The sequence below is a fragment of the Ovis canadensis genome, chromosome 13 (assembly GCF_042477335.2).
Source record: "Ovis canadensis isolate MfBH-ARS-UI-01 breed Bighorn chromosome 13, ARS-UI_OviCan_v2, whole genome shotgun sequence".
NCBI classification, from domain to species: domain Eukaryota; kingdom Metazoa; phylum Chordata; class Mammalia; order Artiodactyla; family Bovidae; genus Ovis; species Ovis canadensis.
Window position 1 is genome coordinate 32,220,212 of NC_091257.1, and position 243,793 is coordinate 32,464,004.

At 38.2% G+C, this 243,793-nt stretch overlaps 5 protein-coding genes and 2 pseudogenes across 20 annotated transcripts; 3 read left to right on the forward strand and 4 right to left on the reverse strand.

Moving 5' to 3' along the window:
• Window positions 1–10,406: 10,406 nt before the first annotated feature.
• LOC138417353 (ankyrin repeat domain-containing protein 26-like) lies at window positions 10,407–68,660 on the reverse strand. The gene is given in 30 exon segments (XM_069547265.1): window positions 10,407–10,605; window positions 10,607–10,692; window positions 11,857–11,902; window positions 13,818–14,040; window positions 15,255–15,424; window positions 18,288–18,455; window positions 20,218–21,174; window positions 24,683–24,866; window positions 25,572–25,785; window positions 27,466–27,601; window positions 27,891–27,924; window positions 29,672–29,833; window positions 30,164–30,199; window positions 30,951–31,010; window positions 31,292–31,443; window positions 34,334–34,416; window positions 38,383–38,631; window positions 44,265–44,337; window positions 44,432–44,460; window positions 47,291–47,387; window positions 48,849–48,918; window positions 49,936–49,969; window positions 51,024–51,065; window positions 52,777–52,844; window positions 55,006–55,143; window positions 56,684–56,790; window positions 63,011–63,184; window positions 63,346–63,460; window positions 66,002–66,208; window positions 68,438–68,660. Coding segments are annotated over 30 exon segments (4,224 nt in total). The 5' UTR covers window positions 68,485–68,660; the 3' UTR covers window positions 10,407–10,542.
• LOC138417351 (ankyrin repeat domain-containing protein 26-like) lies at window positions 67,944–140,175 on the reverse strand. 5 transcript variants are annotated; one of them, XM_069547262.1, is made up of 34 exons: window positions 139,692–140,175; window positions 136,850–136,964; window positions 136,515–136,688; window positions 132,371–132,477; window positions 130,177–130,244; window positions 127,630–127,663; window positions 125,887–125,956; window positions 123,062–123,122; window positions 122,742–122,941; window positions 119,022–119,151; window positions 118,661–118,722; window positions 117,406–117,478; window positions 115,462–115,560; window positions 114,814–114,842; window positions 114,647–114,719; window positions 109,896–109,978; window positions 102,022–102,176; window positions 99,944–100,111; window positions 98,135–98,168; window positions 97,702–97,837; window positions 95,815–96,028; window positions 94,922–95,105; window positions 94,170–94,307; window positions 91,050–92,006; window positions 89,330–89,482; window positions 86,273–86,343; window positions 85,431–85,524; window positions 84,376–84,488; window positions 82,751–82,880; window positions 76,404–76,694; window positions 75,598–75,815; window positions 74,083–74,311; window positions 70,050–70,095; window positions 67,944–68,925 (listed from the first exon to the last, which is right to left on the reverse strand). In XM_069547262.1, the coding sequence occupies exons 1-34, from the start codon at window positions 139,919–139,921 to the stop codon at window positions 68,789–68,791; spliced, it is 5,076 nt and encodes a 1,691-aa protein (XP_069403363.1). In that variant the 5' UTR covers window positions 139,922–140,175; the 3' UTR covers window positions 67,944–68,788. The 5 variants fall into 5 exon arrangements, 4 of the variants coding, with proteins under 4 accessions (XP_069403363.1, XP_069403362.1, XP_069403365.1 ...); XM_069547261.1 differs by having other exon boundaries at window positions 99,944–100,114; XR_011248091.1 differs by lacking the exon at window positions 82,751–82,880.
• A 10,857-nt stretch (window positions 140,176–151,032) lies between these two features.
• YME1L1 (YME1 like 1 ATPase) lies at window positions 151,033–182,035 on the reverse strand. 4 transcript variants are annotated; one of them, XM_069547275.1, is made up of 19 exons: window positions 181,916–182,035; window positions 174,070–174,201; window positions 168,192–168,354; window positions 167,636–167,734; window positions 167,304–167,413; window positions 165,692–165,842; window positions 165,208–165,291; window positions 163,850–163,932; window positions 161,380–161,470; window positions 160,515–160,667; window positions 159,800–159,932; window positions 158,982–159,044; window positions 156,884–156,996; window positions 155,888–156,043; window positions 154,847–154,998; window positions 154,083–154,209; window positions 153,915–153,988; window positions 152,795–152,881; window positions 151,033–151,437 (listed from the first exon to the last, which is right to left on the reverse strand). In XM_069547275.1, exons 4-19 carry the CDS (start codon window positions 167,721–167,723, stop codon window positions 151,294–151,296), a joined length of 1,809 nt encoding a protein of 602 aa, XP_069403376.1. In that variant the 5' UTR covers window positions 167,724–167,734; window positions 168,192–168,354; window positions 174,070–174,201; window positions 181,916–182,035; the 3' UTR covers window positions 151,033–151,293. The 4 variants fall into 4 exon arrangements, with proteins under 4 accessions (XP_069403376.1, XP_069403373.1, XP_069403375.1 ...); XM_069547272.1 differs by having other exon boundaries at window positions 181,048–182,035; XM_069547274.1 differs by having other exon boundaries at window positions 168,192–168,337; window positions 181,916–182,033.
• LOC138417245 (cytosolic iron-sulfur assembly component 2A pseudogene) lies at window positions 177,929–178,431 on the forward strand (annotated as a pseudogene).
• An 18-nt stretch (window positions 182,036–182,053) lies between the features above and the next one.
• On the forward strand, window positions 182,054–205,703 carry MASTL (microtubule associated serine/threonine kinase like). Of its 5 annotated transcripts, none has more exons than XM_069547267.1 (12): window positions 182,054–182,353; window positions 187,653–187,790; window positions 189,632–189,771; window positions 190,464–190,552; window positions 192,321–192,427; window positions 192,612–192,762; window positions 194,495–194,667; window positions 195,613–196,758; window positions 197,799–197,940; window positions 201,304–201,417; window positions 201,521–201,622; window positions 204,524–205,703. In XM_069547267.1, the coding sequence occupies exons 1-12, from the start codon at window positions 182,168–182,170 to the stop codon at window positions 204,679–204,681; spliced, it is 2,646 nt and encodes an 881-aa protein (XP_069403368.1). In that variant the 5' UTR covers window positions 182,054–182,167; the 3' UTR covers window positions 204,682–205,703. The 5 variants fall into 5 exon arrangements, with proteins under 5 accessions (XP_069403368.1, XP_069403369.1, XP_069403370.1 ...); XM_069547268.1 differs by having other exon boundaries at window positions 197,802–197,940; XM_069547269.1 differs by lacking the exon at window positions 201,304–201,417.
• Window positions 182,125–185,393, forward strand: LOC138417370 (chromobox protein homolog 3 pseudogene; annotated as a pseudogene).
• A 5,713-nt stretch (window positions 205,704–211,416) lies between the features above and the next one.
• On the reverse strand, window positions 211,417–243,163 carry ACBD5 (acyl-CoA binding domain containing 5). Of its 5 annotated transcripts, none has more exons than XM_069547287.1 (14): window positions 243,086–243,153; window positions 241,577–241,745; window positions 237,410–237,530; window positions 235,899–235,971; window positions 233,837–233,951; window positions 233,707–233,739; window positions 228,675–228,809; window positions 227,599–227,802; window positions 226,723–226,829; window positions 225,518–225,785; window positions 223,573–223,772; window positions 222,235–222,279; window positions 221,469–221,578; window positions 211,417–213,366 (listed from the first exon to the last, which is right to left on the reverse strand). In XM_069547287.1, the coding sequence occupies exons 2-14, from the start codon at window positions 241,650–241,652 to the stop codon at window positions 213,354–213,356; spliced, it is 1,500 nt and encodes a 499-aa protein (XP_069403388.1). In that variant the 5' UTR covers window positions 241,653–241,745; window positions 243,086–243,153; the 3' UTR covers window positions 211,417–213,353. The 5 variants fall into 5 exon arrangements, with proteins under 5 accessions (XP_069403388.1, XP_069403391.1, XP_069403390.1 ...); XM_069547290.1 differs by lacking the exon at window positions 243,086–243,153 and adding an exon at window positions 241,935–242,185; XM_069547289.1 differs by lacking the exon at window positions 233,707–233,739 and having other exon boundaries at window positions 243,086–243,163.
• Window positions 243,164–243,793: the final 630 nt, after the last annotated feature.

The window sequence follows — 243,793 nt, forward strand, 5'->3', positions numbered from 1 at the left end:
ATGTGATACATTTTATGCCTAAAATCCTTTCACTGATCACTCATATTTATCTGCAGCAAAAGTATGTATATAACTTGAATTTACTTTTGTACATTTTAATTTGAAGGTAATGTTTAAATCTTGTAGCCAAGTAGCTCTAGATATTAAGGAAATAATTCTAGACCGAACTATCATTATAGGTACTATTAATATGTGATTTATCACAACAGGATTTCATAAATAATTATTACATATAAAAAGTAAAATGTTATTGGAAAAACCAGTTTTCATCAGATTTGCTAAATTAAGATGCATCTATTTCTTAAAAGAGATGGCAATCCTCACCAACATTAATCTCATTTTACAATTATTGTTGTTACAGTTATTGTACGCACTGTGAAACATTTTTTCATGAAAATGAAAGTAACTTTATCATAGTAATGTCCATTACCGAGCTCCCTCTGATAGGGTGATCTATCATCAAAATGATTTTTAATGATCTAACTTTGACAGAGCTCAACTCAGTCTTCCCTCAAATTTCATGAAAGCACAGTATTAGAAATCATTTGAGTTGGAAAAAGATTTAATACTAAACCAACAGACTTTCACTTTCTCAAAAAACACCATTTTGTCTGGCACTCAAAAGATTTGTGGGCCCTGGAGAAACTCATCAGAGTAAGCAGAGGGAGAGAGGCCGTTCTCACCTTTATGGAGAGGTCTTTGTAGAAACCAAGACCCTCTGCCCACCTGGGACCGCTCACTGCCGCTCAGCCCTCGGCAGAGCAACCTTTGGAAAGGGTGCACAGGCAGGCTGTGGATCTTCAGTTTTTTTTTCTAATCCACATATTGATGTAACCTTAGCAAGCATTCACATACCGCCAAGCATGTGGGGGTCCAATTGTGAAGCCTACCCCTTTGGATCGCCAAGCCACTGACATGGGAGCTAAGTCTCAGCAGAGCTGGCAACCCTGGACAGCGGGAGATTCCCTGACTTCTCCAGCTGGCATTCTCCAAACTGGGTTGGGGCGGGGGTGGGGAAGCATTTGTGCACGTTGAAATGTGAGTGATTCCCAGTGAAGATGGAATCCTAGTTGAAAAACATTTAGGAAAAGCTCCCTTTTATTTCCCCCTCTTAGAGATTTGCAATCAAACCAGAATATTAAAGGCTAAAGAAAGCTGTTTAACTTTCTTTAGCATAGAATTTTTGAAATCAGTTTGCTCCCCCACCCCAATCTTTTCTCCCAAAGAACACACAGTTATATAGAAAGAGACTTTAAATCATCTGCTCTGATCCTGAGTGCCAGACTGAGTCTCCTATGAGATCTATGTGGTCTGACCTGTTCGTGACAGCTACAGGCCTCTCTAGTTTCCAGGGGACCTGAGATTGGTTGGTTTTCAGGCACTGTTAACCTGCTAGGGCAGTGTTACCCTCTGCCCCAGCCTTCCTGCTGATGTTACCCGTTTTTAGATGGACGTTCTGGTGCAATAGGAAGGTTTCTGTGCTACTGATGTAGGGGCTGCACCCACTGCAGCCATGAACTTGAAGCCTTATGATCAGCTCTCAAATAACCACCAGTGGAGGTCAGTTTGGTGCCTCCCTAGCTGTCTTTCTGGGCCCCATGGTCCATGACGATGTGGGCCTAGTCAAGAAAGGACTATAATTAGATGCAAAGTAATTAAAATCAAACATATATGAGTGGAATGTGTGTGTAAGAAATAGACTGTGTCTCATCATATGCCTGTCTTTATTACATCCAGAGCCACGTGGATTATGATCATCTGGTTTGAATTGTCCATCTTTTCATTGCCAAGCACGAAGAGTTCACTACATTATCATGATGAAGATGAGAATACACAGTTCAAGTACCACCGCTGGGGAGAGACGTCCCTGAAGCTGTTCACTACACGGGAAAGAGGGCTGGGTCACCTGACTTGGGTCACATTTGGAACTTCACAGGCATTTGATCTAAGACACCACCACTGACAACACACAAGGACAAGTCCCTGCTATCCTTTCCTCCAGGAAGACCCCAGGACTTCCAGTTAGAAATCAGTCGATATGCGATGCACCAGTGCTGGACATTTTGGTTAGCACGGAGATCCAGTCAGACTCTCCACTCTGACAGCAGCTCAGAACTCAAACAAATCTGTCGTCCCTGCTGGGAAACAAGGTTGAAGAGTGAGCTGGTGGAGCATCTATGTTCTTGGAACACAGGAACTGTGAAGCGTTCTGCCTGTACCTTCACTCTGCACACCGTCTTCACTCTACACAGAACAAGACAGCTGATGAGAACCAGAGGCTAACCACATGGATGACTGGTCCAGCCTCAAATGGAACTGGACTGGCCCTTGGGAAGCCTCTGCTCTCACCTGTGAAGCTGCAAAATAACCAATGCATTTTTATAAGCCTCTGCTAACCGAAAAGAACAGAACTCAAAACAGCTGGAAGGAATGAGATAAGGCATCAAAACCAGTCTTTGGTCTTAAAACCACTGGAGATTTCCCGGGAAATTATCCTCCAAAACTCCCTTTTATGGGAAGACAAGGGGAGCAGAAATAAAATGTTTTGCCTACAGGGAAAGGAGTACGTTGAGGCTGTATATTGTCACCCTGATTATTTAACTTATATGGCGAGTACATCATGAGAAATGCTGGGTTGGATGAAGCACAAGCGGGAAATCAAGATTGCTGGGAGAAATATTAATAACCTCAGATATGCAGATGACACCACCCTTATGGCAGAAAGCAAAGAAGAACTAAAGAGTGTCTTGAGGAAACTGAAAAGAGGAGAATGAAAAAGTTGGCTTAAAACTCAACATTCAGAAAACTAAGATCATGGCATCTGGTCCCATCACTTCATGGCAAATAGATGGGGAGACAGTGAAAACAGTGGCTGACTTTATTTTGGGGGGCTCCATAATCACTGCAGATGGTGACTGCAGCCATGAAATCAAAAGACACTTGTTCCTTGGAAGAAAAGTTATTACCAACCTAGAGAGCCTATTAAAAAGCAGAGACATTACTTTGCCAACAAGGTCTGTCTAGTCAAAGCTATGGTATTTCCAGTAGTCATGTATGGATGTGAGAGTTGGACTATAAAGAAAGCTGAGTGCCGAAGAATTGATGCTTTTGAACTGTGGTGTTGGAGAAGACTCTTGAGAGTCCCTTGGACTGCAAGGAGATCAAACCAGTATGTCCTAAAGGAAATCAGCCCCAAATATTCATTGGAAGGACTGATAGTAAAACTGAAACTCCAATACTTTGGCCACCTGATGTGAAGAAGTGACTCATTGGAAAAGACCCTGATGCTGAGAAAGATTGAAGGTGGGAGAAGGGGATGACAGAGGATAAGATGGTTGGATGGCATCACCGACTCAATGGACATGAGTTTGAGTAAACTCCAGGAGTTGGTGATGGACAGGGAGGCCTGGCCTGCTGCAGTCCATGGGGTTGCAAAGAGCTGGACACAGCTGAGCAACTGAACTGAAGAGGGAGATCTCTCAGCACTTCAGGTCATGGGTTCTAGATGTTAAGGTTCAGAGAAACCTGCCAGTAAAGTACCAGGGAATAAACACCACACAGGGAGGCCACGAGCAGGATACTCTACATGCACGGTGAAAATTCCTGGACAAAATCAGCTTAAATATTTTGTTTTTAATGGTTTGAAAGAGGGCTGGGGAAGAAGAGCTGGGTAAAGAAAACAAAGTAACTAGATTAAAATTTCTTTCATGTAATGAGATAGGCAAAATATAGCTAAAAATAATAATATGTCTAAGCGTAAGTCTTGAGGAATATAGCTCTCTTTATTAAACAAGACGTAACTTTTAATTAGACTAATCTAACTCCTTTGGTTTCAAATAGTCCTGATACTGGTCTTAAGATGCTAATTGTCTACACCCTTCATGTATCTTATGATCATAATTTTAATTTTTTAAAGCATCAAGCAGGATATATACACAATATGACATACATATATTATATATATATATAATAAATGTCATGTCAAGCTTTCCTATCATTTATCAACTTATTGAACTTTTCTTTAAAAAATGGGACTATTGGCACCAGAACACTGAAAAAGCACTGAGATGATGTTGCTGAATCAGGAACTTCTGGCTTCTCATCCATTATAGCTCCTCTGAAGGTAGTTAGCAAGATTTTTCTTTTAATCTCTGGCCATGCTTTGCCACTCTATCTTTACTGTAGATTTATGGATGTTCATAACGTCCTTGCTTAACAACTGTCATAGGAAGCGAATTCTGTTCATTCATCTCAAATATCCTATTCACTTCCCATCAGTCAGGGCCCAGGCCATGTCCCAGCCCCTCCCAGAGCTGCTGTCCTTCTCTCCCAACCACAGTAGTGCATATCCTCGCAACATCCTCCTAAATTCCGGCAACACTCTCTGGTATCACTGAAAATCTGAAACTTACCACCTGACACTGTCATTTATATATATATATATAGACATATGTATGTGGAGAAGGCCATGGCACCCCACTCCAGTACTCTTGCCTGGAAAATCCCTTGGACGGAGGAGCCTGGTGGGCTGCAGTCCATGGGGTCGCAAAGAGTTGGACACGACTGAACGACTTCACTTTCATGCATTGGAGAAGGCAATGGCAACCCACTCCAGTGTTCTTGCCTGGAGAATCCCAGGGACGGGGGAGCCTGGTGGGCTGCCGTCTATGGGGTCGCACAGAGTCGGACACAACTGAAGTGACTTAGCAGCAGCGGCAGCATATATATATATATATATATACACACACACACATATATATATACACACATATATATACACACACACACACACACATAATGCAGTCTGTAAGATGTATGTAAAATATAACATAAAAACTCTACAAAGTCCCTTGAAATAAGGAATTCCACTGGTTTCGGATCACCTGGTGTATTTTCTCTTGTCCTCTACTATGCTATTCATCTGAAATTCAATTACTATTATTATAACTGCAAGAACTAGAGGACTAGGCTCTCGCCTCCTGGGGCTCCCATGTCAGTACTTTTATCCACCTTCCTTGGTCTCTTGCTCCTTTGAGCTCTCCTCTCTCTTTCATCTCCAACTTTTTATTCTTTTTATAGGTGTTTTGTAAAATATTTTCTCTTTACCTTTTTTTCTGAATATGTTTCATAACTTCCATTCTTTACTGTATAATATTTTTCAGAAAACCAAGTACACACTCACATCCTGTGTGTTTAGGTGCTGTTTGACTGAGCTGTCTCTGTGTTTGACTCACATTTTCATATTCCACAATATTACCACATGGCAGGAGAGGCAACCATTTTCCTTTCTGCTTCTCATTTTGACCCACGTCACACTAAAATGAAGCAAAAGCAAGGGTCACAGACAGACCACTGAATGCTTTCAGATGCTGGCCTTTTAGAATTACTTCTCACGTTTTCCAAAGAGGCCCGGGCATCAGAGCTCTGGGCAGTCATTTGGCGCCTCTGCAGGACACAAAGAGCCACAGGCTGGGAAAATCAGATCTGATCTAATGAATCGGACTGAATCTGATTTAATTCAAGGTGGCCACCTCATACCTAGAACCACTCTGAATAAACCGTTTCCTGCTGTCAAAATAACTGTATTAACCAAAGCAATCTACAGATTCGATGCAATTTGTATCAAATTACAAATGGTGTTTCTCATAGAACTAGAGCAAAAAATTTTACACTGTGTATGGAAATACAAAACACCCTGAAGAGCCAAAACAATCTTGAGAAGGAAGAGCAGGAGCTGACAGTATCAGGCTCCCTGACTTCAGAGTATACTAAGCTATAGTAATGAAAACATTGGCACAAAAAGAGAAATATATTGCATAGATCAATAGGACAGGATAGGAAGTCCAGAGAAAAACCCATGCACCTGCGGTCAATTAATCTAGGACAAAGGAAGCAGGACTATACAATGGAGAAAAGACAGCCTCCTTAATAAGCAGTGCTGAGAAAACTGGACAGCTACATGTATAAGAATGAAATCAGAACACTCCCGAACACCATCCACAAAAATAAACTCAAAATGGATTAAAGACCAAAATGTAAGGATAGACATTATAAAGGAGAACATACGCAGAACACTCTCTCCCACAAATTATAGCAATATCTTTTTTGACCCATCTTTTAAACGTAATGAAAATAAAAACAAAAATAAGCACATGGGACCTCATTAAACTCACAAGCTTTTGTACAGCACAGGATATCATAAACAAGAGAAAAGAAAACCCACAGAATGGGGAACAATATTTGCAAATGATGCAACTGACAGGAGATTAATCTCTAAAATATTCAAGCTTTCCAGGAGTCATGTACACATTTGAGAATTGGACCATGAAGAAGACTGAGTGCTGAAGAACTGATGCTTTCAAACTGTGGTGCTGGAGAAGACTCTTGAGAGTCCCTTGGACTGCAAGGAGAACAAAGCAGTCAATCTTAAAAGAAATCAACCCTGAATATTCATTGGAAAGACTGATGCTGAAACTCCAATACTCTGGCCACTTGATGTGAAGAATCAACTTATTGTAAAAGACCCTGATGCTGTGAAAGACTGAGGGCCAGAGAGAAGGGGGTGACAGAAGATGAGATGATTAGATGGCATGTTTGATTCAATGGACGTAAGTTTAAGCAAACTCTGGGAGATGGTGAAGGACAGGGAAGCAAGGTGTGTTGCAGACCATGGGGTACAAAGAATTGGACAACGAACCAATAACATGCAGAGGTTCACAAAGAAATGTGACTGTAAGGGGTGACTACAACTGGGAGCTGATATCAGTCAGTTCAGTTCAGTAGCTCAGCCGTGTCTGACTCTTTGAGACCCCATGGACTGTAGCACGCCAGGCTTCCCTGTCCATCACCAACTCCCAGAACTTATTCAAACTCATGTGCATCGAGTCAGTGATGCCATCTAACCATCTCATCTCTGGCATCCCCTTTTCCTTCCATCTTCAATCTTTCCCAGCATCAGTCTTTTCCAGTTAGTCAGTTCTTCAAATCAGATGGCCAAAGTATTGGAGTTTCAGCTTCAGCATCAGTCCTTCCAATGAATATTCAGGACTGATTTCCTTTAGGATTGGTTTGTTAGATCTCTTTGCAGTCCAAGGAACTCTCAAGAGTCTTCTCCAACACCACAGTTCAAAACATCAAGACTTCGGTGCTCAGCTTTCTTTTCAGTCCAACTCTCACATACATACATGCTCACTGGAGAAACCATAGCTTTGACCAGACGGACCTTTGTCAGCAAAGTAATGTCTGCTTTCTAACATGCTGTCGAGGTTGGTCATATATTTTCTTCCAAGGAGTAAGCATCTTTTAATTTCGTAGCTGCAGTTACCATCTGCAGAGATTTTGGAGCCCCAAAAGATAAAGTCTCTTACTGTTTCCATTGTTTCTCCATCTATTTGCAGTGAAGTGATGGGACCAGGTGCTCTCTTAGTTTATTGAATGTTGAGCTTTAAGCCAACTTTTTCACTCTCCTCTTTCACTTTCATCAAGATGCTCTTTAGTTTTTCTTCATTTTCTGCCATAAGGGCGGTATCGTATGCATATCTGAGATGATTGATATTTTCCCAGCAATCTTGATTCCAGCTTGTGCTTCATCCAGCCCAGCATTTAGCATGATGTACTCTGCATATAAGTTAAATAAGCAGGGTGACAATAAACAGCCTTGATGTACTCCTTTCCCGATTTGGAACCAGGCTGTTGTTCCATGTCCAGTTATTGTTTCTTGACCTGCATACAGATTTCTTAGATGCAGGTCAGGTGATCTGGCATTCCCATCTCTTTAAGAATTTTCCAGAGTTTGCTGTGATCCACACAGTCAAATGCTTTGGTGTAGTCAATAAAGCAGAAGTAGATGTTTTTCTGGAACTCTCTTGATTTTTCGATGATCCACTGAATCTTGGCAATTTGTTGCTCTGCTTTTTCTAAATCCAGCTTGAACATCTGGAAGTTCAAGGTTCACATACTGTTGAAACCTAGCTTGGAGAATTTTGAGCATTACTTTGCTAGCGCATGAGATGAGTGCAATTGTGCAGTAGTTCAAACATGCTTTGGTATTGCCTTTCTTTGGGACTGGAATGAAAACTGACCTTTTCCAGTCCTGTGGCCACTGCTGAGTTTTCCAGATTTGCTGACATATTGAGTGCAGCACTGTAATAGCATCATCTTTTAGGATTTGAAATAGCTCAACTGGAATTTCATCACCTCCACTAGCTTTGTTCATAGTGATGCTTCCTAGGGCCATGATTTCACATTCCAGGATGTCTGGCTCTAGATGAGTGATCACACCTTTGTGGTTATCTGGGTCATGAAGATCTTTTTTGTACAGTTCTTCTGTGTATTTTTGCCACCTCTTCTTAATATCTTCTGCTTCTGTTAGGTCCATACAATTTCTGTCCTTTATTGCTCCCATCTTTGCATAAAATGTTCCCTTGGTATCTCTAACTTTCTTGGAGAGATCTCTAGTCTTTCCTATTCTATTGTTTTCCTCTATTTCTTTGCATTGATCACTGAGGAAGACTTTCCTATCTCTCCTTATTATTCTTTGGAACTTGGAATTGAGGAAGGTATATCTTCCCTTTTTTCCTTTGCCTTTAGCTTCTCTTCTTTTCTCAGCTATTTGTAAGCCCTCCTCAGACGACCATTTTGCCTTTTTGCATTTCTTTCTCTTGGGGATGGTCTTGATCACTGCCTCCTGTACAATGTCATGAACCTCTGTCCATAGTTCTTTAGGCACTCTATCGGATCTAATCACTTAAATCTATTTGTCACTTCTACTGTATAATCATAAAGGATTTGATTTTGATCATACCTGAATGGCTGCAAAGAATGTAATCAATCTGATTTCAGTATTGACCATCTGGTGATGTCCATGTGTAGAGTCCTTTCTCGTGTAGGTGGAAGAGGGTGTTTGCTATGACCAGTGCGCTCCCTTGGCAAAACTCTGTTAGCCTTTGCCCTGCTTCATTTTGGACTCCCAGGCCAAATTTGCTTGTTACTCCAGGTATCTTGTGACTTCCTACTTTTTCATTCCAGTACCCTACAATGAAAAGGACATCTTTTTTCGGTGTTAGTTCCAGAAGGTCTTGTAGGTCTTCAAAGAACGTTCAACGTCAGCTTCTTCAGCATTATGGAATTACTGGGAGTTGGTATACTACTTAATAAATGATAGGGAGTAGGAGAAAAAGGCATCTTCTGAATAACAGGTGACTTGAGTGAGGCACTTATGGGAAACAAAAAACATTTAGGAAGAATGTTACCTTAAGAGGATATATGGGAATTAGGGGAGTTTTGTGATAATGTCTGTTTGCTGGTGCTTTTTCCAAAAAAAAGTCTTCCAAGACTTTTTCCAAAAAGCAAAGCAAAAAATAGATAGATTGGTAGACAGGTAAAGATAAGGTGAAAAGTCTTAGGCAAATCTTATTTATCCAGAGGAAATTTCTCTAATTTTAACACTGTCTCCAAAAGTAAATCAAAAGTCAATTAAAACTGACTCAAATGTATTCCTTTCTATAGTTGAATAATATACAGCTTTTTTATCCATTCATCTGGTTGATGGACATCTAGGTTACTTCCATGTCCTAGCTATTGTAAGTAGTGCTGCAGTGAACACTGGGGTACATGTGTCTTTTTGGAATTTGCTGTATAATGGAGGGAACCCAAAGTTGGTGCTTTGTGACAACCTAGAGGGGTGAAATGGGGAGGGAGGTGGGAGGGAGGTTCAAGAAGGAGGGGCCATACACATACCTATGGCCAATTCAAGTCAATGTTTGGCAGAAACCATCACAATATTGTAAAGTAATTAACCTCTAATTAAAAATAAAAATTATAAAAAGTTAATTCATTTAAAAGGCAAAAAACTCAGGCAAATCTTATTTCTCCATGAGGAAAGGCCTATGAATCTGTGTTTACAGTTACATATAGTAAGTTTTATGCCACTATTAACAATTGTAATACATCAAAACATTGACGGAAGCCTAACAGCAGTATCTAAATCTTTAGCTCTATACATAGTGATAAAAACTGGAAAATACAAAAAAGCTATCAGTCAACACCACTAAATATTAATGACAAGTCTGGCTCTTTGGGTGCTGTTTAAACAGCTGGTATTAGGGCTCAATGTGAGTTTGTAAAGGGTGTCCCTGGTGGCACAAATGGTAAAGAATCCACCTGCAATGCACGTGACCCGAGTTTGATCCCAGGGTCTGGAAGATCCCCTGGAGAAGGGAATGGCTCCCCACTCCAATATTCTTGCCTGGAGAATTACATGGACAGAGGAATCTGGTGGGCTCTATAGTCCATGGGGTTGCACAGAGTCTGACACAATTGCGTGACTAACACTGTCACTTAGAATATGGAAAACTCAACAGTGCTGATGTTTAAATCTGCTAAAAAGTAAGTTAGATGCAGAGAAACATCATTTAAAATGCTATATAAATTTTCATCATACACACATAATACAAAAATATTTTCCTTTAATAAAGATTTTCTCATCATGTTTAATGGGAAACAACGAAATGTCATGGAAATGGTCCAGCAGAGAAGCTTTTACTATTTATCTTTATAAATCATGTATTTTTCCTTCCAAATCTGTATTATCTTGTTCTTCTGTTTACAAAAGTAGGTCATCACACACTTTTGACCCATCTGTAGATCTTCGAGAAGACACTCTAAAGGCATCAGATGCAAACTGAGCATCAGCTGAAAGAAAAGGAAAGAATTACATCCTTTACCTGAAATACTTGGGTTCACTAAGATTAGCAAAAAAACAAACAAACAAAAAACCTGAGACCTTTCCTAGTATTCTGAAAAATGAAATATATCTATAGATGACACAACACAAAATACTGACCAAGATTACAATTTTACAGTCTGCTTCTGGTCGCAGGTGGGGCTGAGTGTCAGAGCTCCTGGCTTTCTCATTCTTTATTCATGTACTCAAGCAATTGAGTGAACTGATGAATACTCATGTATTCATGCAAAGGTTCTGTGACAAGCACTGGAATCACAAGATGAAGGTGACCCAGTCCACCCTGAAAAATGATATGCCCTAAACTGGAAAAACAGACAAACAGGCAATTTCCATTCAGAGTCACAAATACTAAGATATAAAAGACGGCACAAGGAACACTCAGGAGGGGAAGCCAGCTTTGTGTCAATACTGCCAGCTTTTTGGTGGAGGTGATATGTATGTAGCTACCTGAAGGACAGGAAAAAGTACAAGACACAGAGGGGAGAAGCACGTACAAAGATGGGAGGTGAGCAAGCGAATCTGTGGGATCCTATACAGTCTGGCTGGTTAGATGCAGAGCTAAGCGGCAGAGTAAGGTGGTAAAGAGATAAGGCCAACTACTTTGGCAGGGCCCAAATTGATGTGGGTGTTTGGAGCATTTCCTGAGGGTAAAACATAAACTGGTGACGTATCTAGTGACAGAGAAATTTTAAAGTCACCCACCAAGTGACAGCTACACAAACGTGACTGCTTGAGTCTGGGTTTCCTAGCCTTAACCACTACCAGACGCTTGAGAAGTTGATGAACGCCACGTTCTCTGAGAATAGTGTCAGGGGGTAGGAAGACAGCTCCACAGGGATGGAGGGAGTAGAAGAAGGATACAGCTAGAAGTAAAAAGAAATACACAGACCTTCAGAGACTGTTTTTCAAGCTATGCCACATGATGAGTAAACGCAGAAGGATATTTTTCACTATGACTGCTCATGCTTTCACATTTTTCATTAGCTATGTATATAAAAAAATATTTACCATAGCATCTGTTATCCAAACGATGGAAAGAGATGCCATTTACTGTTTACAGTGTGTTTCAGAAATCAATGTCTAAATTTAATTCACACATTTTGGCAACATACCTTCTCTTAGTTCTCTAGCTATACTCCTGTCCAACTCCCGCCGCATCTGAAATAAGTCAAATATTTATCTTTAAGACAAACAAGTTATATGTTTATAACTTATTAAATGTGACTTTTAAATGATACTTTTATAGGCTAGACCTAACCTGAAGATTACCTCAGTAGAAAAAAAAAAATCACATAAATAAAAAAATTAATTCTTACTTATTCTGTTTATAGATAACAGAGAACATATATATGGAATGCTATTTAGATTAATCTGATAAAAAGTACAATAATATCAGTCTATCAAGTACACATGATTTCAGAGAATTAGGGAATGACCCATAATCCTCGGAATGACCCACAAGATTACTATCTTCTCCCCTAAAAGCTCCTGGCCTAAATATGTACTTCCGAGACTTTATTTTGATTTCTAGGTGAGGATCCTGTTCAAATGGAGGAAGTAGTTTGAGTCGAACGGTAATAAGGAGAACACATCTGTGATTTTCTTTAAACTTTTCCATTTAACGAAAACGCAGAAAGGTGAGAAAATTATATACAAGAAAACAATGTGCCAGCAAGATTTAATTCTGAAGATGTTTAGCGAGAAGGATTTTCTCATAAGTGTTAGTTTCCGAACTACGTCCCATAGAAGGGGAAGGTCCTGCAGGGGTCACTGCAGGGGTGAGGAACGGAGAAGTCACAGCTGCAGGGGCTCTGGCCACCCTAGCTAAACGGTTCTATACTGGTCTCCATTTTTAACATGGTTCCACACAGAAGTTTATTTAGAAGAAAGGTTGTTTTCTTTGAAGAAAAAACTTTTATAAGGTATGAGACTCATTGATTTAATCAAAGCTCCTAATTCTACAAAAGAAGTAACAAAGCCAATGGCATTCTTCCTGAGTCCTGTGCCAGCTACTTCCTCAGGTTAAGAAAAAACATATAGATTTTTAACTATAACATAGACAAAATGAATATATAAATCCTTCTATATAATTAAACAATGCTTGTGGCATGACATTACTTTCTAACTAAATTATGTGCTTGAAATGCATAAATAAGAATAAATCAATATCAAACTCCTATTTGCAGCAGTTGATATAGTTAATTTAGAAAGGATAAATATTTTTTAAAAACAGGACAGGGAACTTGAAGGAAAAAAATCTTTATTTGAATCAAGCAGGCCAAAACTGAAGAGATTCATCCTTAAAAGGATGTTCATTTACTCCAGATAAAACCTGGTTAATTAAAATCAGTCAACAATGAATTATCCATATTTGGGGTTATTTAGAACAAAATTTAAAACACGCAACAGATCTCTATCGTCTGCTGCTGCTGCTACTGCTAAGTCGCTCAGCTGTGTCCGATTCTGTGCAACCCCATAGATAGTAGCCCACCAGGCTCCCCCGTCCCTGGCATTCTCCAGGCAAGAACACTGGAGTGGGTTGTCATTTCCTTCTCCAATGCATGAAAGTGAAAAGTGAAAGTGAAGTTGCTCAGTCGTGCCCGACTCTTCGCGACCCCATGGACTGCAGCCCACCAGGCTCCTCCATCCATGGGATTTTCCAGGCAAGAGTACTGGAGTGGGGTGCCATCTCCTTCTCACTTAGGCTTAGGGGTAGATAAACCGCGGTGGGTGCAGCAAAGCTTGGAAATGATTATGAACCACTGCCAAAGTGAAATCAATTAGAAAGTAAGTCAAACATCTTCAAGTATACTTTCAGTTACTAGGCAATAAGATTTCATTTCTAAAGTAGAATTTCAATGCCGCTTTTCAAGAAATTTAAAAAGTATCTCTTAAAAACGAGAGACCTAGGACAAAAAAATCATGAAATGTTTCCTTGACTAGAACAGTTAATGACAGTTTTTACTTACTGTGCATAAGTCAAATAAACAACTCAGAAGTTCACCAAATTAAAAACAAGGATCATTCATATGAGAAATCTGAAACCCAATGAACAAAAGATAATAGAACTAACCTCGGTCAAGTAAGTCTCCATGTTGTTATTCGAAGGGCATGAAATTGAGGTAGAAAACCCTACTCTTGGAGTAAGATTTGTGTTGAGCACTAAAGGATTATTGAAATTTCCAACACAAGGGGGCTCCAGGACTGGCCTCGTGCTAACAGTGTTGAATAAAGATCTGTTCTGCTGCTTCTCCACCTCAAGTTTGGTGCTGATCACTGCCAGCCTCTTATGAGTCCTGGGGAAGATGGAAAACACCAATTTCATTCATGCTTCCCTAAATTATCTGCATTTGTTAAGTTGCCATATAGTAAATGGAATGTCCCACGAAACTGAAAGCACAGAGCAGACGTCCTGTAAACAATGACAGCTGTCACCTTGCTCTAAAGAAGCACACACGTGTCTGGGGCTCCTCAAGTAACAAGCCACAGTTGGGAGAGGAGAGAAAGGGCATCAGAGAGAAAGGGAGGTGGCCTCACAGTGACACCTGCTGCCTCTGGGACACACCTGCCTCCAGGAAACAGTTCAGGGATGAAGAAACACCGCATCCCACAAAGCCACTTTCAAGCATTTGCTTTCACCACCCTTGTACACACGTTTCACTCATGACTTCAGAGAAATTAAGTTTTTGGCTCTGAGGTATCACCTAGAGCCACAATCTCAAGGGAGGACGAGAAAGTCAAAGGGTGAGGCTGAAAAGAGCTAAAACAGCCCCAGAAAGAATTACAAGCATCCCCTGCTTTTCCAAAGTTCACTTTATGTTACTTCACTTCTACGAAGGGCCTATGTCAGTACCTGTTTTTGATGATTCAAAAAAAAAAAAAAAAACTGAAGACAATTTCTGGTCTCATTTAAAAAGCCAAAACTCTAAACAGTGTTCAGTATACGTTTTACAGCAAGAGGCATTGCGCTCCCCAAGCAGGGAGACTGGCCCCACTGAACTCCTTCCCCGGAAGCCACTCCTACATCTCAGCATCAAGTCGCCACAGCCCTGAACCCTGACTGGGAACACCTTCCCTTGTGCATATTCATTTGATGTATTGACCAGCAGAATGTGTCCTCTGGGTCCCTGCTGCCTTGGCTTATGGAAGGCTTCCTAGGAGTGCTCTGCTTTCAGATGGCGGGGAAACCCGGACTAGGCACTGCAGGGGGGATCTGCCCTTTCCATCCTCCACACCCCTCAGTCAGGTCGTTATATTACTTTCAGCCACTTTGTGATTTCTCCTGCCTTTAACCCATGTGTTAATTTCCCCTATTTCATAAGTATGCCTTTACATAGTGTGGAAAAACTTGATATAGTACCAATAGTTTGTCTTAAGGTGACCTCAGCAGTGACCATCTAGTTAGCTTTCACTTCCTACTAATCCCATGTACCCCACTCTATAAAAACTATTCTTTAGAGTCAAATTAATGAACTAAATTTAGTTTCTGTGATTCTGTGTTTTTACTTACTTGTCTAATTTATCTTCCAATGACTTTCTAACTTCACATTCTACTAGGTAGAGTTGCTTATATTTTTCCAACTCTGCTTTATTAGAATCTTCTTGCAAAGTTTTCATTTTGGAGAGTTCAGATTCCAAGTGTTTAATTCTGAGTTCCATCTGTTGAGATCCAGTTTGCGTCTAAGGCAAATTGAAAAAGATAACAGTTTTAAAATAATCATTAACCTGGAAAATTTTACTTGTTCCCTTTAGTTTTGAGTCAGTGATTCAGAGAGCGATTTCAAAGGTGAAAAAAAAATGCGGAAGTTTGTGAAATGAATTAAATCTGAATTATAAAATTAAAGTGGAATCACTGTTAGAGTAGTACTTATATAATCTGATAATTCAAAGAATAAGAGGATCAACTTAAAATTTTAAAAATTGAACAAGACAGCTTAAAGAATAATTCAAGAGGATGATACTAGTTCTAAACCACAATATTTTCTTTTCTTCCTCATGGTCTTGTTTTTTTACCAATTGGTCTTATAAGTAAAAGGATTCTCTAGTGAGAATCAGAAAGGTCAATTTAGTGATAACTGTGATGGAGACTGAAATATTCAAAGGGAAAACAAGTGTCCCCGCTTCCTTCCAGAAATCTACAAAACTAACTGCTCTAAGGGAGGTAGAGGAAACACCTAAGTTATATACATCCAAAATGTAATGTGCAGTGAAAGTGAATTCAAGCACATGACAGATGGACAAATTAACCTGCAGGAATAGGTTGCCTTCCTTTAATTTCTCTACAAGACCCTGTCTCGCCCTTTCTTCAGTCTCCCGTTTATACTGCTCTACTTGACTGTGTTCTGCCATATCCATTTCTATATGACCTCCGAGGGTCACTACTTCCTGCTCCAACTTCTTTTTCTTCTCTAGTTTCTTACATTTCTTTTGCATTAGTTTCATAGACAGGAGTTAAACTTGATTTTTTTCCATCCAGGTGCAGACATTTTGAAGATGCAGGTTCCAGCTCTGCGGGGAAAATCATCAGTCTTCAAGAATAAAATGATATTGTCTGCTAATGAAGAAGTGGACAGAGCACAGCCTAACTCAAACCCAGGATGAAATAAATACGATGGTATCTGTATTGTAGAATGTAGGACCAGGGATTACTCAGAGAATCAGCAAAGATGTTCACACCACCCAGAGTCGAACATATATTGTTCACTGTCATCTCTGTCACACAGCAATTGCACTTGATTTTACACTCTTTTATTGTTCTACAATATTTTTCTATCTTTCCTCATAAAATGATTACAAGTCACCTCTTAGTAGAATGTCTCTTACTCCTCCCCCCATCTTAATGTCCCAGGATTTTAAAGAAGTTTGAGGGATACTGTATTGAGTATCTAGGGCTAAGTTAATAAATCCCTCCCAGAAGAAGACTCTAATTAATAAATCTTGTAAATATGGATTCTAATCCCATAAGCCTTTTTCTGAAGTACAAAGACTTTTTGCTAATTTGAATTGCATTCCAAACAGAATTATTTGCAAAGTTAAAGAAATCCCATTTCTTAACAGTTTACAGAGATGACCCACACATTTTTCTGAACAGCAACAACAAAAAATGCCTCATTCTTGTAATCCTTTGTTACTGTCCATTTATGCAAGACAAGTGCTGTGCACATCAATAAATATTCCGTTACACCAATGTATACTTAGCCAAGATTCCCCCTCATGGAAGAAATGTCAACAGTGTAAAATTAGGGGCTAAACTGTTCCTCAGAGACTAGGTAGCAAGCGCTGATGTGAAAAGGCTCCAAGAGCTGGACAGTCACGAAAGCTCCATGAAGGAGGAGAGACTGGGCGCCAGGTCTGAAATGATGAAGGACTACCCAAGAGGAAAAGAAACTGTAAAGACAGAAGGACAGTCTGAGCAAGGCCAAGAAAAGGAGAAATCTGAGGATAAGATCCAACCACAGGGAAATAAAAACATGTGCACACAGAATCTTGGAAATCAGTGTTTACAACAGCATTATTATTAGTCCCAAAGCGGAAACAACCCAGGGCTCCATCTAGTGAGGATGGATACATGGCTTAGCTTACCGTTGACAACCCACAGAAACGGAAGAACTGATACTTGTTATCACATGGATGAACGGTGAAAACATGATGTCAAATGAGAAAAGCTAATCCCAAAGGAGCATACTGCATGATTCCATTTATATAAAATACTGAGGACAGGCATGTCTACAGAGACAGATATTAGACTGGGGGCTGCCTGGGGCGGAGGGAGACGGGAGGCCATGGGTGGTGGCTAAGGGATGCAGGGTTTCTTTTAGGGGGTGATGGAAATGCTCTAAAATTGACTGTAGTCACTGGTTATACCTCTCTAGACTAAGAGATACTGAACTACACATGTTGAGTGGGTGAATTCTATGATACGTCAATTATATCTCAATAGCTTTTTAAAAAAATCCAATGGCAGGATCCAGATAATCTTCTTAATTCTCTAGTTTGGATGTACCTATTCTACACCATCTGAGTACCTCCATGCTTTTACTATATACTTAAAATGAAAAGGAAAGAAGGCAATGCTTAAACTTCAACTGGTTTGTATAATACCCTTTCTGCACAAGTTATTCTGAAATCCATGAAATAAATACACACAGAACTCTACAGCCATTAACAAAAGGAAAGATGAGAAATGATAATATTCTGAACATTCCATTAATATTATTTCTGGTTTTAATCTGGCTTGCCTCATCATGGTAATACAGTTATCACTTAAAAAAGGATTGTTTCAAAGAAAAAAAAGGCTCTCAACTTGTGTGTATAATGAGGCACAATTCTCAACTTTCCTAAGAGTAAATAATAAGAAAAAATAATAGAACGCAAATGGCAGGATGAAAGTCAGAGTTTAAGGAAACGAGTGCACTATAAAGATAAGAAAATTGCAGTAAGTTACTTGTAACAAAAATACAGAAAAAAGCTGACTGTGAAAATGAGTGTCCTAAAACACTTTATCCTACACATTAACTGTTAACACGTTCAGTTTCATACATACCTGACTTGTGAGTCGACGTAGTTGTAGTAGTTTACAACTGTTCTTCAAATCCTGTGCCTCAGCTTCTAACTTGGCACAACAACATGACGTGACCCTCAGTGAAGCCTCCGACATAGCCTGCTTTCTTACAATGTCAGCCAGTTCTTGTTGAAGTTGTCTCACAGCTGCCTAATAAGATGCTCTGTCACTGAGTTTATCAAATCACTTTACTATTATGTTATGTTAATAACAGATAACTCCAACATATGGACTTTGAAAACTATCGCCACATACAGCAACTCACCTTCTTTTTCCTCCTCACTGAATCTGGTTACAGACACAGAAGGGGCCACCCTCCAGCCTTCCTGATATTAAGTTACTCAAAGGATTCGGCCGAACTGTCCACGCCCTGCCCCTCCTAATAAATCTGCAGAGCTTCACCATCTCACGTCCAGAAAGAAACGAGTGTGTAGGTGGCACAAGTGGTGGAAAATTCCACACTGTGGAAACATTTTCCTTTCCTTTTTTATTAGAAGCTTTGATTAACTCAGAGATCTTCACATATTCCAACCAGTGCTCAGATCTTTCCAACAGATTCCTACCTCAGCAGAAAAATGGGGCCATTCCCTTGTTGCTTATCTCTTTTATATCTAGTAGTATGTCTATGTTAATCCCAAACTCCTAATTTATCTCTCCTCCCCACCTTTGCCCTTGGCTAACCATAAGGACCTACTAGAAAGCCCAAGGAACTCTACTCAATACTCTGTAGTCACCTATCTGGGAAAAGGAACTGAAAAAGAATGGATATGTGTATAACTGAAGCAATTTCCTGTACATCTGAAACTAACACAAAATTGTAAATCAACCATATTCCAATATAAAAGAAAAATGCAACTTAAAACATGAGGTTGCTCCCATGGCCTTCGAGGAGCCTCAATAACCTGGCCTCCACCTGCCTCCAGACCGCAGCTCCTACAAGCCTCTCCCTGACTCACTCCATTCCTGCTGCTCACAAATCCTGCCATCTTTCATTTTTAGAGGATAAGCTTGTATTCAAATGATAGTAATTGATACTTAAAATGAGAATTATGAGCAAATTGCTTGTAAAAATGTTAAAGTGGGTGAGTGAAGTCGCTCAGTCGTGTCCAACTCTTTGCAACCTCATGGACTGTAGCCCACCGGGCTCCTCCGTCCATGGGATTCTCCAGGCAAGAATACTGGAGTGGGTTGCCATTTCCTTCTCCAAAAGTAAATCATAAATAGCAGTGGAAAGATTAAATCAAGAAGTTTTGCTAAAGCTCACCACCTGAGTCCCAAATTATGATTTAATGATAAGTAGATGCATTTGAAGAGTTGAGAGGCTTTAAGAATAAATGATTCAAGGCTAAAATGTTTCCCATATTAACTCAAATTGACATGAATAAAAATAAAATTGTACCAACAAATATAACAAAAAGCTATGACAAGCTATGAAGCCAAAGTATGATATATAAAATACAGGCTCTGGGAAACCTGGAATTGACTATCAAGATAATCCAGGTAACTGAAGCTTCATTTCGAAATATTCATTTCAGGTTTGGGCATTTCATTTATCTGTTTCACCATGATACTGAAATGTGGTAACATAAAGATTAAAATTATTACCTTAATAAAGAGTAATAAAATTATTACCTTAATAAAGAGTAAATTACTAGTACCTGTCTATGTTAACAATTTAGAACTAAATCTCTTAACATTTCATAACAACATGATGTCCCTACTCAAAGTAAAGGATTTCTTTTGTCTAATTTTTATTTGCTGGATACAAGGTATACTTTTAGGCTGGTTTAGAGACCATAGATTCACAGCCTGTGTATTTTTTATATTCAACTAGATTCAACATTCAGCCAGAATCAAGAATCACTTTGAACTTTCTTTCAGGAAGTCTGAGATACTTCTCCTGGATACTCACTTCTCCTTCTGCTTTCTCATTTTCGTACTGATACATTCTCTCTTTTAAATGATTACATTCTTTGACCAACTCCTTGTTTCGTTCCTCCAGCATCAGACCTTGTTTCTCACGTTCGGCCTGAAGTTTTCTCACGATCTGCTGAAACTGGTCTTGGATGCTAATGACCGTCTTCTCTTTACTGTCGACTCTGTTCCGTGCATCGTCCAGTTGCTGTCGGAGCAACATGTTTTCACTCTGGAGTTGAGATAATCTCTCCTCTAAGGATTCCTGCTTTCCAAGGTATGTATTCACTTTGCCTTGTTCGTTCTGATACTTGTGTGCAATTTCCTGCGTTTGACACTCCACTTGGCTTAGGTCTCTCTGGACATGTTCTAACATCAAAGTCTTTTCTCTCAGAGCATCGCTCGCGTGCTGCAGCTTGATTTTCAGCTTATTGGATTTACTTTCCACTGCAGATAGCTGCTGGGACAGGGTCTCGCTGTTCTCTCTTAGATTAGCCACGTCGGACTTCATTTTGTCCTGCAAGCGTAACCACTCGTCTCTCGCTCTCTGGAAGGCAAGTTCCGGGTCTCTTCTTGATGTCTGACCTTGATTATGACCGTGTAAGGCAGCAGCCAGTCTAGAACGGCAGGATTCCACTTCCGTTTCCAGTCTTCGTTTGTTTTCTTTTTCATTCTCCAGCTCAGAGTTTAGCGCTGTATTCTCAGCTGTCAGAGCACTAAGCTGGCCTGTATAGTGGGATATAGTCTTTGTTAATGTTTCCTCACTCAGTTTTACTGCCTTTCGAAGATCATCATTCTTTACTGTGAGAATTTCAATGTCCTCAAAATAGTTCTCTTCCTTTTCCTGGTGCTGATTTTTCAGGGCATCTCTTTCCAATCTCAGTGTGGCAAGTTCATCCTGCAGCATGTGGTTTTTGCGCAACAGGGCTTTTGCTTTTTCACAACTAACAGAAACCTAAGTGAAACAAAGGAGACTTTTAGCTAGTACTCAATAAAGTGACATTTCATGATTTCCTCTGAAATGAAAGACTAACCTCTATGTTTATTTAATGAAAAGACTGTACCAAGTGTGTCTCCAACAGGAAAAAATAAGGTTCAATACAATCCTCAGACTTTATACAAGCATAAATTCCCAAAGGTTCAAAAATTTAATGGAGGACAATGAATTTAATGGAGGACAAAAAGAAATCCCAACAGACTTTTCAAAAAGCTCAGAACTGGAAAGGCTTCTCTCTGAACTACAACAAACCCAGAAGGCTTAAAATAAACAATTCATAGATCTGATTACACTTAAAAATTGCATCTGATGTGGAATATTTATATAATGGAAAACTAGTAAGCCATAAAAAAGAATGAAATAATGTTATTTGCAGCAACAGGGATGGACCTAGACGTTATCACCCTAAGTGATATAAGTCAGACAAAGACAAGTATTATATCATACTGCTTATATGTAGAATCTAAAATGAACTTATTCACACAACAGAAAGAGACTCATAGACACAGAAAACAAACTTGTGGTGACCACAGGGGAAAGCGGGATAGGGGAAGGGATAAATTAGGATGTTGGGATTAACTTATACACGCTAGTAGATGTAAAATAGCCAACAGAGAGCTACTGTACAACATAAGGTATTCTGCAAGAAGAGTCTGAAACGGAATGTGTGTATGTGTGAGCGTGTGTGTGAGTGCGTATGTGTATTAGTCACTCAGTCATGTCCGACCCTCTGCGACCCCATAGACTATAGCCTGCCAGGCTCCTCTGTCCATGGAATTTCCCAGATGAGAATACTGGGGTGGGTAGCCATTTCCTTCTCCAGGCTGCTGCTGATGCTGCTGCTAAGTCACTTCAGTCGTGCCCGACTCTGTGCGACCCCATAGACTATAGCCTGCCAGGCTCCTCTGTCCATGGGATTTCCCAGACGAGAATACTGCGGTGGGTAGCCGTTTCCTTCTCCAGGCTGCTGCTGCTGCTGCTAAGTCACTTCAGTTGTGCCCGACTCTGTGCGACCCCATAGACTATAGCCTGCCAGGCTCCCCCGTCCCTGGGATTCTCCAGGCAAGAACACTGGAGTGGGTTGCCATTGCCTTCTCCAATGCATGAAAGTGAAAAGTGAAAGGGAAGTCGCTCAGTCGTGTCTGCAGCCTACCACGGTCTGCAGCCTACCAGGCTCCTCCGCCCATGGGATTTTCCAGGCAAAAGTACTGGAGTGGGGTGCCATTGCCTTCTCCACCTTCTCCAGGGGATCTTCCCAACCCAAAGATTGAACCCAGGTCTCCTGCATTGCAGGCATATTCTTTACAGTCTGAGCCAGCAGGGAAGCCCTATTTATATAATATACACGCACACATATACATATATATATATATCTGAATCACTGTGCTGTATATCTGAAACTAACAAAATATTGTTAATCAACTATAATTCAATAAACAACACCACTTGCTAGGTTTATAAACACTGCATCTGATACCGCCTATACATCTACTTCACAGTAAGAGCCTTAACTCTGTATAGACTAATTTTATACAAAAAGTTTTTCCTTGAGAATATGCTACCTTCTAACATTTTAATAGGCAATTATAAGAATTACACCTATTGACAACTGTATTAAGCACTTCTACAAACATTAATTAACTCATTAGCTATAGTGATTCTGGAAAGGAAAAAGTTATAAAAATATGAGTAAGCTGCAGCCTTTTCGCCAGGTCTTTGGACTCTACTAGTCTTCTTACATCAAACCACATGTCTCTAATACAAACATATCAGTACAAAATAAGATTCCTATTTCATTCATGGTACATACATTAATGGTTAAATAAGGTAAAATTTAGAAAGCTCTTAGAAAACTATGAGATTATTTGCTGCTGCAATAACTTTCATGATCTCTCTATAATGTTTAAAATAGTAAGATGGGGAAAATACAATGAAAAACACTTAATAACTATCACTAAACATATATTATGGCATATCTATCACTGTTTTCAAAAGTTCCTTGTACTGAAACAGGACACTCACAGAGCACAGTGCTCAATTTCTCACAAGCAGAAGAATGACATCCAAAATGTGGCCTCTGAACTGCCTGTAGTCTCCTCCTTACCATCAGGGAAGTGATAACTAACCTAGTGATCAATCGAGGAAGTGACATCATTACCAAAAGCCAGAATATCTATTGTTAGTAGCAAGAGTTTTTTACCCCCTCCTTGGTGTTGGTGGGGAGGCAAAGTTGTTCTAAAGAAACAACTTTTCAAAGTGTTCAAAAGTGTTTTTACAACTGATGTTGCAGTTTTTACAAAATGAAAAACAGTAAGTGATGTGAAAAGGTCGTTGATAGGGTATTGGTTAAAGAAATGACAGTGCAGCCAAGAACGGGCTCTGATTCAGACACTGAAGGTGACGACGTGCATGGAGTGACCGACACGCTCACTCCAGAGCAGAGGGACCTGGTTGGTAGCGCAGTCGATGGTGGACCACACACGGTCTTCCTTGCCTAAACCGCAATCAGGGAGCTGGCTCCTCCGAGACAGTCACAAAAGATCTGAGATCAGTTCCTATGGAAAATACTAAAGGCCTCTCCCGGGATGAGGCCATCATATGTCACTACCTGACTGCTCTAGACAAATGGATTTGAATTACAAATACTATTTTCCCAAGCTCTTCCCGAGGGCTTTTCATTGTGGGAGATCTGCTAGGACCTCGGGGATGGGACCGGGTCCATGGTTGAGAGGGACATCCGGTGTGGGAGCAAATTCCTCTGCTCTGAGATGCCACTCGAAACTCTTCAGAATGAAGGACAACCAACTTCAAGAGTGTCTGGTTTCTACCAACTGCTGGAAAAAAATTCCTGCACCTCTCGAGGGCGCCAGTTAACTGTCCTTGAGGACTCTGCTGTGAGGGAGAATGCAGCTGGGAAAGCTGGAGCCAGCTCTGAGCTATTCATGGGGCAGGGGGCCTGGAGGGCTGACGGGCACAGAGGGAGGGGGCCCACGACCCTCAGCCACACATCAGATTGAAGGCCAGAGGCAACCTGATGTAAAATTAGGCACGATGGTCCCTCCCAGCGCCCCTTCTCTTCTAGACTTATTCACTCACCAGTGGTCCGTCAAGGCTGAAGGATCGGTTGCCTGAGGTGGGCTGAGAGCTTAACACCAGTTTCTACACCATTCTCAACCCTGTGGTTTTCTCAGGATCTATTGTGTGAGCTACTGACGTGACCTCTTCCTCCCTCTGCTCAAAAAAGTGCACCCAGCATGTCAGGATCATACAATTCTTATTTCTGGCCTTATTACCTTGGGAATTTTGAATTTCTTTTCTTTTGTTTTTAACAATTAACCTAAAATTTCCTATAACACTAAACAAAATGACACTAAATAAAATGGTGTTTTTTTACAAAGGGGATATTATAAGTAATACTGATGAAATCATGTTAGAAATTTGAAATTTTCACCAGAGATCACTCTACCTGATTCAGATCATTTCTCTCAGTCTTCAGTTTCATCTCTACTGCTCGGAAAGTGAATTCTAGTTGCTGTTTCACTTCAGCTTCTTTACTATATTCATCTTCTTTTCGTCTTAAATGCTCCCTCATTTTCTCATGTAACATCTCAGCATTTCTTCTATTCTCTTCTTCTTGCTTTAAGGTGAATCTGCAAAATTTAAAGCTCTTCTTAGAAAATCATGAGATTGTTCAGTGCTGCAATAACTTTCGTTCCCTCTTCACAATGTTTACAATAGTAAACGTGAGGGGAATACAATGAAAAGCACTTAATAATGGTCACTGTTTTCCAACAGAGGGTTAAGAATAAAACTGCATAAAACTGTTTTCATTTTCTCTTGAGAAAAATGGCTACTTTATACATCTGCGGGTGGGAATGTAAAGTAATATAAACTTTCCTAAAAATACTTTAGAAATTTAGATCACAGACCTTTTTTAAGTTCTCATACTTTAACCAAATAATACGACATTATTAAAGAAAATGTATTCAAACTAATTAGAAAGGTAGAAATGAATTTAGAGAAAAGGTGTTCCTTGCAGTATTAAACAGAATACAGAAAAGTGAAAAACAACTGAAAGTCAATTTGGTAAATATTTAATGGGATTTCCATTATGGGGGACTCCTGTATGGTCATGAAAATGATGATTGGAAAAATATGCCTTAAGTTATTAGAAGCATTCACTGTTAAGAACCTGCTATATTATTTCCAAGAATTTCACACTCCATAATACTAGTAACACTTTCTCCCCTGTAAAATCCTAGAGGATAAGTTAGTCCTTATAACATGTCTACATCCCTGCAGTATTAAAGGAAACAATAGTTCACATATTTCTTTAAAAGCGAGATGTACAGTACCTCAAGCTGCCGAGCTCTCGTTCCCACTCCACTTTCTGATGCTCTAACTGTGATGTCACTTCTTTGGTTTCTGACAGCTCTTTCTGTAGCCCACAAACCTTACTTTTCATTCTGAAAAATTCTCTTCTAAGTAGTTCACAGTGGCTTCTTTGAAAATCTAATAATCTTTCATGAGAAAGAATTGTATCTTGAATTTTCAACAAGCTATCAGAATCTGCATGATGAAGAAAACAAAGATATAACAAAAAAAAAATTCTGTGAGTAATTTTTGAGTATAAAGGACTGTGCCTTTCACGTTCACTCATCCACACACTGAACAAATATTAAGTGTCTATAATGTGGAAGACTTTATTCTAAGCTCTGCAGATAAAACAGACCTCCCCTGGCTCTTGTTTAGCTTGAAGTCTAGTAGAAGAGAAAGACAAATAAAATAATTATGAACTCAGAAGGATACTCTAAGAAAAGAGAGTTCTATGATCACATAACAGAACTTGACACAGACTGGGTCCAGGAAAGATTTCCCTGGGGAAGAGATGTCACCCTGAGAAATGAAAGATGAGCAGGAAGGAGGAAGCAGAGCAGGAGGAACAGCCCTGTGGACAGTCTCCAGCTGCCATGTGTTTCTAAACAAGACAGAGTGAACAGCTACTGATTTACCTTCCTGAGTGGAGCAGCAAAAACAACACCAACAAAATACATTAAACAATGATTCTCATGACAAAGGACTTCAGGGAGTGAAGGACATTGATCCTGGAAACACAGGAGGTTAGCCTAAGGAACGCCCCAGCTCACTGCCTGGAGAGAATTTCCAGGCCCTGACGCGGGGAGAAGGAACAGAAGCTGAGTCAGCCAGACTCCCTGACAGGAGGTGATGCAGCTGACAGTCTGGTGAAACCAAAGTGGGCAGAGATCATAGATCAGAACTGTGGAGAGGAGAGAGTGGGACAGAGAGAAAAAGGACCCTGCAGATCTGAGGAGGAGCCCCTCAGGTATTCAGCAGAGGAACGAAGAGCGCCCATCTGGGAGAAACCACCTGAGACCAGAGAGAAACCGTCTGAAAATACTGTTGGAACCTGTGACTGGTGCTCACTCAGTCCCGGAAATTCTATCTATTCTCATGGGCCAGGCTGGAAAAACCTCCTTACAGTAGAATGAACGGGGTAGTCAGTAAGGTCTTGCCTCCAAGGCAGGAAATAATCAGCCCTAGCCCCAGGGCCCCTCTGGATGCACCTAACAAATCATGAGAAGCAAGAGCACAGAAGGATCTCTGGAAAACTCTCAACATTTGGAAACTAAATCACATGGATCTAAATAACCCTTGCATCAAAGAGGTAATGAAAAGAAGAATTACAAAGTATTTTGAACTGAATGAAAATGAAAACGTTAAGACCAGCAGACATTTTAGGAAACTGGCACGCAGATTCTAAAATTCATGTGGAAAGAAGGGTAAAAAATAAAACCAGATGAAGCTAGACAATTGTGACCTTTAACCATGCAGCACGGAGAAGCAACACTTGGGTTACATGATGAGATCTGCATTTTTAAAAATAGTTAATAATTAAAGTTGGTGTGCAGACTGAGGTTCCTCAAGGTGGAGCGGCAGGGAAAGAAGTTCTGAGATTATTTCAGTTATTCTAGGAAGAAAATGATGCTAACATGACCTTCAGTGAAGGCACAGGAAAGAAGAGTCAACAGAAGGTTCAGTGAGTGAGAAGGATCATAGGCCTGTGGCTAGCGTATACATTCACTTTCATGTTCTTTTAATACAGAACCTTCTGAGATGCACAGCACTGTAACATATCCCTGGCTCTAGAGCAGTACTAGACAAGGTGTGCATATATCACTACTCTATACACAAACAGGCTTTCTGATAATATTTACACTGTGGTCCTACCTTTATGCCCCAAGCCAAGTGGTTCTACTTGCAACATGGAATTTGTAGAGTAAAGCACGTCGTCATCCTCAGAAACAGTCTCAGAAGACTGAGTTAAGTCATCCAGGTGGTTCACATAATTAATTTGTTCTTTGACCTATACATAAATAATACTGTCTCACAATGTCCTTAAAATATGTATAAAATATATTAAGTGTACAGAGGTGATAAATCTCTTTATCAAAACAAAAACAGACACTTCTTAAAAGAACAGATTTTTATCAAAAGGATAACTTTATCAGTAGTGTTTCTAAATGATGTGTTTAAAGTAAAGTTCTCTACAACAAAGGAAGATTTTCTATTTTGCAACTATTCCTTTTAAAAAATATTTTTTACTAGGAAAATATTTTTTAAAGTTCTTTTTTTTTTTTTTTTTTTTACTATACCTTCTTCTTTTCATATGGTGTTTTTCTCGCAGGCCTAAAAAAACAAATGATTATTTTCAGGCTAATAGTAAATACTCAAAAATACAAACAATACCTAAACTTTTCTTTTTTAGAGAAATTCTGCACTGGTAAGTAATTTTCTATAAAAGGATACAACAATCAGTAAGAGAAGCATTAAAGGACAAAGAAAATATATCAGTAATATGAATAAAGCATTAAATTTAGATCCAAGGCAAAGGAAAAACATAAAGTTACTTGCGTTATGTGATAGAATGCACCATACCAGAGTTTTTTGCACCTGTCATTTTCAATAAGAACTAATTTTTATGGCAATAAAACCTATCTGGGAGATATTCCTTAAGTCCTTCTAAGAAAGAAACCCATTTTGAATAACCATGATATTAGCTTTTGGAGGACTTCCTAAGCAATTGCTATGCATTATTATAAGCACTTGACATGTCTTAAAGGCATTTTAATCCTCACAGTCATTCTGGGAGATAGGTATAAGAAGAAATGGAGCACAGAAAGGCTGAGGAACTCGCCCAAGCCCACACAGCACATCACCAACAGACTCAGAATTTAAACCCAGGAGATCTGGCTTCAAAACTGCTCTTCCAAAATATGCTGAGAAAGTAATATTGAAAAGTGTTTTTAAGTAATATGATGGCGAACGAATCTATAGCATTATTCCATGTCTAGCTATAACAATAAATAATAATTTCTGAATCTTAAAACATATTTCTCAAAAAATAAAAAGACCAGATGTAGGCAAATCTGGAAATCTACTTTCAATAAAGATTTGTTTTTCGTAAAGAAATTCATCAATAGGCATTCATTCACCCATTCTGCTGTTTCTTCATGCACCTGACATCCACTTATTGAGCACACAATGTGTGTTAATGACACTCTTAATACAGGAAGCATGGTTTTTGTCATTTAGACCTTTATCATCCAAAAGGAATAATCTGTGAAAGATTGTTAATATTTTTATTCTATTTTATATAAACAAAATCTTCCCCTTTTCCCTGGAATCTATTAACAACTATGAAGTTAATACGATGTGATGTTTCAGAGTACTTTACAAAATTATAGCTACTCACAAAGTTACTATCAACCAGAATCATCAAGGAATTATCAAATCCTATCCAGTATAGCCTAAGTGTTTGTAAATTCACAATTATGTAATTTTTGAAAATCTACGTGTGATCGAATTAACTTAAGTAGTCATCTGCATATTCAATTATATAGGAATATTACACCTCAGAACCAATGAACAAGCCCTTACCATAAAACTATATATGAGCAGAAGTATTATGTACAATTAGTTCACTGTAATAAAGATAATGTCATACAATCAATAAGCTTTCTAATACTGAAAATGCAAACAAGACTAAATAAACACATCCTCTGCTGGCTCATTTCCAACAGCATACACACTCTAAAAGCTCCCCTCTTAACATAAAACAAGAAACTCCTTTGAACTCCACATTCCTCTTCAATTACCATCCAGTTCTCCATTGCCTGTCCCAATAATATTCCCTAAGGAGCTGTTTACGTGCGTTCACTACAGTCCAGCTTGCAAGGGGACTCTTCACTGGAAGACTTCCAGCTAAAGTCACTGGTCCTCACCGTAACCTTTCAGCAACTTTCAACTATGGTTCGTCCACTAGAGTTGAGGAATGTCTTGTTTTAGCCTGTACAGTGTATTACGCTGCTCTATTTCCAGAAGTACTCAGAGCTAATATTACTTACCCTACAAACAAAGAATTTGTAGAATGTACCTGTCATCATCTTGATTCACTCTGTTGTCATCATTCACGCGCAGCAGACCACCAGTCAGTGAATCGGTGTTTTCAAATATCGGTGCCATCACACAGTCTTCTGGTGTCCGTCTGGCATTGTTCTTTTTCTTTACTTTCTTTCTGTGCACACCAGGGTCACTACTTTTAAAAAATTCACAAAAAAAGCCAATGTTTTCTAATAATTCAATTGATAAAGAACAAAAAAACAATTCTTGTAAAATTCCAACTCTTATCCATCTTAAGTCATTGAGTAACTCTCAAAACAGTTATGAAGTACCAACCATATGCAAGAAAACAAATTCTTCCTTCAAACACAGATATACAATTATGATACAATATGATATGTAAGAGTTGACATATGAAAGTCATAAGTGGAATAAGGAAGGATTCACAGAAGTGAAGAAAGCAGGTCATGAGAAAGAGAAAAGGGAGAAGATCATTCTACTTGGAGATTCGAATGTGAGCACATACATCAGGCACAGGGCATCTGGGTTGTTTCCAAGGAACCTAGAAGGAAAAGTACAAAATACATGGAAGAAAGTAGAGAGATGCATCTGGAAAGACATTGGGAAGAACCTCAAGGGCTCCACTGAAAACCTGGAGTCCACTGCCTAAGCGCCTTGACTCTTCAACATGGGAGTCATAATTAGAGTTATACTATATTTTTTGTTTTGCTTCTAAATATAATAATGGAGAATTTAGGGACTTCCCTGGTGGTCCAGTGCTTTGGAGTCCACCTGCCAATACAGGGGGCACTGGTTCAATTCCTTGTCGGGGAAGATCCCACATGCCACGGGCAACTAAACTCGTGCTGCACGGCTACTGCAGCCAGCACCCCAGAGCCCACGCTCAGCATCCAGAGAAGCCCCCACACTGAGAAGCCCGGGCACTGCGGCGGCAGAGAACCAGCGCAGCCAGAAATGAAGGAAAAAGAGAATTTACAGAAAAAAGCCACACTTAAGTGGTATTTTAAATGATGTGAGGCACATATACCATGAAAGAAGAAACCAAGGAAATATTTGGCCAGAGTGGGGGGGAGCTTAATTTTAAACCACCCACATGATGGGGTGACAAGAGCATCTTGGATGAAAAGCAGGTGCCTCGTCAGCTCTCCTACCACCAACAGCAATTTGGCCTCCATCCATGGACATACTCAAAGCGCTAGGAGAAAAAAAACTGCCAACCAAGAGTACTCTATCCAGAAAAGTTGTCTTTCAGAAATGAAGGAGAAATAAAAACTTTCCCAGACAAAGCAAACCTGAGGGAGTTCCTCACCACTAGTCCCGCCTCATAAGAAATGCTGAAAGAAGTCCTCAAACTGAAACGAAAGGATGTTCATTAGTGACATAAAATAAATTTAAATATACAACACACTGGTTAAGGCAAGTATGCATTCAAATCCAGAATACTCTAATACTGTAACATGGTGGTATGTTAACAAAGTAACTCTAGTATTAAGGCTAAAGGACAAGAGTATTAAAAATAACTATATCCCTAGTAAAATGTAAAATGTGTAAATCACAAACATCAGTTCAAGTTAGAAATTACTTTATAGGAAAATAACAAATGGCCTGATGTTAAATATTGATACAGGATCACCTATCAAGATCTTCATTCTCCGCAGCAGGAAACTCCCGGCTGCTGTTTCGTCCACTCTTTCTCTGCTGAATCAATCCACTCTCATCAGCAGCATCACATTCGTTGTCTGACACTTCCACTTCACTACTTTCGTGCTTCTTTTCTTCTTGAACCTTTAGTGAAAGTTTGACACTAAGAATAATTGCTACTTCTTTATTTTAAACATCTTCATTTTCAATTTTATTTTTTGCCTCAGCATTTGCCCTGAACTTAAGTGATAAAAACATTTTTGTGTTTATTTTACCACTTACAAGTCACTGAAATTTTTGTAAAATCTGCTCCTTTCTGTCTGAGGAAAAGAAACAAAATTCCCAAAATTTCAAAAATGGCTTTCTTCATAAGATGCAATTATTCACATTCAGTCTTCCCCATCTGACTGGCGGAGACAGAGAAATAAAAAGACAAAGACACAAAATCTGGCCACTTCGGTCTTTACCACCTGGATTTTCCTTAAACAGCCAGATGGAGAGGATGTGACACCTTCGTGCCTCAGAGACAGAAAGGAAACATTCTTCTTTCTGCACTAAAGCTATTCTTTTCCCTCTGCCTTTTACAATTCTTTTTTTCACTTGGATCCAGGAGATAGCAAAAAAGTGATGGTGTTCACTAAAATATATGAACCAAAGTTTACCAAAACACAAGGAGCAGAATGAAACTGAGGAGTTATTAGTTAGTGTGGAATTCTGGAATATAAGTAATGCTTCCCAATTCCACAAGCAATAACCGTCAAACCTTACAGACAGAGGGTATAGAAATAATTGCCTACTGTCGCCCCACTACTTACCAAAAACAGCAATAAAATTCAAAAAAGTTCAAGGTTTTGTTCAAAGCCCCTAAAGTGGCACTCCCTAGCATTTTATGGCACCAAAAGAAATGATACAATTCTGTAACCTTGAATGTGATAAATTACCAAATTCATCAGATTAATCAGATAAGTTAAAGTGTGACTTTGGCACAGTATTTTTAAATGCCTTAGTTGGGGATAGGGCTCATCTTTTTTTTAAACAGGAGAATACACAAAGTTTTTTTGTTTTTTTTTCCTTGTCTATTGTTCAAATTCAGTCAAAGCACCTCTTACACAAAAGAGCAAACAAACAATTTTTAAAACCTATTACTGAAGAAAGAAAAATCTCACAGCGTCTCAAAGCTCAGTTTTCTCCTTTGGAAATAAAGACTTAATTTTTTTTTCTTTTTAGCTGAGGGTTTATACTACCTATGGGCTTCCCTGGTGGCTCAAATATTAAAGAATCCACCTTCAATGAGGGAGATGTGGGTAGGGAAGATCCCCTGGAGAAGGGAACGGCTACCCACTCTGGTATTCCAAGGACAGAGGAGACTGGCAGGCTACAGTCCAAGGGCTCGCCAAGAGGCAGACACGACTGAGCAACTTTCACACACACACACACAACCTATGTGACAAAATCACATATGTCAAAACTTACTACATTTTAGTAAAAACCATAATGGAAAGGTCTGTCTCAAAAGAAACATCTGAGAGTGGTGATTAAAGCATATGTGGGAGTACATGCATTTGTTATTAAAAAGATCCTGAAGCAGCCATGCTGGAAATCTAAGTGCCCAGTGACTGTGGAAAGCAGAGAAGATCACACATATTCAACCACAATGAAGAGATTAGAGGGAACACGTGTTTATGTCCCTTCTCTCAGTCACTGCTTTCTTCCCATTCTGTGGAAATACAACATATTTAATCCAACAGAGTTAAAGAAAGAAAAAAAAAAAGAAACGGCAAACCCCTATCTGATTATACTTCTTAAGCAATTTCCTTGGTGCTTATTCTGGCTCACAAGATCACATGGTACATAGCTAGATGAGTTTCCCAGTCCACATCAAAGACTGACAGAGACAGAATTAGATATTAGATTGATTGAAGGACAAAAGCCATGAAAATTGTTTCCCGAATTCCTATTATTGTGATGGCAGAAATAATCTATTTCTACACAATTACCTATTTAGATGACCCCACTTTATTCATAAGAGGAAAATCAAATGGACCAGATCATTAAGAGAAAAACTAAAGCAAGAGCAAATGAACCTCTACCTCTTTCGAAAGTTGAATTTTACTTTTCCAAAGCCAGCAACTCTACTTGGAACATGTCTATTTCATTCTTAAATCTCTGCATATCCTTCTGTAATTCTTTCTTTACATACACTTTGGATGCTCTGTGCCTTTTGGTGAAGAATCCCCATTTTCTAATTCGAGTTCCATGCTTTCATCCTTACTAGCACTACAATTATCCGCATGCAGTGGCTTCTGGAACCAGTCCTGTATTGGTTTGCTTTTCTGATCAGTATTCGTAACAACAGCAGGAGTACCGTGACTTTTTATCTGAATAATGTGTTTCATCTTCCTGGAGCGGACAAGCCACAGACTACACTGATGTGTCTGTCGGATGTCTAATTTCCGATTAGTAGGATTTTGCCTCATGTTCTGTGACATCTGCATATCAAACTCTTGGTCTTCTTTCACTTCAAATGTAACTACTGGGTCTGCTACTTTTTTATTTTCTGTATCATTATAAAAACTCTCCTCAATTTTGATAAACACATGTTCAATGTCTAGTTGATCATTTTCAATGTCTACTTTATTTTCAGTGAAGCAAAGCTTTGAAGATGACCGACAAGCATATCCCAGGGACCCAGAGTTTACAGACAATTTTCAAGACTGGGTTCTTTTTGTTCAGGAAATGCTTGGAATACTAGAGACATAGATACGCCAAATGCACCTTTTCCCTCACAATCAAGTATATTATTCGTCATATTAGGAGATATTTCCTTTTTGTTTACTCCTTCTTTAGGGTTATCACGTAGTGAATCTCCTCAGGACAAATGGTAATTTTGTATTTCTCACAAATTTCACCAAACTTCTGCTTTAACTCATTTGTGATGGGTTTTAACTTACCTTTCCATTCTAATTTGCCTTGTTTGATACACATTTTCTCATATAGTATTAAACCAGAAATTGAAATTTAAAGTTTTACATACCCGTGAATGGTTATTTTCATCTCCATCAAGTTTTTCTTGTGCTTCCTCTGATATCATTTCCAAGTCTAGTTCTGCTGACAAATCTGTATGTTTAGTTAAAATTACTTAGAATGTTTAGATAAAAGATATAATCTTCATTTAAAACATAGATCTAAAACATTGTATCAAATGACAGATTAAGTCAATCTTAATCTTCAGCTGAATATCTACTTCTTTAAGAAATACTTCCAATGATCTAAAACTTTCAACCAAATCCTTTGGGAAATACCACATGTCACCAGGTTACAGGCACACAAACAGCTCAAAGATTCAGTCATATATTCATCCAAACATCAGTGAACAAAACAATCAGAAACCAAACAAAATTTCAAAATACAGGACAGACATATAAAGTCACAATACATTCTCTTCTCTCCTTCATAACAGTACCTTTTTAACAACATGCCAAGCTTCAACTGCAACGTTACTCATGGGTTACAAAATTCCTCTTACTTTTTATGCTTTTATCAGTTCCTTAATCTGAAATGCTTCCCTGTACTCTTTCGACAAGTTACTTTTCAACTTTTAAGACTCAACCTGCTTTGTGCAATTGTCTTTGATTACAGCTATCTTTCCCCAGATAAAAACGTGTCTCTTTCCTTGTAGCTACCTTAGTACTTTAAAGATTTTTCTAGTGTTATCTTTCTAGATTTTCCTAGTGATAGACACACTCCTGAACTGTAAATTATTTCCTCACACGTCAATCCTCTTGGCTCCTAAACTGCACAGGACAAGCTCTTAAAAATCACCTTGGTATAGACAGCCAACGGGAATTTGCTGTATGGCTCAGGAAACTCAAACAGGGGCTCTGTATCAACCTAGAGCAGCGGGATGGTGAGGGAGATGGGAGGGAGGTTCAAAACGGAGGGGATATATGTCTACCTATGGGTGATTCATGCTGATGTTTGACAGAAAACAACAAAACTCTGTAAAGTAATTATCCTTCAATAAAGAAATACATTTTTAAAAATCACCTTAGTATAAATAGTCTTTATTTCTTTTATTCAATAACTATTTCTTGGGTTTCTGCTCAGTACTAGATACCGTAGTTTAAAGAAAAATGTAGATAAAAGGCGTCAGGGATGGCTTTTCTGGAGATAATGCCTGAGCGGAGACTTCAAGGGAACAGAGGGCAGGAAAGGGAGAGAGCACTTAAGGCTGCAGCAAGACAGGGAGAGAAGCACATGCACGACAGGGTAGATATCTGTCAAAGTACAGGGACAGGGACTACCGGAGATCATGGCATCTGGCTCCACGACTTCGTGGGAAAGAGATGGGCAAACAATGGAAATGGCGACAGACTGTATTTTCTTGGGCTCGCAAATCACTGCAGATGGTGACTGCAGCCATGAAATTAAAAGACGCTTGCTCCTTGGAAGAGAAGATATGACAAACTGTGACGGCATATTCAAAAGCAGAGACGTTACTTTGCCAACAAAGGTCTGTCGAGTCAAAGCTGTGGTTTTTCCAGTGGTCATGTGTGGATGTGAGAGTTGGACCATAAAGAAGACTGAACGCCAAAGAACTGATGCTTTTCAGCTGTGGTGTGGGAGAAGACTCTTGAGAGTCCCTTGGACTGCAAGGAGACCCAACCAGTCAATCCTAAAGGAAATCAGTTCTGAATATTCATTGGAAGGACTGACGCTGACGCTAAAGCTCCACTACTTTGGCCACCTGATGTGAAGAACTGACTCACTGGATCCAAAGACCCTGATGGTGGGAAAGACTGAAGTCAGGAGGAGAAGGGGACAACAGAGGATGAGATGGTTAGATGGCATCACCGGCTCCATAAACATGAGTTTGAGCAAGCTCCGGGAGATGGTGAAGGACAAGGAAGCCTGGTGTGCTGCAGTCCATGGGGTCACAGAGAGTCAGACACGACTGAGCAGCAACAGAACAGGTGAGGGAGGCCTCAACAGCAGTTCAGAATTCCAGGGCAAAGGACAGAAAGAGAGAGATGGAGAGTCGCGCAGAAGTCAGATTATGAAAGCACCAATGGCGCTTTAAGAGATCTAGACATTAACGTGATTTAGAGTGCTTCATGGTCACGTGTGCTTTGAGATTGGTGACTAAACGCTCAGGGAGGGATGAAACTGAAGAGCACAGAAATAAAACGAGGAAGATCAACCTGAAGGCATTAACAGTGGGGAAAAAAAGGTGATGCAGACCTGAACTGAGGGAGTGTTTCCAGAAATATTTAGGATATAAAACTTTCAGGGTCTAATATAGAATAAATCTTTAAGAAACCAATATGTACAAATCCTGGGACTCTGATGGGGAAACAGTGGAAACTGTCAGACTTTATTTTGGGGGGCTCCAAAATCACTGCAGATGGTGATTGCAGCCATGAAATTAAAAGACGCTTACTCCTTGGAAGAAAAGTTATGACCAACCTAGACAGCATATTCAAAAGCAGAGACATTACTTTGCCAACAAAGGTCTGACTAGTCAAGGCTATGGTTTTTCCAGTGGTCATGTATGGATGTGAGAGTTGGACTGTGAAGAAAGCTGAGCGCCCAAGAATTGATGCTTTTGAACTGTGGTGTTGGAGAAGACTCTTGAGAGTCTCTTGGGCTGCAAGGAGATCCAACCAGTCCGTTCTGAAGGAGATCAGTCCTGGGATTTCTTTGGAAGGAATGATGCTAAAGCTGAAGCTCCAGTACTTTGGCCACCTCATGTGAAGAGTTGACTCATTGGAAAAGACTCTGATGCTGGGAGGGATTGGGGGCAGGAGGAGAAGGGGATGACAGAAGATGAGATGGCTGGATGGCATCACTGACTCGATGGACGTGAATCTGAGTGAACTCCGGGAGTTGGTGATGGACAGGGAGGCCTGGCGTTCTGAGATTCATGGGGTCACAAAGGGTCGGACACGACTGAGTGACTGAACTGAACTGAACTGGGACTCTGCTTGTTATTTTATAAAAGGTATCGACTGAGAAGAGAAACAACACGAACTGACTGAAGTTGCTTCTATTTATTTTGTAGTTTTCCAATTTCACACCGTCCAGTGTTGGAGGGACTCGTGTAGCCATTTTATCTGAATCTGTGTTTCCTGGACTTACCAAGCTCACGGAGAAACAAGAGCAAATGACTCAGTTGCATAGATTAAAAAAAAAAAAGACAAACACTTTGAGTTTAGAACTTGAAGTCACTATTCTAGGAGATAACTGAGAATCTTTTGTAAATGCAAAGGTGAGGATAGAAACAAAAAAACTACAGGAGTGTAAAAAGAAACAGTGTATGATTTCTTACTATAGCCCTGACCACACAACTGATTAAAGGCACTAAGTTAATTAGTATTTATGAACAACATGTTATTAGACGTGGTTACTTAATAGACTGGGCATCCTAGTAGAAGCAGAATTGACCTTCTGTATACTGCTTTTCAATGATACAGCACTCCTTCAAACCAACATCCCTTGTGAACTCTTAATTCATTACAAATAATAAAACAAGTTGATATTATATGGACAGAGCTGAGAAGGAAGTACCATGTGGCAAATTTCCCATGAATCCCATTACCACTAGGAAAGCCAATTCTAAAATATATGAAGTCATAGAAAACACAAGAAATATTTTAATATTTGGTTTCAGAGCTGCTTTTGCAGTTATACTGAATATAATGATAACTAATATGAATTTAGAGCTATATAAAAATATCACTACAAAGTCGCATTTTGAGAAGGCAATATCTGTCTACCTAGGTCTTCCAACTAGTCCCAGAGTTCTAAACATAATCCTGCCACTCACTCTCAGGTGTATGCTAAATACTAGCCAAAATGAACTTACTTTCTCCTAACTCTCTTTATTATTTATTGTATTACTATGGTCAGAGGGAGAATGCAAACGTCTTGCCAAGAGGTATTTATTGGTATTGGCTGTAGGCTCCATGAAAGGAGTCAGCACAAGGTAGATTTTGCCACAAAATCTCTAATTTGGAACCGTCAGGATGATGGGAAGGCCGTGCCCAGGTGGCGCACGGCTGAGTGCCCTGGGCTCCTGCTTACCTTGTTTGCTTTCTCTGTTTTCCGGCAGCTGAGACTGGCACAGGTCATGGAGCGTGGAATTCCCTACCAGAAACACTGCCGCAATATTCCTCTTTACTTTATCTGTGACAGCCATCTGCCCAAATTCTGCGCATGTTGACTGATTTTTGGTCATTGACTGTGACATCAATGGACACTGATCATCAGCTTTCAAATGCCCAGCTCTCTGACAAGCCTCAACCCTGAGGCTCAAAGCAGTAGAAGCCAAATCTGAAAAATGTGAGAACAAAGTCTCCATTTATTAGAATGTGAGTAAGAATACAACTCTGACTAACTTGTGCAAAGTCTTTCTTCAGAGAATCAGTTCCAAGTCCTCTGCTCCCCTCAGAACCACTAGTCCTTCCCAGCTTATTGTATCTTACGTGTCACTGTCATGAAGAGACGTTAACTAGTGTATCTCATTTCTTCTGTTTTTTAATTTTCTAGTATTATTTACTTTGATTCACTCCATTTCTATTACATAGTCTGTATTCCATAAGAACTTTACTAATAATTATTTGTTTTCAACATACAAATATTTTATTAACAAAATATATGTCTAACTTATTTTACATTTAATTACGCCTTTAATACTATATGCTCTAGAGACCATGGTTTTTAAAAACACTTTTAATGAATGGTACTACTTTTATAAATGGTACAAACCCAGACAACATCAAAAAGCAAAGACATCACTTTGTTGACAAAGGTCCATACAGCCAAAGCCATGGTTTTTTCAGTATCATGTATGGATGTGAGAGTTGGACCATAAAGAAGGCTGAGCACCGAAGAGTTGATTCTTTCAAACTGTGGTGCTAGAGAAGACTCTTGAGAGTTCCCTGGACAGCAAAGAGATCAAACCTTTCAATCCTAAGAGAAATCAACACCGAATGCTCACTGGATGAACTGATGCTGAAACTGAAGCTCCAAAACCTTGGGCACCTGATGCGAAGAGCTGATTCACTGGAAAAGACCCTGATGCTGGGAAAGATTGACAGCAGGAAGAGAAGGGGGAAGCAGAGGATGAGATGGTTGTATAGCATCGCTGATTCAATAGATGCGAACTTGGGCAAACTCCGGGAGATGGTGAGGCACTGGGAGGCCTACTGTGCTGCAGTCAATGGGGTCACAAAGAGTTGGACACGATTAGCAACTGAACACCACCACCAACTGCTTTAATTACAATGAGATGGTCTTCTTCAAATTATCAGTATCTTCAGAACTGATTTTTTTAAGCCTTGAATAAACATCATAAACTTATACAGGAAATCATAGCTTTGTGGGTCACTAATTGTTTCCACGTGAAAATAGGATAAGTTTAGGACCACACTGGATCCATAGAGCACAGAGCACCATGAGGCAAAAATGAATGCAACACGGAAATATTTGCTTTAAAAAAAAAAGGAACTGTCAGGTCTTAATTTCTTAAGAGACGTCAAAGAAACAAGCAAGAAATGTAAAAGTGAAGCTTTAAATCCTGTGTCAGCACAAGGGCCCCTTTATCATTTCACATCCAACCACGTCAATGGTTTCAAATGATGGTCCCAAGTGTGCCCTGAGAACCCCTGAAGCCCAGAGACCCATTGGGTCGGGGGTCTAAGAGGTCAAAACTATTTTCACAGCAACAGTAAACGCCGCTTCCATTCTCATTCTGTTCTGAGTGCACGGTGGAGTTCTTCAGAGACAGCATATGTGATAGCAAAAGTCTAATGACTAATGGAATCAGCCGTTAGGATTGTGTGTGTCGTGCTTCATGTGTTTAGTGTCATCTTCCAGGAGTGTCTGGTGGAGGCCTGGGTCGGCAGTGGCCTGCTGCAGTGATCATGGGGACACTGAGAGCAACAGTGCAAGCACGTCACCATTATCTTCACTATCTCCACCATACGTTGGCCTCTAGGCCAAAAAACAGGGAGGGGACACAGCCCCACCCACCAACAGAAAATTGGATGAAAGACTGAGTGTGGCCCCGCCCATCAGAACAAGATCCTCAGTCAGTCTTTCCCATCTGGAAGCATCCATAAGCCTCTTATCCTTCTCTATCAGAGGGCAGATAGAATGAAAACCACAATCATAGAAAACTAACCAAACTGGTCACAAGGACCATAGCCTTGTCTAACTCAATGAGACTCTGAGCCAACCAGTGTATGGCCACTCAAGACGGATGGGTCATGGTGGAGCGTTCTGACAGAATGTGGTCCACTGGAGAAGGGAATGGCAAGCCACTTCAGTATTCTTGCCTTGAGAGCCCCATGAACAGTATGAAAAGGCAAAAAGACAGGACACTGAAAGAGGAACTCCCCCGGTCGGTGGGTGCCCAATATGCTACTGGAGATCAGTGGAGAAATAACTCCAGAAAGAATGAAGAGACAGAGCCAAAGCGAAAACAATACCCAGTTGTGGATGGGACTGGTGATGGAAGTAAAGAGCAATACTGCATAGGAACCTGGAAAGTTAGGTCCATGAATCAAGGCAAATGGGAAGTAGTCAAACAGGAGATGGCAAGAGTGAACATCAGCATTTTAGGAATCAGTGAATAAAATGGACTAGAATGGGTGAATTTAACTCAAATGACCATTATATTTACTACAGTGGGCAAGAATCCCTTAAAAGAAATGGAGTAGTCATCACACTCAGCAAAAGAGTCTGAAATGCACTACTTGGATGCAATCTCAAAAACAACAGAATGATCTCTGTTCGTTTCCAAGGCAAACCATTCAATATCACAGTAATCCAAGTCTATGCCCTTGGATTAATTAATTAACTACTAATGCTAGAAGAAGCTGAAGTTGAACAGTTCTATGAAGATCTACAAAACCTTCTAGAACTAACACCTAAAAATGATGTCCCTTTCACTGTAGGGGACTGGAACTCAAAAGTAGGAAGTCAAGAGATACCTGGAGTAACAGGCAAATTTGGCCTTGCAGTACAAAATGAAGCAGGGCAAAGACTAACAGAGATTTGCCAAGAGAAACCACTAGCCATAGCAAAGATCCTCTTCTAACAGCACAAAAGAAGACTCTACACATGGACATCACCAGATGATCAATACCTAAATCAGATTGATTATATTCTTTGCAGCCAAAGATAGAGAAGCTCTACATAGTCAGCAAAAAGAAGACGGGAGCTGATTGTGGCTCAGATCATGAAATCCTTATTGCCAAATTCAGACTAAAATTGAAGAAACTAGAGAAAACCACTAGACCATTCAGGTATGACCTAAATCAAATCCCTTAGGATTATACAACAGAAGTGACAAATAGACTCCAAGGGATTAGATCTGATAGACAGAGTACCTGAAGAACTATAGATGGAGGTTCGTGACATTGTACAGGAGGCAGTAACTAAGACCATCCCCAAGAAGAAATGCAAAAAGGCAAAATGGTTGCCTGAGGAGTCCTTACAAATAGCTGAGAAAAGAAGAGAAGCTAAAGGCAAAGGAGAAAAGGAAAGATATACCCATTTGAATGCAAAGTTCCAAAGAATATCAGGAGAGAAAAGAAAGCCTTCCTCAGTGATCAATGCAAAGAAATAGAGGAAAACAATAGAATGGGAAAGACTAGAAATCTCTTCAAGAAAATCAGAGATACTAAGGGACCATTTCATGTAAAGGTGAGCACAATAAAGGATAGAAATGGTATGGACCTAACAGAAGCAGAAGATATTAAGAAGAGGTGGCAAGAATACACAGAAGAACTGTACAAAAAAGATCTTCATGACCCAGAGAAGCACCATGGTGTGATCACTCTCCTAGGGCAAGACATAATGGAATGCAAAGTCAAGTGGGCCTTAGGAAGCATCACTACAAAAAAAGCTAGTGGAGGTGATGGAATTCCTGTTGAGCTATTTCAAATCCTAAAAGATGATGCTGTGAAAATTTGGAAAACTCAGCAGTGGCCACAGGACTGGAAAAGGTCAGTTTTCAATCCAATCCCAAAGAAAGGCAATGCCAAAGAATGCTCAAACTATCACACAGTTGCACTCATCTTACACGCTAGTAAAGTAATGCTCAAAATTCTCCAGGCCAGGCTTCAGCAATACGTGAACCATGAACTTCCAGATGTTCACGCTGGATTTAGAAAAGGCAGAGGAACCAGAGATCAAATTGCCAACATCCACCGGATCATCAAAAAAGCAAGAGTGTTCCAGAAAAACATCTTCTGCTTTACTGACTATGCCAAAGCTTTCAACTGTGTGGATCACAACAAACTGGAAAATTCTTAAAGAGATGGAAACACCAGACTGCCTGACCTGCCTCCTGAGACCTCTGTATACAGGTCAAGAAGCAACAATTAGAACTGGACTTGGAACAACAGACTGATTCCAAATAGGGAAAGGAGTACGTCAAGGCTGTATATTGTCACCCTGCTTATTTAACTTGTATACAAAGTACATCATGCGAAATGCTGGGCTGGATGAAGCACAAGCTGGAATTAAGATTGCCGGGAGAAATATCAATAACCTCAGATATGCAGATGACACCATCCTTATGGTAAAAAGCGAAGAACTAAAGGGCCTCTTGATGAAAGTGAAAGTGGAGAGTGAAAAAGTTGGCTTCAAACTCAACATTCAGAAAACTAAGATCATGGCATCTGGTCCCATCACTTCACGGCAAAAAGATGAGGAAACAATGGAGACAGTGACAAGCTATATTTTCTTGGGCTCCAAAATCACTGCAGATGGTAACTGCAGCCATGAAATTAAAAGATGCTTGTTCCTTGGAAGAAAAGTTATGACCAACCTAGACAGCATATTAAAAAGCAGAGACATTTTTTTGCCAGTATCAGTCCATCTAGTTAAAGCTCTGGTTTTTCCAGTAGTCATGTATGCATGTGAGAGCTGGACTATAAAGAAAACTGAGCACCAAAGAATTGATGCTTTTGAACTGTGGTGTTGGAGAAGACTCTTGAGAGTCCCTTGGACTGCAAGGAGATCAAACCAGTCAATTCTAAAGGAAATCAGTCCTGAATATTCATTGGAAAGACTGATGCTGAAGCTGAAACTCCAATACTTTGGCCATCTGATGTGAAGAACCAATTCATTTGAAAAGACCCTGATGCTGGGAAAGATTGAAGGCTGGAGGAGAAGGGGAAGACAGAGGATGAGATGGTTGGATGGCATCACCAACTCGACGGACACAAGTTTGTGTAAGCTCCAGGTGTTGCTGATGGACAGGGAAGCCTGGTGTGCTGCAGTCCACAGGGTCGCAAAGAGCCGGACATGACTGAGTGACTGAACTGAACTCCAATAGAGTGAACATCAATAGACAAAAACAGAAGCTCCTTGGAATTCTCAATAATTTTTAATTATTAAAAGTATAAAAGCATCCTAAAGCCAAAAACTTTCAGAATCACTGTTTTAAAATATGTCATCAAATAGTCATTAAAGTATGATTACTTCCCCTACTTTCAATAATCAAAGACACCATAAACTCACATACACAAACACACACACACACTGTCTGCTAACCAAAACATCTGATAACAACGCTAAAATGAAAGTGAAGCTTTACTCTAGGTAAAGGTCATAGCTCAAGTAAGCATTTTTGGGCAATGGAAAAATCTTAGAGTCTAATAATTAATCTCTGAGAATTCCTGAGAAGCACAGAGGTTCCAAACTGAGAACTTCAGGGTACCAAAACATATACGGAAACATACTGAGTTCAAGCTTACACTTCAAAAACTTCTTGTTTTTATGCTTGTACCTATCTTTTTTTTCGAAACACGGATACCAACAATAACATTTGGATTATGTATGTCAAATCCTTCAACTAAATTTGCAAAAAGAAGTTAGGACTATGAAGACTTAGCATTTCAAATATTTCAGTGTCCCTCTTTCCAGAGTTAAGTGTGTATTGCAAAATTTACCTGAACTGGATGTCTGTAAATCCTTCATTCCGACTGTTTTACTAGGAACAGAATCTTTCACTAAGACTGCAGGCTGAATGGGTTTGGAAACAAGTTGATTTATAAATAATGTACATATGATACAATCCACAGTTCATAATTCAAGATAAAAACATAAACATTTTTACCTTCACATTAGGATATTTCCCAGGAGAATCTAAAAGGCAAAAGGGACACAGAGTTAATTTCATATAAACATGAAAGCCAGCTGTACATCCAGGCAGAGTTAGGACTCAGCAGAATCCTCGCACTCAGCCTTGGCAGTGAATACATTTGGTTTTAGTGTCTTGATTTTAGGGGTATGTTAGGATACCAGCAAAACAGACATAGGAATCCACAATGGGTAGTGAAGAAAAAATAGAAATACAGGTTTAACAAAACATGCAGTTAAGATTTCAAAAGTAACATTACGTTTGCAACAATGTGAAACTGCCGACTGATGAGGAGAAAAGTGATCTTAATCAGAGGAGCAAACCATGACCCCAAGAAGATAAACATGAAAGCTGATGGTAAAATGCACCAGTATATCTTGAATGCAATATAGCAGCTATCATTTACACCATTACACTACAAGTATTTACCATGTTCTTCGATCTGCCCAGTCATTTAAGAAGTACACAGTGGGATGACAGTTCACCGGAAGGTATAGTTCATTTCTCATCGGAGAAAGAGTAATGAACTGATTACCCTGGATATACACTTGTAGATAAATGGCTCATAAAATATTATTATTTTTCCATATCCATGTGGGCTACCGGTATGTCTACATGTCTTGGCTCCTCTAGTTGGGCCATCTTAAAGTTTCTCAATCCACTCACAGAAGAAGGTATACAAAACACATCTAGGAAATAATGTATAATAAATTCTCAATATTGAAATACAATTATCAAAAAGGAAATAATAAATTTAATTGCCACAGAATGATTAGATATTGAAAATCTTACATGTTTTAAAATCAGTATAGTACTTATTAAAAATATTTCTAGCATTTAGGGAATGAACCCTATTAACCTGTTTTGTTTCAAAACTTAGTTTGGTTTGATACATCAAGCTAATGTTTCAAAGGATTTCTATAAAACAACTTTCAAAAAATCAGCTATCTTAAAAAGAAAAAAGTCAGGGTCTCCATATTCAAATTAATCTAATTTGAATAACAAATACCAATACAACACATATCTTTGATGCCTGAGAGTTACTTGGAGTGGCTGGAGTTTCCCCCACTTCTAGCACCCCCTCCTACCTCCAGTATTCTCTGGAGCAACAATGATCTTATCTCTTTTCAGCGCAAATACACTGAAGCCATTTAGAAGGAGTTCTCTCAAGTTTCCTCATCAACTCCAAACTCACCTCCCTAAGGCCCACTTTCCTCCCTTCATCCTTTCACTAGATTCTCTCCTATCCAAAGGGTAGTAATCTCTGGATCTGTGGTCTTAATTCTTCCCCCTTTACATTCTTTCTATGGATCATCCCCACCACTTCTTTTTCCCTCTTTGTTTAGCAACGGTATTTTACACCTATAATCGCGACTACGACTTTTTGCTTCCCTCTGGCTATGGACACACTCAGAAAGAAAAACATAATAATGCTTTCCCTTGATCCTGTTATGTCCTGTACTATCCAATGTTCTTCCAGATTTCTCTAAATGCAAGGCTACACCCTTGCTACTCGGAGAGCTTGTCAGAAACACAGATTCTCAGACCTCCTGCTCAGCATGTGCACTTCATACAAGGTCCAAAGGCGACTAATTATACTTTGAGAAACTCTGGTCTATACGGAGTCTGCTTCTACATTAAAAGTGAAAGTGAAAGTCACTCAGTCATGTCCAATTCTCTAGGCTAGAATACTGGAATGGGTAGCCTTTCCCTTTTCCGGGGGATCTTCCCAACCCAGGGATTGAACTCAGGTCTCCTCCATTGCAGGCGGATTCTTTACCAGCTGAGCCACAAGGGAAGCCAGAGAATACTGGAGTGGGTAACCTATCCCTTTTCCAGAGGATCTTCCTGACCTAGGAATCAAACCAGGGTCTCCTGCATTGCAGGCGGATTCTTTACCAACTGAGCTAACAGAGACGTCAACTTAATTTATTCTCCTGAAATCTTAGCCTCAACTTCCTCACTCTAACACTTCCCCCCAAAGTGAAACTGCATTACAAGTGGGAAACTTTCCAGTGGACTATCAGGCTGTAGGTTACTTGATCTCCGTATCACGGCCCCTGCTCACTCCTTCTTTCTAGTTCTCTTTTGTTGGCCTATGTGATACCATCCCATAAAGCAGCAACATTTCATATGACTCCAATTTGCAAACATTTCCAGCTGAGCACCTATGCTGGTGAACACACAGCTCCGCACGCCCAGGGACCGCAATCCTGAATGCCTCCCTAACAATGAGGAAAACAGGAAGAGGAGGAAAACAGGAAGAGGGGGAAAACTTTGCTGTCCTTCTCTGACAAGTTTTGGTGCTGGAAGCTCACTTCAAATGCATCGTCCATGTCAAATACTCTCCCTTTATCTGGAGACCGTCACTACTTATTGCCCCCTCCCCCACAGGCCTGTGCTTCCTTTCCTTCATTTCTCCCTGTACCCTCTGCCTCACTCATCCCTCGTTCCCTCTTGCCTCTTATTTCTTGACCTTCCTTAGGCTGCACAGTATCTTGAAACAGAACTAATAATTTTGGGGGTGTCATGTGTCACATGGAATCTTAGTTCCCTTACCAGGGATCGAACCTGCACCCCCTGCATTGGAGAGTCTTAACCAGAGTCTTAAACACTGGATTGTGAAGGAAGTCTAGGAACTAATAACTGAGTCCTTAAACTGGATTCTCAATGTAATCTGTGGCTGAAACCTGACAAAATACATAATTTCCCTCCTCCTCTTTTTCCTCACTATGTCTCTGACAGGTGATTTTCTTTGGTGATTAGAACATATCAGCAATCCCATTTTAATTCAACGTTTTGTCAAATGACTTTTCTATAAAATACAGTTCTTACCTTCTACTTGTCCATGTACTGTCTTTTTTCCTCTTGGACCAGCAGCTCCAGATAAACAATCCACATACTTCTCTGGAAGGCTCTCAGAGATACTCTGCTAAAATTAATGTTAATAATGAGTTGCATGAAGATTTCCTAATCCCTTTTGAAGAAAATACCCTACTTTAAAAAACTGCCTACTTTGAACCCAGTTAAGACAGGTTTTGCCAAGATCCCATAACTGCTAAGTGACAGAACTGGTTTCAGAATTCTGAGGAGAATGTATGGCTTGAAAAGAAATATTTAATAGAATACAAGATGGGGCTAAAAAGAAGGTCAACAACTTTTAATCTAAAATTCTCAGCTCACAGTTGGAGGACACTGAAAAATATAGTGTAATCTTTTTTTTTTTAATCACATATTTCTTATTTATTTCCATGCTATGCAGGACCTCATTCCTCAATATAACTCAAGTGAACTTCTACATCCTAAATATTAAAAAGGGAATATAAAAATAAGTCATATTTTCAGAATTCAGATTTAACAGATATATTATATATAGTATATTACCTATAACATATTTGTCTCTTCACTAATTCACATTCAAAAACTATTAAAACGGCTCTTACATTCACGACCTATGCTACACGCTCCAGGAGGTGCACAACTGTTTCCTGAACTTCACTCATTTATACGGATTCAGGGTCTATAAGATGAATATTTAAATGAGGATAGTACAAAATCTCTGAATTCTGAAGTTTCAGAATATGACACAAGGACTTTGAGTAGGTTTTTTTAAAACTAAAATAGAAAAATAAATCTGACGTTGTAAGTTTTATCCTACAGTTATTAAAAGTCTCTGCTCCTACAGCTGGTTATTATTTTAGGCAAAACATGTATTCTTCAATGAGATGAAGAGTTGGGAATATCCTCTTAATGGAATGCTTTAGAAAACACAGGAGAATCCCTTTATAATATGGATTTTGAGAACAGAATTTTAATTTCTAAATCTCATCATATCAACAATTATTTTAGTCTTAATGCAGAGCCAAAACAAAACAGAGAAAAAAAAATTTTTTTAAACTACCCTCTTAACAACTCTAAAAAAACAAAATAAAGTGTCTGGGGGTGGGGGGTCGGAAACTAGGTGATATAGGCTATATAGTTTTGGAACTGAAAGGCTCCAGGAAGATTCCGCGGTCATTACAATGTCCAGTAAAGATATCATTATGAGTATTACATAAGTCATGTCATTACGGTTTAAAATTCACAGTAAGACTCTTTATCCTTGACCAAATTTCTTATTTCCTCCACTGTGGGAAAGCTTTTCCCGATACAATTTTTCTGTCACTATGTATTTTTCAGCCCATTTTTTCCTTCACTCCACCTTCCGTATTTACCAAAGTAAAAAAAAAAAAAAATCAACTAGTCATATGTTTATAAAATAGTTTGCTCTGACCAATTTTCCACTGCAAACATAAAACAGTGAGAGGGACACCACTGCTGAATTTTAAAGAGTAAATGCTACATGAAACTAAATTCAGAGCACAAAAACTAATTTCACAACAGAACACTTTACCTTGGTTTCAAAATCTAAGCCTTCATCATTTGATATAAGCCATAAATCATCACCAGGTTTGCTGGAAAACCTTTACAGCAAAAACAGACAACAACAATGAGTGAGAACATTTTTTAAAAAAACATATTTTGATGTGGACCATTTTTAAAGTCTTTATTGAATTTGTTGCCATGTTGGTTCTGTTTTGTATTTTGGCTTTTTGGCCCCAAGGCATGTGGGATCTTAGCTCCCCCAACCAGGGATTGAACCCACACCCCTTGCGTTGGAAGGAGAAGTCTTACTAACTGTCTTAACCACTGCACCAAAGGGAAGTCTCCAAAACAGTCTTTAGTTACACCTGTTTCTGCTTCTATCTTTCCCAATCTATGAAATATCTAGTTAAGGCTCATTCTTAGTTTCCTTAACAAAGAGTGACAGCCGATATACTGGCAGAGCCTGAAAATAATTTGATTTCACCAAGTCCTAATCGGTGACCCTAAAATCCAATTGATGGACTGACATAACTTTTGTTTCCCCAAACTGGAATAAACCTGATGACTTAAAGTGGAAGGATATGCTGCTCCGTCTCCATTGTCTGTCCCTGGTTCAGAAACTAACCTGTGTCCATCAAAAATAGCAGTCTTGGTTCTCCAGTAGGGGAAACACTTATTGGGAAGGCCCCACTTCTCCCCTTTACTCTAAAGGGAGTACAGGAGTTCCCCACAATGTCTAAAACTTAAAATGGACACAAGTCAAAGAACTACATTATATCTTTAGTTTATATGCTACATGGGTACTTCTCAATCTTTGCTGAGGGACACAAGAGTGGACATGGGAAACAGGCAGGCCAGCTGTCAAATCACAGGTCAACTCATTTTAACCATGGAATCATGGGTCAATTCATCAACCTCTGAACCACAGGTGGCTAATTAAGTAAAAGTAGGACATAGCTACTTTACATAGCTGCTGTGATGACTCAGTGAGGTCACAAATGTTAAGCACATAATGCAGTGTCTAATCCAGAGGAGAACGTTCAACAAACATTAGTTTCTCTTCCCTGTGTTCCCTTACCTAAACATACAATTTTAAAACATCCATAAAATCCTACCTGCTTAAAGAATCTTCTTCAGAATTCTCATCCACTATTAAAGAAAAAAGTAAGACATTTAAATTAACAAAAGAAAAGTATAGAATATTAAAACCTCAAGACTGATGCTCTGCTTAAAAGTATTCCTTTGGGAGCACACCTGGAGCCCACACTAGAGGGAACAGTGATTGTACTATACTCGCAGGCCATTAATGCCTAAGACTCACTCCTCTCCTTTATATCATCAAATGCAAAACAAAAAAAAGAAGAAAGAAGGGCTGTTTACAATGACCATAATCCTAACCAAACTCTAGAAGACTGACACAAAGTTATACTATACCATTAATAGAATCAGTACTATAAACTGACAATAGCACATTTAAAGAGCACAGTATTTCTGGACTTTCATCGCCTGGAGCAGTGAACAGAGAACAGGTGTCTTGCTGGGACATAACACAACTTCTCTGGCTCTTCAGTTCAGAATGAAAACACCCTCTCACAGGGAAGCTTGGTCTACAGGCACTGAACTTCAGAGCGTGGTAAAACATAGGAAACAAAGTCTTCCTGGCCCTCTTTCCAGATGCAAGAGAAGTATGAAAGATGTAGCGATTCCAGATTTAGAAAGAATAATCTCTTGAAAGGAAGGTGGGGGAGGGCAAATGGGTAAAGGGGGTCAACTGGGTGGTGAGGTTGGGGACTAGACTTGTAGTGGTGAGCAGGCAGTAGGGCACACATAAGCTGAACTTTTAAAAAAAGTTTTAAATATATATATGTGTATATATATATATACACGCACATACACTAATATATTTAAAAAGAATCTCTTGAGACTATGTCCTTCCACTGCTCAAGAGTATCTGAACCACACAGAGCAGGATGGTCCAAACAGTCCTGTGTACTAGTGAGGGGTATCATTATATCAATCCTCCCCATTATATGGCAAATGTTGACAGAAATCATGCTTCTTCAGGTTGGAAGGCATACATCATCAGATCCGAAGCTGATGAACAAGGGGAGGGATGGAAGGAAGGAGGGGGTGATGGACTCTGGTGCTCTTGGACAACATTTCACCTGTGTCGTTTTGATCTGATGCTGGAGGGATGACTCACGTGCAATGACTTCACGGGGAGAGGAGTCCTGGTAGCTCACGCCTGGAGGGCAGGGGCAGTGATTTTTAAATGTTTGCACTCTGTGACATCAGAACAATGCTTAGTACATAAAAGACATTTGACAGTTATCTGTTTAGTGAACAAATGAACAAATAAATAAGCATGTTTTCTTTGAAAATTTTGTTTAGAAAAATACAGAAAGTAGCCAGGGACAACTCTATTCTATTCTGAGCATATTGAAAACCAAGACTCTATGTCATTTCTGTATCTCCTCTGACATATTAAACCAGCCTACAGTTCTTTGATGGAACTGTATGTTTCGTCACCAAGCCGCACCCAACTCTTGTGACCCCCATGGACTACAGCTCACCAAGCTCTTCTGTCCATGGGATTTCCCAGGCAAGGATACAGCATTGGGTTGCCATTTCCTTTTCCAGGGGATATTCCCGACCCACAGATCGAATCCATAACTCCTGCACTGGCAGGTAGATTCGTTACTAACCACTGAGCCACCCTTCGATTAGATAGAGGTTTACTAAGGTAAAGGTGTCCTCAGACAGCTTGTTCAATGTGCTAAGCGCCACCAGGAGGGGACCTAACACTGTTTTTGTTAATGTGAAGCATTCTTAGTGCTTTTATTAGAAACTGCAGGGTCCCAAGTTCATCTATTTGAATATCTATTATGATAATCTTTTAACTGATGGCAAGAGAACATCTTGTTCTTTCAAAACTATACTGTCATGACAATTATCCAACACAGAAGTAAACATTTGGTCCTAATAAAGTCAACCTATCTCACTCTTTCTGGATCTGTAAGGAATGAAGTTGGTAACAGAAACCTTGTTGGTACAATAGGCAAAATAACTGGTTTTCAACCAGGCATTGCTTTTCTGCCTTCTGTACTATTGGTAAGTATCTTTCAAAAATAATCTCTCACTGCCATGCTGCACACTGGCTCAGCTTTGCAGTTCTTATTGTTTATCATTTCTTAGCCTACCAGGAAGGGATTATTGAGGTTCCCAGTTTTAATGATGGTAACTTTTTTAGTGAGACTAATCACTACACAGTAACTAATAACTTCATTCACTAAATGTAAACCATTTGTAAAAGTTAAAGTTCACTTTTATAAGAAGTCTAATTTGCTATAATATGATTATAGATGAAATATACATCATACTAACTTAAAAATTTTTTTTCTTATTTATACAAAGATCTAATTAGGGCCATATTAAATACATGAATTTCTTTTCAGACAATACTGTCTCTGATTTTAAATTACCAACAATTAACTTCTTAAACAATTCTGAACACTAGACTATTAAGAAATTAATTAAAAAAATAAAATACACATGCTGCTGCTGCTGCTCAGTTGCTGCTCAGCTGCTTCAGTTGTGTCCAACTCTGTGCGACCCCATACACGGCAGCCCACCAGGCTCCCTTGTCCCTGGGATCCTGCAGGCAAGAACCCTGAGTGGGTTGCCATTTCCTTCTCCAATGCATGAAAGTGAAAAGGGAAAGTGAAGTTGCTCAGTCGTGTCCGACTCCTAGCGACCCCATGGACTGCAGCCTACCAGGCTCCTCCATCCATGGGATTTTCCAGGCAAAAGTACTGGAGTGGGGTGCCATTGCCTTCTCTGGAATACACATGCAATTTACACTAACTTTTTCATAGTTCTTGCATTATTGAAACTTCCTCACTCCTACCTTTTCTGTGGTAGAATCACCAAGAGTAACTCTTTAGCAGATGACATACCTGGCTTGCTATTTTCAAGAGGAGTTTTAGGTCTCTCTTCTTTATATTCAGAAATCATTTGGCGAATGCTATGCATTAAAAATGTAATAAATAATATTTTAACACTAATATGAAAAACAACTATCAAATTCTTAATCATATCAGACAAGGTCAGAGATAGTATCAAAACTTCAATTGTCCCATACATTTCAAGTTTCTAGGTTTTACAAACTTTTATTTAGCATGTATTTAAAGGAGAAAGAAAAGGAAGATGAAGTAGTCATGAACTGAGGGCAGTATAGCTCCGTTAATTAACTAGATTTAGCCTGGCATATGAAAACTCTCTTGAACTTGGAAATCCTAGCTCTGTAACCAGCTGCTCTTTGCTCCTAGTTAAGTTGCTTCTCTTCACTTCAAAGTCTTCCTCTACACAACCGGGATCTTACTGCCTTATTTCACAAGGGGATTAAGAAGATTTAATGAGCTAATATGCCCCCCAAATGCTTGGAGAAACAGTCAAAGATTGGAATAATTTGTTCTTGAACTTTATTGCTGGAACTACTTTGGAATTCCAAGTAAAACCCAATGTGTGTTTTTTTCATACGTTTAACATTCAAGGGTTGCACGAAACTGTTATTAATTCTGGTGATCAGCTATTCTTTGTGGTCTGTAATTTAGGGACTCTCAGCTCTTATATAATGTGTACCTTAATTTATTTATAAAATATGAACTCACTACATTAGATAACATAATTAGCCCCCATCATTGCAGCTAATCACACCAAGAGCTAATCATAATCCAGACCTGGCCTGGACCACTACCCTTCCTTCTCTACCTACTCAAACTCTGCACCAGCAGATCTTTCTGACAATGATGCTTAATCTCCATGATCGTCTCCAATTCACTTGGAAGATATATTCCTACTCCTACAGTAGACACTGGCAAGTCCTAGACAGGGCTTACCTCTCTGAATTCAACTATCTTACTTGAGATTTAGGGATTTCTGGTGAATGGGTTCCTTATGAGACAGACTCTGAAAACATTTAAGGTGGAGGCAGATATAAATCCTTTGGAAGATTTTCATTATTACAGGAAACTGATCCCACGAAGGGCCAACGGTAATTTAGGAATCTCAGGCAAGCCAGCACCCACTACCCTAGGAAGGATGACGGGAAGCCTATGACCTAAGAAAAGGTGCCCCCACAGGACAGAAAGCTGCCTTGAGGTTCAGGTCTAGAAACCAAGGAGAAAAGGAAGTCTGCTCAATCCCTGCAGGAGGACCTGAACCTCTCTGACAGCCTAAAATGGTCCCCACTGAAATCTGCTAGCAGAAAAGATAAATAAGAACCTCAACCGCACCTCATCGTGAAGATCTAGGCTTATACATGGGCTCCACATAAGGCTTCTGAGTGTGGGGGGGAAGCTAGGAGGCCCAGCTGCCAGAACTGGGAGCTGGTGCTTTGCAACAGTGACTTGAGCTACAAGCATACACATGAGAACAAAGAAGCTGTGACTCTGAAGTTGATGTGTGCATCACATGAAGACTGGGGAACCTGGACCCGCAGGGGCAGCCTGGGAGTAAAGGTCAACTGTAAACCAACTGAAGGACGAGTTTCTTTTTTTTTTTTTTCTTTTAAAATGATTTTATTAAAGGTCTTTATAGAGCCACATCCAGACTCCAGATCCAGCTGCCAAGGAGACCCTGTCAAGACTAGTTGTAGTAGCAGTGCTACAGCAGTAGAATCAATACAAGCAACAGAATGATGAGAATGAATTATTTTTTTCCCTCCAAATGACGTGTGGAAGAGGACTGTCTCATTGATCTTAGGGAATCCGGGGGTTCTTGGAAAATTCAAACAGGAGCAGCATATAGAGAGGCAAGTCCTCAAGGGAAAACAGAGGATTTGCTGCTGAACCGAATATTTCAAGACCCAAATAACTAGTTAGAAATATCACAACTGTGACACTATTTGTACCCCATACAGAGAGGTTACGCTGGGAATGAAATGGCTAATGTTAGGCTCTCTAAGAATCAAGGTCTACATGTCCTGAGATAAAGAATCCCGAACCCATGGCCACATGTAACTAATCGGCCTTTGCTTGGCTTTCAGCTGATGAGGGGGAACATCTCACCCCCATTCCCACACTGCCTGCACCAAACTGGAGCTCTCACTGGTCAGGTATTATAACAGTTAAAATTATTTTTGGCTGCAGTTTAGTGATAACTGGAGTTTTAATGGGAATACTTACATATTAAAGCCACTAATACTAGCATAGTCTTCTGCAGTCCATCCAAAAACATCTTGAGAAAAGATGTCAACACCTTGCTGAAGAAGAAGACCAACTACATTTGCTAATCCATAACTGACAGCAAGCATGAGGGCTGTTCTGAAACAACAGAGAGATGACTTCAGCCTCAGGATGTTGAGCTTAACTTACTTAAACAACTAATTTGATACGCTTTACCAAGTTAACATCTTGCCTTTCCATGGAGAACTGACAATTTACAGGCTCGTGTTCATCTTTGTAAATTACCTCCAAGGTTAAAATGAAGAGATGGAAAAGAGGCCTCCTGTCCCACTGGGATGGCACGCAGCAGCAGTTACTATTTCAAAAGTCCCTGATGGGGCTTCCCTCGTGTGCCGGTGGCTAAGACTCCATGTTCCCAATGCAGGGGGCCCAGGTTCCACCTCTGGTCAGGGAACTTGATCCCACATGCTGCAACTAAGAGTCCCCACAATTAGGACCCCACACAACCAAATAAATAAATAAATAAATAAAATTTTTTTTAAATAATAAAGTCCTTGATGGACAAAAAACAATGTTGAAGTCACTTATCTGAGCCAGGTGACTATTTAAGGGATGAATTCCCCATTTCCTCCTTAGTCTGATATATTAGGCTGCAAAGTCAGCTGGAGGTTGGGTTAAGGAAAGGCTACTTGCAGGTTTAAAACAAAAATATTAACAATAATGGGAATAAAAACAGTTATGGTGGCAGTTAATGATATTGACAAGCATGTGCTAGGCACTAAATGAAAAAGCTATATATAAAATCTTTCTTACACATAGCCAACTTTGAAAGATGCATTACTATTCACTTTTTGTATCAGGAAACTTATTTGCTGATGATAAGTAACGTGCCCAATGATAAGTAATGTTAGGGTCATACCCCTAACAGGCAGGAAAGCTAGGAATTGAACCCAGTCTGAATCCAAAGCCCATCATTTTCATCTGTACCATCTACCTCTGACTTGTCTGTTAAAGGAACTGTTTATCCAATTAAAGCTGTCTTTCTTCCTTCTAGTTGCATTAAAAATGAAAACATCAAAATGTACTAGAAATGAAAAAGGATAAAAACTGATGAGCCCACAGGATCTGGTGACAGTGATTAATAATGACTTTTTCGTTGCTGTTGTTGTTTAGTTGTTAAGTTGTATCTGACTCTTTTGCAAACTAATAACATCAGCATTCTCCAAAGAAAGTAATTTAATGCAAAGAGTTATCCAAAAGACAAAATCATGTCCTTTATGTGAGTATGCATCTTTAAAAATATATATATACATAGTAGAGGTTAAAGAATTATTTAAAAGAATTAAGAAATTCAATACTGTCATAAGGTAAACTAAAAAGCAGAATCAATATTTTATAAAGCTAATAAAACTAATATGAAATCCCTCAGCTACTATAAGATGGACCAAAAAACAAAAAAGACAGGTTGCATATGACATTAGTCAATATTATAAAGGAATAGGAATCCTGCTATATATTCCTGCTATATACTCTTCTTCATAATTCCCAGTCAGAAAAATTGATTTTCTACCTAACTGATGATGTGTTGATCACAAACAAATCCTCTTATTCATTTAATCTTGGTATTACCACCCTAGAACAGCACTAAGGTTTTTAAAAAGAAAAAGAACAACGGTACCTTTTCAAGTTACCAACCGCATGTGTATTTGCTCCTTTTTTAACTAAAAACTCCACCATTTGCTCTCTCTTTTCAATTATAGCAAGTAACAGCGGTGTGAGGTTATTCTGTAAAACAGGGAAAACCATTTCTAATGTACACAGTTAACCTATTTTTAAACTGAAATTAAAATCGTGCAATAGATTCTCTGAACTGAAACATATAACTCAGAAGGTAAATAAAAGGGAGCCCCCTCCTCATCCCCCTGTCCACCTTCTTTCTCTTTAATATGCTCCTCCTCTGGGCCTTCGCTAGTGGTCCAGTGGCTAAGACTTGAGCTCCCAATGCAGGGGGTCTGGGTTTCATTTAGCTACTAAATCACCTGCATATTTTAGGAACAATGCTGAGGCAGAAATATATACTATCTGTAGCACGCATAGGGGCTTCCCTGGTGGCTCAGAGGTGAAAGCGTCTGATTCCAATGAGGGAGACCTCGGTTCAGTCCCTAGGTTGGGAAGATTCCCTGGAGAAGGAAATGGCAACCCATTCCAGTATTCTTGCCTGGAGAATCAAATCCCTTATGATTATACAGTGGAGAAATAGAGAAATAGATTTAAGGGCCTAGATCTGATAGATAGAGTGCCTGATGAACTATGGAAGGAGGTTCGTGACATTGTACAGGAGACAGGGATCAAGACCATCCCCATGGAAAAGAAATGCAAACAAGCAAAATGGCTGTCTGAGGAAGCCTTACAATAGCTGTGAAAAGGAGAGGTGAAAAGCAAAGGAGAAAAGGAAACACATAAGCATCTGAATGCAGAGTTCCAGAGAATAGCAAGGAGAGATAAGAAAGCCTTCTTCAGGGATCAATGCAAAGAAATAGAGGAAAAGAACAGAATGGGAAAGACTAGAGATCTCTTCAAGAAAATTAAGAGATACCAAGGGAACATTTCATGCAAAGATGGGCTCAATAAAGGACAGAAATGGTATGGACCTAACAGAAGCAGAAGATATTAAGAAGAGGTGGCAAGAATACACAGAAGAACTGTACAAAAAAGATCTTCACGACACAGATCATCATGATGATGTGATCACTAATCTAGAGTCAGAAGTCCTGGAATGTGAAGTCAAGTGGGCCTTGGAAAGCATCGCTACGAACAAAGCTAGTGGAGGTGATGGAATTCCAGTTGAGCTTTTTCAAATCCTGAAAGATGATGCTGTGAAAGTGCTGCACTCAATATGCCAGCAAATTTGGAAAACTCAGCAGTGGCCATAGGACTGGAAAAGGTCAGTTTTCATTCCAATTCCAAAGAAAGGCAATGCCAAAGAATGCTCAAACTACCGCACAATTGCACTCATCTCACACGCTAGTAAAGTAATGCTCAAAATTCTCCAAGCCAGATTTCAGCAATATGTGAACCGTGAATTTCCCGATGTTCAAGCTGGTTTTAGAAAAGGCAGAGGAACCAGAGATCAAATTGCCAACATCCGCTGGATCATGGAAAAAGCAAGAGAGTTCCAGAAAAACATCTACTTCTGCTTTATTGACTATGCCAAAGCCTTTGACTGTGGATCACAATAAACTGTGGAAAATTCTGAAAGAGATGCGAATACCAGATCACCTGACCTGCCTCTTGAGAAACCGATATGCAGGTCAAGAAGCAACAGTTAGAACTGGACATGGAACGACACACTGGTTCCAAACAGGAAAAGGAGTACATCAAGGCTGTATATTGTCACATTGCTCATTTAACTTATATGCAGAGTACATCATGAGAAACGTTGGACTGGAAGAAGCACAAGCTGGAATCAAGATTGCCGGGAGAAATATCAATAACCTCAGATATGCAGATGACACCACCCTTATGGCAGACAGTGAAGAGGAACTAAAAAGCCTCTTGATGAAAGTGAAAGAGGAGAGTGAAAAAGTTGGCCTAAAGCTCAACATTCAGAAAATGAAGATCATGGCATCCAGTCCCATCACTTCATGGGAAATAAATGGGGAAACAGTGGAAACAGTGGCTGACTTTATTTTGGGGGGCTCGAAAATCACTGCAGATGGTGATTGCAGCCATGAAATTAAAAGACGCTTACTCCCTGAAAGAAAAGTTATGACCAACCTAGATAGCATATTTAAAAGCAGAGACATTACTTTGCCGACTAAGGTCCATCTAGTCAAGGCTATGGTTTTTCCTGTGATCATGTATGGATGTGAGAGTTGGACTGTGAAGAAGGCCGAGCGCTGAAGAATTGATGCTTTTGAACTGTGGTGTTGGAGAAGACTCTTGAGAGTCCCTTGGACTGCAAGGAGAGCCAACCAGTCCATTCTGAAGGAGATCAGCCCTGGGATTTCTTTGGAAGGAATGATGCTAAAGCTGAAACTCCAGTACTTTGGCCACCTCATGCGAAGAGTTGACTCATTGGAAAAGACTCTGATGTTGGGAGGGATGACTCAATGGACGTGAATCTGAGTGAACTCTGGGAGTTGGTGATAGACAGGGAGGCCTGGCGTGCTGTGATTCATGGGCTCGCAAAGAGGCAGACACTACTGAGCAACTGAACTGAACTGAACTGTAGCATGCATAACCTATCCAAGGATGACCATGAGTAAACTCATAAGGTTTACAGACAGTCCAGTGGGAATATTATTGTCTATATGAACATGCGGACAGAAAACTTTTTTTTTTTTTTTTTTTCAAAAAACCGAATGTGGGAACCATGTTTTACTGCTTTCTCAGAAATGTCTCCTGGAATTTAATCTTACTCATTCTCTCCTCCTTGCTTGCTCTTCCCGGACTCACCCCCCTCAAGACAGGTCAGCATTAGCCAGATGCTATCTGCATGCAAAATGACCCCACCCCACCTTATCTTCAAAGACTTTTCTTGATGACTCTCATGTGATTACCTCCAGACCTCCAGGAGGAAGCTTCCACAATCCCCAAATTCTGGTCTTTGTCTTGCTTTACTGCTCTTAGTTAAAGATTACAAGATAAGTTACCAATAAAAATACGCTCAGCATCTTCTTGGGCAGTTGCTCTTCTGTAAGCTCTCCCTGCTCTCTCTCTCATAATCTTGTGTGTTTCTGAGAATTATTTAGTGCAAAACCACCACAATCAACTTAAAAATTCTAATTCGAAAAATTCAATCCCATTCTTAAGAGATCCTTTCAAAATATGAAATCGATGACTACTTAGATTGTCTTTAAAACCTTGAAATATTTATCAAAATAAACTATAAAACAAAACTTGGAAACTCAAATGCTTATGGAGGAAAAGCTGGTGAACTGAGTAAGTGAAAAAGCCAGGTGAGGCCAGTAAACCCAAGAACACATCCCCCATATTGAAGGGGTGGCCCTGCATGCTGACCAAAGAGTAGGATGGGCAAGGGGGACCAGATTTGGTTTTTGGAGAAGCCTGAACTGCAGACTTCTGCATGAGTCTCCTAAATTTTAAATGCTGACTCAGTGTGTCAACTAAACGAAACATACCCAAGGGCCACGTCTGGTCTACGGCCCACTTGTGGTTTCACGTTGACTGTTTCCAAACAGGTGGATGTAAAGCAAATACTTGTATGTGAAACCTTTCCTTTCTTTAGTATCATATGTTTCACAAAAAACATGGGTCCCAATATGTAATAAATATGGCTATTAAGACCCATAACTCAATTAAAAATAAATTCTTTTAAAAAGACTCATAACTCACACATCAAAAATGTTTCCACTGCCTGCTGAAACTACAATCTGTCTCCAGAATTCCTCTAGATTGTTAATCAAATGGATAATGAGGTCCTAAGACTGCTGAAACTAAATTATTAAAACAATTCCCATCTGTACTGTTACTAACTTCATGGATTTTAAAGCTCTCATCTGCTTATGCCAGGGGTCAGCAAATCTAACAGACACACTGCAAGAGTCTGTCCTGCAGATGACACCAAAAAAGGCTCATGAGTTATTATTACCGCAGTCAGGAAAACCCTGTTGCTAACAAACATCCGTTGACCTAATGACCTAATGATCATAAGAGAAGGTGCAAAATCCTTAAAGGCTCAGACTCTACAGATGAAGTGACTTGGCCATGAGCAAATCTCTAAAGACTTCTGGAGTGCCACTGAATGATTAGTGGTTGGAAGGAAAAGGAGTTATTGTTCAAGCCAACAGATATTTCCAATAATATTTTTTTAACTTCTCAATCACGGGGCAGAGAAAAAGTCAAGGCTAATATTGTTGGAAAGGAGGGAGCTGATGGAAGTACCTAGCATTTATCAACCTCCAACTCTTTAGAGATTACTTTTCTTTCAGATAGGTGCATTTAGAAATTACACTTATTCACTCCATAGTTTTTCATCAAGGACTGTATCAGAATCTCAAGGAAATAATTCTAAATATACACGTCCAAGCCTTCCTTGATCTATTCAGCCAAAATCTTCAGAGAACAGCCTAGGCTTATAAATTTTTTTAAATACGTTTTCCCAAGTGATTGCAGTTCACTAGCACAATCTAGCAAGAATAAGTGCAGTAACCACACCAGTCTCATCTCTCTTACCCACAAGGCCAATTCCTTCTATTACTTGAGGATTTGAAAAAAAAGAAAAGTGTAAGAGGTAAGAGTCATCAAAACTGGAAATTCTTTCATTTTCCTCAGTAAACAGGGTTAGAACAGGGACTGGTAAACTCAAAAGGCAACCTGGTCTCATTATTTATAGACCCCTTACTTTCCATCAAGACATTCTAGATGGGAGAGCAGACTCTAGACTCTTATCTAAATGGCTGTTTCTGCCAGAATAGGATAAGATGTTAGTTAATTATTTGTTCTTCTCTCTTATTTCCCACTTAATTGCCACCTGTTCACTGCCAGTCTGATTTCCTCAGAGTCTTCCTAAAACTGGTATCTAGGCAAATTTACAATTCACTCCCTCTCTTTCTTAAAATAACAGCTATTATTCCTGGAAACTGAAAAGCACCTTACAGAAATATATAAACTGAAGGGAATAAAAAGCAAAAACTAAAACCTCGGGATTCCGTGGTGGTGCAGTGGCTGGGTCTCAGTGCTCCCAGGAAAGGGGGCCTGGGTTTGAGCCCTGGTCAGGAAACTAGATCCTGCATGCTGAAACTAAGCCCAGCACAGCCAAATAAATAAATATTAAAATAAATAAATCCTCTTCTTGGTATTTCCCAATTGCCAAAGTTCCAACTTCACTTGCATTTTTCACTTGCTTGCTTCTTTTCCTTTCCTTTTACCCTCTTAAGACTTGTGCTATGAGAGAGAAATCATGTTTATATAAGTCATTTTTCATAAAATGGGAATTTGTTAACAGCAGCAAGATTTCTATTATGTTGTAAAACGCTTTTATTATGTTTTAATTTTAAGACAAAGTCTACTTCAGAGGGAAATTTTGTTTCACTGTGTTACTTTAGACTAATTGGGGAAAAAAACCCAACTTGAGTGGGGGAATATATTTGGAAAAAGTTCTGCCTTTAACAAGTGCAGTGTTACCACAAATATCTGCCATAAACACATGAATGAACGCTTTGCTCTCTAATACTTCTTCAGAAATATGTGTAAAGTGAAATCTTAGACAATTTGGTTCTTTCAAAATACTTTCCCTCAGGGAAGGCTGCAGCTTCCAAACACAGGAAACTGAGCCCACCTGTGAGAGTGGAGGGAGTTCCTGGTGGAGCTGCAGCTGCAGGACGTCACGTGTGTCCTGGAGAAAGAGCAGGAGGGGCGGCTTCGCCATCACCAGCTCCACACGCACAGATGCAGCCCCACCAAGCAGCTCCCCAGGGCTGAGCGCGGGAGACCCCGAAGTGTACATCGCAAACCAAGTGGTCACCAGCACAAGTGAACGCCCTTGCTGGGAGTCAAACATGACCTGACCCTCTTGGCCAGATCTCAGAACCGGGGTCCTGGAGGGCTCAGGGCTCCAGGCCTGCTGCCTCCCAGGCCCACTTGCACTCACCCTGCTCCCCTTCATGGGCACTGGGTCTCCTTCTTCCTCCCACCCATCCAAAGGGGCACCCACACATTCCCTGAGCCCCTGGAAGCAGCCACTCCTCACATCGCTTCACTCCCCCCAGGCCTTCACCATTTGTGGGCTCTGCGCCTACCACTCACTCCCGGGCACGTTCTGATGGGAAATCTTCCTTCTGGCTGGGAGACAGAGCTTTGCCCTCTCTGTGGGCTCCAACATCTTTCCCCACCCCCTGCAGCGGCTTTGGAATTGTTCCCATGATAACAGCGCTTGATGGACACTATTCAGTTTACCTATTTACATAGTTAGAAATAAAACACTTCTAGTTTAAAAAAATGCTTTGCAAATATTTTGTAAATAAAGTTGGTTGAGATATACCTTGTTCCTGGCTTCTATATTGGCATCGTAGGAAAGCAGCTTTGCTGCGAGTGATATATTCTGGCACAACACAGCATAGTGAAGAGCGGTGTTCCCACTGACATCCACGACATTTGGGTCGGCACCATGCTCCAGCAGAAGAGTCGCACACTCCTCTTCTTGGCATTCTATGGCCTGTCAGTGTTGTGCCAAGAAACAGAGTGTAAATTCTAGGAATTCAAAGTAAACGGTCCATAAGCTTCACCGGTCTGCTATATCTAACTGAGATGAATTCACTTTAGTCTCAGTAGTTAAATCACATCCACCTCGTGTGGACACGGTTCACTGCCCTATACCTTCATCAGTGCGGTCCTGTTTTCATTATCACAGAGGTTAAGCAGGCATTTTCTCTCCAGGAGGAGCGTGACCACCGCTGAATGGCCATTGGCACAGGCCAAGTGGAGTGCAGTCCTATGAAAGCAAGAGGAGTTTTCAGGAAACTGTAGTGTTACTGTTTCAAAACAAACAATTGTTCCTGTGATTGAGACATTCAGTAGCATGCTATTCCTATCGCTCTAAAACAAATATTTCGTTTCCTTCTGGAGAAAGCATTAGCTAATGTTAGCATTAGCTCTTCTTAACACAGTAATGAAAGAACAATTTACTTGAATTGAATGACCATGACCTTGAGATTCAGCTCAACTTGGGTTTGAATTTGACTTTCACTCTGTCACTTGGCTGTCGCTCAGCCTCTCTGTGTCTCAATTTCCTCGTCGACAAAATGGAGAGAAAGAAGTAGTTCTCTCACAGGACAGCACTGCGATGCTTCAGTGAGATCCGTGCAAAGGGTTTAGAACCGTTCCTGGCACAGGTAACAGCTCAGTAACTGTTAGGTGATATAATCATAATTATTACTATTACTACTATTTTACAAGGACAACATCTCAGTGAAGTCAAAGGATATCACACCTCCTCTGCAGACACATTTTGAGGATTAGAGACAATACTGTACTTCAACGATTCTAATACGTTCATTTTCTGACATTTTAACGTCTCTGACATTGGAATGAAACGTATAATTCATAATGTCTGTGCAACTATAATTGGTAGCATTTTTGTTTGTACATTTCTCAGTTTTTCTGTTGATCTAATTACCATAAGGTCTTTCTCTCTAAGGTTGCTTCTTTTTAATTAAAGTACAGATGATGCATATTACATATTATTATATATTACAGGTACCCAACATAGTGATTCACAATTTTCATAGGTCATACTCCATTTAAAGTTATTATACGATATTTGCTATATTCCCCATGTTGTACAATACATCCCAGTAGCTGGCAGGATTTTAGTTCCCCCACCAGGTATCGAACCCTGGGCCCACAGCAGTGAGTCTTAACCACTGGACGACCAAGGAACTCCCTAGATTCCCTTGACTTCTGAAAAGGCTGAAAGTTGTCAGAAAATATCAATCCTCAAAAAAAATTCTAAAAAAAATTGAAAGTGAGAAATCATTTTTATCTGTGCCACATTCCTATTAGTGCCAAAAAGACAAGCCCTGTCTGCTATCCAACTTGCCTATAGACAGCTTGATCTACAGAGAGTTTTAAATTTTTTGTGTTGTTAAAATGTTAAATCAATATCCAGATTTCTTTTCTTTTTCTTTTTTTTTTTTTGTGCCGAAATCCAGGAAACTCCAGAATTCTTACTTTTGAAATCATTCTTAGAAAGGTCTTTGGGGTGGGAGGGATGCTCACAAGGAGGGGGATATATGTAACTGATTTATGATGTTATACAGCAGTAAACAACACAACATTGTAAAGCAATTATTCTCCAATTAAAAAAAATTAAGGTTAAGAAACAGTAGAAATAGAAAAAACAGAAGGTCTCTGTCAGCAGATAAAAAATGTATAAATAGGAATCTGAGTTTTATTCTGGTACTTTTCTCACTGTGCATGTTTGAAATGTTTGATCCATACTCTATCTGAAACTTTTTGGTGAGATAAAAATCGAGTTACTTTTCTCTTTTACCAAGTTATTTCTCCACCATCTACACACAGTTTATCATTTCTCACAGGAAAGGTCATCATTTTCAAGTTTTACATGCATTTGGGTGTTTGGGCATTCTGTTCCATTCATTTATCCATCTTTTCAGTTGTTAATAAATGAACACTTTGTGGGCACTTATAGCACATTTTGATATCTAGAAAGGCAAATCTTCCTCTACTATACAAAACTTTTAATTTCACCACAACAATTAAAGGCAGCATATGTAACCCAAAATCTTTAAAACCATGAAATACTGATTTGGTTTAAATATAGAAAGACCATACATCCTAAGAATATGCCTTCCTATTCAAGGACCACAGCCAGCTGCCTACTTCAAAGCTGTCTTCTAAGGTCCCTCAGCAAAGAACACATATACCTAAGTGTACGCTGACATAAAATGGATATTGAATTGTATCTGAAGGATTTTCAATCCAGAAGTTAATCTGGCATGGGAATTATTTTGCTCACTATGCAGTTTTCTGTAATATATAACCTTACAGTATAAAAAATGTATACATTAAAAATAAGATATTGACAACATCAGAAATCTGTCCACTGCCATGATCCACAATAGGTGATCCATGAAGAAGTGCTTTCATAAATCACATGAGAAAAAATGGGAGAGCCAGGCGGCTCAGGAGATTTCTTGAAGGCTATATAACTTGAGAGGTTTTACTCATGAGTACATCATGCTAACCCATGCAAATAAAAAGTAGGAGGAAGAAAGGAAAAACAGATGCTATTCATGTTTCATTTCATTTCTGTGATTACCGACATTCAGTCAAATGACTTCAAAACTATCAGGAAAGCTCTATAAGGGGAATTATAAGTGGGTCCAAAACCAGCTAGGGCTTTTTGCCGCCTATAAAGTCTGTGGGGGGCTGGATCCCAGGAAGGTATCCAGGAGCCTTGGAGGGGAAACTCACAGGAGGGACCTCTGCCAGACCCTTCCACCCCGCTTACCTGTTCATCTTGTCCCTGTCGTTCAGGCCATTTTTTCCAAACAACAGAACATGCTCCACTTTGGCTACGTTCCCCACAATGGCAGCTTTGTGGATCTTTCTGAGGTCTTTGTCTCGGATGCGGTACCCGGGCTGGAAGTTGATTCCATGACTGCTGTCTCTCACCGGGTTGATGGAGGAGCCAAAGGGCGACACACCCTTCTTATTCCTGAAGCCAAAAATCTTCTTCATCGCAGAGCCTACGGACTCTAAACACACCTCACCTCTCCCTCGGCTCTTCACAGTCCCCTAAACCCAACACAAGCGCTACAGATAAGTCAGAGTGGTCCCGCCACAACCTCCCAGTTGGGAAGCTCAACGGTTTGGAATCTTTCATCCCAGAATGATCGTTGCTAAGCAACACCTCTAAACACATTGCCCGTGTGCACAGAGGCTTGGCGTGCCAGACTGCCCAGTGCTCATATGCAAGATCTATAAGTTCATTTCCTGAAAGAAACAAACAATATCAATAAACCCTTACCTAAACTAAGGAGGAAAGAGAGGAAACTGAAATACAGAAATGAAAGTGACATTATTACTGTGTAACTGTCAAAATAACTATAGTATCCAAAGCAATCTACAGATTCAGTGTAATTTCTATCGAATTACCAATGGCATTTTTCACACAACTAGAACAAAAAATTTTACAGTGTGTATGGAAACAAAAGACCCCAAATAGACAAGGCAATCTTGAGAAAGAAAAGCAAGAGCCAACAGAATCAGGTACCCTGACTGCAGACTACTCTGCAAGCTTCAGTAATCAAACCACAGTACTAGCACAAAAACAGAAATATACTGAATGATCAATGGAACAAGACAGAAAGTCCAGAGAGAAATATACGTACCTGTGGTCAATTAATCTAGGATAAAGGAGGCAAGACTATACAAAGGAGAAAAGACAGCCCCTTCAATAAGTGATGCTGAGAAAACTCAACTATATATATAAGAAGGAAATTAGAACACTCCCTAACATCATTCACAAAAATAAACTCAAAATGGACTAAACACCTAAACATAAGACACGTCCTGTAAAACGCAGAGGAGAATATAGGCAGGACACACTCTGACATAACTTACAGCAGGATCTTTTTTCATCCACTTCTTAATGAAAATAAAAACAGAAATAAGCAAATGGGATGTAATTAAACGTAAAAGCTTTTGCACAGTGCAGGAAATCGTAAACAAGACAGACGACAACCCACAGAATATTTGCAAATGATGCAATTGACAAGGGATTAATCTCCAACATATTCAAACAGCTCAAAGAGCTCAATATCAGAAAACAAACTACCTGATCAAAACATGAGCATAAGATCGAAATACATATTTCTGTAAGGAACACCTACAGACGACCAAAAAGCGCATGAGGGACGCTCAGAAAGGATGCTCCGCATCACTAATTATTATAGAAATGCAGAAACACTATAATAAGGTATCATTTCACACCAATCAGAATAGCCATCATCAAAAAATATACAAACAATAAGTGCTGGAGAAAGTGTGGAGAAAAGGGAACCCTTCTACACTGTTTATGGAATGCAACTAGGTACACCCACTGTAGAAAACTCTATAAAGGTTTCTTTAAAAACTAAATATAGAGTTGCCATATGATTCAGCAATCTCAGTCTTGGGCATATATCTGGAGAAAACCATAATTCAAAAAGGTACATGCACCCCAATGTTTACTGCAGAACTATTTACAATAGCCAAGACATTGAAGCAACCTAAGTGTCCATCACCAGAAGAATGGATAAAGAAGATGCGGTACACACACACACACACACCCCCTGAAAACGGAATATTACCCGGCCATAAAAAGAAATAATAATGCCATGTGCAGCAACACAGATGGATCTCGAAATTATGGTCCTAAGTGAAGTAACTCAGACAGAGAAAAACAAGTATCACATCACTTACACGTGGAATTTAATAAAAATAAGCTTATCTACACAACAGAAACCAACTCAAAAGATCTCAAAGTCAAATTATGGTTATGAAAGGGGAAACATGGGGAAGGATAAATTAGGAGATTGGGATTAACATATATACACTATTTTCCAGTAGTCATGTATGGATATGAGAGGTGTACAATAAAGAAGGCTGACTGCCAAAGAATTAATGCTTTTGAACTGTGGTGTTGGGAGTAGACTCTTGAGAGTCCTTGGACTGCAAGGAGATTAAGCCAGTCAATCCTAAAGGAAATCAATCCTGAATATTCACTGGAAGGACTGATGTTGAGGCTGAAGCTCCAATACTTCAGCCACTTGATGTGAAGAGCTGACTCATCAGAAAAGACCCTTATGCTGAGAAAGATGGAAGGCAGGAGGAGAAAGGGGACAACAGAGGATGAGAGGGTTGGAGAGCATCACCAACTCAATGGACATGAATTTGAGCTCACCCCACAAGATACTGGAGCACAGAGGAGGCTGGCGGGCTGCAGCCCATTGGTCGCAGAGTCGGACAGGACTGAGTGACTAACGCTTTCACTTTGAATATGGAAAACTTAACAGTGCTGGTTTTTAAATCACTTAAGTTAGCTGCAGAGAAAATACTTAGTATCAAAAGTACTTAGATACTATTGTTTAAAAGTAGTATTAATACTACTTAAAAGTAGTATTTTTAAAATACCATATAAATTTTCATCATACACAAAAATATTTCCCTTTAATAAAGATTTTCTCATGTTTAACAAGAAACAACTAAAATGTCATGAAAATAGTCCAGAAGGGAAATTTTTACTATTTATCTTTCAGATCATATATTTTTTCTTCAAAATCTGTACATATTCTTGTGATGTTTTCAAAAGCAGGTCCTGAGACAGATTTGATCCATCTGTAGCTCCTAGAGGAGACAATCCATAGGACTCAGATTCAAATTCAGCAGCAGCTGGAAAGAAAAGGGATTACATTTTTTATCTAAAATACTTGAGTTAACTCAGTATTAGTAAAAAAAAAAAAATCTGAGATATTTCTAAGTGCTCTGAAAAATGAAACATATCTATAGATGACAGAAAACAAAATACAAGATTACAATTATATAATCAGCCCACAGTCCCACATGTGGCTGAGTATCAGAGCTTCTGGCTTTCTCATTCTTCATTCATTTACTCAGTAACTATCTGCTAAGGTGCTGTGACAAACACTGGAATTACAAGATGAAGGTGACCCAGTCACCCTGAGAAATGACAATGCCATGAACTGTCAAAATAGATGAACAGACAACTTCCATACGGAGTCATAAATACCAAGACAGGTATACAAGACGGCACGAGGAGCACTCAGGAGGGACAGCCGGCTTTGTGTCAACACTGCCAGCTTTTTGGTGGAGGTGCTATGGAAGTAGCTACCTGAAGGACAGGAAAAAGTACGAGAGACAGAGGGGAGAAGCATGTACAAAGACCAGAGGTGAGGAAACGAATCTGTGGGATCCTACACAGTCTGGCTGGTTAGCTGCACAGCTAAGGGACAGAGTAAGGTGGTAAAGAGATAAGGCCAACTACTTTGGAAGGACCCAAATTGATGCAGGTGTTTGGAGCTTTTCCTGAGGGCAAGAGATAAACTAGCGACAAATCAATCACACAGAAATTATAAAGTCACCCACCAAGTGACAGCTACGCAAACATGACTGCTTGAGTCTGGCTGTTCTAGCCTTAACCACTACCAGACACTTGAGACGCTGATGAACTCCATGCTTTCTTAGAAAGGTGTCAGGGTGCAATTGGACAGTTCCACAGCGATGGCAGTAGTAGAGAAAGGATACCGCCAGAAATAAATAGAAATACACAGACCTTTTGAGATTTTTTTTAAACTATGGAACATGATGAATAAATGAAGAAGAATATTTTTCACTATGACTGTTCATGCTTTCACATTTTTCATTAGCTATGCATAAGAAAAAAACATTTAACATAGCATCTGTTATCCAAACAATGGAAAGAACTGCCATTTATTGTTTACAGTGTATTTCAGAAATCAATGTCTAAATTTAATTCACACATTTTGGCAACATACCTTCTCTTAGTTCTCTAGTTATACTCCTGTCCAACTCCTGCCGCATCTGAAATAAGTCAAATATTATTTATCTTTAAGTTAAGCAAGAGATATTATCATAGGAATGTTATACAGCTTACTAAATGTGACATTTAAATAATACTTTTAGAGACTAGATCTAACTTGAAGATTACTTAAGTAGAAAAATAATCACATAAATACAAGAAAATAAATTCCTACTTATTCCGCTTATAAATAACAGAGAACATATATATGGAATGTTATTTAATCTGATAAAAAGTACAATAAATATCAGTCTATCAAGTACACATAATTTCAAAGAATTAGAGAATGATCCATGATCCTAGGAATGACCCACAAGATTACCATCTTCTCCCCCTAACAGCTCCTGCCCTAAATACATACTCCTGAGACCTTTATTTTGATTTCTAGGTGAGGATCCTGTTCAAATCGAGGAAGTAGTTTGAGTTGAATGTTATTAAGGAGAACACATTTGCAATTTTCTTTAAACTTTTCCATATAACAAAAACACAGAAAGGTGAGAAAATTATACATAAGAAAACAATGTACCAGCAAGTTTTTACTCTAAAAGTGTGTAGTGAGGATTAACACATAACTGGGTTGTGGAACTGAGAAGTCACAAGTGCAGGACCTCTGGCCACTCCTTTGGCTAAAAGGCTTTATACTTTTATATAATATGGTTCCACACAAAAGTCTGTTTTTTTTTTAAAGAAAGGTTGTTTTCTTTGGAAAAAACAAAACAAAACTTTTTTAAGGTATGAGAGCCATGATTTAGGCAAAGTTTGTAATTCTACAAAAGAAGTAACAAAGCCAATGACTTTCTTACTGAGTCCAGAGTCCTATGCCAGCTACTTCCTCAGATTAAGAAAAAACACATAAATTTTTAACTATAATGCAGAGAAAATGAATATGTAAAACCTTCTTACATAGTTTAATAATGCTTGTGGCATGACATGACATGGTAGCTTTCTAACTAAATCATGTTTTAAAGGCAAGAACAAGAATAAATTATTGTCAAACTCCTATATGTAGCAGTCAGTTGATACAGTTAATTTATAAAGCATAAATTTTTTAAAAACACACGACAGGGAACTTGAAGGAGAAAAGTTTCAAGGTGAGGACTTATACTCCTACCCTCCTTATGAGAGGTGAGGAGATTTACCTAACGGGTGAGTTTGGGAGTAGGAACTTCTCCCAAAGTGCTTGCTTGGTTCCAAATCTCTACTTTGAAAAGATGTATGTGCCCACAGCACCATGAACTTGGGTGTGCAGTAAGCAGCCTGCGCCTGGGACGGAGGTCAAGCATTTGCTTCCTCCTCTTAGGCCTGCGTGGGGAAGTGTCTGACTTGTGACGAAGTGTTCGGAGGCCCACTGTGACCGCACAGCTAAAGCACGTCCTGCAGTTTCACAGCTCTCAAGTACCAAGACCCAGTGTAGATGCAGTGCTGTCAAAGAAACCTTAATTGCTCTCTGACGATGGCAAGAAGCCAAATGAGAAAACAGGCTGAGACTGCATTTAACAAGGGCTACTTTTCTGTGCATCACAAACATCAGGAAAACACCATCAAAACCATAAACCTGTGTGCACTGACTGAAATGGATATTTTAATCACAACAGTGAAATAACAGTGAAAGCTGGGTGCAATTGAAAGACTCCCCATCATTGCTATCTTAGATACCATTCATCCAGGTGATGTCAAGACAGAGACAAAGTGAGCTTCATTTATAATTTTTAAATGTTTGAATTAAATACAAATCTAGAAATATTCTACAAATGCTCAGCAAGATTGTCTTTTTAAATTATAAATAAAAATGCTATAGGTAAAATAACAAAGAAAATGACAAAAATGTCATTTTTGTAAGAAATGACAAAATTTATGTAAGAAAATGACAAAAAATGTTAAGGTAAAACTAGAAATTAATGTTTTGGTTTAGTACTATAAGTTTATTTAATTCATAAAAAGGATTTATCTAGGATTCCTTTAAACAAAAAACATCCATATGTGGTCAGTGTTTAGATGCCAGTGATTCACTTATGCTTCAGTTCAGTTCAGTTTAGTCACTCAGTCGTGTCCGACTCTTTGCGACCCCATGAATCGCAGCACGCCAGGCCTCCCTGTCCATCACCATCTCCCGGAGTTGACTCAAACTCACATCCATCGAGTCGGTGATGCCATCCAGCCATGTCATCCTCTGTCGTCCCCTTCTCCTGCTCCCAATCCCTCCCAGCATCAAAGTCTTTTCCAATGAGTCAACTCTTTGCATGAGGTGGACAAAGTACTGGAGTTTCAGCTTTAGCATCATTCCTTCCAAAGAAATCCCAGTACTGATCTCCTTCAGAATGGACTGGTTGGATCTCCTTGCAGTCAAAGGGACTCTCAAGAGTCTTTTCCAACACCACAGTTCAAAAGCAGCAATTCTTCAGCGCTCAGCTTTCTTCACAGTCCAGCTCTCGCATCCATACATGACCACTGGAAAAACCATAGCCTTGACTAGACGGACCTTTGTTAGCAAAGTACTGTCTCTTGCTTTTCAATATGCTATCTGCTGCTGCTGCTAAGTAGGTTGGTCATAACTTTTCTTCCAAGGAGTAACTGGAAGAATTACTCCATTACTTTACTAGCATTACTTTACTAGCGTGTGAGATGAGTGCAATTGTGCGGTAGTTTGAGCATTCTTTGGCATTGCCTTTCTTTGGGATTGGAATGAAAACTGACCTTTTCCAGTCCTCTGTCCACTGCTGAGTTTTCCAAATTTGCTGGCATACTGAGTACAGCACTTTCACAGCATCATCTTTCAGGATTTGAAACAGCTTAACTGGAATTTCATCACCTCCACCACCTTTGTTTGTAGCGATGCTTTCTAAGGCCCACTTGACTTCACATTCCAGGACGTCTGGCTCTAGGTGAGTGATCACACCATTGTGATTATCTTGGTCGTGAAGATCTTTTTTGTACAGTTCTTCTGTGTATTCTTGCCTTCTCTTCTTAGTATCTTCTGCTTCTGTTAGGTCCATATCATTTCAGTCCTTTATCAAGCCCATCTTTGCATGAAATGTTCCCTTGGTATCTCTAATTTTCTTGAAGAGATATCTAGTCTTTCCCATTCTGTTGTTTTAGAGGTAGAAAAACTTCACTGGGTACAGCAGAGATTGGAAATGATTATGAACCATTGCCAACTAAAATCAACCAGAAAGGAAGTGAAACATCTGAAAGAATACTTTTGGATACTAGGCAGTAAGATTTCATTTCTAAAGTAGAATTTCAATGCAGCTTTTCAAGAAATTTAATAATTTAGTAAGTATCTCTTAAAATCAAGAACTCTGGGACAAAAAAATTATAAAATTTCTGTCTCCTTTATTCAGTTCAGTTCAGTTCAGTCACTCAGTCGTGTCCGACTCTTTGCGACCCCATGAATCGCAGCACGCCAGGCCTCCCTGTCCATCACCATCTCCCAGAGTTCACCCAGACTCTCGTCTATGGAGTCCGTGATGCCATCCAGCCATCTCATCCTGGGTCATCCCCTTCTCCTCCTGCCCCTAATCTCTCCCAGCATCAGAGTCTTTTCCAGTGAGTCAGCTCTTCGCATGAGGTGTCCAAAGTACTGGAGTTTCAGCTTTAGCATCATTCCTTCCAATGAAATCCAGGACTGATCTCCTTCAGAATGGACTGGTTGGGTCTCCTTGCAGTCCAAGGGACCCTCAAGAGTCTTCTCCAACACCACAGTTCAAACGCATCAATTCTTCGGCGCTTAACCTTCTTCACAGTCCAACTCTCACATCCATACATGACCACAGGAAAAACCATAGCCTTGACTAGGCGGACCTTAGTCAGCAAAGTAATGTCTGCTTTTGAATATACTATCTAGGTCTCTTTTATTAGCACAGCTAATTATGACTTTTACTTAGTGTGCATTAAGTCAAATAAACAACTCAGAAGTTCACCAAATTAAAAACAAGGATCATTCATATCAGAAATCTGAAACCCAGTGAACAAAAGATAATAGAACTAACCTTGGTCAAGTAAGTCTCCATGCTGTTATTCGAAGGGCGTGGAATTGAGGTAGAAAAACCTACGTTTGCTCTTGGAGTAAGATTTCCATTGAGCACTAAAGGGTTATTGAAATTTCCAACACAAGGGGGCTCCAGGACTGGCCTCGTGGTAAGAGTGCTGAGTAAAGATTTGTTCTGCTCTTTCTCCACCTCAAGTTTGGTGCTGATCACTGCCAGCCTCTCATGAGTCCTGGGGAAGACGGAAAACACCAACTTAATGATTTTCATTTTTAAAGTCGCCATATAGTAAATGGAATTCCCAATAACCTGTCTGAACACTGAAAGCACAGAGCAGACCTCCTGTAAACAATGACAGCTGTCACCTTGCTCTAAAGAAGCACACACGTGTCTGGGGCTCCTCCAGTAACAAGCCACAGTTGGGAGAGGAGAGAAAGGGCGTCAGAGAGAAAGGGAGATGGCCTCACAATGACACCTGCTGCTTCTGGGACACACCTGCCTCCAGGAAACAGTTCAGGGATGAAGAAACACCCCATCCCACAAAGCCACTTGCAAGCATTTGCTTTCACCGCCCTTGTATACACGTTTCACTCATGACCTCGGAGAAATTAAGCTTTTGGCTCTGAGGAATCATCTAGAGTCACAATCTCAAGGGAGGACAAGAAAGTCAATGGGTGATTGAAAAGAGCTAAAACAGCCCCAGAAAGAACCACAAGCATCCCCTGCTTTTCCAAAGTTCAGTTTATGTTACTTCACTTCTAGGAAAGGCCTACGTCAGCATCTGTTTTAGATAATAAAAAAAAAAAAATTTTTTTTGAAGAGACTTTGGTTTCATATAAAAAGGTTCAGTGTATATTTTGCAGTGAGAGGCACTGCACTCCCCAAGCAGGGAGACTGGCCCCACTGGGCTCCTTCCCTGGAAGCCACATCCCACATCTCAGTGTCAAGTCACCACAGCCCTGAACCCTGTCTGGGAGCACCTGTGCTCCACTTGTGCATATTCACTTTAGGCTTCGACTAGCAGAACGTGCCCTTGGGTGCCTGCTTCTTTGCTGTCGTGCCCTCGGGTCCCTGCTTCTTTGCTGTATGCTGCTTTGGCTTATGGAAGGCGTCCCAGGAGTGCTCTGCTTTCAGACAGTCGGGAAACCTGGACTCGACCCTGGAGGTGCCATCTGCCCTTTCCAGCCTCCACACCCACCTCAGTCAGGTCACCATACTATTTCTAGCCACTCTGTGAACTATCCTGCATTTCACCCCTGTGTTAATTGCCCCCAGTTTCACAAGCATGCCTTTAGGCAGTGTGCTGCTGCTGCTAAGTCACTTCAGTCCTTTCAGACTCAGTGGTAAAACTTAAAAGGACACAGTATTAATAGTTTGTCTTAGGGTACCCTCTAGCAGTGACCATCTAGTTAGCTTTCACTTCCTGCTAATCTCATGAACTGCGCTCTATAAAAATTAGGCTTTAGAGACAAATTAAAGAACTAAATTTACTTTCTGTGATTCTATGTTTTGACTTACTTGTCTAGTTTACCTTCCAATGACTTTCTAACTTCTAATTCTACTAGGTAGAGTTGCTTGTATTTTTCCAACTCTGCTTTATGAGACTCTTCTTGCAAAGTTTTCACCTTGGAGAGTTCAGATTCCAAGTCTTTAATTCTGAGTTCCATCTGACTTCTTATGGAAGCGTTATTCTTCTCTTGTAACTGCTCTAAGTTCTCCTGAGATGCTGCTTGTATCTAAGGCAAATTTTAAAAGATAACATTTTAAAAATAATCATTAACCTGGAAAATGATATTTGCCCCCCTTTAGTTTTGAGTCAGTGATTCAGAAAGCAATTTTAAAGGTTAAAAAAAAGAAGAGCAGAAGTTTAAAACAATTATCGTCAATGTGAAGTGAATTAAATGTGAATTATAAAATTAAAGTGGAATTATTGTTATAGTGGTACTTATATAATCTGATAATTCAAAGAACAAGAGGATCAACTTAAAATTTTAAAAATTGAACAAGACAACTTAAAAATAATTCAAGAGGATGGTACCAGATCTAAACCACAATATTTTCTTTTCCTCCTGTAGTCTTGTTTTATACCAATTGGTCTCATAAATGAAAGGATTCTCTAGTGAGAATCATTCTGATAGGTCAATGTGGTGATAACTGTGATGGAAACGGAAATATTTAAAGGGAGAAACAAGTGCCCCCTTCCTTCCAGAAAACTACCAAACCAACTGCTCTAAGGGAAGTAGAGGAAACACATAAGCCGTATACATCCAAAACGTAATTTACAGCGAGGTGAGTTCAAGCACATGACAGATGAACAAGTTAACCTGCAGAAAGAGGTTGACTTCCTTTAATTTCTCTACGAGATCCTGTCTCGCCCTTTCTTCAATCTCCCGTTTATACTGCTCTACTTGACTGCGTTCTATCATATTCATTTCTATATGACTTCTGAGGTTCACTACTTCCTGCTCCAACTTCTTTTTATTCTTCTCTAGTTTTTCACATTTCTTTTGCATTCCTTTCATAGATAATAACTCCTCTCGAAGAACTTGATTTTTTGCATCCAGGTGCAGACGTTTTGAAGATGCAGTTTCCAGCTCTGCTGTAAGATCATCAATCTGCAAGAATAAAACAATACTGCTTGGTAATGAGGCAAGTGGACTGAGCACAGCCTAACTCAAACCCAGGATCAAATAGATACGATGGTATCTGTACTGTAGAATGTAGGACCAGGGATTACTCAGAGAATCAAGAAAGAAGTTCAAACCACCAAGAGTCACAAAATATATTCTTCACTGTCATCATCTTTGTCACACAACATTTGCACTTGATTTTACACCCTTTTCTATTTTTTCTCCATAAAATGACTACAAGTCAGCTCTTAGTAGAACGTCTCTTACTCCTTCCCCCCATCTTAATGCCCCATGTTTTAAAGAAGTTTGAGGGATACTGTATTGAGTTACCTAGGGCTGAGCTAATAAATGCTTCCCAAAAGAAGACTGTGAAAATAAGACTCTAATTAATAAATCTTACAAATATGGATTCTAATCCCATAAGTCTTTTTCTGAACTATGAATAGTTTTTGCTAATTTGAACTGCATTCCAAAGAAAAGTAATTCAAAAGGTTAAAGAAATCCCATCTCCTAATAGCTTAGTGAGAAGATCCATACATTTTTCTGAACAACAACAAAAAATGCCTCATTTTTGTAACCATTTGTTACTTTTCACAGAACAGAACATACCAAACAAAACAACAAACAAAATTTGCGGGGAATTTCAGTGACACCGAGTTGCAAAGGACTTTCCTTTAGACAGAATGATTACTCGGTGAGTCGAGGTGAGTGGAGGTGGTGGTATTAAAACTGTCTATACAGAGAGATGTTATGGGGAGGGAGGTGGGAGGAGGGTTCATGTTTGGGAACGCATGTAAGAATTAAAGATTTTAAAATTTAAAAAATAAAAAACTAAAAAAAATAAAAATAAAAAAAAATAAAACTGTCTACAAATTCTTTGACACTTCTCTGAAATTCCCTCCCCTTAAATATGTGCTGGCCTCAGTAACTGATTTCTACTGGACAGAGTCTGGGGAAACTGACTTGCTCTGTGGGAAAGCTCACCCTTAGCATCAGTCACTACGCTGCAAAGAAGCCCAGACCACATACTGAGCACCTTGTCAGTGTCCCCACTGACCACCCCCAACTAATGTCCCATACAAAAGCCAGCTCCAACTGCCAGACATGTGCATGAACTAACCTTCAGATGACTCTAGTCCCCACCTTCACGACATCCCAGCTGATGCCAACTGGAAAAGAAACGTGCTGGCCTCACTCACTGAGCCTTGCCCCAACACACATATGTGAACAAAGTAAATGCTGTTTTGAGCCACTAGGCTTTGACGTGGTTTATTATACAATTTGCTGGCAATAAATACCTGGCACAGATACTGATATTAAAAATGCCATTAAAAAAGAACTAAAAGATGTGAGAATGCCTTTCAACCTGGAGGTAGGTGAGATCCGAATGGATGCAGAGAAAGAAATGAAAACCCAAAGGGCTTCAAGACGTCGTAAACTGAATCCTGATGGCCCTTAAAGAGGCTGCTGGTGACAGCTTCTAGGCAAGGGGAAAAAATGACACTGAAACACAGGGGAAGGGAGACTCTTGCTACGAACCAGCTGAAAGTAATGTCAATGAGAGGGATAAGCTATCAAAAAAAAGGGGGGGACTATTAAATATAAAGGAACCAGGCTCAATTATATTTGGGTTCAATATCTGTTATCTCCTTTACAGCATCTCCACATGTGCAGTGGTCACATGATGCTAAAAGAGAGAAACAGCTTCTGGGCTAAGATCAAATCTAGGGTGCTGCCAGGAAAACATGGTCTAAAGGTGAAGCCTGTGGACTGTAAAACCCTTCATTAAGACCCTGGAAAAACTTCAGGTGGTGCCTCAAATTCCTTTAAAGATCTTAAGGGCATAAGAATTTTAAAGGCATCATCCTACAAAGCTTCACAAGAAGCCCAAGGTGCAGAGCTTCTCTCAAAAAAGATTTGTGAGGGTAGCCTCTCCAATGACGTGAAGCCCAATCCAATTCACAGGACACTAAAAGCTTTAAAGAGAACCTTGGCAACAAAAAAACAGTGCTTGGCCTAACAGAGACCAAGACATACAAATGAGAATAGGCCTTTGGGATTTTCTTAGAAGTTTAATAAAGAGGAAGCTGGCTTAAGAAACATGACTCAGCTACAGACAGAGGTCATTTCTTATGAAAAGGACAGCACACAGAGCTCAGAGGGTAGAGCAAAGGAGAAGCACTCCTATGGGCAGGACCAAGTCCACATCAAAGAGCTGGCAGCACCAAACTGGACCTCAGAGCTGCTATGGACCACGGTGCCTCCCGTTTCCCATTTCTGAACGGGAGAGTCTAGTCATTCAGCAGAATGGTGGGGGTGGGGGTGGCAGATAACTTGCCCCTTTAGTTCTCAAGTCTCAGTACTGAGAGGGTTGTGCTCACAGGGTCACACTCTAGAAATCACACCCAGAAACCTCATCCCCATGTGCCATCTGTACCTGATGAAGATGGTAAGACCTCAACCTGAGCCTGGGCCTGACACTGTTAACAACTGAGACTTGTGAGGGAATGGGTAGGGAAAAGGGTATTTTTCATTGGAAGGAATATAAAAGAATTGTGGCCAGTGAGTAACTGTGCTAGTTTTTAAATGTACCCATTAGTTTTAAAAACTTTATTCTGTAAAAAAGGTAGAATATAGGCCAAGTATAAGTGACTTGCTCCTGTTGAACAGATGATGAAAGTGATGCTGTGTGAACTGCAAAGCGAGGTTAGACAAGGCAACAGAGATTCTGCCTGGCTCTCAACCTGGGAACTAGGCTCCATGTTGCGAGTAAGCCCAGGCTGCAAAGAGAGCCTAGGTGTTCAGGGTAGGTGTTTCACTTGTCTGCCTTCACCAAAGTCCAGCCAACCACAGATACCACTATCAGACATGGGAATGAACACACCTTCACCCGATTCCAGCCCCTAGCCCTCGAGCTGCCCCACCTGAAGCTGAGGGGACGATAAGCCAGCCGTCCTGGCCACCTTTTCCTAACTGTAGATTTTGAACGAAACCAATGTTGTTTATTGAAGCCACTAAACTTAAAGCTGATTAGGAAAAAACAAAAACTGATTTTTGAAAAAGAGAAAATAAAGAAACATAACTTAAATGCAGGTAGAAACTGATCTCATAAACTGGAATATAATAAAGGGTGAGATTTTTAATGACAATGTTGATGAGAAGAAGCCTATAACTAGAAGGAAGACTTAAGAACTATTCAGGAATACGTTTTTTCAGGGTTTCCTTCAATTACAATTTCTTACAAATAGGCAGGTGTGACTCCTTAGAATTTCTGCTCAAGTTTGAAAACAATGAAGACTAGTAAGCAATGAGACATGTGATTTGAACTACAAGAAATAACTAGTACTAGTTTAATTCCAAAATCAGACTTTTGACCTCATCTCAATTTACTGAAATTCTAAAAGAGATGGGTAGCTTTAAGCAGTTACTAATCTAGAACTCAATCTTCATTGTCCTCTCCTCAGAGAGATAAATAAAACACAATGAGATGCCACTTTATACTTGCTAGGATGGCTATACTCACAGAGACAGGTAACGACTAGTGTTGAAAGGAATGTATAGAAATGGGAACGTTTTACATACTTTGGATAAAAATATAAAATGATCCAGCCATGCTGGAAAACAGTATGGCAGGTCCTCAAAAGGTTAAACAGAGTTATTGTGTAATACAGTAATTCTAATAACCGTATTCCCAAAAGAAATGAAAAAATATGTTCACACCAAAACTTAGACATAAATGTTCACAGCAACATTACTGACATTAGCCAAAAAGTAGAAACAACCCCAAAGGTCCATCAGATGATGAATGGATAAATAAAATGTGGTACATCCATACAACAGAATATTATTGGGCAATAAAAGCAAGGAAATACTGATACATGTTAGATGTACCTTGAAAATATTACACTATAATCCATTTTGAATTTATTTTTGTGTATGGTGTTAGAAAGTGTTCTAGTTTCATTCTTTTACAAGCGGTTGACCAGTTTTCCCAGCACCACTTGTTAAAGAGATTGTCTTTAATCCACTGTATATTCTTGCCTCCTTTGTCAAAGATAAGGTGTCCATAGATGCGTGGATTTATCTCTGGGCTTTCTATTTTGTTTCATTGATCTTTATTTCTGTCTTTGTGCCAGTACCATACTGTCTTGATGACTGTGGCTTGTAGTAGAGCCTGAAGTCAGGCAGGTTGATTCCTCCAGTTCTAAATGTAAGACCAGAAACTATAAAACTCCTAGAGGAGAACATAGGCAAAACACTCTCTGACATACATCACAGCAGGATCCTCTATGATCCACCTCCCAGAATATTGGAAATAAATGCAAAAATAAACAAATGGGACCTAATTAAACTTAAAAGCTTCTGCACAACAAAGGAAACTATAAGCAAGGTGAAAAGACAGCCTTCGGAATGGGAGAAAATAATAGCAAATGAAGCAACTGACAAACAACTAATCTCAAAAATATACAAGCAACTTATGCAGCTCAATTGCAGAAAAATAAACAGCCCAATCAAAAAATGGGCCAAAGAACTAAATAGACATTTCTCCAAAGAAGACATACAGATGGCTAACAAACACATGAAAAGATGTTCAACATCACTCATTATCAGAGAAATGCAAATCAAAACCACAATGAGATATCATTTCACGCCAGTCAGAATGGCTGCAATCCAAAAGTCTACAAGCAATAAATGCTGGAGAGGGTGGGGAGAAAAGGGAACCCTCTTACACTGTTGGTGGGAATGCAAACTAGTACAGCCACTATGGAGAACAGTGTGGAGATTCCTTAAAAAAATGCAAATAGAACTGCCTTATGACCCAGCAATCCCACTGCTGGGCATACACACTGAGGAAACCAGAATTGAAAGAGATACATGTACCCCAGTGTTCATCGCAGCACTGTTTATAATAGCCAGGACATGGAAGCAACCTAGATGTCCATCAGCAGATGAATGGATAAGAAAGCTGTGGTACATATACACAATGGAGTATTACTCAGCCATTAAAAAGAATACATTTGAATCAGTTCTAACGAGGTGGATGAAACTGGAGCCGATTATACAGAGTGAAGTAAGCCAGAAAGAAAAACACCAATACGGTAATACTAACGCATATATATGGAATTTAGAAAGATGGTAATGATAACCCTCTATGCGAGACAGCAAAAGAGACACAGATGTATAGAACAGTCTTTTGGATTCTGTGGGAGAAGGAGAGGATGGGATGATCTGGGAGAATGGCATTGAAACATGTATAATATCATATAAGAAACGAATCACCAGTCCAGGTTCGATGCAGGATACAGGATGCTTGGGGCTGGTGCACTGGGATGACCCAGAGGGATGGTACAGGGAGGGAGGAGGAAGTGGGGTTCAGGATGGGGAACACGTGTATACCTGTGGCAGATTCATGTTGATGTATGGCAAAACCAATACAATACTGTAAAGTAATTAACCTCCAATTAAAATAAATAAATATATTAAAAAATATATATTATACTAAATTAAAGAAGGCAGTCACAAAGAATCCCATACTGTGTGATTCCACTGACACGAAATGTCCAGAAAAGGGACATCTCCACAGTCGGGGAGTGGAGTCATGGTTCTCACAGGCTGGGAAGACCAGGAAGGGAAAACTGGCACGGGGTGATTTCTTCGGAAGGTGATGAAAATGTTCTAACGTGGTGATGCCTGTGTAACCCTTTAAACACAACAAAGTTACTGAACTGTACAGTTTAAATGAATGAACTGCATGATATGTTCATTAGATTTCAACTAATCTGTCACCAAAAACAACGGATGCTCTGAGGTCATTAATGCTGTGCTGCTCAGCTTCAGATCACCAGCCAGGGTTCAAGACAGAGAGAGTCAAGAGTGTGTCCTTTTTATCTAAAAATGATCTAGGGAAAAGCTGTCTTTTTTACTGGTGTCCAACCTAAAAAATTAATAGACCAATCTGTGTTTCACTGCTCAAAGCATGGAATGATTTATATTTCCCCAAATTAAGTGATTTTGGGGTTCTAAAACTGATTAAAAATTACCTTATGTTTTAGCATATTAATTTGAATATCCATTTCAGTTTGACTGGTTTTTAAATCTCCATGGAAACTAAGCTCTCCATTTTCATATTCATTTAACTTCCTTCTTGACATTTTTAAGAGTTTCTTAAATCTGTAGAAATGTATAGAATGAGTAAGTTCTTTAAGAGCAGATATTTAATAATTAAACAGATATATGTTCTATCAGATAAAACAAGCAAATCTATAAATTATAATCCTTTCTCATTGTTCAAATTTTATATTCCTTGAAAGCATAACTAAATTCTAATCTTAGATAAATATTATGGAAAAAAATTTTATCACATTTAAATATACTGTGTGTGATATATGTAATATATGAGTTCTTACAAATAAGTTAATATCAATTTTTAGCATGCTAGTGTGAAATATTAATTTATTATTAAATATTAGTTATAAACCAGAGATCAGTATTCAAGCTAAAGATGAAGAGATATGATATATGAATGTTTTTTGAAAAGACACAAGACACATTTGTTCCTACTGACCACAGCCTCTACAAAAAGAAATGAAAGTAGATACAAAAAACCAACAAGATTCTCACTCAAAATTGAAAAAAGAAAAAAGAAAAATCTTTGGAACCTGAGTTAAGCAGGAAATAACCCAGGTTGAGAGTTTTAGAAGAAAGGAAATCAGAAGAGAGAGAGTGTACCAGTCTCTTCAAGACTGTTTTAAGAGATGTAGAAATCTTGCCCAGCACATTGTTAACAAAATGCAAAGCAAGGTAGAGAAAATTAAAAGAGAAAAATATTAATGAGAATCAGAGAAGAACCCTTTGTGTAATCATCCCTTGGCATCCATAGGACTGGTTCAAAAATCCCCCAATACTCCGTGGATACAAAATCCACGGATGCCCAAGTCTCCCTAAGCACATCTTCCCTACACTTTCAGTCAGCCCTAGATCACTTACATTATCTAATACAATGTAAATGCTTTGTAAATAGTTATAAATACAATGTAAACACTATGGAAATAGTTGCCAGCTTGAGACCAATCCAAGTTTTGCTTTTTCCAACTTTCTCAAATTTTTTTCCCTGAATATTTTTGATCTTGGGTTGGCTGAATCTGTAGATGATGAGGGTTAACCGTCCTCAGCAAAAAAACAGAAGCAGTTTTTTATCTTACTGATCAAAACATGGTCACTAATTTTATTATTCTTTAAGTTATACATAGATTTTTGTATGTACATTTTATAACTAAAATTTTGGGGCAAAAAAAATACAAGCCAAATCAAGATACTCTTTAATGTTGTTCAACAATAACACAGGTAGGTTTTTAGATAATAAATTACCTGAAGGATGAAGGGAAGGAACACAGTTAAAAAGCAGGATTACCAAAAAGAACTAAGATACTTTGCAGAAGTAAAAATTCAGCATAGATGATGAGGAACAGAGTGACATTACTATATGCAGAGGCACAGTTGTTACTGTTTTAGAAATCATTACAGATAAGTATAACACTGCTGCACTCAAAAATATTTCAGATTGTGCTGACTTAAAATACACATAAAAAATGAACTTGTGTCTAAGGTTTTAAATAAATTATACTTTTATTAATAGTTGAGATTATCAGAAATATTAAAATCTTACCTAGTAATCTCTTTTTCTAACTCACTGTTTTTCTTCTTTTCTTGGTCCAAGCTATTTTCCAGAGATTGTTTTAATTCAATGTATTTCTTTAATTGTTCCTTTTCATCCTCAGACTTAGAAAAAAAAATTTTAAGAAAATTATTTTTAAACACCTAGAGAGACTTATTCTTTCTTAAAAATATTATTTCTCATGAGTTCACAAGTTAATGTGAATTTATAGTAAACACAGTTTTTAAACCTGATTGATATCAATAACAAATTTCAAAATTGATAACTTTTCTTTAAACAGCTTAAAATGATTTTTCATTTCATCATTTTTCTGGAATTTAAATTGCCAACATTTATTTCTTAAAAATAGAGACTTTTACACATAAAATACTAAATGTTAATGAAAGTTTTTTTAGACTGCCTATATTTACATTTTACTTTCTAGAGATGCTCTAAAATAATTTTCATCAATGGTTCAAGATATTCCAGGTTTTGTTGTCATCCCATGCAACCTCCATCTCTTTAAAACAAAAAAAATCCAACAAATAAAAAATATATTCATTCAGAAAAATGGTTCTATACAGACATAGTATTCATTCTTAATGAAGAGAACAAACTACAATATTTAAAATGATTCATTCTCAAAAATCTCACAGAAAGATCTGGATTACAAAAGAAACTAAAAATTCTTAATCAAATCATTACTCAAATTTCTGGACTCAAATAGATGTTTGTGTACCAATGTTGAAATCAGCATTATTAACGTTAGTCAGAAGGTGGAATTTCATTGACAGATGAATGAACAAACAAAATGTGGTCTATATAAAATATTGCTTTTGGACTGTCACAATTTTTTAAATTAAAATCTTACTATAAAAATCATTAATTTTATGAATTCAGTTAACTTCTTCTATAGAGGAATCACAGTACTAGAAGCAAGCAGTATCAGCAAAAATACAATAAGCTAATCAATGAGACTTTTCACACTGTCCAAAATATTCTTATATATTACTAGTTAAAAATTAAAATCCTTTCTCAGTACGACAGAAATTAAGAGGTTGACTTACCGATCTTGTACTTAACAGGTTTTTCTGAAGCTGTTCAATTTTGCCCTCTTGCTTTTTGACTGTAGTTTGTAACTCGGCATTTTCAATTTCAAGCCTAAAATTCAGATTTTAAAATAATTATTCTCATACATAGGTTTTATTTTTAAAGATTTTTTTGAACATAGACCATTTTTAAAGTCTTTATTGAATTGACTGCAATATTGCTTCTGTTTTATGTTGTGGTTTTTTGGCTGTGAGGCACGTGGGGTCCTAGCTCCCCAATCAGGGATCAAACCCACACCCTCTGCCTTGGAAGGCATAGTTTTAACCCTTGGACTGTCATGGCATTCCGTCACACATAGATTTTTAAAATATCACACTGTTTTTGAACAAACATCTGCACATTCAATTACATAGGTTCTTAGAATTTTGAGAAGTAGATGGTTTGGCCATTGTACTGTTCTTCTATGTGTGACTCTGGTGGCTCAGATGGTAAAGAATCTGCTGGTAATGCAGGAGACCCAGGTTCGATCCCTGAGTCAGGAAGATCCCCTGGAGAAGGGAATGGCAACCCACTGCAGGATTCTTGCCTGGAGAATTCCATGGACAAAGGAGCCTTGAGGGCTACAGTCCATGGGGTTGCGAAGAGTCAGACATGACTGAGCAGTTAACACTTTCACTTTTCACTTGTGGATAATGTGCAAAATACGGAAATAATGGGGGAAAATTATGCATCTCAAGACAGCTCAAAGCTGAAATGTTACACAGCTTCATGATAATGTGTTTTTATCACTATTGGTCTATTCTCATGTTATACTGTTTATCTGCTTTATACTTATTTTCTACACTGCTTTAAATCGTACTTTTGGACGTGATCCTGTGTTTTCTCAGCACATCTCACAGCCTCTGTAAGTTGATCCTGTGCTTCTTGCAACTAAAAAAAAAGAAAGAAAAAACAACTGTTTTAACTACTAATAACCTAGTAAATCCACCATCATTTGCTTTTGTCTCTTTTGTCCGCATATTGTTAACAGATGCTTTCCTGCCATACAGCAGAGATGAGTTGTTACAACAGACACCTTGCAGTCCACAAAGTGAAAATATTTCCTATCTGCCCTCTGCAGGTTACTGACCTCTCCTCTAGCATTCAAACACGACATCACCCATGCTTTAAATCAGAGTTTCTCAAATAAACACACAAATTTATAAACTACTCAAATGGGGAAAGACAGAAATCTCCCTTATGGTAAACAAAATTTTTTTTTAATCCAGGCTTCACATCAGCCATCACTTTAAATATCCACATATGTAAATGACCACAGATCTTCCAGTGGTTCCAAGAGCTAACACTGCTGTTGGTGACAACCGGATGCTTCAGGAACTAGTGTGAGAGGCAGTAGCTACACAGGAGCCAGAATGCATGGGCCTGTGCCACAGTTCCATCAGTTCTGAGCTGCGTTGTTCTGGAGCATATCACTTACCCTTTCTGTAACTCAGTTTCTCCACCCATAAAATGGAGATAATGGTAGCATCAACCTCAGTGGGATGTTTGGAAGATTACAGTGCGGAGTTTACATAATGTACTTTAGAGAAGGAAATGGCTCCGCTATTGCCAGAAGGAAACCCGCTCTAGCATTCTTGCCTGGAGAATCCCATGGACAGAGGAGCCTGGTGTGCTACTGTTCATGAGGTCACAAAGAACTGGACATGACTGAGTGACTAACCACATACATAAACTATTTAAAAGAGCAAGTGGCACAGAATAAGAACTGTTGCAATTGGCATTATTACGGTCACTGTATTTTATCTGCAAAACAATTTGATATATCAGGCAGATGTCGTGCCAACAGAAGTCGTCTCCAACACACGTCACACTGAAATCACTCTCCATGTCATTGCAAGTGGCAGTAAGGCGGAGCATGAGGCCCAGAACATATGTATCCAGTACTTCAAAAATGTTCACTGACTCCACTAACCAACTAGCAGTGTTCTCCACTTATAATAATTTGTAACTTACTTCTTCTCTGCACTACTCAGTGGACAACGACCACGGGTTAATATGCAAATAGCACCTCCTGGATGGAGTGGTACAGAACTTACATGACCATCAGAGGAAGGGTGAAGTCACTGCCATGGAAATATTACCCTACTGCTAAGTCAAAAGTTCTGAATCAATTCATTCCCAGCAACTGCTAATGTTTAACAAGTACTCGGATGAGAAAATTAAGGTTACAAGCTATGGATAGCAGAGAAGCCAACTCCAGAACCTCACAGTTGGTGAAAGGCTAGAAATCCGTAAATCCCACTTCTGGCTTCATAATGAAGGAAGGAAAATTTACAATTTTCTTCCTGAGTCAGGGGAAAAAATGAGCATTTAACTGAACAATTCTATTCTATTAGACTAATAGAATTTAGTTTCTTAATAAAAGTTTTACTATACCAGTATCTCCAAGAAGAAATTATTGGTATGGTAAAAAGTACTCAGTTGTGTCCTAACAATTGTTAAGCTAAAATATTTTCCATTTATGCAGACAAGTATTGTGCATATCAATAAATATTCCCTGTTAAACCAATGTATACTTAGACAAGATTCTCCCTCATGAAAAAAAGGACAACAATGTAAAATTAAGGGCTAAAATATTCTTCACAGACTAGATGAGAAAGGCTGAAGAGAAGAGGCTCAATGAGAACTGGAGAGGCAGGAAAGCTCCATGGATGAGAAGAGACTGGGCACCAGGTCTGAATAAATGGAGGACTACCGAAGAGAAAACAAAACTTGAACACCGAAAGGACAATCTGAGCAAAGGCCAAGAAAAGGTGAAATCAGCCAGTTAACTCTGAGGATAAAATCCAACCACAGGAAAACAAAAGCGTGTCCACACAGAAACTTGTAAATCAGTGTTCACAGCAGCATTAGTAATAGCCTCAAAGTGGAAACAACCCAAAGCTTCATCAACTGGTAAATGGATGAATGGCTTAGCCACATACCGTTTACTGTTTGACAATTAACAGAAATAGAAGAACTGATACGTGCTATCACATGGATGAAACTCAACAACATGACATCAAATGAGAAAAGCTAATCACAAAGGAGCACACACTGTTTGATTCCATTTATATGAAATACCGAGATAGATACTACCCTGGTGTTTGCCTGGGGCTGAGGGAGATGGGGGGCCATGAGGGGCGGCTAAGGGATGCAGGGTTTCCTTTATGAGGTGATGGAAAGGCTCTAAAATTAGTCACAGGTGACACCTTTATACACTAAGATAAAGTGAACTACACATTTTCAGTGGGTGAATTATATGTTACATGAATTATATTTCAATAGTTTTTAAAAAAAATCCAATGGCAGGATCTAAATAATCTTCTTAATTCTCTATTTTGGATGTACATACTATACACCATCTGAGTACCCCCAGGCCTTTATATCTAAAATGAAAAGAAGGCAATGTCTAACTTCAACTAGTCTGTATAATACCCTTTCTGCACAAGTTATTCTGAAATCCATGAAATAAACATGTATATAACTCTACAGTCATTGACATAAGTGAAGATGAGAAATGACAATTTCCTGAAACATTCCATTAAACATCCTCTGATTTTATCTGGCTTGCCTTATCATGGCAATACAGGTATCACACAAAAAAAGTATTGTTTCAAAGAAATAGTCTCTCAGCTTCTGTGAAGAATGCTGCACAATTCTTAACTTTCCTAAGGGTAAATAATGTAAGAAAAAAATATATAATGCAAAAGGCGGAATGAAAGTCAAGTTTTAGAAATGAGTGCATTATAAAGATAATAAAATTGTAGCAAATTACTTGCAATGAAAATACAAAAGAAAGCTGTCCATGAAAACGAGTGTCCTAAAACACTTTATCCTACATATAAACAGTCAACGCATTCAATTTCATACACACCTGACTTGTGAGTTGACATAGCTTCTTCTTTAAATCCTGTGCCTCAACTTCTAAGTTGGCACGATAACGCGACAAGACCTCCAGTGACGCCTCCGACATAGACTGCTTTTTCAGGGTATCAGCCAGTTCTTGCTGAAGTTGTCTCACAGCTGCCTAATAAGATGCTCTGTCATTGAGTTTATCGAATCACTTTACTATTATATTTTGTTAATAGATAACTCCAACATATGCACTTTGAAAATTATCACCACAGATAGCAACTCACCTTCTTTTTCCTCCTCACTGAATCTGGTTAAGACACAGAAGGGGCCACCCTCCAGCCTTCCTGATATTAAGTTACTCAGACAAAGGATGCGGCCCCACCTCATGTCCAGAAAGAAATGAGTGTGTAGGTGGGAAGGGTGATGGAAAATTCCACACTGTGGAAATATTTTCCTTTCCTTTTTCATTAGAAGCTTTGATTAACTCAGAGATCTTCACATATTCCAACCAGTGCTCAGATCTTCCCAACAGATTCCTACCTCAGCAGAAAAATGAGGCCATTCCCTTGTTGCTTATCTATTTTATATCTAGTAGTATGTTTATGTTAATCCCAAACTCCTAATTTCTCTCTCCTCCCCATCTTTGCCCTTGGCTAACAGTAAGGACATACTGGAGAGCACAGGGAACTCTACTCAATATTCTGTAGTCACCTACCTGGGAAAAGGAACTGAAAAAGAATGGATATGTGTATAACTGAAGCAATTTCCTGTACATCTGAAACTAACACAAAATTGTAAGTCAACCATATTCCAATATAAAAGAAAAATGCAACTTAAAAAATGAGGTTGCTCCCATAGCCTTCAAGAAGCCTCGATATCCTAGCCTCCACCTGCCTCCAGACCAAAGCCCCTACGACCCTCTCCCTGACTCACTCTATTCCTGCTGCTCACGAGTCCTGCCATCTTTCATTTTTAGTGGACAAATTTGTATTCAAATGATACTAACTGATCCTTAAAATGAGAATTAGGAGCAAACTGTTTGTAAAAATGCTCTAAGTAAATAACATAAATAGCAGTGGGAAGATTAAATCAGGAATAGTTTGGCTAAAGCTCACCACTCGAGTCCCAAATTATGATTCAATGACAAATAGATGCCTTTAAAGAGTTGAGAGGCCATAAGAATAAATGATTCAAGGCTGAAATTTTCCCAAATTAATTCAAATTGATATAAATAAAATTAAAGTTATACCAACAAATATGACAAAAAGGTATGACAAGCTACTGAAGCCAAAGTACAATATATAAAATATAGCATCTGGGAAACCTGGAATTCACTGTCAAGGTAACCCATGTAACTGAAACTTAATTTTGAAATATTCATTTTAGGTTTGAGCATCTCATTTACCTGCTTCATCATGATACTGAAATGTGGTGACATAAAGATTAAAATTATTATCCTAATAGTAAAAGAGTAAATCATTAACACTATCTATATTAATAATTTAGAACTTAATCTCTTAACATTTCATAAGTAATACGATGTCTCTACTCAAAGTAAAGCAGCTCTTGGGTCTAATTTTTGTTTGCTGGATACAAGGTGTGCTTTTAGGCTGGTTTAGAGATCGTATATTCACAGCCTATGTATTTTTTATATTCCACTAGATTCAACATTTAGCCAGATTCAAGAATCACTTTCAACTTTCTTTCAGGAAGTCTGAGAATTTCTTCTGGATACTCACTTCTCTTTCTCCTTTCTCATTTTCGTACTGATACATTCTCTCTTTTAAATGATTACATTCCTTGATTAACTCCTTGTTTCTTTCCTCCAGCATCAGACCTTGCTTCTCACTTTCGGAACAGAGTTTTCTCACGATCTGCTGAAACTGGTCTTGGATGCTAATGACCGTCTTCTCTTTACTGTCGGCTTTGTTCTGTGCATCGTCCAGTTGCTGTCGGAGCAACATGTTTTCACTCTGGAGTTGAGATAATCTCTCCTCTAAGGATTCTTGCTTTCCAATATATTTATTCACTTTGCCTTGTTCGTTCTGATACATGTGTTCAATTTCCTGCTTTTGACACTCTGCTTGGCTTAGGTCTCTCTGGACACGTTCTAACATCAAAGTCTTTTCTCTGAGAGAATCTCTTGTGTGATGCAGCTTAATTTCTAGGTTATTGAACTTACTTTCTGCTCTAGAAAGCTGCTGGGAAAGCGTCTCGCTGTTATCTCTTAGATTAGCCATATCAGACTTCATTTTGTCCTGCAAGCAAAACCACTCGTCTCTCGCTCTCTGGAAGGCAAGTTCCAGGTCTCTTTTTGATGTCTGACATTGATCATGATCGTGTGAGGCAGCAGCCAGTCTAGAACGGTAGGATTCCACTTCCGTTTCCAGTCTTTGTTTGCTTTCTTTTTCATTCTCCAGCTTAGAGTTTAGCATTGTATTCTCAGCTGTCAGAGCACTAAGCTGGCCTGTATACTGGGATATAGTCTTTGTTAACGTTTCCTCGTTCAGTTTTATTGCCTTTTGAAGATCATCATTCTTTCCTTTTACAATTTCAAGGTCCTCAAAATATTTCTTTTCCTTTTCCTGGTTCTGAATTTTCACTGCATCTATCTCCAGTCTTAGCATGGCAATTTCATCCTGCAGCATGTGGTTTTTGCGCAACAGGTCTTTTGCTTCTTCACAACTAACAGAAACCTAAGTGAAACAAAGGAGACTTTTAGCTAGTACTCAATAAAGTGACATTCCAGGATTTCCTCTGAAATGAAAGACTAACCTCTATGTTTATTCAATGAAAAGACTGCACCAAGTGTGTCTCCAACAGGAAAAAATAAGGTTCGATACAATCCTCAGACTTTATACAAGCAGAAATACCCCAGAGTTCAAAAATTTAATTGAAGACAACGAATTGGTGAAGGTAAAAAAGAAACCCCAAGAGACTTTTCAAGAAGCTCAGAACTGGAAAGGCTTTTCTTTGAATTACAACGAACTTGGGAAGAATTAAACAAAAGATGTATAGATCTGACTACACTTAAAAATTGCATATGATGTGGTATATTTATACAATGGAATACTACTACGCCATAAAAAAGGATGAAATGCTATTTGTAGCAACAGGGATGTTGGACCTAGACATTATCACACTAAGTGAAGTAAGTCAGACAAAGACAAGTATTATATCATACTACTTACATGTGGAATATAAAAATGAACTTATTTACAAAACAGAAAGAGCTTCACAGACATAGAAAACAAACTTATGGTCACTATAAGCGAAAGGGAGGCATGGGAAGGGAGAAATTAGGATGTGGGATTAATATATACACACTAGCATATATGAAATATATGAATTGATACTTTTGAACTGTAGTATTAGAGAAGATATATATATATATATACACACACACACACACATATACATATATAGCTGAATCACTGTGCTGAACACCTGAAACAACACAATACTGTAAATCAACTATAATTCAATAAACAACACTACTTGCTAGCTTTAAAAACACTGCATCTGATACCTAACCTATACAACTACCTCACAGTAAGAGCTGTAGCTCTCTATATATTTAAACAGACTAAATTTCATAAAAAAAACTTTTTTGAGACTATGCTATCTTTCTTACATTTTAACAGTCAATTAGAAGAATTATACCTATCGATAACTATACTAAGCACTTCTACAAACATCAATTAACTCATTCGCTATAATTCTGGAAAGGAAGAAGCTAAAAATATAAAGAAGCTGCAGGCTTTTCACCAGGTCTTCTGACTCCAGTAGTCCTCTTACATCAAACCACAGTTACTTCTCTAGTACAAACATACAAAGTGAGCCTCTTATTTCACTCATGATACACACACTAATGGTAAATAAGGCAAAATGCAGAGAGCTCTTCTTAGAAAATCATGAGATTATTTGCTACAGCAATAACTTTCATTATCTCTTCCTAATGTTTAAAATAGTAAGATGCGGGAAATACAATGAAAGACACAATATCATCACTAATATATATTATGGCATATCTATCACTGTTTTCAAAAGTTCCTTGTACTGAAACAGGACACTCACAGAGCAGAGTGCTCATTTTCTCACAAGCAGAAGAATGACATCCAAAATGTGGCCTCTGAACTGCCTGTAGTTTCCTCCTTACCATCAGGGAAGTGATAACTAACCTAGTGATCAATCGAGGAAGTGACATCATTACCAAAACCCAGAATATCTACTGTTAGTAGCAAAAGTGTGTTTTCTTTAGAGAGGGAGGGGGCACTTTTATAAGTTTGTTCTAACGAAACAACTTTTTAAAGTGTTCAAAAGTGTTTTAACAACTGATGGCACAGTTTTTACAAACTGAAAACCTGTAAATGATGTGAAAAGGCCATTGATAGGGTATTGGTTAAAGAAATGACAGTGGAGCCAAGAACGGGCTCTGATTTAGACACTGAAGGTGAGGACGTGCATGGAGTGACCGACACGTCACTCCAGAGCAGAGGGACCTGGTCGGTAGCGCAGTCGATGGGGGACCACACACGGTCTTCCTTGCCTAAACCACAATCAGGGTGCTGGCTCTTCTAAGGTAGTCGCAAAAACTTTGAGATCAATTCCTATGCAAAATATTCAAGGCCTCTCCTTGGATGAGGCCATCGTATGTCACTACCTATCTGCAGCAGACAAATGGATTTGAATTACAAATATTACTTTATCCAACAGATGGAAAATGTTTCCCTCCTTGAAACATAGATATATAGGCTTTCAAAGTCCTCTACACTTTCTATGATATATAGTGTTGGTTTTTAAAATACATACTTACACAGAGACATACACACATATTTGAAAATGACTACAGAAAATACCTCAGAGTTCACTTCCTTATTAGCCATTTCTATCTCCTTTTGTTTGGCAAGGTGATTGGCCAGAATCCCATCCTGTAAGATTCTGGCACTCCGTTCTCGAGAAAGCTGCTTCTGAGTGTCATTTCGCTCTTCTGTAACCTGGAGAGACATTATATGAAGTTTGGGGCCCATACCATTTTAAAAAAAAGAAAAAGTTAGAAGCTTAGGAGAAGAATTTAAAATGAAAAAAAAAAAAAAACCTGTTTAAAGGAAGTAGCCTTTTTAAGCACAAGGATCTTTATTCCCCTATGAATAACTCAGATCTTAATTTAAATGCTTGCTAAATTTATCACAGAGCAAAAACATTAGGCAGACATAGTATTGTGAAGGAAAATTTCTTTACAAAGCACTTAAGTAGTTTCTTCACAGTGTCAACGCAAGTTAGCCTGTATTTTAACATAAAAAAAACAAAATTAATACATGGATTGGAATTAAGAATACTACTTTGCCTAATGTGTCAAAAATGCCAATCATTATGTTACTGATTAAGCTTGATTTATGTCCATTACCTCCACTCAGAAAACATACACTGAGCATCTATTAGAAGCCAAGAATGGCAAGAGATTAATAACTTAAGCTCTAAATGTCACAGTTCATATTTAAGATAACAGTTTTGTTTTAAACCTAAAAATACATATTAAATTAAAGGGATACTATAAATAATTGACAACGTAGTGTCAGAAATTTGAAAATTTCATCGACGATTGCTCTACCTGATCCAGATCATTTCTCACAGTCTTCAGTTCCATTTCCAGTGCTCTGAGAGTGAGTTCAAGCTGCTGTTTCATTTCAACTTCTTTACTGTATTGGTCTTCTTTTCTTCTTAACTGCTCCCTCATTTTTTCATACAACATATCAGCACTTCTTCTCTGCTCTTCTTCTTGCTTTAAGGTGAATCTGCAAAATTTATACAGCTCTTCTTAGAAAATCATGAGATTATTCACTGCTACAATAACTTTCATTCCCTCTACATAATGTTTAAAATAGTAAAATGGGGGAAAATATAATGAAAAACACTTAATAATTCTCACAGTTTTCATGCAGAGGGTTAAGAATAAAACTGCATACATTTTTCTTATGTCTTGAGAAAAATGACTACTGTATACATACATCTGTGCATGGGAACGTAAAGTAATATAAACTTCTTTAAGAATAGTTTAGAAATATAGATCAAAGACCTTTTTTTAAATTCTCATACTTTGACCAAATAATACAATATTATTAAAGAAAATGTATTCAAAATAATTAGAAAGGTAGAAATGAATTTGTAGAAAAACCGTTTCTTGTAGTATTAAATATAATACAGAAAAGTGAAAAAAAAATGAAAGTCAATTTGCTAAATAATTAATAAGGTTTCCATTATGGTGGACTTCTGAATGGTCATGAAAATGATGATTTGGAAAAACATACATTAAGTTATTAGAAGCATTCACTGTTAAGAACCTGCTATATTATTTCCATGAATTTCACACTCCACAATACTAGTAACACTTTCTCCTCTTTAAAATCCTAGAGGATAAGTTAGTCCTTCTAACACGTCTACGTCTGTGCAGTAGTAAAGGAAACAATAGTTCAAATATTTCTTTAAAAGCAAGACGTACAGTACCTCAAGCTGCCGAGCTCTCGTTCCCACTCCACTTTCTGATGCTCTAACTGTGATTTCACTTGTTTTGTTTCTGACAGCTCTTTCTGGAGCCCACGAACCTTCCTTTCCATTTTTTTAATCTTTCCTCTAAGCAGTTCACAGTGGCTTTTTTTAAGTTCTACTAATCTTTCATACGAAAGAATTGTATCCCGGATTTTCAACAAGCTAACAGAATCTGCATGATGAAGAAAACAAAGATAAAAACCAAAAAAAATTTATGTGAGTAATTTTTGAGTATAAAGGACTGTGCCTTTCACGTTCACGCATCCACACATTGAACAAATATTAAGTGTCTATAATGTGGAAGACTTTATTCTAAGCTCTGCAGATAAAACAGACTCCCCTGGCTCTTGTTTAGCTTGAAGTCTAGCAGAAGAGAAAGACAAATAAAATAATTATGAACTCAGAAGGACACTCTAAGAAAAGAGAGTTCTATGATCGCAGAACTTGACATGGATTGGGCCCAGGAAATATTTCCCTGGGGAAGAGATGTCACCCTGAGAAATGAAGGATGAGCAGGAAGGAGGAAGCAGAGCAGGAGGACCAGCCCTGTGGACAGTCTCCAGCTGCCGTGTGTTTCTAAACAAGACAGAGTGAACAGCGACCAATTTACCTTCCTGAGTCGACAAAATACATTAAACAATGATTTTCATGACAAAGAACTTCAGGGAATGAAGGACAATGATCCTGGAAACACACCAGGTTAGCCTAAGGAACGCCCCAGCTCACTGCCTTGAGAGAATTTCCAGGCCCTGATGCAGGGAGAAGGAACAGAAGCTGAGTCAGCCAGACTCCCTGACAGGAGGTGATGAAGCTGACAGTCTGGTGAAACCAAAGTGGGCAGAGATCACAGATCAGAATCACAGAGAGGAGAGAGTGGGACAGAGAGAAAAAGGACCCTGCAGATCTGAGGAGGAGCCCCTCAGGTATTCAGCAGAGGAACGAAGAGCACCCATCTGGGAGAAACCACCTGAGACCAGGGAGAAACCATCTGAAAAGACTGTTGGAACCTGTGACTGGTGCTCACTCAGTCCCGGAAATTCTATCTATTCTCATGGGCCAGGCTGGAAAAACCTCCTTACAGTAGAATGAACGGGGTAGTCAGTAAGGTCTTGCCTCCAAGGCAGGAAATAATCAGCCCTAGCCCCAGGGCCCCTCTGGATGCACCTAACAAATCATGAGAAGCAAGAGCACAGAAGGATCTCTGGAAAACTCTCAACATTTGGAAACTAAATCACATGGATCTAAATAACCCTTGCATCAAAGAGGTAATGAAAAGAAGAATTACAAAGTATTTTGAACTGAATGAAAATGAAAACGTAAGACCACCAGACATTTTAGGAAATTGACACGCTGATGCTCAAATTCATGTGGAAAGAAGGGTAAAAAATAAAACCAGATGAAGCTAGACAATTGTGACCTTTAACCATGAAGCAAAGAGAAGCAACAGTTGGGCTTTAAGCAAAGGGGTAACATGATGAGATCTGAATTTTTAAAAATAGATAATAATTATAGTTGCTATGTGGACTGAGGTTCCGGGAGGTAGAATGGCAGGGAAAGAAGTCCTGAGATTATTTCAGGTATTCCCGGAGGAAAGTGATGCTAACCTGACCTTGGGTGAAGGCACAGGAAAGAAGAGTCAATAGAAGGTACAGCGAGTGAGAAGGATCATAGGCCTGTGGTGCAGAGTATACACTCACATTCCTGTTCTTTTAACACAGAACCTACTTCTGAGATGCACAGCACTGTAACATATCCCTGGCTCCAGAGCAGTACTAGACAAGGTGTGCATATATCACTACTGCACCACACACAGGCATGGTATTTATATTTACACTGCAGTCCTACCTTTACACGCTGTGTCAAGCTGTTCGATTAGCAACATGGAATTCTTATAGTAAAGCAACTCGCCATCCTCGGAAGCTGTTTCAGATGACTGAGTTAAGTCATCAAGGTCATCCACAGAATTAATTTGTTCTTTGACCTACACATAAATAATACTATTTCATAATGTCCTTAAAATATTTATAGAACATACTAATTATACAACAGTGATAAATATCTCTTCATTAAAGCAAAAACAGACACTTTTTAAAAGGACAGATTTTTTATCAAAAGGAAAACTAGTTATCCTATTTAGTTATAAATGTAGTGTTTCTAAATTAAGTTGTCAAAGTCTATGTCTCTACAACAAAGGAAGATTTTATATTTTGCTACTATTCTTTTTACAAAGTATTTTTTACTAGGAAAATATTTTTTATAGTTAACTTTTTGACTATACCTTGTTATTTTCATTAGATGTTTTCTTTGCAGGCCTAAAAAAACAAACGATTCTTTTCAGGCTAATATTAAATACTTAAAAATACAAATACATAAACTTTGTTTTTTATATAAAATCTTTGCATTTGCATTGGTAAGCAATTTTTTATAAAAGGATTAAAACTATAAAGAAGACTAACATTAAAGGACAAACAAAATACATTTATAAAACTAATAAAGTATTTAATTTAGATCAAACAAAAGGAAAAACATAACATTACTTGCATTATGTGAAGGGAACCAGTATATCAGGATTTCTTGCAGTTGTTATTTTCAATAAGAACTATGTTTTACAGCAATAAAACCTATCTGGGAAGTATTCCTTAAGTCCTTATAAGAAAGAAACTCATTTTTAATAACCATGACATTAGCCTTCTGAGGACTTCCTATGCAACTGCTATGCATTATTACAAGCACTTTCTATGTCTTAATGGCATTTTAATCCTCACAAACATTCTGGGAGATAGGTAATACATTAGGTCCTCTACATAGGAAGAAACGGAGCACAGAAAGGCTGAGTAAGTTGCCCAAGCCCACACAGCAGGTCACCAACAGACCCAGAGTTCAAACTCAGGAAATCTGGCTTCAACACTGCGGTTCAAAAATATGCCGAGAAAGTAATATTTAAGTAAGTCTCCTTAAGTAGTATGATAGCAAATGAATCTATATTATTATTCCATGTCCAGTTATAGCTATAAATAATAATTTCTGAATCTTAACACATGTTTCTCAAAAAATAAAAAGACTTTAGAGGTAGGCAATATTGGAAATCTACTTTCACTAAACACTTGCTTTTATAAAGAAATTTATCAGTAGGCATTCATTCAACCATTCTGCTGTTTATTCATGAATCTGATATACACTTATTGAGCACACAATATGTGTTAATAACACTCTTACTATGAGAAGCATAGTTTTTCTAATTTAGAACTTTATAAACCAAAATTAATAATTTGGGAAAGATGGTTAGTAGTTTTTTTTCTGTTGAATATAAACAAATTTTTTTCCTTTTCCTTAGAATCTATAAACAACTACGACATTGATACGATGTAATGTTTCAGAGTACCTTACAAAATCACAGCTACTCACGATGTTACTATCAACTAGAATCATCAAGGAATGATCAAATCCTATTCAGTATAGCCTAAGTGTTTGCAAGTTCATGATTATCTAATTTTTTTAAATCTATGTAGGATAGAATTAACTGAACTAATCTTCCACACATGCAATTACATAGGAATATTACACTTCAGAACCAACAAACAAGCCCTTACCATAAAACTATATATATGTAACAGAAGTATTATGTACAATTAGTTTACTGTAATAGCTTAAAGATAATGTCATACAATTGATAAGCTTTCTAATATTGGAAATGCAAACAAGATTAAACTCAATAAACAAGTCCCCTGCTGGCTCATTTCTAACAGCATACATACTCTAAAAGCTCCCATCTTAACATAAAATAAGAAACTCCTTTGAACTCCACATCCTCTTCAGTTACCATCTAGTTGTCTATTGCCTGTCCCAGCAAATATTCCCTACAGGGCTGTTTATATGTATTCACTACAGCCCAGCTTTCAAGGAGACTATTTACTGAAACAACTTCTGGCCAAAGGCACTGGTCCTCACTTTAATCTTTCAGCAGTGTTTGGCCACTACAGTTGAGGAATCTCTTGTCTTGGCCTGTACACTATATTATGCTGCTCCATTTCCAGAAGTATTCAGTGCTTATTTCTTCCTCTAGAAATAAAGAATTTGTAGACATTACCTGTCATCATCCTGATCCACTTCACTTAAAACGCTGTCATCATTAACATGCAGCAGACCACCAGTCAGTGAATCGGTCTTTTCAAATATTGGTGCAATCACACATTCTTCTGGTGTCCATTTGCTAGTGTCCTTTTTCTTTATTTCCTTCCTATGCAGGCCAGGATTGCTACTTGAAAAAAAAATCCACAAAAAAGCCAATGTTTTCTAATAATTCAACTGATAAAGAATAGAAAAATAATTCTTGTAAAATTCCTATTCTTACCCATCTTAAATCATCAAATAATTCACAAAATAGTTATTAAGTACCAACCATATGCAAGAAAACACAAATTCTTGCCTCAAAGACAGATATATAATTATGATATGATGTGATAAGTAAGAGTTGATATATGAAAGTTATCAGTGAAATAAGGAAGGCTTTATAGAAGAAGTGAAGAGAGAAGGTTACAAAGAAGAAAAACGGGAGAAAATCATTCTACTTGGAGATTAGAATACGGAGCACACAGGCATGTGGCATCTAGGCTGTTTCCTAGGAACCTGGAAGGAAAAGTATGAAACACAGGAAAGAAAGCAGGGAGGTGCATCTTTGAAAGACATTGGGAAGAATCTCAAGAGCTACACTGGAAACCTGGAGTCCATTGCCTAAACACAATGATTCTTACCCATGGGAGTCCTAATTAGATTTACACTATATTTTCTGCTTTGCTGTTAAATACAATAATGCTTAATTTAGGGATTTCCCTGATGGTCCAGTACTTAGGAGTCTGCTTGCCAATGAGGGGGCACTGGTTCAATCCCTGGTCCAGGAAGATCCCACATGCCATGGGGCAACTAAACCCGTGCTGCACAACTACTGCAGCCAGCACCCCAGAGCCCACGCTCAGCATCAAGAGCAGCCAGCACACTGAGAAGCCCGGGCACTGCGGCAGCAGAGACCCAGCGCAGCCAAAAAGAGAAAAAAAAAAAAACAACTCAAAAAAAAAGTAATGCTTAACGTGGGTGACTTTTTAAATGACATGCAGCACATCAACCATGAAAGAAAAAATCAAGGAAATAGTTGATGGGGTGGGGCGGGGCGGGGGGGGGGGTGGCGAGGCAGTTTACTTTTAAACCACCCACATGATGGGGTGATTTCAGCATTATGGCTGAAAGACCAGTACCTCATCAGTTCCCCTGCCACCAACAACAATTTGGCTTCCATCCATGGACATATTCAAAGTGATATGAGAAAAAAAAAAAACCTGCCAACCAAGAATACTCTATCCAGAAAAGTTATGTTTCAGAAATGAAGGAGAAATAAAAACTTTCCCAGAAAAACCAGAGCTGAGGGAGTTCCTCACCACTAGACCTGTCTCATAAGAAATGCTGAAAGAAGTCCTCAAACTGAAATGAAAAGATGTTAAGTAGTGACATAAAATGTATTTAAATATACCACACACTGGTAAAGGCAAGTAGGCAGTCAAATTCAGAATACTCTTAACACTTTAATATGGTGGTATGTTAAGAAATTAACTTTAGTATTATGTCTAAAGGACAAAAAAATAAAAATAACTATATCCTTAGCAAAATGTAAAATGTGATCATCACAACCATTAGCTCACTCCAGTTCCGTTCAGTTTAGTCACTCAGTCGTATCCGACTCTTTGCAACTCCATGAACCGCAGCATGCCAGGCCTCCCTGTGCATCACCAACTCCCAGAGTTTACCCAAACTCATGTCCATTGAGTCAGTGATGCCATCCAACCACTTCCTCCTCTGTTGTCCCCTTTTCTTCCTGCCCTCAATCTTTCCCAGCATCAAGGTCTTTTCCAATGAGTCAGCTCTTCACATCAGGTGGCCAAAGTATTGGAGTTTCAGCTTCAACATCAGTCCTTCCAATTAACACCCAGGACTGATCTCCTTTAGGATGGACTTGTTGAATCTCCTTGCAGTCCAAGGGACTCTCAAGAGTCTTCTCCAGCACCACAGTTCAAAAGCATCAATTATTCAGCGCTCAGCTTTCTTTATAGTCCAACTCTCACATCCAAACTTATTTCACAGAAAAATAACAAATGGCCTGCTGTTAAATAGGCTTACCTATCAGAACCTTCATTCCCCATAGCAGCAACCTCCTGACTGCTGTTTCCTCCACTCTTTCTCTGCTGACTCAATCCACTCTCATCAGCAGCATCACAGACATCGTCTGATTCTTCCACTTCACTACTTTTGTGCTTCTTCTTTTCTTCTTCAACCTTTAATGAAAGTTTGACACTAAGAAATTCTGTTACTTAATTATAAACATCTTTTTTGGGGGTTGTTTTCATTAGTTTTATTGTTTGGCCTGATTTTAAGTGATTAAAAAATCTTTTTGTGCTTACTTTATCACTAACAAGTCACTGAAATATTTGTAAATCCTACTTCTTCCTGTTTGATGAAAAGAAACAAAATTCCCAAAATTTCAAAAAAGGCTTTCTTAAGATGATGCAATTATTCATCCCCAGTCTTCCCCATCTAACTGGCAGAGACAGAGAACTAAAAAGACAAAACACACAAAATCTGTCCTCTTCAGTGTTTACCACCTGAATTTTCCATTAAACAGCCAGATTTAGAGGATGTGACACCTTAGTGCCTCAAAAACACTAAAGCTATTCTTTCCCCAATGACTTTTAAATTTCTTTGTTGATTTGGATCCAGGATATAACAAAAAAAGTGATGGTGTTCACTAAAATATATGAACCAAAGTTTACCAAAACACAAGGAGCAGAGTGAAACTTATGAGTTGTTAGTGTGGAATTCTGGAATATAAATAATGCTTCCCAATCCCACATTCAATAACCATCAAACTTTATAGCTAGAGGGTACAGAAATAATTATCTATTTTAGCCCCATTATTGACCAGAAATAGGAGTAAAACCAAGAAAGCTTAAATGATTTTTTTGTCTTTTTCTTTTTTTCAAATTATTTTTTAATTGAATGAAATTGCTTTGCAGAATTTTGTTGTTTTCTGTCAAACCTCAACATAAATCAGCCAAAGTTATACATATACCCCCTGCCTGTTGAACCTGCCTCCCATCTCCCCCTCCATCCCACCCCTTTAGGTTGATACAGAGCCCCTGTTTGAGTTTCCTGAGCCATACCGCAAATTCCCATTGGCTATCTTTTTACATGTGGTAATGTAAGTTTCCATGTTACTCGTTCCATACATCTCACCCTCTCTTCCCCTTGCCCCAAGTCCATAAGTCTATTCTCTATGTCTGACTCTCCACTGCTGCCTTGTAAATAAATTCTCCAGTACAATTTTCCTAGATTCCATATATATGTGTTAGAATATGATATTTATTTTTCTCTTTCTGACTTACTTCACTCTGTATAATAGGTTCTAAGTTCATTCACCTCATTAGAAACAACTCAAGTACATACCCTTTTATGGCTGAGTAATATTCCATTGTGTATATGAACCACAACTTCTTGATCCATTCATCTATCGATGGACATCAAGGTTGCTTCCATGTTCTAACTATAGTAACAGTGCTGCAATGAATGATGGGATACATGTGTCTTTTTCAATTTTGGTTTCCTCAGGGTATATGCCTAGGAGTGGGATTGCTGGGTCATATGGTAGTTTTATTCCTAGTTTTTTAAGGAATCTCCATACAGTCTTCCATAGTGACTGGATCAATTTACATTCCCACCAACAGTGCAAGAGCACTCCCTTTTCTCCACACCCTCTCCAGCATTTATTGCTTGTAGACTTTGATGATGGCCATTCTGACTTGTGTGAGGTTACATCTCATTGTAGTTTTGATTTGTATTTCTCTAATAATGAGCGATGTTGAACATCTTTTCATGTGTTTGTTAGCCATCTGTATGTCATCTTTGGAGAAATGTCTATTTAGGTATTTTGCCTACTTTTTGATTGGATTGTTTTTTCTGGTATTGAGTTGTATGAGCTGCTTGTATATTTTGGAAATTAATCCTTTGTCAGTTGTTTCATTTGCTATTACTTTCTCCCATTCTGAGTGCTGTCTTTTCACCTTGCTTATACTTTCCTTTGCTGTGCAAAAGCTTTTAAGTTTAACCAGATCCCACTTGTTTACTTCTGTTTTTATTTCCATTACTCTAGGAGGTGGATCACAGATGATCTTGCTTTGATTTATGTCATCAAGTGTTCTGCCTATATTTTCCTCTAAGAGTTTTATAGTTTCTAGTCTTACATTTAGGTCTTTAATCCATTTTAATCCAATCGAGCTGGAGAAATCAACCTTCTTGACTCCAGATTATACTACAAAGCTACAGTCATAAAGAAAGTATGGTACTGGCACAAAAACAGAAATATAGACCAATGGAACAAGACTGAAAGCCCAGAAATAAATCCACACACCTCAGTTCAGTTCAGTCGCTCAGACGTGTCCAACTCTTTGCAACCCCATGAATCACAGCACGCCAGGCCTCCCTGTCCATCACCATCTCCCGGAGTTCACTCAGACTCACGTCCATCGAGTCAGTGATGCCATCGAGCCATCTCATCCTCTGTCATCACCTTCTCCTCCTGCCCCCAATCCCTCCCAGCATCAGGGTCTTTTCCAATGAGTCTACTCTTCACATGAGGTGGCCAAAGTATTGGAGTTTCAGCTTTAGCATCATTCCTTCCAAAGAAATCCCAGGGCTGATCTCCTTCAGAATGGATTGGTTGGATCTCCTTGCAGTCCAAGGGACCCTCAAGAGTCTTCTCCAACACCACAGTTCAAAAAAATCAATTCTTCGGCACTCTGCCTTCTTCACAGTCCAACTCTCACATCCATACATGACCACAGGAAAAACCATAGCCTTGACTAGACGGACCTTAGTCAGCAAAGTAATGTCTCTGCTTTTGAATATACTATCTAGGTTGGTCATAACTTTTCTTCCAAGGAGTAAGCGTCTTTTAATTTCATGCCTACAATCACCATCTGCAGTGATTTTGGAGCTCAAAAAAAAATAAAGTCTGACACTGTTTCCACTGTTTCCCCATTTATTTCCCATGAAGTGATGGGACCAGATGCCATGATCTTCGTTTCCTGAATGTTGAGCTTTAAGTCAACTTGTTCACTCTCCTCTTTCACTTTCATCAAGAGGCTTTTTAGTTCCTCTTCACTTTCTGCCATAAGGGTGGTGTCATCTGCATATCTGAGGTTATTGATATTTCTCCCGGCAATCTTGATTCCAGCTTGTGCTTCTTCCAGCCCAGCGTTTCTCATGATGTATTCTGCATATAAGTTAAATGAGCAGGGTGACAATATACAGCCTTGATGTACTCCTTTTCCTATTTGGAACCAGTCTGTCATTCCATGTCCAGTTCTAACCGTTGCTTCCTGACCTGCATACAGATTTCTCAAGAGGCAGGTCAGGTGGTCTGGTATTCCCGTCTCTTTCAGAATTTTCCACAGTTTATTGTGATCCACGCAGTCAAAGGCTTTGGCATGATCAATAAAGCAGAAATAGATGTTTTTCTGGAACTCTCTTGCTTTTTCCATGATCCAGCAGATGTTGGCAATTTGATCTCTGGTTCCTCTGCCTTTTCTGAAACCAGCTTGAACATCAGGAAGTTCACGGTTCACGTATTGCTGAAGCCTGGCTTGGAGAATTTTGAACATTACTTTACTAGCATGTGAGATGAGTGCAATTGTGCAGTAGTTTGAGCACTCTTTGGCATTGCCTTTCTTTGGGATTGGAATGAAAACTGACCTTTTCCAGTCCTGTGGCCACGGCTGAGTTTTCCAAATTTGCTGGCATATTGAGTGCAGCACTTTCACAGCCTCATCTTTCAGGATTTGAAACAGCTCAACTGGAATTCCATCACCTCCACTAGCTTTGTTTGTAGTGATGCTTTCCAAGGCCCACTTGACTTCACATTCCAGGATGTCTGGCTCTAGATTAGTGATCACATCATCATGATGATCTGGGTCGTGAAGATCTTTTTTGTACAGTTCTTCTGTGTATTCCTGCCACCTCTTCTTAAAATCTTCTGCTTCTGTTAGGTCCATACCATTTCTGTCCTTTATCGAGCCCATCTTTGCATGAAATGTTCCCTGGGTATCTCTAATTTTCTTGAAGAGATCTCTAGTCTTTCCCATTCTGTTCTTTTCCTCTATTTCTTTGCATTGATAGCTGAGGAAGGCTTCCTTATCTCTCCTTGCTATTCTCTGGAACTCTGCATTCAGATGCTTATATCTTTCCTTTTCTCCTTTGCTTTTCGCCTCTCTTCTTTTCACAGGTATTTGTAAGGCTTCCTCAGACAGCCATTTTGCTTGTTTGCATTTCTTTTCCATGGGGATGGTCTTGATCCCTGTCTCCTGTACAATGTCACAAACTTCATTCCATAGTTCATTAGGCACTCTATCTATCAGATCTAGGCCCTTAAATCTATTTCTCACTTCCACTGTATAATCATAAGGGATTTGATATAGGTCATAGCTCAATGGTCTAGCGGTTTTCCCTACTTTCTTCAATTTGAGTCTGAATTTGGTAATAAGGAGTTCATGATCTGAGCCACAGTCAGCTCCTGGTCTTGTTTTTGTTGACTGTATAGAACTTCTCCATCTTTGGCTGCAAAGAATATAATCAATCTGATTTTGGTGTTGGATGTCCATGTGTAGAGTGTTCTCTTGTGTTGGTGAAACAGGGTGTTTGCTACGACTAGTGCATTTTCTTGGCAAAACTCTATTAGTCTTTGCCCTGCTTCATTTGGATTCCAAGGCCAAATTTGCCTGTTACTCCAGATGTTTCTTGACTTCCTTCTTTTGCATTCCAGTCCCCTATAATGAAAAGGACATCTTTTTTGGGTGTTAGTTCTAAAAGGTTTTATAGGTCTTCATAAAACCGTTCAACTTCAGCTCCATGAATCAAAGCAAATTGGAAGTGGTCAAACAAGAGATGGCAAGAGTGAACATCGACATTCTAGGAATCAGCAAACTAAAATGGACTGGAATAGGTGAATTTAACTCAGATGACCATTATATCTACTACTGAGGGCAGGATTCCCTCAGAAGAAATGGAGTAGCCATCATGGTCAACAAAAGAGTCCTAAATGCAGTACTTGGATGCAATCTCAAAAACGACAGAATGATCTCTGTTCGTCTCCAAGGCAAACCATTCAATATCACAGTTATCCAAGTCGATGCCCCAACCAGTAACCCACACACCTATGGGTACCTTATTTTTGACAAAGGAGGCAAGAATATACAATGGGACAAAGACAGCCTCTTCAATAAATGGTGCTGGGAGAACTGGACAGCTACATGTAAAAGAATGAAATTAGAACCCTTCTTAACATCAAACACAAAGATAAACTAAATGATTTCTTCAAAGCCCCTAAAGTGGCATTCCCTAGCATTTTATGGCACCAAAAGAGATGATAAAATTCTGTAACCTTGAATCTGATAAATTACCAAATGAATTTATCAAATGAATAGATAAGTTAAATGGAGAAGGCAATGGCACCCCACTCCAGTACTCTTGCCTGGAAAATCCCATGGACGGAGGAGCCTGGTAGGCTGCAGTCCATGGGGTCACGAAGAGTAGGATACGACTGAGCGACTTCACTTTCACCCTTCACTTTCATGGACTGGAGAAGGAAATGGCAACCCACTCCAGTGTTCTTGCCTGGAGAATCCCAGGGATGGGGCAGCCTGGTGGGCTGCCGTCTATGGGGTCACACAGAGTCAGACATGACTGAAGTGACTTAGCAGCAGTAGCAGCAGCAGATAAGTTAAAAGCGTGACTTTGCCCAAGTAATTTAATGCCTTAGCTGGGGATAGGGCTGATCTCCTTTTTCTTAAAGGAGAATACCTATAGATTTTTGTCTGTTGTTAAAACTCAGTCAAGGCACCTCTTACACAAAAGAGCAAACAAGTAAACAAAGAAATTTAAAAACCTATTACTGGAAGGAAGAAAAATCTCACAGCCTCTCAAAACTCAGTTTTCTCCTTTGGAGATAAACACTTAATTTTTGGGGGGTAGGAGTTTATATTACCTATGCGACAAAATCACAGGTATCAAAACTTACTACATTTTAGTAAACAACACAATGGAAAGTCTGTCTCAAAAGAAACATCTTCAAGTGATGGTTAAAGAATATGTGGGAGTACAAGTGAAAGTGAAAGTGAAAGCCACTCAGCTGTGTCCGACTCTTTGCAGCCCTATGGACTATACAGACCGTGGAGTTCCCCGGGCCAGAATATTGGAGTGGATAGTCTTTTCTTTCTCTAGGGGATCTTCCCAACCCAGGAATCAAGCCTAGGTCTCCTGCATTGCAGGCAAATTCTTTACCAGCTGAGCCACAAGGGAAGCCTTATGCATGCATTGGGAAAGGAGTACATGTATTTGTTATTAAATTTTTTATTTTTAAAATTTGTTTTGTATTGTTTATTCTATTTTTTATTTTATTGTTATTGTTATTAATTTGTTATTAAATACATAAAGGGAAGGGAGTACATGTATTTGTCATTAAAAATATCCTAAAGTGTCCATGTTGGAAATCTAAAATTTATTAAAATTTAATTCTTAAACTTCTTAATCTATGCTTAGCTACTCACAAATCACTGGATCACAAGTAAGAAGTGAAAAATAACTTGCCTTAGCCTAAAATAGGGGAAAAACATGAACTCACAAATCCAGTTTTATCACTGTTTGAATTAAGTAATTCATATATGTTAAATCTACCAAAAATTAATTAGATGATTTTTAATGTTATAAAGGCTTCCTCACTTAAAAATATTTCACCTCACTATATCTTAAATATGGAGTCCCTATAGCACATTTGTAAGATCTTTTTTTTTTAAGGACTAATACGTGCAAAACAGACAAACTTTATATTACTAGGAGCCAAAATCAAATTAACAACAATCAGAAAGAGGAACAAATCCCTAAATTTTTATGCAAATTATATATTATGATAGTGCTATTCATCAACACGTATTACCTGGTTATATTCACTTATGTGTATGCTCAGTCATGTCTGATTCTTTCCATCCCTAAGGATTGTAGCCCACCAGGCTCCTCTGTCCATGGGGATTCTCCAGGCAAGAATCCTGGAGTAGGTTGCCACGCCCTCCTCCAGGGGATCTTCCCAACCCAGGGATTAAACCTAGGTCTCGAACACTGCAGGTGGATTCTTTACCATCTGAGCCACCAGGGAAGCCCAACAATACTGAAGTGGGTAGCTGAACCCTTCTCCAGGGGAATTTCCTGACCCAGGAAATGAATTGGGGTCTCCTGCATTGCAGGTGGATTCTTTACCAGCTGAGCTACCAAGGAAGCCCCTACATTCAGTTATATTATATTCTAATATCTACCAATGAAAGTGCATAAAGCATTTTTAGTAATATTTACTGATGTATCACCCCAAAATGAGATAAATTAGAAAGTTATTATTTGTACCCTAACAAGAAAGGTCCAATCTGGAAGCTTCAATTCTCTTAATAGGTAACTGGGTTGATTCTATGACCCCACTCTCTCCCTGAATGTACATTCCTAATCAATTATGCCAAGATCACAGACAGAATGAATCTTTCATCTTGGCATCACTGACTGACAATTTCAATGGAAAACCTTGAACCACTGGAAATGATTTCTCTCTACATGTATCTAGGTCCGGGATCATCATTGTCATATTGTTCATAATTTTAACTGTTTACTCTTATAATTCAGTATTTGATGTCTCCTTCATAATCATGTAGTGAAGTTATAAAAATGGAAGTAAACAATAGTCAGGAAATTTTTTTCCCTCAATTCCAAAAACAAACTATAAATAGATTCTAACAATATTTGAAGTTTTATAATTAAGGTGCTATAAAAACTATTAAATTATTACCTATTGATTTAATTTTGAAAGGTAATTTCATTTGTCATGATCTTTGTTACACACTGCATTATGCTGTTGAAGCATAGGAAAGAGTATTAAACCAGAAATTTAAATTTACCTTTTTACATACCTGGGAATGGTTACTTTCATCTCCAACAGGTTTTTCTTCTTCTTCCTCTGATGTTATTTCTAAGTCTAGTTCTGCTGACAAATCTGTATGGTTAGTTAAAATTACTTAGAATATTTAGATAAAAGACATAATCTTTATTTAAAACATAGATTTAAAACATTGTATCAAATGACATCTTAAATTAATCTTAATCTTCAGCTGAATATTTACTTCTTTAAGAAATACTTCCAGTGATCTAAAATTTCAACAAACAATTTGGAAAATACCAGATGTCACCAGGATACAGGCACACAAACAGCTCAAAGATTCATTCACAAAATCATCCAAACATCAATGAACAAAACAATCAGAAACCAAACAAAATTTCAAAATACAGGACAGACATAAAGTCACAATACATTCTCTCCTCTACTTCATAACAGTACCTTTTTAACAACATGCCAAGCTTCAACTGCAACATTACTCAAAGTTTACAAAATTCCTCTTACTTTTTATGCTTTTATCAATTCCTTAATCTGAAATGCTACCCTGTACTCTTCCTGACAAATAACTTTTCATCTTTTAAGACTCAACCTGCTTTGTGAAGTTGTCCTTGATTATAGCTATCTTTCCTCAGATAAACAGGTATCCCTTTCCTTGTAGCTACCTTAGTACTTTATACATTTTTCTAGTGTATCTTCACCTGAATTGTAAATTATTTTTTCACATGCCTATCTTCTTGGCTCCTAAACTGACAGGACAAGCTCTTAAAAATCACTTTTATATAAATAGTCCTTATTTATTCAATAATTCAATAAATAATTTATTCAATTATTTATTCAATAATTATTTATCAGCTTTCTGCTCTGTACTAGACACTGGAGTTTAAAGAAAAATGTAGATAAAAGATGTCAGGGAATGCTTTTCTAGAGGTAATGCCTGAGCGGAGACTTACACAGTCCAAGAGAAGGAGAGGGAAGGCATGCAAGGCTGTAACAAGACGGGGAGAGAAGCACACACACAACAGGGTAAATATCTGAGAAAGTACAGAGACAGGTCAGCAGGGCATCACCAGCAATTCAGAATTCCATAGCAAACGACAGAAAGGGCGGGAGATGAAGAGTCAGGCAGAAGTCAGACTATGAAAGCCTCACGTGTCACTTTATGATGCCTGGACATTAAGGTGATTTGAAGAGTGGTTCACAGTCACACCTGCTTTTGAGAGAGGTGACTCTAAATGCTACAAGAGGAATGAATTTGAAGGGCATACAAATAAATGGAGGGAGATGAATCTGAAGGCATTATTAACGGAAAAAAACAAAGGTGATGCAGGCCTGAACTGGGGGAGCATTTCCAGAAATATTCAGGATATAAAATTTTCTGAGTCCAGGATAGAATAAATCATTATGAAATGAATAAATGTACAAATCTGGGGACCCTGAAGGAGAAGACTCTGCTGGTTACTTTCTAAAAGGTATCAACTAAGATGAGAAACGATCTGTATGAATGGTCTGAAGTTGCTTCTATTTATTTTGTAGTTTTCCTATTTCACATCTTCCTCTGTTGAAGGGACTGGATAGGTTTTATCTGAATTTGCGTTTCGTGGACATACCAAGCTAATGGACAAACAAGGGCAAACAAGTCACTTCTATAGATTAAAAAAAAATAAAACACTTTGAGTTTATGGCTTGTAGTCACTATTCTAGGAAATAACTGAGAATCTTTTGTAAATGCAAAGTTAAACCTATAGGTGAGGATAGAAAAGAAAAAACTAGGAGTGAAAAAAAGAAACAGTATATGATTTCTTACTATAGCTCTGACCATATGACTGATTAAAGGTGCTAAATTAATTGGTATTTATGGACAACACATATTGGACATGGTTACTCAATAGACTGGGCATCCTAGTAGAATCAGAATTGACTTTTTATATACTGCTTTTAAATGATACAGCACTCCTTCAATATTGCTATGAAGTTACATTTTGAGAAGGCAATGTCTAGATGTCTACTGAGGTCTCCCAACTAGTCCCAGAATTCTAAATATAATCCTGCTACCCACTTTCAGGTGTGCGCTAAATAGTAGGCTAAACAAGCTTACTTTCTCCTAACTCTCTTTGTATTTATTGTATTACTATGGTCAGAGGGAGAATGCAAACACCTTGCTAAGAGGTATTGCTTGGCTGTAGGCTGCATAAAAGGAGTCAACACAAGATAGGTTTTGCCACAAAATCTAATTTGGAACTGTCAGAATAACGGTTAGGCCGTGCCCAGGTGGCCCACAGAGGAGTGCCCTGGGCTTCTGCATTACCTTGTTTGCTTTTTCTGTTTTCTGGCAGCCGAGACTGGCACAGGTCATGGAGCGTGTAATTCTCTACCAGAAACACTGCTCCAATAGTCATCTTTTATCTATTACAGTCATCTGTCCAAATTCTGTGGATGCTGACTGATTTTTGGTCACTGACTGTGACACCGGTGGACACTGATCAACTTTTAAATGCCCCACTCTTTGATAAGTCTCATTGTTGAGGCTCAAACTAGGAGAATCGGAATCTGAAAAATCTGAAAACAAAGTTTCCATTTATTAGAATGTCAGTAAGTATACTACTCTAACTAACTTGTACAAAGTCTTTCTTCAGAGAATCAGTTCCATGTCCTCCTCTCCCCTCACTCATTAGTCCTTCAGAGCTTATTTTATCTTACACTTCACTGCCATTCATGAAGAGACATTAACTAGTTCTCATTTTTTTCTACTTGCTAATTTTCTAGTATTACTTACTTTGATTCACTCAATCTCTATTATATATTCTGTATTCCATAAGAACTTTATTAATAATTATTTTTCTTCAACATACAAATATTTTTTAACAAAATTATGGCACTTATTTTACATTTAATTATGCATGACAATATTGTATGTTCTAGAGACCATGGTTTTAAAAACACTTCTATTGAATAGGTACTTTAAAGTGTTTAAAAAACACTTCTATTGAATAAGGTACTACCTTAATTAATGGTACAAACCAAGACAATGTATTAAAAAGCAAAGCCATCACTTTGCCAACAAAAGTCTGTACAGTCAAAGCTATGGTTTTTGCAATAGTTACAGAGGGATGTGAGAGTTGGACAGTAAAGAAGGCTGAGTGCCAAAGAACTGATGCTTTCAAATTGTTGTGCTAGAGAAGACTCTTGAGAGTCCCTGGAGAGCAAAGAGATCAAACCAGTCAATTCTAAGGGAAATGAACCCTGAATACACACTGGAAGGACTGATGCTGAAACTGAAGCTCCAATACTTTAGCCACCTGATATGAAGAGCCAACTCACTGGAAAAGACCCTGATGCTGGAAAAGATTGAGGGGAGGAGAAGGGGACAGCAGAGGGTAAGATGGTTGGAGAGCATCACTGATTCAGTGGACAAGACTAGGCAAACTTGGGGAGACGGTGAGGGACAGGGCGGCCTGCTGTGCTACAGTCCATAGGGTCACAAAGAGTAGGACATGATTTAGCAACTGAACATCACCAACAACAACTACAACTACTTTAATTACAAAGAGACAGCCTTTTTTCAATGTATCAATATCTTCAGAACCCATTTTTTAAGCCTTGGATAAACATAAACTTATCTAAGAAATGACACGCTTGTGTGTGACTAATTGTTTCCACGTGAAAATAGGGTAAGTTGAGGACCATACTGGATCCAAAGAGCACAGAGCACCATGAGACAAGAATGAATGCAACACAAAAATGTTTGCTTCAAAAAAAAAAAGCTGTCAGGTCTAACTTTCTTAAGAGAAGTCAAAGAAACAAGCAAGAAATGTATAAGTGAAACTTTAAACCCCGTTTCAACTCAAGGCCCCCTTTATCGTTTCACGTCTAACCACTTCAACAGTTTAAAACTGTGGTTCTCAAGTGTGCCCTGAAACTCCGTGAAGTTCAGAGACCATCGGGTCAGGGGGTCCAAGAGGTCAGAACTATTTTCACAACAACACTAAATGTTACTTCCATTCTCACTCTCTTCCGAGTGCACAGTGGAGTTCTTCAGAGACACGATATGTGATATTATAACTCTAAAGACAAGTGGAATTAGCCATTATGATTCTGTGTTCTTGTATTTTAAGTTTTTCAGCTTTGTTTTCCAATACGGTGAACATCAATAAATACAACCTACTTAAACAAAAGTTCCATGGCATTCTCAATAATTTTTAGAAGTATAAAAGGATCCTAAAGCCAAAATGTTCAGAATCACTGTTAAGTATGAGTACTTCCCCTACTTCTAATAATCAAAGATACCACAAAAACAACACACACACAAAGTCTGCTAAACAAAACATCTGGTTGGCCTACATTCATCTGTGTAACAACACTAAAATGAAATAATTATAAGCTGAAATGCAACTGATATATTAGCAAGAGAAGCTTTACTCTAGGTAAAGGTCCGAGCTCAAATAAGCATTTTTGGACACTGGAAAAATCTTAGGATCTAATAATTAATTTCTGAGAATCCCTAAAAGTATACAGATTCCAAACTGAGAACTTCAGGGTATCGAAACATATATAGAAACATATTGAGTTCAAGTTTACATTTTAAAAATTTCTTGTTCTTATGCTTGTACATTTTTTTTTAAAACACGGATACCAATAACAACATTTGCCTTATGTATGTCAAATGCTTCAATTAAATTTGCAAAAAAAAAGTTAGCAGTATGAAGACTGAGCATTTCAAATACTTCAGTGTCCCTCTTTTCAGAGTTAAGTGTGTATTGCAAAATTTACCTGAACTGGATGTCTGTAAATCCTTCATTCCGACTGTTTTATTAGGAACAGAATCTTTCACTAAGACTGCGGGCTGAATGGGTTTGGAAACAAGTTGATTAATAAATAATGTACATTTGATACAATCCACAGTTCATAATTCAAGATAAAAACATAAACGATTTTACCTTCACGTTAGGATATTTCTCAGGAGAATCTAAAAGGCAAAAGGGACACAGAGTTAATAACATGTAAATATGAAAGCCAGCTCTACATTCATGCAGAGTTAGTACTGAGCAGAAATCCTTGTGCTCAGCCTTGGCGGTGAATACGTTCGGTTTTAGTATCTTGTTTTCAGGGGGATGTTAGGACACCAGGAAGACAGACTATGAATTCAGTATAGATAGTGAAGAAAAAATAGAAATAAAGGTTTAACAAAACATGCAGTTAAGATTTCAAAAGTAACATTACATTTTCAATGACTTTATAAAACATTAAAGTGCACACAGACCAATGAGAACATGCTGACTGATGAGGAGAAAAGTGATCTTAATCAGAGGAGCAAACCATGACCCCAAGAAGATAAATGTGAAAGTAGATGGTAAAATGCAACAGCATTATCTTGAATGCAATACAGCAATATCATTTATACCATTATACTACAAGTATTTATCATGTTCTTCAACCCGTCCAGTCATTTAAGAAGTGCACAGCTGGGATGACAATTCAACTGAATGCATAATTCATTTCTCATCAGAGAAAGAGTAATGAACTGATTAGCTGGGATACACACTTGTAGAATAATAGTTCATAACAATATTCACTTTTTTTCATACCCATGTGGGCTACTGGTATGCCTACACGTCTTGGCTCCTCTAGTTTAGCCATCTTAAAGTTTCTCGATCCAATCATGCAAGAAGGTATATAAGACACATCTAGAAAATAATGTATAATAAGTTCTCAATATTGAAAGTCAATTATCAAAAGGAAATAATAAATTTAACTGTCACACCATTATTAGATATTTGAAATCTTGCATGTTTCAAAATCAGTGTAGTACTTATAAAAAAATAACAATTCTAGCATTTAGGGCATGAACCCTATTAATCTGTTTTGTTTCAAAACTTAGTTTGGTTTGGTACACCATGCTACTGCTTCAAAGGATTTCTGTGTAACAACTGTCAAAAAAAGTCAATGCCCCCATATTCACATTAATCTAATTTGAATAACAAATACCGATACAACACATATCTTTGAGGCCTGATAGGTATGTGGAGTGGCTGGAGTTTCCCCCACTTCTAGCACCCCCTCCCACCTCCAGTATTCTCTGGAGCAACAGTGATCTTATCTCTTCTCATTGCAAATACACTGAAGCCATCTAGAAGGACTTCCTTCAAGTTTCCTCAACTCCAAACTCACCTCTCTAAGGCCTTACTTTCTTCCCTCCGTCCTTTTATTAGATTCTTTCCTCTATAAAGGGTAATCTGGAATTCTTCCCCCTTTACATTCTTTCTATGGACCATCCCCACCACTTCTTTTTCCCTCTTTGCTTAGCAATGGTATCTTACACCTGTAATTGCTACTTCAACTCTTTGCTTCCCTCTGGCTATAGACACGGTTAGAAAGAGAAACAAAATAATGCTTTTCCTTGATCCTGTTATGTCCTGCACTCTCCAAAGCTCTACTTCCAGATTTCTCTAAATCCAAGGCTACACCCTTGCTACTCGGAGAGCTTGTTAGAAACAGATTCTCAGACTTCCTGCTCAGTACGTGCACTTCACACAAGGTCCCCAGGCTACTAGTTAAAATCTGAGAAACTCTGGTCTATACTGAGTCTGCTTCTACATTACTTCAACTTAATTTATTCCCCTGAAATCTTAGCCTCAGCTTCCTCACTCTAACACTCCCCCCAGTGTGAAACTGCATTACAAGTTGGAAACTTTCCAGTGGACTCTCTATCAAGCTGTAGGTTACTTGATCTCCCTACCATGCCCCCTGCTTGCTCCTTCTTTCTAGTTCTCTTTTGTTGGCCTATGTGACACCATCCTATAAAGCAGCAACATTTCGTATGACACCAATCTGCACACATTACAGCTGAGCACCTATGCCCACGCTCCCCCACAGAGGATGACACACCGCTCTGCACGCCCAGGGACCTCAATCCTGAATGCCTTCCTAACAATGAGGAAGACAGGAAGAGGGGAAAGCTTTGCTGTTCTTCTCTGACACGTTTTGGTGCTAGAAGCTCACTTCAAATGCTTTGTCCATATCAAATACTCTCCCTTTTTCTAAAGCATTATCTTACTTATTGCCACCTTCCCCATAGACCTGTGCTTCCTTTTCCTTCATTTCCTTCCTATACCCTCTGCCTCTCTAATCCTTCATCCCCTCTTTCCTCTTGTTTCTCAACCTTCCTTAGGTCATAGAGTATCTTGAAACAGAATTAATTTTTTTTTTTTGCCCATGTGTCAAATGGAATCTTAGTTCCCTGAGTAGGGATCGAACCAGCACCCCCTGCATTGGAGGCTCATAACTGCATAGAGTCCTAACCACTGGACCACCAAGGAAGTCCAGGAGCTAAATAATTTAGCTCCTTAAACTGGATTCTCAATTTAATCTGTGACTGACACCTGATAAGATACACTATTTCCCTCCTTTTCTCATCTTTTATCTCACTACACATCTGACAGGTGATTTTCTTTGCCTATTAGAATATATCAGCATTTCCATTTTAAATCAATATTCTGTCAAATGACTTTTCTATAAAATATAGTTCTTACCTTCAACTTGTCCATTTAACGTATTTTTTCCTCTTTGACTAGCAGCTCCAGATAAAAGATCCTCAGAGATACTCTGTTAAAATTAATATTGAGTTACATGAAGATTTCCTAATTCCTTTTGAAGAAAATATCCTACTTTTAAAAACTGCCTACATTTAACCCGGTTAAGACAGGTTTGCCAAGATCCACAGCTGCTAAGTGACAGATTTCAGGATGCTGACTTCAAACACAGCACTGTATCACCAGGCAGTGGCTACCTGCATCTAAGAGATCAGGCCCCTCTTATCTCCTTCCATAGCTGCCACCTTCAAACAGAGCACTGTTACTTTATGTTACTTCAAGTACGGCTGCCATAAAGGTTCTCTGTGCGTGCTAGTTAAACTATCCAAAATGGTTTGTACTTAACTAAAACATCACAAAGCAAAGCTAACTGCTGTTATTATACCACATATTTCTTACTATTCCCTATGCTTTTGCTTCTCTTGAAATGTTCCTTGCAGATTAACTTGACAATCCAAATGTAATAATACCTTCAAGTTTCAAGCACTATCTTTTCGATGTTGACGTGGTAAAAAAAACCACAGTTCAACCCGTTTCTCTCTGGCCCTGTGTGCAGTTTTACACATGCACTTGTGCCAAAGAAACATACATTTGCTTGGGAGGTTGGGGATGACACAAACACACTACACACTACAGTGTATAAAACAGATAACTAAGGACCTACTGCACAGCACAGGGAACTCCACTCAATATTCTGTAATGGCCCACACAGGAAAAGAACCTAAAACAGAGCTGATATATATAGAGAGATATATAACTGATTCACTTCACTGTACACCTGAACCTAACACAGTATTGCAAATCAACTATACTCCAATAAAAATTGAAGGAAAAGAAGAAAGAAAGAAAGGAACATCTGACCATAGACTCACCTGTAACAATGCTTCAGTTTTTAGATAAATGTAACTTCAGAACACAAACAGATTCCTTATGACTTCTGAGCCTTGATTTCCGTATTACACTAATTTCATTAGGTAAACGTTGACAATTAGCTAAAGTGTACTATGTGGTAGTATTTAGCACAGAATTATCTTATTGATTAAAATCAATAATTAAAAATAAAGATTAAAATCAAATTAAAAATAAAATATTGTGATGGGCAAATGCAAAGGTGAGAAAGTCACAGCATCTTCCGCTTTTATGTTTTTACATCACTCAATTGTTTACATTTCAAAATAATAACAGAAGACAGTACCTCAGAATCCCAAGGTGATTCTATATCTTCCTCTTCTCCCAAACCTAAGGCTGACATCATATCTGTAAAATGGAATCACAGATACATTAATGAGAACATTTACTAGTATGAATTTTAATACATATATGTCTATCTCTATCCACAAATAATTCAATAAAATGAACTAGTGGAAAAGAATTTCAGAGGGTTGAAGCATTTTCAAGAAGAAAAAGCTGGTAGTACTTGGGACACTTCTGAAGAAAGAGAGCAAAAGAAACACACTTAAAAAGAAATGGATGCCATATTTGCATCTACGCACTTTAAAGGTTTTTATTTGAGCTTTTAAGCATAGAAAAAAATCCACAGACATTCACTAACTTACCACTTCTATTATTTTTGTGTGTTCCATCAACAGAACTCAAAAGGTCATGATTTATTTGCTCTTGTGGAGCCCTTTCAACAATATCTGTATCACTTTCTTTGTCCACAATCTCTGGCTTTGTGGCTCCTTCCTATAAAAACAAGACAAAATAAAACAGAAACCCAACTTCAGAAAACATATTCATTGATTTGGTCATTCAGTCAATCAGTAAGATGACATTCACTGTTGTCTAAGAAATCATAGACACTGTCCTCGGAGAAGTTAGAAATGTAAAGAAAAGAGCGATTCTGTTCTGTGTTCTAGGCAAGGCAGAGACACGTGAAAACAAACAAGAGGGCAGAAATGTGTCCTTCAACAGCTCTCCAACTGAAGCGGACCAAGCACAGGAAGGGCACAAAGGAGAGAGGAGGCAGGTGAGCCCGTGAAGCTCAAGGAACACTGTGACAAAGGGCTGTGTCTCAGAAGACACAGTACAGAGCCAGGGTGTGAGGGGGATTCTGGGAAGGGCAGCCCAAGGAAAGGACGAGGTGTGAAACAGTGCGAATAAGTCATGTGGAAAACTAGAGCACAGTTACTGGGAACCCTACAGAGAGACAAAACGGAAGGACTGGGTCAAATGGCAAAAAGCAAGTGTCATCTTTTTTTCTTCATGTGACAGGAATCTACCACACAAGTAAAAGGTTACATCATCACAAATATATTTTATTTGGTGTCATGCTTTTTCTCAAATGAAAGGGGAAAGACTACACTGCACCAGGGAGTAGCAAACATGACATTATTTTACAGGACAGCATTGTAAAAAAAAAAAAAAAAAACAACTACAAGCAATGCTCCAGAGTGGACAGGAAGCAAACTAAACACTGCATATCACCCAGAGTTGCCATGAAACTGTAATTAAAAAGTTGAATTTGGCTTTAAAAACAGCCAAATAAAAACAGTAAAAATCATTCCAAAACAAACTGCAAAGCCAAGAGGAATGAAAAGATTGACAAATATATTTTAGAAAGATTACTCTGGTAGCAACATAAAGATAAACATCAGGGAAGCAAAACTTGAAAAGAATATTTCAAGATTATAAGTGAGAAAGTAGATTATGATAATAAGGCATGAAAAATGATAAGCAGGTAGAAAATACTGAACTTGCTGAGTGACTGGATGCAGTAATTTCAAGGAACTTTGGAGTCCGGGATCGTTCCTGCTGTGGCATTTCAGTGATGCTGTCTACTAGGATGGGGAAAACAGATGACAGTGTAGCTTACAAAGAGTCAGGGACGAGGGAAGTGTCAGGAACAAGGCCTTCAGTTTGGGGAGTAATGAATTAATCTGAGGCAGGCAAGGGATTCAGAAGAAAGGATTTGGATAAATACCTTTGGATTAGAAATAGATAGCCTTATTCAGGAAAAGCACTGCTGTTAAGATAACTATTTGTAAAATATGCTAACCTAGTATAATTAATGCAAACCTATGCAGAATTCTGAACTTTTGAAAACAAAATACCAGGGGAAGAAAACTATGACATTAAAATTTTCAGTTATATATTTTAACATCTGTTTCAAGGACATAAAAATATACTTTTATAAATATGTGCAAATATTCATTTCTGGGATATTACAATAATAAGCATTTTTGAGTGTAATGAAAAGGTTTAATAGTAAAACACCAATTCAAGATGCTACAAGAAGACTCCTTTCTAAAATTGATCTTAAAAGACAAGTTTTAAATTGTAGATGAGAAATGCTTATGTGAGTATGGAATTATGAGTCATTTTAAAGTACTACTATGAGGTAAGAAAGAAATACAAAACCCTATTTGAAAATTCACAGGGTTTTCTTCTTATTTCCCTGTAAACAGCACACTAACTCTAATTTCCTATCTGTGCCTTCTGGAATAGTAGGTAAAGATTGAAGGAATGATCTAGATATTAAAAATAGTAGTAAAATTATGATTATTCAAGCTGGAGATATAAAGGTTTTGCAAATACATCTATGATTATCAAGCAGACTCAAACTTCGTATCAGGAAAGAACAAACAAACCAAAAAAATCAAGTAACCACAATTTCTGAGTTTTGGATACAAAAGAATTTATATGTTAGTTTCATATATATAACAAAGAATTGACAGGCTAGTTTAATAGCTATAAATACTGAAGTTAATATAAAATTTCTTAAGAATAACATGGAGTATACATATGGCTAGAGATATTTCAAAAAGTAAAAAATTATCTTCCAGAGATAATTTTTAAACTCTGTTGGTAATTTTTCTTTCCTTATGACTTTATAATAACAAGTAGTCTGTATTAGAAAATAAAATCATAAATTGTGATTTCATTCATTTACTGTAAGTGCCATTACATGTAGATATTAAAGACAAATCAGAATCTCTTCAGCAAAAAAAAAGTTCTACATTTTTTCTTTAAAACTATTGCAGCTGAAAATTTTCTCATTTAATGAAGAGAGTAAGAATCTCATTTATATAATTATAAATTATAACTTTAGTAAAAAGACTAGATAAAATCCTTATTTATTTCCTCTTTATTTTCAAAAAGATCTAAAACACCCACCAAGATTATACCAAACAGTACAATAAATTAGTTAAGTACATTAAGTATTTATCAAACAGTAAGTTAGAAACCACAAGAAAGAGAAAGGCCAAAAATTCTTAAATCATAATAAATCTGCTAAGGCCTAAAACAGAACTCACCTTGAATTGTTTATGAACTAAAGTTTTGCTATATTAAATAGAAGACATCACTTCATTACTTTGAAAGTGAGAATTTGTTTAAAAAGACAAATCACTTCCAATTGAAATGAACTTCCAGAGGGAACTATATTCAATATAGATATATACATATGTGTGTGTGTTAGTCCCTCAGTTGTGTCCGACTCTTTGTGACCCCATGGACTGTAATCCACCAGGCTCCTCTGTCCATGGAATTCTGCAGGCAAGAATACTGGAGTGGGTTGCCATTTCCTTCTCCAGGGGATCTTCCCGACCCAGGGATTGAACCCAGGTCTCCCGCACTGCAGGCAGACTCTTTACCAACTGAGCCACCAGGGAAGCCATATGTACATATATAAGTATAACCAAGACACTTTGCTGTACACCTGAAACTAACACAATATTGTAAATTGATTATATTGCAATTAAAAAAAAACAAGAACCACTACCAACCTCAAAAACAACCACCAAAAAAGGTAAGGAACAAATTTTCTTTTAGTTCTTCATAAAAATCAGCTATATGTCATTCAAAAGAGTATGAGCATTGCTTTTTCATGACCTCACTGTCTCCTCTTAAGTTGAATTTGAAATAATTCTTCTCATATTTATAACATAGAGTTCCTCGTCTGACATACCCCCACTATTTCTGTTGTGTTTGTGTAATAATCTGTCTCATCCTGACCCTCATTCCATTTCATATTCATCTTGTCCTTCTTAAGTGAATTCTTCCCCTTCACCACCCTCCCCATGTCCATACGCATCTAGCTGTTCTTCCTAATTGCTTGGTAATGCTTTTCTTTCATAAGGGCATACTTAGTATGCCAGCATTTATAAATCAGAATCATGCGCATATATTGCTCCTATTATCACACCATTTTGTATCGTGACTTTCAAAGCTGCCATTTCTGTGGTAGGATCCTTTTGGTCATATAAGGGGACATGACATGTGAATGGCATGTGAAAAAGTACAAGGAAAAAACAGTTACAAACAAAACAACTTGCCTTTGTGAGACCAAGGCCCGCGAGAGACTTGAGAGGTTGTGGAAGAGGCTCAGGCAATGGGAAGGTGGGATGAGAGAAGCCCTGGACTCCAGGTGATGGTTCGGGAACGGTTTCAACCACATCTTCAATTTCACCATCAGAATTACTGTCCTCAGACAAGGTGGTACTCTCTGCTCTCACAATGCCACATTTTGCTTCTACTACAGTGAAAACAAGGGAGAGTACATGAGAACATCTGTAATTTCAAATCAGTGAATAATTGAATTGAATTTCAAATCAGTGAATAATCATCACCAGGAGGACAGTCTTAGATAACTTACTGTTTCTTTTGGATTGCTGAGAAGCATTCATTAGCTTTGTTAAGTTTGGTTTCAGGACATTCTGGAGAAGAAAATAAGAACCTTAAGAATAATGAGTCAAATTTAATAAAATAATTATAACATCCCCCATTCCTCTATGATCTAACACAAAGAGCACCAGCTCTGGAGTCATTCAGATGTGGATTCAAATCCCAGTTCTGCCACTGACTAACCTCATGGGGTAAGGATTATGACAGATGACATAGGAAGCCCCAGATGTTCCTCTCCTTACCCCTAATATACTGCTATACAAATACTGTGACACCCACTAGATTACTTTCTCTACCAAAATGTTCTAGAATAAAAATTTATCCCCAATACTTTAGAGTACTATGTCTGAAAAACTAAGCTATTTAAATTAGTTGCTATATTTTGAAATTTACTTGCATGATTTCTATATGCATGAATTATCGCTGGGGAAGGGAAATATGAAAGTTTAGTTTTTAGCAGAACCTTATTTAGAGGGATTAGAACTGCAAACGGGAAAAGTTATTTCTATTCTGTTTGTCAAAGAGCTAAAGACACATGATTTTTTTTAATTCAGTTCATTCTAAGAAAGAGTGAAAAAAATATTAAACCTGTAGGGCAATGATCATGAATGAAAGCCACAAACACTCTAAACAAAAAGCCATAAGCAAACATGTTAACAATAGAGGCAGAAAGAGATGGAGTCAAAGAACAGACACTGAAGAAATGTATTCTGCAAGGAAAAATTAGGTTAACAGTAAATATTAAAAACGACAAACGGTAGGGGAGGAAAAAGTAAGGAAAAAGTGAAATATGCCTAGTGAAGTACAAACTTAAGGAAAAAAAAAGAAAAGCATAAATATAATGAGGTATGTGGAAAAACATATATATTTAGAATTTATATACAATAAATCAGTAATATATCAGTATTGTTAAGGATACACTATGAACAAAGCCTATGCTTTATACATTTTTATTAATACATAAATTATATATCTATACTGTTCAAGTTTTATGAAAATATCAACATAAATTGTATATAAAACATATATTTAAAACAGAGGCTTTTGTTCATTGTGTACCCCTAATAATAGTGATTTATATTACTTTAAAACTGTTTATAAATAATACTGTAATAAACAGTCCAATTTTGCCACTATAAAAAAAGTCATTCAATTAGCCACACATGATCATCTATCACTACCTGAATGCTGTCAAGTATTACTAGAGAGAGGAACTGAAGAAATATTCCTAACATTTCACTGGGAACAAGGACTGGTACTCAGAATTCTAAGGAGAATATACTGTTTGAAAAGAAAAAATTAATGGAATACAAGATGGAGCTAAAAAGGTCAAGAAATAGCAATCTAAAATTCTCAGCTCCCAGTTGGACAACACTGAAAAATATACAATAACATTTTTATCACGTTTTTCTTGTTTATTTTCTTGTTGCACAGGACCTCCTTCCTTAACATAACTGAACTTCTACATCCTAAATATTAAAAAGAGAATCTAAATTTAAGTCATATTTTTAGAATTCAAACAGACTTAACTGCTATATTATGCATATTAGCTATAATATTACGTAGGATTCCATTTGTCTCTTCATTCATTCACATTCAAATACGATTAAAATGGTTCTTACATTTGAGATATATGTTACACGCTCCAGGAGATGCACAATTGTTTCCTGAACTCCACTCGTTTATACTGACACAGGGGCTATAAGGTGAATATTTAAATAACAATAATACAAAATGTCTGAAATCTGAAATTTTAGAATATGACACAAGGACTTTCAGTGCACTTTTTTTTTTTTTACTACAATACAAAAAATATCTGAAGTTGTAAGTTTTATCTTATGGTTATTAAAAGCCTGTGTTTCTACAGCTGGTTATTATTTTAGGCAAAACATGTGTTCTTCAATGAGATGAACAATTGGGAATATCTTCTTAATGGAATGCTTTAGAAAACACAGTGGAATCCCTTTATAATATGGGTTTTGAGAAACAGATTTTTAATTTCTAAATTTCCATAATTACAACTATTTTACTTTAGTTTTAATGCAGAGCCAAAGACAGAAACAGAGAAAGAAACAAAAAAAAAAGCACCCTCCTAACAGTTCTAAGAAACCAAAATAGTGTCTAAGAGTAGGAAAAAAACTAGATGATATAAACTATATAGTTTTGGAACTGAAAAGTTCCAGGAAGATTCCATGATTATTACAGGAAGTAATTGTATCCACTACGAGTATTATAAAAGTCAAGTCAGTATGGTTTAAAATTCACAGTAAGACTCTATATCCTTGACCAAATTTTGTATTTCCTCCATTGTAAGAAAGCTTTTCCCAGTACGATTTTCCTGTCTCTATGTATTTTCCAACCCATTTTTTTCCTTCACTCCACCTTCAGTATTTGAGACTTCCCTGGTGGCTCAGACAATAAAGCATCTGCCTACAAAGCAGGAGACCTGGGTTCAACACCTGGGTCGGGAAGATCTCCTGGAGAAGGAAACGGCAACCCACTCCAGTACTCTTGCCTGGAAAACCCCATGGATGGAGGAGCCTAGTAGGCTACAGTCCATGGGGTCGCAAAGAGTCGGACACGACTGAGAGACTTCACTTTCACTTTTCAGTATTTACTAAAGTAAAAAGAAAAAAACGTCAACTAGTCATATTTTTATAAAATGGTTTGCTCTCACCAACTTTCCATTACAAACATAAAACAGTGAGAGGGACACCACTGCTGAATATTAAGAGTAAATGCTATATGAAACTAAATTCAGAGCAGGAAAACTAATTACAGAAGAGAGCACTTTACCTTGGTTTCCAAATCTAAGTCTTCATCATCTGATGTAGGCCATGAATCAACACCAGGTTTGTTGGAAAACCTTTAGAACAAAAACATAAACAACAGAAATGAGTGAGTTCATTTCTTTAAACAAAAAAAACAAGTGAAAGTTTGGCTATCTGCATATTTTTTTAATATAAATTTATTTTAATTGGAGGTTAATTACTTTACAATATTGTATTGGTTTTGCCATATATCAACATGTATCCACCACAGGTATACACGTGTTCCCCATCCTGAACCCCCCTCCCTCCTCCCTCCCTGTACCATCCCTCTGGGTCGTCTCAGTGCACCAGCCCCGAGCATCCTGTGTCATGCATTGAACCTGGGCTGGCGACTCGTTTCATATATGATATTATACATGTTTCAATGCCATTCTCCCAGATCATCCCACCCTCTCCTTCTCCCACAGAGTCCAAAAGACTGTTCTATACATCTGTGTCTCTTTTGCTGTCTCGCATACAGGGTTATCATTACCATCTTTCTAAATTCCAAATATATGCATTAGTATACTGTATTGGTGTTTTTCTTTCTGTGTATTTCGTATCTGCATATTAAATGAAGTTTCTTGACATAATTAAAACTTGGTCTCTGTTTTAAAAAAGCTTTTTTTCTAAAAAAAAAATTTTTTGATGTGGACCACTTTTAAAGTCTTTCTTGAATTTGTCCCAATGCTGCTTCTATTTTACGTTTTGGTTTTCTTACCTGAGGCATGTGGGACCTTAGCTTCTGGAACGGGGATCAAACCCACACTGCCTACCCACACTGGGAGGAGAAGTCTTATTGACCATCTTAACCACTGCAAGCCCAGGGAAGTCTCTAAAAGGTTTTTAATTACCTATTTCTGCTTCCATCTCTCCCAACTATTGAAATACCTAGTTAAGACTCATTGTTAGTTTCCATGACATACAGTGAGAGCCAATACACTGGCAGAGCCTGAACATAATTTGGTTTCACCAAAAGTCCCAATAACTGAACTGAAAATCAAATTGGTGGATTGACATAACTCGTTTGCCCAAACTGGAATAAACCTGATGACTTGAAACAAAGTGGAAAGATATGCTGTTCCTTCTGCATTCTCTGTTCCTAGTTCAAAGGCTAAATAAACGGCATTCATCAAAAATGGCAGTCTTGGTCCTTCAGCAGTGGAACCACTTACTGAGACGGCCCCACCCCTCCCCTTTACTATGGAACAGTAGTTCTCAGCAATGTCTGAAACTTAAAACGTACAGATATCAAAGAACTAATTTATATGTTTAACTTATATGCTACACAGTACTTCTCAGTCTCTGCTGAGGGACACGAGAGTGGACGTGGGAGCCAAGCAGGCCAGCTGTCAAATCACAGGTCAACTCATTTTAACCATGCAATCACGGGTCAGTTCATCAACCTCCTGAACCACAGGTGGCTAATTAAGTAAAAGCAGGACACAGCTACTTTACATAGCTGCTGCGATGACTCTGCTGCCGCCGCTGCTAAGTCACTTCAGTCGTATCCGACTCTATGCGACCCCATAGACGGCAGCCCACCAGGCTCCCCTGTCCCTGGGATTCTCCAGGCAAGAACACTGGAGTGGGTTGCCATCTCCTTCTCCAATGCATGAAAGTGAAAAGTGAAAGTGAAGTCAGAGTAGAACGCTCAACAAACATTAGTTTCTCTTCCCCATGTTCCCTTACTTAAACATACAATTTTAAAACATCCATAAAATCCTACCTGCTTAAAGAGTCTTCTTCAGAACTCTCATCCTCTATTAAAGAAAAAAGTAAGACACATTTTAAATCAACAAAAGAAAAATACAGACTATTAAAACCTCAAAACTGATGCTCTGCTTAAAAGTATTCCTTTGGGAGCACACCTGGAGCCCACACTAGAGGGAACAGTGATTGTACTATACTCGCAGGCCATTAATGCCTAAGAATTACTCCTTTCCTTTATATCATCAAATGCAAAACAAAAAAAAGAAGAAAGAAGGGCTGTTTACAATGACCATAATCCTAACCAAACTCTAGAAGACTGACACAAAGTTATACTATACCATTAATAGAATCAGTACTATAAACTGACAATAGCACATTTAAACAGCAAAGTATTTCTGGACTTCCATTGCCTGGAGCAGTGAACAGAGCCTACAGGTGTCTTGCTGGGACATAACACAACTTCTCTGGCTCTTCAGTTCAAGATGAAAACACCCTCTCACAGGGAAGCTTGGTCTACAGGCACTGAACTTCAGAGCGTGGTAAAACATAGGAAACAAAGTCTTCCTGGCCCTCTTTCCAGATGCAAGAGAAGTATGAAAGATGTAGTGAGTCTAGGTTTAGAAAGAATAATCTCTTGAAAGGAAGGTGGGGGAGGGCAAAGGGGTAAAGGGGGTCAACTGGGTGGTGAGGATGGGGACTAGACTTGTAGTGGTGAGCAGACAATAGGGTACACATATGCTGAACTTTTTTTTAGTTTTAAATATATATATATATACACACATATATTTTAAAAGTATAATCTCTTAAGACTATGTCCTTCCATTGTTCAAGAGTATCTGGACCACAAAGAGCACGATGATCCAAACAGTCCTGTGTACTAGTGAGGGATATCATTATTATCAGTTCTCCCCATTATATGACAAATGCTGATAGAAATCATGCTTTTTCAGGCTGGAAGGCATACATCATGAGATCCAAAGCTGATGAACAAGGGGAGGGATGGAAGGAGGGAGGCAGTGATGGACTCTGGTGCTCTTGGACAACATTTCACACGTGTTGTCATGATCTGATGCTGGAGGGATGGCTCACATGCAGTGACTCCATGGGGCAAGGAGTCCTGCAAGCTCACGCCTGGAGGGCAGGGGCAGTGATTTTTAAATGTTTGCACTCTGTGACATCAGAACAATGCTTAGTACATAAAAGACATACAATGATTTCTTCAGTGAACAAATGAACAAATAAATAAGAATGTTTTCTTTGAAAATTTTGTTTATAAAAATACAGAAATTAACCGGGGACAACTCTATTCTATTCTGAGTATGTTGAAGACCAAGACTCATGTCATCTCTGTGTCTCCTCTAACGTGTAAGACCAACCTACAGGAGTTCTTTGATGGATGTTGCTGTTGTTAAATCACTGAGTCATGTCCTACTCTTTGCGACCCCATGGACTATAGCCCACAAGGCTCTTCTGTCCATAGGATTTTCCATGCAAGAATACTAGAGTGGGTTGCCCTTTCCTTCTCCAGGGAATCTTCCCAACCCAGGGATCAACCCCACATCTCCAGCATTGGCAAGCGGATTCTTTATTACTGAGACACTTGGGAAGCCCTCTTTGATTAGACAGAGGTCTACTAAGTTAAAGGTGTCCTCAGACAGCTTATGCAATGAGCTAGATGCCACATCAAGGGGCCATGTGGTGTTTTTGTTAATGTGACGTGTTTTTGTGCTTTTATTAGAGTCTGCAGAGTCCCAATTTGATCTATGTGAATATTGTATGCAATAATCTTTTAACTAATGGCAAGAGAACATCTTGTTCTAAAAAAACTATACTGTCATGACAATTATCCAATACACAGACGGAAACATCTGGTTCTAATGAAGTCAATCTATCTCACTCTTCTTGGATCTGTAAGGAATGAAGTCGGCAACAGAGACCTTGTCGGTCCAACAATAGGCAAAATAACTGGTTCTCAGCCAGGCACTGTTTTTCTGTCTCCTGTACTATTGGTAGGTACCTTTCAAAAATAATCGCTTCCTGGCGTGCTGCACACTGGCTCAGCTTTGTAGTTCTTATTGTTTATCATTTGGTATCCTACCAGGAAGGTATTGTTGAGGTTCCCAGTTGTAACGATGGTAACTTTTTTAGTGAGATTACTCACTACACAGGTACTACTAACTATTCATTCACTAACTGCAAACCATTTGTAAAAATTAAAGTTATAAGAAGTCTAATTTGGTATAATATGATTATACAGAAAATATATATCATACTAACTTTAAAAGTTTTTTCTATCTACAAGAAAATCTAATACAGGATTTTAAGGGCCATGATTAAATACATGGATTTGTTTTAAGATAATACAGTCTCTGATTTTAAGTTACCCTACAATTAACTTCTTAAACAATTCGGAATACTAGACTATTAAGAAATTAATTTAAAAAATAAAATACACATGCAAATTACATATGCTTTTTCATTGCTCTTTCATCATTAAAAGTTGCTCATTCCTATTTTATCTATGGTAGCATCACCAAGAGTAATTCATTGTCAGATAACTTACCTGGGTTGCTGTTTTCAGGAGGAGTTTTAGGTCTCTCTTCTTTATATTCAGAAATCAGTTGGCGAATACTATGTATTAAAAATGTGATAATATTTTAACACAAATAGGAAAAACAACTACCAAAGTCTTAGACTATTTCAGAAAATGTCACAGATAATATCAAAACTTCAATTGTCCCATATATTTCAAGTTTCTAAGTTCTACAAACTTTTTTTTAGCATGTAATTAAAGGAGAACGAAAAGGAAAATGAAGCACTCATGAACTAAAGGCAGTATAGCTCAGTAAAATAACTAGAGTTAATTGGCATATGAAAACTCTCTTGAACTCAGAAATCCTAGCTCTGTAACCAACTGCTCTTCGTTCTGGAGAAGTTACTTCCCAATTCAAAGTCTTCCTCTACACAACTGGGATCTTACTGCCTTATTTCACAAGGGGATTAAGAGGATTTAATGAGATAATATACTCCCAAAATGCTTGGAGAAACAGTCAAAGAATGGAATAATTTGGTCTAGAACTTTATTGCTGGAACTACTTTGGAATTCCAAATAAAATCTAATGTGTGTTTTTTCATACCTTTAACATTCAAGTGTTACAGAAAACTGTTAATTATGGTGATTAGCTGTTCTTTGTGGTTTGTAAGTTAGAGAATCTCAGCTATTGTATAATTTGAACCTAAATTTATTTATAAAGTACAAAAACTCACATTAGATAACATAATTATCTCCAATTATTGCAGCTAATTACACCAAGAGCAGAAAACTAATCACAATCAAGACCTGGCCTGGACCACTACTCTTCCTTCTCTACCTACTCAAACTCTGAACCATGTAGATCTTTCTGAGAATGATGTCTAATCTCCACGCTCATCTTCGTTTTACCTGGAAGACATAACCCTACTCTTAGAATGGATACTGGCAAGTCCTGGACAGGGCTTACCTCACTTAATTCTAACTAACTTACTTGACTGAGACTTAGGAATTTCTGGTGAATGAGTTCCTTATGAGGCATACTCTGAAAACAAGGGCTTCCCTTGTGGCTCAGCTGGTAAAGAATCTGCCTGCAATGCAGGAGACCTGGGTTCGATCCCTGGGTTGGGAAGATCCCCTGGAGAAGGGAAGGCTGTCCACTCCAGTATTCTGGCCTGGAGAATTCCATGGACTGTGTAGTCCGTGGCGTGACAAAGAGTCGGACATGACTAAGCGACATTCACTTTCACTTCACTGAAAATGTTTAAGGCTGAAGCACATATAAATCCTCTGGAAGATTTTCATTATTATAGGAAACAGATCTCATGAGGGCCCAATCATCATTATGGACTCTCAGGCAAGCTGGCACCCAATACTCTGGGAAGGATGACAGGGAACTTATGACCTAAGAAAAGGTACCCCCTTCCTGCCCCAGGACAGAAAGCCACCTTGAGGTTCAAGTCTAGAAACAAAGGAGAAAGGGAAGTCCGCTCAATTCCTGCAGGAGCACTTGAACCTCCCTGACAGCCTAAAATGGTCTGCACTGCTATCTGCTAGCAGAAAAGATAAATGACAGCCTCAATGGACACCTCATTGCAAAGATCGAGGTTTAGATCTAGGCTTACACGTGGGCTCCACATAAGGTTTCTGAGTGTGAGGGGGAGGCTAGGAGGCCCAGCTGCCAGAACTGGATGCTGGTGCTTTGCAACAGTGGCTGAGCTACAAACATATATGAGAACTAAGAAGTTGTCACTAATAACATCAGCATTCTTCTAAGAAAGTAATTGAAAGCAAAGAGTCATCCAAAAGACAAAATCAAGTCTTTTATGTTCAGTATGCAATTTTAAGGAAAAGTATACACAAAGTAGAGATTAAAGAATTATTATAAAAGAATTAAGAAATTCAATATTGTGTCATAAGATAAACTAAAAAAGCAGAATCCATATTTTATAAAGCTAAGAAAACTAATATGAAATCCCTCAGTGACTACAAGATCAATGAAAAAAAAGGGAACCAGATGCATATGACATCAGTCAATATTACAGAGGAATATGAATCCTGCTATCTATTCCTGCTATATATTGTTGTTCATGATTCCCAGTCAGAATAATTGATTTTCTACCTGCCTGATGATGTGTTGATTACAAATTAATCCTTTTATTAATTTAATCTTGATGTTACCACCTTAGAACAGCACAAAGGTTTATAAAAAGAAAAAGAACGGTACCTTTGCATCTTATCAACCGCATGTATATTTGCTTCTTTCTTTGCTAAAAACTCCACCATTTGCTGCTTCCTTTCACTTATAGCAAGTGACAGCGGTGTGAGGTCATCCTGTAAAACAGGGAAAATCATTTCTTATGTACACAGTTAACCTATTTCAAAGCTGAACTTTGAAATCATGTAATAGCTTCTCTGAACTTAAACACAGAATTCAGAAAGCAAATAAAAGGAAACCCCCTCTTCCTTATCCTCCTGTGAGCCTTCTTTCTCTAGAAGATGCTCCTCCTCTGGGCCTTCCCTGGTGGTCCAGTGGCTAAGACTCCAGCTCCTAATGCAGGGGGTCCAGGTCCATCCCTGGTCAGGGAACTAGATCCCACATGCCTCAACTAAAGATCCCATGTGCCACAATTAAGACACGGTGCAGTCAAATATGTCTTTTAAAAAAATGATAAATAAAATGCTCCTCCTCTACCTCTTCAAAAGACTAACTACAGAGTCATTCTCTAAAACTCACTTCCAACATTTACTGGTTCCAAGGATCTTTGCTCCTATCATACTATTTATCAGGGATATCGTAGTATTCACTTGCTCTATTACTACTCTCAACACTCCTCCAGAGAGAATCAATTAACTACTAAATAAACAGCATATTTTAGGAACAATGCTGAGGCAGAAATATATATATTATTATCTGTAGCATGTATAACCGATCCAAGGATGATGATGAGTAACCTCACAAGGTTTACAGACATTCCAATGGGAATATTACTCTCTATATGAACATGCAAAGAAAAAGAGTTGTTGTTTCTTTTTTTTCCAAAACACCAACTAATAATTTCTACTTTGAAAAATTCAATCTCATTCTTAAGAAATTCTTTTAAAATATGAAATCAATTACAGATTAATTAGAGTGTCTCCAAAATCTTGAAATAATTATCAAAATAAACTATAAAACAAGAATTGGAAACTCAAATGCTTATGGAGGGAAAGTTGGTGACCTGAGTAAGTGAAAAAGCCAGGTAAGGCCAGCAAATCCAAGAACAGATGCTCCATACAGAAGGGGCAGCCTCTGCATACTGACCAAACAGTAGAATGGGCTCAAGGGGGACCAGATTTGGTTCTTTGAGAAGCCTGAAATGCAGACTTCTGCATGAGTCTCCTAAATTTTAAATGTTGACTCAATTTGCGGAGGTAAATTAAACATATCCAAGGGCCAGCCTTGGTCGATGGCCCACTTGTGGTTTGATGTCTGTTATTCCCAAACAGGTGGGAATAAAGCAAGTATTTGTATGTGAAACCATCCCTTCTTCATAGCATGTGTTTCACAAAAAGTAGGCCCAACACATAATAAAAATTGCTATTAAGGCTCATAATTCAATTAAACATAATTTTTTAAAAAATCATAATTCCACTTCAAGAACGTTTCCACTGCCTGTTGAAACTACAATCTATCTCTAGAATTCCTCTAGATTGTTAATTAAATCGATATTCAGTTCCTAAGACTGCTAAAACTAAATCATCAAAACAATTCCCATTTATACTGTTACTAACTTCATGGGTTTTGATGTTTAAAGCTCTCATATTGCTTATGCCAGGGCTCAGCAAATCTAACAGACACACTGCAAGAGTCTGTCCTGTGACACCAAAAGGCTCATGAGTTACTATTACTGCAGTCAGGAAAACTCTGTTGCTAACAAACATCTGTTGACCTAATGACCTGGATGAAAACAGAAGGTGCAAAATCCTGAAAGGGTCAGACTCTACAAATGAACTGACTTCACCATGAGCAAATCTCTGAAGACTGAGTGCAAGTGAATAATTAGCGGTTGGAAGGAAAAGGAGTTATCATTCAAGCCAATAGATATTGCCAATAATATTCCTTTTAACTTCTTACAGGCAGAGAAAAAGTCAGGTTAATACTGTTGCAAAGGAAGGAGCTGATGGAAGTAGCTAGCACTGATCAAGCTCCAACTCTTCTAGAGATTACTTATTTTTGAGATAGGTGCATTTAGAAATTACACTTATTCAGTCCATAGTTGTTCACCACAGATCATATCAGAATCTCAAGAAAACAGTTCTAAATACACACACCCGGGCCTTCCTCGATTTATTCCATCAAAATCTTCAGGGAACAGCCTAGGCTTGTAAATGTTTTTTATAAGTTTTCCCAAGTGATTGTGGTTTTCACCAGCACAGTCTAGCCAAGAATTAGTGCAGCAACCACTCCACTCTCATCTCTTACCCATGTGGCCAATTCCTTCTCTTACTTGAGGATTTGAATAAAAAAGAAAAGTGTAAGAGGCAGAAGTCATCAAAACAGCATGAAATTTTCCTGGGTAAACACTGGTAGAACAGGGACTACTGCTGCTAAGCCGCTTCAGTCGTGAACAACTCTGTGCGACCCCATAGATGGCAGCCCACCAGGCTCCTCCATCCGTGGGATTCTCCAGGCAAGAGTACTAGAGTGGGGTGCCATTGCCTCCTCCAGAACAGGGACTAGTAAACTCAAAAGGCACCCTGATCTCATTATTTATAAATCACTTACTTTCCATCAAGACATTCTAGACTGGAGAGCAGAGTCTAGGCTCTTATCGAAGTGGGTGTTTCTGCCAGAACAGGATAAGATGTCAGTTAATCACTTCCCACTTAATCACCACCTGTTCACTGCCAGTCTGATCTCCTCAAATTCCTCCTAAAATTGATATATAGGCTACTATACCATCCACTCACTCTCTTTCTCAAAATAACAACTAGTATCCCTGAAAACTGAAAAGCCTTACCAAAATATATAAACTGAAGGGAAAAAAAGACGAAAACAAAAATCCTAGGACTTCTGTGGTGGTCCAGTGGCTGGGTCTCCAGGCTGCCAGGTCAGGAAACCAGATCCTACATGGTGAAACTAAGACTCAGCACAGCCAAGTAAATAAATATTGAAAAAAAAAAAAAACCCAACTCTTTGGCATTTCCCAATGGCCAAAATTCCAACTTGACCTACATTTTTCACCTGCTCTCTCCTTTTCCCTTTTTTCCTTTACTTTCTTAAGCCTTGGGCAATAAGAGAGAAATCATTTTTATATAAATCATTTTTATAAAATAGGAATTTGTTAACAACAGCGAGATGTCTATTATGTTGTAAAATGTTTATGTTATGTTTGAGTTTTAAGACAAAGTCTATTTCTAAGGCAAATTTTGCTTAACTGTATTTTTCTGCCAATCAAAAAAAATTTCAGTGGGGGGCAAAGTATTTGGGAAGTTTTACCTTTAACAAGTGCAGTGTTACCACAAATATCTGCCATAAACACATGAATGAATGCTTTACTCTCTAATACTTCTTCAGAAATATGTATAAAGTGAAATCTTAGACAAGTAAGTTCTTTCAAAATATCTTAATTCAGGGAAGGCTGTGGCTTTCAAACTGGAAAGTGGGAAAACTGAGCCCACCTGTGAGAGTGGAGGGAGTTCCTGGCAGGGCTGCAGCTGCAGGACGTCACGTGTGTCCTGGAGAAAGAAGGAGCGGCGGCTTTGCCATCACCAGCTCCACACGCACAGATGCAGCCCCACCAAGCAGCTCCCCAGGGCTGAGCGCGGGAGACCCCAGGGTGTACATCGTGAACCAAGCGGTCACCAGCACAAGTGAATGCTGGGAGTCAAACATGACCTGACCCTCTTGGCCGGATCTCAGAACCAGGGTCCTGGAGGGCTCAGGGCTCCAGGCCTGCTGCCTCCCAGGCCCACTTGCACTCACCCTACTCCCCTTCATGGGCACTGGGTCTCCTTCTTCCTCCCACCCACCCAAAGGGGCACCCACCCATTCCCTGAGCCCCTGGAAGCAACCACTCCTCACATCGCTTCACTGCCCCCAGGCCTTCATCATTTGTGGGCTCTGAGCCTACCACCCACTCCCAGGCACGTTCCGATGGGAAATCTTCCTTCTGGGGTAGACGGCTGGCTGGGAGACAGAGCTTTGCCCTTTCTGTGGACACACATACATCCCCCACCCCTGCATTGGCCTTGGAGTTGTTTCCATAGTAACAGGGCTTGATGGACACTATTCAGTTTACCTATTTACATTGTTATAAATAAAACAGTTGTAGATTTTTAAAAAATGCTTCACAAATATTTTGTAAATAAAGTTAATTGAGTTATACCTTGTTCCTGGCTTCTATATTGGCATCGTAGGAAAGCAGCTTTGCTGCGAGTGATATATTCTGGCAAAAGACAGCATAGTGAAGAGCGGTGTTCCCACTGACATCCACGACATTTGGGTCGGCACCATGCTCCAGCAGAAGAGTCGCACACTCCTCTTCTTGGCATTCTACGGCCTGTCAGTGTCGCGCCAAGAAACAGAGTGTAAATTCTAGGAATTCAAAGTAAACGGTCCACAAGCTTCACCGGTTTGCTATATCTAAATGAGATGAATTCACTTTAGTCTCAGTAGTTAAATCACATCCACCTCGTATGGACACAGTTCGCTGCCTCATACCTTCATCAGCGCGGTCCTGTTTTCATTGTCACAGAGGTTAAGCAGGCATTTTCTCTCCAGGAGGAGAGTGACCACCGCTGAATGGCCATTGGCACAGGCCAAGTGGAGTGCAGTCCTATGAAAGCAAGAGGAGTTTTCAGGAAACTGTAAGGTTACTGTTTCAACACAATTGTTCCTGTGATTGAAAACATTCAATAGCATGCTATTCCTATCCCTCTAAAACGAATATTTTGTTTCCTTCTGGAGAAAGAACATTATATATTAGTTTTAGCTCTTCTTACCGCATTAATGAAAGAACAATCTACTTGAATAGAATAAGCATGACCTCGAGATTTAGTTCAACCTGGATTTGAATTTGGTGCAGAGGTTAAAGCGTCTGCCTGCAATGTGGGAGACCTGGGTTTGATCCCTGGGTCCGCAAGATCCCCTGGAGAAAGAAATGGCAACCCACTCCAGTATTCTTGCCTGGAGAATCCCATGGACGGAGGAGCATGGTGGGCTGCAGTCCACAGGTCTCAAAGAGTCGGACATGACTGAGCGACTTCACTTTCACTCTGTCACTTATTAGCTGCCGCTCACCCTCTCTGTACCTCAATTTCCTCATTAACATAATGGAGAGAGAGTAGTAGTTATCTCACAGAACTCCACCATGATGCTTAAATGAGATCCAAGGAAAGGATTTAGAACCACTCCTCACACAGATAACAGCTCAGTAATTGCTAGGTAATATTATCATACTTGTTACTATTATCTTACAAGGACAACATCTCAATAAAGTCAAAGGTTATTACATATCCTTTGCAAATATGTTTTGAATATCAGAGACAACATTGTACTTCGCTGATTTTAATATCATTTCCTTACTTTTTAACGTCTCTGACATTGGGATGAAATTTATAAATCGCGTCTTTATAGCTATAATTGGTAGCATTTTTGTTTGTTTATTTCTCATTTTTCCTGTTCATCTAATCACCGTAAGGTCTTTTTTTCCTAAGGTTGAAGTATGGATGACGTATACTGTATATTATTATATTTTATAGGTGCACAACATAGTGATTCACAATTTTTAAAGGTTATACTCCATTTAAAGTTATTATAAGATATAGTTATATTCTCTATGTTGTACAATATATCCTTATAGCTTGCAGGATTTTAATTCCCCCACCAGGGATCCAACCCCAGGCCCACAGTGGTGAGTCTTAACCACTGGACTGCCAGGGAATTCCCAAGATTCCCTTGACTTCTGAAAAGGCTGAAAGTTGTCAGAGGATACCAGTCTCAAAAGAATTCTAAAAAAAGTTATAAGTGAGAAATTATTTTTATCTGTGCCACATTCCTATTAGTGCCAGAAAGACAAGCCCTGTCTGCTATTCCGACTTCCCTACAGACAGCTTGATCTACAGAGAGTTTTAAGTTTTTTGTTTGTTAAATCAACCTCCAGATTTCCTTTTCCTTTTTTTTTTTTTTTTTTTGGTGCCGAAACTCAGGAAACTCCAGAATTCTTGCTTTTGAAATCATTCTTAGAAAGGTCTTTGGGGTGGGAGGGAGGCTCAGGACTAAGAGGATATATGTATACTTAACAACTGATTTACGATGTTGTTTAGCAGAAAGCAACACAACATTGTAAAGCAATTATTCTCCAATTAAAAAGAAAATTAAGGTTAAGAACCAGCAGAAATAGAAAGAAAAAGAAGGTCTGTGTCAGCACACACACAAAACATGTATAAACACGAATTTGTGTTTTCTTCTGGTACTTTTCTCACTGTGCGTATTTAAAATTTTTGATCCATACTCCATCTGAAGCTTTTTTGTGAGATAAAAATCTAATTACTTTTCTCTAAATAGTTACCAGGTTATTTCTCCACCATCTACACATAATTTATCTTTCTAATAGAAAATGTCACCAGTATCAAGTTCTAAATTCTTACATATATTTGGGTGTTTGGGTAGTTTATATTCTGTTCCATTCATTTATCCATCTTTTCAGTTGTTAGTAAATGAACACTTTGCGGGCACTTACAGCACATTTTGACATCTAGAGGGGCAAATCTTTCATCTACTATACAAAACTTTTAATTTCATCACAACAATTGAGAGAGCATATGTAACAAAAAATCTTTAAAACCACAATATGTTGATTTGGTTTAAATACTGACAGACCACACATCCTAAGAAAATGTCTTCCTATTCAAGGACACAGCCAGCTCCCTACTTCAAAGCTTGTAAGGTCCTTCAGCAAAGAAAATATATACCTAGGCATACACTGATATAAAAGATATTGAATTGTATCTTAAGAATTTTTAATCCAGAAGTTGATCTGGCATGGGAGTTATTTTGTTCACTATGCAGTTTTCTATAATATATAACCTTAAAGTTATAAAAATGTGTAACATTAAAAATAAGATGCTAACAACATCAGAAATCTGTCCACTGCCATGATCCACAATAGGCGATCCATAAAGAAGCATTTTCATAAATCACATGAGAAAAAATGTGAGAGCCAGGAAGAGTCCAGATTTCTTGAAAGCTATATAACTGAAGAGCTCTTACTCATGAGTACATCATGCTAACCCATAAATAATAACAAATAAACAGGAAGATGAAGGGGAAAAAAAGATACTATTTATGTTTCATTTCATTACTGATTACCGACATTCAGCTAAATGACTTCAAAACATCAATAAAGTGCTCTATAAGGGAAATTATAAGTGGGTCCGAAATGAGCTAAGGCTTTTTGCTGCCTATAAAGTCTGCAGGGCGCTGGATCCCAGGAAGGTGTCCGCTAGCCTTGGAGAGGAAACTCACAGGAGGGACCTCTGCCAGGCCCTTCCACCCCGCTTACCTGTTCATCTTGTCCCTGTCGTTCAGGCCATTCTTTCCCAGCAACAGAATCTGCTGCACTTTGGCTACGTTCCCTACAATGGCAGCTTTGTGGATCTTTCCGAGGTCCTTGTCTCGGATGCGATACCCGGGCTGGAAGTTGATTCTATGACCACCGTCTCTCCCCGGACTGATGGAGGAGCCTAAGGGCGATTCGCCCTTCTTACTGCCGAAGCCAAAAATCTTCTTCATCACAGAGCCCACGGGCTTCAAACACACCTCACCTCTCCCTCGGCTCTTCACTGTCCCCGAAACCCAATACTAACGGTACAGATAAGCCTAAGCAGTTCCCCCACAATATCCCAGTTGGGAAGCTCCGCGGTTTCCAATCTTTCAGCCCAGAAGAGTCGTAGCTAAGCGACACCGCTAAACACTGCGCCTGCGCGCCTCGGAAGCAGGCGGTCCAGCCTGTAAGCACAGACTTGGCGGGCCATACTGCCCAGTGCGCATGTGCTAGGCCCGGCGGCTCAAGCCTGAGATTGACTGTGGGCGGTGCCAGGCACATTTCAATCTAATGTACCATTTGGCTAAGCGTTTCCGGATGCTTAACAAAAGATAGAGCAGATGAGAAAGGCGTCTTTGCTGGAGCGGCGAGGAGCTTCAGGATGCTGTAACCTGTCCCCCAGAGCTTTTTTAAGGGTCTTCTAAAATACAACAACTCTAAATCTACTTATCCCTCAGCTTATTCCTTTCCACATCCCTCTTGGACCAGCGAAATTTAGCAAGTGTCTTCCCTGGTGGTTAAGAGGTTAAAGTGTCTGCTTCTAATGCGGGAGACCTGGGTTTGATCCCTGGGTCGGGAAGATCCCCTGGAGAAGAAAATGGCAATCCCATGGACGGAGGAGCCTGGTAGGCTACAGGCCATGGGGTCGCAAAGAGTCGGAAACCACTGAGTGACTTAACTAAGGAAAACTGTTTTCATGGTTCCAGAAATTGTGATAACAGCTATTATCAAGTGCAAATTTAGGGGAAACGAACTCAGGTTCTCCAGATGAAGCGAAACCGCGTTTCCGCATCTCTCTGATCCTCCCGTTGCCCAGCCTCCATCTACACATTTTCTTAATTTTAATTTTTTGCTTTTATTTTCCCAAAATCTTTAATCAACCTGTCAGGCGAGTGTATGCCCCTCAATTCTTTGTCTCGTCACAACAGACTTGGAGTGAGGGACATTAAATCCCCCTGGGAGTGTCACAGCTCTCGGCCCTTTGGCTCCTCTTTTTTTATGTTTTTTTTCCTTCGCCCTGAGCCTGCCCTATGCAAATTGGGCTTAGTCAGGAGTGCTGTTCTACCTGAAGTCCTCATCCTGGTCCTCGGACCTTCCTTTGACCTTCCTCTCTTCTATTTTCCCGGGCTTTTCCATTGTCTTTTAGCCACCGCCATTTTGGACTCCTTTTCCCTATTCTAACTAGCTAACAAACCCAAGATTTACTTTGGAGCATAGTGTAACATTTGAGAACTTTTAAAAAAAATTATCATTCACGTGTCCGAAATAATCCATCTTTTCTCATCTAGTTTAAAATACCACTTTTTAACTCTGATGTTCTCTTTCTGGGTTTTCCATTCTGTTCCACTGAATGGTCTGCTGCTTCTAGCATAGGTAGTATATAAAATACATTTTAATATCCTTGATAGGTCCAAAGTTCCTCCCCTTATTTGTCCTCTCCAGCATTCTCTCAGCAATGTTTATTTCTACATTATTTGAGATGACTTTTTAATCACCATGCCAGTTAAAGAGAATTCTCAGTGAAATTTGTATTAATTAGGTTAAGAGAAGTAATTTTAACTTGACAATCACTTGTATCAGTGTATCCAGGTAGTTGTTACCTCTCTGTCCTATTTTATGTCCCTCATTAACACTTGGAAGCTTTTTTTTTTATATGTAAATCCTATACCCTTCTTGATGTATTTATATCTGGGCTTTTTAAAATTTTTACTGTGATGGTACATGATTTTTCACTATAATCTATGAATGATTAGTTTTGATATCTGGGTATTCTTTTGACAACCAGAATGAAGAACTTTTAAAATTATAATCTTGTCATAGGAAGAAAGTGTTGAGTTTCTGGTGGTACTTAAGGAAGCCACAAACTGTTGGTATAGATCTCACCAGAAAGATGTAATACTGATAATATCCAAGATTGTAAAAAATCAAGCAAATGCAAACAAGATGGGCATTTTAAAAAACTGAAGTCTAAGACCATTGCTACAAATTAAAAAACATTTAATATAGCTAAATTTCACTAAAATCCTATTAGCCAGATTTTTCAATAATTTGCTAACTAATGTGTGTGTGTGCACGCTCAGCTGTCTGACTCTAGGGACATCTTTTTTGTTTCCTCTTAATAGTCTTTGTTCATTTGCTTTATTCACCCAAATCTATCTCCCACTCTGAAGTGTGTGTAATCATCATAATGGCCTTGCAGAATATTATCAACTCCATTTTTATGAGGCATCTTATGCTCTATACTTGTTCCATCCTCTTTAACGTTTCCCAGACTTTAAATAATCTTTTCCCTTGTTTCCATCTATCTGCAACTTGTGTGTTTCCATCTTTATTCCATTTCTTAGGAATAAAGCAAAACAGGTTGAATCCATACTGGCATGAACAGGTGAGTATATACCGAAACTTCTTTTAATATATTGATCCAGTAGTTACAATTGGACTAAACCTAGTATTGTGGGTGAAACAGAAGCAGGCTCACAAGTTAATAGAAAACAGGCTAACCCAAAACTCACCAAGTTCCTATTCCATTTGTTAATGATTTGAATTTAATGACTTTAAGACTTTTGATTAACCAAATTCAAAAGGAACAGATACCTCCATTGCACAAGATACACCAGCAAAATCTGAATGTATGGCAGCCTTACTTTACAGCAAGACAAACTAATTTACATACTTATTCTTCAGAGGCCATTTAATGCCATTTTGTTCTTTGTAGACTGAATGAATTGACAACAAATTTTTGGGATTAGTGACTCAGAAGCCAAGTGTCCAGACCTTCAGCAGAAATTGCTGCTGGAATGCACCAAAGAACTCTGAAGAGAGGCTAGGTCCCTGTTGAAATGATGTCTGGTTCCAGGACAGCATTTTCACTGATGAAAAAGCAATGAACAAAAATGAAAACAAAAAAAAATTTCTCAGAGGTATCCAGCTCAGCTACACCAAATGGTTTTGGTGTATGTGACTGGTATCAATTCTTGATCACCAAGCATTTGCTTCCTACAATAGCCCAGCCAAAAAATTATCTTTTGTCTTCTGCCTCCACAGTATTCTCCAGGGTGACCTATGAGACCAGTAAAAACTATAGTGATATCTGAGAAAGACTCTTGACGCTTCCTGAAGCAGCCTGGAATGAGGGTCAAAGCCACTATCAAGCTGCAGGGAGATTAGAACTACACACCAGGACTTCAGGTAGGTTGTCAAGATTTGGTTTACTCTAGTGTTTTTGTATGGACCAAGATACTCAAGGAGTCTTCATTAGGTCATCTCTAAACTTCTGTATTTCCTTCATCAAATGCTGTCTGGATCCCCAAGCAATGGAAACCTAAGACTTCCCATTCCCAATTTCTATGGAAACAGATGCCCTCTAGAAAGTTGTTGCCTAGAATACCCACAACTAAGACTCCTACTAAACCTATCTAAGATTCAAATAATGCCCTGGTGGTGAATAAGCACTGGAAAACAATATAGAGGTGAGAACTTATTAATATAACAAAAACTACACAAATCAATGAGAAATGGCATGTATTATTAATAAATGGTTTGGGAAAAATCAATTACTGATAAGAAGTAACTATACATCTCAAGGTATCACCAAAATAAACTCCAGGTTAGTACATGTTTAGTCTTTTTAATAAAAACCATTAAATATTTTAGAAGAAAATATGGACGAGTGGTATTATGTTTAGAAGATCTTTCCAAAAAAATGGAAATTAGAAAATATCAGTACATTTGGCCACATAAAACTTGAGACCAAAAAATTTAGTATAAATCCAAATATAGAAAAGGAATGAAAAGACATAATTACTGAAACATTCTTAGCTTACAATTATGGAACTACATTTTTTTTTTTAAATGATCAAAGGATACCATTGGTTCACAAATTAACCATGGCTACCAGAAATTTTCTACTCTTACTTGACATGGATAGCAGTTCAATTTCATCATCTTGCCTCAAGACATTTGCTCTTCAGTTCTGTGATAATTTAATCCACTGGGATCTTGATATTCTCACTGCCTTACAGCTCATCAAATTTACCCATTAAGTGGATGACTTCATACTGATGGTACTAGGTGCCTAAGAAATAGGATATAGTTTGAAAGTCCTGGTAAAAATTTATGTGAGAATTTATGTTAACCCACTTTAAAAAAACAAATCAGTATTATCGATTTAAAGAAATACTTACCCCCCAAATTAAGCACAAATCTAAACTATCACCTTGGCATCACAAATTTTTATAAAATATGTATTTACAAAATATAATGTTAACAGTATAATCAGTTCTAACAGTGACCAACAGCTTTGGTGGATAAATGAACTTTGTGATTTAGGATAGTGAGAAGCATACTAACAGCTCCCTTTTCTTTAAAAAGGTTTATTTTAAAAAGGTCTATTTTTAAAAATAAAATCTAACCAAAGGAGATATTTTACTTTCTATGTTTTCCTCCAAGAACTGTTTCCTCAAATTATGCATGAGGATTTGAGATTTTATGACACTAAGAAGCAGCATGAACTTAAGAATCTTAAAATCTAACAAGGATGAAAAACCATACAGAAAATGGAACCAAACCACAGCACAGGTAAGCACTTACCTATCTGTCAACTTCTCAAACAGGGGAAAAAAAAAATCACATTGAAAGTGAGTGTTAGTCACTCAGTAGTGTCCGATTCTTGCAACCCCATGGACTGCAGCTTACCAGGCTGCTCTGTCCATGGAATTCTCCAGGCAAAAATACTGGAGTGGGTAACCTTTCCCTTCCCCAGGGGATCTTCCCAACCCAGAGATCGAATCCAAGTCTCCTGCATTGCAGGCAAATTCTTTACCATCTGAGCCACCAGGGAAGGCCAAAGTTTTGATAAATTTTGAAGTTAGTTTTCTTTGTGCTATAACAGTATAAAACACTACCTTTCACCAAAGTTAAAAATTAAAAATTGTGAACCTTTTGGCCTTGCTTTGTTAATACTGACAACATGCTTCTACCTGGCAGGTTCTATGCTTTCTCCCCACCAGGGAACACTGCACCAGCCTTTGCAAAGTTTGATTCACAAATTTCTTAGCAATCATTCGGTTATTTCATATTTTTTATTATAGTGGATTTAGGTTTCTTTTTGAACAATGATGCTTATTTCCTAATAATATAAAAAGAGTCTCTTTTGTCCTTCCTGAAATCCTTTAGCAACCATCTTCTTCAATCCTATTTTGTCTTCTTCCCCCATCTTCTCCAACCTCTGCGTCTTTCATCACCTAGTTCAGAATTTCTAGGAGAGCTATACAGACATTACTAACATCTCAAGTTTACTAACAACAGGTCTTTAACATGTGAAAGGAGGAAACTGGTTGATAAAAGATGAAATACCTCTTGTGTGAAATCAACCCATAATACCTTAAGGAATTTCACATGCTATAGGTCCTGAAGTTATTGTTTTATTCACTTAACGGCTTCTTCTATGTACAAAATACTGTTAGCCTGGCACTCAATCCTACCTTGCATATTCTATCTTCTACTCTACTATATATAAAATAAATAAGGACTTACTCTATAGCACAGGGAATTATACTGTATCTTGTAGTAACTTATAATGGAAAGGAAGCTGAAAAAGAATATATATATATATATATATATATAAAACTGAATCACTTTGCCGTACACTTGAAACTAATATATTATAAATTAACTATACTTTATAAATTATTTTACATTGTAAATTAGCTACACTTCAACAAAAACTTAGAAAGTACAAAGACAGCAGAAGCTTTGTTAGTTTTTCACACATGTATCCCATACATGATTATGATGGAAACTACAAACAGTTCGATCCTGAAAAATCTTATGAACTGCATCACCCAAAGTGTTCAAGCAAAAATCTGTTAATGTATCTAATCACCATTTTTGACCCATGGAATATAATTAGAAGGCAACACCACCTCCCACTACCCTTTGAAATTTTCACAGAGGTTCTTCTCCCAGCCCAGGTTGAAAAACCTTACTCTCAAATAATAAAAAGTCCAGAATTGCTTTCACTCATGAAGTACTTAAAAAGAATTTCGTCTCTAACTATAAAAACACAAAGTCAGGGTTAACCAGCTCAGCCACACTACAGGATGCCCACGTGCAGTAGGGGTGGAAGGCAGGCATGGCCCTCTTTAGCTTTCCTGCCTAATTCCATTCTTCCTCCTTTAGATGGCAGTTTATGGTTTCCGACCCACCAGGATCAAAACTGCAGGGAGTAGCAGAGTTATGTGAGATGCTTTTGAGCAGTCTGGATCTGGCAGTTATTTTAAAGCTATTACTCTCCGTGGTATTTCTGTGCCCACAGCTTCCTCACCTGTAACTCCACTGACTTAAATGTATGTAATCCATTCTGTTGACTTTTCTTCTTAGCTCTTAAGGAATCCAGAGCACCATCTCAGATTATCCTTTTCTGGGGCCCATCCACACCTCTAATTGCCCTTCTGTATAATATCTAACGTGGATCCCCTAACATGGCTCACTTTCTCTCTAGACCAACATTTGGTCCTCCGAAAGCATTCAAAAGGAATTTGTCAAAGCAAATGCAGAAAATGCAGAACAGTCTCAATACACCAGCAGTTCTTCTCCCGTCCTGAGCCAGAGTTACAAGTTTTCTTAGATTCCAGGTTCCCTGGGCATGTTACACACCTGCTTCCAGAAATGCAGAAAATTACATTCCTAACAAGCTCCCCAAACTAGGTTTTACATCCTCTCTCTTTCGGTAGCCCTCCCTCTTTGGCAGCTCTGTAACCTTTTCTCATGAAATGCTTTCTCAAATTCATAACAGATTAGCCACCCATTATATTCTTGTATGAAGCACTGATACATAACTAAATTAAGTTTCTATTTTAAAAGACAGGAGGGGGTATAGGGGAATTACATTCTTGCCTAAAAGAACAGGGATTAGTGTGACAGAATAGGGGGCAAGGGAGAATTTGCATAGAAATAAAAACCTCAGTTCAAACGTATCAACTCTCCAAAGTTTACGTCCATGACTAAGTGTTGTTTCTTTCAATCCAAAGATCAAGTCTACATTCCAACAAATTTTATTAAAATATTACATACTTACATTAAAAAAGATGCTTGTAACTAGGCAGATTGAAATAACTCAGTATTTACTTTTGAAATGAGTATGAACAAATACAAAGACTATCTAAAAATAAAACACGTTATCAATTATCAAAAGTAGGTATAGGTTACTTGTAAAAATCTGGCACTGTGGTAGCTTTGAACAGATAGCTCTGAAAAGTTTGAGTCCCCTTGAAGTCTATCCTTATGAAGTTAACTTGGGTGGAATGTGATTCAGAATAAGTTGGAAAATTCACGTTCATCATGAGGAGGGGAGGAGACTGATGAATCATCTCAAAAAAGCAGCTATAAATCTGGACAAACTGTTGAATAAAATAGCCATCTCAGCACTCTGGAAATGAACTGAATATCTACAACAAACTAAGAAGTGCTTACTCCTGACAACCAGTTCAGGAAAGAACCTGTGAGCCTGTGGGCTTCCTGTGTTGCCGCATCCTGGACCTTCGCGGGCAGCAGTTCAACCAGGGTGATGGCAGATCCTGGGAACAAGGCCTGCTGCCACTGCCGGAAGGGACTCACCTGACTTGATGCGCTGTAAAATGGTGAGCTCGAGCTGTAAGCAGGGTTCGCTGAGGTTATAGTCCTATGTGGGGCAAACAACAGGGTAGCAAGGGATTTCACTGGAAGTTCTGGGAGGGAAGACAGCCATCTGGGTTTGATGAGCACTTCTAAATACTCTGGATTTACAGGCATGCAAAGCAGAAACTGGGGCCATCCACATATTCACAATTGCCCAAACCTGCACACATGCACAAGGGAGAAAGAAAAGGCCCACCAGAAAGCAAAGACCAGACAAGACTTGCAAATGAGCTGAACACTGAATGTACTTGCCAGCCCACATAGATCCACTGGCAGAGTGGAGGTCTGACTGATGGGGTTTGAACACAACCTCTGTCCAATCTTTTGGCTAAACACTAAGCTATGCAGTCACAGCAGAAACTGTTAGGAAGAAAGAGTTAACAATTTTTTTAAAAAAGGAGCAGACACAGCAGTGGCTAAACACTGTCATGGAGACAGATTTCACAAATTTACTGATGGCAAATTACTAAATAAGAACAAACCTCTAGGGAAAAATTTCAGAATCAGTAATTGCTACATTATCTGAAATTCAACAAGATTACAAAGAAAGAAAATGTACCCTTATTGAGGAAGAAAAGCATTCAGCTGGAATTGAGTATCTCCAGATGCTGGAGTTAGCAAAGATTTAAAAGCAGCTATTATGAGCATGCTCAAAGAACTAATGGAAGTCTTTTTAAAGAATTAATGAGACCTATGATGAAAATGTGGAGAAGGCAATGGCACCCCACTCCAGTACTCTTGCCTGGAAAATCCCATGGACGGAGGAGCCTGGTAGGCTGCAGTCCTCAGGGTTGCAAAGAGTCGGACATGACTGAGCAACCTGACTTTCACTTTTCACTTTCATGCATTGGAGAAGGAAATGGCAACCCACTCCAGTGTTCTTGCCTGGAGAATCCCAGGGATGGCAGAGCCTGGTGGGCTGCCATCTCTGAGGTCGCACAGGGTCGGACACCACTGAAGCGACTTAGCAGCAGCAGCATGATGAAAATGATGCAATGTATAAAGAATCTCAATAAAGAGATACAAAGCATAGGAAAGAACCAAATACAAACTCAGAGCTGAAAAATATAAGATGTAAAATAAAAATTCAGTTGAAAGAACAATCAGTAAACCTGAAGAATCAACAGAAAGTATTCAATCTGAAGGAGAGAAGCAATAAAGAAAATGAACAAAGCCTCAGAAACCACATCAACATCAAGTATATCAATACATGTGAAAAAGAATCCCAGAAGAAGAGAAAGGGCAAATAAATATATTTGAAGAAATAATTGCCCCAGACTTCTCAAATCTGATGAAAAACATTTATCCATAGATCCAGGAAGCTCAACAAATCCCAAGTAGAAAAGCCTCAAGGAAATCCACGCTTAATACCCATCAAACTGTTAAAAACACAAGGCTAAGGGAAACTTCTTGAAAGCGGCAATAGCTATTTACTATTAACAGAATCATTACCATTGACACTGACCTCTCACCAAAAATAATGGAGGTCAGGGGTTTGTGAGATGACATGTTCAAAGTATTTAAAGAACAAACTCTTAATTAATCATGTACTCCATATCCAGCAAAAATATTCATAAAAAAAACAAAAGCCAACTAAAGACACCCCCAGATAAAGACTGAGGATTTAAGATTATATAAAGCAGTAATTATGTCACTGTACTGTCAAGTTGTTATAAGACATACAAATGTAACATGACAACTATAGCACAAAGAAGAGAAAACAAGGAGATATATCAGAACGATGTTACTACACTTTTACAGAATTAAATCTATTATTTTGAAGTAGACTGTAATTAAGAGTGATAAATGCATATCATCATCCCTAGAGCAACTGCTAAGACAGAACTCAGAAGAGGAGGAAGAGGGAATTTCCTGGTGGTCCAGTGGGTAGGAATCCGTGCTGTCACTGCCAAGGGCCTGGCTTCAATCCCTGGTTGGGGAACTAAGATCCCATAAGGCAAGTCACACAGCCAGGAAAGAAAAAATACACAAGATTCATGTGATAAAGGACTTGTCTTCAGAATATGTGATCTCTTACAACACAGAAGACAACAAAACCAAAGCAGGGAGGGAAGATCTGAATGGACATTTCTCCAAAGAGGACATACAAAAGACCAAAAGTTTAGCAGAGGATACTCAAAATCACCAGTCCAAGGGCAACATAAATTAAATCTACGATGAGACTCTACTTCATACCCACTAAATGACTGTCAAAAAGATAAGACTGTAAGAAACGTACAAGATATGGATAAACTGGAACATCTCATACACTGGCAGCTGGACACAAAATTATAGACTTATATAGTTACTTTAAAACAGTTCATCAGCTTCTTAAGAAGTTAAACAGAAACTCAGCACCTCAGGCAGCAATTTCTGGAAGTCTACCTATGGAGACTATGGAGGAGAGGAGGGAGGGAGGAAGGGCCAGAAGAAATGGGGGCAAATGAAAACAGTTGATGAATCTGAATGAAGAGTATAAGGGAGATCCTTGTATTATTCTGATAATGTTTCTCTAAGGTTGAAACTACATCAAACTTTTAAATTACCCAAACAAAAGGGCAAGAGTATCATGTAGCAAGCTCCCTCTATCAACCTCAATAAAGACCATAAACAATTTAAAAGTTACTAGAAAACTATAGGTAATTTTAATAAAATCACTTCAAGAATATAATTTGGTTATAAAACCAATACAATGTGCTCTAAAATAATTTTTCTTTTTTTTTTTTTTAAATAATTTTTCTACTGAGCTAAATAAAGTCATCTGTAAATCCTGTAACAACACATTAATATTTGCAAAATCTGACTGAAAAGTAAACACAACTTTCCATTTCTAACACAGAGTAATTCAAAAGTTCACTCTGATGGGGACTGAGTTTTTGGTTTTATTTTGGTTTCATTGCCAAGCATAATTACATTGTTATTCAGAATTTGAGGTGTGTTACTTGCTTATTTAACAAAATACTGTTGCTCTGAAATAAGCTTCATTTTCAGAGTGATAGTACTGTTTTTTAAAAAAAATGAAAATGCAAGCTGCATTTTTTAAAAGTTATAATCATTTAAATTCTGATTGTATCTGTAGGTTCACAATTCTTCACTCTTATTTAAAAAAAAAAACAAACTTTATATATGATCAATCTAGATCATAATTAAGTGCATCTTAATGAAGTTTCCACCATGAACGTAGAACTACAAGGTACCAATAGCCAAACAGCATCATTTCTTTATCAAAGATAAATGGTACTATCTAGAAACAAAGACAATCCTTCATGAATTTTACTTTGCCAAGTAAAAATACCTCCCAAGAGCTAAAGGCACTTTCTATTCACATCTAACACTGTAACCAACCATAAAATCATTACTGATTTTCAACTTAATAACCAATTAACACTTCTCAAACAAGCTGTTTTCAATCCTGATAGCTCTTTATTTTCTTTAATAAATTTGCTATTTGCAATAGGTGTTCGTCATGAGAATAATCAAAATTAGATGAATGTGACAATAGACTGACAAAGTGTTTCACACCGCTGAATGATGCCGAGTCAAGAATGGGAGAAAGAGTTGCAAAACCAAGTCAAGAATGGGAAAAAGAGTTGCAAAATAAGACTACTTCAATGCTACTAATGGTCTTGCAATAAAACCAGCAATACATCCAATTCAAGAGCTATCATCTCACTTCCAACTTCTTCCCCTCAAGAACAATTTGAATCTCTTTGGCATCCAAAGTCTCGTAGGTTAATAAAGCTTCTGCCAGATTCTTGTGCTCTTTTGCATGAGTCTTCAAGATATGTTTTGCTCGCTCATATGAATCCTGAAATACAAAGCAGATATGTAAAAGGCAGAAACCTTAGAAGCAAAACCATAAATGGAAAAAAAAAAACCAACCCTTTATGTACTCTAAAAAAATGTATAAGATCTGCTGATTTCTATCTATAATATATAAAAGCATATAAAAGCTTGGTTCCCTGGCAATAACTTTCATACTTTCCAGTGTTGCAATTTTAACCTCCAATTCTATCCTATAGATAATCAAGGTCCACTTACACAAAAAGCTACTGAAGAAGTAAAAGTATACACTACTCATTTGCTTTCTAAGTAAGGTCTATAAACACAGAATCTATCTCTTTATTCAATATACATGCTAAAAGTAAAGGGAGTTTGTTTGTTCATTTTGTCTCTTAACATTTCACCAATTTACTCAATCTAGAATGGCCAGAAAAGACACAGATTTTCATTCTTTTACTTGGTAACACACTCATTTCGCAAAACTGTTAAGTCTATCACTAAAGGTGATCTTTGACTTTCATATTTTTTTTGCAACCCACCTTGAACTTATCACTTAAATTCTTCAATTCTCTTTCCAAAGTGAGTGTGAATTAAGTTTATCAGTTTATGAATAATGGCAGTAATAACAGTTCAGTTTTGACAGTATCAGATTTGCCTATACAAATGCCTATACAAATACAAATTTGAATAGCTAATCATTTTTGCCCTTATAAAAATGGATACAAAACATAAAAATGAATTTACCAAAACCAAGAAACACAGGTATATAAATATAATACACTAGACATTGTGAACATAACCATAATGTCCAAATGAATTAACTACATTAAATATATAAATTATTAGAAATATATTATGGAATATTATAGCTAAAAATCAAGGATTACCAGTAAGTTTAAAAACTTCCTTGGAATGAACCCCTTACTTTATAACATGTAAAACTATCAGGTTTCACACTTTTAAGGCTCATGTACATTTGAACCTGGGGCTTCCCTGGTGGCTCAAATGATAAAAGAATCTGCCTACAATGCGGGAGACCAGGTTCAGTCCCTGGGTTGGGAAGATCCCCTGAAAAAAGGAATGGCAACCCACTCTACTATTCATGCCTGGAGAATCCCATGGACAGAGGAGACTGGCAGGCTACTGGCAACTGGCAGTCCATGGGATTGCATTTGAACCTAATACAACACATAATACCCAAGTAAGCCTGCCATCTAGTGGAAAGAGTACCTACCGTACGGTAGCAGTGGTGCCCCTATTAACTTTATGAGCTATACTGACATTTCTAAAGAACCATGGAACTTTAGCTATTTTGCATGCACCCAAATACTCAGGCATGTTTTGACTAAACAGATAAACATTAAAAAAACAAAGATTATTACCCTCAAAAGGATTCTGATTTCCTGTTCAATAGCAGATTGAGTTTCTGGACTCAGTTTCCCTGTATCACTGTAGGTCATAACTCCAAGCTAAAATCAACAAAAAGAAAGAAATTCAACATAAAAACCTCTAACTAATGTATGTAACAGAGAGAAGACTATACCATATATAAGAAAATAAGTATCACGGGAGCAAGGACAAATTACAATGTAAAAATGCCCTTGAGGGCAAAAAAAATTCATCACTCAGTCGTGTTCAACTCTTTGCAGACCCCATGAACTATACAGTCCATGGAATTCGCCAGGCCAGAATATGGCAGTGGGTAGCCTTTCCCTTCTCCAGGGACTCTTCCCAACCCAAGGATTGAACCCAGGTCTCCCACACTGCACGCGGATTCTTTACCAGCTGAGCCACAAGGGAAAGTATAATACTAAAATGTACAGAGAGAATTTTAAAACCCAAGTATGGTTCTGAGTGGGCTTCAAGTTGGCAGTAGTGGTAAAGAACCTGCCTGCCAATGCAGGAGATATGAGACATGGGTTCGATCCTGGGTCAAGAAGATTCCCTGGAGGAGGGCATGGTAATCCATTCTAGTATCCTTGCCTGGAGAATCCCATGGACATAGAAGCCTGGTAGGCTACAGTCCACAGTGTTGCACAGAGTCGGACATGACTGAAGCAACTTAGCATGCATGGTTCTGAGTACCTTCTTGGAAAACTTTAGCAGCTATTCTAGTCCAGAAATTCACAGTCACAGTATATTGGAATTGCTTCACAGAGTCACAGTGATAAAGCAGATATATAGAGTATGTGGAAAAGGCAAATTAAGCAAGCTCAACAAGTAGATCTGTGATGTCATATGAACAGAAAACTAAATAATTTATATTTATATTATCATTTGGTTAATTCATGAATAACTGGTACTGTCTGAGCAGCTGGAATAGAAAGAGTGTGTGCCATTTCTCAGAAAATGAGGTTTAATTTATAAATAAGCTTTGTCAAATCCATTTGGAATGAAACAGGAAAACCTCTCAATTTATAATAGAACCCTCTCTCAGAAAGAGACACTACACTCTTCACATCATCATGTGATACATGAGGGAGGGTTAAAATTAGCTATTACCTTTTCACTCATTCCAAATTTGGTGACCATGCGCTTTGCTATTTTGGTTGCATTATCAAAATCACTGGAAGCACCTAAAATTTTTAAATATACATAGAATTTAAGTTAAAAAAAAAAATCTTTAAATGAATGAACACAATTTGAACTAAAGTCATTATTTACAGTAACCTGTTGTAATATGGTCACTTCCAAATATAAGCTCCTCTGCCACTCGTCCCCCCATGCTGACGTCCATCTGGGCAAGCAGCTGAGCTCTAGTTTCATTCCACCGATCATTCTCAGGCAACAGGGACACCTAGACAATTGAAAAGCAAAGAGAAAATTCACACACAGTTTTGAAATACATATTAATAACCTGAATTATCATTTGTCTCTCTTACTTAATGCCATGATGCTGAAAACTCAGCAACATTTCATGGAGACAGTCATGGTGACTGATGACCAAACCAGAAATGTATAAAATGAGGAAAGCAGAAGTGCATTTTATAAATAAGTAGTTAATGCTGCAACATAACTGTCTGTCCTTCACTGAATAAAAATATTTAAAATGTCTATAATTAGAAAGATATGAAAATGAAATTTATGCTCAATGAGACAAAACTTGGAAAAACAACTGAACCAGTCATTATGATACATAATTTCTTCTGAGGGGAAAAAGAGCAACTACACATTTAAGAATTATATTTTGTTGTCATTCCTGAATTAAATTTCATAATTTAAATATACTATCTGAAATATTAAAGATATCCTTTATTAGCAGATAAATTTCACACATATGTCTGAATTCAAGACAGTTGAGGAAGTTAAAGAAGAATGTATCAACAAACTCAGGAAGTAGCTGAATTTTCTTTTGAAATGTTTTCATCAGTAATTTCCTTCATAAGGTACTAGGAAGCATTATCCGAAAGAAAAGAAAAACTAAAGACACTCACATGTCCAAGTGTTGGCCCTCGAGGCATGATGGTAGCTTTGTTGATAGGCATTGCATCTTTAGTGTAATATGCAATAATAGCATGACCGGATTCATGATACGCTGTGATCGTTTTGTTTTTGTTATCAATTTCCACACTTCTACGCTCAGGCCCTAAGAATAAAAATTTACTTAAGTAAAATACTCCATTAGGAAGGAATATTTAAGTGAATGAAGTTCATATGCCTCAAAGTCATTCTCAGAGTAATATGATTTAATATCATTAATATTTTAAACCATCGTGAAAGTTTAAAAAATGAGTAGACTGCACTCTACAACACATGTAAACCATAATTTGTCAACTGAAAACCAAATTCTAAGAACTATAATTTTACTCCTTATATCAAAAGGAAAAAACTATTTCTAGAAAACAAACTTCTAACAGGAATAACACAACCACCTGTTTTGAAGCCAATTTAAATAATCTTTATTTTAATTTCTTTTTGGCGGTGGGCTTTTCTCTAGTTGTGGCGAGCGGGGGCTACTCTGCAGTTGTGGTGCACAGGTTTCCCAATGCAATGGCTTCTCTCGTTGCCGAGCTCAGGTTCTGTGCTTCAGCAGTCGTGGCTCCTGGGCTCCGGAGCGCAGGCTCAGTAGTTGTGGCTCATGGGCTTAGTTGCTCCATGGCATGTGGGATCTTCCCAGATCAGGGATTGAACCTGTGTCTCCTGTATTGGCAAGTGGCTTCATTACCACTGACCCACCAGGGAAGCCCCTTGAAGCCAATTTAAGGTTTAAAATAAAACTTAAATACTGAAAAAACAGTAAAAAGTCAACTATTCTTCAGTCAGCAATATCAGATAAGAAGAAAAACACGGGCACCTTCAAAGAGTACAATATACGGTGTTTTTGTTCTGTAAGAGGCCAAACTTTGTACTATGTTTGAGTATATATTTGCATGTTTCTATACCTTTTGTTTTTATAACCTTTCTCTGAAAATTAAGAATTTTTTCTCTAACATAATGAACAGCATAACATAGGGAAAAAATGAAAAAAAACCTACCCATTAGTATTTTATCTTTGGAAAACTCTAGTTCCTTCATAGTAACCATTTCTTTTCCATCAACAGCCGCCTTTAATGCAGCCTGGTTCACAAGATTCTCCAACTCTGCTCCAGAAAAGCCAACAGTACCTCGAGCTATGATTTCTGGATCAACAGCTATATGCAGACAGAACACAACACTGAAATTTCAAAAGCAGTAATAAAAAGCTCTGCATAAAGAACTCATTTTGCAAAAGAAAAAAGAAAATAGCAATCATGAACTATAACTAAAAAAAAAAACTTTACTGAATTCTAAGAGGAAAAAGGAAAAATTGCTACTGAACAGACCATAAAAATGGTCACTGGGACAAATAACATAAATTCTTGTACTTAAATAATTTTGTGAAAAACAAAGAAAGGTAAAGTTGTCAGATAACGATTTATAGACTTTCAGTTATCACCCAACCACAGACTGAAAAAACACATTATCAGTTTCATCTTGAAATAACTCTGGACACAAAAGTCCATGTTACAAGAGGAAACATGTTTGATTTTATGAACTGATTCTGGTACCTCTGAAAATACTGCAGTTTAATAGCTGCTTTTACTACTCGGGGGGGGGGGTCCATAATATTTCCATGTATTTTGTTTTATACTTTTGCTTCCTCTCTTTTGCCCCCAGAGTGATTACATCATGAGGTACTATGCTTATAATATACAGGCAGGTACTTGTTCTATTATATTTTAAATTCATCTAAAGAAATATTTATATATAGATTCATCAATTATCTATCTCAATATTCAAAAGAAAACTTTCTTTCAAATCGAAATTCAAAATTATAAAATCTCTGGTACACACTACTTAAGAAATAGACTTTAAGGACAAATAAAAGCAGAGAAAAAAAAAACATTTAAAGGAACTTGTCTTTTAAGACATCCTGAGTAAGGACCACAAATGGTAAATTGATATATTACCGTTTCACAGAGATAATGTTTGTATCATAGAATTAGACTTACACTGATCAAACTTTATTTTATTGAGGTACCACTTCAAGATTTCTGTTCGACCTTTCACATCTGGCCTTGGAACTGTAACCTGCATGTCAAAGCGACCAGGGCGTATTAAGGCACTACAAGGAGAATACAAAAAGAATATATAATTAATAAACTGTGCTGAAGGTCTGGTTATAAAAACAGGACTGACTTCCTAAAGAGAAGATGAAAAGTAAGGGCAACCAACATTTATTTTGAGCATAAATATTCAGATTAGTTCCTTGTAAAACCTGGTTGAAATAATAATTTCAATAACTGGAAGGCTAAACAAAGGTTCATATAGATAAATGTGTGTGCATCAGGATAGTATACAACCCTTCAGAGACAAAGACAAGCAAGTCTGTCGGTAAAGGAACAAATAATTCTATAGCAGCCTATTATGTGAGCCACACATCCATCTTACTGCTGTATTATAAAAGATTAAACTGGACTCTTAAGCAAGAACCAACTATTAGATCAAATGGAAGTATGAATAACTTAAAAGGTAAAATCAATAAAAACCTTAACTAAAGTAAGTTTTACTTTTAAAAATGTGCTGTCTGCCTTCTGAATGGGAGAAAATAATAGCAAATGAAACAACTGACAAACAACTAATCTCAAAAATATACAAGCAACTTATGCAACTCAATTCCAGAAAAATAAATGACCCAATCAAAAGATGGGCCAAAGAACTAAATAGACATTTCTCCAAAGAAGACATAAAGATGGCTAACAAACACATGAAAAGATGCTCAACATCACTCATTATTAGAGAAATACAAATCAAAACCACAATGAGATACCACTTCACACCAGTCAGAATGTCTGCAATCCAAAAATCTGCAAGCAATAAATGCTGGAGAGGGTGTGGAGAAAAGGGAACCCTCCTACATTGATGGTGGGAATGCAAACTAGTACAGCCACTATGGAGAACAGTGTGGAGATTCCTTAAAAAACTGGAAATAGAACTGCCTTATGACCCAGCAATCCCACTGCTGGGCATACACACCGAGGAAACCAGAATTGAAAGAGACACGTGTACCCCAATGTTCATCGCAGCACTGTTTATAATAGCCAGGACATGGAAACAACCTAGATGTCCATCAGCAGATGAATGGATAAGAAAGCTGTGGTACATATACACAATGGAGTATTACTCAGCCGTTAAAAAGAACACATTTGAACCAGTTCTGATGAGATGGATGAAACTGGAGCCAATTATACAGAGTGAAGTAAGCCAGAAAGAAAAACACCAATACAGTATACTAACACATATATATGGAATTTAGAAAGATGGCAATGATGACCCTGTACACAAGACAGCAAAAAAGACACAGATGTGTATAGCGGACTTTTGGACTCAGAGGGAGAGGGAGAGGGTGGGATGATTTGGGAGAATGGCATTGAAACATGTATACTATCATGTAAGAATCGAATCACCAGTCTATGTCCGATGCAGGATACAGCATGCTTGGGGCTGGTGCACAGGGATGACCCAGAGGGATGTTGTGGGGAGGGAGGTGGGAGGGGGGTTCATGTTTGGGATCGCATGTACACCCGTGGTGGATTCATGTCAATGTATGGCAAAACCAATACAGTATTGTAAAGTAAAAATAAAAATTTTTTTTTAAAAATCTTAAAAAAAATAAATAAAAATAAATAAAAATGTGCTGTCTACCACCCACCCCTAAAAGCTCTGTGATGTTTAAGTCATAAAAAGATTCTTTTAGTAGCTTTACTGAGATACAATTCTCACATCACAGAATTTGAAGTGGACAACCCAGTGGGTGTTAATAGATTCAGAGTTGTCTAACCGTCACAATAATTTTAGAGAATATTGATCCCTCCCCCCACTTTCTCCAGCCAGAAGAAACCCCAAGTCTACTGGCAGTTATTTCCCCCGTTTGCCCAACCTCTGGCAACTGCTAAATTACTTTCCATTGCTATGGATCTGCTTATTCTGAAAATTTCATATAAAAGGAATCATATAATATGTAATGTTTTGTGATGGGTATTCTTCACTTAGCATGTTTTTAAAGTTCATCACTGTTCTAGAATATATCACAAAAATTTTAATACTTACTTATCTAATGCCTCTGGGAAATTTGTGGCACCTATGATGATAACTCCTTCATTGGGTTTAAAACTATTAAGGAAAAAAAGTATCTTTTCACTGAAAGTTAAAACAGCACACACACAGAAATGTTCTACACAACTGTTTATCTTCAATCTTATTAACAGCAAAGAAAAGGGATTGTCTTTCTAATGCCCCAAACAGTAAGACATCACTAACTGCTTTTTAAAAGGTCAGTGCACTTCGGTAAAACTTGTTAACAATACATCACCAAATCATCTGTGGTTTCACAGTAAATTTTCTACTTAGGAAGAGATAACCTGACACAAAAAGCTTGAGTTCCTGACTAATTTTTTGAAAAAATATTTTCAAGTTTACCAACTCCAATTATTTACTCTTGAACTTTCAGAATGTCTTATATGATGTTAAGAAACTTCTCTGCTTCATTCAAAGCAAGTCCACCTCTTACTTTTTACATTATGGAAACCGATGCAAGCCTTTGATCTACAGCAATACTCAGAGCTAGTCACCAACAGTGCAGGAATGAGGGTATTCTCCTCGCACATCTCCAAAGAGATGACGACTTTCAGCTAGAATCACTGCTTTTCTGTCATACTACAGTAAATGAAAATTTTACTTTTCAATTTAAGAGTAGTTAATACATCAATTATCGATGATCCCATTAGTAAAACAATACAATAGTCAAAACAGCTTGTCTTTACTCCTTGCAGATAGGATATTCTGTTGCCTATTAACTTAAAATTTTTCCTATCTCTAAAATGCTACTAAATACAGCACCAAATTCTCAAGACAGAAGATTCAATTACCCATCCATTTCAGCCAGAAGTTGATTTATAGTCTGCCGTGAATATGGATGCATTGGAGATTCAATTCGCTTCCCACCAACAGAATCCAATTCATCAATAAATATAACACAAGGGGCATTTGCTTTTGCTTCTCCTAAAGACAGAAAAGATTCAAGTAAGTTTAATAAAATCAACACCTTTAAAATAAAATTGTATAAATATTTAACAACCTGTAAGATAATTAAAAAGCCAATAAAAAACACTCATTAGGGAGCAAATACATAAAAGAAGGTCTTTCTTAACTGCTTTAAGAAGAGTAGTCTCAAATGAAAAAAAAATTATAACACTGAGCATTCATTCTTCCTAGTCGTACAAACCATATACAGTCAGATTTGAGGCAAATACTTTTTAAATATATACTACAGAATTGATAAATAAGGTGAAAACAAAACATATCAAAAAAAAAGAAAACCCAAACAAACGAAACCACAGGTTTTCAACAGATCCCAGCCTCATCCAGCAACCTAGTGATTCCACAAACTCTTCTGACTAATTGGAAAGAAAAGTAATAGTTTTATTTTAGCCCACACACTAAGTCACCTGAGATTAGCATCCTACAATGGCTATTTCAACCAACTATCAAATCAGAAACAAGAAGCAAAGACAGAGTTTAAGAAACCCTCTTTTCCTAACATTAAGACAAATTATTACTATATGAAAGATCCTCTAGACCTACTAAAAAGATTTCTTATACGGCTGGCTCCCACACCCACAAACATCTCATCAAATTCTGATCCAGAAGCATAATAAAAAGGAACATCAGCTTCTCCAGCAACAGCTCGGGCAAGAAGTGTCTTTCCTGTTCCCGGTGGTCCAACTAAAAGAATTCCTAAAGGAAAAAAATAAACAAGAATGGTTCAAATTAAAAAATAAAAACACAATCTGATAAGAACTTAAATAATTACGAATTAATAAATACAGTGCTGTGGTTGAAGGCACACCAATGATCAATATTTTCAAACATAGTCAAACATATTTGTCTCTATAAATGATTCACTTTAGGACCTGCTTCGTAACTAATTTTCCTGTATTATTTAAATACTATTTACACATTGGGATAAATATCTGAATATGACTTTGGATTAGATAACAGTTTTGGATCTATGTTAAATTTCCTGATTTTAATAACTGTACTGAAATTGTAATAAAGGGAATATCCTTAATTCTTAGGCAACACATGATGAGGTATTTAGGGGCAAAAGAGCATGACATCTATAATTTACTTGCAAATGGTTTTTTAAAAATGTAAAGAAAATCAATTAACAAATAGAACAAAATGTTAAAAAAATTTTGAGCCTGAGTTAAAACCATGGAGGGAATTCTTTGTACTATTTATTGTTGCAATTTACTTAAAAGTTTGAAATAACAAACTTTTAGATTATCAAAGAAAAAAGATAACAAAATAGTATGTTCAGAATGAGCACTTGTAAAATAGCAATTAAGAATTACTAATAAACTTTCATCAGGTAAATCTGAGAAAAGTTAAATTAGTGATATATTACAGTGTTTTGTCAAGTCCTGGGAAAGCAAAGATACCTTACCTTTTGGAAGTTTACCTCCAAGAACAGTAAATTTTTGTGGATTTTTCAAAAATTCAACAACTTCCTGTAATTCCTGTTTAGCTTCCTCCACCTGAAGTGATACAATTTACCAAATAATTTAAAATATTAATTCTTACCAAGACACCCTCTTTGAATATTGTAAATTTAACCTGATATTAATTTCGCTTTTTGTTTCAGTGAAAGTATACAGAAAGGCCCCTTTAGAAATATTCACATAAAGGGTTTTCTCCTGACCCTCAGTACCAGATACATGAAATCTCCTTACATATCCCAACGAAACCCCTTTCCAATTGCCTCCTTTGGTTAAAAAAAAAACACAAAAACTGTTACATTCAAAATTCTAGTTAAATGTCTCAGTGGTATTTAATATAGAGTTGCCTAATATGTTTCAAATCTAAAACTTTTTTTGACCTGGTTATAAGCTTCAAGGGCAAACTATCTGGACTTACTACATATTAACGATAAGTGAGTTTGTGTTTAAGTTATAACATTAATTTGTGACTAGGTATGAAGTCATTTTTATTATAAGGAATTACTGCTGCTGCTGCCGCTGCTGCTGCTAAGTCGCTTCAGTCGTGTCCGACTCTGTGCGACCCCATAGACGGCAGCCCACCAGGCTCCCCTGTCCCTGGGATTCTCTAGGCAAGAACACTGGAGTGGGTTGCCATTTCCTTCTCCAACTCGTGAAAGTGAAGTCACTCACTCGTGTCCGACTCTTAGCGCCCCATGGACTGCAGCCTACCAGGCTCCTCCGCCCGTGGGATTTTCCAGGCAAGAGTACTGGAGTGGGGTGCCATTGGAATTACTACTAGAATATAAACAATTTAGTTCCTATCAAATGCCAAAGGATAGTGACTAAAATTAAGCTATAGTGTACTGCTTTATAAATAGTTGTGGTAAAAAAAATTTTAAAGATTTAATTCCCCAAATATAATATCTTACAGAATTGAGATCCCTAGCAAAAAAAAAAATCCAATCTGGCCAACAAAAATTACAATCAGAATATTAGATCATCTTTAAAACACTGATAAGGATTAAGAAAGCTATCTATTAGAAACAGTGAGCAATTTTCCTAGTCAGCATATAAGCAGAAGTCACAAATGCAAATTCCTAGTGGCAAAATGGTATCAATAAATGAGTGAAAAAGGGCAGATGGAGAACAGCACTGGTGGAAATGTGCTGAACTGGAAAGCAACAGTCCCTTTAAAGACAACCACAACATGGCTCTGCCAAAGAATACAACCTGGTGTTCCAGAATTCGATTTTCAACAAACACTGGAAATTTTTTCATGGGTGCGACTTCAATTTAAAAATGTTGGCTACCAGTGTAAATGAAGAATACCTTTTTTGTATGTATACTTTCACGTATTTACTTTAAATTACCCTCACATTATAATATACTTATAGCCAACCTACAACCTCATATCACACAACTTTTAATAACTCAGTGAGAAAACTCATTTACATTGGGCAGTGATAAAAAAGTACTTGGGAAGGGGCGAACAGAAAACATACTGATGGGCCAAAGTCCCACAAGACTTACCCCTCCCCGCCTCCCACACACCCTCAGATGTCAATCCCACATCTAGGTTGTCATCTGTGCTTCTGCCAATTGGCTATAAATTGGAGATTCCCAGAATCCCTCCTTGGGCTTAATTTGGTAGAGCAGCTCATAGAACTCAGGAAACCAGGTTAGGTATTATTGGCTTATTATGAAAGGATATACCCTAGAACAGCCAGAAGGAAGAGAGAGGTAGGTAAGGGACACAGGAAGGGGTACAGGCCCTCCACTTCCTCTCTGAAAATGCTACTCTCCTCACGCCTCTATGTGTTCACTAACTAAAAACTCCTCCAAACCCCGACCTGTTGGGATTTTAATGGGAGTGTACTCACATAGGCATAATCAATTACTAACTCCTTTCCAGCCCCTCTCCCCTCTCTGGAGAACAGAGAGTAGAGGTGGAAGTTCCAAGATTCTAACCACAGCTTGACCTTTCTGGTGACCAGGCCCCCTCCAGGAGCCCACTCATATCTACCTCATTAGAACAAAAGACACTGGGACTTCCCTGGCGATCCAGTGGATAGGACTCCATGTATCCACAGCTGTGGGCCTGGGTTCAGTCCCTCGTTGGGAAGCTAAGATCCCATAAGGTACAAGCTGTATAGTCAAGGGGACAAGGAAATAAAAGAACAAAAGACACTGCCATCACCCAGGACATTCCAAGGGACTCAGAAGCCCTGTGTCAGGAACTGGTGTCAAGGAGCAAACAGTAGAACAAAAGATACTCCCAGTGCTCTTCTCCCCTGAGAAATTACAAGGGTTTTAAGAGCTCTGTGCCAAGAACTGGAGGCACAGACCGTGTATGTATTTTCTATTATCTCAACCTTTCTAATAAAAAATACAATTACCATAATGTTTGAAGAGACCAAGGTAAACTTTTTAACTTACTCCTTTAACATGTTCAAAGGTAACATTTTTCATCTGCACAGGATCTACAGCTGAATCAAGCCCCGTTGTTGTCCGGAAGCGGACTAAAGGGACAAGAAAAAATGCTTACATATTTGACAGATTCATAAAATTCTAACTACCTTATTTTTCAGATGCAAGAAAGTCCAGAAAAATTAAATGTCTAAGACCACAATTCGAGGAGTAGGAATTAGGTCTTCTGGATTTTGAGACAATGTTCAAGGAATGAATGATTCTCATTAAAATGACATCTTTGCCTTTCCAATTTAAACTAAGAATTTTCCTCTTCTCCTTATATCTAATAATAAAAACGTAAACCAATGGTTCTCAAGCTCTATTGTATGCAATTAAGAAACACAAAAGAATAATCTACCACCCTGCTGATACCACCTATCAATCCATACACTAGTTCCTTTTTTTAGAAAAAATAATTTTTTAAAAAAACAGAGAGACAAGAGAAAGCAGATCTATATATAAAAGAGGCTATTCCTGGATGTTAAAAGCTTATCTCAGGTTTGATAACTTTTAAAATAACTGGGACTACATCAAGTTCTAGGAACAATTTCTGATCTAGGTCAATCAATGTTCTTAACTGTAAATCATTTTTTTTCCCCTCTCAAGGTAATCATCATAAAGAAAGGGGAAAACACGGTATAAACACTGAATGACAGCTGGAAAAATCAATTGAATCCACTTAAATCTGACATTATTATTTCATTTTAGACTGGCAAACTGAGAAAACCTGGGGTTCTAAAGTAATTTTCTGTGTGTCAATTTTAAATACACTGAATATATTACTGTGCCTTTGAAATAGATGACTATTTTCACTCTGAATTGCTATTATAAAATTCTTCTGCATGTTCTTAGAATTTTATCATTGGTTAAGTATCATTTCCTAAAAATCTGGGGAATTAATCACGTCTAGAAGTAAATTTAAAATTGTTACTCTAAAATAATCCTTGGAACTTTAAAAATATTTTATATCGTTTAAAAAGTACAATTGAATTTATACAGTGTCTGAAGGAATTTTTCTTATAATCCATAAGACAATGCAAATATAGTAAGTCCTCTGACGAGGTGGATGATACATAATCTTAAGAGATTAAAATTTTTCTATCTCAATGTAAAAAACAATCTCAAAGTAACCCAATCTGAGAAGTCTCAAATTTGGATTAAAGACCTAGACCCTGGAATTATAAACATAAATGTTTTCTTATCTCTAAGTCTTAGACTAAGGAAAAGAAATGAGTATATAAAAGATTTTTTAAGTCAAATATAAAATATATTTTAATATATAAATAAAATATAAAAAATAAAAGTCAAATATAAAGAGTCTTTACCAGATAAAAATGGGTTCTTTAAGAGTCCATAAATGCCAACTACCAGCAGAATAAAAACAATCAGGCGAGTTCTTCTTAAAGAATCTGGAGGAAAAAGAAAAAAGCCTTAAATAAAATGTTATCAATGAGAAATGACAGCTCAATGAAATGCAAACATGAGGTTACTGTTGGTAATCACATTTCACAACACATAGTTCCAGAGCCTGGTATATTTTGCATAATCTCCATGATCGCCTTTCAGCACATGTTATCAAAAATTTCACAAAGCCTCTTGTACTTCTATCACTGACTTAGGTTCACTTCAGACAGTGAAAGTGCCAGGACATATTCTCTTTCCACACAGCTTGAGATACAAACATAAGGAAATGTAACCAATAAAAAGTTGTATAATTGTTAGAAAAGTTATTATAATCACTTAGAGGCAAGACTATGATTTCCTTTCAGATATTCCTCTCCAGATATGGATGGTGTCTAATCAACTTACCATTGGTTTTTTGTGTTAGCGCTTGAGCTTTCAGGAAACCTTCTGCAAAACCAGTTTTAAATGCATCTTGGTGAGCTTCAGGTATGTTTTTGGTTTTCATGAGTTTATCCAAACTCTCAACGTCTGATCCTCTGTCCCGCAAAAGAAACCCCTAAATACACAAACAACACATCAGTATCATTGACTATAGGTAATATTCCCCCCAAACATAACAACTAATCACAAAAAAATTCATTAAAATTCTACAATTTAAAATTTTTATTGTCAATGTGAAGAATTAAGACTCAACAATAAATAGCCAATGATTAGGAAACTAACACTGGCCCATATACTCCTAGCAGTTAGTGAATATAAACTATGTAAATCACTAACTCTACTGAATAACAGGTCACAAGTTGACTTAGGGTTTGATAGCTTACAACAGGTCACACTCCTTTATTCCTGCTTGGAAGAAAAACCTCACTCATTTATTAAATGTTTACTTAGCACCTTTCATATGTTAATACTTGACCGTGTGTAAGTTCTGAAGATGTAAATACCAATGATCGGAATATTTTCAGTCTACTGCGAAGAGATACACAAATAACTAAGTTTTTGAAGTTATTTTGATATTACATTAGAGTAACTAGGTATGGTGGTAAAACAAATGCTGTCTAAGAAGTCAGGAAAAAACCTTATAGAGGATGGGATAACTAAACCACAGAAACACAGGGCATAAACAATTTGACAGTGCCATGAAAGGAAGAAGGGAGCGACCGAGGATGAGATGGCTGGACAGCATCACTGACTCGATGGACGTGAGTCTGAGTGAACTCCGGGAGTTGGTGATGGACAGGGAGGCCTGGCGTGCTGCGATTCATGGGGTCACACAGAGTCGGACACGACTGAGCGACTGAACTGAACTGAACTGATGAAACAACAGCCTCTAGTACTCAAGAGCAATAAGCAGTCTTGTTTGACAGGACTTTAAAACACCAAGAGAGGAGAGGATAGAGGGAGAGAGGAGGTGGTACACTCAAAGATGAGAACAGAAAAATGTTAGGCAGAATGCCAAGTGATGAAATGCCTTATGTACCATGGCAGAAATCTGACAATAAAGCAGAGGAATACAACCATTACACTATTACATTTTAGACAGTCCAGCAGATGGCAGTCTGGAGATTGGACTAAAGCTAGCAAAAGTGAAGGCAGGGAGACTAAATAATCATCATCTGTCTATGCAGTGGACCTGGGGATGAAGACAGACTTAAGAAATATTTAAGAGGCTGGATCAATAGGATTTTAGTAATTATGGTGCAGGAAGTGAGAGAAGATGGACAAATTATAGTTAACCACAATGTTTCTAGCCTGGATGGATGCTACTTATTAACATAAGAATACATAAGCAGGTGTAGATTGACAGGAAAAAACAAAGGAAGATGTCTAACAGGCTAGTGGAAAAATAGCTTGGAATCCAGAATGTTGTAGATATAATGATTGCATAGAATATTAATCCATCATCCTAAATGAAAAGATGAAAGAAAATCAACTAGCCAAAAATATACATCCGATATTGAACATTCTTTCTGAAAAGTACTGCTTTATCAAACAACAATGAAAAAGGTCTAATTACCTTCACAAATGATGGTGCTGTGTGCTGGGTTTCTGCTAATCTTTCAGAGGTGGACTGCAGACGTCGTGTCCTTGATTTCAACGTTTTAAAACCCCGAGACTGTATGAAAACTGAATGAAACAGTATCACATTCAGTTTTCATTTTAAATTTTCACAAGGAAAATGTCTACTAAGAACCAAAACTTTGACACTAGTTATTTCCAAATATTCTGCAGATTCTACTGTGAGCTACAAATGAATGTTTCTAATCATTAATATCACTAAGAAAGACAAATCAGAATATATTAAACAAATCTATTTTTTTCAAAATAAATATAATTGTTGCTTCATACCTGGCCAGTACTGAAGATCTGAACAAATTCTTTTAAGAGTTCTTGAATGTTGTCTGTACAAGCAAGAGGAACGTAAAGTACTAAACATATCTAGGCAACCTGGAAAGAAATTGTAAAAACTAAACTTTCTAATTGTCAAACAATCAAATCATGAAATACAACAAATGATTTTACCAAATATTAGAAAAACCAAAACAAGTTATTTGCAAGAGACAATTTCAAAACTAGTCTACAATGTGATGAAACATTGGAAACCAGAAGTATGTTAATAAGTAACATGAAAGTCTAAGTGGCTCAGTCATGTCCGATTCTTTGCAACTCCACAGACTGTAGCCCTCTAGGCTCCTGTCCATGGAATTCTCTAGGCAAGAATACTGGAGTGGGTTGCCATCCCCTTCTCCAGGGGATCTTCCTGACCCACGGATCACACCCACCCTGCAAGTGGATTCTTTACCATCTGAGCCACGAGGGAAACCCCCTAACCTTGTTATCTATTAAAATATCAACAGTACTAAAATGGCTTACTTTCACTGAAACATAAACTATATTAACTTACCATATTTATTTTCAAAGAAGGACTGTGCAGATACATGAGATGTATGCCAATGGGAAGAAACATTTTTGTCCTTATAAAATCCAGGAAGTAGACTGTCTACCAGTTGATCAATCTGTCCAACTTTTAATTCAGATAATCCAAGGTCCCTTAAGTTAAGTACAGGCTGTAAACGATTGAGTCAACCATGTAAGCATTATTATTTTTTAACTTTTTATTGACATATAGTTGATTTACAATGCTTCCATTGTTGTTTAGTCGCTAAGTCATGTCCCACTTTTGTGACCCCATCAACTATAGCCTACTAGGCTCCTCTGTCCATGGGACGTTCCAGGCCAGAGTACAGGAGTGGGTTGCCATTTCCTTCTCCAGGGGACCTTTCTGACCCAGGGATCAAACCCATGTCTTTTCAGTTATATACACACACATTCATGTGTTATATATACACATAAACACACACATATGTGAAGTGTGTGTGCTCAGTTGTGTCTGACTATCACCCCATGGGACTTCCCAGGCAAGAATACTAGAGTGGGTTGACATTTCCTTCTCTGGGGCTCTTCCTGACACAGAGATCAAACCCGCATCAGCTACATCTCCTACATTGGCAGGGGGAGTCCTTACCACTAGCACCACCTGGGAAGCCATATATATATACACATATATATATATATAATTTTCTACTATATAGAATTACATATATATATAATTTTCTACCATAAGTTACTACAAAACATTACATAGTAGGTCCTTGTTGTTTAGCTCAGGTAAGCATAATCACATCAAGCTATTTAACTTAAAGAGTACTTATTAACTAAAAAAATGTGAATTTTTAAAATCTAACAAATGTATTGATTCTCTTTTCCTTCAAATATTTAAAAAATAAATTGGTATGCATATTTTTCTAGTTCTAGCTTTACTGAGGTCAACCATGTGAGATCTGACAAAGCTTTAAAATAAAAAATCATACTCCCAATAGTATTAGCAGTCCATGGAGCTTTAATGACCATAAACAAAAGCCCATTCAATAAACATATGCTGAGATTCTTATTTGAACCAAAAGGTTCTATAAATTACCCATATCTAACTCCTAGTAAGGAGAGACATTGAACAAAGCAAAAGATGTGTGGAAACCAGTCAAGACAATACTTTCACCTTAAAACAGTTCTGAAATAACTAGAAATTAAATAGGAGTGAGCTATTTTCTTGTTCAAATGAGCAGACAGGGAGCCACTAAGGACAAGCAACAATTTAAAGTCCCAACAGCTAAAACTTCAAGTAAGAGAAGTAAAACTAAACAAAACAAGTAAAATATCAACTTCTTATGACTGATGTAGTCAGATCCTTGGATTACATAGCTCTGGATTGATGTTCAGGTGCTAGTCAATTATAAGCTTTGTAACCAGTCCTTCACATTCTTAGAATTCGTTTCCTCATTAGGAAAATGATTATAAAATATATCCTGATTATTTCACAACAGGATAGTATGGATCAATGGATAAGATCATGCCTTGGCCATCTACATAGCCTAATATATACAGTAAGACAGTTAAAAGTGAAGTCGCTCAGTCGGGTCCGACTCTTTGCGACACCATGGACTGTAGCCTACCAGGATCCTCGGTCCATGGGATTTTCCAGGCAAGAGTACTGGAGTGGGTTGCCAAAATAGTATGGATCAATGGATGAGATCATGCCTTGGCCATCTACATAGCCTAATATATACAGTAAGACAGTTAAAGTCAGAATGAAATATTTAATAAGTGCTTTTTAAGGTAATAAAAACTGTACAATATAAGGCACATTATTATAATGGAACCAGAAGGACTACAATATTTAAAAGCTATAAAGATATTTTATCTTCTAAATTAGGGAAACCAAAAAGTCTATTTATAATACAAAAAGAAATGCAGATTTTTAACTAAGAAGATTATTCACCTTACTTATTGGGTATCAGGTCCTAGGAACACAAAGAGAAATAAAGTACATATGAGTATGATAATTACCATACTACATGGTAACTGCTCTTATAGAGGTTTTCTTTTTTAAGTGGTAACAGGACACAGAACAACCAATTTCCTAAGTCAGATAAGGTTTCCCAGAATTAACACTTAATTCACAAATGATGGGGAAACTTCAGGGAAGAAACCTCGGGGAAGAGGACAAACAAAAAGTCATCAGAGGGCCTGGAATGTTTGAGATGCAGTCAAGTTCAGTGACTGAAGAAAGCACTAGAAAGAAGGGCTATGGCCAAATTGTGAGGAGCTGTGTTTGAATTTAATTCTATACCTAATATCATTAGTTTTGTTTTAGAGGAAGAAGACAGAATATAAAGATGATAAGCTGGAGAAAAGAAGGCTGATACAACAAGAGAAAAAAGGCATGAACCTGAACTGAGCCCTAAGAGGGATGCAGATACCAAGTGGCAGACAACAGACATTTGAAAAAACCAGTGAAGTACAGGATTATGAGGGAGGGGGGTTCTGGACGGATGTGCTGGTTATCAGTCTGCTGTCTCTCAGCTCCTCTTGGTCCTTTCTCTGGCTCCACAATCATGTATCTGGGTCCCTTTAAATAGTCTTCCTTTGTTGGCTAGGACATTAAGTTGTCAGTAGAGGGCACTGGAGAGACTTCGTAGGAGGAGTTTCTATTCCTGGTTCACGCCATGTATTATGGTCACTCAACAGGCTCCTGGGTGCAACACCCATGGTTTCTCCAGCATCTGGCTCCTGCAGCTTCTCTGAAGCCTGGCTCCTGTGTGCACAGTTGCCAACAGTACTTGGCAGCTTTCCCACAAACAGCTTCTCCTGGTACCCAGGTGGCAGATTTCCATCAGGTTCAGCTTGTACAGCACCAGCAACTTCTATGCCATTTAGTGAGCCAAGGCCATACCCTCTCCAACAACCTCAGAACCTCAGCCCAAGGGTGGAGAAGTCTTCGTGGGTAGCTCAATCCTGGGAGTATTAGCTGCTCCTTGAATCTGCAAGTCCTATATATTTCAAGTTCTCCTTACTTATTACTAGCCAAACCCTAGTTATGCCAATCCCCTGTAAGACCAATATTTTTAAAATATTCAACTAAAAATATTTATTCTGTATATTAAACTTGCACTGTTCAAATGACTATGTGGTCTCTTTCCCTTGGTTGGACCCAGACTGACAAAGAGGTGCTAAAACCACTGTTAAGATCAAATACACTGGAATCTGAAGTAGTTCAGTTTTAGACATCTTTATTTTGAGGTCCTTGAAGTCTGTCCAGAGGGTATTTTAATAAATCACCAGATGACTATTTTAAAACTTTAGAGATGCTTTATAGAGCTGAAGGTAGATTTGGGAGTTATCAGCATATAGGAACATATAAACATTAAGATAGATAATCTGGGAGACTGTGGAGAATGAAAATTAGATTACAGGTAAATGCATCCACTATTTAAAAGGCTGGCAATAAAAAGAAGTCCAGCAAAACAGAAAGGGGGGGCGGGGGGGAATCAATGCAGTATCACTCAATTTCTGAGTACTTTGAAAACAGTGGATATTCTTAAGGAAAAGTTGAAAAAGTTGCAGATTTTTAAAAATGCCTGTATTTACTGCTAAGGAAATCAACAAAATACACCAAGCCTATAAAATGGTAAAAGTAGTAGCCAAACTACAATGGGAGATGGTATAAATAAAAGCAACAATTAAGTTCAGAATACTACTTTTTTCTTAAGTCTGAAAGCAAAAGGCACAGAAGTCAGACAGCTTGGAAGGAAGTTAAAAAGAAAGTTTTTTTGCTTGTATTGTGAAGAGGATGTTTGGATGAGTAAGACTTGATGAAAGCAAAGGCAGAACAAAGGAGGTGAGAGTAGAGATGAGGAAGGATGCTTAAGAAAAATGGAAATGTTTGTGAAAAAATAGCAAGCAGTAATCAGTGATAAACCACAGGACTAATGAGGGTAAACCAGAGGATCAGACACCAATTCTGTATCTGAAACCCATCAGTCTTAAGCTCAACTTTGGCTTCTAGAATTTAGCTACTATTTAAGCTAAAATACACCTCACCACTGATCTAGCCATTTCACTTAATGAAACAGTCAAGTATTTCGTACCATGGAAAGTACAAGTAGTGTTGTTTGTGGCAGAAAAAATTGGAAACAGTACCCAACAACAGACCATAAAATGAACAGTCTGAAGTCATAAAAACTAATGTATGGTATAACAAGTTCATAAGACTATTAAATGATGAAGGAAAAATCTTAATCTGCATACACAGATGATCCAACGATTATAAAATATAAAAGTACAAGGGAGAAAAGGAGAAGCAGGATCATAGATTAATTTCTCCCACTTACATAAAATATTCCAAAATTTCTGAAATGAATATAATAGTGCTGTATGTAGCAATTTTGACACATGCAGTCATAGCATTAGGAAAGCTCTCTTAGACTGTAACTGAGAAGGGTGTCAAAAAACAAGAATGGACCACCTATAGAAAGACGCTAGTATAAAAGGAAAACATAAAGACAAATTTTTCTCCTACATAAAACTGTATTTCAAGACTTAGCTCACAACCATCCCCTCATCCCACTCCCACCAAAAGCAAATATGGAAATAGTGTCAGATTTCATTTTCTTGAGCTCCAAAATCAATGCAGATGGTGACTGCAGCCACAAAATTAAAAGACGCTTGCTCCTTGGAAGAATAGCTATGTCAAACCTAGACAGTGTTAGGAAAAGCAGAGACATCACTTTGCCGACAAAGGTCCGTCTAGTCAAAGCGATGGTTTTTCCGGTAGTCATGTATGGATTTGAGAGTTGGACCATAATGAAGGCTGAGCACTGAATAATTGATGCTTTCAAACTGTGGTGCTGGAGAAGACCTCTTGAGAGTCCCTTGGACAGCAAGGAGATCAAACTAGTCAATCCTAAAGGAAATCAATCCTGAGTATTCATTGGAAGAATTGATGCTGAAGCTGAAGCTCCAATACTTTGGCCACCCGATGCAAAGAACTGGCTCACTGGAAAAGACCCTGATGCTAGGAAAAATAGAGGGTAAGAGAAGGGGGCAACAGAGGATGAGGTGGTTGGATGGCATCACTGACTCAATGGACATGAGTCTGAGCAAACTCAGGGAGACAGTGATGGACAGAGAAGTCTGGCTTGCTGCAGTTCATCGGTTTGCATAGAGCTGGACACGACTTAGCAAATGAACAACATATACTGTTCTCCGCCACAGTCCCTCAAATGAGGACTAAGGATATAAGCCATTTACAGGCTAAAGAGGCTTCTGTGAATCTTAGCCACATATTATAGTGTTTACTATGAAAAATGTATTCTGAGCTATAAGCAACTATCTTGGTAACAAGTTTTGTAAACACAAGTTACTAGATTGGCAATTTGCTATATACCAGACCACGATGATTTTATAATTCTCTGAATACTCAAAGCACAGTTTCATAGCTAATACATTTCATTTTCAGGTATCTGTGTTTCAACTGTTCAATTGCCCTGAAAGCTTCTATAAGGCAGCATATAATAACTTCTTGCTCTTCTATCTTCCCTGAGACTTGTGGGGCAGTTGTGGAGTTAACTGTGGGATCCCTGCTACCACTGAAGCAATACTAAAGAATACTTAAACGGTATCACACAAGTAGTAACATAGGAAGTGAATACGAATACACTGCCACACAAAATTTTTTATAAGATAAATGTTAAAAATAGGACAAAGTGATATTCTACACATACAACAAAGCCAGAATTAGATGTCTTTAATCCTACAACAGAGATTAAGCTGAAGACAGAAATCACCCTGCTACAAATGCCTAAACATAGAAAGTTATTTCAGGCATGTTTACAATGTACTGAACCAAAAAAGCTTTCTCACACATCCAGGGTAAAAACTCTTACCTCATTGGTGGGGGCCTCATGCTCAGACACTACATCTCGATGCTGGTTTTGAGAAATGGATGCACTGACAGAAACGGGTGTCTTTTTCGGTGAATGGAAGGCATTGATGAGATGACTCAGAGGAACTGTAACCTAAAAAAAGATAAAAGCTGAAAATCAGCAGTGCTTTTTAGAATAAAAACAGCAAAAAAAAAAAAACCTTTTTATTGTCAGAACTGGGGATTGTACAAAGTTAAACGTACACTGTTTATCAAAACTATACATTAAAAATTGTAAATACTCAGATTATTGCTGGTCAAAAACTACTAACTTTCAGGATAGTATTGGGGGTATATACAGCAAAAGTAAGGCAAAGAAAGGCAATACACCAAAGAAAGGCAATGCCAAAGAATGCTCAAACTACCGCACAATTGCACTCATCTCACACCCCAGTAAAGTAATATTCAAAATTCTCCAAGCCAGGCTTCAGCAATACATGAACCGTGAACTTCCTGGTGTTCAAGCTGGTTTTAGAAAAGGCAGAGGAATCAGAGATCAAATTGCCAACATCCGCTGGATCATCAGAAAAGCAAGAGAGTTCCAGAAAAACATCTATTTCTGCTTTCTTGACTATGCCAAAGACTTTGACTGTGTGGATCACAATAAACTGTGGAAAATTCTGAAAGAGATGGGAATACCAGACCACCTGACCTGCCTCTTGAGAAATCTGTATGCAGGTCAGGAAGCAACAGTTAGAACTGGACATGGAACAACAGACTGGTTCCAAATAGGAAAAGGAGTACATCAAGGCTGTATATTGTCACCCTGCTTATTTAACTTATATGCAGAGTACATCATGAGAAATGCTGGGCTGGAAGAAACACAAGCTGGAATCAAGATTGCCAGGAGAAATATCAATAAACTCAGATATGCAGATGACACCACCCTTATGGCAGAAACTGAAGAGGAGCTAAAGAGCCTGTTGATGACAGTAAAAGAGGAGAGTGAAAAAGTTGGCTTAAAGCTCAACATTCAGAAAACGAAGATCATGGCATCTGGTCCCATCACTTCATGGGAAATAGATGGGGAAACAGTACAAACAGTGTCAGACTTTATTTTTTTGAGCTCCAAAATCCCTGCAGATGGTGACTGCAGCCATGAAATTAAAAGACACTTACTCCTTGGAAGGAAAGTTATGACCAACCTAGATAGCATATTAAAAAGCAGAGACATTACTTTGCCAACAAAGGTCCATTTAGTCAAGGCTATGGTTTTTCCAGTGGTCATGTATGGATGTGAGAGTTGGACTGTGAAGAAGGCTGAGCACCGAAGAATTGATGCTTTTGAACTGTGGTGTTGGAGAAGACTCTTGAGAGTCCCTTGGACTGCAAGGAGATCCAACCAGTCCATTCTGAAGGAGATCAGCCCTGGGATTTCTTTGGAGGGAATGATGCTGAAGCTGAAACTCTGGTACTTTGGCTACCTCATGTGAAGAGTTGACTCATTGGAAAAGACTCTGATGCTGGGAGGGATTGGAGGCAGGAGGAGAAGGGGACAAGAGAGGATGAGATGGCTGGATGGCATCACCGACTCGATGGATGTGAGTCTGAGTGAGCTCCAGGAGTTGGTGATGGACAGGGAGGCCTGGCGTGCTGCGATTCATGGAGTCGCAAAGAGTCGGACACGACTGAGTGACTGAACTGAACAGCAAAAGTACTAAAAACACATATATTTCATTGTTGTAGCAACCTAACTCTGAGGAATTTATTCCAAGGAAATAATCTGGTAAGTAATAATCTATGCTTGCATATCCCTAGATGATAATTTTCATCAAAATATCTTAAAATTTATGGAAAGCTAGAAATGTCCAAGAATAGGGGAGTGGCTAAATAAACAATACCACAAAATGAAATATCTCACAGACATGAAACGAGCAAGCATATATCCAGAATTTTGTAATTGTCAACTTCCCTACTATACCACCCCACCCTATTCTGAGCCACCATCATCTCTAAGTGGATTTTTTTTCGGTACATGGATTTTTAGAAACAGCAACCTAACTTCTCCCTGAATCGCCTCTGTTAAAGCCAGTCAGATCTCATCACTCCTCCGCTCAAAACTCTCCAATGGCTTTTCTCACAATAAAAGTTGATGTCCTAACAACGATGACTCCCTGGCTCTTTCTCACTTCTGTGGCCTGGTCCACCATCAAATACCCCTTTACGCTCTCTGCTCTGGGCCCCCTCAGCCCCTGTGCTGTTCCTGGAGCACGCCTGGCAGGCCCTCACTCACGGATTCTGTGCTGCTGTGTACCCCCACCTCTCCCGATAGTCACAAAATTTGCTCTCATGCTTCCTTCAGTACTTAACTCAAAAGCAACCTTTTCATGTGTCTCTTCCCTGGCCAACCTACTAAACCACCCTCGCCTAAGAAGTATTCCTTACTGCCTTCCTCTGCTCTTTCTTCTTGACATTTATGTTATCTTAACACACTTTATATATTTACTTGTTTACCTATATATTGTTTACCAGAAACCTCAACCTAAGTCCCCTTATTAGCATAAATCCAGGTGGGTGATCCAAACAGGGGCTTTAAGAATAAACATACACCTATCACACAGGAAATTTCAAGGGCTTCAGGAGCTCTGTGCCAAGAACTGGGAACAAAGACTAAATATTTTTATTTATTATACCACATTCTCCCACTGGAACATAAGTTTCATGTCACAAGGGATTTTTTTCCTGTATTTTAATATTTTTCTCTTTTGTTTATACATTAATTTACAATGTTTTTACATAATACTTACACACCTTTGATTTTATTTTTCTCTAACTCTCTCTTTCATTCAATACTGTATCCCAGTGCAACAATAATGTACACAGTAGTTGCTAAATAAACATTTGTTGAGAAAATGAATAAACTAAATGGGCTCTTACCATGACAGGTTTTATACTATATGTTTTACTTAACTATCTCATTTAATCCTCATAAGAGACAAACACGTTAGTTACTTCTATTTAACTGATGAAGAGAGCAAGAAATTAGCTTCAATGTCATGTTCCAAGTCATTCAGCAAGAAAGTATAATATTACAGGAACGATTCTAACCCAGATAATCTGACTTCAGGTTCCACTTAAAGATTTTTCAGCCCATGGTTACTGATGCACAAGTAAAATCATAATATTGTTATATGAAAAAAGCAAGCTATAAAACTTTATGTAACTTTTTTTTTAAATTATGCATACATAACTTTCCTGGTGGTCCAGTGGTTTGATCCCTGGTCTGGGAAGATTCCACAAGCCACAAGGCAACTAAACCAGTACGCCACAACTACTGAGCCCAAACGCTTGAGTCCGTGTTCCTCAACAAGGGAAGCCCTCGCTCGCTCCAAGTAAAGAAAGCCCAAGCACAGCAGTAAAGACCCAGTGCAGCCATGAATAAATGAATAGTATGCATACACATATTTGTATAGAGTTAAAGGGATGAAAGAAGCTATTCTAAAATGCAGTCTCTTGGAGTGATGGAACTATGGGTGATCTTTATTTTCTGGTATTTTTCTTTTCAGCATTTTTGGCAATGAATGTGTATTATTTTTAAGAGTCAGAAAGAAATGATAAGCTCTTTTAAAGCTGCAGGAATCAAATTAAGATACATGTTTTCGGCCTGTACCTTTAAAAAGTTTTATTTTAATTACTTATATTTCTTCTCATTCAGTAAAGAATTTAAATTGCTGTTTCCCTAGGTCCTCTGGAACAATCCATCTGGTCCCACCTATTATCTGCTTCCCTGGACCTTTAGGCTTGTCTTGGCTCATTTGAAGACCAGGCAGTTGATAAATCCTGAGGCTCACTGCTCAGACTGGCTCAGGTAGAATGTAAGAATGGGGCAAGTGTCCGGACTGCTCTCCTGGACACTGAGCAGAGTCCTGTAGCTCTCACACCTCTCTGAGTGGGGAGCTGCCCAGCAACCCCGCAAAATGGAAGAGAAAAGAGCTAGAGGTTTATGACCTGATTCAAACTCTCCGGGACACAGAGAAGCCCAATACTTTAGAAGAAATGGAAGCGGTAACAGAAAGTTGTGTGGAGGTTCAAGAGATAAATGAAGACGACTATGTGGTCGTTATAAGGTTCACGCCAACAGTATCTTATGGCTCTTCAGCAACTCTTACTGGGCTGTGCTTAAGAGTAAAACTTCAACAGTGTTTACCATTTAAATATATGTTGGAAATCTAAATTTCTGAAGGAATCCACTCAACAGAGGAAGTTAAGAATAAGCAGATAAATGACAAAGAGCTAGTGACGGCTGCAATGGAGAAACCCAGCTTAATGGGAAATCATGAAACAGTGTGTCCTTGCACCTAAGAGCTGTTTTAAGAGCCACTAAACAGTAATCATTTGATATATTTGTTTAAACTCTTTGTAAAATGTAGAAGATTCATGTTTAATACATAGCTGATTTGTACCTCAGAGCATTTTTTAAAGGATGATTTCCAAGCAAGACTGAATTATAAGGTAGTACCTAAGTCTGTTCAGTGTCCAACATTCTCAGGATTTGTAACACTTAAATGATCAGACTGAAAAATATTTTTTAGTTATTATATGTAAGATGAGTTGCTATTTTTCTGATCCCTATTATGATACACCTGCTTTTCATGTCAAATATTTACTATGCCCAAATGTATTAAATCTAAATCACTCTGTAAAATTAATAAAATAGACATGATTCTTGTTAAAAAAAAAGAAGAATTAAAAAAAAAAAGAAGAAGAATTTAAATTGCTGGTCTGATCTCTTCTCAATGAAAAACTTGACCCTCTGTCATACAATTTAAATTCAACTGTATTAAACCGATTAAGCAACCAGGAAATACAAATTGTGTTCTGGGCTTCCCTGGAGGTGCAGTGGTAAAGAACCCACCTGCCAATGCAGAAGAGGCAGGTTTGATCCCTGAGTCAGGAAGATCTCCTGGAAAAGGAAATGGCAACCCACTCCAGTATTCTTGCCTGAAAAATCCCATGGAGAGGGGAACTTGGCGGGCTACATCCCATGGGGTTGCAAAAGAATCAGACATGACTGAGTGACTAAACAACGTTACTATCTTCCACAGTATAAAATGCATAAGAGTCCTACGTGGCCCAGTTAGGACTGCCTATAGTACATACAGCTCCTTCATTATCTCTGCCAACATCACACACCACTAACTCCCACTTAGCAATGATAAATACTCCTAATATGGGATCTTCTTGATACCATGGGCTTCCCCGGTGGCTCAGTGGTAAAGAATCCGCCTGTAATGCAGGAGACGCAGGAGTCACTGGTTCGATTATTAGGCTGGAGGAGGGCATGTCAACCCACTCCCAGATTCATGCCTGGAGCCTGGTGAGCTACAGTCCATGGGGTCGCAGAGTCAGACACAACTGAAGCAACTTAGCATGAATGCACACTTGATACCAACTTCCTGCAGGTTCCAAAAGGTTTAATATTCAGCAGACCAAGTCAAATTTTTTTTCAAATGATTGGCAGGACTTCACCACACCCTAGTAACACCTTCTTGCAGCCAGCTGATCAAACCAGAAACATCTTTTTCCATCATCTCTGATGAAATTCTATTCTTTTTTCAAAATAAATCTCATACCCTCCTTTTCATAAACACTGTCACCCCTTAGCAGTGCATTAGCCCCTCTCTGGATTACTGCAATAACAACCTTATCTGAAAACACCTTCACTCTTGTTCTTCCACATTCTCCACAGAGCAAGAAGCCAGTATTACGCTGTAATAGACTGTAATGTAAATCTGATCATGTCACTCCTTATCATGTTTAAAAGAATTCAGTGGTTTCCAACAAATTACAAATGAAATTCAAAGCCCCGTATTACAACTCCCTGTATTATATTTCAAGTCCTCTTTCCAACCTCCTTTCTGTCATTGGCCCTTTAATCACCAACCAGGCTCTAGCCACACTGGCCTTATTTTTGTTCCTCCAATCAGCTAGGCTTGTCACATCTCAGAACCTCCAGATGTTCTGTCTACCTGTTCCTGTCTATTCACGTGGCAAACTCCTACTCATGTTTTATTTCACATCATCATTAAAGTTCCATATTTTCTTTGTCCACCTAGTACACTACTGAAATAAATAAAACTACCACTTTTTTTTAACCCAACGAGTACTAGCAAAACAAAAGCGAGTGGAGGTTACACAAAGGGGCACAATGATATTCTTAAACCAAGAAAAACTAAAGAATGTCAAAGATATTTTGAAAACTGAATGTATACAAGAACTGTTTATTTGCAAAACTGTGAAGAACTCTCCAAAAAAAAAAGTTACCATCAAAAATGATTTTTAAATGAACTAAGAACAAAACAGTCACAGGTGATAACTCCTGAGAGAATTAAAAATAAAACCCTTGGAATCTTTTTTCTCTGCTCTTTTGCTTCATAAATGGAAAGATGACGAGGAGGCCGAATCAAAACTTTAACTGCAAGTAATAACTTAAAATATATATATTAGTTATTGTTGATTTAAAAAAAAGAGAGAGAGAAAGCATTCATAGAAGCTTGCAAATTTCTTCGCCTGTCTGGGTTAAATGCCATTTAAAAAAAACAGAGAGTCTGGGTTAAGAGTACCAGTCTTTGAAGAGGCGGAAAGACAAAAAAGAAACATCACTTGCTCCCTCTACAGCTATGATAGACTTTCCTCCTACCCACTCCCCAAACCTCACCCCAGAAATGCTTAGCACTAAACAGTGCCAGATGGATTTTCCAGCAAAATTCCACGCAATCAAATCGGTAAGCCAAGATCTCCATCACGCTCGTACTATACTTAGGCTTCTTCGTCAGCCTTTTACTCAGAGTCGCCAGGTCTTTTCTCAACACCAGGACTCCAACTGGAATAAACGCTTTCCTCCTACGACCCCTTAAAGGAAACTGCTTCCAAGAAACGCAAATGGCAAACAGCCCGGAGCAGGGCTGGGACAGAAAAATAAACTGGATGCCGGACCCACCTGGGGCTGCACGGTGCTCGACAGGGAAAACATCTTCTCCAGGCTGTCAGCGACCTCACCCGCCTGCCAAAACTGTCCCTCTTCTCGGGTCCGGCGGGGAGGCGCTGAGCCCTCTTTTCCCCGTCTTTCCTCTCTCCGCGCTCACTCTTCCTAGAAGCGGAAAATGGCCTCCCCAGCCTACAGCTGCTGCAACGACAGGCAACCCGCCCCGGAAGGCAAGGCGCTAACGCACCAGTACTTCCGGGGCAGGTGAGGTCGCCACCCTGGGCAGCTGACGCCCCGAAATAGTTCACTTTCACATTAAATAATACACGCTCCGGAGCCCCAAAGCTTTCTGGCTGTCTTCTTTTTAAAGGGGAACGGCATCCACCCCGTTAAATCTTCCTCCAGCTTTCTTATCAATACTTCCGACATATTCTCCTGTTGTGACTGGGCCTTGAGCCATAATACGCTCTTTTGCAACAATTTAGTGCTCTTTATCTTCCCCACAATACATAAAAAACTTCCTGTTACAGATAGGCAAGTTACACCCAGTTAAAATATCAAATTACAGAACCAGGCATGCGCTTCCTGCTCTCCACATGAGCTTCCAGTTTCTCCACATTCTATGATTTCACTGGTCACGAATTCACTGACGAGACCGAACTTGTTTACATTTCTCCCGCGAGTGAGAGGCCCCAAAGAAGTCTGGTGGTTGTTTTTTAAGTGGGGCAAGGGCAGGCCCCACCAGCCTCCTTTGGAGATCGGGATAAAAAAACTCTTTAAGTCCCGTTATTCAAATTACAGCCCCCAAAGTCCCTTTCCCCATCGGCCAAAAACTGTCGTGCCGTCCCGTCAGTGCGAAAGAGGTAAACCAGCCGCCGTCAACCTGGGGCACCCTGTGGTAGGTTCAAGGAATTCCCGGAAGCCCCGCCTTCACGTCCATCGGCTTCTGCGTCGACAAAACGAAGGTGACGGAGGCGGAGATGCTCATGGATGGGCGCGGCGTGGGCTGCGACGTAGTGACATCACTGATACGTGCTGCGTGGGCGGAGCCTCACTTTGAACCTGGTTGGCGGGAGTTGCGGCTCCGGAAGGGGCCTTGGCCGGTGATAGAGCCTTGCATCCGGGGTGGACTGCGATGGAGCCCACCGTGGGCGGTGAGATGGAGAGTGGAGATGGCGCGGCAACAGGAGAGTGCGTGAATAGGATCCCGGTGCCAAGACCTCCCTCCATTGAGGAGTTCACCATAGTGAAGCCTATTAGCCGCGGCGCCTTTGGGAAGGTGTATCTGGGGCAGAAAGGCAACAGGTTGTATGCGGTGAAGGTAAGAGTCGAGGATTAAAGAAAGCTAAAGAGGCTGGTCCTTCGGCCCTCCTTCCCGCCCCCTGAACTGGGCAGGCTCCAGGGCCGCTGGAGCGGCTAGACTGGATGCCTGGCTCGCTGAAGCCTCCGGGCCCCGCGAGATGATTTCTTACTTGAGGTGACAGCGCGGGCAAGTCGCTGTTGCCTCTGCCCCGCCCTTCTGTTCCCACCGGGTAAACCTTAGAAGATCTAGGACTTCTGAACCGTTTTTACTAATTTGGGCTTTACCAGGATTAAAGTTGAAACTTTAAATTAGGAATAGTTATTTCCAAATTATATTTTAACTACCAATTTGATGTAGATTCATTTCTATTTTTGTTGAGGCGTAATTGACATACCAATTTCAGATGTACAACTTAACGATTCAGTGTCTATGTGGTGAAATGATCATCATCATAAGTCTAGTTAACCATGATGAAACAGCTGCATATTTTTTTCTTGTGATGAGAACTTTATCTTAGCATTCAAATATATAATGCAATATTGTTAACTATAGTAAGCATGCTGTGATATAGATGAACTTTTGACCTGTATAACCAAAAGATATCATTAAACAAACCCCATTTTTCAAGGCTTTCATTACAAATCTGGAATGTAATTTTATTTAAAGACTAAGCTGAAATATTTCTAAATCACTCCTTTATCCTTACAGTAGCATGTGCTGTGCTTAGTCGCTCAGTCCTGTCCAACTCTTTGCAACCACATGGACTGTAGCCCTCCAGGCACCTTTGCCCATGGGGATTCTCCAGGTAAGAATACTGGAGTGGGTTGCCATGCCCTCCTCCAGGGGATCTTTGCAACCCAGGGATGGAACCGGGGTCTCCTGCAGTGCAGGTGGATTCTTTACCAGCTGAGCTACCCGAGAAGCCCAACAGTAGTATGTATCATTCCAAAGCATTCAAGAGCTCAGAGTATTCGAAGCTGTTGAGGCCACTGTTGATTCTCATCTACTCCCGTAGCTTCAAATTAGTCACATCTCAGGAATGAGTGATAGTAATAAAGGAGAAGCTAGTAGTGGTACTGATGTGGTTTCAACTTCCTGTTGGACATTGCTGCGTGAATACCTAGCAAGTACCTCAAAATTGTACTTGCCCAGCTTTGAACATGGTCCTCTCCACCTAACCACCTCCCGGATTTCTTCTCTCCCTGTAATAACACCACCATCATTCAGGCTAGGAACTTGAGTCTTTTTAACTTTCCTCTACTGCATCTGTATATCCTCTCTCTCAACTCTGCCTGTCAATTCTGTCTCATTCATTTTTAGTACCCTTTTCATTCCATTCTCAAGTTTGCCCAAATACAGACTTGATTTTTTCTTCCTTTTTTTTCTTAAAGTACAACTTAGTTTTTAGTAAATCAAAGATTGAGTAACCATTAACACATTACAATTTTAGAAAATTTCCAGTACCTGAAAACTACCTCTCTTGGTTATCTGCAGTGTCTCCCCACTTAGCCACAAGTAACTTTCCATCTCTATTGGTTTGTCTTTCTGGACATTCCATATTAATAGAATCATAGAATACATGGTCTTTTGCATCCAACTTTCTTCACTTCCTTCACATGTTTTTGAGGTTCCTCAGGCCTTCATTGGGCTTCCCTGTGGCTCAGCTGGTGAAAAAAAAAAAAAAAAATCCTCCTGCAATGTGGGAGACGTGGGTTTGATCCCTGGGTTGGAAAGATCCCCTGGAGAAGGGAAAGGCTACCCACTCCAGTATTCTGGCCTGGAGAATTCCATGGGCTGTATAGTCCATGGCGTCACAAACAGTCAGACAGAACTGAGCCAGCTTCACTTTCACTTTCTCTTTAGCCGCCCCTCCTTCAAACTTTTCCTAACCTTTCAGACCCACCCTACTGAAATTAATTCTCCATCACTTCATATTCCAAAGATTTTTTTGCTTTTCCTTCTGTTTACTAAGCAGTCATTATTAGCTGTTGAAATGAAAATGCCAGTATATTTTTTCATAAGTATTTATGAATATCCACTTTGTGTAGGATATGGATACAGTGGTGAACAAAAACAAATATGCCTTCATGAAGCTTCCAGTCTAGTGGAATGATAAGGAAATCATGTTTTAGACTGGCTTTGTCAATTTTCCTCATTTTTCTTATGGGAAGGCTCTACAGCTGGAATTTACAGTGTACTGATGATTTTATTAAATGCTTTAATGAATCTTTGGAAGAAATATGCCTTTTTTTCTTTGTAATCTTCCTGAGAATTGATCTCAGTGTTACTAACTATTCAGTTTAGTGCTCCAATTTTAACATAGATTATAATTTTGCTTCCCTACCAATTACCTTGAGACTTAAAAAGAGTAATTAGTTGTTTTCTGTAACACAGCATCTGACACTGAAGTGTCAGTAAACTCTAACCATTTTTAAGAATTTCTCCAGGAGATACTGCAGACCCAGGATCCAGAGAAGCTCAGAGGTGGTGAATAATAGCTCTTCAAGTCTGCAATAAAAAATGGCCTCCAATAAAACTACATTGCAAAAAAATGGGAAAGAAACAAATTGGAAAGAGTAAAAAAAGTTGAAGAGGCGGAACCTGAAGAATTTGGACTGCTGTGTTGTGAATGGGAAGGTGGAGTATTTCCTGAAGTGGAAGGGTTTACAGATGCAGAGAATACTTGGAAACCTGAGGAAAATTTAGATTGTCCAGAGTTAATTGAAGCAATTCTTAATTCTCAAAAAGCTGGTAAAGAAAAAGATGGAACAAAAAGAAAATCTTTGTCTGACAGTGAATCTGATGATAGCAAATCAAAGAAGAAAAGAGATGCTTCTGATAAACCAAGAGGTTTTGCCAGAGGTCTTGATCCAGAATGAATAATTGGTGCCACGAGCAGCAGTGAAGAATTAATGTTTCTCATGAAATGGAAGGATTCCGATGAGGCTGACTTGGTGCTGGCAAAAGAGGCAAATGTGAAGTGTCCTCAAATTTTAATTGTAATTTTTATGAAGAGAGACTAATTTGGCATTCTTGTCCAGAAGATGAGACTCAATAATTGTTTGCATTGATTTTTATGCATATATATATATATATATATATATATATAATGTGGGTCTTGGTTTTTTGATTTATTAGTGTGAAGAAATAACTACATACTAATGAAAATCAGGTTTGATATGTTTGTTTTGAAGTAGTATTGGGGAAGTTACATTGGGTTTTTTTTTGTTTTTTTTTTGTTCTGTAGCACTAGCTGCTTTGAACAAATAAAAGCTTTCTATAGTTGCTTCCTTCAGCAGAAAATAATTTGATACCATAGTATATTATTTCCTCAGCATTAGAGAACAGCTTTTCTAAATGTTGGGGGAGATCTCCATAGTCATTACTTAATCAAAATTTAGAATTTGCATTTCACTCATATATGCCTAAGGATCATTCTAAGTTTTTTGTATGTGTATACATAAAATACATATGTAAATTGTTTGGGAGCTTTTTTTGTTGTGCTGGTTTTTGTTTTGGTAAATAGATTTAAACAACAGCTTTTCATAACCATGGATAAGCCCATGTTTCTGGAATTCCATCATTTTGAGCAATATAAGAAATCCCTTCAACTTAAAACTTAAGTCTTAACCTTTCAAATTAAATAGTTTTGTAATTAATTAGGTAAAATAAGCAATTTAAGTTAGGTAATTTTTTAAAGCATCCTATCAGAATCTGTATCCACATCTGCATATAAATCTGCATATAAATGCAGAAACCCTGGAAGGAAAATTCTTATCACTGTCAACAACCTCCCCAACCAAATTAAAAAAGTAGAAAAATTCTGGTATGTTTTAAATAGCAAAGCAAAACTTAGTAAAGTGGACACTTGATGGTTCCTTTTGGTGAACCATTGTTTTACAAGAAAGTGAAGTCTCTTTGCTATATTTAGGAAAGGTTGTGATATATGGAATGTCTCAGATTTGTACATGGAAACCTAATCAAATAGTTTTCAAATACTGGCAATTTACGACATACAGGAATATGCCCTACAGAAATATGTCCATAGGGCATATGGGATCTTAGTTCCCTGACTAGGGATAGAACCCAGGTTCCCTGCAGTGGAAGGGCAGAATCGTAACCACTGGACTACCAGGGTTGTGTAAACACATGTCCTATCCTATAGTGCTTCCTGTGTTTTAGCTGGTCCCGGTCTGTGAAGCGGACTCCCTGGTAGCTCAGTCATTAAAGAATCTGCCTGCAGTGCAGGAGACCTGGGTTGGATCTCTGAGTCAGGAAGATCCCCTGGAAAAGGAAATGGCAACCCAGTCCAGTATTCTTGCCTGGAGAATCTCATGGACAGGGGAGCCTGGTGAGCTACAGTCCATGGGGTCGCATGAGTCACAACTAAAGCGACTCAGCGACTCAGCACAGGAATAAATGAGTGAACAAACTTTTCTAATCTACACTTGACCTGCATGTTTTTTCAGACCTTACCCCAACCCATTCCTTACATGAAGGGCTCAATTTTCTCAGTATTTGGGGTTACTAGTTGAGCAGAAGCCAAGAAAAACAACTTTGTAGTGATCAGAATGTTATTCAACTGTATATTATTTACTTTATTGTAAATACTGGTGAACAGTGCTCAATAGTTTTATATTCCTAAAAGAAAAAAAAAAAGAATTTTTCCAGGGGGAAAAAAGTACATTCTTTCTCTATTTCCATCCATCAAGGAACCAAAAAAAATTTTTTTGATGGATTGGCCAATTATTTCTCTTTGCCTACATTCCTGATTAAGTGAAAGTCTCTCAGTCGTGTCCGAGTCTTTGCGACCCCATGGTCTGTACAGTCCATGAGATCTCCAACCCAGAATACTGGAGTGGGTAGCTAGTCCTTTCTCCAGAGGATCTTCCCAACCTGGGGATTGAACCCAGGTCTCCCGAATTGCGAGCGGATTCTTTACCAGCTGAGCTACAGTCCTGATTATCTGGGAGCATATTAGGAACATTGCTATCTTATGACTTGTAAGAACAGCAGAACAGAATTTATTTTCTACTTATTGGTAGGGTAGATGGGGAGCATTTGCTTACATCTTTTTCCTTCTCAAAAGGGATGTGATACTTGTACCACTTGATACCAAGATGAGAGGTTCTGTGTTAAAGAAGGTTTTATTTTCACTAGCTGTTTTCCTGGCAGGGTTTCCTCCTGGCAGTGTGAGGGCCAAACAACATGTCCATGCTTTCTCTCTGGTTGTTTTCACGATGGGAACTTGGAAACCTGAGACCACTCTGTGATAGAAAATAAAACCATGTGTCTGTTGTCACATTATGTACTACAGGTTGTCAAAAAGGCAGACATGATCAACAAAAATATGACTCATCAAGTACAAGCTGAGAGGGACGCGCTGGCCCTAAGCAAAAGTCCTTTCATTGTCCATTTGTACTATTCCCTGCAGTCAGCAAACAATGTCTACTTGGTGAGTAAATGACATGTTTTTCTTCATTCAGGAACCACTAAACCCAGTGATTTAAGAATTACTGTCTTTAGGTTCAGTGTACTTAGGTTTGAATTCCAGCTGTTGAACTTACTAGCTTTATGACCTTGGCCAAGTTACCTTACCGGTTCTATTTGTTAAGGTTCTTCAGGGGAAAAGAACAATAGGGTGTCTGTGTCTGTGTCTGTGTGTGTATGTAGAAAGAGGGATTTACTTTAGGGAATTGTCCTTCATGGTTGTGGCAGTGGCAAGTCCAAAATCTCTGGGGTAAGCTGACAGGCTATAGACCCAGCGAAGAGTTGATGTTGCAGCACAAGCCCAAAGGCAGTGAAGAGGCAGAATTCCCTCTTTGGAGGAGAAAGACACGACCCCTCAACCTTTTTTCTCTCCAGGCCTTCAGCTGATTGGATAAGGCTCTCCCACATGATGGAGGATAATCAGCTTTTATGCAGACTCTAATGGTTGAGATGTTTATCTCATGTAAAAAATACCTTAACAGCAACATTTAGATTGTTTGACCAAATACCTGGGTGCCCTGGCTTAGCCAATTTGATGCATAAAATGAACCATCATGCCTCAGTTTTCCCATCTGCAAGGTGGGGATAACAATAGTACCTACCTCAAAGGTTGTTATGAAATTCCAATAGGTTGATATAAACCTTGTAGAACAGTGTGTGGCACATAGTGCTAAAAATATTTCCTAAGTAAAGGGTGCATAATAGAAATATTATATAACGTTTGATGTATAATAAGGAAAAGATATTAGGAAGTAGTGGATTTGGGATCTATGTACTTAGCAAGTTGCTTGCTTTTCACTGAACATGGCAGCTTGCACTCTTTTAATTCTAATGAGGAATTTGGGTAGGGGACAGGAAGAGGTGAGGATGACAGGTATTTTGACTTCCAAGTTCCAGAGGTTCATGAGGAAATAATCAGATGTTGTGAAAGACCATCCTGTGCCCCACTCCCAGTCCCACCCCCTCTCCAGCAAATAAAAAGAAGAAAAATTACTCCAAATTAAAGGAGACTAAAGACATATTATAACTAAATCCTGTGCATGGTCCTGGCCTGGGAATGAGGGACCAGGAGAGAGGCCGTCAGGAACAATATGGAATTATCAGAGAAATTTGAATACAGACTAAACAACAGGTAATAGCATTCTTTTAGCATTAAATTCCATGCATTTTATTACACTGTAGTTATAGACGATGTCCTTGATAAAGCATTTGTTAAAAGAATGTCCTTGTTAGTAGAAACATGATGAAGAATTCAGTGGTACACTCATAATTTGAAAAATAAAGAGAAAGCAAAAGAATTCTGTGGTGACATATGCCCTCTTCAACTTTATTCTCGAATTATTCAGCCAAAATTTTAAAGATTAATACCAGTTGCTAATGTTGCCTTATTTAAAGTATTTTATTTGAATAAAAATACATGCACATAATGTATTTATGTTAATGTTGTTAATATATTTATTATGCAACATAATCATGTTAATGATTAGCATAAATAAGTATTGTTATATATGTGTAGAGGAAGAAAGCAGATGTGGCAAAGTGCTAATGATGGGTGAAAATAGATGAAGAGTACATGAGAAATTATTCTGTTCTTCATACCTTTTTCGTAAGGCTGAACAGTTTAATTTAAATTTTTAAAAATGTATGGTAGCATGAACAAACCTGGTATTGATGTGTACTCAGTGACACCAAGAAAATGTCTGTTACAGAACCATGCTAAAATGTATAATCATTAATGCTCAAATAAGACATTTTTAAGTAGTCATATTGGTTTTATTTTACAGTATTTCTGTTTCGTTTTGACAGGTAATGGAGTATCTCATTGGTGGAGATGTCAAGTCCCTTCTACATATCTATGGCTATTTTGATGAAGAGATGGCCGTGAAATATATATCTGAAGTTGCATTGGCTCTAGACTACCTTCATAGACATGGAATCATTCACAGGTAATGACTGACTTTTCTCCAAACTATTACTTAAGCACAAGTAATCAAATTATGTATTTACTGTTTGAGTCTTAGATATTTGCATAACCGCCAATATATGGGTTATCTTAAATTTAGTAGTAATTTGTGCGAATTTACAAATGCCATCAACTCTCTCATCTCCCTGTGTGTTTGAATGTGTTGCTTTGTCCATGGATATCCCATTTTATTGTGGAGAATATTGGCTCTTTCTTCCGCTCTTTTAGCTGTACATCATGCAAAAGTACCATAGTTTATAATCCCAGCTGATTTACAGTGCTTTGCTGTGTTCAGAGAAAGGTTAAGTGACTCTTTTTGATTAAGGCTTAATCTCACACTCTCTTAATCTCACAGAAAGAGGTAAATATGATTTGACCTGGTTTGAGGTTTATTTTACCTAATGAAATGTATTTTAATAGAATATCTAGTGAATAATGTCAAAGATAATCTAGCATTAGTTAACTCTTGTATATTCAGATATTCAGATTTTAGTTTGCTTTTTTTTGTTTGTTTGTTTGCTTTTGAGAGTTCTTTTCTGTACTTTCAAAGCCACCAATGAGAGACAATAAATAGGATTTGATTCTTCTTTAACTTTCTGGGTTTTTTTGCTGGAAATTTTAAAATCAACACTAGCTCTTTTTCAGTTATCTGCTCTTTGTCTTTTTTATGTGCAGGGATTTGAAGCCAGACAATATGCTTATTTCTAATGAAGGTCATATTAAACTAACAGATTTTGGCCTTTCCAAAGTTACTTTAAATAGAGGTAAGAAACATAGCAAGTAAGTACCTTTTTAAAAGTCCAACACATTTTAGACACTAATATTTCATTAGTTTATATTGTTTTCTGTTAGTTAAAAATGAATAAAATGGTTTTGGGGTGTGTACCCAGCAGAAGAATTGCTGGATCATATAAACCAAATTCTATTTTTTAATTTTTTGAGAAACTTCCACTGTATTTTTCATAGTGGTTACACAGTTTTACATTTTACAGTTGACCAGCAGTGCACAAGAGTTCCAATTTCTCCACATTCTTTCCAGTACTTCTTATTTTGTTTTTTAATAGTGGTCATCCTCACGGGTATAAGTTAATATTTCATTGTAGTTTGGATTTGCATTTTCCTATTGGTTACTTATGTTAAGTATCTTTTCATAAGCCTCTTGGCCATTTGTATATCTTCTTTAGAGAAATCCAAGACTTTTATCCACTATTTTAATTAGATTACTTGGGGTTTTTTTTGTTACTGAGTTGTATTTGTCTCTATATTCTGTATATGAACCCCTTATTAGATAAATAATTTACAGATATTTCTCCCATTCAGTAGGTTGTCTTTTCATTCTGTTGCTTGTTTCCTTCGATATTCTGAAGTTGTGAGGTTTGATATAGTCCCATTTGTCTATTTTTTCCTTTTTCCTGTACTTTCAAAGTCATAACCAAGAAATCATTGTTGTAGCATTTTTTAAATTTGTACAATATATTTTAAGAAGTTTATTGTAGTTCCTACAAGCTTCCCTTGTAGCTCAGTCAGTAAAGAATCTGCCTGCAGTGCAGGAGACCCGGGTTCAAACCCTGAGTTGGGAAGATCCCCTGGAGAAGGAAATGGCAAACCACTCCAGTATCCTTGCCTGGAAAATATCATGGACAGTGGAGCCTGGTGGGCTGCAGTCCATGGGCTCGCAAAGAGTCGGGCATGACTGAGCAACTAATACTTACTTACTTACTTACTTACAGTTTCATCAGTGTGAGGTATAAGTGAAATTTAAATTCAAACTTTCGACCTACATTTTAAAGTCTTACACCACATACAAAGCGTTACACTTCTCTACTATTTTTGATATCTAAAGAAAATTGTACAATATTATGTGTGAGTGTTGAATCATTTTACAGTGTTACACATTGAAAGCTGATAAAAATCTGCATTAGTTTCTATCTTGCTTACATAGTAAATTAACATGAGTGTTCCATAATTTATATTAATTCCTAAATTGATTCTGCTGTTGTTTAGTCACTCAGACTCTGTTATTGAAATTTATTTTGTATTCTTAGTACATTGATGCCTTTCTTAACTTTTTTTTTTTTTACCACCTCCTTTTCTAATGCTTTATTTACCAAGAATTATTTTGTTGGCAGTTAGGTAACACTCTTGTATTTCTCTCTCTTTTTTTAAAATTTACTATTTATTTATTTTTACCTTTTGACCCCTTTCATCCATTTCTTCCAACCCTTAATCCCACCTCTGGCAAGCACAAATCAATTCTCTGTATCTATGAGCTTGATTTTTCATTGTGTTTTTTTAAATTCTATATATAGAGAAAGCATATGTTATTTGTCTTTCTCTTGTCTGGTTAGTTCTACATGTTAACTGTATGGCATGATGGTTTTCCTGGCTGTGTTTGTCTTGCGCAAGACAACTTTGTAGTTGATGTTAATAATGTGGAAAGTGGGGCAAAGTCCAGAGCAAATAATTGTTGACTTTAGTCAATGACAGTTGAAGTTTTTAAAGAATATCATATACTTTTTTTTCCATACATAGATATCAACATGATGGATATTCTTACAACACCATCCATGGCAAAACCTAGACAGGATTATTCGAGAACCCCAGGACAAGTATTATCTCTCATCAGCTCTTTGGGATTTGTAAGTACTCGATAAGAAAAAAACTCACATGATAGGCCCTAACATGATTGCCATTTACATGATTTAGCATGTTGCATTACTTCAGCAGTTCATCTACCTAGATGGCATAACAGTCTATGCGTTTAGGTGGTGTTTTTGTGACAACAAATCGTAGCATCTGTTTTTGTCTTCCTCTTTTTCATAGCACACACCAGTTGCAGAAGAAAATCACAACTCTGCAAATGTTCTTTCGACTCACGTATCTGAAACATCACCACTTTCTCAAGGACTAACTTGTCCTATGTCCGTAGATCAAAAGGACATTACTCCTTATTCTAGCAAGCTACTAAAATCATGTGAGTATAAAAGAAAGGGTAGTATATTCCATTAAATGTGCCCTTGAGGAACAAAGTATTTTACAATTTTAAAATTCTGAGTATCAATAATTTTGAAACGCAGACATTCAGATAGCCTGTGGATTTCCTCTGTTTTGTCATGTAAGTGCCATTTCTGAGAGGGGTTATTGCAGATCTTTGTTGTTGCTCTTGGCTGCACTGGGTCTTCATTGTTATGCGCAGGCTTTCTCTGGTTGCAGGGAGCTGGGGCTACTCTGTAGTTGAGGTGTGTGGGCTTCTCACTGCGGTGGCTTTTCTTGTTGCCAAGCACAGGCTCTAGAGCCTTCGCTTAGTTGCTCCACAGCTTGTGGGACCTTCCTGGACCAGGGATCGAACTGGTGTACCGTCCATTGCAAGGTGGATTCCTAACCACTGGACCACCAGGGAAGTCCCTGTTGCAGATCTTTACATCAACAAAATGAAATGTCAAGCTAATTTTTCAATTAGCTGCAACACTGTAATGATCATTGGGTGAATTTCACTGTATTAAGTCTGTGGAAATCTTGGTGGTGGTGAAGTCGCTCAGTTGTGTCCGACTCTTCGCGACCCCATGGACTTCTCCATCCATGGGATTCTCCAGGCAAGAATACTGGAGTGGATTGCCATTTCCTTCTCCAGGGGATCTTCCCAACCCAGGGATCGAACCCGGGTCTCCCACATTGGAGGCAGACGCTTTAACTTCTGAGCCACCAGGGAAGCCCAATTGGAGAAGATATAGTAATACTGTGTGCCTTTATAAAATGATTTCTAAAAGGTTCTGAAATTAAAGTCAAGATGATATAGCTTTAGTATTATACAATAAAAGACAAAAGTCAAAAGTAAAGGAAGCAAGTGGAAAATCTGTATAGCACTTAACCTCACCCTCTAACTTATCAACAGTGGACAGTTTAGTTCTGTGCATGCGTATTTTCTTCATCTTAGAAATGTGAATAATGATCCTCTAAAGAGTAATTAGTGTTCGTTGTTTTCATAGATGCTACTTTGTTGTGAATTTGGTCCTCAATTCTGTATATATCTTGGATGGATAGATAGACCGAAAGGAAGAATTGCCTCCTTTTTACAAATGAGAACAAAAGAGTCTCACTTTAAGTTCAGGAGCAAAAAGTTTTAGCATCATTAGTTGTTTATCAGATACAGGAACTTGTATTATATAGATGGTGCTGCTTTCTGGCACTGGCTCACACTTAGCAAAGTCACTATTATTTCTTTTACCCAGTAGTATAAAGAAGTCCCTATGGATGTATATAATTCCACACTGGTAAGCATGTAAACCTCAACATTAAAATAAAGCACTGGTTTTAATTAAATACAAATTGAATTAAGTAAGAGTAGTCACATTCCAGCCTTTTAGCACATCCAGATTTAGCCCATCAGTATTGAACCTTCATCGAGAAAAGTTTCAAATTGGATAATAGATATTCAAAATGAATTTTCTCCTAATTATAAATTTGCTCCCTGTCCTGATTTCTGCTTTATAAATATTGAGAGTTTTGTCTATTAACTTTCAGAACAGTACTTGTTTGTCAGAACAGCCTGAAGCCATCCTTGTAGATGAGATAATGTTTACATAGAAACAGTCCTGATACGAAATATTCACTTCCTGCTTAACCCAGTTGCCTGTAAAGATTCAGGATCCGCAGGGAAGTAGGGAAGATGTGGCATAAGTAAGCCTCGGTGTCTCTCTTCCCCACAGGTCCTGAAATGGTTGCCTCCCACCCCGGGATGCCTGTGAAGTGTCTAACTTCCCACCTCCTCCAGTCTAGGAAGAGGCTGGCAACATCCAGCACCAGCAGTCCGTCCCATACCTTCATATCCAGCATGGACTCCGAGTGCCACAGCAGTCCCAGATGGGAAAAGGATTGCCAGGTCAGAGGGCCACTCACCTTACCCAGAACCAACTGTGTGTAATAATAGAAACACTTGACACCTTTTCATACAAGTTCTGTAAGGGCATGAAACTGTTATGTGAACAGCAGTGAAGATACTCTCCATTTTCCGGTATGTTCTGTCAAGTTCTTTTGCAGCATTTCATTTCTCATTCAAATGTGAAATTATTCTTGTTCACTATATGAGATTACAATTTTTTTTAATTTTTTTTTAAATTTATGTTTTGGTCATACTGTGAGGCATGTGGGGGGTCTTAGTTCCCCAACCAGGGATCAAACTCATGATCCCTATATTGGAAGCATGGAGTCTTAACCACTGGTTCACAAGGAAGTCCTCCAGTTTTTAATTTTTGCAGTATATTAATGGTAAATGTTTGGCTTCTAGGCATCTAGATGGAATTCTTTTTTAAAATTCTCTACCCTAACACAGACATTAGATTGTTGAGTTCTTTTAACCTTTGTCTTATTTTATAACTTATACTACCTCCTTCTATAACTGTTTACTGCCCATTTATCATTTAATGGAATGGTAACTCTTCTGAATCAGAAATAACTTCTAGACCACAAGGGTGATACAGATGTGTCTTTAAAAGTATCTATTCTAAGGAGATTGCTTGCCAAGTGAATAGATACTAAAAGTCATTTTACTTAATTTATGTATTCTATTCTGGGCTTTTAAAAGCTATTAAAGCTGAGAGGAACTAACAATATGATAACCTTTCCTATATAGGATGCAGATAAAATGTTAGATTAGAATTATATTGATAACCAAAGGAAAAAATCTTTCCACTTGAGAAAATAAATTGGGCTCTATTTGCTCCTTAGTCTCAGCAATATGATTTTCTTCATTACAGTGGCTAAGTCCTAATCACTAGGCCACCAAGGAAGTCCCCTGATTTTTTAATTGTTTTTTCCTCCCTCTTAGGAAAGTGACGATGCAGCAGGCTCTACGATGATGAGTTGGAATACAGTTGAAAAGCCTTTATGCACAAAATCTGTAGATGTCATGGAGACCAAAAGTTTGAATGAAAGGGATCTTGAGTTAGCTCTTTCTCCCATTCACAACAGCAGTGTCGTTCCTGCCACTGGAAACTCTTATGTTAACCTTGCTAAAAAATGTTCTTCAGGGGAAGTTTCTTGGGAAGCAAGAGAACTAGATGTAAATAATATCAACATGACTGCTGACACAAGCCAGTCTTGTTTCCATGAGTCAAATCAGTGGGCTGTGAATTCTGGTGGGATGACTGAAGAGCACGTTGGGAAAAGAAGTTGTAAAAGAATTTTCGAATTAGTTGACTCCAGTCCTCGTCAGGGAATTATACCAAATAAAAAAAGTTGCTTTGAGTATGAGTGTAGTAATGAAATGAGAGATTGTTATGCAACTCAAAGGACAGGCTTAACATTTGAAGTCCAGGACCTTAAGCGGTTGGTATACAGAGATCAGCAAAATGACTGTGTGAATAAGGAGAATGTGGGCAATTCTTTTACTGATAAACACCAAACCCCAGAAAAACCACCTGTCCCAATGATAGAAAAAAACCTTATGTGTGAGCTGGATGACGATTGTGACAAGAATAGTAAGAAGGACTACTTAAGTTCTAGTTTCCTGTGTTCTGATGGTGATAGAACTCCTAAAAGTATTCACATGGACTCTGATTCATCTTTTCCTGGAATTTCCATCATGGAAAGTCCATTAGGAGGGCAGTCTTTAGATCTAGATAAAAACATCAAAGAATCCTCTTTGGAAGAATCAAATATTGAAGACCTACTTCCTGTATCACCCAGCTGCCAAGAAAGTACCTTGCCAAAAGGTGTTGAGTGCCCTACCATCCAAGACAGCAACCAAAAAATGTTGGCTCCTTCTTCAGAGGTCTTAAAACCATTAACCTCTAAAAGAAATGCTGTGGCATTTCGGAGTTTTAACAGTCACATTAATGCTTCCAATAGCTCCGAACCTTCTAAGATGAGCGTCACTTCTTTAGATATGATGGATATTTCGTGTGCCTATAGTGGGTCATATCCCACGGCTATCACCCCTACTCAGAAAGAAAGATCCTACATGCCATATCAGGTATGTTACCACTGGACACTCCATGCTGTATCAGGTATGTTATCACTTGCTAATGTGTGGTCCTTTAGATTTTAGAAAAATAAACTATGACACTGGACTATATAATAATCAAATGGTTTTGTTCTGCTTATTGGGAATCTGTGGCTCTGTGGAGGTTTTACAGAAAGGTGAAGCCGGTAGCAGTATTTAGCATTTTTAATTCCAGTGCCTCCTTCATTTGTATTGTCCTGCATACTTTCACATATTTACATTTCACATGTTTACATATTGACAATCACATTTTCACTTGATCACGTAACTCTGAGATACAAAATAAAATAAAATCCATCTACTTTACTGCCTTCTAAGGACATATTAGATGATCTCTTTTCTTTGTAAAGGAGAGTTGAAAAATAAAATATTTTTTTTTTCCTCTAAACTGTTATCTTTTAAAACCCAAAGTTTCTGTTTTTTTCTTCCTTTGGAGAGACATCTTAATATAGAAAGTGCACACCTGGAATGTAGGGTTACAAGACTTGAGTTTGCTATTTAGAGCTTAGTGAGGGACTTAAAAATTCTTACCTTCAGAGCCTGTGTCTGCCACCTGTCCTGGTCCAACAGAGTCCTTGTGAGACAACAAAATATCTTAAAAACATAAATGCCAGTTGGCACCAAAGGTTATTTGCATATAGTTCTATCCTATGCATTGTCCTAATAATTCAATCATTTTTCAGCTGTAGCCTCCCTCCAGGACACTTTGTAAGCTTGTATTGATCCATCCTATCAAGAAATTTTTCTCATGGATTTTTTTCATTGTTTCTTGCATATCCAGATCTTATTGAAATAACTGGTATTATAATGCTAAGCAATTGAATTGCATTATTATCATTAGGATTTTTTAAGTAAGACTTTTCATAATTAGTTCTGAGACCATTTCCAAAGCTGATCAAGGACTTGACTATTTTTCATGCCCAGCAGCCTAGCTTTTCTTTGGTGTAAGCATTTCTGTTCACTGTGAAAGGAATGAAGGTATTTATTGTGCCTTAAACTCTTGAAATTAGCAGACCCCAAATCAGGTCAAATCAGAAACTCCATACCGAACTCCAAAGAGTGTGAGAAGAGGGGCAGCCCCAGTGGATGACGGGCGAATCCTGGGAACACCAGACTACCTCGCACCCGAGCTGCTGTTAGCCAGGGCCCATGGTAAGGCGCACGCGTCTTGAATTTTTGAAGTATCTATCATTATAGTTTCTTTTGAGATAAGTTGTGTTAAATTTCTTTAGAACTTAGAGTGCCTAAGGTAAAATAAGATGAGATCGTGCAGTACTCTTTTTCTCACATGCATGGTGTTTATTATAGTAAATAAACTATAAACCATTCATCCTGAGCCTGCTGGTTTAGTCTCAGTGACCCAGAGAAGCCCCACCTTCCACCCCCTCTACTGTCTTTGTTCTAAATGTCTTCCCAGGTCTATTCTTGTCTGGTTTCAGGAATACAAAATTAGTCCTGCACTTCCGTTCAGTCTGCAGATGCCTCTTCCTGTTCAGAGCCTGCACTCACTATATCCTCACCAGAGGGGTCCAGCCAGAGAGGAACCATCCCTCAAAAAGCAACACAGAAATAAAAGTTCCTCTGGGCACTTAACTAGTTTTTGGGCATTTTCCCTTTTGCTAAGTCACAGCTTTCCTAGCTCATTTCCTATATTACCATTTATACATTTTCTCAAATCAATACATTATGAATGGAAACCTCAGATGGCAAGGTTTACTTGATAAAATCTTGCCACTCTTTTAGTGGGACATCTATTTATCATAGCTAGCTAGTGAAATGTTCTAAAATTTTTATTTCCCATAAAAGTAACTTGACACATAGTTTTTAAAATAAATAATAGAGAGCAATTTATCATTTTAAAGACAACAATAACAATTCCCTGCTCTCTAACTACTAAGGGGACTTAGGGACCCCAGCCTGAGTTTCCATAGCTGCTTATTTTAATACATATGTCTGTTTCAGCTCTCTTATATTTGTAGTAAAATTACCTGAATTATTGCTCCCAGAGTAGGCTGTTTTCTACTTGGGAAAAGCTCTCTTCTTCATCTTTTATCACTTGTATCAGGCACACTGCCTGGCTTCTAGTTCAATAAATGACATAAAAATGAACTTACAGCTTTCAAACAATGTACCTAATTCCTGTTTTCTTACATGCAGGATTTCTGACTTCAGGTGAGTGAATTTCTCCATAAAGGAACGTGGCAAAGCACATTTATCTGAACAGTCAAAGTCTAACTAGATCACATTGCATGAAAAATTTTTCTTAATTTCAGCTCACTTATGAAATACAAAATGAGCTTCCCAGGTGGCGCTGGTGGTAATGAACCCAGCTGCCAGTGCAGGAGATATAAGAGATCCCTGGGTTCAAACCCTGGGTCGCGAAGATCCTCTGGAGAAGGGCACGACAACCCACTCCAGTATTCTTGCCTGGAGAATCCCGTAGACAGAGAATTCTGGTGGCCTACAATCCATGGGGTCATAAAGAGTCAGACATGACTGAAGCAACTTGGCATGCACACAGCGTGTACATGTTTCTCTTTATCCCATGAAATACAAAAATGAACTGTCTTCTGAGCAAGAAGACATCCAGAGAGATTGCTCTTCTCTGTGAAAACAAGTGTCAGCATGTGGAATTCTTTTTATTACAACTGAAGAAATAGGCTTGATAAAAATATTAAAGTTAATAGCTACAAAAGGGCTTGAATTTTCTAAGCCTTCCATTCCATTATTATTGGAAAATAGAGAGGAATTAACAGTATTAACATACAAATTACAGACATGGATTTTAAACTAGAGAGCCAGTCATGTAAAACAACTCTGTTCTAGCTATTTATAATTGATAATATGATTTATCACAATACATGATCTTTTTAGACTCTGACTCACATGTATGGGTATGTATGACATATCCATGGAGAAGTCATGTATGTTTCTGACATGAGTACATTTTGGCTGAGCTGGGAAAAGGGTCCTAATTTCTAACCTAAGTAAAATAAAACGCAGGGTTTTTCCTGATTTCCTCCTACTTTCCTGTATTTGGTTATCTGATCTGTTGAAATAATTCTTTCTCAGTGCTGCTTAAAAGGCCTACTAATGGAGGTGGTTTGTATGTTTTTATAGTGATTACAATAGAGATAGAAGCCTGTAGACTGTACCTTGTGTTTCATAGGAAAAATGGGATCATATGGCTTGCAAATAGAAAGGTATTCCAAATGCATGCGATTATTTTTTCTAATGGCAGATTCCACAATGCTTTCCTATTGTTTTTTGTTTTGGAGGCTTTTTTGTTTGTTTCTCTACTTGTTTTAAAATGAAATGGTATTTGCTTAACCGCAGTAGTGAATTTTGTGAAACTGACTTTAAAGAGTTAATTTTCAGACAAATTTAGTTCTAGACTAGAATCTCAACTCTTAAGTTTATATTGAAGTTAATCATTTTTGGACTGAAATAAACTTTTGCTTAGGAAACATTTTGTTCGTTCGTAGACATAACTAAGCAAAAGTACAAACCAGATTATAAGGTCTTGTTTAAAATAAACATCTAAAAAAAAATCTTTGTAGGGAATGCCCTGGTGGTCTAGTGGTTAGGACTTGGTGCTTTCACTGACAAAGCCTGGGTTCAGTCTCTGATTGGGGAACTAAGATCCCACAAGCCTCATGACATAGCCCAAAAAATAAAAATAAAAAAACATCTTTGTATAGAAATGATGCTTTCATTGAAGGTTTTATTTAGAAATCAGTTTTACCTACTTATTAAGACTTATCATCTAATTCCCTCCTCAAGCTATAGTCTAAATGTTTTTTGTTAAACTAATTTGTCCCCCTCGGTCCTTAAAAAGAGTAAAGCAACATTAAAACACCCTGTAAGTAATGCTTCCCTAGTCACCAGGTTATCCTCCAGTTAGCATTAATATTACTACCTCATCTCATTCCTTTGTAAAACAAGTAGATACAGAATCATCCGAATGTTATTATTTCCTGGTCTGAAACTGAGGAGTACTCTAATTTTAAAGAATACCTTTTAGATTAAATGCATTTCTTCGTTGTGTTTTAGGATTTAGCACAAATAAGTCTCCAGAATATTGGAAGTAATTAATAAATGGCAAAAGATAACTTTTAACTTTTTTTTTTTAATAGCCACGTTAGTTGTTAATCTAAACTTCTATATTCAGGACTTCCCTGGAGGTCCAGGGGTTAAGACTCTGCACTTCCAAATGCAGGGGGTACAGGTTAAATCCCTGCCTGGGGAACTAGGATACTGCATGCCACATGGTATAGCAAAAAAATTTTTTTTAATAAATAAAAATAACAAAACTTCTATTTTCCAAGAAAAGAATTACCACACTGCCTAAAGGAAGGTAATTTGGGGTTTTATACCTTAAAGAGCCAGAGGAAAACCTTAGGAAGTAAGTCTTTGGGCCTTCATTGTACCCAGATAAAAACATATTAATGTCTTAGTTGATCAAACAATTGTAGAAAATGCTTGCAAGTTCAGCTGCTTCCTCTTAAATTCCAGGTCCTGCAGTAGACTGGTGGGCCCTTGGAGTTTGCTTGTTTGAGTTCCTAACAGGAATTCCCCCTTTCAATGATGAAACACCACAACAAGTATTCCAGAATATTCTGAAAAGAGGTGATTCTTTTTCTCCTATCTATGAAGATAGATTCATTTATCTCATTTATCCCTGTGTATTGTTCCTTTGACCAATGATGAACATGTTAATTTGTATTTGTAGATATCCCTTGGCCTGAAGGTGAAGAAAAGTTATCTGATAATGCTCAAAGTGCGGTGGACATACTTTTAACCATTGACGATACAAAGAGAGCAGGGATGAAAGGTAAGGTTTGGTGTTAGTCACCTAACCTTGGTGACTTTTACCCTTGATTTGCTTCAGGGATGAATGTTAATAACATCAAGTTCTAATATAATACTGCTGATAATCTGACAGCTAAACTCAGTTGATTTTAAACTTTCAGTTTATTTTTGCCTTCTCAGTATTCATTGATACATTTGTCCTTATTCAGAACATTAAAATTCAGTGCAATCAGGTTGCAGTCTTGAATTTTATTACTCTCAAGCAGGTTCTCAAAACAGTCTCATCTTGTCAATGTCTAGAGCCTGATAAAGTTAACCATCAACCAATATAGGAAACCAATACAGGAAGTTTTAGTCAAAACTTCCTGTTCTGTGATTTCTTACTGCTTCATTTCTGACATCATTATTGATTAACAAGTATTTTTATGTACTCTGGCTCCTTGTTGTATTATCTTCACAGCTAAGATGCCTCAAAGAAGACAACATGGGCTCATCGTGACCCATTCAAAGGTTTTTTTCCAGTGCTGGAAACTCGAATTAATTTTAAACTCCAATTTTGAAACTCCAGTAAATCTCATTAGCAGTTGCCTTAAAATTCTTTTTGTCACAAGGTATAGATAGAGACAGTTAAGCACTTATGTCTCAAAATACACTTCCATGTGAAGTACGATATATTAGGAAAATGGACTTTTAGTAGTATGTCATTTGTATCAGCTTCTAGTTTTCCCTCTAATCAGATCAGCAAACCCTATAGAGTGACTTCTAGGTGTCAGTGTTGTTATTTGAGGCACTGGAGGTTGTAACCTAGGGATGAACCAGACTGAAACTCCTGTGCTTAAGTTCTAGAACTACATTCTAGTGAAAAGACAAGAAGCAGACAAATGCAATCATAACGCCATCCAGTGGTAACTACACAAAGAGAGAAAGCAGAGAGGGTACAAAGTGAAGGCAAGAGATTTATTTTTTAGACTGGATAGTCACGAAGATTTCTGACAAGTGGAATTTGAGCAAAAACCAGTGTAAAGTGAGGATGCAGACATTTGAAAATTGAGCTCTGAAAATTGCTTTAAGGGACTTCCCTGGTGGTCCAGTGGTTAAGCCTCCAAGCTTCCACTACAGGGGCCACGGGTTCAGTCCCTGGTTGGGGAACTAAGATCCTGCATGCCACACAGTGTGACCAAAAAAAATAGTAATAATGAAAATTAAGAATTGCTTTAGAGCAACAGTTCTCCTCTGGAATGAGTTTGCTCCCCAGAGGACATTTGGTGTTGTCTGGAGATATTTCTGGGTTGTCACAGCAGTTGGGGTCGTCTAGTAGGTAGAGGCCACGGGTTCACTCAGCATTCTACAATGCTCAAGGCAGTCCCTACAACAGAAAGTTGTCTGGTCCCAAATGTCAATCATAACAAAGTTATGAAACCGTTGTTTAGAAAATGGCTGCACTGCACTGTATTTGCTTAGCACATTCTTACCAGACCTCAGATACTGTTCATTTGTTCCATGAATAGTTTACCTAGTGAAGCAGATAGGGTTATTCTTCAGTTTAGTTAATCTTAACCTAGATTAGAATTCCTTTGCAGATGCAGCATAAATACAGAAATACAGTGAGAGAATCGTGAAACATCATATCACATCCAATACTACAAGTAACTCTAAAGTAACCGATGCTCAGTTATTTATTTTAAACAGTTGAGACAAGTTCCCTAAATGTGAAATACTGTTGCTATTTTATCCTTTTTCCTACCAGTCTTTTAGTTTATGGTAAATCCAACATATACACATACTGTCTTTCCAACCCACTAGCCCCAGCAATGGCAACCCACTCCAGTGTTCTTGCCTGGAGAATCCCAGGGATGGGGGAGCCTGGTGGGCTTCCGTCTATGGGGTCACACAGAGTTGGACATGACAAGCGACTTAGCAGCAGCAGCAGCCCCAGCACAGACACACGATTCCCTACTGTCTGCATAGTCATCTTCTGATATTTTCCTTAAATTTGATTGCTTTTTTGGTTTGCATACTGCCTTAATTGACACTTCTTTTTTTTTTGCCATCTTTACTGTTGCCTGATGAAGTGAATAGTTGAGGAGAGGGGAGCTATGTCTACCAACTGAATACCTGTGTGACCAAAAAAGCAAATTCTTATTTTAGTCGACAGAAGAAAAATGTAGTGAAGATGTGATTTTGTAAGTGGAAGCCATAGACTCGGATGTGGCCATGCTGCTGGGTGGCCGGTGTGTTGTAGAGATGCAAGTTGGCGAAATCAAAGAACCGGGAAGAGAAAGAATGTGTCGGTAGTGTCATTGGTGTGTATGCTGAAAGTATCAGGAAGGATAAGGATGGAGCACAGGGAAGACAGCGTGGGAGTGGAGGACGAGCTTCCTGCTGAAGTTATGTAGGCGGGCGATGCTGAGCTCCAAGCAGTCAGCAAGGCCTTGAAATAAGAAGTGGGGCATTGATCACTTAAGATCAGTGATGGGGGAACAGGAAGTAGCCCAGGCTCCCTTATCTGATGAAGTCTGGGATTCTTCCAGCAGGTACAGGCAGTGAGAAAGATAGGCTCCTGTTAAGGCCAGTCATCATTCACTCTTTGGACCAATTCAGACAAGGCACCTGCCGTATGCCAGGCGATACACAGAATAAAATAGCATGTGCTGTTGGGAAGTGTGTGGTTGAAGAGAGCGATGTTTTTAAAATGTCTGTGAAACAGGCATAGTAAACCAATATTACTATGGTTTACTATAGTAATAGCAAGGTCCATGTGAGACAGTCTCTCCTCGATGCCTATAAAATATTGAGTTAGCCAAGAAGTTCATTTGGGTTTTTCATACCATCTGATGGGAAACCCAAATGAACTTTTTGGCCAACCCAATAGTACTTTGGTAATGGTGTCATAATATTGTTTTGTTTGCTATTTTTTCCCAAGAGCTGAAACATCATCCTCTCTTCAGTGGTGTGGACTGGGAAAATCTACAGCATCAAAAAATGCCTTTCATACCCCAACCAGATGACGAAACAGATACATCTTATTTTGAAGCCAGGAATAATGCTCAGCACCTGACTGTATCTGGATTTAGCCTTTAGCTTTAATCTATTAAATTTTTCCCTTTAATCTAACCTTGCCTTATAGCATGAGCTAGCGTAATTACATACACCTTAGTACTAGATTGATCTAAGCGGGAAAGAATATTTAACCTGGATCAGTGAGCTTTTCACTGTGTGTTACAGCTTCCTCAGCATTAAAAAGGCTATCAGGAATGTAATCAGTAATTTATCTTAATCCCAGAGTTGTAAATAGATCTTCAAAGCTTTTTTCATCTTATTTATTTTGTTATTGCACTTTATAAAAATTAATGCTTCAGTAAAACTATTAGAAACATGACCTCTTTAGAGAAAGAGTAAGCCTCGAGGTTGATTTTCTTTCTCATCTATTCATGTCGGTCTACCATTCATTTGGTGTTAATACAACAAAACATTACAATATAGTTTTATTTTATTGTAATTCATCTGTACTTGATTGCCTGCAAAAGCTGTAGACTTGAGGGCAGTCATGTAAAGCTATCACTGTGACCTCAAAAATGCAACTAGAAAGTTCCTTCACTCAGTACTATAACTCCTTTTGGAAATGGGAAATAAAAGGGTTAGGGTTTTGCCTCACTTTGCTATGAATAAATGCAGTTTTGTTGCACTGGCTGCTCCTGGTGCTTTCTCTACAATACAGATTACTTTAAAATAGTAGTAGAAAGCTTAGGTGAGATATACTGTAGCAATTTTAACAGCTTGTTCAAGTTTAACAAAAAACATGATGGTTTACATTCTAAAATAATTCGTTTAAAACATATGCAGCACTACCAGCATAGCCTGATTCTTTTTTTAAAGAATAACTTACTTTTGCTTAATAAATATAATTGTAACATACTTTGATACATTCTCTGTCAACATCACTCTTTTCAATATAGATACACTAAGATTCAGCTTCACAAGTCATATCTTAAATTCATTGAGGTTTTCTGCATACTTACCCACCAAGAGAAAAATTCAAATTTAAATGTACCATGTGTAAATTTTCTGTTAATATATTAAATACTGTTGCTCATTTTGCAAAATGGCTTGAGTGTTTTTACTTTCTATCAGCATCCTGTTATTAATGTAGTTGACAAAGATTAAAACTGTTTAGAACTGTTGCAGCGAAAGAGACACTATAATAATCGATGGCATGTAATTCAATCCATGATTTAATGGTTTTACTGAGCTTGTTCTAGCAATGACTACTCAGGTTTAATCCGCCTAATTGTCACCTTTTCTAACAATAATATGTTCAAAATACAGTTGTTAAAACTTTGTTTAATGTAAATTACATCTTTCCCTTAAATTAGGTAAAAGCTAAGATTATCCTCCCATGGAATTTTCAAGTAGTAGAAAAAATAGTGGTTTTGGAATCAAGCACAAATGGTTTAAACCACTGCTCTGTCACAGTAAAAAGCTGTAGGTGCGTTAAACTCTGATCATCTGCCTGTGTTGTGTAGAAAGGAAAGGAGCTTCCCAGGACACCAGTCTTCCCAGGAACTTGAAACATTACTGAAAGATCAGGGGAGATGTGCAGTGAACCTAATTCCAATGCAGGAGAAGTGCCCGTAAGTTGAAAAGTTAAGGAAAGTTTGCCGTTACAGCCCTCGCAGATGCAGCAATGGCCACCTGGAATTCTGCATCCTGTAATGGGTGTCTGCTGGGACCAAGTTATTTACTATCTAAACTTAAACCTCTAGGGATTCCCAGTGGCTCAGCAGTAAAGGACCTGTCTGCCAATGCAAGGGATGTAGGAGACACAGTTTGATCCCTGAGCGGGGAAGATCCCCTGGAGAAGGGCATGGCAACCCACTCCAGTATTCTTGCCTGGAGAATCCCATGGACAGAGGATCCTGGTGGGCTACAGTCCATGGGGTCGCAGAGAGTCAGACATGATTGAAGTGACTTAGCACGCATGCAAACCTTTAAGACACCTGTCGAGATGTTCTGGGTTCAGATACTCATTAAGCAAAAACTTGAAACAACAAGAATGAAAAAAAAATGGAAGTGTTTTGACAACTGTGTGGATGTGTGTGTCTTTAAAGAACACAGACTGCTCTGCCAGTAGAAATCTATGTGTCCATTACTATGTATAATTTTCATTAATTAAGAATAATTTTCTCCCCACTTCTACTAATTATTAAATACAGAAAATGCATTTACTTTGGTGTACCTTTGTCAGAATCAAATAACACGAAGTACATAAATACCAAGTACAGACTCAAATAACACATTAAGTACATTAAATGGTGTTTAATAAATGATCACTATGGCCCTAAGAACCCTACTACTCAGAATATTTGTCTTAATTTGGGGTTTGGGAAATAGTCGCTGTATAAAACTCTGCTATTATTCTCCACAACATCTTGAAGACCGTTTTCAGGTCTGATCACTCTTATTTGTCAGTTTGTCTTATTTTTAACCAGTTACAAACAGACTCAGAGTCCAAAAAACTGCAAATATTTACCGTTTCTACCTGGCCTCCTTTCAGTTAATACCATGCCAGCCGTGTGTGGGTCATTCTTCTAACTGTGGAAAGTGGATGGGTCAGGGCAACGTTTAAAGGAGGGAGACTGAACAGAAGGCTACTGGACCAGCCCATCTGGATTCAAGACAATTTTCGTGGTAGAATCAATAGGACTTACTGATGGCTGGGATGAGAAGGGTGAAAGGATAGGAGTTCTGAGCTTGTTTATTACACAGCAGCATTGTAGCCGATAACTTTCTGGTACATACCAAGTTATATAACACAGTGACATTTCAGACAAAGGAAAAAGCATACTGCAAGCATCCAAAGAGAAAGAAAAAAGACTGGTAAGAGATAATAGAAGATACATATATTGGTTTCTGCCTCTTATTCCCAGCACAGAGTTCCTAAAATCTTTTAATCTCCAAAGTGATAAGAGCACCAGGAGCATTTTTTTGTTGTTCTCATATTTGATCTTTGGCCCTGATTCCTCACCCAGGGCTCCTAGACCCCTTGGGATTTCCTGGGTGATAGCAGTGCCTTTTGTTCTAATGAGGTGACTCTGGGTGGGCTTCTTGATGCGGGGAGCAGAGGGTGGGGGGAGTGTGGTCACTAGAAAGACCCAGCCATGATTAGAAGCTTGGAATTTTCTGGGACTTCCTTGGAGGTCCAGTGGTTAAGACCCCGAGCTTCCACTGCAGGGGGCAAGGTTTTGATCCTTGGTTGGGGAACTAAGATCCTGCACTCAGAGCACCTCTCTGAACCCTGTACTTGGGGGATTCTGATGGAGGCTTAGTCACACAGGCAATACCTCCTTTCTCTAGAGAATGTAATTTTCTGCCCCACCCTGCATTCTCATTTATGAACACAAGGAGGCACTGGGAGAATGGTGCCCCTAGAGAGGGGTGGAAGCTCCACACCACTTCCTGCATCCCTTCCATCTACACTCATCTTTTACCACATCCTTCAGAAACAAAGTGATAAACAGTAAACTATTTACACATGAGCTGTGACTGCAAAGGGAGGGGAAAAAATGAAATCTTCCATTTTCAGTAGGTGGAAGTAAACAGATAATTCCCAAAACAGAAGTATCAAAAAGTAGCAGTTCACACATCTAGAACCTTGGAGCTAAATTCCAAACAGCCAGAAGTGCTGAAAGTAGTTGCCTCCAAAGCAGAAACCTATGATACTTTTTAAGGGAAGGAATGATAATGAAACAACTAGCTCTTGTTAAAAAGGAAAAAAAAAAAAAAAAGATTTGGTGCATTTGCACCAACTTTACCAGTGTCTATCGCTGCAAAAGGGATTTGGATTTTTACGTAATATAGTGAAATAATAACCCAATTATTGGTGTAATATATTGATATATAAGATCTTATGGAAAAACTCAAATGAACTTTTTGGCCAACCCAATATTACTATCATCATGGTAGCTATCAGCTTAAAAGCATTTACTATATCCTGAACTATATCTTATCTATGTACTTTATACATACATTAATCCTATGAGATATTTTCATCCACACTGTAAGCTAAGGAAGCTGAAACACAAGGTAAGGGACTTTCCATGACTGCACAGAATTTGAACCCAGACAGTCTGGCTTCAGGGCCTGCGCTCAGTCCTGACCATCGCAAGTCATCTACACTTATCAGGACTCTGGCTCCAAGTATCAGAAACCTAGCTTAAACTGTCTTAAGAAGGCAAATATATTAACCCATGTAAACAAAACTGTGTAAACCCTATGTGTAAACATAGGGATAGGGTTTTCAGAGTTAACTGGATTAAAGGACTTGAACTCACTATTTTCTGACTCTTGTCTTAAGTTCCTAGGTCTACATGTTAGCTTATTTAAGCCTTATTTAAATAAGGCTTATTTAGATGTTGGTTATTTAAGGCTCCTCCAAATGGCAAGATATACATCCTCAGGATCTCTCAGTTATAACCTTAGAGGTTGTAATTTAAAGAGAAAGAGAATGCAACAATGAGACAACCACTACACGCCTATCAGAATGGCTAAAATCCAAAACACCAACTCCCACTGCTGGCAAAGATGTGGAGCAACAGGAACTCCCACTCACTACTGATGGAAAGGCAAAACAGTGCAGCCACTTTGAAAGACACTGAAGTGAAAGTCACTCAGTCATCTTGCGACCCCATGGACTGTAGCCTGCCAGGCTCCTCTGTTCATGGAATTTTCCAGGCAAGAATACTGGAGTGGGTTGCCGTTTCCTGCTCCATTTGGAAGACAGTTTGACAGTTTCTTACAAAATTAAGGGTAACTTTACCATGCAATCCAGCATACTCTTTAGTATTTACCCAAGTGAGTTGAAAACTTATGAGCACACAAAACCTACTCAGAGATGTTGACAGCAGCTTTATTCATGATTACTAAAATTAGGTTAGCAACCAAGATGTCCTTTAGTACAGGACTAAATAAATTGGTACATCCAGACAACAGAATATTAATCAGTGCTTAAAAGAGATGAATTACCTAAATCAGAAGGCAGCAAACTACAGCCATGGGACAAATAGGGCCCCCTACTTGTTTTGTAAATAAAATTTTATTGAAACACAGCCATAAAAACAAAAATGAGCTATGAAGCTATATCACATGGAGGAAATGTAGACTGCAAAGTGAAAGAAGCCAGTCTGAAAGGGCTACATACTGTTATGATTCAAACTACGTAAGATTCTGGAAAAGGCTTCCTCTCCAAGCTCTGTGAAATAGATCCGGAGAATAACTCTTACTGCTTCGCTGATGGTCATACGCCCCCCCTCCCTGGGATTATCACTGTGGTCAAGAGGAGAATGAGGTAGATATGGGCCAGATCTGAGTGACATGCCCATTACTGTGGCTTGGGGTGGGGCAGAATTACAGGGAGGAAGAGGACAGTGATGTTTTATTAGCAGGGGGAATTGGTGCTGGGCAGAAAAAATAACAGCGGCTACACCTCACCTGTATTATGTACATATTTAAAAGTTCTTTGTTTCTTTTGAAAAAGGAAAAGAACACTTACCATTTTATAGCTTGAAAAACGTGGTTCCATTGGAAAGGAGGATTAATGGAGAGAAAGACAAGATCAGGGTGAAAACAAGGAGAGAAAACAAGGACTAAGAAGTAGAAAATGAAGAGAATTTAGGACAGTATACTAAAGGCCAAAAGACATGGCCTTTCCTGTGTATGGGCAAAATTGGTAAAATTAGTATTTCTATAAACTAGAACAATTTTATTCTTTAAATAATATTCTTACAGACAAAGATATGAGACCCAGTTCTAGCCAAGAAGATGGTGAAGGGATGTCCTGTGAGACTTCGAAGTTACTGTTTCTTTATTGGATAAGGATCTTTGCCTGCCTGTACTGTAGACATAGGACCGAGCTGTACAGCAGTCATTTGGCAAACACAAAGAGAAGACCCACGCCTTAATGATGACAGGACAGAACCTGTGTCCCTAAGGGCACTGCAGGAGCACGTCACTAGCCCTGGACTTCCTAACTCTGGACTCCTTGTAGATGAGGAAAACAACTCAAGCTGCTGCAGTTAGGCTCCTATTACAGGCAACAGAACACTGATATCTTAAGGGTCACAAATAGCTGTCATCACTTTTATCACTCTTGCCTGGAAAATCCCATGGGTGGAGGAGTGGGCTGCAGTTCATGGGGCTGCTAAGAGTCGGACACAACTGAGCGACTTCACTTTCACTTTTCACTTTCATGCATTGGAGAAGGCAATGGCAACCCACTCCAGTGTTCTTGCCTGAAAGTACCATGGACAGAGGAGCCTGGTGGGCTGCAGTCCAAGGGGTCGCTAAGAGTCAGACACAACTCAGTGCCTTCACTTTCATGCACTGGAGAAGGAAACGGCAACCCACTCCGGTGTTCTTGCCTGGAGAATCTCAGGGACGGGGGAGCTTGGTGGGCTGCCATCTATGGGGTCGCACAGAGTTGGACACGATTGAAGCGACTCAACAGCAGCCGCAGAGAAGTTACAAGTTATGCATTTAAGATGGCTGATGAAGGCTGCACTGAGAGGCTGTGGGAAGCAACTTAGTTGGGATAAAAACTGAAACAAGATTTTCAAATGATCAACAACACTTTCAACCAAATGACTAAATGAGTTAAACGTCACCCCGTTTCTTTTTTTTTTTTAATGATGTGTAATAGCATGGCTTTATTTTGAAAGAGGAACAATTACTTTCTTTGAATCCCTACTATTTATTCTTATTTAAGCCTTAGTATATAATCAACCCACTTCTAACAGTAACAAGAAATAAAAGCCATAACAATTCTCATTAACCTTTTATTTTTAACTTAGTTTTACAGTAGAGAAACAGAAAAGTATTATCATTAAAAAAATACCATAGCTGTCAATCTTAAATGTTAAATGAGATTCTTGTTAAAGCAGTAACACTACATCCTGTAATTACATCTTTACTTGTATATACAAGAACAGTGTGCAAAGTGCTTTTCAAACTATAAAATAAGACTTTGGAATAGGATACAAATGGTTATCCCTAGGAGCTAGTTACCTCCAACTGCTTGTCACGAATCACAACTGCTTACATTCTTACTCTGCCTCTTATTTCCTTATATACTAAGAGAAAAGCCACCATTTTCTGATACCAGATAGAGGGCTAATTTTTTAGGATAATTCCAGATCCACAGGTTTAAGTTTTATTGTTACATATAATTCAGTTACTGGCTTCATTTTTTTCCTCTAAATAAATAGAGGACAGCTTTTTAAAAGCAAATAATTGGTAGATCCATTTAGACAGACACATTTTAATCAAGATGGGATTAAAAAAAAAAAAACACCAAGTTACATGTAAGAAAAAATCAAGGGAAAAAACAGTCTTCAGAAAAGCAAATCACATTCTTTCTTCAGGTAAACAAAGAACCACCCTCTATACTAGGGACAGATTACTTTCTCTCTTATCAAAAACACTCTAAACACATGATGCTAAAGCCAATATCACACATACCAAGAATATTTAAAAATCATTTGATACTAAGCCTTTGAATCAGAGAAATCTTGGAAGTATAAGTAAGGTACATCTACATGAGCAGGGAGTTTCAAAAGGTATACAAGAAGGATAATTCCAAAGAAAGTCTTCAAGAATCTAAATTACAGTCTTCTTTTTAGTCTATAGGTGGGGGGTGGGGGAAAGACTTAAATTTACATTAGTTGGGTGTGTCTTATTCAAATGGAAGCATATGGCCTGCTAGCTTTCAAATCCCTCCAACACCCCTTGAGAAATAGGTACGTCTCCAATATTATACCCCGAAGAAAAACTGAGGCACTAAGAGGTTAAGAGTCCAGTCTGTGTGGTTTATACCAGTTGCAGAAAAGTGATTTTTCATGTGTTTCCTTTTGACCTTTGTAAAAACAGTATAAATAAGTTTTCATTTTATATTTCAAAGCACCCTATGAAGCAGAAACAAGATATTCTCAGTTAAAGGAAAATGATTACAAAGGAATCCACGTATATAACTGAATACAAATCTTATTAATGATCTGCAGACTCAGAACACACTGACAAACCTACTTTAAGCCCACTCTTCATCATTTCCATTAGTCGGTAAGGTCTATTCTGTGAATCATTTGTAAAAACAAAGCCTAGTACACAGGGCTCTGCTTTGTCATGATGCCTGAAGCTGAAGTCAGAGCTGTGCATGCCCAAGCGGGATCTTGAGCAGCCCACAGAGTGGGTGTGGAGAAGATTCTTCCAGTCTTTCTCCAGTAAATTGCATGGTGGTTCAGTGACTTAAAAAGACGGTTGATTTATCAGTTGAAATTCACTCTTAGTTTGCATACTTTCTCATATTTAATTTAGAAAGTTAAAAATACCCAGTTATAAATCTGTTCTCATCATCACAACTATACCTGGGAAAAGCAGCTTATCATTCTCTATGGGAGATAATCAGGTAAACATGTTACCAAACAGTAATTAATAATTTAATGTCCTTCGAAGTCAAGGGTAGGGGAAATCTATGCTACTTATCACCTAGTTGAGATTGATTATTCAAGTATCAGCAATATTAGTCCTTAAAATGTTTATCATTTGTGTAGTGCAAAATATATATATGTATATATGTACACAAACCAAACTACTAGACAACAAAAATGTAATCATCACAAACTAGGATTTTCGTGTGAGCTCCACAATCGGTATCATCCCGAGGTTATCCAGGGCCAGTAGACTTCAACAAAATTTCATTTTCTTTAGTTCAGTTTTCTTTGAAAAGAGGAAAATAAACAAGGTCCTATGAGTATAAATGCAACCTGAACATGAGACACATCCATACCAAAGAATTTGCTGAATGGTAACATAATAATAATACTCAAATTCAAAATAAGACCATGAAATTACAAATGATTCTTATGCAGTTACTTCAGGTCACTTAGAGCTCAACAGGAAAGATCCAGGTGCAAGTGATGACATTACCAAGTTATAGTTTCCAACAAACAATTTAAATGCACCTTCCCTGGGAGAGAGGTTCAAGAGGGAGGAGACATAGGTATACCTTTGGCTGATTCATGTTCATATTTGGCAGAAACCAACACAGTATTGGAAAGCAATTATACTTCAATTAAAAATAAATAAATTTAATAAATAAATGTACATTCCTCCTCTTATGGCTTCTAGAATCTCATCTACTTGGCTATTCCACAGTTCAGACTTTGTAAATTATTTCATAATTTTATCAAAATGAGTAAGTTCTGAAACAAAAAACTTACTGAAACAACAAAAGTTTGCTAGATGCACAACCTGAACTGTTCATTTAATCAACACATATTATGTATCTGATACTTTCTAGGCACTGTGCCAGTGACTGAGGATCCTCTCAGCCCTCAAAAAGCTCTGTTTAATTGATGGGATGGGGTGCCAAGGACATGTGAACCAACAACTCAGATATGTATAATGTGACAGTTTTACTAATAGCAGGGTCAGTTACCAGGGAAGGATAAACTTGTGAGCACAAGACATCACATGTGATCTGAATTCTGGGAAAGGACCCACAGCTGTAAAACTTCTAAACGCTCCTCAGCATTGCAGAAGCCAAAATGGCCTGAAACTCTCATTACACAGATTCCTCTCCTCTGTAGAAGGGCTTCCCTCATTCACATGGCAAAGAATCTGCCTGCAATTCAGGAGACCCAGGTTCAATCCCAGGGTCAGGAAGATCCTGAGGAGAAGCAAATAACTACCCACTTCAGCAGTCTAGGCTGGAGATTCCAACGGACAGAGAAGCTTGGCAGGCTATAGTCCATGGGGTTGCAAGAGCTGGACATGACTTGGTGACTACACCACCACCTCTGTAGAAATAATCTTAGGCAATGCCTTGGCAGGGATGACCTTGTACATAACTGGACATTCTTTATCCTCTGCAGAAATATTATGTATACCTGGGTATGACATTTTAAATAATCAGATGGATTTTCACATAACAAGAGAAGATTACTCATGGCATGAAGGAAAAAAACACCCTGGAGGAACAGAATTGTGGGTGGTTGTAAAGACTGCCTGAGTGAGGTGTTAGCAGAAATGCTGACAGGGAGGTGCCTGAACTCACATGATGCAGATTGCCAAACAAGGTCTTCTATAGATTTACCAAAAAGCACATGACTTGATCTATGAAACCCCCAATCATCAACTGTAATAGGGTAATAGACGTAAGTCACAGTTACTGTCTTCAGAATTAGGGGATTTTTTCCAGGCATTTATGAACTTTCTCTCCTTTTATAAAAAACTAACTTGCATAATGGAGGTATAGCGGGATAAGAGAAGTTACAAAAAATAACAGAAAAGAAAACAGGAATAGCATCCTGCCTTCCCCCAGCCCACTGAACTCTGCTCTGTCAAGAATGCTGAGATGCTTTCTGTGCCCCAGGAACCTAGGCCTGACTTTTTTTAAACATTTATTTATTTTTAATTAATTAAAAACATGCTTCCCTTCAAAGTACAGGCTATCACAATTAAGCTAATATCACAATAAAGTGAGACATGCAAATTTTCTGGTTTCCCAGTGGCTAGTTTACACTCTACTGTAGTCTATTAAGTCTGCAATAGCATTATGTTTAAAAAAACTTGTACATTCCTTCAATTAAAAATTGTTGTTCAGTCAGTAAGTCATGTCTGACCCTGCAATCATATGGTCTGCAGCACACCAGGCCTCCCTGTCCTTCACTATCTCCCAGAGTTTCCTCAAACTCATGTCCATTGAGTCAATGATGCTATCCAACCATCTCATCCTCTGTCGTCCCCTTCTCCTCCTGCCCTCAATCTTTACCAGCATCAGGGTCTATTCCAATGAGTCAGTTCTTCACATTAGGTGGCCAAAGTATTGGAGCTTCAGCATCAGTCCTTCCAGTGAATATTCAGGACTAATTTACTTTAGGATGGACTGCTTGGATCTCCTTGCAGTCCAAGGGACTCTCAAGAGTCTTCAACACCACAGTTCAAAAGCATCAATTCTTTGGCACTCAGCCTTCTTTATGGTCCAAATCTTAAATCCATACATGACTACTGGAGAAACCATAGCTCTGACTATTGGATCTTTGTTGGCAAAGTCATCTCTGCTTTTTAATATGCTGTCTAGGTTTGCCATAGCTCTTCTACCAAAAATGCTTTATTGCTAAAAAATGCTAACCATCATCTGAACCTTCGACAAGTCATAGGAATAACATCAAACTTCACTAATCACAGATCACCATAACAGATTAAAAAAATAATGAAAAAGCCTAAGATATTTCAAGAATTACCAAATAAGACCAAGAGACATGAAGTGGACAGATGTTGGGAAAATGGTGCTGATAGGCTCACAACTGGAGTGTCACAAAACTTCAGAGTTTAAAAACTAGAATATATGCAAAGTGCAAAAAAAAAAATGAGACAAGGTCTGCTTATAACATTTTAAGACTAGTCTTGTGGACTTAAAACATCTGTTTTCAGGGATTTCCCTGGTGATCCATGGTTAGGGCTCAGTACTTTCACTGACGTGGCCTGGGTTTGATCCCTGGTTAGCGAACTAAGATCCCACAAGCCATGTGGCTTGGTCAAAAAAGAAAGGTCTGCTATCAGTACTTAAGACTTAAGTCATGGACGATTCTAATAGCAGAATGACCAGGTTAGGTATCTGAGGGAATATGGTACCACTGGAGGTACCATCTTAGGAGGCTGGCTGTTCAGGGCCTAATTTTGAACAGGGCTACAGATGTTACTCTTCATAGCATGCAGAAAGAATGTTTTTCGGATACCCTGCAGAGTGATATGGGATCTCATTTACTTTTATAATTTTCTAATGTAAGCTATTATATATAGAATGGATAAACACCAAGGTCCTACTGTATAGCGCAGAGAACTATTTTCAATATTCTATTGGCACCCCACACCAGTACTCTTGCCTGGAAAATCCCATGGAGAGGAGCCTGGAAGGCTGCAGTCCATGGGGTCGCTAAGAGTTGGACACAACTGAGCTCCTTCACTTTCACTTTTCACTTTCATGCATTGGAGAAGGAAATGGCAACCCACTACAGTGTTCTTGCCTGGAAAATCCCAGGGACGGGGCAGCCTGGTGGGCTGCTGTCTATGGGGTCGCACAGAGTCAGGCACGACTGAAGTGACTTAGCAGCAGTAGCAGCGGCATGATAAAACATAATAGAAAATAATATAAAATATATATATGTATAATTGAATCACTTTGCTATATAGTAGAATTAACACTAAATCAACTATAAAAAATGTACATTCTTCTATATTGGGGGGGGAAAAATCAAGCAGTGGACCTTAAGTATTACTTTTCATGTAAAAAAAAATTTTTTTAAAGCTTAACACAAATAGATAAGCAGTTACTTTACATGTGTATAGGATTATCTCAGTGTGTGCTTGCATCCAGATGCATATACGTTAAATAAAATCAAAGCCTATCCATGTCACATGGTACTTCAGCTGCTCTACCAAGAGCGGGCATTTAGCCATGTATTCAGCACATATTTACTGAAAGCCAGATACGTGCCAGACACTGTGCTAGAGCATGACATACAGAATGGGCCCTCTCCTGGCCACACTTTTCCCATCCTAAGAGGATTTTTAGATCTTTGTCTTCGCTGCTAACACGGACCTGTCTCCTCCAAACCATGCACAATGTTCTTTAATCTTTCCTATCAGACTAAAAACCTGATAAACATTGCCCCATTCAGTTCAGTTCAGTTCAATTCAGTCACTTAGTCGTGTCTGACTCTTTGCGACCCCACGGACTGCAGCACGTCAGGCCTCCCTGTCCATCACCAACTCCGGAAGTTCACTCAGACTCATGTCCATCAAGTCGGTGATGCCATCCAACCATCTCATCCTCTGTCGTCCCCTTCTCCTCCTGCCTTCAATCTTTCCCAGCATCAGGGTCTTTTCCAATGAGTCAGTTCTTCACATCAGGTGGCCAAAGTATTGGAGTTTCAGCTTCAGCATCAGTCTTTCTAATGAGTATTCAGGACTGATTTACTTTAGGATGGACTGCTTGGATCTCCTTGCAGTCCAAGGGACTCTCAAGAGTCTTCTCCGACACCACAGTTCAAAAGCATCCATTCTTCAGCACTCAGCTTTCTTTACAGTCCAACCTCACATCCATACATGACTACTGGAAAAACCATAGCTTTGACTAGATAGACCTTTGTTGGCAAAGTAATGTCTCTGCTTTTTAGTATGCAAGGTTGGTCTAACTTTTCTTCCAAGAATCAAGTGTCTTTTAATTTCATGGCTGCAATCACCATCTGCAGTAATTTTGGAGCCCCCCAAAATAAAGTCTGTCACTGTTTCCACTGTTTCCCAATCTATCTGCCATGAAGTGATAGGACTGGATGACATGATCTTCGTTTTCTGAATGTTGAGTTTGAAGCCAACTCTTTCACTCTCTTTCACTTTCATCAAGAGGCTCTTTAGTTCTTCTTCACTTTCTGCCATAAGGGTGGTATCATCTGCATATCTGAGGTTACTGACATTTCTCCTGGCAATCTTGATTCCTGCTTGTGCTTCATCCAGCCCAGCATTTTTCATGATGTACTCTGCATGTAAGTTAAATAAGCAGGGTGACAATATTCAGCCTTGACGTACTCCTTTCCCAATTTGGAACCAGTCTGTTGTTTCCTGTCTGGTTCTAATTGTTGCTTCTTGACCTGCATACAGATTTCTCAGGAGGCAGGTCAGGTGGTCTGGTATTCCCATCTCTTTAAAAATTATCCACAGTTTGTTTTGATCCACACAATCAAAGGATTTGGTGTAGTCAATAAAGCAGAAGTAGATGTTTTTCTGGATCTCTCTTGTTTTTTCAGTGATCCAATGGATGTTGGCAATTTGATCTCTGGTTCCTCTGTCTTTTCTAAATCCTGCTTGAACATCATGGTTCATGTACTGCTGAAGCTTAGCTTGGAGAATTTTGAGCATTACTTTATTAGTGTGTGAGATGAGTGCAATTGTGTGGTAGTTTGAACACTCTTTGGCACTGCCTTTTTTTTAGGATTGGAATGAAAACTGCCAGATTAAAACATGCCTAAAGCCCCTCAGACAGCATATTAAAAAGCAGAGACATTACTCTGTCAACAAAGGTCTGTCTAGTCAAGGCTATGGTTTTTCCAGTGGTCATGTATGGATGTGAGAGTTGGGCTATAAAGAAAGCTGAGCACTGAAGAATTGATGCTTTTGAACTGTGGTGTTGGAGAAGACTCTTGAGAGTCCCTTGGACTGCAAGGAGATCCAACCAGTCCATCCTAAAGGAGATCATTCCTGGGTGTTCATTGGTAGGACTTATGTTGAAGCTGAAACTCCAATACTTTGGCCACCTGATGTGAAGAGCTGACTCATTTGAAAAGACCCTGATGCTGGGAAAGATCGAGGGCAGGAGAAGGGGACGACAGAGGATGAGATGGTTGGATGGCATCACCGACTCAACAGACATAGGTTTAGGTGGACTCCAGGAGTTGGTGATGGACAGGGAGGCCTGGCGTGCTGCGGTTCATGGGGTCGCAAAGAGTCGGACATGACTGAGCAACTGAACTGAACTGAACTGAACTGAGAGCCCCTCAAAGCCAAAACTTTACTTCCGAATCAAACGTGGCTCCACCTCCAACCCCGGTTGGTTTGTTACACATGTAAGCAAGCAATACATAAAACCACTATCTCATCAAAATGCAATTGTACAGCACTAAATAATTTACAACTTGGAAGGACTAAACACCCAGGATACATTGAAAACTGGATATAGATTCAATAATAATAAAACAGAAAATTAAAAACAGAGAAAAGTTTTCCCATTCAGAGACATCTGTCAACAACTAGAAGGCATACTTAGGAGGACTATTATATACTTTCACTAGTGAGGAACATTAAAAAATAATAATCATTTTAGAAGAACTGCAATTTTCAGGGACTAAGAAAAGTACAGTTTGTTTTTTCAGTTTTTAATAAAGTGACAAGCAGCTTCAACCTTAAGTGTGAAATAACACTGAAGTAATAAGCTTTACTTTTTTTTGTCCTGTGCCCAGTTTCTTTATTCTCCAGTACCCAACTTTTAACAAAGGAAAACATGAAAAAGAATTCTGAAATGCATTGCAAAATATATACACACTTTCCATTAGCACCACTGTTCCCAGCTGCTTAAATTCAGCATAACCACCTACTGAAAAACAGTTTGGCTCTTTTTCCCTCCTGTTATCAGGGATGTTAGGATTTAAAACACTATATAGAACCCAACCATCACAGTAGAAACATAATTGTGTGGAAAAAGAAAGGATTTAAAGTACGCTCTGTATCTTAACAGCTGAAATAACACATATACAGATGGCTTAGAAAGGGGGTAAATGACACTGAGAAAGCAGCTTAGGCTTCTGAAATCCCACCTAAGTTTCTGTAAATCAGCAAGTATATTCCAAGAATGTTAATGTACCAGAAAACTTATTGAGTTCATTTATAAACATAAATCAAACTGTCATAACATAAGCAGAGAACAAAGAAGACTAAACTGAGGTCACGTGCATTTTCAGTTTCTCTACTATGAAGTACTCTCACTAGAGCACTTAAGAGTAGTAAGCTGTTTACCCCTGTGATGTAAGAGAAGGGCAAATATTTGGCTTTTGCTTTTGTTATCATGTGCAGTAATTAGAAATGTCAGTTCTTTGGTAGAGATACAACAGACACACAATTATTTAAATTTGTAGATTTTTTTAAAAATGTGTTTCTACTGCACATATGTAAGAGAACACTTAAGATCTTACCACCAAACACCCCCTCTCTTTTCCCCATCGGTTCTGACCTAATGGGAAATGGTGACAAAACAACAAAAACATAATCAGTGAGGCCAAGAACTACCAACATTTGACCATCTGCCCATTCAGGGAAAGTAATTCAGTTTATGTAATGTCTCAAAAAATTGCTCTAAAGATTTTCTTGAACCTAATAGTTTTGGCCTCACATTACTCATCTAGACAACCTCAGAGTACTTGCCAATGATTTTATTATTTTCCGTCTTATCTGAATTACTTCCTGGCATCCAATCTGGAATTCTGGTTCTCAAATTAGAATAAGCCCTACTTCTAGAGACAGTCAACCACCAGGGTGAACATTTTCTAAAGTGCCAGTGTCTATATTTCTAAGGTACAGAAAATGAATGCAGGCATTATTTTTCATCTGTTGTCCTTTAATATTAGCAAAGGACCCCAAATAAACATCAGACATTAAGAACATTATTTCTAAAAAAAAAAAAAAGAACATTATTTCTCCATAAAACTTATGCCTATAATCAATCATTTTCTTGTTGCATGAATCAAAAGTGTACAAATTCTTTAGATGCTCTCAAGTGAAAAAATTTTAATCTAACAAGTGTCTAGCAACCCACCAGATATCGTTACCAAGGTAGTCGCAGTCTCAGATCAGTACAGGATGTTCAGTATGATGTTTAGTATCACGATTTATCTGTAAGATGGACCTATCTCCCTGACTACTGCTGAAAGCTCTGTCTGCTGTAGAAGAGTTTGCATACTGCTTAGAATACATACGGGCTTAGAATTATCTACCAGTATGTAAACTGGTAATATAAACAGGCTTCCCTGGTGGCTCAGACAGTGAAGAATCCACCTGCAATGCAGGAGACCCAGGCTCGATCCCTGGGGCACAAAGATCCCCTGGAGGAGGAAATGGCAACCCACTCCAGTATTCTTGCCTGGAGAGTTCCATGGACAGAAGAGCCTGGTGGGCTACAGTCAATGGGGACACAAAGAGTTGAACATGACTGAGTGACTGACTAACACTTTCACTTTTTTCACTGTAGAATTTTAAAACTATCATATTACCTTCTCCTTCTTTGGTAATATAAATGCACCAACCACTGGGCAATAAAAGGCCATATGATAGCGAAGGTTAATGCACCAGGAGACATCTCGAAGGGCCACCAAGATGGTCTCTGAGAAAATAAAATAAGCTGGTCACCAATCTGTCACATGTATAAACTTAAAAACACATCTAGTTCATAATTTTTAAAATACAACAACTAATAAAAGATTTCATTCCTCCTAGAGGGAGGGAGATAATTTTAGAGCATAATTCAGTAAGGTAGACTTTCAGAAGTGCTTCAGACTTACAAGACAAACATAGGTATATAATTTTTTAAATCTTCTACTTTGTATAGTAGTGTAGCCAGTCAACAAACAATGTTGTGATAGTTTCAGGTAAAGAGCAAACAGATTCAGCCATACATATACATGTATCCATTCTCCCCCAAACTCCCCTCCCATCCAGACTGCTACATAACTTTGAGCAGAGTTCCCTGTGCTATATAGTAGGTCCTTGTTGGTTATCCATTTTAAACATAGCAGTGTGTACATGTCCATCTCAAACTTTCCCTTCCCCCCACCCTTCCCCCTACCCTTCCCCCGCGGTGACCAGAAGTTTGTTCTCCAGGTCTATGATTCTCTTTCTGTTTTAAAACAAATATATTTTAAACTTCAAAGTTCAAAATGGTAAATATTATTTTGAAAACTTTAAGAGTATCATATAATCTATATTTATTATAACCTGTTTGAAACCCTGGCGCTCAGATTTAAGAAAAGAATTTCTTACCGGTGAAGTGGGCTGATTACTGGTCTGTAATGCTGATGATTTTGCCTACAAATACAAATAGTGATTTAGCTTTGACAGAAAGAAAAAATACAGTACTTTTTTCCTATTTCCTGTCTTTTAAAGGAAGCCTGAAATATTAGTTTATTCTCAATGTTTCTGCTAATTATGATTATCCTGAAACTCACAGTGACCAAATTAAAAGTCCCTAAAGTTGCCAGCCAAAGAGTTATCTTTGGCATTTTATGTTTTATAGTAGTTCAAATATAAAATTATCAAAATAAAACCTCAAATTAATGAGCTATTACTTCTTTTACATTCTTTTTAAATTAACTACTCAACATTTCTTAATTCCTTAAATTCCATATAAACTACCAACTTACAAACATTCAAGGAGAACTGCAGCCCTGATCATTAAGAATGTAAACATGTAAAGATTAAGCGAACCATATCCAAATATTTGTTTTGGAAATTCATGATCAGCTATAGTAAACCATAGTGGAGGTCAAATTATAATTTTTCCTTTCTCTCTGCTTAGAAGTTTTCATCTTAAAAAATAATTTACATTAAAAAATGGGGACGTTAGTGTATTGCCCCTATACCATTTTAAAAAGAGGTCAAGAAAGAAGACCATGCTTACTATAAAACGATGACACTTCAATGATGGACTCTAGGACATTAGTGCCCAAAACTGTACTATTCGATAATTCTTATTCTCCTATTCCTCTTCATACTTCCAACATGGTACTACTAATTTTATAGATCGAAAATTTCCTATTACTTTAAGTGGTATTTGGCTTTTGGCACAGTCTTTTCTGAAATAATATTTTCAAAAGTAGATGCTTTTAAAAATCATTAATCTCCATTGATGTGTATAAATCAGATTTATTTTAATCTAACAGCAAATAATTACTGTGCCCCCTACTTGGAATGAGGCTCCACACTTATGCAGTAGTAAATAAAATAGTTCCTACAATCATGGTGTTTAATAGTCTAACAGGAAAGAGATATTAAACACAGTACCAAAAAAATCACACATTTAACATTGAAAAACCATTTTGTAAATTGTTACTGTGTACCATTTTATGCTTCCAGAATCTCTTTCTTAGCAAAACCATTCAAATCAGTGTATCTGAATATTTTTCTCAGTGTGTTTGAATACACCTCTTGATAAAACATCATCTGAGCCCTGTTCCCTAAAACTAGATTCTTACTTAACTGCTAAAATAAGGTTTGGGTATCATTTGTGTGGTCCATTTAAATCAGATTAAGGCAGATTCCAGCTGCACACTGTTTGACAGGATCAACAGCAGATAAGACAAGGCAAATGCAGAAGCCCACCTGTGATGCCGCCAGCATCTCCAGTTTGTGGAGTCTCTGGAGGACGTTCTGCATGTCCTCCTGCAGGCGCATGAGCACAAGCGCGATCTGCTCATTCAGGCTGCCCCTTGAGCCTCTGTCCGAACCCCAGCGTTCCCCATCACCTCCACTTCCCACTTGCCGACCCTTGCTTCCTTCGCTCAAATGCTGCATCCTGTGCCCTATTTTAAGAGACCAAAATAAATTACTTTTTGGATCAGTGGTAAAGAATCCACCTGCCAATGCAAGAGACACAAGTTCGACCCCTGGGTCGAGAAGATCCCCTAGAGCAGGAAACAGCAACCCACTCCAGTATTCTTGCCTGAGAAATTCCAGGGACAGAGGGGTTCAGTCCATGGGGTTGCAGAAGAGGGACATGACTTAGCAACTAAACAACAACAACAATCATTTTTATAAAAGTAGAAATGGTGGGGTTTGGGTTTTGTTTTGTTTTGTTTTTTCATTTTTCCTCTGTTTCTTTGAGATCTAATGGAGTGGAAGCAATAATAAAGTACACAAAATAAACTACTAAAATCAAAGAAGTTGACATAGGTGGAAACTTCCATTTACACTTACTGTTTTTTTTGCTAAAGTTTTATAATGTACCTAATAAACTAATACACAACTCAATGTATATAATATATAAATAATACACATATCTGGGTACGTTCTTAAGAATTATTTACTAATATAGTAACAAGACTGAAAAATATGAAAACTGTTTCTCTTAGAGTACTGAGAGCTACACCAAATAGCCATGTTTTCTTATTTGGTCATTGTAAGCCTCCCAAAATTTTTTAAGTGAGTTTTCTTATAAATTCCATCATACTTACAGACATATGGAAATCTCACTACTATTAACACATGGTTATCTATCCATCCATTTTTTCCCTACACATATATTTACAGAATTGGCATTACCCCTTATTGTAATTTTGTGTACTACTTTTTTAAAAATATGAATATTTGTGTGTTCATTACAAATTTTATTTTAAATAATAAAATTTTATTCCAGTCCCAATAACACTGAAATGGCTACATGAATTCATTAGTAAGACGAAGAAGTTATTTACTCAGTTGTTCTCCACTTTTGGATAGTTTGGATGACTCCAAATTTTTGTGATTACAAATAACATTGCAATGAATATTTTTGTATATAAATTCTTATCTAAATTTCTGTTGATTTCTTTAGGTCAGACAAATTCAAAGAAGAATTTCTGGATGAAAGGATAACAACCCTGTTGTGGTTTTTAATAAATACTGCCAAGTTATTTTTCAGAAAGACTGAAACTTTTGTTTGGTTGGTTTTTTTTTTTTTTTTGGCTGAGCTGCATTGGGAATCCTAGTTTCCCAATCAGGGATCAAACCCATGCCCCCTTACACTGGGAATGCAGAGTCCTAACCACTGAACTGCCAGGGAAGTCCAAAACAGTTTTATATTGCAGTGCGTAAAAGGCACTACCATGTTACCTTACCCTTGCAGAAATGGGATATCACAAGTTTTACATGTTTGCTTATATAATGTGTAAGTTTTCAACATTATTATAGGGGAATTCCCTGGCAGGCCAAGGGTTAAGACTCCATGCTTCCACTGCAGGGGGCAGGGGATCCTGTATGCTACATGGCACGGCCAAAAAACAAAAATAAAAAAAGAGGTGACAGGACACACATTTGGCTACCTTAAAGAAGTGTATAAAACATGTGGAAATAGACATGTTTTCCCCCATATCGTCAAAGAATACAGTGCTATGCCCTGTAGAGTCAAAGGAGAGAACCAGACATAAAGGACAATGGTCAGATGTTCTGAGGATAACTCTCAACACTCCCTTTGCTAAGGGACAGTCCTGGTGCCTCTCCTATCGAGAACCTCCCCATTTCATTAATTCCTTTATAAAAGCAGTGAGAACAAAAAACAAGTGCCACCTACCTCTCCCTCTCCTAATGTTAGAGAATTCCTCACTTTCTCCAGCCCGTTTCTCGCGGTGCGGGGCGCCACTGTTACTCCCGCCGTCCTCTCCCCCACGCTTTACTTCACCTTTGCCTTCAACTGCTGCTACCTGCATGTTCCCAGGGCTGCCATTCCCAGGAAGTACTTGAACATCTTCAGGAAAACCAGAACTTTCCAACGGTTGACTGGGATTACCACCCAAGTAATAGGAAAATGGTCCATTGTTTGATATAAAGCCGTCTAAAGACTACAAATGGAAAACAGTTATACATCACCAAGTTCTTATGACAATTGAAGAATTACTGGCTTTATAAAGCGGTTTTTTTAAATGTTATCATAGACAATATTATTTTTCTAAAACATGTCAACTCATTTTCTGCCTCCCATCTGAAGGGAAGAAATGGGATGGAGATGATTCATCTATGAGCAAAGAACTGAGATACTTGGCAATGAATTGTTCTCATGAGTCATTCATCCAAGAAACATTTAAATACCTACAGTTAATGTGTTCAAAGCACTGTAAAAACATTGTAAATCAATTATACCTCAATAAAGTTAACAATAATGAATTAATGAAATTAAAAATTAAATAAAGTGAAAAGAAATTTAGAAGGAACTGTGTTAGAATACGGGTGGGGAAAGACTGGGGGGTGGGATATATAAACAACAAGTATAAATACAACTGTCAAAACCACATTAGCTGTTACCAGGAAAAGCTGTCAAAAAGGAAAAATAAAATTCAGGTACTTTAATGGTTTTTTCCAAAGTTCGCTTGCAATACTAAATCTTAACTGAAATTTTAAAAAGTATTTCCACTCAAAATTTCAGTCTAATACGTCAATGTGAAGAACAGATTTGTTTAAGTTATTCAATCTTCTTGACTGTTAAATGTCTCAGACATAAGGACTAGCATAAGGAATTCACCTTCTGCCTCCCATCCCACCTCTCTCAGAATATTTATAAATGTAAATACATTATAAATTATAATATTTAAATATTTTGAATAGTCAGAAAGTTTATATATTTTTAAACTCACAAAAAAGCAAAATACAAGTGTTTAAACATTTTACAGGTATGTTTTCAAAGTGGTGAAAAGCATACACATCTGTTATTAGCAGAAGTTATGCATGGAATTTGAATATATCACTTTGAAAACTTACCAATTAAAAAAATGTTATTTTTACCTCTTCTTGCCCAAATTGCTCCATAGAATCACAGTAAACTTCACTGTCTGAATCACTTGTCAAATGCTGAATTCCTGAAATATCTTCAACATGATCATTGTTTACATCTAAATATAAACAAATGTCCAGGTACAATAGTTATTCTCTAATTGAAGAAAAGTGCATTTATTTCATTTTCAAAACTTATTGGTCCTGTCTTATTTTCATATTGGGATAGAAATATGAGAGTTGATTTATTTTAACTTACCAAAAATTTAAATTCAATCTAATTTTATGTAAAAAGATTACAAAGTATTTTATCATTGAATTTTACAAAGACACTGTCCAGATCAAGCTTATAAAAACCTAATAACACATAAGAAAAAAACCGACTACCTGCTAGGGCCCTAATTCTGGGATGCAACCATGCATATTTGGTTGTTATATTAAGAAACGGTATTTCTTGGTTTCTTGAGTGAATTGCAGCAATGTCAATGATTCACTATATACATACTATATGCTCATCCCTAGAGCCCTAACTTATGAAAAGACTGTAACTTACCTTGCTGACTTGAGAACAAAAGTGTCATATAATTAGAGTACGAGTTAAAAGAAACATCAGTAATAAAAGCAAAAATTTCCAAGAATTTAGTTTAAAATGCCATATAAAAATACAATAAAAAATGTCTCAAGAAAAATATAAGCCCCAGCCCTAATTCAGTCTTTCAAAGAGATAACCCTTATAATAGTAAGGGTTATCTCACTGAAAACCCTAAGATGTTACTCATAAGAGGTTTTTTAAAGTTCTTAGCTGCTCCTAAATATCTTAAAATTACTAAAACAGTATTTTATTCATAGGCAAGAACCCAGAGAAACAAATTTTGACAGGGACAGTACCTTGGTGAACGCAGACAACAGTTTTTCCAGTTTGCTCCAAGTTTTCGTCTACAGATTTTACTTCCTCAGTGCACTGGCCATTCAGGGAAGGACTGGCATGAATGCTGTTCTGCATGCCCTGCACAAAGCTGTCTTTATCATAGCCATTAGTGACAATGATTTCCAAACTGTTATGGTCTGCAGATTTCGTCATCATTTTCTTATCTGTCATGTGAAAAGGGGGAGAAAGTTCACTGTAGGAAAACTTCTGTACACTATGTTCTAATACTGGGTAGTCACTCCTCTAGCCTAAGATAATCCTTTTGAAGGGCTTCCTACTTGGATCAGGGAGACAGGGTGCTCCTGTCAGGGAGATCAGGGACCCATGTTAATTACATGCTGAGAGCTCACCCAAACTGTTGGTTTCAAAACTGCTTTGGTTGCATGTGAATCTCCTCAAATCCCTTTCAAGAGTTACTCTCTTAAGGTTCTTTCATTCTCTCAGACATAGGCAAACTGCTTTGAGACCCAGTCAAACTAAGAAGTCTACATAGCCAATAAAAAGAGCCTTCAAAGAAGGTATTACTTGTCAGACTTTATTGGAAAGTGAAGGCAAAACTAAGCTGTATGGTTTGTTTTAGTGTCTTTCCGCCCCCCCCCCCCCTTTCTAAAACAATCTCCCGAAGAATCACTGGTACTCTTCCTCACAAGGCTCCCCCAGTGCAATACCCCATGATTCCAACATTCCCTGCTCATCAGAATCTCTGCCTGTATCCTATTCTCTGCACCCATGCTATTCTCGACAAGATATTGAGGGTTTAACTTGTCTAATGCAGCATTTCAGGTACTACATTTACAGGAGTGACCTATCCTTCTTAGCCTTCAATTAACATCAGCCCACCTATGCTTAAGGCTGGCTGTCCCTGAACTTGTGAACTTTTTCTGGAGTCTCTTGGTCCACAACAAACCTGGTTAGAGGTCAAGAGTCCAGGCCCTCCACGTGCCCTGATCACACACAACGCCAAATTAGTCCACACCTCTCCACAGCCTTTCATCTTAGTTAATGCAAAGTGATCAGCCCATCGCCCAAAGATTACCGCTATCACGTGGTTCTGGTCTTTTTGTGTCTTCTTGGGCCTCTTCTTCCTCAGATTCAGCTCCACTATCACTGCTTTCAGCTTTACCATTAACAGTTTTGGCATTTGGAGTAGAAGCTAGAACATTACCAAGATCTAAAATACAAAATGACCATTTCAACTTTATGCTGTAGCACTCAATCATATTGCAATTCACAAATAATACCTTGTGTAATTCACAAATAACTAAGAAAATAATCTTAAAGAAAAAGTTAGAATGTTAATATATAATTAACAGTATTATTTTCTTCAACTATAAATATATATACATTACATTAATTCCTCCAGTTATCTGTTCACAACAAAATGGTAACACTATCTTAAATTCTTTCTAAACAAGGCAGACAATAAATTATTTTAACACTGATCAAACTGTAAAGGTAAGAGATGACTGATCTTTATACACAATAAACGAAGAGCCGGTTGTTACATACATTAGCATGCTGAAAACATAAACACCTTTGGCCCTAAAAGCACTCATGAATATTATGGTTGGACTGCATTAAAAAGTTTTTTTTTATCCTTTTATTACCTATAGGGCTTCAGGTGCACAAATTACATTACTATGCCTTTACACAGTAAATGGAAAGCTAATCTTTTTTTTTTAAGCATGAGTTTAAAAAATGAAAAAGCATTAGTTAATCCGATCAATCACTTAAAAGGGACAAATTGTCCTATTACTCAAAGTCATACCTTGAGAGTAAATACATCAAAGGTTCTCAAACAGTATCATGGATAGGAATCGCCTGAGATCTAGTTAAAATGCAGGTTCTGAATCGGTAAATCTGGGGTAATCTAAGATTCTAGATTTCCATAAAGCTCCTCAGTTCAATTCAGTTCAGTTGCTCAGTCATGTCCGACTCTTCGCAGCATGCCAGGCCTCCCTGTCCATCACCATCTCCCGGAGTTCACTCAGACTCATGTCCATCGAGTCAGTGACGCCATCTGGCCATCTCATCCTCTGTCGTCCCCTTCTCCTCCTGCCCCCAGTCCCTCCCAGAATCAGAGTCTTTTCCAATGAGTCAACTCTTCGCATGAAATGGCCAAAGTACTGGAGTTTCAGCTTTAGCATCATTCCTTCCAAAGAAATCCCAGGGCTGATCTCCTTCAGAATGGACTGGTTGGATCTCTTTGCAGTCCAAGGGACTCTCAGGAGTCTTCTCCAACACCACAGTTCAAAAGCATCAATTCTTCGGCGCTCAGCCTTCTTCACAGTCCAACTCTCACGTCCATACGTGACCACTGGAAAAACCTTGACTAGACGGACCTTAGTCAGCAAAGTAATGTCTCTGCTTTTGAATATGCTATCTAGGTTGGTCATAACTTTTCTTCCAAGGAGTAAGCGTCTTTTAATTTCATGGTTGCAGTCACCATCTGCAGTGATTTTGGGGCCCAAAAAATAAAGTCTGACACCGTTTCCACTGTTTCTCCATCTATTTCCCATGAAGTGATGGGACCAGATACCATGATCTTCGTTATGTGATGCCAATGCTGATGGTTACTGGACCACATTCTGAGACACTGGGGATTATATTTCCATAACTCTGAGATATTGACGGCATCCTAAGTGGCTCTTGGCCAAAAACAGTGGTCTTCCTCCACAAACATCTGGGCTTTATTTTCAATTATACAGGTCCCTTCTGGATGCATCTCAAATAACCTATTAAATCTCCACTCATCTTTAACAGTCAGGCTTATAGCCTTATTTAAATCTCTCTAATCAGTAGCAATAAAAAGTAAAACTTCAGCTCTATAGTCAACACTGAGCTCTGTTCCCTCTCAGAGAATCATGATTATAGCACAGCTTTTCAATCTCCCTTACTCTTCCCCTGACAACCAGAAAAAATAAATAAATAAAAACTGACGATAAGTAAAATACAGAAACACCCACCACTCACAGGCACCTTCAACAAAGAAAGCAACAGGGAACCACCTAACCCCTCTCATCAAATGGATGTTTGTTAGCGAAACACCAGACAGCAACAAAAGCAGCCCCGTATCACCTCTGTGATGAGAGCTGCAGAAAGCATGAAGAATTATTAATAAGAGCTACTCAACATCCAAAAATCAACATAGTACACCGTGCTGCTGCTGCTGGTGCTAAGTCACTTCAGTCGCGTCTGACTCTGTGCGACCCCACAGACGGCAGCCCACCAGGCTCCCCCTTCCCTGGGATTCTCCAGGCAAGAACAATGGAGTGGGTTGCCATTTCCTTCTCCAATGCATGAAAGTGAAAAGGGAAAGTGAAGTCGCTCAGTCGTATCCAACTCCTAGCGACCCCATGGACTGCAGCCGACCAGGCTCCTCCATCCATGGGATTTGCCAGGCAAGAGTACTGGAGTGGGTTGCCATTGCCTGCTCCCGTAGTAGCCGACTAAAGGACAAAACCCACATGATTATCACAATGGATACAGAAAAGGCACTTGACAAAACCCAACACTCAACAACATAACACTGAAGAAATTGAGAATATAAGAGAAATTTCTCAATCTGATAAAGGGGATTTATGAAAACTTACAACTAGAGTCATACTTTATGTTAAAAGACTGAATGCTTTGTTCCTAAAACAAGGAACAAGACAAAGATGTACTGTAAGTTCTACCTGAGGCTATCAGGCAATAAAAACAAATAAAAGGCATCCAGATTGGAAAGGAAGAAGTAAAATGACCTCTGTTTGCAAATGACATGCCCTCACACACAGAAAATGCTAAGTAATCTACCAAAAAACCTATTAGAAATAATAAATGGTTCAGTAAGGTTGTAAGATACAAGATCAATACACAAAAATCAATGTATATCTACAAACTACCAATAAACAATCCAAAAATGAAATTAGAAGAGGCAATTTACAATAGCTGCAAAAAGAATAAAATAACTAGCCACACATCTGACAAAAGATGGTATAAGAACTATACACTGCAAATGATAGTACACTGTTGAAAGAAATTAAAGAAGAGCTAAAGAAATGGATTAGAAGATAATATTGTTGAGCTGACAATACTCCCCAAAACGATCTATAATTCATTATACTCTCTAACAAAATCTCAGCTAGGCATTTTTATACAAATTGACAAGCCAATTCTGAAATGCATAGGGAAATGCAAGGAATCAAGAACTGGCAAAACAACTTTGAAAAAAGAACGAAGTTGGAAAGCTCGTATTTCCTGATTTCCAAGCTTCCTATGTATGTTCTGAAAAAGCCCATGTGACACAGATAATCTGTTCTACTTGGCCTACTTTTAATAAGAACAAAAAGAACTACTTCTTAATAAGATTTTTTGTTAAAAAAAAAAAATAAAAAATTCAAAGATTACCAACTGTCTTGCAATTCGTCAATATCTTACAAAAGTGGAAACACCCATCAAACACTCCTAATATAATTTATTACTTATATAGTTCTACCTATGTAAAATGACATTTGTACATGGTTACTTTCAGCAGCAGGCTTTGATGATCAGAAGAGGAAACAATCTAAATTCCTTTAGAGTGGCACAGGTTAAATAAATTATGGTATAGGTCCACATCCCTCACAATCCTTGGATCTAGATATGATTTGAAATCGAGTTTTCTAACTTTGCAATGGTCATATACTGTATATAATGTATATTATACAATACCTTCAATAGAGTCTAAAGGCAGCTCACTAAAAAATTTTTAAAAATAATATTTTTACAGCAAAACATAGTAATAGGCAAAATTAGAATAAAAACTTAAAATAGCCTCATGTCATTTCAGATCAAGGTTTGCTCCTCCTATACATATTAGGACATGTTTCTGCCAAACGGGTTACCAAAAAAGCTTTATCAAGCCTTTTGAAATTTGTAATTATAGCTAAGGGATTATGGATCTGAGACATCATTATCTGAAACTTCATTAGTTTTTTCAACATTTGCCTCTGGTTGTAGGCTGGACACAGCCAAAGCAGGTCCAGAATTACTCCTTTCTGCATGCTAGCAACACACTTCAGAGAAAGAAAACACTGATAGTCTTTTATGACTTGAGTAAGTATGAAATATAAAGAAGGTAATTTGTTAACGTTTGACTCCTCGAGTAGCCAATCAGATACAGAGGGTGTGGTACTGAGTCATACATGGTAAAAATCACCATCAGTTATGATGGCAGACACAGGACCTAGGACAGAAAGATTATCGTTTCCATCAATTAGTAAAAGATGGAATGGGATGCCAGGGAAAGAGAAAGTAAGGATGGCCAAGCTGATTTTTATTTAAAACATATATGACTGTCATTTAAAATGACTCTTACTGGCTCATTTCACTCTACTTTCTAAAACAATTTGAAGAGCAAATGTTGACAGTTAATACCAGCAAATCTGGGACTTCCCTGGTGGTCCAGTGGCTAAGACTCTGAGCTCCCAGTGCAGGGGGCCCAGGTTTGATCACTGGTCAGGGAGCTAGATCCCACATGCTACAACTAAGACCCAGAGCAGCCAAATAAATAAATAAAATTAAAAAAAAAAACAACAACAAAAACAGCAAATCTGCAGAATATTCAGCTCCTGCTAGTACATAAAGATAATCCTTTCAATTCTTTACTGAGAACATGAAAACAGAATTCTAAACAAAAAAGACAAGTGAGGTGAATTCACTGACGTCTTGTTTTAAACACTCTAAAACTCTAGCTACACTAAAGTTAAACCATACTATAAACATAATCACTTAAAATTAGCTAGCAAGTCATTTCAGCCATAGCACTGCTAATACAATTCATAAAGCAAACAGAAAACATAAAATATGAATCATAAAAATAAAACCATGAATTTTGTTACAATTCTGTATACAAATGAACCATCTGTCATATTTTAATAACTCAGGGTTAAAAATCAGGGTTTATAATATTTTGGAACTTGGTGCAATGTATTTGCTTAGAAAAAGAACTTGAGTGAAAAGCTCGTTAAGTTATATAAAATTGTGCAGAATTCTTCTGACATGTAAATTTTGAACAAAAGTTTCACACGGATTTCATTTATTCCTACCTTCTAAGCATTTAGAGATTTTCTCCAGTCGGACTGGCATGTGAAAGTGAAAAAAAAATTAGACATATAAATATTAATACACACATAATATATCAATTGCTGAATGAAAAACTAGGTAAAAGAGCCCAACCTGAGGTTAAATCAGAACTTCTGCCACTTTTTTTGTCTTCTACAATTTCATAAAATGGACCAATGACATGTAGCAATTCTTCAACTTTTTCAGTCATCGGCATAGTTTCGAGAATCTGTAATGAAATGAAACAAATCTTGTGAAAACCAACTATTACTGTGATCCACACTAGGACCAAATAATATATTTATAATTTACTTACTGATAAACTTTGAGAAGTTCCTCTACAGACTCCTCAAAGTATCTATCTATGTTAATTACATATTAATGTATATACTACCCTAGAAATATTTCAGGCTAAGATTTAAAAGCATTCTCATTTTGAAAACTACATAAGCTTCATGTAAAATTTTACATGATAACCTATATATCGTGCATTAAACACTAAAGGCACTGATGTAAAATAAAATAAAAAACTGTGGAACTAAAGTAAAATTCTTGTGTTCGGTATTTAAAAAGGTACTTAAGGAAGGCAAGAAATGGTAACCACTTTCAGACGCCTTCATAACTATGGGCCAATTTAGAATCATCAGAGTTAAAAGGCAAGGTAAATTAAACGAAAAGCATTCAAATAAACAGTCATAAGCTGGTGACTGACAAATTGTTTCTATATGTGGAATTTTTAAATTTATTTTTAACTGGAGGAAAATTGCTTTACAATATTCTGTTGGTTTCTGCCATACATCAACATGCATCAGCCATAGATATACATGTCCCCTTTCTCTTAAATCTCCCTCCCACCTCCTACCTATATATGGAATATTTTACAGATATTAAGAAGTCTAAGATTAGTTCTATGTGTGCTCATTGGGAAAATATCTATAACTTTTTTTTACAGGCAGAAAGCTAGTTGCTGCACAGTATGTTTAATATGATACCACTATTGGTTTTCTTTCCATTTTTAAATAAAGGATATATATATATATATATATATATGTATATGTATATATATCTTTTCTGTATCAATCTACAAAGCATAATTAAAATTACCACTAAAGAATTAAAATGGAGGGAATGAGGAAAGATTATAACAATATTTAAGGAAAAAAAGAAAAGAATGGTATCAAACCAAAGCTGTAGGTTATCTTTCTCTCTGCTTTTGAAAGGCTCCTTTGTTGTGCTACTGATACAGTTAACAACCAAAAGAACTAAGCTCTGACCTCTGTAACAGATAAACAAAGTCCACCAAATAAAACTGTGAAAATGTAACAAAATGCACAACTCTGAGCAGTATACAAGAAATTAGACCAAAGCAAATCAGTCTGAATCTACCAAGTAAAGAATACTACTAAGAGATTAATACTGTCGAAGCACGTGGCAAAAACTATTCCTTTTTACAGATTTTCTTTACGTTCAAAGGTTATTTTACATTCTCAGGCAGATCTAGATTTCACAACTTCTGATCTATTACAACATACAAATCGTCCTTTATAAAAAAGGCATTAAGATCATGTTTAAAATGACAATTAAAAATTATTTCTTCATCAAATTGCTTCTGGAAGAGCTAATTAATAAAGAATCCCCTCCTTACTAGTTACCAGACAAACTAAAAGCATCCTTATCTTATTCTCCTTCTGAAGAATTTTTGCATTCACAGAAAAAAGCTTGTTAGTGAGAAATCTACTGATAGGAACATCTCAATTTATGAGTCAACACTTGTACGAGAACACTGTTGGGCAGTTTTATTACCTATTTCTCACTAAAAGTTTCAAAGCAGAAATGTTTTAAAGACAGTCCAGGTAAGTACCAGACTCCTGAGAAAGGGAAATCAATATTTTAAAAGGTTCCTATTCACATACTTTCTGCAGAAGTCAACTATAGAGAAAGATAGGAAAGATGAAAAAAAGAAAATACCATGTCATGATGTGCTCTACCTTCAAGAAAAAACTGCACCTTAAGATGAACTTTGATACAGATAAAGCCCTGATAAAGTCAATAATCTAGATTCTATATTCTAATGTAATACAATCTCCTTGTTTCTTAAAACAAAGCAATTAGACTGATATAAAAATTAAGGTGGCCCTGGAAAGTTTTATTTTCTATTATGAATTATTTTCCCTACCTTTTTCATTTCTTCAACATAAGCAATCATGGCTTCCTCTTTGGTCATATCACCCAAAGAACTCCACGCATCCCTAGAAATGAAGATACCCAAATAACAACAGAAAGACGCCTGATTTCAATTGCTTAGAATGCAATTTACAGTTACTGCTATAGGGTCACTAATTTAAAACAGGCTTTACTTAAAGCTATTAATATAAACATTAACATGTTTCCAAAGGATCTCTTTAAAAGCACCAAACTTGAAGAAAAATATCAGAGTAAAATGGCAAATTGAGTAGTATCTAAAACTTTATTACTAAGTATAAAAATACATATATATCATAGATTACAGAGACTACTTTATACAGACTACAGGCCACAGACACTATACACTGTTCATGATTATTTGCTAAAAACTCTTTAAAGTCTTTATCATTATAAAGAACACTGACAAAAATGAACATTTTAGGAAATTTTACAAGCACTGTCACAGTCATGTTTCAAATGGACAGAAGTTTTGGTTAATTTAAATAAGAGTCTAACTTAGACACTTGAAAAATGGAAACATGGTCTTACTTCTAAAAAAACTGAAAATGTGAGGGACAAGAAAAATTTAAAGTCTCAGATGATGAGAAGAGCCTTTGAAATTTTTGCCTAAAATGAAAACCTCTCTTTTTAGAGATATTTTCCAGAAGCAGTTAAACTCCACCAAAGGTCAATTCTGAGGGAAATCATTAATAAATAAATTTTCTTCAAACAGTTTAAAAACCATATTGCTGTTACCTTTAAGCTAGTATCTTAGGACTTTTCAAAAAGATCTTAGAGGAAAGTACAGGACTAAGAAATCCTCAAAGGAGTTTAAGGACTTCCAGTGCAGGGTGAACTTAGCCATTGAAACATATGGCTCTTAAGGCTTACTCTGCCAGTTAGCACACACTGTTCCTGACTTATATCATGTATGGTCACGATATTTTGTTTAAGAAAATCAAACGTTGGTCAGTTGGAAACATGGCAGAGGTATTTTGTGATTCTGGTAAATATATTAAAAATAAAATTTCTATTCAAGTACAGTGGGACAGGAGTGATAGCTGAGATAAAAAGTAAGCCAGAACCTGAGTCATGCTCCTAGTTACTTATTATCTTAAAGGCTCGAAGCAAAACATGTCACCTGACAAGCCAAAGTCAGTCTTTTTCTTGGCAGGTAAAAGAAGCAGGAGAGTTTGGTTTTTTTAAATGCAGTTTGCGAGACCTTCTTGGCATAATATAAAGAAAAAAAAAATTCCATAAAGGAAAAGACTAACTGAAAATGCTTTTTTATCTTTGATACACCCACCTCTTGCGGTTTTATTATTTTTCTCTCTTCCCCAAGACCTTCCTATTTGTGTGAAATTGTGCTGGAGCACATCGAGGATAAAAATGGACCCAATACTTGGAACACTTTATGCACAGAATACATAACCACATAAATAACAGTCAGATGATAATTATATTAAACTTAAAAATTCTTCCATAGCTTCTTCATAAAATTACCATTTATATCTTCCAACAGGATCCCAGAAGCCAGGCTTTGACAGTTTACAAGGTCCTTCAGTTGCCTGCTTATAGAAGCTATAGAACTTGAGCATCATTTCATTTGTTGGCTGGAATGAACCTGTTGAAAACATACATTAAGTAAGATCACTTGGAGAATATAATTGATCATTTAATGCAATAAATTAGCTAAGCTATACTAATAGTGATTTTTTAATACTTCATTAATAGTTCAAAGTATTCCTATTTTAAAACAACAAAAGTTATGGCTCAGGTTCTTTATTCCTTTGATTTAAAAATAAAATTCCCTGGTTACCCAGTAGTTAGAATCCACCTTGCAATTCAGGGGACACAGGTTTGATCCCACATGCCACACAGCGTAGGCCAAATCAAAAAACTCTGATATTGTACACTTTAATAACAATGCCCAACAGTTCGATAAATAAAAGAATAAACGAACAAATATGCTATAAGTGTAACCAAAATAATTGGTAAATGTCACTTAAAAAACCAAAATATAGAATAACTGTATCATGCAACTGCTGCTGCTGCTAAGTCACTTCAGTTGTGTCCGACTCTGTGTGACCCCATAGACGGCAGCCCACCAGGCTCCGCCGTCCCTGGGATTCTCCAGGCAAGAACACTGGAGTGGGTTGCCATTTCCTTCTCCAAAGCATGAAAGTGAAAAGTGAAAATGAAGTCGCTCAGTAGTGCCCAACTCTTCGCGACCCCATGGACTGCAGCCCACCAGGCACCTCCGCCCATGGGATTTTCCAGGCAAGAGTACTGGAGTGGGTTGCCATTGCCTTCTCAAATATAGAATAACTGTATCATGCAACTGTAATAAGGTACTTTTATCCAAAAATTGTGACAAATCACACTGACTAGAATAAATGAAAAAGTGAAGTATATACTCTGCTAACTCAAATTGCAACAGCAAGAAATTCAACTTCTTTTGATTCCCGATTTCTCAATGGATTACAAAGTTGGGCTACAGCCAACCAGCATGTACTGTGGTAGAAAAAGAATTACTCCAATATGAAATATGTATCTCATTTCCTACCTCCATAGTTTTTAGACACATCAGTTTTTTAAGGATCAGTCTTCATACATGTTTCTAGCATATCAGGAAAAATTTTATCTTTAAAAATTTCAAACTGTTTGAATTAATGCTATAAGTTGCAATACTATTTAACAACAGAGAAAAACTAGAATATAAATGTTTTATAATAACAAGCTAAATAATTTTGATACACATATGACAGGATTATTTATAATTACTGCCCTAAAAAATTTTGCTGTTTTTTGTGTACTAATATGAAATTACATTCATGCCATATTATAAGTGGAAAGGTTGTAGACAATTTTATTGTCTTATTCCAACTTCGAAAAATAAATATATATGCAAATTTATTAGCTGTACATGTGTGTGTAAGAGCCAGCTTGTATTCATGAATGTGTGATCTAGATATACATATCAAATTATTCTCACTGAATATCTCTGGGACTTAGAAATGGGCAATGAGGCAACTTTCACTTGCACTACTTTTATATTACAAAGTATGTGTTATTTTGTAATAAAATTTAAAATACAGAAAATAAAGACAAGTAGAAATCATTTAAAAATTTACTGTAGAAAAATATAAAAAATAGCATGAAAAATGCTTCATGATCTACTGTGAAATGAGAACAAAACAGCAGTTTAAAACAGCATAACCAGAACAATCCATTTCTGCAAAATAAATACTTACATAGTTAAAAAGCAGAGTAGAAGGAAACACATTAAAATGTTAAAAGAGGATACAGCTAGATCATAGGCATATAGATTACTTCTAGTTTCTTTTTTGCTCATTTTTATTTTTTCAAAAGTTACATTTAGTGTATATTATTTTTATTCCAAAATTTAGAATAAAAATTAAAACTGTAAAACTATTTTATAAACGTTATAGATTGCATAATAATCTGATAACATGTAGTTATCGAAAGCTAACAGTTCATACACATTGTGAAAATTACAACACAGACAAACTGAGGCCTGATGGTTCAGATTTGGCCAGGAATACATAATTAATTCCAAAATTACAATAATAACTAAGTACACACTACATGCTCATTTAACAATATCCATTAGATAGAGTGTTTCAGTGATACAGTTTTTACATAGAAGAGGGGGAAAAATGGAGAAACTATAGTTTAAAATGGTTACCTATTTCAGTAACACAAACCCAAATTTAAAACATCAAAAGCTTCATCTCATAATATCTTTAGCCAACTGAGATGTAAAAGTTTATTGGTTAGATGACTAGCATATACATTAGGTTACAACAAAAACTAATAACATATACTGACTATATCCTATGTATAAGACACTGGATAAAGTATAATCTTGTCCTCAAGGTACTCATGCATAATATATTTGATATATATGTGTTTAAAATACTATATAGGAAAACAAATTTCTAAAGGCCAAGAGTATACCAAACAAGATGCTACAGGATTCTTCGTAACTTTATACCATAATAAAGATTAAGCAACAAGAAACAAAAAACTATAAGTTTATTTGCAAAATAATCCAGAACAGATGACACAATTTAAAAGTTTTACTATAAAAAAATTAATGAAAAAATAAAAATTAAAAAAATTAAATTAAATAAAAAAGTAAATTTGTATAGAGAAGGAAAAAAAATAATTAATGATTCATTATAACAATAGTTCTGCTTCAATTACTATCAATTTCATTTCAGGGAATAATAGTACAGTACTGAACATTGCCTAACTCTGTTGCCATTTGGCAGAGGTTCTTGACTTTGCAATATCTTCTTAAACGTTATACAAACTGTATTTATACTTACGTGGATTTCCTAATAAGCAATACATGATCCTAGTAAAGATAGCAAACTATCTCCAAGTCTATCCTATCAATTCTCAAGAAGTATAAAAACACATGTTTTAGAAATAAAGATGAAGGTACCATTTAAACAAAACTCTTAGCATCATGCCTTCCTATAAACTCTCTCAATCAGACATTTTAAAAATCAATACCTAAAAAAAAAAAATACCTAAGTTCCTATGTTATTTCCTTACATTTTGTTCATTCACTCCTCTTTCCTCCGATCTGATGTTTGAAGATTACGAAAGCAAAGTTATTTTATGTATAGTTGTTTTCAAAACCTTTTTTATCTGCACTTAATGAATGTTTGTTAATAGTACTGAACTTAGCCCAGTGATTTACTGAACTTGGCCCAATGGATTGCTTAGCCCAGTGATCACGAAAATAGGGACCATGACATTAAATACTGTAGTAATATATTAGTGTTGTATTCAGTTAGTTTTACACTCTGGCACAATAATAGCACTTAAAAGCATCATTTTAAAAATATGTTTCTTGTGAAAGATAATTCATATAATGCAGAAAGATAAGTGAAAAGTCAAAGTCTCCCTTTTCAAGCCTTTCCACAAAAAAAAAAAAAAAAATCTGAATAATGGCCTTAAACTTCCCAACATTTGTCAAAGACATAAAATTACAAGTTCAAAAAGCTCTGCAAAATCCTGAACAGCATAAACATGAAGAAAACCATACCAAGACAGGTCATAATCAAACCACACAGAGAAAAATCTTGACAAAGTTCAGAAAAATGACAAGCCAAATATCAAAGAACTCCAGTGACTTTTCAGCTAAGTGGCAAGACTCCAAATGAGTGCAAAAGAGAGAACACTAGTACAACGAAACAGTTTTTTTTTTAAGCAGTAAATATTTACCCACTTTTTAAATAAGAGAAATCGTTTTACATGTGAATACAGTGGTTCTTTTCCTTCACATGAAAAGTTTTCAGAAAGTAGACTTTATGAGTATGCGACCCCAGGCATCTCTATCCTAGATTTTATTTTACCATACCCAAATTCGCAGTCATTAAGTGACGAAATTTTCCAACAATACAAACTGCTTAAGATCTCGATACTATATCTGTTTCAGGCTTGAAAGATCAGCAGGCAGTTAATTCACATCCGATACCTCCCTTCAACTGCATGCAGAAATCAAGGAAGAAAATAAGTAGGTTAAATAAGCAAGACCAGAAGCAGAAAGACGGTTCAAGGAGGTGAGATTCAGAAAACTGGGGCTTCGGGCCTCTGCAGGAGGCTTCTTCAGCGGGGCCCAAGTGCACGTACCATTTTTCGGCAAACTCTGTATCACCTTCACAGCAGCCTCAAACCGGGTTTCGTGCACGGATTTCGTGTCCGCCATCTCCAGCCGCCAGCGCCGGCCCCGGTCCCAAGGTCTGTCGCCTGGAATCAGGCAGCAGCAGCAGCACCAGCTTTCCCAGGAGCCTGCATGAAACTGAAACATGGAACGCAGCCGCGGATCAACATTCCCGAAGGGAGGAGGACTCCAAAGCGCAGCTGGTCAGCTCCCCGTGGCCCTGCCCTCTCCAGGCCACACCGTCCGAGATGGCCCGGCTCCTTCCTCCTCCCCGGGGCGTGACCTACGCTGGGGAGGCCGGGCCACCCGGACGGAAAAATAACTCACCGAGAGAAAGAGCATCTCTAGCAGAAGACGGAGGGGCCCAGGGCACCGGTGGTCGCGGTGCAGCCGTCCCACCCACAGGACCCTGGCGGGGCAGCCACACCCCCCATCCCGGCGAGGTCTGTCTGTCCGTCCGCGACCTCCAGGCAGCCCCGCCCCAGAGCTTTGGGGGTGGGTGCGGGGGACCCACTCTCTGCTGCCGCCGCGCAGCAAACTCCACCCACCCGCCCGGCGGCTGCGGCGGTGACGCGCGCTGTCCGTCCCTCCCCAGAGGAGTTGGCCCGGAGAAGGCAGAAAAGAAAAGGAGGGAAAGTGGATCGCCGGAGGGCCCTGGGATCGCTGTTTGAACAGGCCTGAGCGAAGTGTCCTTGCTAGCGCGACCGCCGCCGGGGTGCACCGCGGGGAGAAGGGGGATTCAAGGGGGGGGGGGGGCGGTGCGCTGCGGGACAAAAAAAAAATGACTGGTCCCCAGCGTCTTAGGTTAAGGTTTGGAGAAAGGTGATGGGGCTTAAGCAAAGTGCTTTAGATCCAGAGAGGCTTGGTGCGAACCTTAAGTTCTGCCATTTAAAGTTCTGTGGCCTACCTAGGGGCAAGTCACTTCGCCTCTCCCGATGGCAATCTTCCTAACACCGGTAGAGGAAAGGATTTAGGGATGTTGGGTGGAGGTGCTTAGCAGTGCTTGGCTCACAGGCCTTCGACAGCTTTAGCCGCCCCGACACAAGGACGTCCGAGCAACAACCAAAGGAGAGGGGAGGTCGCCCGCTACTTAGACGGGGCGGGGAAGGAAGAACACCTTCCCCGGCATCACCCCCCGACTTCGAGCCCCAAGGAGCCGGGCACAGTACCGCTCCAGCCCGCGCTAACGGAAGACAGGGCGTGGGTCAGGGGCGAACGAGGACCCAGTAGAGGCGCGACGGCCCTAGAAAAGGGTAGACCCCGGGCCTTCGCCTTCCTAGGGCATCGAACCGCATTGTCAGGCACCTAGGAAGCGCCCCCAGGCCCACAGTGGAAGAGCTGCTTTGGGTTCTGGGGGGTGGAGTCCTGGGGCCCGGAAACCCCAAAGTCGCCAAGGTCCCTCTGTCAGTTCGGGATGGGTTAGGAGGGTGACTATTCCAAATCTACTCTTCCCCTGGAGCCGCAGTGCCAGCCTTTACCTTGATTCTGCGGGGGTAAGGCCTGTCCGTTAAGGTCCCCGATGCCCGCCCCTCGCTGTCCCCCCGCCCACCCCACGGGCTTGTGGGAAATGTGGTCCCCTCTCCCGGCACTTCCGGACACCTCCCTCCCCCTGGCGGGAGCTCCTCCCACCGTTTCCGGTTCGGTTTCTCGGTCCTGTAGACCCTGGAGCCGTTGGGCCGGAAATCCCGCTATCCTATGCTCCTTCCAGAAACACCACATCCGCTTCCATCCGAAGGGAATCGACCATCTGTGGTGTTTTTCGGAGGAAAACATTGCAGGCGGATTCTTTGCCACTGTGGAACCACTATGCTGCTACTGCTGCTGCTAAGTCACTTCAGTCATGTCCGATACTGTGCAACCCCAGAGACGGCAGCCCACCAGGCTCCCCTGACCCTGGGATTCTCTAGGCAAGAACACTGGAGTGGGTTGCCATTTCCTTCTTCAATGCGTGAAAGTAAGAACTGAAAGTGAAGTCGCCCAGTCCTGTCCGACTCTTAGCGACCCCATGGACTGCAGCCTACCAGGCTCTTCCATCCATGGGATTTTCCAGGCAAGAGTACTGGAGTAGGGTGCCATGGAACCCCTATATAATCCTATAATTCTACTTAAAATGTATTGCATGGAACACTAATGCTTTTTAGTACTTTCAGTATAGTGACTAATATGAAGCATTCTTTTTTTATATA

Excerpts from the sequence above, each read along its gene's own strand:
- ACBD5 (XM_069547290.1), bottom strand. Across the intron at positions 233,952-235,898 it reads ATGTTGAAGAAATGAAAAAG|ATTCTCGAAACTATGCCGAT; the intron begins GTAGGGAAAATA and ends ATTTCATTACAG. Across the intron at positions 223,773-225,517 it reads TAACATTAGGAGAGGGAGAG|GGCACAGGATGCAGCATTTG; the intron begins GTAGGTGGCACT and ends CTCTTAAAATAG.
- YME1L1 (XM_069547272.1), bottom strand. The coding sequence starts at position 181,080 with ATGTTTTCCCTGTCGAGCACCGTGCAGCCCCAG. Across the intron at positions 161,471-163,849 it reads CCTTTGAACATGTTAAAGGA|GTGGAGGAAGCTAAACAGGA; the intron begins GTAAGTTAAAAA and ends GTATCACTTCAG. Across the intron at positions 154,210-154,846 it reads GAGGGCCAACACTTGGACAT|GTGTCCCTGTTGCCTGAGAA; the intron begins GTGAGTGTCTTT and ends TCAATTGTCTAG.
- LOC138417351 (XM_069547261.1), bottom strand. The coding sequence starts at position 139,921 with ATGAAGAAGATTTTTGGCTTCGGCAGTAAGAAGGGCGAATCGCCCTTA. Across the intron at positions 132,478-136,514 it reads ATATAGAAGCCAGGAACAAG|GATGACCTCACACCGCTGTC; the intron begins GTATAACTCAAT and ends CCTGTTTTACAG. Across the intron at positions 86,344-89,329 it reads TATGTCAACTCACAAGTCAG|TTGCAAGAAGCACAGGATCA; the intron begins GTGTGTATGAAA and ends CTTTTTTTTTAG.
- MASTL (XM_069547267.1), top strand. The coding sequence starts at position 182,168 with ATGGAGCCCACCGTGGGCGGTGAGATGGAGAGTGGAGATGGCGCGGCA. Across the intron at positions 189,772-190,463 it reads AGACATGGAATCATTCACAG|GGATTTGAAGCCAGACAATA; the intron begins GTAATGACTGAC and ends TTTTATGTGCAG. Across the intron at positions 196,759-197,798 it reads GATCCTACATGCCATATCAG|CAGACCCCAAATCAGGTCAA; the intron begins GTATGTTACCAC and ends TCTTGAAATTAG.